This window comes from Clarias gariepinus, chromosome 9 (assembly GCF_024256425.1).
Source record: "Clarias gariepinus isolate MV-2021 ecotype Netherlands chromosome 9, CGAR_prim_01v2, whole genome shotgun sequence".
Taxonomy (NCBI): Eukaryota; Metazoa; Chordata; class Actinopteri; order Siluriformes; family Clariidae; genus Clarias; species Clarias gariepinus.
The window spans coordinates 6,851,420-7,086,121 of NC_071108.1; the positions used below are offsets into that span (position 1 = coordinate 6,851,420).

Here is a 234,702-nt window from a genome sequence, read left to right on the forward strand (position 1 = left end):
GGACAGGAACTCGGAACGATGCACATGTGATGAAGTGTACAATAAGGAAGGACTTGCTAAATTCTTATTAAATGCATTTGTCTTTATATATTATTCCTGAATGTTTTGCAGCGCAACATTCATTCATTCATTAAATCATCTTGAGTAAATCTTTTTTGCTGGCCATAGTGAATGTAGAGCGTATACTGGGAACACACTGGGATGCAAGGTAATAAGGGAGTAAACCCTTGATGAATAGCCCAAAATGAGGGCAATTTACTTTGGCTAATGCACTAATACTATGTTACAGTGGCAAGGTGGCACAGTGGCTTAGTAGTTAGTACTGTCCCCTTACACCTCCAGGGTCCGGGTTCGATCCCCACCTCAGGGTCTGTGTGCATGGAGTTTGCATGTTCTCCCTGTGCTTGGTGGGTTACCTCCATCGGTTTTCTCCAACTGTCCAAAGACATGCAGATTAAGCTAATTGGCATTCCCAAATTGCCCGTAGTGTGTGCATGCGCGTATGAATGTTGACTGAAGGTCCTACCACGTTTGCAAAAATGTGAATAAGCATAACACTCACCTTTGACCTCCACACTCCCTAGGTCGACTACAGAGGTTCCAAAATGGTACATGAATAGATGGAATCCGCTTACATATTAATTCACAAAAAGAAATGTGCAATACAATTGAGGGCATGGTGTTATGGCAATATAATCAATGATTATAGATGTGTTTTACTGTTAGGCAAAATCCCAAAGTTGATTATTTCACCTACTTACACCACTTCCTGAGGCATTTTCTCTGTAGCCCTTAAAGCTCAGAGCATTTTAGCCATTATTTATTTTGCTGTTCAGGATGGCGACACGGTGTAGTGGTGAGCACTGTCGCCATGCACCTCCAGGGTCCAGGTTCAACTGAATGAAAACATTATAAACCTCAGGTCACAAAGGCAAAGAAACTGCACAAATACACACAATCACGTATTGTGTTTCTATGGTTCCTTTCGGTTGTTTCTATGACAAAATAATAATAATAATAATAATAATATGTTCTCTTTTTCCCCTTTGAGTTCTACATGTTTGGAACTTTATTCCCATATTCCAGTAGTGGTAAATTTTACCCTTTATAAAAGTTATGATAACTTTTGTTCTACCTGACATATCCAAAAACCCAAATACAGAGTTTGAAGTCTTGAGTTTTATTTACATTTTACTTTACTTTTACTTACCACTGTCCTAAAATCTTCTCCATCTTGGAAAACTTTGACACCGGAAAATCCTTCTATAAACCTTCACAATAACCCACAGTAAATGATTTGCCTTCCCTTAATCATGTAGCAGGTGTTTGAAATCAGAAGTAGACTCAGATGCAGACAGCGAAGAAAACAGCACAGTCATATTCTGGACGAAAAATGAGAGCGGAAAAGAAACTCTTACTAGAACTTAAAGTACAGTAAGCTAAGTTTAAGTTTAGCCATTATTGATCAAATATACATTACTGTACAGTAAAATTCTTTATTCTTCGTATTTCTCATCTTCCTATAGTAGGCTGGGGTCAGAGCGCAGGATCAGCCATTATCCGGCACCGAAAGTCACTGAAACCTGAAAAAGCGAGTTAAGATAAGTTAACTTAATATTCATGTAGTGGATCACATGAGAGGGAATGCTGTTGTACTAAATACCAGCACAGCTGTGATATCTTAAGCATGCACGCTTAGTTAGCAGCTGCTAATTAGTGTAATTAACAGGGGTGAAAGTAGTTTTAAATTCTTTTCAGTACTGTGTAGTAAAAAAAAAAAAAGCAATGTGTAGTCAATAAACCATGGAGAAGGTGGACTGTCCTCAGAAAATTACGTGACTTACTTTATATTTCCACTTATATTTTAATCAGCTAACTTTTGTGGTTCTGGGGATAAATCCCAAATAGGGTTAAATGGAAAACTAGTGCTCTATGTAGTGTGTGTAATCCCTTGTTCCGTGCTCCAAGTAGTGCCCTTGATCAGGGGTTTTAGATGGATTTGGTATTTAGCCTTGTGTTAGGTGCCAGTTAGCTTTTTAGCTCGTGTTAGCCATGATAAAATAAAATAAAATAAATAAATAAAAACAACAGATAATTCTGAGGCATTTATAACTTAAAACTTTCTTGTTCAATCATATTACTCTGTTTATAATAGTATTTAATGTTTTAATGTTAGTTATACCCTCCTAGTCATTCTGGCTAACATAGTGCATGACTAATGTATGCTAGCTAACATCACTGATTAGCCTACATGCAGGTTTTTCATCTGTGATGCAGGTGTGGTAACTATGAAATAGGATGTTTTACTATTTATTTTATTTTTACAAAGCCACAATAAAAATCTAAATATAAAATAACTGTTCACTTCTTTTTCTTTTTACTTTTTTTCCAATACTTTTTAATCTCAGGGAACATTTAATCTCAGGGAATTGTTTTGGATGCATACTGTAAGTACAGTCAACAAATAATATTTTAAAAGCTGATTTTAACTTCTACCAATTTCATACCATATAACATATAAATCTTTCATTTGCTTTGCAGCTAGAGCTAATGCAGTTTTAGAAAATTAATCAACCCTTTCTGAGCACGTGTATAATCCATGGCTACACTGCGATTTTATTACCACTGTCATCTCTGTTACAGTACGTGCCAACACACAGCTCTTCAGTTTACTATTCAGAGTTGATGGATTTACGCGATTTTCATCGCAGCTCAAGGTGATAAAAGGAATACCAAAGAAAGAGAAGACAAATCTTCTGTGATGTCAATGTCAGGTGACTCAGTCATTGGCAGGGATCAGGATTAACAACTTCCTCATGATTTGCATACACTAATTAGCGGGGATAATGAACACAGCAGCCTAATTAAACAGGGGAAAGAAACACAAACACAAAGTGGAGAGCACGGCACACAAACAGAAGAGCACTAATTACAGATTGGCACGATCAACGCTGTTTGGGGGTTTGGGTCAGAGATGTTGTTGTAATTAAGTAGGATCTATATCTATCGTCATGTTCCACTTATCCACACAGACTTCGGTTTAAGATGTGCTGATTTTTGTCTATGCACAAGTGTTACGTATAATTTATTCGCAGGAATAATGTAAGTCTAAGAAAAAGTTAGGGGTTTAATACAAAATATATTACAAAAAAAAAAAAAACCCTCATGCATTTCTCCCTAACTTGATTTTTTTTTGCCCCGGTTACATTTTAGGGCTGAAATAAACAAACGTATTAAAGGACCCAGATGGATCTTATATCAGCAGTTACTGGATAGATAGCTAGTAGCATAAAAGATAGAATAAAGATTTCCATTAGTGGGCAATACACTTAAAAAATTATTTTGGCCTTGTAGCTTTTATACAGTATATTGATATTATGTCCATTTTACTCCAATAATTGAAGCTCGTAAATTGATAATTTATTTTATACGTTTAACACGTTGCATCAATTTCTACCAGTATTTGGCATCATTTATTTCGAAATAAAGTGGAAATTCTGCCCTTAATTTAAATACATCAATTAGCCATAACATCCAAACATTTAACATTAAAACCACTTAGATATTGAGTTCCACTTGTGCCACTGGGCAGCTCAGCCCACAAGACCTCTCGAAGTGTGCCGTGGGGTCTGGCATCAGGACATTGGAAGCGGATCCTGCCGGGCTTGATTTCCGGTGCTCCCATTGGTGCTCGATCACATTTGCCTCTGGGGAGTTTGGAGGCCGCGTCTTTGACTGCTGGGCTCCGTGCCCATAACTCCGTCAAGGGTTTGCTGGTGCATAGGTGGTAATCACTGTTGTTAATTTTATGGCACATGTGTGTATGTTTATACATTCATTATTTGCACACTATGGGTAATTGGGAATGCCAATTAGCCTAATCTGCATGTCTTTGGATTGTGTGAGGAGTACTTAGGGTGAAGGAAACCCACCAAGCATGTGGAGAACATACAAACTCCATGCACACAGACCTGAGGCAGGAATCAAACACAGACCCTGGAGGTGCAAGGCGACAGTCCTAATCACTAAGCCACCATGCCACCAAAAATGCCTTCTGCATTATGTTAATCCAAATTATATCTTTTATAAATAACATTCTCTTAACCACTTTAGAACAACTTACTTGTGCTTGCACTGCGTGTGCTTGTTTAGTTTTCCCTCGCTCTAGGGGTAAGAGCCAAAAAAAAGCCAAATCATTGTTTATTTTAATGCCAGGCCCAAGTGAAACAAACCAGTTTAATTCCAGCAGAAGTCAATCAACAAAAGGTCACGTTTTGATATTGTGTTTTTAATTACCGCTGCTGTCGCTGTGCTCCCTAAATAGCCCCCCCTTCTCGTCCCCTTCCTCTTCTCCATCTTCTCAGTGTTTAGGAGGAGGGTTCTTTAGATAACGTGTACCTCACGTCTGGTGCGGTGTACAGCCGCCTGTCAATGTGTCCTTCATGAGCCAGTGCACCACTAAGAAGTCATTTACACCAGCCGTCCCCCATATGGCTGCATTGCTATTCCAGCAGAGGTGCCGGCGCTGCCACTGCTCATAAAAGCCCACGCCCGTCAGCCTTTTTAAAAAATGGCATTATCCCGCTTAATGATGCAGCACTTTAATAGCAGGAGAGGAAAAAAAAATGCAATAAAGAGGCTGCTACTAGAATACCATCAATGGCAGATAATAAAAGGGAAATTTGTCATTCACAACGGCGCGTGCTGTGTGTCAGCACAAAATCTGAAGTGGATGCCATTGCAGCCTGTGTATGTGGTACACTGCAGAGGTGAGCTTGTACAGGCACAATGCACGCTCAGGGGGGAAAATATGTTCTGACTAGCAGAGGTAAGATCCTGCAGGGACCTCATCATACAGGACAAGTTCTTCCAGTCTTTTTAGTGTCTGATATGATCCTGTGTGTGTGTGTGTGTGTGAGAGAGAGAGCATGGTTTTATATCTTGGCAGGGACCAAATGTCAGTCTCAATAACGTGGTGTCATTTCTTTAGGGTGGCACAGCAGTGCAGTGGGAAAGTTGATTATTTACAGTTTTCTGTGTTTTAATCCCAAATCCCGAACTGTTTACAGTCTCTAAAGAGTTTAGCATTTTCTCCATGTCTAAGCGGGTTTCTTAGAGTGTTTCCTCTCAACTCCCAAAAATATTGTTAGGTAGACTGGCTACTCTAAACTGGCCATTGGTATGAATATAATGGTTGAGACGCCCTGTAGTGCTACTGTGTAGAGTGTAAGCTCCGTTGAATTCTGACGACAACAGCAAAAAAAAAAAAAACTTTTCTGTCTATAATAACTCTTTGACACCTGGAACTAGTAGTAAATATATTTAGTACAGTGCAAAAGTCTTGAGCACCCCCCCCCCCCCGCCCCCCATAATTTCTTTGTATTGAATATAAGCAAATTAAATGAATTTGTTAAGCTTAAATAAAGGGTGGTGCGGTGGTACTGTATACTGGTTATTTCTTTCGCCCTGCAACTTCACGGTCTGGGTTTGATTCCCGTCTCAGGTCTGTGGGTAAGATGCCAGTTTAATACACATAGTGGTAAAGCATATCCAAAGTAACTCAAATTTATTTGTATAGTACTTTAACAACAAGAATGCCCCAAATTGCTTCACATAAATAATAAAATAATATAAAAAGATACCTGCCCCTGTTTCACCCCCCTTCCAAACATACTGTTTTTCATGTAAATGAACTACAGCCATGCCACGCCCCACCAGATAACATCAAAGTTGGGCAACAGGGAAGCCAGCGATGACTCCTCTTATATGGGACTCTTAGGGGAAACTTATTGCCCTGGCCAATACAAAAAGTTTTAAATATTCTTTTTTCCTCATCTGAATGGCCTAAAAGTAATTTTGTAATGTTACAAAGTTAAAAAATGTAATTTTGCACTGAACATTTATGCACTATGCCCACTGCTCCCATCCTTATGCAATTATACCAGCATTCACAATCATACATGCAAAAAAACATTGTCCATGTTAAACATACACTGGAACGCATTATTTCTATGTCGCCAGATGTCTGGATTAACCAGTTTTAGTAAGAGCAGTTATCTTCCAAATTGTTTTTTTAAGATGTATGGACAAGCAACCTAAAAGTGAATTCCTATTAATTAAACCAGTTTATCAAGGTATATAGTAATTTTAAAACTGTTACCCACGGCTCCTGTTCAAAGGTTCACTCATCTCACTCTCAGTTTAATTGTCCTTCATTCACCCAATCCTGGCAGGTTCTTATCTCAACGATGAGACAGATTTCCTTAGCCGGGAAGCAAATTGCGCCATGGTGTCTAGGTGGGAAGCATTGATGTTTTCTATCACCCCTGTCAATCACAGCAACACTGGACAATAACAGATGCTGCGTATGTTGAAGATGGTAGACAGCACTTTTCTTTCGGCTGTAAAATGTTGGTCTGTGATGCAGCAGATACAATTAAAAGAAAAAAATACATTAATGGCTTTGCATGTCTTGGAGGTAGCCTTGGTATGGTCTGGGACAATTGATTAAATCAGTAAAAAAAAGTATTTTGTTAAAGTAACCTATAGGCTTGTGTTAAATTTTAAAATAATTGTGGACAATCTTTGCATTACAGTTCTCATTCATATAACCTTATCATTCATTATGATGACAATGTCACATCTAATGACACAAATGACGAAGATGGTCATGATTAAGATTGCACCAATTTATTGGCTATATCATATATTGGTTGATATTGGCCATCAAATAAGTTGGCATTTGCAAATGGAAGTGGCCAATGTTTTTCTGCAGCATCCCATCGATTTTGTGCTTTTTACGTGTTGTGTTGGTTAATTGTGAACTGACTTGGACAACAGCACCCTACCCAGCTGCAACTTCGAAAAGATCCATTAGCTGGCACTTTTATACCACGAAATAACAGCCCCTTTTGCCATGACATTCTAAGATGGCGTGATGTAAGAAGTGAGAAAAAAACAGGAGCCCGTATTTACCAATAGTCCCAGGATGGCCAATTAGTATAGGATATCCTTGTCTAGGGATTTCCACAGTGTACCATCTACACAAGTCCAGTATCCATGGCACTACAGTAAATTTACTATGTCATGCATAACCGGACTATAGAATAATAAAAACGCGTTAAGGTTTGAGCAACACTGTAGCAATTTCCGTATTCAACTCTAGTATACAATAACTAAAAAGGTGTGCCATTATCATGCGTGGCATTATCATATATATTCACATTACACACTCATTCATTATCTATACCGCTTTTATCCTGGGTGTCGATCCATTGAGGGGCACACATACACTCACTAACATACTACGGACAATTTTAGGTGTCTGCATGTCTTTGGACTGTGGGAGAAAATCCGAGCACCCGGAGAAAACCCACCAAGCACGGGGAGAACATGCAAACTTCATGCACACAGACCCGAGGTGGAAATCGAACCCAAAACCCGGTGGTGCATGGCGACAGAGCTCACTACTAAGTCACCGTGCTGCCCATCCACATTACTAAGCTTTTGTTTATTATAATGTATGCCCCATCATGAGTATCAGGCCAAAATTTTACAATCGGTGCATGATAGCCTTAATCCTGCCAAATGAGTGAGAATGGCATTTAACACAGAATGCACAATCCTATATGCAAAAATTCTAGAGTTCTCTGTAAAATATTTATAGCATGTGAAGAAGTAACATTAACATTTTCTACAAAGTAAGGAATAGTCTTGTACCCCCAAATCTTATTGACATTATTTTGAGTTGGCCCCCATGGACATAGACCATGATTTTCCTCTTACACCAGAAATAGTATCAGAAAAACATTGCACAGTGTCATTAACTGGCTGTGACAGTTGTTATGACCGCCAGCATCTCTTCTGAAACAAGGCCAAAGGTGGGTGTAAGTAGCTCACATCTTATTTTCTATGTTGTTGCTCTTGTTGGCCTTTTTAGCTTTGGTTCTTTCTACTCTTCTTAGTACTTTTAGGCACTTTGTGTTATTAAAGCAGCTCCAGTTTGTGCAGTGGTGCTTAACCATGTATTGGAGCTCTGTTTAAAGTGGTCCTTGTAAGAATGTTAGAAACCCTTGATAGCATTAGAATTGCTTAAATATGGCAATTCTCTCTTGTAAGAGTTCATACGTGCACCCTGTGAATAACAGCTTCAGTAGTGTAGTTTCTTTCATGCCACAGCTTGCAGAATAGGATGAAATTGAGCGTATAAGCCAGGAGCAGAAACACTGAGGAGTTTATAAGTGCTCTAAATAAAGAGAATCCTTGAAAATGAAAAGCAAATAAGCACTCCTGAGGCATCATTGTCTCATAGCGTTGCAACTGAACGGAAATTGAAAGAGCCGCCCCAGTAGAAGTAGTAAATGTAATTAGAAACATATAAACTCTTAAGTAGGCTTTATGCTGAATGATTGTCTTTGGTTGCTCACCAATTGGCCAGTTTAGTGCCACCTCTGAAAGGTTCTGAAAGGGTCCAACACAGAAGTGTAAGACAACATGCAGTTCCTTGATTGACCACTAGGCCTTAAAATGAGTCAATTGCCATAGAGTTCCATGTTAAAATGTCAGCCTGGTACAAAAAAAAAACATTTCGTTTTTCATAGCTAAATTTCCTATTTATGATCATTTCGGGGATGAGGTGTGTGTCATAAAATTTTGCAAAATTAGGGGCGTTTCCAATTTGATTGACAGCTGCATTACAGGTGTCAAACCCCTAGCTGTCTGCTATTTATTACTTTAGCTAACCAGCTAACTGGAATTGTTGTTGTAGTATAACTTACTAAAGGAAATGTAGGAATTGATCGAGGGATGACGAAGTTCAATCAAAGCCACAGTAGCATTAGCATATAAATGAATGTTTGCCTCAATAGTGTTTTAGCTAAGCTAAAGCAAAGCTAGCTACAGAAGCGTGTGTTAATTGAGGTAAGAATACACGTTCCAGCCAGCAGCTCGGCTCCATTTGTCCCACACATTCGCCCATTTTTTAAATTAATCTGTGTTTTCAGCTACTGCTAAGACGGGGGATAACCAGAGCTTCAAACCTGCGTTTTCTCGCATCACAAAGGCTTTGTCCAGTTCTTGGGTATATATAGTTCTTGGGTCCATTTACATTTACATTTACGCATTTGGCAGACGCTCTTATCCAGAGCGACTTACATTTTTATCTCATTACACATCTGAGCAGTTGAGGGTTAAGGGCCTTGCTCAAGGGCCCACCAGTGGCAACTTGGTGGTTGTGGGGTTTGAACCTGTGATCTTCCAAACCGTAGTCCAATGCCTTAACCACTGAGCTACCCCTGGGTCCACTTGGGTATATAAAAAAGGAATTTCACTTTGCTTTAAGATACATGTGAAAATATCATCATCATCATCATCATGCTCTCGCTGCCATGCTTTTGTACACCTGAGGTCTGATTGCTTACACCTGGACTCAACGTACACCTATACAACACACACATGCAAACATTCAACCAATGCGAAGTCTTGCTCAAATTTTGCTTTTCACATTACCAAGCCATATTTCACATGGATGTTTGTTTCTGTTCTTGCTTTTTGATTCTTGTCAGTGTTTTTGCTTGATTGTCTGACCCTTTGTCTGTTTGACTGAACACTGATTAGGATTTGTTCTGAATTGTTTTGATCCGCAGTTTTATTCCAACCATATTAGAGAACCAAAAAAACAAAAACATAAGTAAGAATGTTGGAAAAGGTAGTTTTGGAGTCCGTGTTTGATGTTGGTGGGAATAATAAATAATACGCTATTTTATGAGAAAAAAGAAAAGTACTACTTTGAAGTCAGGAAAGCAGGTTCGAGGTCACTGAAAAAAAATATTTTGCAGCCCTTTTCAAGCAAGGCTTGCTGGTTCATGTACTTCCTTTTGAAATGATTTGATTGTCATGTGTGACTGGTAAAGAACGTGCAGGTTTGTGATTAATTTGTTAAAGCCATGTTTTCTAATGTAGCTGCTATGCCTGTTGACTTCACATTGAGGTTTATGTGTCTGAAGTAGAAGGAAGAAAGCAGAGGTGTTTATAACCCACTTAAAGAGTTTAATGAAGGGATTGGTATTCCATTGCATGCAGAGCTGGCTAAGCATCTATCACATTTGACATTTTATTCTGAGGTTGCTGTTGAGCAAGTGGAACTGTTTTCCGGTTTATTTCCTAATGCTCCATGCCCTTTTGTTATGGGGTATGACACTGATGTAGGTTCTTGCTGTAGCAGCATTTCATAATCCTGTAAAAAAGAGTTGACTATATATTTTATTATATCAGTGATATACAGTAGTGATGGATATACAGTATTACTTCTACACAGATTTTAGGAATCCTAATGCTGTCCATTTACCGTACAAGCCCGTTATCACATTCAAGTACAATATATAAACAGTTTGGCAGCAGAATGGCATTTTTGAACTTTGGAAAATGATTATTTTCTGACACACATGGTTGTCTGTAACTAAATGTTTAATGGAGTGTAATTAAATATTTAAATGTTTAATATTTTAGGGGTTTAAACTTCCATGTAATGAGCCAGCCAGATTTTCGCGACAAACCAATCACATAGCTTCTTTCTCTCATAGGATCACTAAAGCAAAAAATATTTTTTGTGGAACACTGTGGCTGCCACAAGTGGTTTAAATGTGTTCAAATGATTTTTGAAGAATGTTGAAGAACATCGTTTCTGACATTACATTCATTCAAGCAGTAATAAATGACAGGTATGTGTTGTGTAACATTCTGCATAAATTCTGCATACTTTCTGCAAAATAGGACATTATATGATTTGGATGTTGTTTGAACACCATGTTATATACTGAAGTGGTGGGAAGTTTGGATCATTTAAGGTTCTTTGAAACTCATTCATCAAAACAAACGAATCTTTTTTTGAGTCATTTACTTCATTTTGGTGGGTTTCCTCCGGGTACTCCGGTTTCCTCCCACAGTCCAAAGATATGCAGGTTAGGCTAACTGGCGTTCCCAAATTGCCCGTAGTGTGTGAATAGGTGTGTGAGTGTGTGTATATGTGTGTGCCCTGCGATGGATTGGCACCCTGTCCAGGGTGTACCCTGCCTCGTGCACTAAGTCTCCTGGGATAGGCTCCAGGTCCCCGTGACCCTGAATACAGGATAAAGCGGTATAGAAAATGAGTGATTGAGTGAGAGTGAGTAGTTCATTTTGTTCTTTTGTTTAGAAATTAAATAAAATGTAAAAATTTTCAGTAAAGAGACCCCCAGCACATCTACATACACAAATTTTGGCTATAGTTCCAGTAATGAAAATATTACATTGCAGCTAAGAAATGAACAGCTCACATCTCATATCTTCTAGTCTGAGTCATTTGTTCTTTTATCTTGTGACTTTCATAGACGCTATGCAGTGCGTTACACTGGAAACAGAATTGAATTGTTCTTCTCATGAGTCTTCTAGTTAGAGTCATTTGTTCTTTTCCATGTAATACACTATACATGTATTATTCCTGTACATAACCTACGGAGGTTTTGCGATGCTTTGCGCATGCGCGCCCAGTAGAAGATGAACAAATTACTCTCTGCGTCTACTCATTCTTCTGAGTCAGGTTGAAGACTTGTTCACTAAGAACGAATCATTCATTAACGACCCATCACTAATGTGTTATACTGTAAGGTACGTACTAAGGTGAAGTAGAGAGATTTGGGTGCAGGAGACAGGAGATGCGCATGCTACAGTATGATAAGAGGTTGATGGTTAAACGGTACATACCTATACTACAGTATGATAGCAAGTTGCCATCATGTATCAAAGTGCAAGTAAATCTGGTAGACGGGGAGGTTGAAGATGCTATAAAATTAAGTTTTTGTATAGCTAATTTTTAAACAATCCTTGCAATTAAGAAGTGTTTTTTTTTTGTGAAGCAAAACTTTTTCCCTTGATCTCATTTGCTGCCACTACTTTCTATTTGACTCACAACAATCACAATCAAAGTCATAACCAAAGCATGAGTTTGCTATATTTTTATTAGAACTCAACTAACATATTATTTTTAATAGCATAGTTAATAATAACCATAAACACAACTCTAAGTGGATGTGCGCTAAAACTGTGGGAGGTGAAGTTATAGCGTTTTTGAAAAATCACACTATACAACACCTAAATAATTCAAACATTTTATTGCAATATTTTGGCATATGTGCTTTTTACCACCCTTATGACCCAAAGAAAAACTTTGCAAAATGTTTTGCTTCATTTGAAAAAAATTAAAAATAAATTACCCCCCAAAATTGCGAACGTTGAGTCATCTCATTTTGCTGGCAAACAGTTCACATGTGAACATGGGAACCAGTTGCATCTTCTATGCTTGTCATGCCTTTTGGAATGGATATTTCTCTTGATAAAATCTGTCTTGAGTTAACAATATGTATTTTAAGATCTTATGGGTCCAAAACCATTTTAGATAATACAGTAGTGTCTGGCATGTGTGTCCTTCCCTTTGCCTATTTTCTACTTTTTTGTTGTAATTTAAGAGAAACCAAAGAGCTGGGTATCCAGAGAGGCTTTGCTTTATCGTAAGCAAAGCTTCCAGAGAAACTCTTTGGGGAGGAAGGTGTTACAGCCACCTACATGCTTTCCGGCTTAGTGTGACAACATAAGTCAAGTAGGTGGCAACTATAAAAATGAGTTAAATCTGAGACTTGTTAGCCCAAGGGGGGTATTAAGGGAATGTCCAGGATCTCCTGGCATTTTTTGCACAAATTAATATGCAGATTTTTACTTTCTTACCCACAATAAAAAGTGACAAAGCATTGCTCTGGGTTAAGTCTTGAAACCCATAACCTAGCTATATTCACTAGAGAGTGAACCATTTGTACCTTGTCAAAAATCTCAAATTCTTCACAGGACAGAAAAACGTCACTTTGGACGCCCGAGAGGCCGTGGAAAATACATTTATTATACATGCTGACCAAGAGAATATTATGAAGGCAGAAGTGCAGAAGTTCAATGCCCTGGGGTTTATCTTGAGCATATGCCTGTCACACGCCATTTGGTTAATTTTTTAAATTGTTGTGACATGATTCATTATTTTCAAATGACACCGTGTCAATTGGTATTTTTTAATGAATAACACTTGATAATAATTTAAGAATGCAGCCCTTTATGCATTATGCATTATTGTCCCTACTGCTTTCACTCATAAATGAATAATGTAATGAATATTATATCTGAATAAATAATGATATCATCTTGCTTAAGAAATATAACCTTTACCACTCCCTGAAATGAAATCCTGGTAAAGGAAATCTGTACAGATGGGCGTTCAAGACGAACGCGGGACTTGTGATGAAATTTATCGCAAATGAACATTTGCGATAAATTGAACTGATTGATATTTAAACAAAAAGATGCAGTAAAAACATTTGCATGGTGAGAACTTTAAAAGAAGGCCGAGGTGGCCTCTGCAGTCATTTCCGTGAACGATCAGCAAATGGAACTTCTGATCTTTAAAAATCTGTGTATAATTGTGGAACAGACGTCTTATTCACCAACACCACTTGCACATTACAGGAAATCTTAACCTCACTTAGAGTCATTGCGACATGTTTGGACCATTAGAGGTGTTCCTGGGAGGCCAGTGTTTCAGATGTGAAGCACGCAGTCCAATCGTGACCTCGTTGTACTGAGAAAACTTTCAACCTTGATGGTATCCAAGCGCTAGTAAAACACTGGGATAAGTGCATTAGTGTAGCAGGAGATTATACTGTATAGAGAAATAAAGGCAGTTTTTTTCTCTGATAACCATGTCCTGTTTTTCTGCACTTTAAAAAATCCCAGTTTGACTCATTTATTTTCAACAAAGGAACATAACTCAAGAGGTAATTTATAGGATGCCTACTTCTGTTTTTCTATCCATTTTTTTTATTCGGCTAAATGACATTCATCATGTATAGAGGCACCATAAAATGACCCCCATTTTTATAGGAGATCATTTGAATTTAACAACCAAAGTCATACTGCACCAATGTAAGCAGAATTAACAGAATTGCATCTCTGAACCCTGGACTCTGGATGATGTTTATAATAACATCAGCAAATGAATTTTAACATCCCGCCCGCTCTGCATTTATGTTACGGACATAATGAACTTGATGGAGGCGTACAGTAAACTGGCATGTCAAATGGAAGATGCCAGCAATACAAAGACAATGTGCCAGAGCAAGTTGTTGCAATATATTTATTGTACGTATATCTGTGTTTCTATTTATGCATTTTAATATTACAGTCTTATAGTAACAAAAAAGAAAACGAAAGACAGAAAGCACGAAAGAAAGATCTCGCCTGAAATGATTGCTTTGTTCTTACATTTACATTTTCCTCATTTCTGTTTGCCAAAGGAATAGAGAAAAAAAACACTCAGTTGTGAAAGAACATGATTAAATATGCCGCTGCAGCTTAGACACACTGTGTTTCAATGGTAATGTACAGACGTGAGACGAAATCACTTTAATTGCGACCAAGTTACAATTAAATGACAAACAAGCAATATTTCCGTTTCTAATATTAAAGTAAAAAAAAACATGCCTTTAAATGTTTTGTGCACTGATTATTCATATAGGTGAAAATTTGAAGATGCAGATTAGATGGCCAAAAATATGTGGACCCCTGACTCTTCTTTGTCTTTCAGCTGTTCCCTTTCAGGTGTCGCCGCAGTGAATAATCTGCCTCCAACCAACTTCATGTCCTCTCTCACTGCATCCATAAATCTCCTCTTTGGTCTTCTTTTAGACCTCCTGCTTGGCAGTTCCAACCTCAGCATTCTTCTACCAATATGCTCACAATCTCTCACTGAGAACCTCAACATCTTCATCTCTGCTGCCTCCTGTCTTTTCTTCAGTGCCACTGTCTCTAATGTGAACACCTGACCATCCCACCTATACTGTATGTGGTTCCTCTAAGAATCTTCCTGTATGACAATGTTGCTGTTCCCGAATTCTAAATGAACCCTGATCTCAACCTAACTGAACACTTTGAGATGAACAGGAACACAGAGTGCACCCCTGCCTCCTTACTTAATGTCGAGTGAACACAGATCCCCACAGCCGAGGTCCAAAATCTAGCGAAATCCTTCCAAGAAGATCAGAGAGGGTTTTTTTTAAACAGAGAATATGAGACTACATGTGGAATGGGATGTTCAGGAAAGTGATGTTGCACCACTACTGGCCATACCGTAATTTGTAGACGCTAGTGTATATACAGTACCTGTACAGTGGTCTACCATGATGAATTCGAGAATGCTGATGAATTCGGAAGTTCAGATTTAATTGTGCTTTGCCAAAGGTTTGATCTTGCTGTTGATTATTTTCTTATCATAGTTCACACTGTTATGGTGCAGTGTAACTCATGGTCTTACCAAAGCATGCATGAAGAAGAGGCACTAATTGTTTTGTCCTGGCTATCTCTAGCAGCATGTCCCCCTTTCTCGGTGTCTCAATTTCGGGCTGTATCCTTTGAAGGATCCATTTAAAGGCTGTCCCATTTCGAAAGCTCCTTCAAATGTGTCTGACAAATGCAGCCTTCTGTCCCCTGGCAATGAAGGCTGAAGTGGTGTATACTTTACAGCTCAGCCTATCCCAAGATTCTTTGCAAGCCGAGACCGAAAGGGATGATGGCAGATGCAGGACCCAAAGATGAATAAATATATTCATTCATTCATCTTCTATACCGCTTATCCTTAACAGGGTCATGGGGGCCTTGAGCCTATCCCAGACTTGGATGGGGTGGGTTACAACCTGGATGGGGTGCCAATCCATCACAGGACACACACACGTTCATTCACGTCAATTAAACTACTCTGCAGGTCTTTGGACTGTGGGAGGAAACTGGAGCACCCGGAGGGAACACACAAATCATGGGGGGAACATGCAAACTCCATGCACAAAGACCCCGAGGCAGGAATCGAAACCACAACCCTGGAGGTGCATGGCGACAGTGATAACCACTAAGCCACCATGCTGTAATGTATAATATAGAAAAATCTAAATGAAAATAATAAAAAACAAAAAAATTACATAAAATCTGCTCCCTGAGCGACAAAGGTGGTAAGTGTCGTTACATTATTACAACATTAATTGGCAGCTCGCGAGTCCACATCTGCCCATATGCCACAACTTTTTTTGTTTTTTTACCATGATCATTGTGATTTTATAGATAATCTATCCTTCATATTCCATTGACAGCGATAAGGGTAGAAACAGCTGGTGACGTGGTTAGGAAGCCCTCCGCAAACTAGATCATCTCATTTCTGCTTACTCTCAGTCTACACACTTGACCGTCTGGGCCACAAGCCTGCGAAGACCACGTCCTTCGAAGGACACATAACCCAGACACACCCTCTGTCTCTCTTTCCTAGGACACTATCTTCCTGTCCTTCTGCCTCTTACTGTACCATTCTTCCCTCTCTCTTACACTCTTTCTAAAGGTCTAGGCTGCCGGATCCTCAAGTCAGACACTGAGCATCAGTGTCACTTTCCCTTGACAGCAGGGAAAAAGGATGACAGGCATGAGTAACGCACTTTCACTCTGAGTTTAATACTTGGTGACATACATGACAGCATGTCCCCACACACACACATACACACACACACAACCAGACCCATGTACCTAAATGGAAACCAACCCCCGTCTGCCCACACACTTTATATAAATAGAGACCCAACCATGTAGTCATGGTGAGCCCTGTAGGCTGGGTGATTAAGGATATTTATGGGGCTTGCATGTTAACGGTAAAGTCTGCGTACAAGTATCAAACGCAGATGACTACAAAGTTAGTGTCGATTAGAGATCTAGATCTAGTTTTCACATTTAAGGATATCGTTCTGCGATGTTGGAGGTATATTCTGAAGTGTTCTTGATGTGGGACTGTAAGAGTTGATTTTTGAGAATGAATTTCTTTCTGTATCGCATCAATAACCTGGTCACCCATTTCCGGTTACAATCAATTGAGGATTCATCATTCGTGGCCTTCAGATTCGGTCTTCTTTTATCGCTGAAAATGAACACAGGACGGATGGCGAGGTGATGACAAGAACGGCAAAGGAAAACAATCACAGCAGTGCAAACATTGCCAAAGGCGTTCCAAGAGCAAATTATAATCAGCAATGAGAATCACAATTTTCAGACTTCTTTCTGATGACTTTTTTGTTTTCCTTCTGCTCCACTTCATCTTCTTTTATAAGATGTGCTGCGGGTTTTTCGCTTAAATTCAAAAGCACCGACTATAGCCTATGTTTCTGTACTGGATGACAGTCAGTATGTTTATATTCATGAGTTGTTTTTTTTTTTGCTGAATGCCAACTAGGTGTTCGATTCAGCCTACACAGCAAGGCAGTGAAATGAACATAATTGGTCGCAGATTATTTCCCACCGGTGGATTTGTACACAGTGTAAGGTGTGTAGGCAGCACGGCGGCTTAGTGGTCACCTCGTATCTGTGCGCATGTTTAAATTTGGTGGGTTTCCTCCGGGTGCTACACTTTCCTCCCACAGTCCAAAGACATGCAGATTAGGCTAACTGGCGTTCCCAAACTGCCCATAGTGTGTGAATGAGTATGTGAATGTTGACCTGGAGGTCCTACCACAGTCGTGGAAAATGGGTTACAATGGTCACCATTATTATAGAAAAATGCATTTCCGCATTCCGAAGTTACAGTGTGTTTGGAGAGCAAGTGAAACAATTTCGAGAATCCCATAATGCCTGATTTGGGTGGTGTTTAAGCTGGAACCATCTAATGTTCAAGCTGGTGTTGACCATCACATTTTATAGAGACTTACGACTTACAGTATGATGTCCTGGAGTATATATGGAACCTTTAACACTTCTTAAGGAGTCTCCAGTGTTAGTGCTTCGTTCAATCAGAAGTAAAACTGGGACTTAAAGTTTCCAGACACAGGAAAGTTCTCCGAAGCGAGGGCTTTGTGGTTTCTTTATAATGCATTCTTTGTGTTTTATTCGCTTATCCACAAATGTTTTGCGAAATAATTGATTTCTATGTGGTAACAGTAACTCCGCTTCATTGCAGGTCACATCACAACCCTGCGCCTTATTATTTTTATTCTATAACAGTACAGTATAGTGTTTTATTCATTATTTATCTAAGCATTATTTAAAAGACCGGGGAAGATCGCAGACTGTGTTACAGTGGTGTAGCAGTAAATTGGCTGCAAAAGATAAACACATGATGACACATATAAACAGTTCCTGCTTCATTAAATGTATATCATTTGGTATATCAAGAGCAAAAACAGAAGCGTAAATAAACAAGCACTCTTAGAGTTCTAATTTGGCTACTATTATGCAATGACATGCAATTAGTGTTTAGTTAGCTGAAACTAGTTGTTTTGAAAAACTCACCCCACCACAGCCCCAGAGAAGCCAACCCACCCCCCACACACACACACCTTACTTTCACGCCCTCCTAACCACCCACCACACATGTTCTAACATACAGGCTTAAGCACATAATGAATCAATATGACTGACGGGTAATTACCGACGCCTCCTTGTTGGCGGCTCAAGCATTTGATTCGTCTCCTGTTACAGCACCAGAGACTCGTACAACCACCATCATGTGAGAGAAAGCTCTGCATCCATTACAAATTATGTTTTTCTCTAAAAATCATAAAGCGTGCTTTGTTTACCTTTAAACGAGTTTTATTTCCAGGAAATAAAGGTCAATAGATGCAACCTTAAAGGTCCCATATTTTACCTTTTTTTAACAAGTAAACATTGACCTCAGAGTGTTTGTTAACGCTCCAGCTGAATAATTTCTTAGATAATGCATTTTTCCTACCTCAAATTCCATCTATTTTATTTTTCCTCTAAATATGTTGTTTCAGTGTCTATGTAAATGGGCTATCACTGAGTTACGCCCTTCCATTGAACAGCAGAGCTAAGGAACAAGCCAGGGCAGGGATCTTCTTATACTGTACAAAAAGCAGGAAAAAAAACACACATACAGTGGAACCTTGGATTACGAGCATAATTTGTTCTGGAAGCTGGCTCATATTTCAAAACACTCGTAAACCAAATCAACCCTGCGTTTCCTCGTCTCTCCAGGCTTTGTGTCCTGTCTACCTGTTCTACTGGTCCTGATCCTCTATCCACAAGCCCCAGCATTATATCAGTTAAGACGTTCACTCTCTTACCCACATCTCATCCAAACAGTTATCATTCATTGTTAATAAAAGCACCCGTTCAGGTTTTCTCTAATTCCAGTGTGTGGAATCTGCTATTCTGTAACACATACACACACTATGGGCAATTTTTGGAACTAAGTCTAAGACATGTAGTTTAGTCTAACCTGCATGTTTTTTCACTGTGGGAGGAAACCGGAGTACCCGGAGGAAACCCACCTACATGGGGAAGTGCAATGTGCAAACTACATGCACACAGACCCGAGGCGGGAATCAAACCTGGACCCAGGAGGTGCAAGGCCATGGTGCTAACCACTAAGTCAATGTGCTTCCCTAAGCCATCCAATGTCTACAAATTACAATCAAGTGAATTTTGCATAATAGGTACCCTTAAGGAGTACCAGCTGATTAATAAATGTTTCTCCCCAAAATGTATTTGTAGTACGTTTTTCATACATATTCTACAGTATAATTTGCCCCTTAAATCTGCCATCAAGAAAATGTATTAATAAAGGGTTCCTGTCTTTCCTCTGAAAATCCATATAATTCTAGTTATTAAAAAATCCCCTACTGGGTCGAACAGAACAAACCATAAGAAAGTAAATCAGTTCACACATCTGAGATCAAATGATTCAAAAGAAATTACCCAGTTGTGTTTGAAACCTCCTCGTCTCAACAGCAGGTGCTGCATGGTGGCCAGGTGTGAGATTGGTTCTTTCAGTGTAGAATAGCAAGAAAAAATAGTCAGCACTAAATGTCCGTCCATTCAGGTTTGTAATGACGGTCCCTTTTCGTGTTTAGTGATTCAGACTACGCTGGGAAACAGCGAGTGAGATAATGCAGGTGGGGGGGTTATGGTGTGCAACGGCTAAACAATGACGAGCTGAAAAAAGCTCTCATGTGTTTAATTTCCCTGTGAATCCAAATTAATAAGCAAACAAACCCATGCATAAATAATCCAGGAGATAAATAAACGCAGCGGAGTCTGCAGCACAATGGCATCTCATTAAGAAGGCACAACGATGACAGGAAGGAATAGGTCTTTTTTTTGGTGTTTGATACATCAGAAAAACAGGAAGAAAGACAGAGGTGAAGCTGCAGAAGACTTCGCAGGACTGCTCTTTAACTCTCATCAGGTCCAGCTCTGCACGTAATTGATACTAACGACTCGGCTTGTTGCTCCCCGAGTGTACTTCCTCACATCATGCAAAGCACACAGAGCACAGGCTAATGGCATTGTGAGACGAATTAAAAATATGCCTGTGTGTGTACACGGTGCATGCATGAAAGGAAAAAGAACAAGACCTTATTGTCCATCTCCCAACTAATTTAAATCTCTGAAACTAATGAACCATGCACAAGTCTGGGGACTTTTTTTTTTTTTTTAAAGAATCAGAGCATGGCTGGCAGGAAGCAAACAGGTCAATAAGAGCAAATAAAGAACCTGGTAGGGGAGAGCGTGTGCATTACCAACTTCCATTTACACACCTGTCATTCTGCCAGTCCTCAATAACTCAACTCATAAATGGTAAGAATAAAACAATAAACCTGCTGATACGCTCACATTTTGGCAGTTCGGAAGGAATTTAATCGTACTGTGAAGCCCGAGTAGCTTGTATAAGTACCCTATGAAGCCATGTTAATAAAAATATGAATTGACCAAGAACTGCAAAGATATGAGCTGATATGAAGGGAAAAAAAGCAATTTCCATAATATCTCTGCCATTCTACCGTATTCTGTCATTCTTCCCTGGTTTTATTAAAGGTTGATCGAAGCACAGAGAACTGTTTCTAGATGATACTGTTACTATTTTCTCTAATATACGTACTTTATTTATAGTATTTTGAATCACTGCACATTATTGTTTCTTTAATAAACTTGAACAGGGTCACATATTGTAAATAAATGTCAAAAAATTTACAAGAGCTTTCTCCAGCATCAGTATTCCTGTCAGTGACGGTCGGAGGTAAAGCCTTAACTTTATGTTTGTGGACATGACAATGACTTCAGGACGTTTAGAATTTGATCTGGTTAACCTCAAAAGAAAGAAAAATGGAGGGAGTGTTAGGAAACAACTGCTGCTATTTACATAAAGGGGACCAATTAGGCCAAATCCCTCTGTTTCTTAAGAGGTAAGCATGGGTATGTTAGGGACTAACTGCTAACCTAGCCTTCTTTAACTCTTAGTCGTGTTTTAACTTGTATATTGATGACCATAAAGTTATTTTTTAAAATGCTTGGTCACGCACCGCTGGGAGCGGCATAACACACTTGGAGGACAACGCTATCCGCTCTTTCCTCTTGCGTTAGCTCACAGACGCTTATGACTGGCTGTAGAGCCATGATTAGTGTGAGAGCGCAAAGTACCCCTCATCCCTCCTCTCTGAGAGAGCTCAGGCAATCAGCTCTCTCCAGGCCTCTGGCTGCATCACATTACTGTATAAGTTTTGTTTATTTATTTTTTTATTTTAATTTTTTTTTTCCAGATTTTCTGCCTAATTTAGTCGTGTCCAATTCCTCCCCGTCACTAGGGGGCTCCCACATTTAAGGCTACTACTACCACTCAGCTGGGAGGGCCGAAGACTATCACGTGTTTCTTTCGAATCACGTGACGCCAGCCAACCACATCTTTTTGAACTGCTCGCTCGCGCACCGTTGGGGCGGCGTAACACGCTCAGAGTACAGCGCTATCTTCTCCTTCCGCTAGCTCACAGACCCCCCCTGATTGGCTGTAGAGCCGTGATTAATGTGGGAGCACAAAGTACCTCTCATTCCTCCCCTCTGAGATAGCTCGGCCAATCAGCTCTCTCTAGACCTCCGGCTGCAAGAGGTTACAGCATCACCCGGGAATCAAACCAGCGGTCCCTGGATGATAGGGCGAGCACTTAAGTTACTGTAAGCCTTTATTTGTCACATATACATCACAGCACAATGAAATTCCTTCTTCGCATATCCCAGCGTAACTGGGGTCAGAGCGCAGGGTCAGCCATGATACAGCGCCCCTGAAGCAGTTAGGGTTAAGGGCCTTGCTCAAGGGCCCAACAGTGGCAACCTGGTGGAGCTGGGGATCGAACCGCCGATCTTCCGATCAGTAACTCAGTGCCTTAGCCCTCTGAGCTACCACTTTACCACTGTGCCACTCAAAGGCACCTGTATAAGTTCTTTGTATAATATTAGCATGTTTAAAAAGGAGTGCATTTGTCGAAGCAGCACGGTGGCGTAGTGGTTAGCGCGGTCTCCTTGCACCTCCAGGGTCCGGGTTCGATTCCCTTCCCAGGTCTGTGTGTGTGGAGTTTGCGTGTTCTCCCAGTGCTCGGTGGGTTTTCTCCTTCTGTCCAAAGATGTGCAGATTGGGCTAATTGGCGTTCCCAAATTACCCGTAGTGTGTGAATGAGTTTGTGTGTGTGTGTGTGCCTTGCGAAGGATGAATTTTGGCGCACCATACAGGGTGTACTCTGCCTTATGCCCTCCTGGGTCTCCTGGGACCCCATGGCTCTGTATACATGATAAAGCGGTATAGATGACGAGTGAAAGAGTGTAACTGGTAAGTTTTGAGGAACCAACTTGCTTGACAGACTTTCCATCAGGTTGATTGTAAGGTGTCCCAACAAGTCTATATTTTATATAGGTAGGAATAAGTACATGTAGACAATGTAAACTTTATAATAAGTTGTCTTGTTCAGTGTTTCCAACTTCTCTGGCTTTTTTTTTTTTTGTCTTAGAACAATCATTGTTTGAAAAAACATTGTTTAATGACGTTTGAAACGACGTCCCCTTAAGAGCAGGTGTTCGTTGGGGTCCAAATTTGACAAAGGCCGTAGAACCATCTAGTCTCATATCCTAAACTGTGAAGAAGTTTGACCCTTTGACAGCCCAGGTGGAAATGAACTGCATCCGGAAGCATCGCAGTTTAGTTCCCTCTAAGGTAAAGAGAGCATTTGCATTCATAGGTGTTCCTGCATCTGGCCCTAAGGTCACTTTCCCACAAGGCAAGTAGACTCACGGGGAGAGACAGGGTCAGCCTCATTAATCACATCAGCCTCCCGTCTCTCTCTCTCTCTCTCTCTCATTTCCTTTTCGCTTCACTTTCACAGCTCATCATTGATTGAGAGTAGTGGTTAATTCCCTTTTGGAGCAAAAGGAACACATGAAAGCACACCCTTAACTTATTTTTAATCGGCCATGCTCTGACCCAGCGCCGTGAAAACAGTGGAATTCTTCCGGAAGATGTACATAAGATTAGCTGTTCTTCTTCCCTACTTACACCAACCATGAAAGCGCTAAGCAGTTTATTATATTTATGTCACCTCTGCACACTCTGTGACTGACAGCTCACGGCTGGATTACGGCTTCCTCGACAGACGCGTGAGCTGATTAAGATCGGGATTTAAAGGATGAAAGTAATGAATGTTTTTGGTGGGCCCGTTCATTAGGGGAAAAAAAAGAGGGAAAAAAAACAATTCTGACATTTAATTTTTACCAACTCTAATCCTTCGTATCCAGGAAGTTAGAAATGCTTCTGTAATGCTTAGAGTTTTATCATGCATCCACACACAGCTCATTCCTGAAACGATTCAAGCAACTGTTCTGTCTTGTGACATTATATTGTATGCTTTTACCCAAAAAAATACCTGTCTCAAATTGCATTCTTTTGCACTATTCTAAAAAAAAAAACTTTTTCGCACATACAAGAACAAGTTTGGACACACCTAATTCAATGTTTTTTCCTGAATTTAATTTCTTTTTTCATTTTAAAACAACGCTTACGGCATCCAAAATATCCAATAATCTCTTTTGAGCAGCTGATATTGAGATGTATCTGATACTTCTGCTCTGTAAAGCCTTTATAACAGCTCTAATCCAAAATGCTGTTTGTTAATTGGTGATTTCTGAGGCTGGTGACTCTAAATGAACTTCTCCTCTGCAGCAGAGGTAGGTTTTGATCTTTCATCATGGTGCTTGATGGGTTTTGCAAATGCACCTGATAATACTGTTCTTGCAAGAACTGTTCCAGAACGACTAATCTTCGTGTCTTATAAAAACAACTGACTGTTGTTGTTAGTTATAATTGATTGATCACGATTAATCACAGTTTTAAAATACTTAGGTTTACTTGTATTATAAAGTTGGAATTATGCCGATTATACAGTCTAATAACATCTCAAACATTTAACAAATGTTAAATCTCTAAAATGGGACAGGCACTGCATGCTGTGTCTGGGTAATATGGGGTGTGGCACCCACTGGCATTTAAACCAGGATCCTTAGATCCAAAAATTAACAACTAGAGCCTTAGCCACCTCCCACATCTTACATCTAATGTATTCTTGTAAAAATAATTCCCCTTGAAGGTAGCTTGTGCACACAACTTTGGTTTCATCCAAAACCTACTACAATCTACGATAGAAGCCTTTTATAAAGAAACTTGCAGTTCAGCACACCTGGTGATGTTTCCCCAGTCATCTTATTATTCACGTTAAACATAGCATTATCACTATAACTTTGGGAAGTCGTCATGGTCAATCTTGGTCATGTAATTAATTTGCATTTAAAAGTGCAAGATTAGACTAATATTAATATATGCGTTTCCTACAACAACAAAAAAACATAAAATTAGAAGGTGTGTCTAAACTTTTGACTGGCGCTTTCCATTGCGTTTGCAATAAGAAAAGAACAAATGGATCCAGGTTAAAAAAAAACAAACAAACAGGTGATACTTTAAAGAATAAATAGGGCATTGGTGGCTCAGTGGTACTGTAGGTTTCTCACCCACCATCCGAAAGGCCCGGGTTCAATCCCTTGACGGGAACAGCAGAAAAACCAACAACAACTTTAATGAATAAATAAAACATGATGTGACAGACACTTTTGACAATGCGTCTCGGCCTCATAATTTGTACCACCTGAAGGTTGATGATTTTCCTTAACCATCACCTCCCAGTGTGTTTTAATCCTCACAGCAAATTTTCCAATAGAAGTTTTATTATGGTACGTTTTATTAATTTCCATAGTTATTCTTGTTGAATATCTGTAAAACAAGTTATCTCCTGTTGTCACTGATGGTATAGCAGCTATAAATAATAGTTCCCTCACCGAGCCTCGCTTTTATTCTCTCTCGTTGATGGTAATAAGATTAAAATGCAGCTTCTCTTGTTGCTGAGAAACCAGAAAGCACAAATTACTCCACCTTGTACATTTATCTACGGTGTATCAGAACAGCTTTACCTTAGACTGACTCTGATTTTTTTTTTTTTTTGATAAACGTTGCACAGAATTTCTTAACATAAAACTTATCAATCCATATCAATAGTTACAAAATTATTAAAAATCTGTCCACAATGCAAAGGCCAGTGCATGTTGTTAGAGTAAAAACAATAAGATATACTGCAGGAGCGAGTGCTTCCAGTGCTTTCATTATTGTTAATAAACACTTTAATTTTCTAATGTGGTGTCAGAATTACAGCCTGCCATGGTACCTAATGTACACGTTTGCTTCCTGTTTTGCTTTTTCTCCGCCACACCTTAATTACTGTTTTTACTTGTTGCTTGTGTCTCGTTATCCAGTTTATACCTAACAGTACTAAGCCATAGTCTATATTTTCTTTGTCTAATAATTCACCATTTATCTAGTTCCCATGTTTACAAGCATGAGTCTCGTATTTCTTGCTTTTTCTAATTATCCAAGTCCTCCAGCCCCAGGAAGCGTTTCTGTTATTGTCTTTTCTGACCTTAGTCTGTTTTCTCGATAATGAGTGTGGATTGGTGCTGTTAAACCACATTGTTTGTGATAGGACCTCTGCAGCAGTCTGTAACTATGATTATTAAATATCCCTAAATAAAGATACTGCTCATAAAAAGGGATGCAAAATGCTGAAGAATCATCAATCATCCATAACATTACAACGAAAAACATTATCGTATGGCAAATATCGTCTGGGTTTCCATTGTGCCACCTAGGCATCCCTGACTCCGCAGGACCTCTGGGGGTGTGTGGTGGTGTCTGGCACCAGGCGGATCCTTTGGGTGCGGTGGGTTACAGGGTGAGGTATCTGTGGAATGGACTTGTTTCTTTGGCACATCCCATCGTTGACGTCTTTGGGCTTTTTGCCCACTGGGTCCTGTGTGAATGGCGGGCTGTGGTACACTAGGTTTTCTGGTGCCTGGCTATCATGGCCAGCATTGAATTTTCAGACCGGACAGGCTGGCTTTTGGTCCCCGCAGGCATGGGTGAGGCTTGGGTACCCATGATACAATGTATGTGTATTCATTTAAAGATAAGGGGATGATTAACTTAAGCAGGAATGATCAAATAATACAGCTTCCAAATGTAAAATTTGTCTAAATATAAAATACAATAAGTCAAATATAATATAATTAAACTATGCAGGGTGGGTGAGAAGTAACTAGGCATCACAAATTGGTAATAAAATCCATATTTCTAATACTCATTTATTAGAACCTACATTCTACATTGGAAAATAAAAGCAAATCTTTCAATGTAGGCACTGGTGGCGTCCACCAGTTTTCTCAAACGGCTGGGGAAGGAATGTCTTCGGATGGAAGTCATTTGGGATATTGCGGAGAACCTCCTAAATTCGTGCCGCTAAGTCCTCCAGTTTTTGTCCTTTGTCCTGTACACCTCCTCTTTTGCGTACTCCCACGGGAAAAAAAAATCACATGGAGTGAGATCTAGACCTCGTGAAAGCCATTCATGAGGTCCGTGTCGTTCCATCCAGTGCTCTGGAAAATGCTTCTGGAAAGTCTACTGGTCCACGCATGCACAGTGAGAGCAAAATGGGGTGGTGCACCATGAAGTGGTGCTCCAGTGATAAAACAAGCTCTACAGTATAGCCATTAAATATTTCCTAGTTCATTTTCACCCACCCTAGTCAGTGAAGTTCCCCTTCACTGGAACTAAAAGGTTCAAATATGATCCAGCATGACAGCGCCCTTGTGCATAAACCAAGCTCCATGAAGACATGGTCCGCCAAGGTTGCACAGAGCTCTGACCTCAACAACATTAACCAAATCCAAAGAACACCAGGCATCAATGCCTGACCTCGCTAATGCTCTTCTGGCTGAATGGGCAAATCCCCACAGCCACCCTCCGTAATCTAGTTGAAAGCCTTCCCAGAAGATTAAAGTTGATTATAACATCAAAGAGAAGGCTAAATCTAGATTGGGATGTTCAACAAGCACTTATAGGTGTGATTGGTTACTGTAGGTATTTACTTACAGAACTTTTGGTGAGATAATGTATCCGTTATAGTAAAATATATTATGTTAAAAGTTTCCTTGCTGCAAAAAGGTTTGAGAAACTCCCAGACCAGGGACGCTAAATGATTCGAAAAGTTGGTTTTATATTATAAAAATGTATTATCTTCATATTATTGCCAATTACTTGTGATAAGAGAAAGGGATGCGAGACCCCTGCTTAAATGTTAGTTCAGGAAGGAAGAGCCAACCACAATGCTTCACACTCTCACTAATGAACCAATTATCTCTGCGCCGCAACACAGGAAGCCACAGCAAGTGGTGACTTCTGTCATCTCCGTCATTATACCAGAATATACCAGTTATACAAGTTTCCTTAAAAAAAAAAGAGGGAACGTGAAGGTGTAGGAGGTGAAACCAGTTGATATCCAAATACTGAGAAATGCAACATTCATAATGTGGGCTTTTAAGGTTTAACGAGTGCAGATGATATTTTTTTTGGAGAACTCAATAAACAGCAATGGCGTCAGTGATGGAATTAAAGGAAATCTTTACCTAAAAACAGATTGAACATGTTTAGATTGAAATTTTTAGTTAACTGTACAGCGATTCCATGCTAAGTAGTTCTGTATTTTTAGTATTCCTGTGCAATTGTATCCTGCTCTGACATCACAGGAGATGGTCGCTCTCACATCTTGTCTCATTGTCTATACCGCTTTATTCTGTATACAGGGTCGCAGAGGGCCTGGAGCCTATCCCAGGATACTTACCGTATAAGGCTTGGTGCACCCTGGACAGGATGCCAATCCATCGCAGGATTGCGATGGATTGGCACACAAACACACACTCACTCACACACTATAGGCAATTTGGGAAAACCAATTAGCCTATTTAATAGTTAGAACTGTCGCCTTGCACCTCCAGGTCCCAGTTTCGGCACATGGAGTTTGCATGTTTCCCCCCTGTTTGGTGGGTTTCCTCCGGGTACTCTTATTTCCTCCCATAGTCCAAAGACATGCAGATTGGGTGTTCCCTAATTGCCCATAGTGAGTCTGTCACGAACAGAGTGAATGTGCATTTGAATGTTAATGGGAATGGAAATGAGAATCAAAACGGTCACCAGTGGCATCCATAGTCCCTAGTTGGACTACAGAGGAACCTAGATGGATGGATGGAGTTAGTTCAATCTTCATGTCTTTGGACTGTTGGGTGGCACCCAGAGGAAACCCACCAAGCACAGGGAGAAAAAGCAAACTCCATGCACGCAGGCCCAAGGCGGGAATCAAACCCAGACCATGGAGGTGCAAGGCAACACCGCTAACCACTTAGCCACCGTGCCGCGGGGAAGATTGCTACTAGACTTAAAATAAAGTTATATTTAATACAATCTCATCTTATTTAACTGCCAGTGGTTATGATTTGAAATTACTTTCTAAAAACAAAAGAGCAAGGGTGTGTTGTTTTATTTTTATTTTATTGTAACATTACTTGTCATTAACAACTGACGGCACAAATGGTGTTCCGGGCCAAAATGCAGTTCAGCTATACGCGAGTTACGTCTGAGATTCGGCTCGGCTTGTTAGCATGATGACATTGAAGGCGTATTAGCATTAAAGCTGAAGCTTTGGAAGCGGATGTCTTTTAAAACAGAGCACACAGATGAGGATGTGAAAATGCCGGGCAAACCACAGGACAGCAGTGCTTCATTTACTTTGGCTGAAGGTAAAACAAAGGCTCAATCCCACTGGCACCCTTGTCGGCAGGTAAACAAATTGCATTTTGGGTAATGTAGAAAACATTTAACTGAAGTCAACGTAGACCAACAAGTCAAAGAGAGAAGTTTAAACTGATAATAATAGAAACAATAAAACAACGCAGCATTTTACTGCAAAATAAATCTTGGATGTCACTGAAGATCACCTCTAGAATAATATACAAGTCATTTAGAAAATGTTTTTCCTTGAGTTTTATGATACCCATTACTGTTAAGGTGCCTGTGGGACTTGCTTTAAAGGTTCTCAGTCTAAATTTCGTTTCTCCTATGCAGACCTGCTCGCATGTCTGGAAAGAAGTACAATAAACAATGCTTAAGGGTCTGTAACTTTAGTGGTTTTTGGTAATATGTTTGCATGCACTGTGTGACAGGGGCAATTATTCTTTTATTTTAAAAAGAAAAAACAAATATGTCTGGGTTTATTTTAGAGTCATTTTATGGTTGATTTTCAAAGTTTTTTTGATTGATTGATTGATTGATTGATTGATTGATTGATTGATTGATTGATTGATTCGAGCTGTGACTAAAAGGAGTCCTCTTTGTCTTAGTCATTTTTTTTATTTTGAGAAATTCAATAAAATCCACTTCATAACTGTGTTATAATTTAGAATTGCCTAATGCAGAGACTGGGAAAAAGAGTAGAACAAATTCCTTCATTATTACACTATATCACACAGACCAACTGGGAAATTATGAGCACTGGAAAAGACTTATTGGAGAAACCTTATAGAATAATATTTCAACCCATGAAATAAGTAATTTTAATACATAGAGCACTTTAAACTGATCAATACTTATTTCCACATTCATTTTCTAAAAAGCCAGACCAGCTTGACTTGCTGTAGCACTGCAGCACCATCTAGTAGTCAATATGAATAATGCAAGTAATGGAGATAAATAAGTGCCTTTTAATTTTAATAGAAATTTGTCCTAACCCATATTCACTATATGTGACTGTAATGGAAAGTGGAGGAGTGAAGAGATCTTCTTAAATTTCCTGTCAGATGTGACAATGATTCTATTGCCTTTTACGCCGCTGTGCTCTTATCCAGTGTGTAGTAATTTCACAGCTGTGTGCCGAGTCACTAGACGTTCAAACTGAATTTAATGCTGCATCCTGAAGTGAACATTAAGTGGCAATGACACCAATGGTGTACTGCCATACTATTCCATACTCTGAATTTATTTAAGATACAATTATCTGCTTATATTTCCCCAATATTAGAAAATCATTACGAGGAAAAAAAATGACAGTGTGCTGCTGTGTAGGCTCTTGTCTATTTGCTCATCTTGAAAAATGACCACCAAATCTAACTATCTAGCCAAAGCATAGAAAACAAGCCTCAGTTTGTAGAGATTGCGTTTCTTTAATAATATGAACGGTGATTGTCATCGTATCTTGTCTATAATTTTTTTCTGTTTAATTTCCTCACACTGTCATCCTGCCAGGCGCTCGTGTCCAGCCTGAAACTTCTGCCCAAACCGAGGCTCCTAAGGCAAACCGGAGTCTTCTATCTAATCTGAGGCGCCTACCCAACATGGCTTTCCACCCTGAACCCTTTGCACGAACTGAGACCCCTTAACAAAACTAATGCTTCTTCACAATCTAAGGCTCTTACGCAATCTGTAGCTTCTTTCTATTTTGAGGTCCCCTTCCCAAAATGAGGCTCCTACCCAATCTGAGACTTCCATCCAGCCTGAGGAAGCTTACCCCCTGAACTAACACTCCTGTCAAGCCTGTGGTTTACCAAACTGAGGCTCTTGCCTAACTTGAGACTACTCTTCATCCTAAGGCCCCTTCACAACCTGCCACTTTTACCCAACTTGATTGACAGTGTGCTGCAGTGTAGGGTCAAGTCTAATTGCTCGTCTTGGAAACTGATAGATGGAAGCTAGCCCTCCAGTTCTAACTCGCTGGCCAACTGATAGATACCAAACAGAGAACAAGCCTCTGGCAGTTGATATAGTCTCGTATAGAACATGTGTTTTTTAATAATATTATCAGTGATTATCATTTACACATTTTGTAACAATTATTATCTGTTCAATTTCCTCACACTATCATCCAACCTGAGGCCTCTACTAAAACTGAGTTCTGCCCCAATTCAACCTCGGTTCCTGTCCACCCAGAGGCCTCTGCACTAGTTAAGACCCATCCACCAAACTGAGACTCCTATTTAACCAGAGGCTTCTACCCAAATGTACACTCAGACCTCAGCTGATGCTTCAAGTGAAACTCGTGCCTCTACCCAACCTAAGGCTCCTACCCAATCTGTAGCTCCTGTCTAATCTGAGACCCCTGCCCAAACTGAGGCTTCTACCCAGACTGAGGCCTCAACCAGGCAATTGCTCATTTTGGAAACCAATATATTTGAGCTAGCCCACTAATCTAACCACATAGCTAAAATACAGTATAAAGAACAAGCCTCTGCCAGATGATAGCCTGGTTGTAAAACTTGTGTTTTTTATTTATATAAACAACAATAACCATCAGCGTTTTGTATCGCTTCAAAATTATTTTATCACATTATCATTCAGCCAGGGGCGCTGGTCCAGCCTGAGGCGTCTGCACAAACTCAGACCCATCCACCAAACTAAGGCTCCATTCAATCTGATATTTCGACCCAAATGTATACTTATACTTCGTCTGATGCTTCTACCGAAGTCATGCCCTTACCCAACCTGAGGTTTTTACCCAATCTGTAGCTCCTGTCTAACCCAAACTGAGGCTTCTACCCAGACCGAGGCTTCAACCAGGCAATTGTTAATTTTGGAAACTAATAGATGGAAGCTAGCCCACTAATTCTAACTAAATAGCCAAAATACAGTATAGAGAACAAGCCTTTGACACATAATAGCCTTTTTTTTTTTGTTATATAAACTGTGATCATCAGCAGCATTTTGTATCGCTTCAAATTTATTTTCTGTTCAATTTCCTCATACTATCACCAGCCAGAGGCTCTTGTCCAGCCTGAGGCTTCTGCCCAAACTGAGTCTCCTATCCAACCTGAGACTTCTGCCATAACTGAGCTCAACTTAAGGCTTGAGGTTCCTGCCTGAATCCAACACTGTAGGACTTCATTAGAATCAAACTGTTTCATAACTAAGTATTTTGCTGTGTTTGTACACTTACATGTTTTACTTCACTATTACTGTCACTACTTTAACACTGGGCACAACAACAACAACAACAACAACAACAATAATAATAATAATAATAATAATAATAATAATAATAATAATAATAATGAAAGCATTTAACATTGAAGTGAACTTAGACCGACATGTCGTTTAAACCTACAACAATAAGAACAATAAACCAATGCAGAATTTTACTGCAAAATAAATCTTGGATGTCGCTGAAGATCACCTTTAGGATATTATACATTTATTGGAAATTTTTTCCCTTAGTTTTATAATACCCATTACTGTTAAAGTGCCTGTGGGACATGCTTTTAAGGTTCTCAGTCCTAATTTTGTTTCTCCTGTGCAGACCTGCTCGCATGTCTGGAAAGAAATACAATAAACAACAGTGTTGGGTGTAACTTTGTGTCAGAGTGCTTGGATTACTTTTTTGATGTAACGAGTAATCACATTAGGTCCGCCATTTAAGTACTCAGTTATTTAGTTACTTTTTCAAAAACTTAATCCGTTATTCAGACAATTTATGTAATCTGTGAGCCAGACAGCAGTCATTCCTAATCCGTTAGTGTGTGTGTGTGTGTGTGTGTGAAAATCGTCCTACAAGCCCCGCCCCTGATTACCCGCCACCCTCTGTTATTCCTGCTGTTATAACCCTATTTCCCCTATGTGAGGACCGACGCACGGAAAAACCGGATGTAAACCTAATCACAGCGTCAAAACTTGCAGTGAATCATGATGATCTGTACTTACGGCCACCGCGCATAGTGTGAGATAGGGGTATTAGTAGTTAACAGATTATGGGCCAAACTTTGCTGAGTGATGATGGAATAATTATAAAGGTCTTGACTAAAACAACATGCATGAGGAATCACAAAGGAGTTTTGGTTTTTCTGCAATGGAAAAGTACTCGAACTAGTTACTTTTATCAGAAAGTATAAAGTATTTGTAATGTAATTAGTTACTTTAAAAAGTAACGTCCCCCAACACTAATAAACAATGCTTAAGTATTTGTAACTTTAGTGGTTTGTGGTAATATGTTTGCATGCACTGTGTTATTATTATTATTATTATTATTATTATTAATAATAATAATAATAAGAAGAAGAAGAACCGCCACGTTATTGTCACGTGCACAGATCCCTACAGTCCTCACAAAACAGAAAACTACCAACCCAGTCCGGAAAGTGGGCGTGTGGCGGAGTGATGACGTCAGTGCAGACGCTCCTCTCCAAACCAAGGCTTCCTTGCTACATAGTAGCCCTCTGTAGGTAACAATGTGATTCACTGAATTGATTCTTTGGAAACTACCCTTAAGTGAATCGAATGTGTCCAGACTGTGTACACCATTCATAGTGACATGATCCACATGGACATCAGTCCTGAGTTCACCTACGAAATGACGTCACACAAGACCACCTAGAAATATTTCATTTTCGAGCCGTTGCAAAGAAAGTGAGACAAAAGTCTTATTTACTTACTGATAAGAAATAGCATTCCCTATATTATCAAGACATATATTGTCAATATAATGTCATATATTTAAAAAATATATCACATATTATAAAAAATATATAAAAAATATATATAAAAAACATATATATATATGTGTGTGTGTGTGTGTGTGTGATATGTATAACATTAAGCTTATTAACCTCGAAACAAATAAACATTATGTTAAATTAATCTGTAAGGTTTAGGATCTGTATATAAAAAGATTTTTTTAATTAACTTTTTTTTTTATTATGGTGCCAATAAATAAATGTAAGGTTATTAATTTTCCTAGTATGTCTAATAATTTTATATCCATCCATCCATCCATCCATCTCAGAACCTCTGTGGTCCAACTAGTTAAGACCATTTATGACCACGGTGGGATGGTAATTCTATGCTGCGGCCTGAAGAGGTCTGTTTTGTCTTTTGTTTATTTGTTTTAACTGAAAATCAGATCTAGAATAAGCTTAACTAATAATATATAAAATAAGTCAACTAATAATATTCTTATAAGTACTTCTTAGATGTGCAACTTTAATTACTACATTTATTTTTAACGTTTACACTTATCGCTGTGCATTTACACACTTTTCGCAGAAGTACTAAAACAAGAATTCTAGTTATTTTTCGTTGTTGGAATTTTTATTTCTTTTTATTAAGAAGGTGCCCCATAAAACAACATCATTTTTTGAATGACTTTGTTGAAAATAATTTATTTACTGATTAAACATGTACATTCCAAATATTCATTCTTTCATCTTCTATGGGAGACTACAGGGTACACCCTGGACAGAGTACCTATCCATCGCAGGGCACACACACAATATTGGTGTGTATTTTGGAAACACAAATGGAAAATTTGGGCATTAGCCTAATCTTCATGTCTTTGGACTGTAGGAGGAAATTAGACTATCTAAAGGAAACCCACAAACACGGGGAGAACATGCAAACTCCACGCACATAGACCCGAGGCGGGAATCATACCCTCGAGCCAGGATGTGCAATGCCACCGTGCTCGTGCTGCCAAACATTCTGAACACCAAATACCATACTGCTCATTCTGTATTGGTTTGTGAAGGGTCTAAGAATCCCTGTCCGAGGTCACAACGCAAGGGACACCATGGATGACATACCCAGAGGCGCTGCTTGTCAACAAGCACTTGCTTGCGGCCCCATGTCAGTGGGGGGCCCTTGTAAAGTTTGCCTAGGGCGTCAACAGGCTGTAGAATCTTCTGAGCACACCCACATACAGTACACACTACAGACAATGTGGAAATGCCCATCAGCCTACAGTGCATGTCTTTGGGCGGTGGGGGGAACTGGATGACCTTGAGGAAAGCCACAAAGCACCAAGAGAACCTGAGGCAAGATTCAAACCTCCCAACCCTGGAGATGTGATGCAACCATATAAATAGTGACAAACTAAAGTACAGTTTGAGAGACAATACAGTATGTTATAGAAGCAATTTACCCCCAAAAAATCTAAAAAGTAACCAAAGTAATCCAAATCAAATTTTTCAGTTTAACCCGTGCATTTTACAGTACAAGGACATCCCAGTGCACAAAGCAAGGATTATAAAAACATGGATGATGAGTTTGATGTGGAAGAACTTGACTGGAATGCACTGACCCCTGACCTTAACCCCATCAAGCACCTTTGGGATAACTGGAACAGAGATTGTGAGCCAGGCCTTCTCGTCCAACATCAGTGCCTGACCTCATAAATGCTTCACAGAATGAATGGCCCTGAATTCCCCAAAACACTCCAAAACCTTGTGGACAGCCTTTCAAGAAGAGTTGAAGTTGTTACAGCTGAAAAGTGGACCAACTCCATATTGAAGAATATGTATTTGGATACAATGTAAGTTTGGTCAAATACTTTTGTCCATATACAGTAGGAAATAAAGTATTTGATCCCCTGCAGACGTTCTACATTTGCCCACTTGAAAAGAATGAAGGGGCTATAATTTTATCAGCAAAATCTAGAGACAGAATATCAACCAAAATCCAGAAAAAATACATTATGTAATAGTTCTAAACTGAGTTGCATTTAAGTGGGTAAAATAAGCATTTGGCAAACACAACCCTTGGCAAGCACAGGGGTAAGATGGTTCTTGTAGTTGGTTAACAGGTTTGCGCACATCTCAGGAAGGATTTTGGTCCACTCTTCTTTTCATAGCTTCTCTAAAGTTGTAAAGGTTTCTTGCCTGTCACTTGGCAATTCGAAATTTCAGCTTCCTCCATAAATTTTCTATAGGATTAAGGTCTGCTTTTTCTTGAGCCACTCCTTTGTTGCCTTGGCGGTATGTTTTGAGTCATTGACATGCTGGAAGACCCATCCACGACCCATCTTCAGTTTTCTGACTAAGGAATCTGGCTGAGATTATACAATACATTGGCCTGTACCTTTAGCAGACAAACAGCCCCAAAGCATGATCTTTCCACCTCCTTGCTTGACTGTAGGGATGGTGGGGACTGTAGATACCGTATATACACTGCATATACTGTAGACTGCATATGCACTGCATATAGACTGTATATACACTGCATATAGACTGTATATACACGCTATATGGACTGCATATACACTGCATATAGACTGTGTATACACCGCATATAGACTGTATATACACTGAATATACAGTAGACTGTATATACACTGCATATAGACTGTATATACACGCTATATGGACTGCATATACACTGCATATAGACTGTGTATACACCGCATATAGACTGTATATACACTGAATATAGACTGTATATACACTGAATATAGACTGTATATACACTGCATGTAGACTGTATATACACGCTATATGGACTGCATATAGAATGTGTATACAGTGCATATAGACTGTGTATACACGCTATATGGACTGCATATAGAATGCATATAGACTGTGTATACAATGCATATAGACTGTGTATACACTGCATGTAGACTGTGTATACACTGCATATATGGACTGTGTTGTTGTTGGTCTTTCGGATGCTCCCGGCGAGGGGTCGCCACAGCGGAATACCCAGTCCATACTACAACATGGCACAGATTTTACGCCAGATGACTTCCTGACGCAACCCTCCCATTTTTATCCGGGCTTGGGACCAGCACTGCATCCAGTGGCTGGGATTTGGGCACTGGCTGGGAATCGAGCCTGGGCCTTCCGCATGGCAGGCAAAACACCTACCACTGAGCCACCAGCGCCCTATATGGACTGTGTATACACTGCATATAGACTGTGTATACACCGCATATAGACTGCATATATACTGTATATACACTGCGTATAGACTGTGTATACACTGCATATATATTGTATATACACCATATATAGACTGAATCTCACAGAATTCAGGCTATATACAATGTGTTTCACAGAAATACAACTCAATTTATATAATAAAAACAAATTCCTCTATTTCTTTGTAGGTGGACAAACTTATAAAATATACAGTAATCAAATAATTATTTCCCCCACTGTATAAATGTATGAATAGTGAGAGTGGTGCACTGTGTGTTTATGCTGCGCGGTTTAAACTTTATTTCGAATCGCGTCAGTGAATCATTAAGATCGGTTCACTTCCACGAGTCACTTGAGAGCGGATTGCTTGTGAATCACTGAGCTCGTGAAAACAGAGCGCCACCTCTGATCGGAACATTAGGCGTTTCCTTCGCCAGCAAGACAGACCGAAAGCAGACTTTCACCATGGCTTTCCGAGGTGAGACGAGCGCGCGCGGTGTGTGACCGCGGCCTCAGAACCAGTCGCGCGACTCCCGCCGTTTCCTGCGCGGATGCGAACGCGAGCCCAGGAGCGCGCGCGAGAGGCAGAGAGTACGAGAAGCGATCCGTCCGTCCGGTCGGCCGCAGGGATGGAGGAGCCGCAGCAGCAGCAGCAGCAGTTCACCCGCGAGGAGATCAACGGCACCGTGTGGGAAGTTCCGGTCAAATACTCGCGGTTAAAGCAGATAGGCACCGGCGCCTACGGCACAGTGTGGTGAGTGAGGGCGGATTTGGGGACGGTGTGTATTTGCATGAAGAGCGCAGATGATTCACTGCGTAAGCCCGTGTAGCTTTCACTAATGCTCTCACTAACACTGTTTTCTGAGCCTGGGTTATGCTCAAGAGTTTAAGGCCTTAAATCACCGGGGGAAACATTTCTCTCCGCTCTGATCTTTAACTGCAACACCAACCTGTCTTTACACTGCGTATAGACTCTATATATACTGAATATAGACTGCATATACAATATCTATACTTGTCATATAGACTGCATATAGTCTTTGTATACACTGAATATAGACTATATATGCACTGAATATAGATATATATATATAGACTGCATATACACTGTGTATACAGTGCATATAGTGTAAATACATTTCATATAGACTGCATATAGTCTTTATATACACTGTAGATTCTTTATATACCCTATATATAAACTGCATATACACTGCATATAGACTGTATATAAACCTCATATAGACTGAATATACATTGCATACAAACTGCATAAACACTGCATTTAGACTGGCATTTGCCCTTACTTGTCTTGTCATCTTCCTTTGCCTGTCTTTGACTTCCTTTGCATCTGTGCTGCCTCAGCCCTTGACCATTGTTTGCCTGCCTTTTGCTTGTTTTTTGTCAGTTTTGTCCATCCTTTGAATGTCTTTCTCTCATCCATTGCCTGTCTTTTGCCTGCCTACGTATATACTGATATTTAAATCTTCCTTTTGCTTGTGTTTTGTCTGTGTTTTTGCCCGCATTTTGTCATTTTCCGCCTGTCATTCATTTATTCCTTGTCTGTTTTGCTCATGCTTTGCTTGTCTTAACGCTTATACTTTTCCTGTTTTTGCCTGTCATCTGCTTGTCTTTTTCATGTCCTTTGCTCGTTCTTTTGCCAGTCTGTTGCCTGCCTTTTGCCTGTACAGTCATGTTTTTTCTGTCTTTTTGCATATCTGTCTTACTTTTTTTGTTTGTTTGTTATTTCTTTTTTTTTTTTTTTTTTTACATTTTGCAACGTCAATGTCCAAGTGGTTCGAATGCCCTTGTTATCATTAGATAACAACGGACGAGCTGAAACGTTGTAAACTAACACAGTTATGTAACAGTGGATTATGAATCATGCTGTCCACTGGCAATGGAACCCAACGAATGCAAATATCTTAAGCATACATTTTCATTTATTTCACTATTAATTATCTAATAAGCATGTTTACCAGTGAAATGTCAGTCCGATTCCAAAATGCTGCTGCACACACACACAAACACACACTCACACAGATGCACGCTCACTTCCTGTTAGGTTTCTATTGAAACCAGCAAGACATGAAACAATCTAAAAGGAAAAGGGGGTTTGAAACCCCTCGTGTTGTTCACAACGGTAGACACCCGAATAAAAGCTCTTATGTTCGAGACTGGCGGTGGCATGCATTTTGTCTTTCTGCATTTCTTGACTTAAAAAAAAGCCACACCTTGGTATAATCATTATCTCATCTGTACGTTGGAGTTGCATAGATGTTGTATACATGAGAAGAGCATTACATGGTTTTTATAAAGCATTAATAACATCAAATTCCACTTCTTCTTAAGCTTCGTTTACATAACGACACCCGCCTACACTCCCCCCCCAAACAGCCACAGAGCTGCAGGTTGACATTTGCATGATGCAGTGGTTTACATTAAGAATACTTTCACCTTGATGTTCCATTGAACTCTCAAAACACCCACTGTGACTTTGTAGCTTAGTGTTAAAGCACGACACTACAGGTATGCCATAGACTCGACATACTGTAGAATCGAGTGGCAACAGATATTAAAACAACAACTACATTATTAAAACAATACGCAACCAGTATAACGATTAACTTTAGCATTAGCTTAATGATTGAAGTCTCAAATGACGATAAGTTCTAGGGGACCATGAACGATCTGGTTTAAATGTTTAGGTCTTTAATCTGGATTTTAAAACGTGTCGAACTTGTTTCTAATATTTCACAGTTTAGACGTCATATAAGAAAAAAACATCTGCTAGATCCTTGGACTAAATAATAAAGCTTTCTCAGCTAAACAAAGTGCTCGAGCAGAATTAATCCATTTCAGAAGATGAGTCAGAGCTCAATACAGCATCAACAAAAAGGTTGTATTCAACCCAAAAACTAATGGTCAGCTTATGTAATTCAAGTAATACTGGAGCACTGTGATGTGGCGCACAGATACTGTACAGCTTCGTCATCCTGCGGTGACTTCTTTCACCAATATTTTCCCCTCAAACCTCATCCTGTGTCTCTCACAGCTCAGCTATCAATGACAAGACCCAGGAGAAAGTCGCCATCAAGAAGCTCCACAGGCCCTTCCAGTCTGAGATCTTTGCGAAGAGGGCCTACCGCGAGCTCAGGCTGCTGAAACACATGAAGCATGAAAATGTAAGTCCTCGATTTTACACGTGTTCTTTGGGCCTTGCTTTTGTCGGCCGTGGACTTTGACAAGGTTGTTGCTTTAACATTGGACGGTTGATAAAAAAAATAAATAAATAATTATTTCACTTGCACTGTGTCCTCCGGTATCTGCTGCTGTTAAAGATTTCTCTTTAAATGTGTCAACATGAAGGATCTGAAAGGGCACTTACTTTCCTAAAGTCGGTTCAGTTGACCTAAAGTTTGTTGCGAAATAAGCTTTAAGTGTTGTGCGGGTGGGGTCTTAGAGAGCCGCACCACGGGATGTAATATAGGGGGGTCAACGAAATAGGAGGATGTGAGAGTTCTTATGATATACACTTGGGGAACTAAAAAGGAAACAAAGGAAAATTGAAAACACAAAACAAACACAAAATCTCCTCGAGACCGAATGGGGCTTTGGAAACTATAAATAAACCCTCATCCCCACTCCGGACGAGTCAACCCTTTCTCTAAGGGCCTATGTCTGCTACATGTACTTTTAAACCTCAGCTTAGGCTGAGAGCGCACGCTTGATGAGTTGCCTGCTGCTCTCTTTTTTTTTCTAAAAACGCCGCCTTTTTATAAAGACGTTGGCTGGGTCTTTGTCTTTGTCTTTATCTTAAAGCCCTGAGAACTTACCTGGTGCTGCCTAATGTTCGCACGAAGCGTCCAGGTATTAGGAGCCTTAAACAGACACGTTGCCAGGTGCAGCACATCCACCCTTACAGCTGATTGCTTTAATCTCTCGCGGACTTAGGGCATGAGGACAGGGTACACCCTGGACGGAGTGCCAATCAATTTCAGGACACACGCACACATACTGTATACACACACTCACTCGCTCATTTAATGACTACAGGCAATTTGGGAACACAAATTAGCCTAATTTGCATGTCTTTGGACTGTGGGAGGAACCCAGTACCTAGAGGTGCAAGACGACAGTGCTAACTATTATGTCACCAGACCACCCCGGTGATCTACGGTTTGAAAGAAAATTACAAATAAAAAACACTGTTAAAATTTTTTTATAGTATCTTTAAAAAAGTGTTTTGTTCTCTAGTCGCAATAAGTTTTGGTGCAGTAACTGTAGCTTTAGAAGGAACACATGATGCTCTTAGCAGTACAGTGTTTATATAATTGTTGGCACAGATTGTTTTCATTCCTTCGGAGCTTAATTTAGTTTTGCCCTCTTATTAATAATATATGGCTACAACAATTTTCTAGTTATACCAGAATGTAAAAAGTAAAACGCGGAATTCCAAATTTAACAAAAATTAAAAATTGTCTTTAGTACTATAACAAGTACTTTAAAAATAATAACATGGATAAACACATCTGAAACCCTTTTTAACGGTAAGATGCAATCATCTCATTCAGTTAAATAACTAGCTAAAAATGGACAATATGTAGAATTAAATGTGCATTTTCGAAGACATTCACTGTTTAGTTCACAGCGGTTCTTGCTCAGCATTAAAGTATTAAAGGAACCAGATTAAACCAGACATTCAAACACATTGCATTCGGGTTGCTTGTGTTCAGGCAGATCCCCACCTGGTTATAAATCTGTAATGGTCTGAGAATGTGCTAAGACAAGCCCTGACAGTGCAGCTTTAATAAGATATAGTTTGAGAGGTGTTTAGTGATCATATCATTGATTCATTATCAGCTGAAGTCTTGAGAGAGCCCTGGTTTCTTCATATTTCACTTTCCAAGGGCCAAGTATTTTTTATGTAGTTTTCAGGAATAGTTCTCCAGGCTTCCTGAAGGACTTTTTTTTTTACTCTTATTTTTGGCAAGCCTCCCTATACCTGAGCGGTTTCAGAGGAAATTCTATTGTTTGTTAAACCACACAGTGATCTGTAAATCAATCGTGCATAAAAGAAAAATGAAATCTAACATGAGGCACGAACCACTGAGACACAGGTTGAGAGATGACCAGGACGATGATTAGTATACTGCTGATGCTGAGTGGTTGGAACAGAGAAGAGGGGAAATGAGGTTGCTGCTCAGGTTGTTACATAATCAACCAATTTTAAGTTCTAACTCTAGACACTGTGCAGACTGACACATTGAAAAAATCTTCGTAAAATATGAAAAAAAAATTAGGGGTAGCTTAATACCTTTGCACAGCACTAGTTCCCTGTGATGTTACACAAGAGAAGGTTGGAAGCTTCTTATAGTCTAATTGATAGCATTTGAGTCACTTGGGGTTGTTCCTGTGGATGCATTTTAAGGTCTACCTTCAAAAATCAGTGCCTGTTTAAAAGAAAAAACATTAAAAGAAATCAGCCGGTACGTTGTCATTCATGGGAGCAGTTTCCAAATGCCTAAGGGTACGACGTTCATTCTATACAAATAATACTAATCAAGTATAAACACGATCATTCAGCTCTGAAAGAGATATATGTTCTTTGGTACGAAAAGTACAAATGAATCCCAGAACATCAGCAAAGGACCTTGTGAAGACACTGGAGGAAACGGGAACAAACGTATCTACAGTATATCCACAGCAAAACAAGACATAACCTGAAAGGCTGCTCAGCAAGGAAGAAGCCACTCCTTCAAAACTGCCAAGAAATAACTGCCAGATCAAGGTCTTAAGCTGCACATGGGGATGTGAGTAAGATCTTACTTTTTGGAGAAATGTCCTCTGGTCTGATCGACCATTGTCATGTCTGGATGGAAAAGGATCAGGCTTGCAAGCCCAAGAACACCAACCCAGCCGTGAAGCACGGGAGTGGCAGCATCATGTTGTTCGTGAACTTTGAAGCAAATTGAAGCAACTTTTTAAGACATCAACCAGAAAATTAAAACATGATTGCAAAGAAAGTCAAGGTATCAGTCCATTGCAAAAAAAAAAACATGAACGAGCAAGAAGGCCTATAAACTTGACTCGGTTACAGAGGAATGGACTAAAATTCAAGCACCTTGTTGTAAGAAGCTTGTAGGAGGCGAACTGAAACACTTGACCCAAGTTAAACAATTTAAAGGCTAAGATTACTAAATACTACCTAAGTGTAGGCAAACGTCCGACCCACTTTGAATGTGATGAGTGAAATAGAAGCGGAAATAATTCTTTCTTTCTTCTATAATTCTGACGTTTTACATTATCAAAACAAAGTGTTGATCCCAACTGCCCTAAGACAGGAAAAGATTAAATGTCAGGAATTGTGAATTGTGTATTCGGCAAGGTACTTGTAAACTCCTGACTCCCACTGTATATTTAATGGATGCTTGAGTGTTCGAGTCACACTTATAAACAACATGATGTTGCAACTTTTTTTTTTTCATCCGAAATTCCCTCTTATCATTTCCTGTCTGATCCAGGTGATAGGACTGCTGGACGTGTTCACCCCCGCCGCCAGACTGGAATCCTTCCAGGACTTGTGAGTCTCATTATTTACTGTGCGTTCTGTCATTAGATCATTAGATCCCATAATAAGCTCTGGAAAGTTTTGGGGAGTTGATTGATATTTTATAGCAGCTTAAAAAGTAATATTACATGTTTATTATAGAAATGTGCTGCTCGTAATTCTATAGTACAACAAAGTCAGACTTGTATAGCAGACACTCCACTAAGTCAGAAAGTATTACTGAAAGGATTGTTACTTAATCATGCAGTGTCTGGCCAAAAAATGTCACATACAATAATATTTTGTTAGCTTTCAGTTCTGATTACGGTGATGATTACCAATTCATGTGTTGAAATGTTACCTCGTGATCTTAGAACCATTCTTTCACAATTAGACCTGAAATAATAAAAGAAAAGCATAGATGTGCTACTCCGATGATTCAGTACATTCAGGTCACCAGCTGACTTGGTTTTCTTGCCACATAATGCTGCTGAGCCTCGACCTGCCCTAATGAAGCAACCCCAGATCATAACACTACCTGCAAGGGCTTGTACACTGGGCACTATGCATTTCCTTCTTACCCTGACACATTCATCACTCTGAAATAGGCTCAGTCTGGACTTATTCGACTACAAGACATTTTTTCCATTGCAAAGGCCAATCGTTAAGCTTCCTAGAAAAGGTTTCATTTAGTCTTGTTTTTGTTAACGCTCACTAACGTGTGGTTTCTCATGGCCACACAGCTGTTTAGTCTCGATCCTGTGAGTTCTCATCACCATGTGTGAGAAAATAGTGTTACCTTTACTAGCTCAGATTTTTACTCTATTTTTTTATGGTTTAACTTCACCAAGCATTTGTGTTAATTACAATTGTGTCCATTCATCACCTTTTCTCTAACTACATTTATTCTGTGAAGTCGATGGTTCAGAACTGTCCTTCCAGGTTTTAATAATGCATTGGACATTTCTTAACCCAATTCCATTCATGCCAGCTTTTTTTTGCCAGGCAGGTAGTGTATGTTACGGTGGCAAAACCAAATAACAAAAACAAAAACAAAAATAACAAATTTAAAAACAAAATTAAAAAAATGAGAAGCAAAATAACAAATTTTAGAAACAAAACAGCAAAGCTGAAAACAAAATAACAAAAACAAAAACAAAATAACAAAACCGAGAAACAAAATAACAAATTTAAAAACAAAACAACAAAGCTAAAAAACAAAATAACAAAACCAAAAAACAAAATAACAAAAAAATCAAAAACAAAATAACAAATTTAAAAACAAAACAACAAACCTAAAAAACTAAATAACAAAAATCCCAAAAACAGAATAACAAAACTGAAACAAAATAACAAAACTGAAACAAATCAGAAAACACGACGACAATTCAAACAAACCAAAAAAGGTAGGTATAGTTTGCGAAAAATCTTCGCACTGATTGGATAAGACATTTGACCAATCAGTGGTAAGAATCAACAAACTGAAAAAAGGTAGATTAAGTTTGAGAATAAAGTTTTTACCGGTGATCTTAAGTGGCAGATGTCTCGTCCAATCAGCGATAAGATTTTCATTTGTAAACTGTACCAACCTTTTCCGGTTTACTTGAATTGTCGTGGTGTTTTTTGATTTGTTATTTTGTTTTCGGTTTGATTATTTTGTTTTTGTAGTATATTTATTTATATAATACATTTTATTTAACATTTATGAGTGTCATTGCTTTGTAACAGTTAGTCAGATTTCTGCCAACTCTGAGACTTCTGTTCTTTCCAGTTGTTCCTTAACACTCAAAGTTATTATTGTTCTTTCGGCTGCTCCCAATAGGGGTCACCACAATGGAAATTTCTTTTTTCCACATACCGTCTTTTGGCAGAATTTTGCACTGTGTATTCTCTCTGTTATTTTTTATCTAGGCCTGGGACACATTAAAGGATCTAATATACAGATAAACAGTATATCTCTCTTTGCCTAAATGCCATGGTCTGAAGGAAATAAAACACATAAGGGTGCGCTATTGTTGTAAAATAATCAACTTCTGCCTCACTTCGCCCCAGTGTCGGAACACAGCACACATTATCAGTTTTTATTCTTTTCATGGTAAATGAGTGGAGCCTATAGTCTTTACAGCAGTGATGCTGACCCATTAAAAGTTAAAAGCTATCATTTTTATGCTTTCCCTGTTTAAAGACAACTAATACATTTTCTGTTTTAGCTACCTGGTGATGCCGTACATGTACACAGATTTGTCCAAGGTGCGAGGCCTGCTCTCAGAAGACCGTGTGCAGTTCCTGGTTTACCAGATGCTCTGCGGACTGAAGGTAGAAAAAAGAATCCACAAATCTCTCTTTCAGAAAGAACAATCACAGTTAGGAGGAATAAATTTAGGATGATGTTCTCTTATGTCCATCTCTCATACCCGAAAATACTGTTAGAGTATATCTGCTGTAGTTTCAACTAAGTGTCATATTGTTGGGGATTTGAGACAGTTATTGACATGAATCAGTAATTCAGCACATTGTTGTACTTTAAATTCGTAATTAAACATTTTTGGTGTAATAAGAAAAAAAAAAACAATTTTTTTTTGTAAAATTCTTTTTCAAATTCTTTTTATTCTTCATTATAGTATAGTAACTGTTCATGTGGAGCAACAGGTTTAATGCGAAATAAGGCCAGGATCTCAATTACTGCACAAATAAATAAATAAATAAATAAAGACATCACAGGTTCCTTTGAGCTCGGTCAAAAAACTGTGATAATTTACTAGCAGCCACAAAAGAAACTAATTTGTATTTATATTATTATATAAAAACTATTTATTCATACCATAAAACTTTCCTCTAAAAAGCCTAAAAGTCTTGTAATAACAAACCAGATCAGGAGTGTAATGTCAAATAATTTTTTTTTATTGCGTTTTTTTTTCTTTCACAGCAAACTGACGTTTAGTACTATGGAGTCCGGTTCTTGATATTACTCACATTACAGCAGCTAGAAAACTTTACCTTTCTGACTTGTTTGCTGACACTGGAGACACTGGGAACCATAGAGCATTCCATAGAGAAAGCAATGATTTGGACAATGTTTTTTATTTGTAAAACAGCAGAACGTTGTAAATCTGTGTAGATCATATAGAGCATCCACCATACCAGCCCTGCGAAATCAGTTACTATGGAAACGATCATGTGTGAGAACGAGTGCGTAATATAAACCTGCATGTTGCCTCGGAGTGAGAACTACAGCATGTTCCGACCGGTTAGATTTGAGAATTCAGCCGTGCTGGTGTGTAAACAAAGTCCCTATATCACACATGATCTTTACTTTTATTTCTACAGCTTAAGGATACAAGTAAGCAGTCTGGAAATCATAAAACCGCTTGAACGTAGAAGAGAATCAGTTTTGAACCCAGACAGAAAGTAGGATTGAACATGACTAATTGCTCGAAGCTAACTCATGTTTTTTTCATATCTCTCCGCAGTACATTCACAGTGCTGGCATCATTCACAGGGTAAGTGTTTGGCAGCAAATAAACAGCATCTGTCATTGATCACGAATTCAACACTTTGAATCAAACCTCTCTCTTTGTAAAAAAACGCTTTAGCTATTAAGTAAAACAAAAAATTAAATAGTCCTTTAAATCTTTATAAACTAGTTTTTAGTATGTCATTAGAATCATCACTGACACTTTGGGTTTAATCGTGTTTATCCCGAGTTCTTCCATGCAAAAAAAAAAAATCACTGACAAATGAGAAATATAATTTTTTCCCTTATGAGGTAATGATTAGTAATGATTGTTTTTATTATTATTGTTTGTTGGTTCCTTTTCACCCCTCACTGCACCATGAGAAATGTATTAAATTCTTTTTTTTTTTTTTTTTTCTTCTCAATACCGCTAACCTGTACAGGGTTCTTGGGAGGCCTGGAGCCTATCCCAGGGGACTTAAAGACGATTACTGAAGAAATTATAAAGTAGAGGCGCAATTGCGCAACACTTTCCTAAGCAAAAACCTAAAAAGTTGCTCATTCCTAGGCCATGCTGTTTCAAAGATATGAGTACGTATGCAGGCTGTTATTCTACCGAGTGTGTGAGAGTCGAGAGGGCATGGCAGCTGCCACGCCTGCCTGGTTTGCATGGCAAACTCATGGAAACAGAAAATGTATATTAACTTAATGCAGAATGTCAGGACCTGTTTATTTTTACTTACAGTATCTCAGATGTTTTATATCTAAACATTTGGTTCTTGGGTTCGTCGAAACGAAGTTTCATGTGCGTAATTCAAAACATTTGCGTCAGGATGGCAGTTTTTCCAAAGTGGTGAAGTAGATTATAATTTCTTTCTTTTTTCGTGAAAATAAGACACAGTGCAAAATAAATGGATTTTTCTGGCCTACATAACCTACATAATTCTCAAACAGTTCTCAGTCCTCCACATTTAAGGTGCGAGCAAAGCAGGAGACCTGGCTCTACTTTTGCTCTACTTACTTTTATGTGGGTTTCTGTAAAATTGAACGAAATGCCTTGAGAGAGATTTCAGTAGTTTTTGGATGATTTGCTGGTGTAGTGGTTAGCACTGTCGCCTTGCATCTCCAGGGTCTGGGTTCGATTCCCGGCCAGACTGGATTCCTGTTTCTGTATGGCTGTTCTTCCCGTGCTTGGTGGGTTTCCTCCAGGTACTCCGGTTTCCTCCCACAGTCCAAAGATATGCAGGTTAGGCTAATTGGCGTTGCCAAAATTGCCCGTGGTGTGTATGAGAGCTTATGTCCCGGCGACCCTGAATACAGGATAAAGCGGTATAGAAGATGAGTGAGTGAAGTTTCGAGCGAGTTACGGGCCGTATATGAGGGAATTAATTATAATAAAAGTAGTTCAGTTTTTTCGAGCCGTTCTACATGACGTACATCTTGTTTTCTAATCAAACTAAAAACGAGTGAGCTGGGAGTCACAATTTGCCACTGATGCAAAACGAATCCTCTTAACTCGAAAATGGTGCATTTTGTACAAAATTCCATGTCACTCGGATAGGGCTGCTAATAACGATTTCTTTGATAATTAACACAGTTGTCACAATTACTCAAAAGCTCTTTTACTTACTTGTAAGCTCTTATTTAGTTAGCGGCTTTTAAATTATTGTAAAGTAATAAAGATGAATACTTTCGTTACAATGTCTTTTAATGAACTTTCCCGATGAAACTAAATCTAAAACCAAGGAAAAGCAAAGTAGCAGCAATAATATATAACTATTGAATATATATAACAAATTGTAATTATGGGAGTTGAAATGTTAAGAAAACTGAGATCAAGTCCATGGTTAACGGCGGAGTGAAGCGAGGTGAAGTGTGAAGGGCCTGACAGTGAGGTAAGTGAGAAAAGAACACACACCTGAGGAGAATATAGCTAATGTGTGTGTTTACGTGCGTTGCTGTGAGCCGAAAATAATATAGAGCACAAGTATGTGTATGTGTGTGTAAATGTTACTTACATTTACACACACAAATTCCCCTCAGGTGTGAATCCTTTCCCGCTAACCTACTATAACTCTCGCTTGGCCACGCCCCCGCCAGCACAAATTCTTTCCCTCCGATTCTTGCGTCTGTTTTGCTCGAGGTGAGAGTGAAATATTCCCACGCTTAGGAGACTTGCGCTATTACTCACTTCACTCCAGTGGGCCTACCACCTACATGCCAGAAACTGCTCTCAGCTTGTGTAAGTTTTTAGCCGCTCAACGTCATGATAATACTTATACTAATAGTCGATAACGTTGATTAACCGTTGCACCCCTACACTTAGGAGTGCGGTTTGATATAAGGTTAATGGTGCAACTGTTGGAGCAATTCCTTAGAAGAGCAACATATCCCCTGTCACCCAACCCTACCCCCCCCCCCACCTGCACCCCCCACCCTCCCAACCCCCCAAGTAATGCATTGGTACAGTGCTCGACCTATCATCCGGAGATCGCTAGTTCGATCCCTGGGTGATGCTGTAGCCTCCCGCAGCTGGGGGCCTAGAGAGAGCTGATTGGCCGAGCTCTCTCAAAGAGATGGGATTGGGAGCACTTAGTGCTCTGACATCGATCACGGCTCTACAGCCAATCGTCGCCTGTGATCTCACGCAAGCGGATAGCGCTGTCCTCTGAGTGTGTTATGCCGCCCCTAACGGTGTGTGAGCAAGCGGTTCTTAAGAAAAGAAAGATGCGGTCGGTTGGCGTCACATGGTTCAGAGGAAACACCGCGATAAGTCTTCGGCCCTCGCTGACTGGTAGTACTGGTAGTGGGAGCCCTCTAGTGACAGGGAAACGACTAAAAATATACGGTATATATAAAAATAAAAAAGAAATAAAAGAAAATCCGTACAAGCATATAATTCCTAGTGGCGTTGCAGCCTGCTCCCTCCACAGTTACGACCCACATTAACTGCCTAAATTACATTAAGTTTTCACCCTTAGAAAAAAAATGCAATAATAATAGTAGGGATGCCCTAAAGGCGCCCTTACTAATAACTGCCGAATGTTGCAAGATGAGCCAAACTTTCTGTGAAGCAGGCACTGACTTCTTTTGCTTTTAAGAAGCAACTTTTCAAATAAAACTTTTAATCCTATTTAAAAGGGTTTGCACTGCTACTTAAGTACCTAGATTCCTTTTTTGAGGACGGTGTTCATCACTGTCACAGAACGTTCATTGGAATCCTGCTTAATGTTATTTTTTCCTATTAACTTTTGAGAGAAGTGTAAAAAAAAAAAGCAAATATCATCACCATAGCAAAACTCAATTTAACGTTGGTGAATCAGGTTATATCTTTGTTTTCTTTTAGGCATGACCTTTTAAGGTAACTCAAGGAGCAGTTCTTATTCTTAGGTTTGACACTGGCTGGCATGTTTAGAACTGTTCAACACTTGCAGTATTAATGCTTGGATACTTGGGAGTTTCACAATGCGGTACAAAATGCATGACATCAGCCAAACTTTGTCATGGTACTTTTATTCTTCATCACTTCCTGGAAAGATTAACAGCTGATTTGTGTTTCATTGTTTCAAGACTACTGAATATGTAGTTGTGCTTTCTAATTCGAGCAGGTCTTCGGAGATGAATGATGAGCTGTTATTTGTTAAGTAGACTTAAGAAAGTCAAGTTTCCAAAGAGCTTGAACGAATCCACTGGCAGGACTGGCTGGGTATTCCAGAAAGTTGGTACAACCGCCCATATTTTTGCACCTCCATGCAGGAGTCAAGGACCAAGAACACTGCAGCAACAGCAGAATTTCTGCAGCAACAGCAAATAATCATGATGGAGCTTACAGTTCACTGATCACCAGCTGTGTCCGCATAAGAGAAACATTTGGTTTGGGAATCCGCGAGAACATACCCTCATGTGAATGATACTAAAAGTGACTGTGGAATGGTAAGACTTTGAGAGCTTGGACTGGACTTCAGGCCTGCCATTAAAGACTCATCCATACATTCACTCATCGTCTATAACGTTGTATCATGTATAAGGTGTCGCGAGGGGGCCTCAAGCCTATCCCAGGAGACCTATGGACTTTGACTTTGGACTGTGGAAGGAAACCCACCAAGCACGGGGAGAACATGCAAACTCCATGCACAATGAGGCGGGAATCAAACCTGGACCCTGGAGGTGCAAGGCGTCAACGCTAACCACTAAGCCACTGACTGCAAGGAGGTGTAAGGTGCAGAAGCTTTGTCACTAGTCGAAGAAGACATAGAAATGTTTAGGAACTTAACTAAGAAGAAGTTGGCACTTCAGATGGCACTTCCTCCCAATATTCAGTTCCTTATCCTCAATTAAAAGTGAAAATCCAAGCCATTTCCAATGGTGACAAGTTTGTGTTATTGTGCTTTCTGCAACATTGTCATAGTAACTATCACATACATCTAACTTTACCTTCATTTTATCAAAATATACCTCAAATAATGGATTGTTATAAAATTGAGGTATTGTACTAACCAGTCATTTTTCTCTACACTTCAGTGTTGTGTTTCTGTTGTTTTGTCTGCACTTTGTATAACACAATATTGAAGTCTTTTGTCTGGACGTTAAGTAATAAAAAGCATTAAGAGGAACAACCATTCTAACAACTATCTATTACTGTGTTTTTCTTCAGGATCTGAAACCAGGCAACTTGGCGGTGAATCAAGACTGCGAGCTAAAGGTCAGTTACAATGAGAAAACAGTGGTGAAAATGTGCAGAGGGTTTTGGATTTATTGATATTTTTTAGGTACTCGACTGATTGACGGTGTTAATGGGGTTGACGGATATTTCAGTACTGTCTTGCATCTGTGCCCGCAGATATTGGACTTCGGCTTGGCAAGGCATGCAGAACAAGAGATGACCGGTTATGTTGTGACAAGATGGTACCGAGCGCCTGAGGTTATTTTAAATTGGATGCACTACAACCAGACAGGCAAGATAACAGTCATGCATTTTTCATATTACGCCTTTAGGGCTGTTTTACTGCACTTTGATTAGAGTCCTGGCCTGTCCAAGAGTTGTGATTGTTATTGGGTATTGTAGAGTGTAATTTTGCAATTTGATTTTATTTTAATCCTGTTATATCCATCTGATGGTAGTGTTATATTAGTAATGGAGTTATATTTATTTATAAATTGTGTGTGCTGCCTGTTCTTTAGTGGACATCTGGTCAGTTGGGTGCATAATGGGAGAAATGTTCAACGGAAAGACACTCTTCAAAGGAAAAGACTGTATCCTTTAATAACCGTTTCTATCACCGTTGATCCTCTCATCGGGTAACAAGCGCTTCTGAGAATTTCAGCTCATTTCTGAAAATACTGTAGAGTCTGTACAGTCTGTATATCTGGCATGCTTCTTGCTTTTGAGTATCCTGGAGTGTGCCAAATGTTTTCTGGAGCATAAAGAATACATATAAATACATTGAATCGGTTTGATATAGCTGGAAATATACTGTATACCTTATAATCTTTGACCTTTACAAATCAGACATGGACCAGCTGGTTCAAATCATGAAGGTGACAGGGACGCCTGGCCCAGAATTCATTGAGAAACTCGAAAGCCAGGAGGTACAGTAAGAGATGAAACCTGAAATTTGGTTAATGCCCAGGTTGCTGTAATATTAATATTGATTCATAATACACATGAAACAGTTATCTCTTATGCAACACATCACACGCATATACCTTCCTTGTCATGTGATACTTTGAATATATATTTAAGACATCGATCAATACCTGTGTAAACTGGTTTTCTGTGTCAAATTATGTTTTAATATCTTCTCCGCATTGTGTGTGCAGGCAAAGAACTATGTGAAATCACTTCCCTTTTATCCTCGGAAAGATTTCTCAGCGCTGTTTCCCCGGGCCAGTGAACAAGGTGAGCAGACACACAGCAAAAGGCCACATTTAATGCCGGGTTTTGGTATCATATCAAAATACTGTCCTTTTTTAGTGCACATTCCACTAAATTTTATATCACACGCTGTAATTATTAATAACTATTTTATTCTGTTACTATTTCTCAGATACCGTCATTGACTAATGCCCACCACTTCCTCTTTGGGGAATTCCCTCTGCTATTTTAAAGAGAATACACACACACACACACACACACATTTCAGGTTTTTTTTGCCCCATGCAGCTTTAGTGCTGTAATGCTGGCAAACAGGTTGCACAAAGTACTAAGTTCATTGTTGCTGATGTTGCAGTGTAGTATATATTATTCAAGAGTTTCAGTGACTTTTTACCACAATCATTAGAATGGGAGGAAAATATGCAACATCTTGGTTGGTGATGCATTTATTCTAATAGAAAAACTATCCAATGAGCATCTGGTGGAAATGCCTTGTTGATGTTTGAGGTCAAGGAATGCTTGAATGGAAATGCTTGTATGACCGCTGGTGACAACAATTTTAAATGGAGTTTTCAGATAAAGAATATAAAGTATGAAATAAGAGAACAAAAATGATACAAATATGGAAAAAATATAGAGAAAAACTTTAGCTGTAACACTTTACAAAAATAAAATAGAATTGAATTGAAATGGCATCTGCATTTGGAAACGCATTGGAAACAGCAGAAACCTGGCAGATCAGTAGCTCAGAGCCTTAACACATTGAGCCACCAAATAGTAACTGTTTACAATTGTGGTGAGCAGAAAAGTATCTCCGAATGGGATGCTAAATCTCCCAGACACATGGTTTTCAAAATGACACTGTGGAAAAACATGCCCTGGTTTGAGCAAATGGAGCCAACCTGCCTTGGGTCTGCAGGTGGTGTTGGTGTTGGTGTTGGTGGTGTAATGGCGGGAGGAATTAAGCCTCTTAATACCAATAGGCCACAGACTATTTGATTATTATTGTTGATTAACACAATAACACTGATTATCAATTATACATTAGTTAACTGGTGACACGATCATGGGCACTCAAGGGTCATTTATGTTGTGGTGAGCAAAGCCTAGCCAGTCTAGTCCAATCCCACAGAAAAGCCAATGCAGAAACTTGCTGAAAAAAGGACTCCAGTGTACGAGAGCCTGCTTGTCACAGGGCCCATCAGACGAAGAGCCTCGGGCTCAGGGTCTGTTGCAGTGTCCCAGTTCCAAACACCACAGCGCACCACACAAGGGGAACGTACACAATATTACACACAAGATTATTAGTAATATACTATTATTAATAGTCGCCTATTACGGATGATCAGTATATAGCCACGATGTAGCCATTTTATTCCCCTAGGTGTTGCAATTTAAAACAGTTCCTATATAATTATACCATTACCACCAGCCTGAACTGCAAGCTTAGGGCAGGTTGGGACCATGCTGCATGTCACAGCATGAATTGAGATTCCTCATACCAGGTCATGTTTTATCAATCTTCAACTGTTTTAGTTTGGTAAATCTGTGCCCACTGTAGCCTTGGATTCCTGTTCTTGGCTGACACAAGTCAACCTGATGTGATCTGTTGTGTGGGCAACAAATAGTGCTCATTCCTCTGCCTAAGACCAGGAGCCTGGGGATGAAACAAAAATAAAAAAAACAACCTAATGCTACCTCCACATGGGGAAAACATGCACAGAAGTAGTATATTTGTTCTTTAAAAAAAGGATAAACAGATCAAGTATTTACATGGCTAATATACCTATTAAATTCTTTTTTTTTTTATTTGTCACATACACAGTCATACACAGTACAATATGCAGTGAAATGCTTAATTCTTCGCATATCCCAGCTTCTTGTTGGTAGGCAGGGGTCAGAGTGCAGGGTCTACCATTTTACGGCGCCCCTGGAGCAGAAACGGTTAAGGGCCTTGCTCAAGGGCCCACCCTCATTATTCCAATATATATATAAAAGCAGACAATGCGCATAAAAATTGAGCAGGGTGTGTGTGTTGTGTGTGTACATAAAGTATGCACATACTGTATATAATATACAAAAAAAGAGCACATAGAGAGAGAGTCTAGTGATATATACAAATATACAGTTTTATGTATATGTGTGTGTGTGTGAAAAATAGGAAAATAGGTCACGTGATGCATTTTTATCTTGTTTGGGCTTTAATTCTGATTATACAAGGGTCCATGTACCGTTACTAAGATCACATGTTCCCCATCCTAAAAATATACTAAAGCTCTTGACTTCTATTTGTATAATTTTTTTGGGGATAAACTTGCTCCAAGGTCTTCTTAGAAAAAAAAAATATATTGCTTCTGTCTTATTCATTTCCGTAACAAGGGCCCATTTGTATGATTAAGCTCTCACATCTGAATCAGAGTCAACTAGTCCAGTATGAAAAGAGTATTGGAATGCAGCGTGTCCAAGCTTGTCAGGGGTTGGTGGGGTGCATTATGCTTGTGCAGTAAACGAACTACAAATTACTTCAGAATGGCTTATGACTTTATTGTTTTTCTGTTTGATCTGTTGTATACTTTTGCCTTGTTCATCTAACCAAAAAACAAAATATTTCTGTCAGCGGTGGACCTGCTGGAGAAGATGCTGGTTTTAGACGCTCATACACGCATCACCGCTGATTGCGCACTGGCCCACAGTTACTTCGATGGCTTGAGGGATCCAGAAGACTGCCCGGAGCCCAAGCCATACGATGACAGTTATGACAATGCCACGCTGCCCCTAGAGGAATGGAAGAGTAAGTGCACAAGTAAACTAGTAGAGTGAATAAAAACATGTAATTTTCCAATAATCACTTTTAACGCATTAATTTTAATCTAATAGCATTTAGATCAACATTATACATACATTAGGATGCATCATCCGTCACGGTTTTGGTCTAGAAAGAAACTGCACATAAAAAAAGTGCGCACCAAATTCTAACCGAAATATGATTTTTTCAATTCACCTGATGTTATTGTTCCCTGGATACTGTTAGGTATAATGGTCTTATTTGCTGGATGTTTTCTGAACAGGGTTGTCGTTTAAAGAAGTGAAGAGTTTTGTTCCGTTTCCAAGAAGAGACTCGAAGAGGAGAAACACACTGACAATGTCTTAGTGATGTTACACTATGTCACAGCCACGCCTTTATGCAGACGATTGGTGCGGAGGAACGGCATGTATGAATGTTTACACGGAAATCTATTACAAGTCATGACAATCCAGGATGAGTCAGTAATATGAATGTACCTTTGTAGTGTGCCTGACAAGTAAGCTTAAGGATGTACTGCTGTTATAGTAGCAATCGCCTTTCATTTGTTGCCTTGAAGCCTGTGTTTTAGGTTTGGAAATATATTTTTTAAAAAAGGAAAAAAATTACATTCATTTGGATTCTTTAAATCAGATCGGCAATGTTGTGGCTTTGTGTGCTCAGGAGACAGAAAAAAAATATAACTAGATGTCTAGATACTATATGTCAAGAGCTGTACAGTTTTTCACTAGCAGGGTCCCTAGATATTGTTTGTAATACTGAATAGAGATTTTAAAGAATAAATAAATAAGTAAATGCAGAAGTGCCCATCAGAGTATACTGTACAATAAAGCATAGCACTGTGTATCAAAACCAGCTGAAGTGCTCTAATGTGGCACTGCTGTTCAAGAACTTAAACCCTTAAAACTACTTAACCTTGACGAAGAGCTGGAGAAGCAGATCAGAGGAAGAGATCGGGCATAATTAAAGTTCCCTTTAAAAACCCTGTAGTGGGTGTATCAGGAACTTCTCCAGCAACAGTTCAGCGGAAACCAGATCAAATTCAATGATATGATATATACATGACAGGTTGGCACATGCCATCAGTCTATTAATAGTGTCACCATTAGAGGGACTATGGATTGTGTGATATGGACTTTTTCTGTTACATTGGAATTTTTACTTTTCATTGATGATCATTTTCAACACAGCAGTTGCACGCAGTATGGTCTTACACATCTGGCCCATACCAGATGTGTAAGACCATATATGACGTTATACTGTAGGTATTGAGATATACTGTATGTAATGGTCATATGACAGGGTATGTTATAAAATGATTTGTGAATGTTGTTTATGGTGCATAGCTTTGTAAGATGCATTTGATAATGGTAATGAACCCAGTACACTTATGACAATCAATCATGTAGTATTTTGATGACATATTTTTAAATAAATGCCTTAAAAAGACTAGACGTATTTATGTCTGAAAAGATATGCTTTCTTTCTTTAATAGAATATATAATTTTCGTATTATTACTTTTTTTTATTCTTTAATTGATATGGATATTTAAGCTATTTCATGTCCCTGTGTTTCATTTTGAAAATGCATAAATGCACGAATCTCAGCATCCCACTAACATCTTTCATTTCTGTAAGCCAGGGACGGGAATCTCAGGCCACAGTGAACACAGGCTCACCAAAACTTGGTGAACCCGTGCGCAATGTCGCCTTGGATTCCTGTTCTTGGTTGACAGGAGCAGGACTCTTGTATCCCAGATTTTAATGTGCTGTTTGTTTGCAATGCATATTAATGTGAATGAAGCTCTTGATCTATTATGTATTATTATGATTTCATGCATTGCACTTCTGTGGCATAAGTGACTGACTGGATAATTCCACCACTGTGCAGGGGTATAAGCTCCTGTTAAAGGTTAAAAATGAATATTATAAACCAAAACATAAGATAAATATACTTTTTTTTTCCTCGATTATCCTCAATCATGTTCGGTTCCTGATGTATCTGTTAAACTCTGCTGTTATGTCACAATCAATAATGTTATTAATGTAGCTAACTACTTAAATATTTGTATTACTTATGATAATGGAATGAACATCAGATCTAAAACTAAATCTTACATTTATTTGCCAACATAATTTTGTCTTAAATATGACACAATAGACCAGCAGGTAGCGCTATAACCTCACAGCTCCAGGATTTGATCACTAATTTTACCTCCTCTCCCAAAAACATGCTGGAACGTTTGAAATGTGGAATTGTGTCCCACACCACGATGTGTTTCTGTCTCCTGCCATATTCATGGATATTCATAGATTCCAGGATAATTGTGACCTTGACCATGATGAAAAGAGATACTGAAGTTGAGTGAATAAAAACAATAGGATTACTGTATTATTTGATTATTTTCTTTTTTCATGGCATTTATTTACAGCACTGTGACTCAAGTGGTAGTATGGAAGTTTTATAACTCCAGGGTTTCTGATTCAATCATGAGCTCGGATTGCGGTCAATTTCGAATATATAACATGTTCTCGATATGTCTAAATGGGTTTCTCCGTGTTCCATATACTACCAGGACATACACCTTCTAATTCTATGGTATTTCCTGATTTTTATTTATTTATACATTGTAAAACAATGCCAAAGGCATCCAAAATATGCAATAATCTTATTTAAGCTAACCTGAGGAGATGGTTGTTAATTGGTTATTTTTGAGGCTGGTAACTTTTGAGGCTCGTTTCGCTGGTAAACGAACTTCTCCTCTGCAGCAGAGTAAGTTTTGGTCTTGCTTTCCTGGAAAGGTCTTCATGAGAGAGAGAGAGAGAGAGAGAGAAAGAAATAATTTGTTATCTATCTATCCATCTATCACGTGTGCGCATATGATGGACTGCTGCCCTCTCGAAGATGTATTCCTGCCTCCCATGCCAGGATGGACTTTGGATCCCCCACAATGTCAACCAAAATGGAGCAGTTACTATAAATGAATTTTGTTTTAAAGGAAATCTAAACCTTTTTCCTCCGTGTGTCTTATCTTTATGATAATAATGTTATATGCTAATTGTTCATGATTCTAATATTTTGCCCCGGGGCCCCTACGTGTGGGGCCCATGTAATACGGCGGTATCAGGGCTCACAGTGGGGTCCCCTCACTGGGCCTGCACTGGCATATTTTCTGGTGATACATAATTCAGATCTCAAGAGAGTTTTTCTTTTAAAAGGGTGTAAACTAATGCAAGATGTATTGGTTAGCACTGTCGCCTTGCACCTCCAGGGTCCAGGTTCGATTCCCATCTCTGTGTGCATGCTCTCCCCGTGCTTGATGTGATTCCTCTGGGTACTCCGGTCCAGTCCAAAGACCTGCAATTTAGGCTAATTGGCGTTCCCAAAACCCCCAATAGTGTGTAAATAAATGTGTTTTGTTTTTTTGTGTGTATGTGTCCTGCAATTCTCCTGGGATAGGATACAGGCCCCACAACCCTGAATACAGGATAGATCAGTGTAGACGATGAGTGTGTAAAATAATACAGAATTGCCATTGCCACGAACGGGCATGGTGGCTTAGTGGTAAGCACTGTCGCCTTGCACCTCCATGGTCCGGGTTAGGCTCCAGGCCCCGTAAACAGGATAAACTCAATAGAGTTGAGGTATAATTAATTGAATGCAACTTAAATTTATTGAGACATTTGCTTGTGTAGTTTTTTTTTCCTTACATGTGAATGCTATATATGTTTACTGAAGTTGTTTCAGACTTCCAGTCATTTCCCTGCCGTCTCATTTCTCTTCGAGCTTGAAATCTACCTCAGTGCTACAGTATGTGCAGCGCCTCTGTGCCAACTGGCTAAAACCTCTGACTGCAACAGCCAATAGTTGTATTGAGTGCAGTCGAAGCTAGCAGGCACTGCACCTTTCCCATCAACCAGTAGTACAAGCCTTCCTTGGGTGTACACTCTGCACTGAATTACAAACTGCATTTGTTTTTACCAGACCTTAAATAAATACACCTACAACATGATTAATAGCTAAAAAGCAAGACGATGGAAATGGCCTTGCTTTCTGTAAAGGGGCGTGTTCTTGCTATCTTGACTGAAAGCCCCACTCTTCTCCCTCTGTATCAGCTTAGCTTACTATCTAGCAAGCCAACGTCGGTACATTATGTGGCTGAAAATAGCCTGGTTAGCTTAGCTCGCTAGCTTTTTTCTGTCAGAGAAATCTGTTCAGGATTGTGAAAGTGTGAAGTGTCCTTGCTTGTGTTTACGGGGGAATTAATCATGGTTGCCTTGATAAGAACTAGAAGACATTTCCACTGCCGTACCATGAAACACTGAGGACTTTTAAGGGGATGTTTTATCGCTGAATTTTTTTTTTTTGCCGGCTTTTTTTCCCCCTCTGAAAGCCAGGAGCTAGCGGGCGCGAAAACAGGAGGCTCTGCAGAAGGCTCAAGCTCGGGTGTTTTTTGGGTTTTTTTGGCGTTTCTGATTGAAAGAAAAGGTAATTCTGGACATATTTACATGTCTGAAATGTATTTAAAACTTATTCAGTGAATGTTTTGCCAAAATGCAGTCTGGTCAATGTCAGTCAGCAGTTAGCAAAACAGTAGCCTGGATAATAGCTACGTATGGTTGAGTTTTTAAACCTAACTACTGACACCATTTCCATCCTCACTGACAACGTTTACGGTTTGGGCAAGCCTTCAATTCGTATTCAAATGCCTGGAAGTGCACTGCTGCCACGGGGAAATCGTAAAAATTTCGCGTGACAGTCCTGTTACCATGGACCTGAAGTTCTGCTAGACCGTTAATATGGCTGACATTTCGTTCTAGCACCGAGCTCGCGCAACCTATCCTGACTAGCTAGCTCCACTCGACTGTGATTGGTCAGACGAGATCTCGAGGCACGTACTGCTTATTGTGATTGGCTGTTTGGGTTGCTGCTGGTGCGCTGGGGAAACTTGCTAGTTCTTGGCGGCGGTCTGACTTGAGTGATCAAGAACTTTCACACAACTTTTTCGATCTGCGGATCATAGTCAGGATTAGAAGCGAAGCCGAAAGTGTTAGTCAACTTTGCCCTAATGTGTATGCTAAAATGAGTGGCGTGTTAACCGATTAAAAGGCGAAGTACCGGAGGCCTTGAGCGTAATATTAAAGTCCCGCCCCCCCGGAGACGGCAAAAATAAAAACACTCGGCGAACTGTCTTGACTAATCTTTTAACTAATTCGCCTTGTATTTTGCGTCTTATGAACAGTTCATAGATGTAATCATCGACCTTGTTGTCTTACCAACATTACGGTATGTGTCTGGTTATTATTTACTTTATGCAGTGCTTGTTTAGGTTAGTTTTTGATAGTGTAACTAGCTAGTTAACTCATTCAGTACATATTTTATGTTGTTCATCAGTACCATTATTTTTTAATCATAGACAGTATACTTTACTTTATTTATAAGTTTATAATCTGTCCAAGTTGTGAACTTTTGATGCACAATTTCGTAAGAAATAATTTACAATGATTATGCTAGTTTTACTGAGATATTGTATTTAAGATACTCTTGTGAATTATAAATAACTGTAAATGATATTATATTTATAAAAAAAAGTTATTAATATTTTCGAAACCCGTCTTGGATTTGTCACCACTTCCGGTGAGAAGCAGCGCGCGCATCTCATTTAAAGGCACATGACTTCATAACTGTAAACAAACACGTCCCTTTGATGCTCCTGAGCGCGCGTGCTGCAGAAGTCTGCTGAGTGAGTGAAGTTCACCTGTCTCACAATTAACCCGATTGTGACGCTCCACATTTCTGCATAGTTTATATTCTGGGCTTTTAGAAGTTTGCAAACCCCCCCCTTTCTTCAGGCCATTAAAGACATATACAGTACTGTGCACAAGTCTTAGGCATCATATTATCTGTAGTACAACTTTTGTTAAATATGTTTATCATGTATGTCAGGATTATCATGTACAGAGCCATTCACTGTTTCCAAACATGCATTAAAAATTAATAAATAAATAACATTACAGAATAATATATTCTTTATATTGCATAGCCTGTAAAAAAAAAAAAAAAAAAAAAGGGTTGGTGGTTAGTTAGCACTGTCGCCTCGCACCTCCAGGGTCGAGGGTACGATTCCCTTTTCAGGTCTATTGCATGTTCTCCCTGTGCTTAGTGGGTTTTCTCCAGGTACACAGGTTTCCTCATACAGTCCAAAAACATGCAGATTAGGTAAGATTGTTTTTGTTAGTCTTTTGGCTATTCCCATCGTACATAACTTTGCACAGGTTTTACGTTGTATGCCCTTCCTGATGCAACCTTCCCATTTTATCCGGGCTTGGGACCGGCACTGGATCCAGTGGCTGGGGTTTTGGGCATTGGGTGGGAATCTACCCGGATCTTCTGCATGGAAGGCTGGAAACATACCACTGAGCCACCATTGCCTTGCAGATTAGGCTGATTGGCGTTCTGTAAGTGTGTGTCCTGCGATAGATTGGCACCCCGTCCAGGGTGTACCTCGCCTCGTGCCCCAAGTCTCCTGGGATGTAGTATCCTTTATACAGGATAAAGCGGTATAAACAATGAGGGAGTGTAAAAGAAAGCAAGATATTACAAGACCAGTTTTTAGCTGGAAACTAATAGTTATAATAATAATAATAATAATAATGTACTCTCCTGGGTTTTGTATGAAAATAGAAAGGAGCAAGTGTGATAAGGTTACCAGAAGAACTCTTATTGTCCTGCAATATAAAACTGCACACATCTGTATTTAACATTTCTGCATATTTTCTAGCAAAGACTTTTCATACCAAATGTTTATTTTATTACTCTTTACTGACCTTTAGAAGTTTATTTTATGTAGAAATGTTTTTAAAAACATCTTTGATTATGGCATTCTTTTGTGCCCAAGGCTTTTACACAGTACTGTAAGTAAAACCAGGTTTTACTGAGTGTGCTAGAGAGAGAGTTTTTTGTGCAAAACCCAGGAGAATTCATTATTATTATTATTATTATTTACTTATTTATTTTTAAAATAAAATAATCTTAGGCACCATGTTTTCTTTAGTATTAGTAATTGAGTTGTATGTGTTTATCATTTCTGTATTATGTTCAAAATTATTAATTATTTCCAAATATACATAAAGAGTTTATATTAATGTCACAAGAATATTTGCATGCCTGTAAAGAAAGCAATGAATTACATGACAAAAAAATTCCAGCTGAAGAGGGGAGAAAAAAAAACGATTTATGCAAAGTAAAACTGCTGGTAGGTTTTACTGAGCATGCTGGAGAATAGAAAGGAGCGTATGAGCTCTTCTGGTAGCTTTATCACACTTGCTTGTTTTTTACTTTCATTCAAAAACTAGGAACCTACATTATTTCATTTTATTCTGTTTATTTATTTATTTATTTATTTATTTATTTTCCGTTTTCATCCAAAAACTGGTCTGGCAGGTGATGTGTAGCTTTCTTCACAGGCATGCAGATATTTTTCTGTAATGTTATTATTTATTACTTTTTAATCTATGTTTGGAAATGATGAATGGTTTTGTATATTATAATAATAAGAATACAGACATGATAAAAACGTGTAACAATTTGTACTAAAGATAAAATCGTGCCTAGATTTTTGCACAGGACTGTAAGTTAATGCAGTAATTGACACAATTTAAACTATATGTATTAAAAAACTGAAATAATAGCACTAGGGATGTACTACACAAAATTATTATTTTATTATTAATTAATAAAAATTTTTGGTGTGTAGGTCCAGGCTCAGCGTGGCTGCGTAAAGGTGTCCATGAGAAAGCCACGCCGGAGAGGGGGCCTCCCCGGGGGTTTAGGCGCCAGGAAAAGCGATGCGGCTACACCTCGAGGTGGGGGAGCTCGGGGGGCCACGCAGCCCCGCTCTCCCTCCCCCTACAGACTCAAAGTTTCCCCGACGCGAGAGACCCTGACTTACGCCCAGGCTCAGAAAATAGTGGAGGTGGATCTGGATGGGCGGTTGCACCGCATTAGCATCTTCGACCCGCTGGCCATCATCACGGAGGACGAAATGATGGCACAGGACATGGCCGAGTGCAACAGCAACAAAGAGAACAGCGAGCAGGCTTCGTCGGCCATCGTGACCAGCCCAAACCGCAGGTCTGTAAGCCAGAAGGGCAGAAAGAAGGACTCGAAAAATGCATCTTCTTCTACTTCTTCCTCTCAGAACTCGCACAGACAGCATCACGCGCATCATAACCCTGCCCAGCAGCACAACAACAACAGCTGCTCAGCCTTACCCGAGCCCACTTTTAGGGTTCTCGAGTCGTTTGAGCCCATCGAGGCTCCACCACTCCCCACCGCCTATTATCGCTACATAGAGAAATCGCCGGAGGAGCTGGAAGCCGAGGCCGAGTATGACATGGATGAGGAGGACGCGGCCTGGCTGGAGGTGATGAACGAGAAGCGGTCATCTGATGGCCAGACGGCCGTATCGGCAGACACCTTCGAACTTCTGATGGACCGGCTAGAGAAGGAATCGTTCCTGGAGTCAAGAATCCCTCAGGCTGCCGTGGACGAGGACGCCTTCTGCTGCGTGTGCCTGGACGACGAGTGCCTCAACAGCAACGTGATCTTATTCTGCGACGTGTGCAACCTGGCCGTGCACCAGGAGTGCTACGGCGTGCCATACGTGCCCGAGGGCCCTTGGCTTTGCCGCCGTTGCCTTCAGTCTCCCTCTCGGCCCGTGGGCTGTGCGCTGTGCCCGAACAAAGGCGGCGCGTTCAAGCAGACGAACGACGGGCGCTGGGCGCATGTGGTGTGTGCCATCTGGATTCCCGAGGTGTGCTTCGCAAACACGGTATTTCTCGAGCCCATCGAGGGTGTGAACAACATCCCAGCGGCACGCTGGAGGCTGACGTGCTACCTGTGCAAGCAGAAGGGCCAGGGTGCATCTATTCAATGCCACAGAGCCAACTGCTACACGGCGTTTCACGTCACGTGTGCCCAGAGGGCCGGACTCTTTATGAAAATCGAGCCGGTACGCGAGACCACAGCCAACGGTATGACGTTCTCGGTGAAGAAGACAGCATTCTGCGAGGCGCACTCGCCCCCCGAGAAGGAGGGCTCGGACGACGAAGAGAACGGAGGGAGGGTGGTGGGCTGCCGGGCCAGTCGAGGAATGAGCGCCTACGCGCCGAGTCCTCAGCTGATAAGGTCTCTGAAAAGCAATAAGAAAGACGGCAATAAGAAAAAGAAGAAGGGGAAGAAAAGTCCAGAGGTGCCATCCAAAAAAGCATCAACACCTCTGGTCACCGTGCCCCAGATTCCCACACACAGGTGAGTAGGTCTGTGAAGATGGGTAACGCGACCACGGTCAATATGATGAGGTGATGAGGTCAATGATAAACAATTTTTTTGCTTTGCTTAACATTAAGAAAACCCTTGAATAGCTTTTATTTATTCCTGGATCAACTTTTAAAATGTGTAACAGATCTCCAGGATCAGGATATTCTCCAGGAATTTCTTACTGCATGTTTAAAATGCATTTGTAACCCCCCAACTGTTTATTTTTTTTCCTGTGTTTATCTTCAAGTCTTTTTTTACATTAGGGCCCTCGGAATTATTTTTGAGAACACCAAACCCCAAAGTCTGGTTAATTTTAATCAGTCGTTCGAATACAGCGTACTCGTGCACGGATCGAATCTGATATGGATAAATTGATACGGAAGCCAATCGTACCTGAGAATCGCTGATTAGACACGATGTCCTGGGTGTCGTCGTTCTCGTCCAAAAAAAATTCATCCTCCGACCTGCACAGTCGTAGTTGAGACAGTAGGAAGGCATACTAGAGCATTGCTCTTTACTTTTTTTTATTATTATTGTTTTCGGAATATCAATAATATTGGGCATAGAGCGAAGGTTAACTTCGTCGTTCTCTTCTTCTTGTGTTTAACGGCGGCCCACAAAGCATAGTTGCGTACTGCCATCTGTGTATCTGAGAGTAAGTGTGTGAGAAAGGAAAGCAAAAAAAGAATGTGAAATGCTTAAATGTAAGTGTCACCTGTGATGTGAGAACACCCTAAGTGTCTCGTCTAACACATTTTTAGGGTTTATTTATTTATTAATTTTTTAATAATTGATCTGACTATCCACTAGCATGTAAAATAATGTACAAATACACAATAATAGTATAAAAGCCTATTGCCCACCACTGTTTATACTAGTGTTAATTTAAATTTTTAGTTTAAAATTTAAGTCAACTAAAAGTTTAGACATTTTTGTCTAGTTTTACTCAGTAAAAACGTAACATTTTAGCAATACGATTATCTTTAATTAACTCTACAGTCAATCTAGTCTAGCCAAAAGCTATTTTTAAAGGTTTTTTTACAAAATCATTATTTTAACATTTAAAATGTAAGTTTTCATCTGATGTTTTCAGCTAATTATATTTATTTTAAACCAATTTATTTTTGGCAAAATACACCACAACATAATGATGTTAACATGTGATAACATAATGACCACAAAGTGTAAAACTGGGTGATTATTATGGTACACTGCCACAGATTTGTGGCATTTTCTCCAGCAACTGTGTTTCCCACACTGTTTCCCCTTCGATATTACTACACATCAGCTTTTTTCCTCTGGTTCAATATGAAGAAAAATATCAGGGCCCAAATATCGCCTCTTCTCTTTCCCCCGAGAGATACTGCTGTGATGACGAAGAGTTAAAGATGACTGAGCTTGTAACGTCCCGTCACTGTACGCGCAAACTACTTATGCCGCGCGCCTTGACCCGGGAAACACCCTGCTCACGCCGTATTGAGTGAATACCATTATTGTTCATTCATATCGGTGACGTCTCATCATCATCTCGTCTTAGTCACAGGGAAAAAAAGGTCGTCAATGAATATTTTCCTTCATTATTTTAGTTGACGAAATTAACAGTAGTTTATACGTAGTAAAGATGGGAGGGGGTCAATTCTGATTTGAATCTTGATTTGATTTGAATGACTTTGTGGCATTGTGTTATCAAAAGTTAATAATTAGTCTCAAGCCACGTGCGTCCGCGTTCTCACAACTGTTTAAAACGTTCAAGCTTTTGTAGGCATTTTAGGTTGTAAAATGTGGCTGTTTCCTTAGAATGCTACAGGTGGTTCACTCCAAACTATTCCATACTGCCATACCATGTCGTTGTAAGGCAATACTGTTGTATTTGAAGTAAGTTTGTATTGTTTAATTATACTAAGTTGTTCAACTCGGTTGTAAAGCTGTTAAATAAAGCTTAGGTATAAAACCTTAAAAAAATTATTTATCAAACTTTTTATTATTTTGTAATGGTTCAAGATCTGAAAATTGTAGCAATCCGGGGAAAATTCAATATCGAATTGGGATGTTTATTAAATTGTGATGCTCACAGAATTGTAATATTAACTGAATTGGCATTGTAATAGGTATCGTGATAATATTGTATCAGGCAGTGACTGGTGATTCTGATTGCTAGTATCTAACATACATACTTTTACAATTGTAAAATTACCTACTAAGAAGTTTGCTTATTTCTGTATCTGCATAATTGCATAAGTGGAATATGTCCTAAGTAATCACGTGTTTATTTACACACGTTAATTGATTTATTTGTTTACTGTTGTCATCTACAGGTTAAACAAAGTTTTTAAAGGTATCATTATTCAAAAGAAGAACTATTTTATGCAGCGGTTGCACAATTATTGGTTACTGAAGCGTCAGTCACGTAACGGAGTACCTCTCATACGCCGGTTGCACTCGCATCTGCAGGCCCAGAGGAGCACCGATCAGGTGTGTGTGTGTGGTGCTATTTATTTATTTGTTTATGTATTTATTTATTTATTTTGATTGAGGCTTTTCTTTGCTAACTAAAGCCATAGTGATGGTTAAATCAGTTAACTTGCCAAGTACAACCGTACACACTGTTATTATGAAGAGTCTCCATGTGTCTTTTATCACATGTATAAGGCAATCTAATAGCAAGTGCCTTTTGTGTTTGTGTGTCGATAGACCGAACCAGACGAGAAGGTCAGCGCTGTACGAGAAGAACTCAAATACTGGCAGAAGTTGCGTCATGATTTGGAGAGAGCGCGGCTGCTGGTGGAGCTCATCCGGAAGAGAGAGAAACTAAAGAGGGAGCAGGTACTCTCAGGGGTTAAAATGTAATACAGTCGAAATTTAAGTGGGGTTATGTTTCTAGGGCACCCGCGAATTGTGGGGGGGGGAAAAAGCGCAAAATTTGGATGTAGTATAAAAATAATTAAATAAATAAAAAACTATGAATGCTTTTTTTATAGTTTAAACCCTAAATATGCTCCCAAAACACTTTAATTTCATTTAAAACTTGGTTTAATGCATTACTCAAAAAAAATACTGTACAGTACTGTGCTGCTGTGTCTCCCGCAGTACTAGGATGTAAAATACAGATGTTACCCCTCTATATGTACTGTAACTCATGCAAGCGTGTTTTCTTTGGTGTGCGCTGTCGTTTTCTTTGGTATCAGTACCGTAGGGTGATTTGGTAATAATTCACCATCACAAGCTGTGTTTTCCCTCTACAGTTGCTTTGTGTTCTCTCTACAGTACTAAAAAAAAATGTGTAAGGTTTTATATTTTATTAGAAAATTCATCCAACTTTTCATGGCAATACAAGTTAATAATTTTTTTAAATTCCAAAAATTTCCATATGGAATATAATACTGTATATACTTTTAAGTACTGTAAAAAAAGAGTATTAAACAGTCAACCACTTTTCCTACGAAGCTAACTAATAATTGTTGGCTGGTTTATTAGTCAGGTTCTAAGGAAAAATCTGCGAACGACTAAAGCCGCGAACTCTGAACCGCGACTTCACGGGGGGTCGACTGTATAACAATTTTTTTTTTTAAAGAAAATAATATTTATAATAATAATGTATTTTATTTATAGAGGCGCTTTTCTAGTCACCCAAGATCCCCATCGGAAATTCGAACAAGCGACAAATAATTAACATCAAGTAATATATAAAATAAAATAATATTAGATAAAACTTATATGAAGGTTTGAGTGCAGCCTTACATCGAGCGCTTCTGTATAAATATGTCTTATGCCGTGATTTAAACATGGTCTGGAGTGTCTATATTAAGGACGCTTTCTGGACGAAGAGCAGCAAGACTGAAACGAGGAGGGTTTTTTTTTTAGGTGAGAGGAGTGTAAAACTGTACGAGCTCTGATGAGTAAGGAGGAGCAAGGTTATAGAGCGCTGTGAAAGTGAGGAGAAGAATTTTAAACTATCCAATATTCGATACAGAGCCGGTGGAGTCGTTTGGTGGGAGTCATGTGATGTCGTGAATTACAGTAATCAGTACGAGATGTGACCGATGCATGTGCCGAAATGAGAAATGTCACAAAGATAAAGGCGACATGATTTGCCGACACTTAATATTAGGGCAGAGTGTTATCATATAATTACAATATATTAATGTTCAAAGTGTAATCAATTTCATTACTTGCTGTGGTTTACCCATTTTCAACAAAGAGCATGGCTTCATACCCAGCCTCATCAGAGACTGCCGTGCCTTGATTCATGTTCTAGCAGTTCAATGCAGTTTCAGTTGTTCGAACGAACAAACAAGTATCCTTTCAGCTTTGGCTCTAACTAATGCAATAAGTAGTTTTAAAATGAAGCACCTGCTATTTTATCCTTTTTGGCCTTGAGTCCAAGATTCTTGCTGTGCCATGGGTGTTTTTAAACATTATTTTTTCAGAGCAGTCGGTGTCCACCTGGCATAGAGAGAGTAAAATTAGACTAACCGAGCACCTCTCTCTCTCTGTGTGTTGCGCAGGTGAAGGTGCACCAGGCTGTGATGGAGATGCAGCTGACTCCTGGTCTCATGCTGCTGCGCTCCACCCTGGACCAGCTGCAGGAGAAAGATGTAGCACGTATCTTTGCACAGCCGGTTAACCTTAAAGAGGTACGAATACCAAGTATTATCATTTCTGAAAGTACATGTAGATGGAAGTCGTAAGAAAAGAGATTCATAATATTCTAATATTTGCAATTTTTCTTATTTTATTTTTCCATTTTTCCCTTTCATACTGTGTATGCCGTCTCTCTTTCTGCTTATAATGCATTTAATTGCCTCCCAGGTACCTGATTACCTGGAGTTCGTCTCTCAGCCCATGGACTTCTCCGCCATAAGGGTCAAACTGGAGGCTCACCAGTACCGAACGCTGTCTGACCTGGAGGCCGACTTCAACCTCATGATCTCCAACTGCCTCCTTTATAACGCTAAGGACACTGTGTTTTACAAAGCGGCGGTGCGTCTGAGGGAATTAGGGGGCGCGATCCTGCGCCATGCACAGCGGCAGGCCCACAACACGGGGCTGGACCCTCACACGGGCATGCACCTACCAGAGTCGCCACATAAAAAAGACTACTACCGTTGCACCCTGGAGGACGGTGAGTGACAAAGGACAAAACACACCCATCATTTTAGACCCGTGTGTCTGATTTGACAATAATAATTTATTATATTTATACAGTATTAGTATAAGTTTATACTAATATATTTATTATAAGTACTATTTATAGTACAGAGTTTAAACATTTTTAATGAATTATGATTAGTACAGATGACTGAGTTATCCAGATTTTATTATGTACTCATCAGTACTCTTTATATTGTGCAGTGGACACCCTGCTCGACCCTGAGAACAGGCTGCACATGACGGTAGAAGACCAGCTAAAGGAACTCCTGGATAAGCTGGACGTTGTGACGTCGATGCGCTCAAGCGGAGCCCGCACACGACGCATTCGACTCCTACGCAAAGAGATCAACAATGTCCGCTATCGCCGTAACTCCCACCTCTCTAACGGAGACGCCGAGCAGGAGGACGACGAGGATGATGAGGAGAAAGACATGGACGCTGAAAATAACCTGTCCTCATTCTCAGACAAAGGTAACTTTTTTTTATTAACTAGATATTTATTAATGTCAGTGAAAGGAAATATTATAGATGTAAGTTTTAGGTAATGTTTAGAAGCTTTTTTTAATGATTGCTCTGAACACCTTTAGCTGTTACTAACCTGATGTCTCTTTAACTCTCTTTTTTTTTTCCCCCCTAGATGATTGTAAATCTACCCCACCTCCCACCCTGGAGCCCTCTGGTCTTGCTTTATCCCCACCTCCTGGAGAGACCCCTCTGGATCCTCCAACTCTCCGGCCAATGACCGATCCCAAAACCATGTCCCCTCCTGAACCCCTCAAACCAAGCACTGAGAGTCGCGACGCAGATTCTGAGGTCGACACGGCCTCACAAAACTCTAGAGTTCGAGAGACACCTCCTGTGTTGTCTCCCAGCGAGGGAAAGCTGCTCAACGGCATCTCAAACACTGAATCTCCTACACGACCCGTTTCGGGGGGAGTGGGTCGCCGAACCGCCATCCTGTTCAGAAAAGCGAAAAACGGTGCCAAACTGCATCGTGACAAGGACAATCAGCTGCAGAACGGCGAAAGTAGAACGCCGCAACGCCCTGCTCCTCCAACTACCACTACTACCCCTGTAACCACAGAGGCACCCGCTCCACCCGTCCTCACCCCGGCCAATCAGAGACCTCGGAGCCGCAGCGCGAGTCCCGAAGAGCGACGGGAGAAGACCCCGCCTCGCTCAATAGAAACTGGTATAACTGCTAACTTTTGTAATGACTACTTTGTTGTAGAATGAGTAATTGTCTAAGGGTATTAACCTCGATGATTCTTTCACTGTACTGCTCGTTAACGGCAGAATCGTGGTTGTTGTTTAAAATTACTCATTTATATATAGCAACGCTAAAGAAAGATTATTTAAAGCATAGCTGTGAGATAAGTGAATAAACTCTTACTATAGAATCAATAATATGATCATTATGAATAAAATATTAACAGGTTAGCACAATGATTTGTTTTATTGGCTCATAAAATAAGATAAAAAAGTTAGACCTGAACTGTATGTGGCTTTCTGTAAGCTGGTGAGAATCTTAAGTCATATTTTAAGCAGGGTCTGTGGTTTCGGCAGTTGCTTATCTCTTTAGGCCTTACTCATTTCTAAAGAAGTCGTTCTTGTGTGTTCACAGCTCTTACAAACGGATTCAAAAAGCACAAAGACGGCGGTTCAGACTCTGACGGCAGCTCCTCACCCATAGTCAAAAAGGAAATGTGAGACACTACTGCACAAGTCATTTTACATTTGATTAAGTCAGTTTGAAAGTGCCGAGTGGTTAAAATGTTAAAATGTAATGTTTATGAGTGGTGTGCTTAAGCTGTGGTCATTTAGACAACTTGTTAAAAAATAAAATAAAGTAGAAAGTTAGAGACATAAAGTCAGGTCCATAAGTGTTTGAACAGCAACACAGCTGTTGTATTTCTGCCTCTGTACAAAAAAGGCAGGAGATTGATTTGAGATTAAGGAGCTGAGATGTGATGAAGTGTAGACCTTCAAATTTAATTTAATTAAACTGTTTAGGAATTTTACATTTTTACAAGCTCAAAAGTAATTGGACAAACTATTATGTCAAATATGAGTATAATTTTTAATACTTGCATCAACTGTCTACCTGAAATCAGAATTTCCTTCTCATGAGCTTCTTCTGCCAGGTCTTTACTGTAACTTTTTTTTTTTACCTGCTGTTTGCTTATAAGTCTCTCTGGCTTCGGCTACGTTTGATTGATGATGTGGCCTGCTTTGGATCATGAGCCCTTCCTTTCCTTCTCCATATTCCTCTCTTCCAGTCATTCATGATACAACGTAATCCTAGTTTCATAGTACCACAGCATGACTACATGTTGTGAAGGGTTTTTTTCTTCAACAAGAAAATTATTCTGCGATTAGCCACTTGATAGTTTTCCATGGGCTTTCTTTTAGGGTTGCTGAGCTCAGCTTGTTTTTAAGGGTGTTGGTTTGGCCAGTTCTAAAGTTTCTGTATCTCTCTGATAGGTGTGTGTTGTTTTAGTTTTTTTGTTGTTGTTGTTTTTTCAGCTTAATGATGGCCTAAACATCTACTAAATGCAAGATCAACTCTAGACCTTTTTATGTCTCTGATTTGTCATTAAATAATAAGGAAACCGGCAAAAATCAGACATCAAACTGTTAATCAGACAATTGTCCAATTACATCTGAGCCTTTAAAAATGGAGGGACCGGGTAAAAAAGACAAAATTTGCTATAATTCCTGAACTCTTATAGCAAAATAATTTTTTTTTAAATCTCTTGAATTTAAGCCTGAAAGTCTACACTTCAATCACATCATGATTTCAAATACGTTTTGGTGGTGTGTAGTACTTTTAGTGTTTGTTTGTTTTGTTTTTAATGACTCTTTAACAGATTACCTTTTTTAAAATATATTTTTAGTACCCTACCACCAAAAAAAAGTCGGGGGAAACCTGCACTGTCCAAAGTACCGTTCCTAGAGACTGTTAACGGAGATTCGGACTACACCGGCCCAGGTAAGACGACTTCAAACTACTGACATCAGCACTTTTTCACGTCAAGTCTACATAAGTATTTCGGTCATCATCATGATCGTGAATGTGTCCTTCTCTTTCTCAGTGGATATGCTGTCAATAGAAAGCGATGCAGAACCCGAGCCTCTGGACCTGGTGTGGGCCAAGTGTCGAGGATATCCGTCGTACCCTGCTCTGGTGAGAAACACAGTGCTCTGCATCAAGACTGAGTTCCTGTGGGCCCTGTTAGTGTTTCAGCAGCCGTTATTCCGATGCCGAAGCAGTCAGATAGGAAGCTTGTAGGACTAAAGCCTGATCTGTGTGTTTCGAGTGTTTTGAAATGACTTTTAATCTGAGAATCAATTTTTATTATAATATAAATATATATATATATATATATATTGTTGTACAAGTCTATGACATATAATTGAATTTATGGAGAGCAAACGAATGAACCTCTAGAAATGTTTTAAATAAGAGTGATACATGTAGGCTTTTCAAATGACCAATTTTATTATCCTGTGGTGATCCATGTGGTACTGTCCAGTCAGCCTGTGCATGTGGAGCCATCAGCAGTAGAAAAAAAGGATCATCCAAGTACATTAGGAAATATTACATGCTGGTATAAAAATGAAAATAACTAGCCAGAAATAGTGAGAATTTATTCGGGAGTGAGCATAAGTGGGATAAATAAAACAGTCCGGTGTACACCTCCAGTCCAGTGTGCAAAAATAAGATTAGAGCAGTAGAACCCAGTCCAGTCTGTTAAATGTGACATTTTATATCACAGCACTTTTTTTTTTTTTTTAAATGGCTTGCTTGTGGGTGTTTTATCTGGCATAATTGGCTGGAGAATTCTTTACCCATCCCATATTTAGTACATTTTAGATTATTACAGGTGCAGGGAAACACTAATGCTAGTTTTAGCAAGTTCTAAACCCTAAAGCATGCCTGAGAGCTTTGACATGTACAACATGTGGATAAATGTTCTATTTTTTTTTTTCCCCTGCTGTAGATCATAGATCCGGACATGCCGGAGGAGGGTGTGTTGCATAATGGCGTGCCCATCCCTGTACCACCTGCGGATGTGTTGCGGCTCGGAGAGCAGAGACAGGAAGAGGCTGGAGAAAAACTTTACCTTGTTCTTTTCTTCGACAACAAGCGCACCTGGTATAAACACCGTAGAGGAACCTTGAGAGTAATTAAGAAATGCATAGCGAAGAGCTAGTGGCATCTAGGGCTGGTAATAAGAGTCCGTCTCATTGTGGGCCGCTGGGATATGTGGGGTTTTAATCATGTTTAAAATCAAATCAGTGTTTAGTTTCAGACATGCCTCTTAAACTGTCTGTGAGACGTGCATCACGTCTGCTGATGTCCCATTACATCCAACATATGTGATATTGACAGCTAGTATATGGCTTATTTCGGGTCGACTTGCTCTCGAAGGAATTCAGAGTTTTGCAGCAGATGGTGCTGCAGCGCTTTAACAAAAATGTAACAGAAAGCCGTCTGACGTCTGACCAAGTGCAGAACAGTGTTTATTTACATTGACATTAATCGCATTACCTGCAGAATCGCAAGGATTCAATTATTTGAGGAAGAATATTTTAAAATAGAACATTAATTATTAGTGAATATACTTAAATAATCCAAAAATCTAAAAACATTGACTAGATGCTGTTAGTCATTGTAAGGCATTATTGTCATTAGAGTTGCTGCGGACCCGAAAATATGTCATTGTCGTTTATGTCCAACCTGGAAATTTTCTTGTCAATGAAGGCGTAAATGTGAATTCAAGCGTAGTATGGTAAGGAGACCTGTATAACGACTGTATAACGGTGCAAATGCTTTAAATAAGCCCTTACATCCTTGAATGACGATCCCGGCCGAGGTGGCTTGGAGCCCACTGCAGTCATTTCTGTGAACATTCTTCCTAAATCCTGAAGAAAAAGTTCCGATTTGACCTGAGCAGATAAATTACTGTTAAGAATTTAACAGTTGATTGTTGATTTAAAATCTTGGCTATATAACAATTGGTTTTAAATTGTTACATTTAAAGTAATATTTAGTTGCCTAAGCGTTTGTAGAAAAGCTCAACTGTTTGTGTCGTTGCTATTGCAGGCAGTGGTTACCTCGGGAGAAGCTTCTGCCTTTGGGAGTAGACGACACAGCGGACAAACTGCGTCTGATGGAGGGCCGAAAGACGAGCATCCGCAAGTCCGTGCAGCTAGCCTACGACCGAGCCATGATCCACCTGAGCCGAGTGCGCAGCGAACACGGCTTTATCGCTTCCAGCTACCTGTAGAGAAGAATCCTAGTGCGCATCACTACCCGAGCTCATCACTACAGCTCAAACAGCATACGCACAGATGGCTGCATCCCCAATCCTCTCGCTCTGCTTGTCTCGTAGAGCAAGAGGTGAAGTTGCTTGAATGCAAGTTCAGTGCATTTCTTTCCAGTGTCAAGAAGGAGTTGCAGCCATGCTTTGTTGTTTTGTTTTTTGTTTTTTTTCCCCCCCTTTTATCCCTTTTTACGGTCTGGGTGGGTTAGAAAAAAACATTTATAATGAACGCAACTGTGAGGGTTTTTTTTTTTTTAAATACTAGTGTCACTTTAAATCTTGTGGTTTAAGCGTGGACCGTCTGAAGGCTGGATAAAGACATCTAACGGTATCTGTTCTCCGACAACGATCGCTTAATACAAAGAAGCGAACAAATCAGCTGGCGAACGCGTGCGGACGTGTGAATGAATCACTGCCATTTTTCTTACGATAGCTTTTTACTTTTTAACGTTTTACAAACCACTTCTTGTATAATGTTAAGACACTCGTGTATATAACTACTTTTTTATCATATATCTAATTTAATTTGGATCTTGTGTATGAATTCGATCACCTGGATGTATGAAGAAATTAGATCTCGCCTGTACATATTTGTTTAAAAAAAAAAAAAACGAGAAAGACCAAAAAAAAAAAAAAAAGATCAGATCACTGGCTTGCTGCGAAAAAAAAAGTGTATCCTGCTTGTCCTTGACTGTGTGTGCGTACATTCATTCAGTTGCAAGAAAAATATATACTTAGAGTTTCATGTCTGATTTGCAGCCAGTTGTCTGTGGTTAAATATTATCACTTTTTGATACACAGAAATGTAATTTATTTATGGAACACAGAGAGAGAGCGAGAGAGAGAGAGATAGAAAGAATTAAATTATATATTGGTTGAAGATTCAAATCAAAGCTTATTTAAGGTAAACTATTGAAATGGGTTTTTAAAAGAAGATGGGCTTTGTGACCTTAAGTTAGTTATGTTCAGCTTTTTAAAGATGTATGTGCTGTAAGGAAGATGTTCACAAACTGTTAGACAGTTAAAATCCCTTTTTGTTTTTGCACCATGAAGCACAGAGCCTGTATTTATTATAGAACGTTGTTGAGCTTGTACCTGTTTATAAGATGTTGAAGTTTTACGCTTGTATAAACTGCAGATTTTACCTACTTGCCAAAATATCATGTCTGAAACAGTATTTTCTCATGTGGGGGAAATAAATGTTCTATTGAAACTCTTAATTCTTACATGGCTTTATTTGGGATTCTTTTTTTTTTTTACTAATCTCTTCTTTCATAATTGTACCATCTCCTACTGAGATCTATATGTACATGTAGCCCAAGTAAAGGAGTTGTATATAACACATACGGATGGGAATCACTGTTGGTATCATGATTTTATAAATATTCAATTAAATTTTATTTATACAGGTAGTCCCTGACTTACAAACAAGTTCCGTTCCGGGCACACATTCATAAGTCAGATTTGTTCTTAAGTCCAATAATGTGAGTCTTATACGCCTTTAACACGGCATATAAGCTGCTGAAGTTGACACTGCCAGGCAGGAGGTCTAAAGGAAGACCAAAGAGAAGATTTATGGATGTAGTGAGAGGGGACATAAAGTTAGAGGGTGTGAGAAAAGAGGATGCAGAGGACAGGGTTGGATGGAGACCGATGATTCGCTGTGGCGACACCTGAAACTGAACAACCCGAAAGACAAAGAAGAAGATATAATGTATGGCATACCAATCCACTTGTCTAGATCTGTCCCCTTTCCCACACTGCCATCATGTGGCAGTGTGGGAACTATAAAAACTATATAGTATGAAAACTATATTCAAACTTAAGGAACTTAATCTCACATGTTAGTGTTGTCTCTGCTTCTTTAAATTGCGAGGAGAATTCTAAACATCATTTTTTCTTAAAGCTGTTTTGCATTCTATTAGACTGTTTTGTTGAGGATTTTCTGAAATTAAGATTATTCACCATCAGGACAGCCATTTTCTATCATCGTGCTCCCACACATAATGATGGAAATATACTGGATTTTAGACATTTTAAACATTTACTGACGCACTGAAAATATTGTATATAATTGTAAATATACACACACACACCAACACCTATGCATGCACAAATTATGTAAAATATATCTAGGGGAAAAAAAGCATTTTCTTAATTCAATTGGCCAAAACAAGGTTTTAGTGCTAAAAAAAAGTCTCATCTAGATGAAAAAGTACATTTTAATATAATACCATTTTTCATAATACTTATTGCTTCTTATCTCCCAATCCATGCTTCGTTATTTTAAACATGCATACATGTTTATATTTTTATCAAATAAAAAGAAACACATTTGCTAAATACAATTTTATGCCCTTTTATGTAGTGTCTGTAATTTCACATTTTTCATCAAATCTTTTATCAAGATGAAACTTGGCCAACTTGGCCTGGAAATTTTAAAGGTAAATGTGTTAACAATAATTATTTGGTAGATTACAAAAACTTTAAAAAAAAAAAAAAAAAATTAACTAAATAAACTATAGTTTTTTTATGTTTTATGGCCAATTAGACATATAAGTTGTTTTATGGCCAATAAGTGTATAAGTTTGGAGTATTTAAATAAAACCACTGTTGTTAGAAATTTGGGGGAAGAAATTTTTAAGTTTGCACATGCTTTAATTTAGGCAAAACTTACTACAGGTCATATGCTTCTAGAAGCTTATACAAATTTTAGTACCAATACTCGGTAAGAAAAATTTATTTGCATTTTAAACTATTATAGTTTGAAGCGAGACAGTATATCGCTGAAAAATAGTCATTTTTGGGGCAAATATAAAATCATTCCTTCAAAACAGCAGATGTTTTTAGAGAGATTTAAAGAGATTTAAAACTTGAAATTTTTAAGGAAGCAAGATTGGTAACTTCCATGTTGCATAAACTTCAAAAGTAGCTTCTTTGGCACTCATATTTTTTATATTATACTGTATTTATAACAAAAAAAAAAATCAAATCCGCACCAATACTGTGTTTTGGGTGAACCCTTTTTTTTTTTTTTGACAAATGCACCTTTGATGTCTCTGAAACCTCAAACATCAAGGCAGTAAAGTCAAAGTATGAAAGGACACACAGGTTAAACAAAGTTTTTCAGAATTTCTATTAAAAAAAATGAATTACTGAAAAAAATGCTAACAGCTAACAGCAGTAAAATAGGAGTTAGTAATTTTATTTTATTTTTTCTTACATTTTGGAAGTTCTCACTTTCCAGTATGTCATGCTTATGCAGCAGTATGATGGGTCGCATTTCTGTCTATCCCTGACGTCTCCGTACAGTGGAGTGTCTCAGTGATCTTTGATCCCTTGCTATTGCAATACAGATAATACCCAAAAATTGCTGCATTTTTGCTTTTGGTCCGATCAGACAAAAACCAAGCATGCTTTACTGATTCTGATTTATGTTTGTATTTTCATTATGATTTCATCGTGGTTCACTTCACAGGCAACAGAGGGCACTAAAATGAAAAAAAAAACTGCTCTTTAAACAAACATTGACCATGTAATATGTCAGCATAAAAATGGAACAAAAAACGACAAATTGGGATAAACATGGACAAATTTTCATTTGGTGAAGACATGCAATTGGAAAACTCAAACAAAGAAAATTACAACAGAGTGTAATGGCAACAGACCAGACAACAGCTTTAGAAACCTTTGTAAATTTTAAGCCAGGCCTTTAAAATATAGTAAAAAATAAAGTCAAAAGTTTGCACAAGAGTATAACACACTGAAACACTCCTGTGTTATCAAAACGAAGCTGCGGTTTCTTTGAAACATCCACTTTTCTTTTTTTTCCTAAGAAGAAGAATGCTGATCCAGCCCCACGTTCCCATCCCATGCCAAATCCCATGTTTTCTGAGCTCGCTCAGAATGTTCCTAAACACCGGAACTGACCGTGTAGTCCTCTGTCTTCCTGAACAGTGTGTCTCAGTGCTGCATGTCCCAGATCTGCTGCGGTCGGAGTGTGAGGTGGTTGTGGTGTAGCGTCCTCAGTTCTGTTAGCCGACCGAGCAGCCTGGCGAATCGGCACGGTCCGTGAGTTGTCCCCTGGCCGTTCCTGCACACCTTGGAGAGCAGCTCGAGAACAAATTCCTGCAGGTTCTCCACACAGTTCACTGCACGCAGATATGGTCTGTCTATCTCACATACAGAGAGAAGAGGATTAAATATTATTATAAGATACAGTACAGGGCTGTACTTTAAATTAGAACAATTTATAGTTATAATTCTAAGTAGGGGATTGGTCGTTCAGGAGGTTAGGGCTCTAGGTTGTTGATTTTGGGATCTGAGGATCCAGGTTTCCCTAGAATGGTTAGAAAAATGAGATGGGGGCTTTCGAGTGGCACAGTGGTAAAGTGCTCGCCCTATTATCTGAAGATCGCTGGTTCGATCCCTGGGTGATGCTGTAACCTCTCACAGCCGGAGGTCTAGAAAGAGCTGATCGGCCAAGCTCTTTCAGAGGGGAGGGATGAGGAAACACGTGATAGTCTTCGTAATGCATCCCATCACAACTGAGCCACTTTTTTTTCTCTCTCACCATTACCCATAATGTGGGATTATGGGTAATCGTCTTCCACACTGCATGTGTGTCACTCCTATAGTCAACATTTATGTTTGTGCGCGCATGCATCTCCCACATGCATAAACACACATTAACGAAAACCTTGCTTTGTCGGGATTCTTTTTAAGGGTACAGTGCAGGTTAATTTCTTTTATTTTTACTTAATTTTTTTTTATTAATTATTTTTGTAATAATATTTTTGGGTTGTGAAACGAATCATCTGCGTTTCCATTATTTCTTATGGGGGAAAATTCACTTTGATTTACAAGTGCTTTCATATACAAGCATGCTTCTGGAATGAATTATGCTCACAATCCAAGGTTTAACTGTGCTACTTTATAAACCATTACAAACTGCTTAATTTTGATTGCGTCGTAGTGCAATCTGAAAACTACTGTCTGAAATAGAGTACAGTCATAGTGAAACTGGTTGTTTTTTTGGAAAAAAAAAGGGGCGTTGTGGTCTGCAGTAGTGTGTATATAAAGTAGTCACTTTTTGTATGAAAGCAAAATAAATGAAAAGAAAAACACTGGTATTTTTTTTTTTCTGTTTCTACAGGGAAAATAATCCCTGTGTGTGCCGAAACTGGAGACAGAAGCAACACATAAAGGTGTAAAAGGAATTTAAAAGATATTAGTTTGTTAACATTATGTAAAACCTGCAGACCTGAGCACAGCACTGAAGTAGCAACGAGAAGAGCGTATTCAGCGTCCGTCACTGAGATAGCTGCCATACTGTGGAAGAAATTCAGCACAGGCCCCATGAGTTCCTCACTCATCCCTGTTCACAGAAGAGACCAAAAGAAAGGACGTCACAATTTCTGCATTCTATAAGAAATTTGACCAAGGTAATCCAATGGCATATATATATATATATATATATATATATATATATATATATATATATACACACACACTTACACTTTACCATGTATGTATGTATGTAACATTAATTGAATACCATAATATATATTTAAACTCTTAATATCTGTAGCATGTACTGTACAACATACCATATTAGATACTTTGGTAGCCATTGTGGTTGGCTACCAAAGTATACCAAAGGTTGCCAATAAGTACCTTGGTATTCACCAAAGTACAGCAGTATGTACCATAGCACTGGTACAGACTGGAGTGCTATAAGTACCTACCCTGGTACTCCAAAAAGTCCTATAGTAGTTACCATGGTATAATATAGTATGTACTACAGTTTACCATAGTAAACTCCAGAATTTTATTTTTTTATCCATTGGCTATTGTTTTGTTTAAGAGTTGTGTTTAAAACATAAATAATAATAAAAAAAAAGATTTCATTACATTTTTAAGCTAACTCACCGGTGTAAGCTAAATGCACCTGTGGTGCCATATAAGTAGATATATTGACTAATGTTATCTCTAAAACAGTATAACTTTATTAACTGGAGAGATTTTAATTATTTAATTATTTATTTATTTTTTAAAACAAGCTAGTTAATGTTTGGCTAAGTGTTGTGTGAGTAAATTCCAGATGTAGCAAGATAGCATACATTAGTCTGAGTTATGTTACAATTAGCCAAACTTGATAGCCACAGTTAATTACACTGAGGTATTAGCCACTAGCAAGCTACATTTCCCCCACATTTTCTTACTTTGGGTATCAGGAAAGTACAGCTAGCTACCTAGATATCTTAAGGTGTATTAATTATATATTTAAACTCTCAGTCCAAAATATTTGTCCAAACCTGTTAGAAGCATAGCATTGAGATGTCTTGGTACGCTAGGCATTAAGATTGCCCCTTCACCGGGGATAAGGGTTGTTTAAAACACTTGAATTCAATCATTAAGAGGTTTGTCCAAACATTTTTGTCCATATAGTGTACAGTATATGACAGTTAGACATATAAGAGATTCATGTGTAAAAGAAATGATTTTCCTTTTATTTATTAACATCAACAAAACAGCACTGTTGCCCGATAAGCAGTTACAACCCCAGCGGGAGCTGTTTGATTTCAATATATTTCAAGGTTTGCTTTCAAGCTGGTCAATGTTAGGTTAAGTGTCAAGTACTTTACTGTGAAAACAAGCCTGCAAGGTTGCTAGCAAACTAGCCAACATTAGGGCAGGTATCATATTATTTGAAGGTATCCAATCCAATCATCCATCCATTCATCCATCTTTCTACCTACAGTATGATAAGACCTTCTATTATCTAACTAAAATATTATCCAAGGAGAAACAACATTAACATTAAAATAGGTTTAAAAAGAATCTATTTGATGGGTGTTGAGCTATGCTTTTTTTCCTTAAAAGTGTAGCTAGCTTGAAACTCACTTAAACTTGCTATTAAATCATGCTGCATAGCACAATATAATACGAGGTGGTATCAAAAAGTTTCAAGACTTGCCAACAGATGGCAACACAAGTCTGCAGGCACAGTTACAGGAAGCGCCAAACCTCATGGGTCAAACCAGAAGTTATTATCCTGTGTACATTGGTGCAATTCTGATCATGTGCCCTTTAACGTCTGCTATTTCATCATGGACAGCAAGTTCGAACAAAGAGTAATTGTGATTTGTGTAAAGCTGCTTTGCGACAATGTCAATTGTTAAAAGCGCTATACAAATAAAATTGAATTGAACATGAAATTATGCATAAAACTGAGTAAATCTGCCTCAGATACGTTTGACATTATTCTGCAAGTTCACAGCGATGCTGCATCAAATCGATTGAGGTGTTTTGAGTGGCACACGCATCTTCAAGAGCAGAAGAACACCACTGGAAGACGAGAGATCAGGACAACAAGCTCAACCCATTTGGCAAATTGTGCATGAAGATTATCACACCCAACATACTTGCCAGATAATAATAAAGTATTAATAATTACTGTAAGTAATAATTAATAAAGTATTTCTTAGTAAACAGAGTTAATCTCAAAACCTTTTGATACCATCTGTATACATCTTGTAGCAGCAAACCGTTACCTGAGTTTATTAGCATCTCATGACCGCTGGCCTTGGACTGTGAGGTTTTCACCCAGCTGTGACTGGAGTCACTTGCACTGCCAGGATACAGAGCTGATGAGAAAGAGACTCAGCCTTAGTTACTAGACATACATGTTTTGCTTGTCAGGGTTCATGAGTAGAGTACACTGATCGAAGCAGCCTTACACGAGACAAACAGGGCCGGATTCTCAGCGAACTGTTGAGCCAAGAGCAGAAACATGACCTCCACAGACGAGCTGGAGAGGAGAAGGGTCTGGTCAGCATTGTCCAAGAGCTCAAACCCTAAACAAGCAAACATACATAGGTTAGGTAATCCGTCCTGATCTGACATCATCGATTTCTACTGATTCTGTGGAAAAAGATGTGTCGAACCAGGTATGGTCTTTGAGAACTGAAGAAGTCTTTCTATTTCTAGAGGGGTCAAGTCAGTCAAATGGTCAGCACCATCTTGTAAACCAGACCACTGGGACACCTGAAATGAGAAAGGAACGTAATGAGTTGCTGGACGGGTTTATTCCGAACGTAATCCTGTTTCGGCTTTTTGACTAAAATTCATCAACTCATGAATCAAAGCCCACAGTAAAATACTAACTGGAACCACAATTGGTAAACGTCCAAGATCCAAAGTAACTAGACCAACAAATATAAAGATAGCAACTACTTAACCTGATATATTTGTAATTATCTGCAATATAGGTCCTTACAACAGTTGCCTCTTATTAGCATGTGTAATTTTGTCGGTGTCTTTACATGTGCTAGTTTCCTTTGGTTCTTTAATAACTTTTAAGTTAGACTGTTTTGCAATATTCCCCATAACAACTTTATACAGTACAGGGCTCTGATATCAATTTACAAATCTGGCACTAATCACGCTAGGACTGGGCAAAATCAGCTTTTTTTAAAGGATAAAACCACTAAAGCTATGCTGACATACTCACCCGGAAGCTAGCGCCATCTTGAGCTTTGTATCGACGATAAGCTTCCACAATTCTGTTCAGGACACATTTTTGCTCTCTGGACAATCCTGATGGAACCTTAAATACACACAATTCCAAACAAGTGCATGAAACTTCAGAATTAACAATCCTGGCAAGTTAAAATAATTACCAATAAAATCCCTAAAAAACAAAACAACAAAAAAAAACAGAACATTCATGCCTACCTGATTATTACTTGCAACCAGACTATTATTAATTTTTGAATATATATATATATCATCATGGAAAAAAACAGATGTGATGAAAGCATAAAGGAAACAAAGGAAGGCAGATCCTTCTGTCCGAACAATTAATAATTTAACTGATTGTCATTTAGCAAAGTAGATCCTGGATAACTTGGCTCGTACCCGTGCTGGTGCAGGTATTCTGCTGGTAGAGGATACATTTCTGCTTTCATTGCTTTCCTCCTCGTCACCAGTGAGAACTGAAAGGGAGTCTGATCGGTGCTTGGCCCCCTTTCGTAACCTCTTTGACTGGCATTGCACCTCGGTGAGCAGACCTGTTGGACAAGATGAAGAACTGAAGTCAACTTTTTGATTCTGTTTCATGTTCTAGAAAAAATATACATAATTTATAAGGTACTGACATCCAGGATTATACTGTATTAACTTAATGTATGGTATGGGGCTGGTGAATATATTACGCTTCACTACTCTGATCCTTTGTGAAAATGACTACATGGGGCAAACATACAACAGACTTCATGGAAAAAACCAGCTGTAGATATCAACCAGCTTAAAGCGCCATACTTCTTTGTTTCCATTCATGATTCTTCATACCTAGTCTATACTAGGGATGGGAGAGAAAAAATAGTTCAATTTTGTATTACGATTTTTTGTGTGGCAATTTCATGCATTACCAAAACTTTTTTTTTTTTTTTTTTTTTTTGCAATTATTTTAAAAATCATATGCATTTAGGATGATTGATCTATAATCCTACAGATGGCTCACTCTAAACTATTTATATATTGGCATGCAGCACATCATTCTAAGTGGTTGGATTTAATTATCTGCAAATACTTCAATTGTAACAATTTTTTCTTTATTTAATATACAATCAGGATATTTATAAAACAGTAATGCTAACAAAATCACAATACAAATTGAATTGGCACCTAATTATCGTTATAATATCATATCGTGAAGTCCCTGGTAATGGCCATAAATAGTAAATATATATTATGCATGAATGCATGAACAAGCTATTTACTAGCAATCATACAGGTGCAAGTATAAGATGAATGACATAGTGAGGTTTTTGAGACAGAAATGATGGACTAGAATAGTATTATAGGGTTTTAGTAGTTCAGTTCAACAATAAACACAGCGTGTGATAAAATCGTTTCAGGACCACACACTCAACATGGATCATTTCAACCGATGGATGATGGAGAGGAGAGCTGGCAAATACTACATAGCAACAGTCAGACTACAGTCACTAATTTCATATCCAGAGGGAGCACCTGTGCGATTGATTTAATGCATTAAATGGCCAGTTAGTATAGATAGAACATAGGTGTTGATACTAAAATAGGTGTAATATGGATGCGAAGAGAAAGCGGATTCTAGATCAATGTTAAGCAGTTTTAACATTTGCATGGCTGATATGTAACAGATTGTGAATTTGGTATGCTGAGACACGTCTACAGGAAACTTCCATTCTCCTGGGAGCCAAGGCTGGAATGTGATTCACAGAGGGGGGAAAAAATCTATTTGGCTCGATGTCTTCGTCACTTCCTGCATGATGTCACTTTGATTTTATTTTGTTCATTAATCCCAGAGGAAGCCAGGCTCACTGCAACACTGTCTGTAAAATACCATTCTCAACACTACATTATTAAGCTTACATTATGTTACATTATGTACATAATCTTTTTACATGATGATGCAGATTCTGTCCATCAACATCTAGTCTTGAAGGACCAAAACCTCTATCTATTGTATATCTCTATCTCTAAACTGGCACAGGAAGTTCATTGGTTTATTCATTGGATGCCAATCCAATGATGCTGTCATTGGACAGGATGCCAATCCATAGAAGGTTTTACACACACACACACACACACACACACACACACACAGTTTTGGGAACGTCAGTTAGCCCAGTCTTCATGTCTTTGGACCATTGGATGAAACCGGAGTACTCGGAGGCAACCCACCAACCACGGGGAGAACATGCAAACTCCACACACACAGAACCGATGTGGGAATCGAACCCCCATCCTGAAGGTGCAAGGCCACAGTGCTAGCTACTATGTTAATATGCTGCCTGGCACAGGAGGTTCCACATTTTAAATGTATCATTGGAAAATAATCAGGGTACATTATAACCAAAACTGATTATTTTCCTTCAACAGCACACCCGGTTGTGTTTTATTCCTTAATATGATGTAACAATTCAGTTCGCTCACACTCGGCTAACATCCCGACGGCTCGACACTTGCGCAGTCGGCAGTCTTGGCACTTGCGCCGCATGTACATGTCCATCTCGCAGCTGCCGCCACTCTTGCAACGATACACAGCCTTCTTGGTGACGCTGCGCCTAAAGAAGCCTGCAAAAATCCCAGGAGTGAGAGTGTTACCTGTGTTTAGTCACGATTGTAATTACAGCATAGTTAAACAAAAAAGAATTCAGATAATAAAAAAAAAAAAATACAGATGATTGTGGAACGCCGCACATGTAAATTTGGTGCCTCTAAGCTCTGAGTAATTCTTATGAACTTTCAGTGAATGGATCAATCGATGGATAACATGTGGACAACTTGAGAAAGTGAAACAACTTCCTGTGGGAACTGTACGCACAACCATTCACAAGCACCGCATGCATATTAAAGGAACAGGGGAGTTGGGAGTTTATTAAAGGAACACTGGGAGTGATTTCCAATCCTGACCTCGCTCCAAGCGATTTCCATATTTGGGCCCTTAAAGGAGTTCCTGGGAGGCCAGGGTTTCAGACATGAACCAGGTGACTCTGAATCAGTCCCATTAGGAATATGCTTGATTAGCACATTTGATTAGTAAAGCTATAAAATTATAAAACCAGCAAATATTGCTGATCTTTTTTCTGGTTCTTTGCTCTTGGTTCCATTTCTTTGTAGTTTTCTTTATTTATGTGCCACGTTGTTGCTCAGCATTGGATATTAAAGTGGTCAATATAAGTAGATGCAGCATTATTAGTGTGGTAAGACCCATATGAATTATGCCTACTTTTTTCCATAGTAAGGTCGTCATTCGCATAGAATTGACCATATAATATTTCCCAGCCAAGTAATTAAAGCAATTCAATGAAATTAATGAGTACATTATTACCTTTGCAGCCTTCACAGGTCAAAGCGTTGTAGTGGTATCCTGAAGCTTTGTCCCCACACACCACGCACAGTTCATCCTGACCCTTGACCCTAGCTCCAGGCCCCAGTCGGGGTCTCTTCATGCCCTGTGTCATGCCCATGCTGGTTCTCGCCTGCCCGTGCAGCTCCACATCTGCTGGGCATGGAGGCTCGGGACACTGCGGGCAATACACTGGGTTACACGGTTGAGAGCTGGGGGGTCCGTATGCAGAGACCTGCCCGTTTGCTTGATTGTAGTGCTGCTGGCTGTAGGGAAAAGCCTGTAGATCGAGATCCTGGTACGAATACCCCAACGGGTCCATCAGTACATCTGTGAAAAGTGAAAAAAACAGAACGGGATGAGAAAAAGGAGAGGTCAGTGTGATTCAGGGATGAGTTAACTCATTGACAGCGAGCCAAGAATGCGATGTCCACATGGACAGACGCTGATTTCAGAAGTATTTGACATCTTTAATGAGACCACCGGGACAATAAAAGACTCTGAGCGAAGACCTTGTGAGCCACTGAACGAGTCTGGAAACAGGATGCAGCTGAAGAGTCTTGTGATGTTTAATATATTGGTTCGCTTTGCTGGTGACCTTTAGTAATCACGCTGAATCGATACAGACCGAAATCCCAGGCTTTATGAGAACGGGCTCGGGATCTGTGAACCATTTCGCAAGCGGTTCCACGGAGAGAACACGTGTTACAGCTGGCGCTGCTTCAGAAACACATCTGTTCAGCGAGACAGAATTGCTCCGTTTCACACCTACGTTTTGCAGAAGGAAACCTGCAGACAGGAAATGTGAGTAAATGTGGTCGAAATGAATCTGTTTATCAGCATGACGTAAACCCGTATGCCGGTCCATGTTTGGCTGCTAATCTAATGAAATATTTCAGAACCCTGTCAAACTGAGCTTCATCGACAACATCTGTAGTGTATGTGTGATTATAGCAGAGAAGAATTTCGACAATTCCTGTATATAAAGTATTCTAAAGAGAGTTGCCAGATTCTGTCAATAAATATTCCCTATATACGTATAAATGCACCTTTTTACTCCATAATATTCAGTTTATTACATTTTCTCCCAGGTGTGTTACTCTCTCTCTCTCTATGTGTGATCAAACCCAGACAATCATGTTAGTGGGACATCCATTGAACTAATGTCTACACCGCTTATCCTGTGTCGGTTCACGGGGGAGGTAGAGTCGTCGTGCACACACAAAATCATGCACTATGAGCAATTTGGACCACATGTCTTTGGACTGCTACCTTTATTTCTCTATATTACACTAATGCACTTATCCCAGTGTTTCACTAGTGCTCAGATACCATCAAGATAGAAAGTTTTCTCAGTACGCCGGAGAACACTGTCTCGGTACATCTGAAACGCTGGCCTCCCAGGAACTCCTTTAATGTTTACTCAAAAATGTCTTGGAAATCCGAGGTCAGGACCGTAATAGGATGTTGCGATAACTCCTGTAATGTACAAGTGGAGTCGGTAAATGATTGTGCGCACAGTTCCTACAGACAGATGCGTCTCTTCCGTGACAAATTATCTGTGGACTTTCAAGGATCAGGCAGTCGACTGGTTGAATGTTAACGGGAATGACTGCAGAGAGCTCCGAGAAACATTTTAACAATTTCAAATGTTTTCACCAGCGAAATGTTTTATTGTGGATAAGAGTCTCGTCACCATAAATGACAATCAGTATTTTACCCTAATTCACAAGTCCTGGTTTGACTTGAACGCCTTTGACTTGTAATACTGTATAATATATAGGGATACAGAATCCATTGTAGCTTTCGACAAGTTTTTTCACATCAAGCCGTTATATTTCAGAACAACATTTCTCTGTCCAGTTTGTGTTTATTAATAGTGATCATTTTGGAGCGCAAAAAAAAAAAAAGTTACAGTAGCCCTTTAATAATTCCCCACTTCCGCACGCTTGCTGGACTTTCTGTCCTCCATTTGTGACAGAGCACCTCATTCGTATCACTCAGCCTCCCACTTGTCTTTTCTCCCAGATGGTTTCTGTCTTGTTCAGCCTGGGATTTGTTGTGTGACATAGCTGAGCTTGCATCTGTTTGTAAACTATTAGAGGTCTCTATAAACAGGCATGTTGGTTGCTCATGTACTGTAACGTAGAGGAACTGCTGTCTCCACCATTATCATATGCAGTTGTATTTATACGGTATTATTAAAGTATAAAGATGGTGCAGTAAGAAGCAGGGATTTGTCACAGGTCTGTGGTCTCAAGTTCGATCCTGAGCTCAGGTTGTGGAGTGTGTGGAGTTACACATATCGTCTATGTTTATGTAGCCAAGTCTGTTTTTCATCTGGATTATCTGGTTTCTATCTAATTGGCCAAAAACATGTTGGGATGTGAACCGGTAACTGTGTAGGAATGTGTGTGTGTGTAAATGGTGTGATGGACTGGCTATTAATTCAGGATGTCCATCACATATCGACCATGATAAAGCACTTACTGAAGACGAACGGATAAATCAATGACTGAAGGAACGAATCTATAACTACTAATTATAATATAGTTATGATTTAAGTTACTATATATGTTGATTACTTATTTTGAAATATACAGTACTGTGCAAAAGTCTTACATGCATGCTTTGAAAAAATACTACAAAAAGCGGTAAACTTGGTAAAATTGGTGTCACAACCCAAAATTATTATTGGCATCAAACTCCCAGTCTGAAAGGAAATCATCCTTACACAATGTCCCAATCACACACAGAGTGCCATAGAGCCGTAGAACTGTTTACAGGGTTTTTTTGGTTGACTCTGTAGGTTATGTACTGTAAACCCTTGGATTGAGAGTAACTTAAAAAAAAAAAAAGTTTTAAAGAAATTTAGTGCTTTTAAAATTTTAACCCATTCTCATTTGGGTGATAACGGATAGCAGGGATTGATCTGCAGTCATACTGTGTGTTATGAGGCTGGACGTTCAGTATAGCAGGAGATGTGTTTAAGTTAATATGGAGTCGAAATGAGCGAGGTCTTGAATTACGAGCAGTATATTGTGGGTCTCAGTGCGCGTGCGTCACTCGTATAGTCGACATCCGTGTGCACATATACCGTTTACTAGGGCTGTAGCTATCGAATAATCGGATAAAATGTACTTTTGCTTAATTAAATATTTATAAAATATATAAGAGAAACAAAGATTAATTGGTTTTCTTTTTAGAAAAATTTACTTACATTTTTTAAAAGCATCCAGCATTTTATCAAAAATCAACATTCATTGTTTACAATACAAGGAATAGCTTGAAGTTGACTGAGATGAATTAAGTGCATTCCAGTACATTCCTATCTTAAAGCCTTTTCTCAGATGCAAAAACCCAAAAAAAATTTTTTAATAATTTTAAGTACTTTCAGAACTAAAACTTCTCTACCCTGCCAGAGTGTCTTTTTTGGGTCACTTTAGTCGGTCCCAAGCCCGGATAAAGGAGAAGGGTTGGAATTGTGGCATTAAAAAAACTAAACAAAACAAAAATTCTTTAAATAAAAAAAAATAACTAATTAACACTAGCTTCTATGTTCATTTGGTATTCTATCTTTTTTTTTCTTTATTATATAATTAACAAAAATTAACAGAAAGCAAAACAGGCCTCTAACACTAGATTGTTCTATCTCATTTTATTTTATTTTATTAAATAATAATAATAATAATAACAATAATAACAATAATAATAATAATAAAAACCTTGCTACATTTATTGTGTTAAGCTAACTGAGACTTCTTATAGCACTTATTTAAAACTTGTTATAGCATATCATAGCTCTTTTGTTTTTTATTATTTTGAGTGCTTTAATTATAAATAAAATAATAAATAAAAGTAATAAAGTTATATATATGTATACTTGAGGAGTTGGCAACACTGCTGCATCTTTGTCTGTGTTTACTGGCGGCTTGCATCCGGAAGCGTGTTGTGTCACACCAAACAAATAATTGTGCAAAAACATAACGCAAGCTTTAAAAAATTATTAAAAGAACCTTTACGCAGAAGATTTTGTCAGATCATTTTTTTGTAATCCAATTACTCGAGAAATCGTTTCAGCCCTATTTACTATAACAATGTGACCATGTGTGTGAGCGTGTTAATCCTAGTTTATTTTATGTTTGTGTGTGTGTGTGTGTGTGTGTGTGTGTGTGTGTGAATGAGAATCTCTGTCGGCAAATGTGTTTGTGTTTTGATATACAAGCACACTTCTGGAAAGAAGTATGCTCACAATCCAAGGTTTAACTGGGAAATAAAACTTTCTGGCCTACAGGTCATTGTAAAATATTGTAAAATGACTTTTTGTTGCGGGAAATTAGATTTATTTTTTTTGTACTGACTTATTAAAATAATATTTAAGTACTAAAATGCACATGTACTGTATAACAAAGAACACACAGGGTGCCAATACTTTTTGTACAGTACTGTACATAGAGATTTTTTAAATTTTACTCAATAGGTTTTTTCAGGCAAGGAAACTAAACAAAATATAAAGGACCAATTAAATTAAAACCAAAGTAAAAAAAAAACACAAGAAAATCAGTGTTCTAGAGTTAACACTTAAACGTGAGCGTGAACAGTAAGAACCTTACCGTAGTACTGCGGTTCTGCAATGCCGTAAACATCCGCTCCAGAGAGGTAGCCTCCGGTCATCATTCCCATCTCGGGATCCATCCACTCTCTCATCTCCACTGCTGAGTTCACAGACTTCACTCGCAGAGATGTCCACGTCTAGCGCAGATCAAGACACAGTTAAGAACTCCTTACATTATTCCTTACACACACACACACACACAGATCTCAGTTTTTAAATCTGTTTCTTTCTGACGTACATCATAACATGCCTGGAGTCGGAGGATCTATATTTAGTGGACGCTTTGATTCGAATTCGGATCAGAGAGGTCTAAAGAGGTCAGAGTGCACGGAGACATGGGATAAGGAGTGTGAGAATAGGACGGGACGAGTCCCGCGTGTCTGAACAGCTGCTCTGGCGGCGGTTTCAGAGAACGGCTCATGAAAAGGAGGCGAGTCCCTGATGGCCTCTGCAGGTTTGGCGTGGACAAGGATGTCCAGCTGGGGACCTTTTAGGAGCCACCTGACTGCTTAGGGCTTGGAGGATGTTTCCAGACAGAGCTACAAGAAATAAAGCTGTCCTGAGAGCCAAGTCTGGATTTCACAAATTCCGTGAGATTGTGTTCATTCTTTGCTTTCAGTGATCAGGATGGTCCATGCATAATTGCTGAACTACGAGACCTTTGTGTTTCTCGTTTCCCAGTGCCTTATCTACTGTATGTGTGTGTGTGCGCGCGCACTTGTTGATCCTGTGTCTGAGCCGGTCGATCTGTCCGTCCCGTGGGAGGAGAAAGTGATAGACGGCTCATCTCTGATGCTCCGCTGACTGTTTGCTCTGTTTCACTGTTTGCTACAGCTCTGTTTGTCTTGCAGTTAATATTTGATCCCTTAGGATTTGGGATTTGAAGAGCTCCAAACTAACCCCCTAATCCCACACACATATAAAGACAAGACATACACCATCCTGCAGAGCCTTTAATAAAGTCATCTTTATACACACTCCACTATTGTGACAGAGTGCCATTTCCATGCTACTCGCGTGATTCATTATCCGTGTCGATGTGGGGGAGCGTTTACGACAGCGCCATTATTAGCATTTCTGCATCGCGGTGGAGGGAGGATTTCTGTTATTTCTGTCGCCGTCCATCAAACTGACTCGCGGGTCATTTCCTTACAAATCCGAAGAGAAGGAAAACAGGACCTTTGCCTGGTTGCCGCACACAGCTTCACTTGGCGCAGGGTGAGAAAGAGCGGGACTGTTGAACTCCCTCGGAGAGGCGAGCGGGTTAAAGAGTTTGAGCCTTCATTAATTTTGCATGAATACCATAAATAGCAACACGTACTGTATAGCTCGCTTATTCCTTGGCTGGAGGGGGTAGGGGTGGTCTTGTGTTGCAAAACCCTTCGGGAGTAGGAGTTGTGTTAGAAGACAGAGTGAAAAGAGATTAATGATTCTGAACTTTCCGAAACATTTCGGCTGCAACGTATCAGGTCTTAGAACCACACAACAGTTCATCCATCCATCCATCCATCCATATAAAAAAAAAACAGAAAAACGCTCAGCAACATTGTCCGGCCCTTATGATGCAGTGTTTATGTATCGAACAGGAAGCGGACTCTTAGATTAGAGTGGCCTTGCAGGCTGTGTTGGTTGGAAGGGAAGAGACTAAAGTCCATGGTCAGCTGAAGAGATTTCAGCCGAGGAGATAATCGCTCGCCGTGTTGCTTTTGAAAGACAGAACGCTCCATTAGCACTTTTCATCCCGATGCACGGCTTTGACAGCGCAGGAGAAAAATGAGGCGTCATAACAGATAACCGACACTAATTGGATCGTTCGAACGTAAACACTTCTCACATATCGCTCCTCCAACTCAGACTTGAACCCTCAGCTGACCCAGTGACCCATTTCTTTTCTAAAGCTTAGATATTATACTTATGCTGATAGAATCACATTTAGCTTTATATTAATTAAAATCAGTAAAGAGGATGTGTGACTGGAAATAAAATAAATAAAATAAAATAAAATAAAATAAAATAAAAGGAAATCATCTATGGAGTTTCGGAATGAGCAAATATTCTGGCATGCATGTGTGTGTACAGTATGTGTGTGAGTGTTTTAAAGCATATAATGACACAAGTAAGTAAATAGACAGACAGACAGACAGACAGATGGATAGTTGCACCTGTGGGGCAAATAGATGACAAAGCTGGATTTAAATATCAAATAAAGAAACAAATAGCCAGACAGATGGACAGACAGATACACAGACAGACAGACAGATAAACAAACAAACAAAAAACCCTATAAAGCACATAGGTGGAAATGAACATAAAAGAAAAACAAACAAACAAACGTATAAATAAATAAATAAACCTATAAAGTGCACAGGTGGAAATAAACAAAAACAAATAAACAAATATATATATAAATAATTAAACCTATAAAGTGCATAGGTGGAAACAAACAAACAAACAAACAAATAAATAAATAAAGACACTATAAAGTACATAGGTAGATTTAAGTAAGCAGGTGAATATATGCATACACACACACACACACACACACCTATGGGGCATGAAGGTGTCAGGCCAATCTTAACACACAGGTTAGTCTGTGTATATAATCTCATCATTAACTGACTAAAACTTATAAATTTCATTAGACACGATGAAGACAAAAGCAACCAAATAAATAAATTTCCCCAAAAAAGTGCATATTTGAGACGTGTATCGTAACGCACGTTTCTGAAACACACGCCATCCAGTCCATTTTTAGATCGATGCACAAAAAATCTTCATGCATTAATATAATCGACTATAAACAAACAGCATATAGACGCATGACATGGTGCAGCTCCTCGAACACACTAAACATCTGTGAGCTCTTTCAGGTCCAGCACTAAGACCACACACAACATCCTGTCCTCATGTCTTAGCACTTATTAGATAACCAAAACTTTATAAACATCCATAGAAAGAATGAAACAAACTGTAAACATTATATAATGGGAATATATATATATATAGATATTAATTTATCAGTGAGCGGCGTAAAGAACGTCTCGGTGGAAATAAAAGCAGGATTTGGGAGGACTCACCAGCTCTGATGTTCTTGGCGTTGACTCGTCCAATATCCTCTTGATGTGAGTCCTCGTACATTTGTAATGCTGACACACACACACACACACACACACACACACACACAGGGCCAGCCTCTGACATCCAACACTCACCAAATACACACACACACACACACACACACACAGAACAAACAGTGCTTTCTCTCCAATTCGAACTCTTCACTCAAACATACCAGTACATGCAGCACACATCACACACACACACACACACATCACACACACACACACACAAAATGAACATAAACAAAACATTTTACCATGAGGATGTTTAATACGATTTGTTAAAAAGTATAAGAAAGAACAATGAGATTGTGATACTTGACACATAGTTTTATTAAATAATATCTTTGCTTTATTTTCCGTTAGGATATAAGGATCAGTTGTTTAACACTCGTTTCATTCCCGTCACTCACGCACAGGACAGGAGAACCTGTAATGCCACATTTGCACAAAAACGACCATAACTTATGAATCGAGTTGAAAAAGGAGTGAAAGCGAAGGCTTTCGAGCCTGAATCGAGGCTCTCATTAGAACATTCCCGGCGCTTCAGTATTTATAAACAGCCCCCGTTTGGGCCGCTGATGGATGAGCCATCACTATCTCTGCACTCTTCCTGCGGCCTCGTGGAGCCCTGCTGCCTTTCTCGCTCCATCCTGGAGTTTCACAATCGCAGCGACACAATCGCACTCGCACTCCCTTACTGTCACTGCACACACACACACACACACACACACGCACACACTCAGTGTTCTGACCCTCTTCCTGCCTGGGTGGGCTCTTACAAAGGGCAAGGGGGACATTTTTAAGGTCACACATTCCAACCCAGTTCTCCTAACTCACACGAGACTAACGACAGCGACTCGGCTAATGAGAGGAAACGACACGAGTGCCTTTTCCAGGAACAACATGCAAGCGTGACAGGAATCACCCGAGTAAACAGACGTTCACAAATAAGAAGCGCTTGCTTTTTTTTTTCTCCCCCAGTTGTGACACTAATGGTACAGCATCCGTGAAGATGGATAGACTTTTTTTTTTACTAGATGTGCAAAGTCACATTGATGAAAGTGAACTTCTTGAACATGGACATGACTTTGATTAAAGGAATACTCCCGATCTTTTATTTTGTAATTTGCTCTAACAACACAAATATATACAGTAACATGTTCTGTATGTGTGCTTACTTCAGATGACATCATTTCAACACGTCTCTGTTTGACTGTATTGAGAAAAAATATATGGTTAAATAAAAAAAAATGCAAAAAATCCAAGGCCAGGTTTCAAACTCGGTGAGTATAATAAAATAATTAATAAACTTAAAAAAATAATAATAATAAAAATCAACACTCTTTAAACCAGCTTCAAATATGTATGCATTTTCTGAAACTTTAAAGAAATCAATATGTGAAGAGATATTCATTTACAAACACCTTTAAGTGATCAATTTGTCATTGGTTCAACCTGTATTGAGGGTCTTAAGGGGCCTGGAGCCTATCCCAGGGGACTCGAGGCATGAGGCGGGGTACCAATCCGTCACAGGGCAAACACACACACTCACACACTCATTCACACACTACGGGCAATTTGGGAATGCCAACTAGCCTAATCTGCATGTTTTTAGACTGGGGGAGGAAACCAGAGTACCCAGAGGAAACCCATCAAGCACGGGGAGAACATGCACACAGACCCCAAGGTGAGAATCGAACCCAGACCCTGGAGGTGCGAGGTGGCAGTGCTAACTACTAAGCCATTAGATTAATCAATGCAAAATGTAACATCTGTCGCAACATCTGCCCTTAATCTTACATTCTAAACTTAAGGAATTCACAATTTCTTGTCTATCCTCAGTACAAGGGTTTAAATTATTGTTTGTGGTATGGAAATGTTATTATTATTATTATTATTATTTTTTTTATCTGGACTTTATCTGAAACGAATAAATAATAAAAAAAAACTCAATGTTAGGCTGTGAAAAAAAACCTTTAGTGCAGCCTTTGCAAAAAGTACAATTACTTTCAAATACAACTCAAATACAGTACATATAAAAGACATATTTTAAGATCCCCCCACTTCCCATTAACAGTGATTAAAAACATTTACAACACATGCAGACAGTTTATTTCAGGGGTGGGGGTCCATGTGTTTTTTCTCTTAATAAAGGTTGCACCGTTTGGAACAGCACCCATAAAGCATCCGTGCACATTAAGAAAACAAAGACGTCTTTTTTAAAAAAGTCTTTGACACTTAAAAAAAAAAAAAAACTTAAAATTTTAAAATCCTACAATTGATATAAAACTACTATTAATACAAGACAAATGTAGGGGAGGGGGGGAAAGGGGGGGATAAATTGCACTCTTGAGAGTCGTTAGTGCTCAGGCGTGGGGGGGTCAGGCGGTGTCGTGTACGGGAGTCGAGCATCCTGAACGTCTCGGGGACTGAGCGCACCCTCGAGGACTGAGGAACACTCAGTTGTACAGAAGAGCGGTGGTCTCCTCGCTGTCCTGTCGAGGCTGTGAAGCTTTTCTGTACATCACAAACTGCACCGATATCTGAGGATGAGGAGTGAAGGAAAAGAAGCAGAGAGCTAGAACGAGAATCAGAAAATAAAATAATCAATTCACACGCAAACAGGAAACATTGATGATTTACATTAATCCGGTTTGCAGGTGGTTGCTTGCTTAATCCCACATTTTACCCAAAACAAGTGAAGCCTTACGCCATCCCGTGTAATCACTGTGTTATCTACACTAAAGCTGGGTTGCAGCAACAAACATGTCGCTTAATCATTAACTAGCACCGTTGAATTAATTATGAGGGACATTCAAAAGTCAAAGCTGGGAGGGTTTTTTTTTTTTATTGTGCAGAAAAATAGGACACAGATATAAGAGTAAAAACCCCTTTATTTCTCTGTATAATCTCCTGATACACTGAAGCACTTATCTCAATGTTTTACTAGTGATTGGATTCCTTTAAGGAAGAAAGCTTTCTCAGATAATCAGAGTGCCTGCTTCATGTCTGAAACCCTGGCCTCCCAGGAACTCCTTTAATGGCTCCTTTAAAATGATGTTTTTTTTCTGGGACTTTTTAAAGGTCTAAACATAAAATCTTCCCTTTTCTAAACTCATGTCATAATTGTATTGGTATCTCCTTTAAATGCATGTGCCCACTGTCTTTCTTGTGCACCAGGATGGCAATGGCACTGGGTGCTTGGGCCCGCTCATTGTTGCTTGCAACTATTTTTGTATTTATTCCCTTTTTTTTTTTTGGAAGGGGGTGCAGTGTTCGACCCCAATACCAAAGAAACTGATATGTCTTTAGGTGTCGCATAAAGATTACCGGTGACTCGTCTGTACTGACATCTAGAGGAGGTTCACTCCACCACCTCAGAGAAAGGACAGGAAACACAGAGTACACAGCCTCATCCTGCCTCTCGAGCAGCGCTGGAGGGTCGGAGGGAACGCGGTGCGGTGCGGTGCGGGGGATTGTGATTAGAGACGAGAGGTAAGTGGGTGGTGGCTCGTTTTTATCTTGACAGTGTTTTGAATTTGACTCGGGCAGCTACAGGAAGCCAGTGGAAGGCTGAGAACAAGCCGTGCAGCCGCATTCTGAATCAGCTGCGGAGGATGAATGGTGCACAGAGACACACCTCCCAGGAGTCCCGGTTCTGCTCGAATGCTTTTAATTCAGGGTGGAACCTGCTCCTCAACCGTACCACAAGAGGGCCTCCTGCAAAATCCCAAACCAGGCTATCGATCGCGGATCGATCTCATCACCTTTATCTGTACCATTTGTACATTTGTAACACAAGCCTGACAACAAGCAGAGAGGGAAACGGATAAGACCTTATGGAGAAGGAAGTAAGGTTTTTTTTTCCCCTAAAATGTGCTCAGAGACAACAGAGGCAGGAATCAGACCGCCACTTTAAACCCATATTTTGGAGGACTGGAAGGATACCACTAGGTCGAGAAAGAGCGTTCCCAGGCTGCCGATGAGCCAGGGCAGGTGATGGACGATGTAGCTGATCTCTCCCTGCCTCTGATCCGGATTCTTCACCAGCACACTCGCCCCGTACGTGAGGTTACCCAGAATCACCAGGGCGAACAGGAAGAACGACACGCCCTCCGTCGACTTCCTCTGAAACTTTAAACAGAGATGAGAAAGGGTGAAGGTGAGAGATGCCAGCCGAGGCATTCGGAACAAGTCGTGAAAACCGAGAAGTGACACACGCACACACACACACACACTCTCACACACTCGCTCTCACTTACATTCGTGTAAATCTGTGGCAGCCTGGAGCAGAGGTAAAGCATGGAGGAGACCGCGCCGAACGTGAAGCCGATGATCTCCTTAGTGCTGAAAGGCTAAAGGACGAAACGAGCCAAATACGAATTCTATTCAAATCCGAACCTTTCACCAGTTCTTAAAGCACATTAACAAGCTCATAACGCTGCCTTCGTTTACCCGTATCGAACTCGCGTTCGGCTCATCCACAGCCAGCAGCGTCCGGCTCCTGAAGCCTGACGAGGTACGTGTGTGTATGAGGGAGTTGGGGAACTGCAGCAGAGAAGAAAACACACTGAGCGTGCACAGCGCTCCGACTGCATACAGCACGGCTCTGCCGTCACCTACACACCCGACAGGAAGAGATTCATCATTAACACAGTCATTTACACATTCATCATGATGATGATGATAATACAAGGGATGTTCGAGTCAAACCAGGATTTTTTCATTCCCTTATATATACCCCGGCAACACTAACGCACTTATCCGAGAGTTTCACTAGTGATTGGATGATCCTCATCATCCTCAGTCTGGATTCCCTGCTTCACGACTAAAAACGCTGGCCTCCCAGGAACTCCTTTAATGGTGCAAACATTTGGAGTGAGGTCAGCACTGTATGGGAGATGTGGTAATAACCTTAACTCGCATCCGAGTCCCTGTAATGTGCAAGCGCTGTTGCTGAATGATTGCGTTTAGAGTTCGCACAGACAGATGCGTCTCTTACACAAGTTGGCGACATTTTCAAGGATAAGATACGATATACCTTTATTAGTCCAACAGTTACACTTTCAATCAAATTGCACTAGGTAATATAATATTGCACAGTTTAAAAAATTGCACAAAAATGTAAGATATTGTAACTATATTGTGAGACAATGTAGCTAGATTTGAGTCTTATCTCACATGCCATGCTTTACGTCTTCTGTAAATATCAATCGCTTTTACATTAGATTCATGAGAAATCTCATCACAAGTCCTGGTTTGACTTGAACGCCCCTAATAATAATAATTATTATTATTATTATCATTACCATCCTTTACAAATATGTTAAAAACATGAGCGACTCACTGCTTGACCACCGGTTCCTCATCTTATAGTATGTGTACATGGATATCATTAAAAGGTCAGCCAGGACATAGTACACTGCTGTGTATTTCTGGAAGACAGATAAGACAAGACAAGGAACAAACGTTCAGGAAGGTCAGCAAATCATCTACCTAGTAAACAGAATCAAAGGGCCGTCACTGGTTAACATCGACCGACGCTTACGTGGAAATGTTTTCTCAAGAAAACCCACATCTGGAACCCCCCCCCTCCCCCCACACCAAATCACAGCTGTTCACAGACCCAGAACTTATTGAATAAGAACTGTATTCTTACCTGGAGAGGAAGCTGATCAGCTAAAAACGAGCCTGCCAGATTACACGAGTCACCTGACAGCCAGAGCAACAAGAACCAAATGGATAAAGCGCTGTCCATGTTCCCCTTCTTACACGAGCTGTAGTACTGCCTGGAACAAAAAGAATTTTTGCTTGGTCCAATTATTTTGGCCTGAACAGAATATATTTATAAAGGAGCTTATGTAACTGTATGGACAAACCATGGAGAATAAACGGGATCAGTGACAGGAAGTTGTGAAGTGACGTGACGTGACGTGACGTGAGATTGCTTTTCCTATGCAGAAGTTCATTATTTCATTTCCTTAAACCGGCGACTTGTTTTATTCTGCATATATCACTTCTGAAACGGATCTTCATTTGGTAACGAATGACAAATCGAAGATTGTCTGAAGACAGCACCGTCCTGACCTGGTCCCTTCACCCTGCGGTGAAACCTACATAGTCTACACCCATGCCCACGGTGACCAAAGGCCATTCCATCTGGACCACAATTCAATTCCAAAGCAAAATTCAATGAAAAGTCGATACTGTCCACGAGTGAAAGACACCAGGACAGCCGGTGCACCACAGCCCGGTACACACCAGACCCAGCAACCAAAGAGTCCGAGGCTGCCGACTCGACCTCCAAACTCCCCAGATCCCAATCCGAACTAATCCACCCGACATAGACGGGCAGATCCACGGAGGCCCCGCCCCACAGCGCCCGAAGTATCCGCCGCCAACATCCTGGCACCAGACACACAACAGTGCACGCCCTCAGGTCCCATGGAGTCACGCCCCGAGGGGTCAGAGGTGCTTTGGTGGCACAATGGTTTTAATGTTATGGCTGATCACACACACACACACACACATACGCAGTTTGGACCAACAGACTAAACATATAGAAGCATGTTTCTGTTTATATGTAATCTGATATTTTTCTGTTTATTTTACACACAAGACGGCTTTTAAACTCACAACAGACGATGAAAAAAAAAACAGACTGAACACTACTCGACTTCTTGCTTTGAGCTCATCAGAAGTTAGTAGTCCACAAGAATCAGCCCAGAACTAAAGAAAGAAATCATCTCTGCATGTAGCAGCATCAATACCGATAGATTAGAAAATGTTATATTCATATGATGAGGAAGCCGAGGGCAACAGCGGCAAGGAAAAACTCCTTGAGGTGGTAATGGGAAGAAACCTTGAGAGGAACCAGACTGAACAGGGAACCCAACCTCATCTGGGTGAAACAGAAAGCAGGAATTGATCTGCATCATACTGTGTGTTAGGTGTCTTAGCCAGTTCAGTATAACAGTTGATGTTAATTGATGAGTCCAGCTAGTTACTGGAGGCTCAGGTAGACTCGTGGTTACGGACACTACAGATCTTTTTTGCTTCTTAAACTTTCACCAAAAGCCGTTGAATGATTTAATTTAAGCAGCACGAACTTAAACTTAAACAATTTTTACAGCTCACATGCTTCTAGAAGCTTACATCAATTTTATTATCAATACTTATAAAGAAATATATGAATAATTTGCATTCTACATTATTATTGTTTGAAGTGAGACGCTGAAAAAAATGTTTGGATCACATACAAAATCATCTCTCCAAAAAGGCTGAAGTTAGCAACTAGAACTTTTTAGGGAAGCGAGATTGGTCACTTCCATATTGCATTTTTCAGCACACACATTTTCTGTATTATATGTATAACAATAAAAAAAAAAAACGAAATCAGCACCAATAGTGCCGAGAGTATACACAAGTGCACAGATCCAGACTTTTGGGCCATGCTGTATGTGTGTGTGTGTGTGTGTGTGTGTGTCATGGACTGCACTGCACATCAGTGTACGATTGTCAGAGACATTTTGTGCACATGACAAATAAACTTGCATCTCTCTAACCGTTAATAGGTGATAGTTTGATAGTTCAACAAATATTGTGTTAGAGACTAAAGTAAAAACTCTACATGACCAAAGTGAATTAAAAAAACTCCAATGTTTCTGGAACTCGGGCATTTTTCCTATAAACCCTTTTGTCAACATTTTTTTCACTGCAAATGCTACATGTGATCTTTGATCCACCGATAAGTGAAAATTTGTCTTTTCATTTCTTTAGTACACACTGAGAGAGCAGCTACTTTATAATGATGCACTTTGCTCGAATGGTGCAGATCAGATAGGATGATCTAAATGTAAACTGAAGCATGACATTTTCCCATTTTAGGATTGCAATATGACGAAGGGTGGAGGGTTGGACTCACGGGAATGATGACACAAGGAAGCAGCCGATGGACAGCAGACCCAGGACCACGCTGCTCATGTCCCGGGCGTCCTGAGTGCACTCTCCGAGTCCGTACCAAATCCATTCTGAGCCGTTCGGGCAGAGGGAGCTGAAATTCCCGTCATCGTTCGATGGAGATCTCCATTTGAGTAGCACTCCATGCCCGTCTGACATGTCTGTGGACAAAAAATAGGTTTAATGAATCACATCTTTTCAGGAGCTAAAAGGTTAAAAGCGATGTTGCGCAACATCTGCGGCGCACGTTCACTTCTGTTATCCAGCTTGTCATGATATGAGCAATTTAATCAAGTGTATAAATTATCGCACTAATCTCAGCATTTCACTAGTGCTTGGATACCATCAAGGTAGAAAGTTTTCTCAGCACACCGCCGACATGATCAGACTGCCTGCTTAAACGCTGGCCTCCCAGGAACTCGTCTAATGTCTCAAATATTCAGAAATGGCTTGGAGTGAGAGATCAGGACTGTACGGGGAACACTCACAACCCTAACCCTAGCCCTAACCCTAACCCAACACTTCACAAGAAAGTAAATGTCAATCGGTTTACACCTTCCTTCACCTAAAATTGCATCACAAGTCCTGGATTGACTTGAACAAGTCAAGCTGTTTCGAGCTGTACAATACTGATTGCCCAAGTGTGATCAGATTTATATATTTAAGGTAGGATCTACTCTTAACCAATCTGGCCATGTTAATAACATATTAATAACAGAATCTGTTTATCATAGTGTTTATTACAATTTGTCAATTTTAATTAGTGATCGGTGTTTAATCAGTAATGAGTGAAAATGTTCATTTTATCTAATAAAAAGAAAAGAACCTTTTTTCCTCCACGACTTAAAATTTTTCAACAATGAAAAAAAAAATTCATATAATGCACATGAGGGTAATCCTGTTCCTCTACATACCACAGGTTAGCCGACAAGGCACATGAGTAAAATGACAGATTAGCTGGAAGCTAGCGTGGGTAAATATCAAGGAATCATAACAATGACCTTGTGGCGCTATTTGTAGAACTGTTACAGGTCAATGAACTGAACACTAATTCAAAACTCAGTTATCTGACAAATAAAAAGTCGCGGGGTCAGATTATCGAGCTGTATCGACACAAAGAAAACAACTGAGGAGATTTTAAATAACTGGAACTGGGTTAAGAACATTTCAACACAACCTGGAAGAATCGTGCTGAACCATAAACTTTGTGGAAGCAAAAAAAATCAGGAATGAAGGAGATCACTTAAACATTTGGTGAAGCTGCAGGGTAAAGAAAAAAAAAAATCAACAGTCATGTTTAATATACAAAACACATGGCAGGACCGAGACTAAACAGCTGAAACCAATTTTTTTAGTGAGATCAGTATATAGTTCATCCGTAAAAAGGCGTCAGTTAGTTAGGGAGCATAAAGACTGGACTTTGGAGCAATGCTAAATGGTCATGTGGTGTGATTAGTTCAGATCGACCCTATTCCAGAGCGATGTGTGCATCAGGGAAAGACGTGAAACATGGCACCCACCATGTATCATAGTGTCCACTGTACAAGCCTTGTACAGGCAGTGTTATGATCTGGGGTTGCTTCAGTTGCTCAGGTCTAGACTCAGCAAAAATAAAGTCAGCTGATGATCTGAATGTACTGAGTGACCAGGTTATCACATCTGCGGAGTTTTACTTCCCTTACGGCAGGCACGGTCACATTCCAGGACTCAGATTGTTAAGGAGTGTTTCTGGCAGCACATTCATTGTCTGCTCGAATTAAAGCTGAAGGTGACTGAATAAATGCTTAGCTTCTCTTTTTTTGGGGGGGCCAGGCAGTGTATAATCAATCACCTGGAAGTGTGTGTTAAGAATCAATGAATAACTGTTTGGATGTGTTGTGAAATATTTCAGATGAGATTCACACCTGAATATCTCTTTACAGAAAAGAGAATCATATTAATCCTAGATCCTTTTTAATGGAATATTCTGTTGCTATAGAAACAGGAACATAGCATGTTCCTATGTGCACAGAAACAAAACTGATAAACATATCGTTTTAAAATCTCGTTTACACACACATGGTTTAAAAAAATATATATATAAAGATAAAAAAAATATATATCCTTGTATAGTTCTAAAACTGCAATGGGTTTCCAAGCTAATCTTACTCATAATCAACCTGTTATTATTATACAGTAGCATCACACATCTGGACAAAGGAAAGATTTATAACTGATTTTTTTTTTTTTTGCCCTGAATAACTGCTCATCCGACACAAATATATAAAAATAAATCCTACCTGAAGCTTTGACCGTCTGATAAAGATGATGAACAACAACGTGTGTCTTCTTGTCTTTAAAAATACAAGCGGCCAAAACAAAGTCGAGGGATACTTCCGCAATCGATTCTGATTGGCTATTTCAGTTCCGCGTGACACCAGGTTGCCATGGCCACGCCTACACTCCAAAATGGTGTTCTATTAGACGTCTAGTGCAAGAAGTCGAGCACAAAGTACAACATCTAAACAATGATGTAGTGCACTAAATAAGTGTGTTCGCGTGGTATTTGAGACTCGGCCAATCGAATTAGAATTTATAACTGAGCGAAAGCCGTGTTCGAAGGGTGAAATATGGGTTCATGAAAGCGCTTATTTTTATGGTTTTATTTGCACTTCCCGGGTATCTAGTTGGCCTAGTAATATATAGACCAGGTAAAACCCCGCACCGTAGTGCTGTAAAGTGTCACTTTAGCAATGCTTTGTTTATCAGGGCCTCGTCTTTTTTGTTTTTGTTTTTCTATTCCAGGTGTTGGTTAATTCGAATGATTCAAATCAAAGAATCGATTCAGCAAAAATGATCTTGATAAAGATTCGAATCAAAGAATCGATTCTGCTGACGATTCTGAAAACGAAATCAAATAAAAGTAATTAAAAAGTATATTTGAAAAGAACAAAAAATAAGACATTTATTTCGCGTAGTTTAAATTCTTTTTCAGGATAAATTGTTTTGTTGAGTAGTTTGTGTAAGATACAAGATTGCGAGATCATTGTCAATGATAGTTTTGAATCAGGAGTGTCGAATAATAATAATAATAAAAAAATAAAAGTCAAGTATTTTACATTTTCTAAGCGCCGAATCAAACTCACTCTACTGAACCGACTCCTAATCCAAAGAGTCGATTCCTTCAAAAATAAAGAAATCATGCGACTCTTTTGTCATTTGATCTCGGTTAGTCATGAGACTATTGACGGTACCGAGTCTATCTCACTCAATATATGTTTTCTACAAAGTTATTATTTTAAAAATGCTTTGTTCTTAAGTGAATTGTGCGCTGGATCGACTCCTAATCACTAGAATCGACTCAGAAATTGAATCAGATTGTTATTTGCTCCCAAGTCATGAAGCTAATTTAGCGAACATGTCTATATCATTTACACCCTTCTATCCTACTGATGATTAGTTGGTTTATAACTTTTCATATGTATAAAACTCTCGTTTTGTGTGATGAATCATGAATCAACTCGATAGTGTCGACACCTGAATCGGAGAGTCATTTTCACACTCAGTTACCATTAAAACATACCAGTGTCACAGAAGTCTTACTGAGAATACAGACATGTAGAACATCTGCTTACAGAACCTTCACTCTAACAAAACAAAGTTTGATCACAGAATACATGATAAGTGAAAATAATTAAATTAATTTAGATCTTAAACGTATATATATATAAAAAAAGTTACCTTCCCCTTTCCTGAGTGTCTGGATCTCCGACACCCTTCTCCTGCCTACATCTGGCAAGAAAATAATGACTTCAGCTTCCTATGTAGGGCACTACTATAATGTCATACATGGTGTGATTTAGAACGAAACCCGAGAAGTCACCTGACTGCCTCTCATATGACCAAAAGCTTGGCAAGTCAGCACAATGGACATCTGTGACCGCAGGAAAGATTTGTTTAAGCTATCCAGATTTCCTTCTTTCACAATGCCGGCCATTATGTAATCACGTAAGTGTGTACTATACTCCCAAAGCTGATCTCCTCCATTGGAACAAATGACATTTTTAGAGCTTGATTGCTTTGTTATATCACAATATTTCTGAATTATCCTGTGCAGGAAAAAGAAAAATATCAGATTTGACAGTGTAGTCTTATAATATCCGAAGCAAATATCTCTTATAGTAATGAGAACCTTGGCTCTTTTCAGCAAGTTGGGTCATTTGGCTTCCAAATGGCATGATTTTATATTCATATTGTTTTTGCTGATGTTTTTTTTTTTTTGTAGTTGTTGAAAAATAGCCTAGACTGGTGACGTTAACCCTCGAGGCAGCTGAGCTGTATGAGCTGAAGAATTCCACTTCTGTCTGCCAAGAACTGATCTGAGGCTTACGCTGAGTACTGGCTCATCAAAACACCGACACAACAGTACTCTATCCGATGTTTGGCTGAAAGCGTGTTTTTGCAGGACAATGCACAACTTCGTACTGCCCACCGAACCACTTGTACATTATAGGAACTCGGCTGGGAGGTTTTTGCAACATTCCCCATACAAACCATTACCATAAGCCATTATTGTAGCAGGGAACTACTGTACTGTACTGTATAGAGAAATAAAGGTAGTTTACTAGAAAAAAAGAAGTTACTGATACCGCCATAGCCGGATTCTGTTATTCTGTGAAAAATCAAAAGTCCCGGTTTGACCTGAACACCTTGTGTATATTTACCTCATTAATCAACCTGAGCAGTTGAAGGTTAAGTGCGTTTCTCATGGGCAGCTCGGCAGTGCAGGTATCTGAACTCGTGAACTTTTCAACTGGAAATTGAACATCGTAACCACTGACCTACCACAACCCCCAGGGGTACATGTGCAATCGGTTAAAACAGTAAAGACTAATGGCATGATCATGCAAAAGAGATTCATCGGTAAAATGTAGGCCTTAATGGCGGCGAGTGGAGTTAGGTTTCTGGGCGAGAAAAATTCCAACAAAAGCTTAAAATAAACTAGCCAGATCAACTGTACGTCATACCTTCACAATTCACACTTGTTACAAGTTATCTAAAAAAATTCACATTTTAATTTTATTTTTTTTTCCAAATTACAAACTGTACCTTTAATGCAATAAAAATGCCACAATATATTAAAATACAATATTCATATTAAACTTCTTGGTGTTTTTTCATCGTAACAGGTGGACTGCAACTTGTTTAGATAGTTCATTAAAAAAAAAAAAAATGAAAAAAAAAAAAACCTTTCCTAACAACATGCTAGCATGTAATATACACCTGAAAGGGGAGTCTGAGATTTGAGAAAAATACAGTGGTGACTGTTTTATTGGGAGAGGAAGAAATGACCATTTATCAACCTTTCGAAATGAGGAATTATTTACAGAAGAGCACGAAACCGCAACGGAACAAATGCACGTGTACAAGGAGCAGATAAGCCGTAAATGTTTATCATACAGCAAGACGAGCAGGTGGGAGGTTCAGTCCTTTTATAAAGCATAAATCACAACAGATTTACAAATGTGGTCATATATGATTGAAAAAAAAAAAAAAACAGAAAGGAAAACAATGTTTAATCAAGTCCAAACTCAGTTTTAAATACAAAGTCCTTGTCAGCACATTCCAATGAGAGACAAAGAATAAAGACAAAATCCAACTCGTCTTGATGACCTCTCCCAAAAAGAAAAAAGGACATACGTTTCATAGTTTATACTTATTTACAATAAACCTTCGTAGTAAGCAGGACAGGAACATGTGCTCTGAATACGTCGAGTCCGGCATGAGTCAGTCTGAGCAGAACGCAAAAGAAATTTGTGAGGAAGACCAAAAACACTGGTTTTTGCAGCTCCTACTGTACGTCCTAGGATCCTCTTCACTTTATGTGTACGGGTTTTTCCTCGGGTTTTAACCTCTTCCGCTTCGGCTGCACGAAATCATCGTCCGAGTCCTCTTCTGCTCCCTCGGCAGTGGCGGCGGTGGCGGTAGCAGCGGCGACGGCGGCGACGCCTTCGTCCCGTGATCTTTTCTCCGGTTCTACCGGGAAACTCTGGTTGGGAAAAAGCAGGGCCAGCTTTTCCTCGAAGTACAAACTGACGGCTTTTCCTGCTTCGGCGACCTCCGAGTCGGCCTGAGAAAGGGAAGAGAGAAAGAGAGAACGGGAGGGAGGTGAAAAGAGACGGAAAGATCGGGAAGAGTGAGAGACGAAGGAGAGCAAAAGAGGGGAGAATTAGAGCAGAGGGTTAAGCGGCTTGGACGCCAACGCACCTGTCCCAACCCTCCATCGGTGTGTGTGTGTTACGGAACAGCTTACCTGCACATTACTCTGTTTCTCCTCATCATATACCTGGATTATTCGAGACATCTAAAAAGGGGGTGGTAACAGTGCAATAAAATAGAAAAAAAAAAGAGGAAAAAAAAACAGAAAGGGGGAAGAAATATTTTATACCATACATACAGAGAGGTGACAACCTCCACTGTATTTGAGGAGCATAAAATGTCCAAGGAGCACAATATTCACTCGACCCTTTCTTTTAGGGGAAAGAAAGATCTGTGTAATTGATGTCTCGACTAGATCACATTGGATTCACCAGGAATAAAAGTAATTTCTCAAATTCTCTGATAATATATAGTGCTTCTTTGACATTGATTCCAGCAGAGGCATTGCAAGAAAGAATCGTGTGAAGACACAGAAACTTTCCTGTCACATACAGATAATTCCTGATCGGCACAGTTTTTGCAGGGAAGACATATGCACATTTAACATTTACGACGTTTATAACAGACGCCCTTAACATTTATCCTTATTATACATCTGAGCGGTTGAGGGTTAAGGGCCTTGCTCAAGAACCCAACAGTGGTAGCTTGGTGGTGCTGGGGGGTTTGAACCCCTGTGACCTTCTGATCCGTACAGTCCAGCATCTTAACCACTGAGCTACCCCTGCCCATACCGTAAAAAAATATTTTTCATATAGAATGAACAAAAGTGTGTGTGCCGTGTCACGAAAGCAGATCACAGATGAAGCACTGCTAAACACTGAACAAAGACACTGGGGAGGGCGGGGGGGATGAGACCTGAATCACTTCAATGTAATCTGAATCCTTTTGATGTCATGTGGTCTTTAATAATCTCTTTAATTAAAGACTGATTACGTTATGGGCTTGTATGTGCCGTTTCGTGAAGTGACCTTTAAGGTGCTTATTAAATGCAGATAAGTTGCAACTGCACTCGACAAACAAAAGTCGCTCAAAGATCCGACTGTAAACAAATGTGAACCTGAGAGTTGCTAGGTGACTTTTGCAATCCTGGTATTAACATGTTCCTGCGGTGATCTAATCACGAGTGGACTGACGGCTAACACCTGAGACTGGGGTTCAGAAATCGGTCCTAGATTATTCTTTATTGTGCCAGCATTTACTTTTGCATCTACTCAAAAAATAAAGTGCATTTGATAACGTTTTAAATAAACTTTTGACTACTGTCATGAATGAAAAAGACACAGAAAAAAACTTAAAATAAAACTATCAATTGTTAAATTAAATAAATTTTAAATGCAATTTTTTTTTTTTAACCAAAAGATGAAGGTACTGACCTTACTTTGAACAGTACGTGCACTTGAAAAATGCACAGAAATTAATGTCTTAATAAGAAAGTAGGGATTTTGTCAGTGCAATCTGACACAGAGCAGGTGAGCAAGAAAGTGTGCGAGTTTACGTGTAAGCGAGCAAGAGCTCATTACTTATAAGTTATTTATGCTTAGTGATGCATCCTCAAACAAATATCACGATTAATTCAAAGTTTTACCTTGAGTAATTACCGATTATTATTTTTGTTGTTTTTAAGCGTTTTCCTCCATGATGCTTTGTGTGACTACACATGCGGTAGTACGTTTCTAAGGGGACGGGATACAGTAACGTCGGAGGCAATGACAGGAAAGTATTAAAAGAAAAAAACTATTAACAAAATAATAAAAATAAAAAGAAATAATCAATATGGGCAAAAATATTATATATTTTATATACGTTTTTATCAGAGGTGTCAACATTTTGCAGTTCCTCCATCATCCTAAAGGTGGTGTGCTCTCAACTGTTCACACATTGGCAGGCAGTGTGGTAGTAGCATTTTTTTTTTGTAGCAAAGTTTGTTTAGAGTTGTAACAAAATCTGAAAAAAGTTTAATATCAAACTAAGAAAGTTATGATTTTATGAAACTGACAGAATCGCAATTCAAATCAAAGCAGAACCCCCTAGGCATCGTGATAACACTGTATCGCGTGATCCCTGATGATTCCCATCACTAAAAATTACGCTGTTTAGAGGTTCTGATTTCTTTTCAATAAACTGCCCGGCTCTATCAAAGTGACAAAGTGATGTGAAACCTTTTTCTTTCCAACTCAAATTCCTATCGAAATTCTCTTTTCTTAACTTTTTCTTTCTCCCTAGAGTTACACTAGGTAGGTGTTAGCCTTTGTTGTATAAAGTTTATGCAGTATTGTATGTCTGACCCTCTCAAAAACCAGCAGCAATGTTAATACCAGGTAGAACTGATTTCAATCATTTAAATGTGAACAATGACAATTGAGGTAAAGACAAAGAAATGGCAAGTTGCTAGCACATAAAAAAAATAATGTAAGAAGTAATAATTTGATTATCTTTAAACTCAGGAGGAGGAGCTACAGATGAGGGATCACTTAAAGTTAGTGCACCACAAGCCTTCAGAACAACTATGACAAGCCTTGGCTGGAATAAACACCCTTCTTCTCAGATTGATGACGGGGTAAGACAGGACTGTCTAACACAGAACTCGCATAATAATAAATCTATTTGCTTATCTTAGCTTTAATACGCTAAGTGAAATGATGTCATTTAAAGAGTCTAAGAGACTCTCGTCTAGCCAAGTCTGCTGTGAGAAAGTGCCTCAGCACTGAACTCAACATCAGGCAACATCTGGATTTGACTCAAACAAACGTGCAGTGTGCGATACACAAATGTAATATCGGTGAGAAAAGGGTTTGAATTACTGAACAGCCAGTGCATTCATGAACACGCCAGAATGTTCATAGCCATATCAGATTCATTCGCTTGTTAGTATGGGTGTGTACACGGTGCACCAAACTCATGCAAAACACACTGCTTTCTGGCGGACTGTGACACCGAAACATTTACATCTATTTGTTTGGTTACGTACTTATTCAAAACCAGGGAGAATAAAATTAAATGCAAAACGGAGAGACACACTTACCAAAAAAAAAAAAAAAAAAAAAAAAACACCAACAGTGTTCCGGGCATGCAACCATTCCCAGGACCCTTAGCTGGCGTGAACATGCTCCTACTCACCTCGTTGTACTTGGCACAGTTGCTGAACACCAGACGGACGTCGTAGACGAAATCTTTGGGGCTCTGGTAGTGCTGTGGGTGCTTAAGCTGCAGCTTTCTCTTCACAAGGTTCAGATCCATGGGGTGCTTTATGATCTTATAGTAGTTGGGCACCTGGCAAAAGAAACCAGAAATAAATCTGGGCTGCACAGAACAATCTAGCATGATGGTATGAGGACACGACCTGAATGGAATATTTTTTTGGCCTTAATTGGTATTAAAATAAGTGATAAAATGTTGTGTGCTGTTCTGTTTCTTATTCTCACAATAAGCAGCACACTCCAAAGTATTTTATTGCTTCTATATCACAGGAAATAAAAATTAACACCAGTGAGTCAATGCGCTATTCAGAAAACACCATAATGCTTTTTTTTATCCTTTTAAAAAAGCATGCAATGATGTGGAATATCCATAAAACTCGCATCACAGCCTTTAATATAAATCTAAGTGCATTACTACCTGAGCTGTTTAATCAGATCAGAGGAGTATACAGTGCTGTGGTATAAAGTGACATTCAAGTGACTCTGATTTTCTATCCTAATATGACACAGATCTGGGCCCGTATTCACAAAGCTCCTGAAAATACATAAAGTGCTTGTATCTTAACTTAAAAAGTTCTAGACTAAAAGTGATTTAGAAAACTTCTCAGAGCAACTCTGAGTAAGCAAAGTACAAAAACCTTTATCTTAGTGAGGAGGTGTGGTTGATCCCGTTGCTAGGGATAATGCAGCAATTCAGGGACTGTGATTGGTTAATAAACAACCCCTGACCTCTGGAAAGGTCATAAAATGTGCTTTTTGAAAATAGAATACATGATAATAGAATAGACAGTGAAATCATAATGTTTGTAAATAAATAAATTGTATAATCATGACTACAGGCTACATTATGCAAAGTTTCTGTTATAGACTAAATATCTAAAAGATAATTAAACAGCCAAATGCTGAAAATGTGTCTACTTTTAAAGCAACCCATTTCCACACAGAAGTTACTATATTTAGTTCTTACATTTATTTACTGTACTTTTATTACTTGTAATCCATTTTAAATTGATGGGAGCAAAATGGCGTATCTTTTACCAATATACATGATTGCACGACAGTCTATTTAAGTTACACTTTTGGATGTATGTAGCCAACAATCCAAGAGAGATGAAAGGAATGAAAACAAACAGCAAACCAAATTGGACAGAAGAGCAGTAATTAGTTTTAGCTTCAAGTTCAGTGTTTGGAAAATATTTCTTTTTTCCACCATTTTGTTCTCTATTATAGAAACTCTGAAGCCTCTTAAAAGACCTCCTCTCTACTCTTAATTTTTTCCTTAGGACCTGTTTTTAGGGCTAAGATCTCTTGTGAATTATTTTTATCTTTACTAGGATTTAGTCCTAAATTTAAGGGAAATTCTTAGAATTTCATCACTAGGAGCAACTTTTAGTCTTAAGAAGTTTGTGAATACAAGCCCTGATGTTTTTCAGATCAGATCCAATTGATTTTTAGATGCATTCCTAGATCTCCGATATGTGATGAATGAGATAGGTCAGATTGGAATCCATGTGATGTTTTGCTTCTATGAATGCATAGGGTGCGTGCTGACATCATCAATCACCGGACAACAGACATAGAGCACAGTTTGAGATCATTTCCAAGAAATTGACAAGTAGTGGCTGTTAACAAACACGGCTGCAGGTTCAGCGGAAAGTAAACCTCGTTAAATTGAAGTACAAGAAGAAAAAATGTGAGCAAAGATGTATCGATGTGTGCATGTGTGCCGTTTAAAACAGTAATAAAAGTCACTTGTAGTTAAGAACATAAAAACGTCATGACATGCAAATCCTATTCGATAAGAATTAAACGTGTAATGTGAACAAATCCGAAAAGCCTGTTAAAAAACACGGCTGTGTTCAAAATAAGACAGTCAGACTCCTGTGATAAACATGTACATTTAAATTTAGAAACGTTTTAGTGGCTAAGAGGTCTTACCGTAGAAGGAACAGGTTCTTGAAACTCTACACTTAACTCGTGACAGAATATATAAAGCAGCAGACGCTCGCATCTCTGAAAAACAGAGAAAAGACACAATTTTTAAACATTTATTCAAAGTAAACATGTTATAGCTGATTTACACGACCGCTCAAAAGTCTGGGATCACTTTCAAATTTCCCTGTTTTTGTTTAGTGATTTATTTCCGACATTCTACAACAATAGGTATTTCAAACCTATGGAATAAGACGTATGGAATTAGGTAATTATGTAACAACATCAACAGTCAGTTGTTATTTTAAGACACAGAGGTCAGCCTTTTTGGAACAGTTCATCCAAGAACAGTATTGTGTCAAGTGCATTTGCAAAACCTATAAAGCCCCATGATGAAACTGGCTCTCATGCCTTCATCTTCCTAGGAGAGCAAGACCAAAACATATGTCTGCTGCAGAGGAGAAGTTTAGAGTTACCAGCCACAGGAATCACCAATTTACAAACAGATTAGAGTCGTTATGAAGTCTTTACAGAGCATGAGTGGCAGATATCTCAATATTAACTGTTCAAACGAGATTATTGCAGATTTTGGACGCCTTTAGAAATGCTTTACAATGTAGAAGGAAATAAAAATCAGAAAAGACCATGGAGTTAGAAAGTGATCCCAAAATTTTAAGCGGTAGTGTGTGTGTATATATATATTATACAGGTTTGACATCAACACTTTCCTGGGGTAACAAATGTCTCATTAGGTTGCCTGATCAGGCAAGTGTGGGTGTGTTTATAAAAAAATAAAATAAATAAAAGAGAGGGAGAAAGCGAAAAGGAATTTATATAACAATTCTTGATGCTGACAAATAATTTCTTGATGATGGCTTATTTTTTACAAGTGACACTCAATCAGCCAGTCATTTATCAGACGTAAAGCTCGGTTGCACCAACAGAAACAGCGTGGAGACGCTCAAGTAATGACACTGTTGATTAAACAGGTCAGGTGATCCCACCAGTAAGGCGTCTTTTGATTTTATTTTCTAAAGCCTGACTGATGGCATTTCACTGCTGTGTATATACAGCAGCCACACCAATGTCTGTTTGGATAGTTAAACTGCAGTTTCAGCGAAAACTCCATATGCGCTGCCTCCCGGCACTGAGAAATTCTGTAAACACTTCGAGTTCCAGTTTTACCATTTAAAATACAACACCAGTTAAATAACACATGGAGTGTAAAGTGTCTAAACAACAGTCGACCGAGTTGACTTTAATCACCATTATCTCGTGTATTAAAGCAGGGTTGGCACCGCACCCTTATGATACAAGTCATCCTGTATTAAAAAATGTAACGCTACACGTGAACAACAGGTTAAATACATACATGTTTTCACAAAGTCCAGTCCATAAAATCAAAACAGCTTCACAATAAATAGTGGAGAAGCATTAACTCGGAACCCCCACGTGCTCAGAGATTGTGTGTCACTATTTGGGTTGCCATGGTTACAGGCACTCAGTGGCCTGATTTCTCAAAATATAAAAAAGCTCTTCCAATGGAATATCACCTGTCAAACCTACAAGCTGTCGAAGTTGGAAAATGGTTTAAAGGCAGCATTTTTTCCTTGTAAAATAAGAAACTACCCCAATTTCGGGTTTTAAAACATCAAAGCTGGCAACATGTAACTTATTTCATGGCTGAAGACAGGATGCCAGTACGTACACAAATATATACGTAATGTAGATTGTTTTAAGATTTTGTATTAATATATAGTATGCATGTAGATTTCGTATATCATGTCCTGAATAAAACAAAAAAACAAAAAAAAAACCACATATTATACTTTGCATTATTTAGAAGGATACTCTTTAAAGACAGTGCTATAGCAGCGTTATAAAATTTTATTTACATATATTGTGATAACTGCACAATCAATCAGGATAGACAAATTAATCATGATGTCACTCATGGCCGTATCACAGGGCTTTGCCCTCATTAAACCTGCTTTCCAAAAGAGATCAAGGAAATCTCAATTCAGTTATGATCCTTATATGTGGCAATTCATGAATCACCACACTGAGTCTAATTTTTTTTTATTGTAAAAACTGTTCCTCTACAATCCTACAGGTGGTGCTGTTTAAACAATTTACACACTGGCAGGCAGCACAGCATCGTGTATGGTACAGTAGGAGCAAAAATCTGCTGAGTTTCTTTAGAGATATGATAAAACTTTTATCATCTATTCAGGATATTCAGCAAATCTTGCAACACTTAAACAATTGTAATACGGATGGAATTGGCACCTTGGTATTGTGATATTGCATCAGGTGATTCCTGTCCCCACTTACTAACAAGCATCATAGCTTGTTCAAATAAATAAATAAATAAATCAAACGGGTAACTAGTTTGCATTGCCTGCTTGCTATTTTTAAGTTAAAATCGTTCTAGTGTTTGTAACTGTTACCTGTTAATTGCATGTTTTGTACATTTACAAATTGTTATAATAATTATCCGAATCCCTGACCATTTATTTTTTTTAATAGGTCTACATTTCCCATTTCAGACAAGTAAATGGTTGAAAAAGCTCAATGTCAAGCCCTGTACATCATTAGAGACACTAATATCTATGTATATAAACTGAACAGTCTTTTTCAAACTGAGTAAAACTGCTTCGGGCTCAGGTTCAGGAACTCACCCTCTGGTCCTCAGGACTCAGCCCCTGCTCACTCTTGTCCTTTTTACCAGGAGGATCATCGTCACAAATATACTCCATCTCAGGATTGGTTAGACTTCTACAAAATGTGCACATCCAGTCTCCGCTGTGTAAAAAGAAGAAAAAGGTGGGGAAAAAGTTATATAAATGGAACAAAGCTTCACAAAGTCACATCACAAATCTTTTTAAATACTGTTTTCTTTTATACATTTTCTGAATGGCTGGTGTCCACTGACGCGCGCGACCACAGGCCCAAAGAGCAGGCTGATACAGAGAGAGAAAATGGATTTTTAACACCTCTAATGAAACTAGCTTTTGCTTTACACGCGCACTGTATACACACACACACAAAATAAAATGTTTTACACACACACACGTGGTCACACTGTTATAGTAAAAAGTACACGCGTGCACAGATGTTGATTATACCAATAAGTATATCAGTAAGAGACGCGCACTAAGACCCAGCAGGGGAGACGATTACCTACAATTCCACAGCGCAAGAGACAGAAAAAACGTCAAAACAAGAAGCGCATGCGTGATACATAAAACTCGGTACTCGTAAACCAAGACTTGTTCATTTTCCAAGTCAAAATTTATTAAAAATCTTTGCTCTTAGTGCGGAACACTCGCAAACCACGTTACTCGTAATCCGAGGTTTCATTGTATATATATTATTTATACACACACACGTATATACAGTATATATACAGTATCATGGACAGTTGTCAGTATGTTATGTTGGTGCAAACCTTGGTGAGGAGCGCAGTATAGGAATATGGCAGGTAATGTGGAAGACTTTCGGGCAGCGGTCGCAGCACAGGAGCTCTCCGCCGTTCTGACACACCGCACACCAGTCTTCGTTGGGGTCGTCCTCTTTACCTTCCGTGCTCGACTGGTTGTTGGCGTTGGTCTGAGAGGCGCTGATGCTGCCCCTCGGGGACCGATGGGAGAGCGGAGTGGTCTGAGTCCCGTTGGTGAAATGAGTACTGCTTTGAGAGTTCGGCTTTTGCGTGCTGCTGCAGGACGGCAGCTGGTTCTCACTCTGATGCTCGATTTTAACATTCTCTCCCAGCGTCCTTAAAATGTCCTGCACGGAACCGGTGGACACGGAACCCAGCACGGGGAGAGGCGGAGTCATGCTGGCCTCCGGACTGCTCATCTGGACACAGGGAGAAGGGGGACGGTAATGAGGGATGGACACTGAAACGGGTACACCAGGCCAGGTGGTAGGGTGTAATGAAAATTCTAAAATGCACACACACTCTACTTTATGCTAACATACACACACCAGGTTTGAAAATGTTTTATCTGTTCAGATACAGTACTTTGAGGTTCAGGTAAAATAAGCATTAAGCTGATTTCTCAATAAGATGAGTGAGTGGAGAGAAATGGATGCTTATTGCCTCTGTAATGCAAGTAATAAGAATATTTTATCTATAAGTATAAATTTAATAATTTCAAACTAAAATTAACTGCACTTTTTCACTAGCTCTAATGGTGTTCTTTTTATTTTTGCTTTAACTATAATAATATAACTAGAAGTTTTTTGGTCCTGATGATTTGATTAGAACACTTTAATTACAAGTTAAAATGAATAAAAATATCTGTTTGGTGCTTTAAGCCTAGTACAAGACCTAACATGGGTATGATCAACCGGATCGGCTTCGGGGCATCACGACAAACAAAACGCTGCAGTGGACCAGAACAAAAATAAATAAATAAATTCAACTGATCGCTACAGATCTTGGTAAGGTTATATCAGGGTTACAGATAAAAGTGCATCTATAAAGGAACAGAGAGAGAAAGAGAAAGGTGGGAATACCATGCAAGCGCTCCGTCGGCCATCTTTGCCCCGTTCAGACTTGACACTGGCCCCGGAGAATCCACACTCCTCCTCCGCTCCAGGCTCCTGTTTGACCTTCACCTGTTCTGCGGCTGTGTTCCCGGGTCCTGAACTTCCTGCTGACCCTCGGCTACGACACACAAATGAAAAACTAAGCACGTTCCCACAAGAACGTAATTAACAATAAAATCACTAATAAATCACAATATACATAATTATATATTAGTGCTGTCAATCGATAAAAAAAAAATTAACTAATTAATCGCACAATTTTTTTGCAATTAATCGCGATTAATCACAATTAAAAGACTGAAACTTTTTGGATATGTAAATGTAAATAATTAATGTAAACTCAAGACAATAAAACTATTTAAATTCAAATATGATTGTTTATTGGAATTTTCGTTTAACTTGTAACACAGATTTTCTCATGTAAACAACATACCTGCAATAAACCATCAATATTCTCCAAATTAACTGTTTTATTACGGAAATAAAAACACAGGTATGTGCCATTTGTGTTATTTGAATTTCAAAACAATCAATGCAATTTACATTGGCGAGGCCCTGTAGAGATTGTTTCAATGGGGTGTTTTGCTTTTAAGTGATATGTCAAAGACGAATTACTTCTGTGGTATTTAAATTCGGCTTTGCAAAATGTACAGATTACTTTTGTTTTATCCACAGAACCATCCGGCAGAGTTTTATACTGAAACTTTCCGTCTAAAAGTCCTTCCTTGGTCTTATCCATACTTCTTTGCACGTTGAACACACGTCGGCCACAACAGAAAAAAAATTTAAAAACCGCGTTAATTGCGTTAAATATTTTTAATGCGTTAAATATTTAAAATTAATCGCATGCGTTAACGCACTAATTTTGACAGCACTAATATAATTCGTGTCGTTTTGTGGATATAATGTACAAAACTATAATATCATCATCATCTTTAAACGACGACTCAAGACGCATCTGATTCTCCAGTACTTGGAGTAACCCCCTACAAAAAAACAAAACAAAACAAAAAAAAAAAAACTTTTCCCAGTTGTGTTGGACTAATGGCACTTAGTTATTAACCTAGTTAAACCAGTGTAAGTATGTATCCAATGATGTAAACTTTAGAGCACTTTTAGTAAGTCGCTCTGGATAAGAGCGTCTGCCAAATGCCTAAATGTAAATCATGTGAAAGAAGATTATGTTCGCTCATCCAGGCTGGGAAATGATCTAATGACCTAAAAAAAAAAAAAAAAGTGCACTACCACAGCAGCTGCATTGCATCACGTACCTGCCACGACTTCCTGTGCTGGAGGAGCTGGAGGGCCGTGCAGGGGTGAGAGAGCTTGATAACCCTGGAAAACAAAACATCCATACACATGTTGCTGTATTTCTTTTCTTCCCCAAGCCAGTTTACATCTACCTTTACCCCCAGCAATCTTCTTTGCTACACCCCAGTCCTGTAGGTGGCAGTATTAAATCAGACACTTAAAGAAGGAGAGATACTCCTGCAAAAACAAAAGTCTTTTGCAAAAGATGCGAGTGGTTTAAAGAATCTGTGAATTTTAGACCATTTTACGTCTTAAGTCACCTGACGTCACTATTCTAACCTTACTGACCTGGTTGTACTAATAGTTTAGTAACAACAATTATTTTTTTTCGCTTGTCATTATCATCATTAAAATTTCCCTTTTTTTTTTTTTTTTTTTTTTTAAATATATACGGACGTACCTGACGACCCGGGAGAGTGTGTGGAGGGGCCCGGTGAGGAGTTCAGGTTGTTGTTGGATGCTAGAGTTGGGGGGTGTGTGGTGGCAGAAATGACGCGACTTAAGATACTGTCCAATGCAATCGAACCTGCGTCTTCCAACTGATGAAAAGCAGAAACAAAAATTTAGGTAAGTGGATCCAGGGACGCTTCACAGATGAAATGTGTGTGTGTATTTGTGTGTGTACCTGAATGGGAGGTATGTCAGGGAGACAAGGTAGGTTCTCAGGGTTTGTCACTGAAGGAATAAGCTCGATGGGACCCACCACGGGGCTGGTGGGTCCCCGGTGGCCATGGACACTAGCCATGCTGGCGCTGGTAGGGCTGGTAGGGTTGTTGGCGCTGATGTTGTGCAGAGACGCCACGGGAAAGGGGCCGGCGTGGCCGGGGTTGGAATGCTGCAGGGGAACAGAAAATGGATTGTTTTGGAGGGAGGAAATGGGAGGCTACAGAGCGAGGTTAAACAGGACTCTATGATGCAAAGCCTAACACACTGACCTGTCTCTGGAGCTGCGGTTGCATCATGGGATACAGCTGCCCGTTGAGGCGGGGTTGTGCGACAGGCATGCGGTTCTGAGAATTGGTCATGCGCATGTGAGGGGGAGGGGGGTACATATGCGGCCCGCCGTTAACACCCTCCCTCTGCAGCGACTGCATGCTAATGAGTCTTGGAGGCTTAAACAGAGAGATGATGCCCGTTATGGTTTGGATCAAAACCCATAAATATGTCAAGAATATTCAGCACAGGAGAAAAAGCCTCTAGTTTTGCATCAGGATTTTTTTTCCTTACCTGCTGCTGCATCATCTGAGGCGGCCCTACCTGCCGCGGGTGCTGGGCCATCTGCGAGGCGAGGCGCATTTGCTGTTGCATCTGCTGCTGCTGCAACTGTTGTTGCTGTTGTTGCTGCTGCTGCTGCTGTTTCTGTTGGAAAGAAGCATGCTGCATGTGCTGCAGCCGCAGCTGCGCCAGGCTGATCTGCCCAGGGTGTTTCCCTGCCGTGTTGTGACTGGGTGAGATCTGCTGCCCCACCATCATGTTGGGAGGATGAGGAGCCGGTGGGGGTACCTTCTCAATCACCAGGTTTCCTAAACAAGAAGGAGAAAACAACTAAATACAACTTACTAAAAAATAATAATAATAAATATCTTAAACGTCTTAATATTTGTGCACCGTATCATGTTTTTTTGGATCACATTTACCAAGGTTTACGACGTTCTTCGCCCAGAACGTGGGGTCACAGAAGAAGCGGACCGCTCCGTTGGCATGAGGCACCGGGTCAACGCGAGCTTTAAGCAGGAAGCGAAGCTGGAATGTGATCTAAACCAAAGGGGAAAGAAAACAAAATACTAATTATGAAAATAAATAAATAATGTAAAACAAATTGTAATACACACAAATGAACACTGGGGGCAGTGTAGCAATGAATATGGTCTTATAAAGTATAACCCTAAGTCACACTTTAAATTTTTTTTGAAGTGAATTAAAAATAATAATAATACTAATAATAATAATCCAATGTAAGCACAAACACTTGACCGGTGACTTTTCAGTTTTCACAAGACTAAAAAAAACTTGTTTGTTAAGTGGCTCTGGGATAGAAGCGCTTGCTAAAAGTTGTACATGTAAATGATGACAGATGAGCATGCAAACGAGGCTGCTTGCACAGAGGTCGTGTGAGCATGAAGCGTAACACTAGCCATTAGGAGTTTACTGATATTTCCCTGAGAGACATGCCACATTTAGTCCAAAGAAGCAGAATCACAGTCTAAACACACATACGCCGCTGCATTATTCACCACATTCATTAACTGACATAGTAAGAGCTCACAGGCTGCTCGGGTTATAGAAACTGCCTGGAAGCTGCCTTGGCAAGTTAGAGTGCTGCAGCACAGACTCGGTCGAGCATCCGGACGCTCGGACTTTAACGTCCAGCAATTTGCTCCTTCACAGTCTATGCAGGAAGTGCACTGATTCTATACACCTTTACAAAACCAAGACATTACAGTGCCTCTTAGGAGTGTCCTGCTCACACCTGGCAGTTACATGTGTCCTGGATGAACGGAGACACATAAACGTTCTCATTAACGCCTCTTCAGTGACCGGTTTCATTTGAGTTTCTGCTGTCACGCACGTTTATTAGGCTCGTCTTCCACTCCATTTATTCTCAGGCAGAAATGACATGATTATTATCTGATTAGCTTTACAGACTGTTTCAAAAGTTTGCTAAAGAAACAGGAATTAATAAAAAGACAACTTTCGGCAGATTTTTAAACAATCGCACAGTGATAACATATCCATTTATGCTTTAGACCATCTACAATTGTGATGTGCATGTCCTCTGATCACAATAAGCCCTTCCAAACATGCAGATCTTTTCATTACTTGAACATGTATATTTGTGCACCCTGGTTGTTCTGTATCTTAAGATCAGACCTACAAACATACAGTATATGAATCACAAATCCTCACAGCATACAGTCACATTAGCACATACACAATATTACGACACACTGATGTAGGATCTTATTTTAAAACCCAGATGTGCCCATGACTTTGTTCTCGTGGAATTTAATTGCACACGCAATCAATTTTTTTTAAACGAATCCAATTTTTACGTTACCGTGAAGTGCGTGGAAAGAAAATGTGAGATGGTGTTTATTAATCAGATTTTAATTGCACACTGATAAGCGCATATTAAGAAATAAACAGCTCCATCTGCTGAATTTTGAGATGACCTAATGTTTTTTTCAAGGTTGATTTTTTGAAAAAATAATTTAAATTCCAGAGTAGCATATCTTTTCATCCCATGAGCCGATTGCGATGAAAAAAAGCCTATATGTTACCTCAAGCTCGGCTGAATACTCCTGTGAAAACCTCATTAAATTTCTTTCAGAAGTTTTTAAGTGATGGGTGCACAAACAAGCAGACAATAATTCCAAAAAAACATCTAGATGTGTTCTATTACTATTAGATGATACAATAATGTGTAATACCAACATTAAGATTTAACAATAAACAGTTGTGGGCAGAATATACAAATCCTGTACTTGAGATCACCTAGGTAAAAAAAACATATATTAAAGTGCTTTATTTACATTGCTACTTGAGAAAAGTAGGAATTGAGTAGTATTAAAAGTACTGAGCTTATATTTACTCAGTGTAGCCTTTATATCACAGAAAAAAGGCTCCCTCTCTTTTTTTTTCTCTCTCAATAGTGAACATGCTCTATTTATCACTGTGTGAAACCATCTCCACTCCAAACACCTGCGACATGACCGAGTATTTCACACAGGGAAGGCAAATCACACGATTACGTACAGTATAATAGTCAGCAGTTAGCGATGTTATCGCTTCAAAAGCTTCACATCGCTGTGTGAAAGTGTGAAAGGATTAAGTGAAGTAAAAGTAAAATGAATCCACAAGTAAAACCAGTACAAAGCTCCTTCAAATATTCTCAATTGCACCGTTTCACCCCAATGCAGGCCATTTCACACGTTGGCACCAAACACCACCAAATTGTTCATTTATTCAAGCGATACGAAAGCTTCACACTTCTGCTCCACATTTACACTCGCACTAAAAAAGGTCAGTACTCGGACAAAAGGGACACCAAACGTCCACCCTTTGTTTAAATAAACAGCAACTGTGATTTGAGTAGTTTGCTTAAAAACCAAAGTTGATACGATTGTGGGAGCGTTTTATTGTCTCATTAAATCACCCGCTCGAGGTTCTTTTCATCTTCCTGTGATCTGAGAACAAGTTCTTTACGTCACAAACATCTCACGATTGCTAGAAACGCAGACACGGCAAACATCTTTTCGTATGCATCTTTTACTTCAGGCTCCAGTCTGACTGACTCACCAGTCTCTTGCTGTAGAGCAAGGCGGTGCTGCTGCCGTTGCCGATGGCCCAGTGTGTGAAGCGGAGAACGTGCAGGATCTGCTGTGCCAGTGAGTTGATGTCCCGCTGCTGGTTAAGCAACTTCATTGTGCGCTCCTTCGTTACACTCTGCGACACAGCGAAGAGACAACGACATGGAAATTTATTTTCCTTTCACTGAAAGTGAAACAAGGTTAAACTCTCAATTCAGATTGTTCAGAAGTCATTATTGAGCTACAATTTACATTCTTAATACTCTGATAAAAAAGTATAATCCTTATTGGATCAGATTTGTTACTTTTATTAATATGTAAAAAAAAATATATATAATAAAAAAAAAAGCCTGATATTTTCGTATAATTTTTTCTTTCTGCATCAAGACTTCCTCTGTATACCTCCAGCTGCTGAAGTAGAGATTTGCCTTTCTTGTTGATTTCATTTATAAGTGTAAAGACTGCGATTTTAATCTCATGCTCAACCTTCTTGTGCGTCTCGGACGCCTCTTTTAATCTGCAACAAAGAAGAGAGTAAAAACATTTTTTTAATAAAGTGCATTAAATAGCCTTCTGTTACAATTATAATAATAATAATATATAATAAAACAATTAACAATTTATATACAATACTGGGCAAATGTCCTGAGCTACACCTCATTTCTTCTTTTATAAAAAAATAAATAAAAAAAAGTAGGAACAATCAATCCTTATTTTAGATGTCTTTTATTGCTTGAATAATTTACAGGTCACAAACGAAAATCATTCCCCTGGTCAGTTACAGAAACTGAAAATGAAAAAATAAAATTTTAACCTTGAGGAGAACTATTCCTCAAGCCTACATTAAACATACAAGAAAGTCTGGCTCTAAAGAAGAAAAACATGAAGAAATTAGGGGTGGGTCAGAACCTGTACTGTAGAACACACTCCTGTAGTCTATTTTGCACTAAGACTTACCTATTTTGCACCTGAGCGGCAGAATACTGTACATAATTTCTCTTTTCGTGCAGTTTGGCCATAAACGTCTCAATAATTCCTTTCTGATTCTCAAAAGCCTCCTCCAGGAACTGGTACCTGCCACAGAGGACGAGAAAAATCAGAGGACTTTACAGAAGAAGTTGTAGCATTTTCCACTACATCACTGTGCAGTGCAGCTCCTCTGACTGTAGTGCCAGCTGTAATCAATATCACGGGTTTATATTAATGTGCTTCTTCTAATACCTCATTCATTTCCATAGTAGCAGCAAATTCACAGGGAATAATATGGCAGACGTTCCTCTCGAACAAAGATTAATAATAATCCAATGAATAATTATCGCTACACACATATTTGTATATAACAAAGCAAAATTAGACTTCTGCTGATATTGCATCCCTACAAAAGCACATTTAGTTAAGATTTCTCTACAGTGTTGAACTGAAAAGTTTTTACTTTTCCAGATTATCTTTTATGGTAATTAATTTGATTCCATAAATAAATAAATACATACATAAATAAATAAATGCCATTGAAAAGAAATATATCTTGAAAAGTAGAATTTAGGTCATTTAATTATTACAATTAGAAAGTCAAACATAAATGTTGGTAAAAAAAAAAAGTTTATTTAACTGTTATTTATATGTTTTATTTATTTATTGTTTGCTTGTTTATTTTATGATTTATTTATTTCACGATTAATTTAACTGCACGGTTGACATGCATCATAAAATATGTAAATCTGTCACTCCTGGATCAAACTGAGTGGGCGGCTCGATAAGAGCTAACTACAACGTCATGCTGTACGATTATAGTTAAAAATCTAAAGTAGAAAATCTGCAATAACCAAGAATTATAGCTATAACAAACAGAAAAAACTTAATAATAATATAATATGATAGTAATGTTATCTGTGTTCAATTCCCAGTCTGTACAACAATTTAACTGAAATTCTTGAGACAAATTAGTACCGCAGTATCCTCAGTTACTGTTGTGCAATCATACCTAACATTTACTTGTGGAAATGCATCTCTAGTTAGGCAGTTGATACCTAGTTCCCCTCAGGTCACTGGACACCATTAGATTAGATTCAACTTTGTCGCTGTGAAAATGTTCAAACATATGTACCATACATATGTACAAAGCCAATGAAATGCAGTTAGCATCTCCCCAGACATGCATAAGTGGCTTATTTACAATAAATACCAAACATAGTAAAATAAGGTTATGGGTTCACATGTACAGGAGCGTGAGTGTCTTATGTAAAGATGGTTCAGTAGGTATTAAAAACATGATCGATCTACACAGACAGTCTGTGGTTTAGCTTGATTAGATAGACAGCTTATAAAAGTATGTAAACAAAAAATACCTCTGTTAAAGCTTGCTATTAAATAGCAGAGCTGCATGATTTGATCAAAAATAAAATCATATTTAAACTGCAAGATTTACCTTTTAAATGTGCCGTTTTTTTATTCAAACGTATTTATCTAGGCTAACACCCAATAATTGTACAAATGATACCGTTAAGGATTTTTGCCAATATTTATCTACAAGAATTGATTAAAAAAATATTTACTTAACATAAGCTCTCAACTCTGATTCTATTACCTTTAACAAATAGCAGCCTCGTGCAATAAATAATCTGACAGGTCCATATTGTGATTTAGATTTTTAAATGATTAATAGTCCAGCACTAATTAACAGTATAGCTTTTATTGCAAACAGAAGATTTGTGTAACTCTTATTTTTTGGTAGCTACAATAGAAGCACCGGGTGCTGTAGCGTCGGTTCTCTTTTGTTCTAAGGAGCTCAAAAAAATTCTGTTGTAGTGACTGAGAAATTAACCCGGGCCACATGCCTGCAAACGCTATACAGCGCAACTGAGAATCACTTATCGTAATTATTATTATTATTAGTGATGCGAAGCGAAGCGACGCACTACTATTGTTATTCTTCTTTTTCTTCCATATGAAAATTAGGCGCGTAACTAGTCCTACACCATTTGTTGTAGACCCATGAGTGAGGTGTCAAATCGTGCGGCTTATACGGGAATGGGGTGCTATGACATTTCTAAGGGGTGGGCGGTTAATTGGCCCCACAGGGGGAAATTAACCGCCCCAAAAATCCCATTGACTTCACATTGAGACCAACTTTGACAGATTGTAGCGCAGAGAGGGAATTTTTTTAGAAACTTGAAATTTACCACATTTGAAAAGGTTTGCAACCTGTGTCAAAAGATACCACGCACAAGGGTTTAAGTTTTCCCCCCGGGGCAAGAGAGGTCCCCAAATTTGCCCCACTGACTTATAATAGGGATTTTGGCAAATAACTAGTCCCGCACCGTTCATTGTAGACCCATGAGTGAGGCTTATGAAACTGTGCAGCTTATTTGGAAATGGGGTCCTATGACTTTTCTACGGGGTGAACGGTTAATTGCTCCCACAGGGGGCAATTAACCGCCCCAAAAAGTCCATTCGACTTAACATTAAGACCAACTTTGACTGAATCGTGGCGGCTTATTCGGGAATGGGGTGCTATGACTTTTCTAGGGGGTGGACGGTTAATTGCTCCCGCAGGGGGCAATTAACCGCCCTAAAAAGTCCCATAGGCTTAACATTGAGACCAACTGTGACTGAATTGTGGCGGCTTATTCGGGAATGGGGTGCTATGACTTTTCTAGGGGGTGGACGGTTAATTGCTCCCGCAGGGGGCAATTAACCACCCCAAAAAGTCCCATCAACTTAACATTGAGTCCCGCACCGTTTCTCGTAGACCCATAAATGAGATGTCAAATCGTGCGGCTTATTCGGGAATGGGGTGCTATGACGTTTCTAAGGCGTGGGTGGGTCTTTACACTCTCGCCACGTCAGTATAATACACTCTACGGGCATGAGAATTTAATATGTTGTAGTCTGGAAGTTCCTGCCACTCACTGTGGGTTTCCGATGGGAACTACGGTATTCCGTTGGAAAGCTTTTGTTTGAGAACTAAATTCTTGTTTGCCGTTCAAAACTGCTCAATTTCTGCTTAAATTTAACATCGGAGGGTGTCGCAGGGTGTCTTTACACTGTCGCCATGTCAGTATAATAAATTCTACGTGCATGAGAATTCAGTATGTTGTAGTCTGGACGTTCCTGCCACTCACGGTGAAAGACTTTTTGCGATCGGACCTACGGTATTCCGTTGGTAGGCATTTGTTTGAAAGCTTAATTCCCGTTTGCCATTTAAATCAGAACCTAACTGTAGATCCCATTGTCAGAGATATGGGGGGCACGAGTTTTGCCACGGCGAGCACCACTCACATTTTCTTCAGGAAATGTACCTCTCTAGCTATTATTATTAGGGCCCATGCACTAAGACATCAGCCCTATGTCATCATAGTGTGTAAGGGCCCTCTTGTTTTTCTAAAGATATCCCCCATCCCCTCAACATCCGTGACTTTTTTCCGAGGCCTTCACATGAAATTTTGCTGCTTAGCTCATACACACTTGCATATATGCATGCCAGACCTGGTAGACATTTAGAGCTCACTGAGCTGAACAACTTTCACCTTGCATGCCATCGGCTCCGCACAACAGGAAGTCTGTTATTTTGGGTCGTTTGCGAAGGATTTTGCGCCCAAAGGATTTTGATGCACTCTTTCCCGAGGGAACTTGTGCAATTGCCACCAAACCGGGCCGATGTGATCAAGACTTTGAGGAGGCAAAATTGTAAAGAGCTTTTTTGATATCTCAAACGAGTCACCCGTGATGATGCCTTAAACTCATGCCGGAAAGTGGTTAATAACTTTGTGTGTGGCAACATACAGCATCAACAGCTTTTTTGGGGTCTTAACAAATCCCCCTAATCTACACATTCACACATCACAAATGTTAACACGCACACACTCGCAGCTCTCTCTCACACAGTCACACTCTTACAGCTCTCTCTCACACACACACAGTCACACACTCACAGCTCTCTCACACACATATATCTACAGTACTGTGTAGTGTGACAAAGTTACTAAAAGAACGTATTCTCCAGCAAGCTCAGTAAAACCTAACAGCTAGGGATGCACCGAAATTTCGCCCGCCGAAAATTTTCGGCCAAAATAGCATTATCGGTTTCGGCCGAAACGTAAGAAAGCGCCGAAAATAAAAGCCGAAATTGTCGCCACGCCTCTCCCATCTCGCTGTCATTACGCATCAAACACGGAGTATGTCGGCGGTTTGGAAGCACTTCAAAGTTTCAGATGAGGACAGCAAAGTTGCAATATGTTACAGAAAGAAATTTTATTTAGTTTTGTTATTGTTAAACAGCCTTATTACTGTTATTTATTATCAATAAAAGTTTGATTGCTTAATTAATTTGTAGTTTTTTTAATACAAACAAAAAGAAAATATTTTAAACATGTTTTTTAATGAAGCCATTTTCGGTTTCGGTATCGGTTTTCGGCCAAGTGCATCCAAAAATTTCGGTTTCGTTTTCGGCCCAGAATTTTCATTTCGGTGCATCCCTACTAACAGCTGTTATTTATTGTCTTGGGCACATACAAAAATATGGCATGAGGAAAAGATTCTTTTGAAAACATTTTGGCATAAAAAAAACTTCTTTAAAGAGCAATAAAGAGTAATAAAATAAACTGCCATTATTTGGAGAGAAAACTCATTGCTTCAAATCAGGAGTTTTATACACAGATTTGTGCAGTTTCATAAGTAAAAGTGCTGTTAGGTTTTACTGAGCTTGCTGGAGAATATGAGTTCTTCTGGTAACTTTGTCACACTCGCTCCTTTCTATTTTTATGCAAATCCCAGGAGTGTAAATTAGGTTTTTTTGTTTCCATCTGAAAACTGGTCTGTCTTGTACTATATTTCTTTCTTTACAGCTAATCAAATATTCTCCTATAATGTTATTTATTTATTAATTTTTAAGTTGTATATGGAAATACTGAATGATTTTGTACATAATTATGCAGACATGACAAACATATATTAAAAAAATTGCTACAGCATCTAATATGGTGCCTAAGACTTTTGCACAGTACTGTATATTTAAATTAAATATTTAATCTTTAATGTTAGTTAGCACAAGCCTAAAACATCTCAAGCTAAATTCAAAAGACACTAAAGGCAAAGTCAAGAGCCACTAAGACTAAACAAATTAATTGTTTCACTAATAAACAGATTATTCAACTACCATAACAGATGTTTTTTTGCAGCCTTAGCTGATCTGCAATCATGTGGTTAATGCTATGAGGCAGTAACCACACGAGGATCATATTACTGGGCGGCATCAAGCAACAAACAACTCATTATCAAAACCTGGAAGGATAGTGCTGAACCATCAACTGTGTAGAAGAGATGTGGTCAGAAGGAAAAAGAAAACCTTGAATGGAGATCACTTAAAGTTGCATGGCAAATACACGAATAAATAAATAAGTAAAATCCACAACTATGCTTAATAGAGAAATTAAGAGCACTTCCATGCACACACACAGAGTGATAAGAAGTCTAAACAGTTATGTGTCCATAAACAGCCATGTGGCAATAAAATTAAGTCAGCTGATGACCTGAGTGTACTGAATTAGACAAGGTGTAAAGTTTTGAAGTTGAATAGAAGTTGAATAAGCGAGTTGCTCGGTCGGTCTGCTGTGCTTCGATAAGCTTCTGTGTGTTTTTTTTTTTAATTTTTTTTTATGTTTGACCAAACGCCTGTGCTATTGACATCTGTTACTACAAAAAGCGTAAACCATTGTAAAATGGTCTGGTGAAATCCTGAAGAACAACAAAAGAGTAGAAGTTAGATAGGTGTCCTTCCAGAGAAGAACCAGGAGGTCTTGGCCCGAGTTAGGAGAGGGAAGGAAGAAAGAGAGAGAGAGAGAGAGAGAGACATAGAAAGAGAATGAGAAGGTGAGTGTGGGAGCGATAGCACCTTAAGATGAGGAAGGAACTTCTTTTATATAAAATAATTCCCCTGACACTAGGGTATCCCATCTATGGCGTTTTTATCTCTTTATGGCATCAACTATTACAAGCATTCAAGTTAACTATGTGACTTTAATAAACAGTATTGTTCATAAATGGTCTGGATTAATATAATTAGTATAATCTGTGTCATTTGCCTAAATGGTCACATCAGCCTAAATCTTACAGTTAAACAGAAACCTGTAATTCGTGCATTACCGTGTCACTCAGTAAAACAGGAAGATACCAATTCGTCTCCAACAGGCTTTAAGTGACATCCTTTTATAAGTGATTCACAGTCTCAGGTTTACCTTCTGCCTGGTTTAACACACTAAACTCATGAAAGCCTTAAAGAAATGATTGGGCAGGATTACAGATGTGCTTGAAAACTTCCCAATGAGAAGGTAGAGAATATTAGGAGTGATGACGTGCACGGATATCTGACCTGTGTTCCTTGTGCTCCAGCAGCTGGCAGTCTCTGCAGGTCAGCTTGTCGCAGGTCTCACAGAAGAGCTTGAGCGCCTCCTGTTTGTGGACCGGACAGAAGACCGTCCTTTGTCCTGATGTAGTTACTGACTCTGCAACATCGAAACACGCATCTCAGGCAAAGACAAGTCATAAGATCTAAACATGATCCATGGTCCAAAAAAATAAATAAATAAATAAATTGCTCATTTTGTGGCTCATTTTGTGATTTTTTTTTTTTTTAATCATCGATTATTGCATTTCTTTGAAAACAGATCGACGTGTCTGTGTGGCTCCCGTTAAGAAGGTTGCAATGTGTGGCGGCTCGGTTTCTCACCATCACCGAACACTTTCACATCTTTCACATGGATGAAAGTGTGAAAACTCTTCGTCACAGGAATATTGCAGGAGGTTGTGGAAGTGGTTAAATGAGACAGTTCAGGAGTAGCTGCGCAGCTTATTAATTATTGAAATTGTGTGTGTGTGTGTGCTGTTTCTGCGTTATCAGACGAAGAGGACAAAGTGCAAATATTTCTGCAAAAATAGATGCCCCCCCCCTCCCCTGCTGGCTTCTATTATTATTATAATTATTATTATTAGTAATAAATTATGTTTAGCTAATTACTGTTGTCTCAGCTGCACTGAGGAGAGGAGAAACATAATACTGTGCAGCATTAATGACCTAAATCCAGGTAATGCCTAAACCTCAGTCTAATCCAGGCAGTGATAGTGATATTGTCTTGGCGCGTGCACACACACACACTACATTTAAATTACTGGCATTTAGCAATATGTCTTTAAAATCCTTTCCCCGTCCCAGGCACTCCTGAGTGGCCATATGGTTTAATAGTTCCTCTCCAGATCTTGTTCGAGTTGCGGTCGCGGTAATGAAAACAGTGCGGCCGAAAGACCGGCTCCCCCTTGAAACTCTGCCCGTCGCCATGGCAACTGCATTACGATCTCCCTCCGGGTGGAACGAGGCCAAAACTAGCAAATGATTAAGATCCATGAGAGTCTCAGCTAATTATTAGTTCATATATTTACTGCAAGCCAAAAAAAAAAAAACCTCCAACTACATTAATAAAACCTAGGCCCAGTCGAGACACACACACACACCAAACTATAATTAAACACAGATGATTAAAGATTTTGAGAAAGAAATGGCATAAAGGAGTTGTAAAGGAATAGTTAATCATTTCAGCTTAGACATGAGGATAACATGAGCCTGATCCTTAGCCACTGCAGATGGTGTTGAAATTCATTGCAGATGCGTATTTGGGCTGTGAGCGTTTGAGACGCAGTTACCTGGAAGGTGCAGGTTTAGTAGGCTGTCCCTGATTTTTTTTTTTCATTAACAACCCAAGTGCACACCCCACCCCTATTAACTTTCCCAACCAATTGTTTGCTTAAAAACGCACCCTACTCTAACTGACCGGTTCACCCGTCTGATCATCTTCCTCAACACCGACACGACCTGTCTATTACTAGGAACAAATTTTGCTAGGTATATTCACTAGAACATGTAAAACAAAGAAAACGCAAAGGGAAACTGTGACCAGACTGAGGAGAATACAGTGCAGCACGCGAAATGGTTATATAACTCTAACGTAAGCGTAATGCACCGTAACCTTCAAGCTCTAGTCAGACTCTGGGAATAATCGACAAGCGGATAGCGGATAGCGACACAGCTAAAATGTCAGCCAAAGACATTTCGGCGAGGCTACAGATGTGTGTAATCGCCGGCGACGATGTCAAGAGAGGAGAACAGACAGGTTTAGACAGGTTCCGATAAAGTCACACTCTCTCAGGACGTCCTCGTTTTTAGCTTGTGGTTTTAGCCTGGTTCTAACGTGACATCTGGCCACTAGAACCTATGACGTACGGCAGCACACTGGAGCTTTGAGTTTCTGGAACATTACTTCATGATTTCTCCATCTGTGGCAACTTATTTTTGTGATCTCAAAATCAACTCCCTGAAACTTCAAAGACATTCCATATTTCATTTAAAACACATCATAATTAATTAGTTGCATGTGGTTTTGATTAATTGAATCATTCATTGTGCCTCACACCAGGAGACTGTCGTTTTCAATTCCAGTTCATTTTGAAGCATTGTGATTTGTGATTCAATTTAATTCGACACCATTAATTAGTTGTGGATGGAGGATTAAAAAAATATATATATCTATTCGGTGATGTCTCTCATTTATTTTGTGTGGCAATTAATGTATCGCCATACTGACTCCAAAATCACCTTTTTTTTGTTTGTTTGTTTTTAATTCACGCATTTGCATGTGAGATGGTAATATGTTGCAGTTCCTCTATAATCCTCCAGGTGGTTATCTCTGAAGTGTTAACATACTGGCGCACATTTGGTTGGACAAAATCTTACAAAATCTGAAATATATATAATTTATTTATTTATATATTTTAATCGGGATATAAAAAAAAAAGTACAGTACTTAAAAAATTTAAATCAAACTGGCAACTAGGTATCATGTTTACATCGTATCGACTTCTTGGCGAATCCCATACCCTAGCACTGATGTCTGATTCATTATAACTAGCTATATTTCTTACAAATATTCAAGCCTTAAAAAAATACTAGCAACAATTAATAAACATTGCAATGTAGTGTAGTATGTACTTGACACGGTTGCTCTGTCAGTGCGGTTCATTCAAACAAATTTAAACGCTGAGTAAACCCGAACCTCGGTGCACACCAAGCAAGCGAACCGAGACGGTTAGTATTGTTTCTGTCTGCTTCCAAACAAGCTCTGGTGCGCTTCGATTAAAATGTAAACGCACAGTGGATAAGTAAACAAACCGAGTCCGCTTTGCTAGTGTTATCTGTTAATGATGACTGTACCTGGGAACTTTCACTGGACATCTCTGTATGTGTAGGATCTGATGTAGAGTAGGCAATGTTTGCGTGGATGGATGGATGGATGGATGTATGGATGGACAGATTATGAGGAAAAAGGCCTAGCTACGTCATGCGCGAAAGATGACAAGGTACCAGACGAGTTAAAAATAAATAAATAAAATAAGCACCTAATGTCATTAATAAATGTAACACTGCATAATTTAAATAAGCATGCAAAGACATTCACTACAGACAGAGGACAGGAACAAACAGGACAGCAAGGCAAGACGATGACGAGAGTGCTTGTGAAATATCAATTCAATGGATTAATGAAATGTCTCACGCAGCTCTGCTGTAATATCGCGTGTTTATGTTAAACCTTATTCGAGGATTAAATCATTTTTTTATTTATTATTTTGTGTCGGCTGTATAGACACTCCAGTCCAGTAGAGGGCGGTATTGTAACAACTGCACAGAATTTTAAAAGAAGAAGCAGCAGCAACACACAATTTCAGAACAAGTTACTCTTTATAAGTTTACTTAATTAAAATCAACAAGTGTGAATCGATCCTGTTTAAACTGCCTCAGTGAATAAATCGTCTCTCCCACAATTTCGATTTAGCCTTAGCATAAAAGGAATTTAAATGTAGACAAAATTTTAAAGCGCATACCTTGAGAGACCTCCTCTTTCTTCCGTATCGTATGATCCTTGGTAAATTTCACTCTCTGGTGCGCTTCGATGCACGTCTTGCATAGCCATTCGCCGCACTCTACGCAGAAACCGACAGCGCTGGCGTTGTCCTCGCAGCTGGTGCATACCTGCAGAGTTGCAGTCGTACAGACGAATAAATAATAAAAACACTCCCAAGGCTCCCTCTACAGGTGCGTATTCATTTTAAATAATAAGTAAAGAAATAAATGATGTGTATCTAAGAAACGGATTCTCTCACCTGCATCGATTTTTCTGCCGCTGTGCTAGACGCCTCTGTCGAGTCCTTGACAAAGTAATTGTCCACCATGTCGATCGGTTTGTAGTCCTGGTAGCAAACCGTACACCGCATGACGTTCACTAAACATAAAACAAGGAGACTGTGAGAGATGTGAAGGATCACGTGATCGCACGTACAGCAGCTTTACCCCCCCGGCTCGAGTTCACTGACCCACTCGCTCAGTCCTTCTTCTTCATGGCTGAAAACGTGTCCATCGACTCCTCTAATCAAGCTTGAAGTCTACGCTTAAAATATTACTAGTAGATGAAATTTGTAGATAATGAGTATTTCAACTTTTTGTGGCAGTCTATTAAAACCTCATCTTTAAATTATGATTCTTTTTTTATATATATTTTTTTTAATATACACAGAAGAGAATATTCGTATTATTATTAACCGAAGAGTTCAAAAAGACCTCTCCACGCATACAAAAGGCGTAAACCGAGAGTCACGGAGAAGCCTTTAGGAAAGAAAAATAGAAGAAGAAGAAGGAAAAAAAAAGATCAAAGATATCGAGAGATGTTGAGAGCAGAATATTAGTTTAACGTAACTGAGAAACCTTGTATTATGAAACCAATAATTCGCTGCACACACCCACGTATGCAAAACAGGACTAAAGTCTAGAGGATTAGAACAACAATCAAGTAAACAAATCATAGGAATTTTCATATTAATGCTTTAAACAAATTTAGATATGGAAATCAACTGTGCCTCGAGCACTAAGGCGCACATTACTTTTACATTACTGTGGCGCATTATTTAATATATTTTATTGGTTTTTTTTGGATTTGTTGTTTTTTATTATTAAAATGATCGCAGGATTATGAAACACTTGTGACGGTTTGCCTTTAAAAGATACCGAAGTCTGGAATTCTCATTCCCAGTGTGCTTCAAACAGGCGCACTAGTATTACCGTTAATCTATCCATGAAACTAATTGAATTTTACTCTAATCCAGTTTTTAAAATCAGATAAATGAATGTGATGGGGCCTTTTCCCCTCCCCCACCCTCCTTAGCCCCCCACCCCCACAACCCCACCCACCCACCCACCCATTCTCATTCATCACTGCCCCTCTCTTAATAGCCTCCCTGACATGCCATCAATTCCCTCCCCCCATCTAGCCGGCTGCAGCCAGAACCGGTCTGAGCTAGTTTGAGCCCGTTTCAGCCAGCGCTTACTGCAACCAGCCAGTTCCCTCTAATCCCCGGCTGGGGAAATCCCACACGCCGATTGGCTGCCGAGTGCAGCTGAAGTGAACGCAGCCAGTGCAGGGGAGTGATGGACCGCGTTCACTGCACAGGATTTGTATTCAGAGCCTTCAGTAAAACCACTCTACTCGTATCTGCTCGGGTAAACACCTCACACAGAAAAAGAGAGAGAGAGAGAGCTCAGAGGACGGATAATCACCACCATCCAGAGTGACTATTAGAGATTAGTGTTTAGACAAACAGGCAAGTCCTGATCCAGAAAAACCAAAACATTTACTTTAACTCCGGCGGGATTGTAAAAAAAGAAGGCATCTGACTCGAGTTTGGATTTAAAAAAAACAAAAACAAAAAAAAACATGATTTAAAAGTGCTGTTTCTTCATGTGAAGCAAAATGATTGTATTAAAAGCCACCATGTTTAAACAGCCATTTATTCTCACCGTGTACTTTCATACAGGAAAAATCCTAATACTTTCCTCCTGACATTAAAAGTTAATAAAAACCTAAAGAGATCGATTTAGAACGGCAACACAAGATATAGACTTAAGAATGCCAAAATTCAGACAGACGAGCTCCTGGTTCTCTGAGGTAATATGTTAAAACAAAAGCCTCGACAACATTAGAGGTTCATTTAAAACACTATATACATTCTTTCCAAACCAGCTAAAGAATAATGTTTTGTTTATTTTTTTTTTATGCAAATTCTGGCAAAACACTTCCTCGCTCCTATTTCAGAGCTGAGATGCACAATTCAAATGAGGATGGTAAGGCAACAGGCCTCATCATCATCATCATTATTATTATTATTACAGAGGCGGCTTTAAACCCAAGATTCTTACTAACCACAACGACTTTGACACTGAATAAAAAGCGTTGTAAAACGACTTAAGTGACAAAATTCAACTACCAGCATCCTTGATCGCGAGAAACTAACACAAACGGGAAAATTTCTATAGGGGGAAACACTATTACTAGATACAAATTGAAATTGTGTTATAAACCCGATGTCACAAAAAGACATTCAGGGTTTTATGTACTTTATGTATTTTTTCAAATAACTTTTGAGGGGCTGAATAAAAATGCAGCAAACATTCTCTCTAACTGAAATCAAGAATGCATAAATACAAGCAAATACTAAATGGTGCAGTTAAATAAACTGCCCGGTCCCAATAAATAAATAAATAAATAAATAAATAAAGCGTGAACACCCTGATTTAACTAAGCAAATCGGTACGAGCAGTCCACAGAATAATTACACAAGTCATTAACATGGTTCAGCTGCAACAAGTTATTTCACCCTAACTGATGCAGTGAGCAGCTTTTCATTTGTTAAACAACCGTGTCAGGAAACATTATCCTGTAGTCGTGGCAAAGGTGTTTCGGAAAGAAACTACTAAAAATCGGGTTAAGAACTGTAGAACCCATTGTGGTCAGAAGAACATCATGAACGACCGTGATCGGAGAACACTTCACAACCAAAACACAAAGGTAGAACTCAAGAGCATTTCCACACGCAATGTGATAAGACCTCGAGGGACTGGGACTAATCAGCTGCGTAGCCTTAAGAGAACAACTTTTCAGTGAGGCTAATCAGGGGAAAAAAAGGCTTTTATTTACTAGTCAGCATAAACAATGGACCGTGGAGCAAATGGGGAAAAAGGTCATGTGGTCTGATGAGTCCAGATCAACCCTGCTCCAGAGTGATGGGCACATCACGGTAAAAATTAAAGCTGGATCATGACTAGTGCCAACCGTATACAAGCCTGTGGGGGCAGAATTATGATCTGAGGTTGCTTACTCTTAGTCAGGTCCAAGTTCAACAGCGTTACGTGTCCTAAAATAAGGTCAGTTAATGACCTGAATATACTGAATGACTGAATGATATTTTTTATTCCCTCCTTTTATATTTCCAAGATGAAAACACCAGTATTGATCAGGCTCAAATTGTAAAGGGGGGTTCAGGGAGCAAGAGAAAACATTTTCATACATGGCTTGGCCACTACAGAGTTTAGACCTTAACCCCATCGTGAATCTTTGGGTTGTGCGGGAGAAGGCAATACGAAGCGGTCCGACTCTCCCATCATCAATACACGATCTTGGAGAGAGATTAATGCGACTCTGGATGAAAATTACTGAGACATTGCATAAGCTTATCGAAACAGTACAACAGCTGTAATCAAAGCAACAGCCGGTCCGACAAACTATTAGTGTGAAAAAAATTTTGTTTGTTTTTGTTGTTTTGGGCCAGGAATCACAGTTAAAATTACAACGGGTTTCTAAATGATCTCAATGTAATTCGTGTGCAATATCTCAGCTTCTCCCGGCATCTTAATTAAATAGTATCCTATTACACATTTTTAGATTTTAGATCTTTTATATTCATGTTCAACATGTGCTCTATTTTTACACACCATCATAGGCTCTACTTAACAGGGAGTCAGTTATTTTGGTAGGTTTGCAAAAAGCCACCCATTGGAATTTGATATCCTCCACCTAGGGGATTTAAATGATGACCACCAAAAAGAGGCAAAGTGTTAAAGACATTAAGGATACAAAACTCTCAAAAGGTTCAGTTATGGTAATGCCTGAAACTTGTGCCAAAAAGTGGCTAATAACTTCCTAAGTGACATCATAATGTGATGTGTTTTTTCCAGCATCCGAGGCTTTTTGGAGGCCTAACACGCTCAAACAGGACATGGCTGTGTGGTGCACCAAGGTGGCGACGGTACAGGTGCTTGGACCTGATAATCGTTGCTTTGCAACCATATTTAGGGCCCAAGTGCTATGACATCATCCCTATGTTGTCAGTGTGTAAAAGACCATTTTGTTCTTTTACGGATTATTATATCATTATTATTTTTCCCTGCATCCGGGCTTTTCTGGGTTTTAACATGCTCAAAAACTCTCGAAAATCAGCACACAGGTTGGAATCTGCTGCTATTAGGTTGTAGCTCATACACACTTATACTTACACCGTATACATACGAAACCCGGTAAGACTTGTAGATCTCACTGACCTAAACAACTTTGGCTGGAATTTGATGTATATTCCTCTTAAAATATTTACACGATCGCCACCAAACCGGGCCAACGTGATCAGGATATTGTGGACGCAAAATTGGGAAGAGATCAATTAATGGTTCAGCCGTGATGATGGCTTAAACTTACGCTGGAAAGTGGCTAATAATTTCCTAAGTGAGACCACAATGAGCGATGCTTCAGCCCCCAGCATCCAGGGCTTTTTGGAGGTTTTAACATAAAATTCCCCTTATTCTTAAATTATGTCATAATGGTCTATATCTATCCATCAAAATTTAAGAGAAATTAATTACTAACATTCAAATCGGAGAAAAAAGAAGAAGGAAAAAAAAAACTCCCCACAGGATCAAAAGTCCTAATGTTTTGGATCTCATTTAAAAAAAAAAAACACCACACGAGATGCACATAAACTGGGACTTAAAAATAAAAGCTATAATTTTATCAAATTATCAAAAACACAATTTATTAAGTTTTAAAAGACCTTTTGAGCCAAAATATAAGTAATGACAACTCAAGCACCACCACCAGAAATGACAAAGTCCTGCATATTAACTACACTGATTAAAAATAACTAAGGAATCATTTCCCTTTTACTCAGTACATGACAGTACTTTTTTTTTTTTTTTTTTTAACAAAACACAAAACTACAGACAAAAATCACATTATTTAAAAACTTCCATCTGAGAAAAACCCACCAAACAAAATAAAAATATACCTGTCTTTATCTGGAAATTAGATTCGGAAATGTCAAAAACATCCATAAGGTTTCTGACAGGTTGCATGACGTTAAGAGAGAGAGAACGAGAGAGAGAGACGTTTTGACGTTCAGGTTTTCGAGTGACATTCAAGAGGCCCTGTGCGTTTCAGTTCTGTGCACAAAAATGAAACCAAGCACACGGTCGTCAGAAAGCAAAAAAAAAAAGGGGACGTCTGTACGCTAGAAACAGGAAAATCGGAACCGGGGTTCACAACGCAGCTGAAACATTATTCTTTTTAACAGATGAGAGTTCAATGACCTCGATGGGCGTTTACCTCAATGAGGCAAAGTCATGTCTAAAAAGACTCGCACCGGGACCATGTGTCAAGTTTCGAAAGAAAAAAATAAAAAACTGATACTTCCTTTCAACAACCAAAAAAAAATAAAGCAAACAAAACAAAAAAAAAAATCTTGTTGACCTTTGACCTCACGTCAAAAAAAATGTAAACAGATTATAATGAACCGAGGTGCTCAGGGGTTACAAAATAAAAATACACAACCCTAAATGATCCAATGGGTGGATGTGTGACCGACTGAACAAATCAAATTATTGCAAAAATTATAACAAGATCAAATCAAACCAGGCCTATTTTACGGTGACCCTAAAGTATAAAGTATAACCACATTTTCCAAAACATTTCAAGGAATGAAGCTTTTTTTTATATGAAGTAATTAGTAGTGCGAAGCGAAGAGTGAGGTGTCAAATGGTGCGTCTTATTTGGGAATGGGGTGCTATCACTTTTCTAGGGGGTGGGCAGTTAATTGCCCCCGCAGGGGGCAATTAACCGTCCTAAAAAGTCCCATAGACTTAACATTAAGACCAACTTTGACTGAATCGTGGCAGCTTATTCGGGAATGGGGTGCTATGACTTTTCTAGGGGGTGGGCAGTTAATTGCCCCCGCAGGGAGCAATTAACCGTCCCAAAAGGCCCCATCGACTTAACATCGAGACCAACTTTGACTGAGTCCGGCACCGTCTGTCGTAGACCCATGAATGAGGTGTCAAATCGTGCGGCTTATTCGGGAATGGGGTGCGCCTTCTAAGGAGTGGGCGGGTCTTTACACTGTCAATATAACACACTGTATGGGCATGAGAATTCAATATATTAAAGTCTGGAAGTTCCTGCCCACAAGGAGACTCGTCTTAAGTTTATAAGTTCGTTCTATAAGGGCCATGGAGTTCTGACAGGAAGTTTACAAGGCCCAATCGCAAATTTGTGTATGTTGTCTTTAACTTTCCGGTAAATTTAAAACTTTTATGATTTGTGAAATGTTCCAGTGTTTCTGACGTGGCTATGTTTTGGAAAATGCTGTGTTTTGTAGTTCAGCGTCACCTTTTGATTGTGTCTCTGGAGTTGATCTTTTTCCTCTAACGGCACATCCTGAAGGGTTTATTTTTAAAACTCTTATACGACAATTTGGCAATGTGTACATTTATTCATTATTGCATTTAAAGAGCAACAAAAGTGACTTTTTAAATCTTTAGGGTTGTTAGGGATGGAGGAGGAAAAAAAATACAAGAAATACAAGAAATTCTATTCATTTATATGAATCATGATTCTTTTTGTGTGGTGATTCATGCATCTCCACACTGACTTCAAAATCAAATTTTTTAAAAATAATTTTTACATTTATAATAACAGATGACCCGCTGGTAGAACTGGCTGGTTTTCATTTTTGTCTGGCCATGACCGGTGATCAACCATTCTTTACCGAGCGTAGAAGCCCGAAGTGGCGCAACAGAAACGTGTTACATTATATAAAAAAATAAAATAATTAACCAATTAAAAAAAAAACAATTAAAACTAATTAAAAGCATTTGATCTGCCTTTTCTTTCATACTCTGGGCGTGAATTAGTTTAAAACCCCCTTATTACACACGTTCCTCGCATCCACTCAATCCGCGAACCTAACTCTCGAGTTGAGTTTTGAGATTTTGAGAAGGTAAAATGTCACCGTTTCTTAAAAATCCTACAGGTGGGACGCTCTGAACTATTTACATATTTTCAACCGGTGTGCTAGAAGTGAATTACTTGGCAAGTATGTTTAGAAATAATAATAATTATTGCGGCGGATGACCGCTGATCAGGTAAACCTTAACACCTGTATTTATTTTGTATTGTTTAAATGCTGATCTGGAACGTCTGCTACTCATTAAACTTTATTTTTTTAAGGCTTAAAATTGAAAGAAAATCGGGAGGGAAAAAATTGAATATCGAATCTGGATATTTATCGCAATTTTATACACGTGCACAAACACACTCATCCCTCTCACTCACACAGACATGCACACACATCACAAAAGTTAAACACATTCGCATCTCTCCCTCTCACACAGACACGCACGCACAAACACACTCATACTTCACACATATACATAAACACACACCACAAATGTTAGCACTCTCACACTGACACACACACATTACAAATGTTAACACACATTCGCATCTCTCACGCAGACATGCGCACATACACATCACAAATCTTAACACACACAAACACACTCATCTCTTACTCTCAAGCTTTTTGGAGGATGTTTTCACTCACATCTTTCACTTTCACACACACGCATGACATGACAAATATTTAGGGCCCAAGCTGACATCAGTCCCATTACGTCATATTGTGTGACGTGTACAAGTTGTAAGGTGCGCCTGGGCGGCGATGGTATATGGTGCTTGGGCCCACTCATCGCTGCTTGCAACTATATTTAAACAAATTCTTTTAAGCACTTAAAACGGTAAAAAAAATTATAATAATCAGGATATTTATAAACTTATGATACGTCGAATGGCAATTTTAATTGGATCGGAACCTACAGCATGTATTGTGAGGTGAGTGGCGAGTCCCACTTACACTTAATGTCGTCACACGTCCACACTACAAGTTATCGCTTATGGTTGAGCAGCTTTAAAAAGTCGAAATGTGCTTTAACAGACTGAACTATTCTCGCTGCTCCTATTATAATATCACGACCAATCAGATTCCAGGATCAGAGAAGATAACGCGATTTTCTTCAGCAGATTCAATATGGATTATTGTCCTTAATTTTAAAAAAATAATATGTAGTGTGTTTGCACACACACACACACACGCTGGCACATAAACCACACACTCTAATATAAGAGATGATATAGATGTATTCCTGCAGTACTTTCCCTTTTTTTTTTTTAAAGCATCCAGGCTGATTTCATTTATTATTATTACTATTATTAATTTCATCATACGGAACTGGTACAATTGACAGATTAGCATTAAATGACATGAATGGCGTTAAAAGGAAGCGGTTGCGGCACGATTTCATGCATAAGAACACACGTTTCACACCTGAAACTAACCGCAACGCTGACCTTTAACCCATCGGGAATTTTTTTTAGATGTTTTTTTTTTTTTTACACATTTCTTTCTGAAAACAAGGCTAAAAAAAATAAATAAATATTGATTTTAAATAAGTAAATAAAATCAATGACCTCAGGCTTTCACAGCGACAGAGTGACATTTCGGGATACCCACAACACCAGGAGGTCACACTTTCTAACAGTCAAGCTCTCCCACCTTGTGGCCCGACCAGATAAACCACTAAATGCAAAAAGGATACCAACGCTAACACCAGGAGGACATACGGCAGTAACCTGAGCTCAGGGTCGAGCTGTGCGTTTACACACCCGAGGAATATTCAAGTCAAATCGGGACTCTTGATTAAACAGAACACTTTTATAAACGTAAAAACTCACTTTATTTCTCTATATAATTCCTGCTACACTAAAGCACTTATCCCAGCGTGCTTAACTACCATCAAGGGTAGAAGTGTTTTTAGTCTGCCAGAACCATGATTAGACTTGGCTGAAACGCCGGCCTCCCAGGAACTCCTTTAATGTCCCAAATACGTGGAAATGGCTTGGAGTGAGGTTGGGACTGTACAGGGGATGTTGGAAATAAGTCACAGCCAAATTCCTGCAACGTGAACAAAGTTGTGTGTACAGTTCCCATAGACAGATGCGTCACATCCGCAAGTTGGCGACAGGTTATCCGGCACTTTTCAGCAATCAGGTGTTCAACTCGCCGAATGCTCACAGGGACGGCTTTAGCGAGCTCTGAGTCACCTGGCCTTCTTCGAAACTTTTGAACCATTCAGATATTTTACTGCAGCTCTCATCACCTTACTGTGCTTGAAGTCTTCTCTAAACGTCAAACACTTCTACAACTTAATTCAGCAGAAGAACACCCTGCATACATCAGAAGAGCTTTAAATAAGTTTTAAATGCATCAATATGTAGAACTTTTTTCTCTTTTCTCCATAACAAATCAGACAGTAGTTTTAAAAACAGGGATCAGTAAATGTATTTGTCCTTTAGCAGAACTCTGTTAAGCAACAATCACACGGAAGATGATCAAAATGTTTCTGGCAGAAAAACATGAATAATAAATTAAGTTTTGTTGATTGATGAGTTTTGTAAATCTGGAGTGCGGTCCTTGGCGTCTCAACCCTACACCTTATTCTCACTGCATTATTGTGTGTCGCAAAAAACATACATTTTCCACCACGTCGTTCTGACATCAGGATGGACGGCTTTGGTGATGTGGTGACTGTTTATATAATATATCAGGGACAAACTGTTGTAGTCTATACTTTTTTCCCGCACATGTCCCAATTTATTTCCAAAAACTTTTAATTCTGTGAAGCAGCTTTGCGACTGCAGCTACTGTTAAAACATTTTATTACACAAATAAAATTGAACTGAACATTGTAAATAACGGGAACTTGCTTGTCTCTCAGACTAAAAAAAAAAAAGACAGGGAGTTTGTCTTTGTCTTTAAAGCTGATGTTGACGCTATCTACCATTATATCGGTAGATGTGGATATCAAGAGGCCTATAGCAACTCTGAAGCAGTTGCAGGAATTTATTGTGTGCATATGTGACGACAATATTGCTAATTTTTCATGAATCTGGCTTGTATGGGAGTGTTGAAAGAAAATGTCCCGATGGCCACAGCGACGGGCATCTCTCTGCCGTCTCTGTCATAAACAACTTGCGCAAACACGTAAACACAAACTTTCGGCGCAAACAAACAAAGCCAAGAACACGATTGTGACACGGTTGGTGTAGATCATAAACAATCTGCGCAAACAATTCAATTAATGAATTTAACTAAACAACACTGCTTTGTGGCTTTTTACACTATTACTCTAACAACCATTTCCTCACCTAATCCATCATGCGCAAGATAAAATGTTTTACAGAACCTCTTCATGAACCCACATTTAGATTTCATGTTTTCCTGTCCTCAGCTTTTGCTGATGCCTGAAACAGGGAAAAAAACATGATCTTTAGCATGTTGCAAAATTTGGTGGTGCTTCCTTCAACTGTTTGTTCGTTCATTCATTCATTCTCAAGCGCTTCATCCTGGTCAATGTTTGGCTCAAGGCAGGAGAAATTCATCCTGGATGAGAGACAGTTCATCACAGGACACCCCACGCGCGCGCACACACATTCACACCTATGAGCAGTTAAGCATCCTTCATCATGTTGTTGGGATTGAAACCCAAAGAACACTGCTGAAATGGACACAGATAGTAAGCCGAGCCGCGGACCCCTGAGCTGCAAGGCGTCGATGCTACGTGTCCGTCAACTGTTAATACTTCATATCAATCACCAGCCCATGAGTCACATGCTTCAGATGGTAATAATAGAGACATTGTTCTCATGTCCTCCTCATGTTGAGGATGGTACGCCTGCAGGGGACAAGATTTAACATAGTCATGCAAAAAAAAAATGGACAAAGTTGTAATAATTAGCCTGTAAGAAATGTAGTTGTACATGGCTTAGGAAACTCATCATTGCTTAAGGAGATAACTCTAAACACACACACACAACACACCACTGGCATTTATAACTGGCACGTTTGAACACATATCCTAGTTAGTAAATTCAGAATAACAAGACATCTTCATCGATAAAAACAATTCAACATGTAAACTACCAAGCTGTCACACACAACCAACGAAGGACAAATTTACCTGAAAGGAAATACTAATAAGGAACACATGAGCTTAGTTCGGTGGATAACTCAAGACACACAAAAGATACACGTCACCAAACTGAAACATACACACGTGCTACAGTGACATACATCATATGTTCTTGTAAATGCCATCGTCTTTATAAATGTTAATTAAACGATCCTGAACGAAGCCTCAGTCATAATGCATACAGGTGGCAAACGTTTTAAAACATCATTCTGGTTAGTATAAACGTTGCCGTCAAAAAACTCAACCCATAAACTAGCAAGATCTAATCCTCCAAAATCAATCACGCACACACAACCAACAAAAGACTAAATAAAATAAAAACACAGTCTACTGCCAGGAAACTCCTGCTATATGTTATCACCAAAAAAAAAAGTCTGTTTTCTCTTGGGGTTTCTTCCTATTGCCATCTCAGGGGGTTTTTCCTTGCCGCCGCCGTCATGCTCATTAGGGACGATCCGGCGATTCTGATTTATACACAATTTACCTTTCTGATTCTGGAAAAAGCTGCTTTGCGACCAATACAGAAAAAAAAACGACGAACATCGAAGTGATGTAACACTTTCACGTCGAGTTATTCTCCCAATCAATCATGCAGTTGATTACTTTCCAATCGCAGCATGTCCCCAATACCTTTTTTTTTTTTTTTGTCCTGCTTTAAAAGTGAACGTTAAATAAACGTCTCCTTACGCAAACATTGGTTGCAACAAGAATTCCGCTTGCACCATATTTGGCTTGTTTGGAACGACAAGTCACCATAGAAACAAGAACAGACCAGTTGATATATACACACGTGTGTGTATGTATGTATATATATATATATCTATATATATATATATAAACATACATACACACGTATAGGCCTGTGTGATGGTAATTTAATAAACATCCATGTTCTGACCAATCGGATGAACAGCACCGGTGTAAACAGTGTGAAATCAAATAACTTCATGTGAGCGAATTTTAGAACTATTGATCTGTATAGATTATCGATATCTAACATACGTAGATGACCTGCAGGCCCTGATACCTACTGGTTTAGTCTTAGTCTGGTTATTAATCACCAGTAACACGTCTAAGAAAGTTCCAGTAAGATGTGAGGAGTTGTCTCTGTCTCTGTGTTTATTCAGAGTGTCATGTGTGATCACATCTTAAGCATATCTTGATCTCACACCTCCTTGTTTTTCTTATTTATTATTATTATTATTATTTATTTTATTCCTCACTCACCGACGTGTGTGTCCTGACCATGAGGACCGGTGACTCCCAGGCTGACCTGTCTCTCCAGCTGAGGGACACACTTTAAACAGAACGAGTGCAGACAGGGCAGGAGTTTGGGCTCGCAGTCTCGGCCCTGGAGACTCTGTTTACACACGGCGCAGGTATCCAGGAGGTTCAGCGGCACCGCAGCCGGAGTCGCCGCCGCCGCTGCTGCCGCTGGTGGTGTCGGAGTCGCAGCCGCGCCAGCCGCCGTCTCAGCACCGGGAGCTGGGGAAGGCATGCTCGCCACTGCGGCGGTGGCTGTGGCGTCTACCGCGGGCTCGGTGCTCTCCGCGTTCGAGTTCGTGTCCGGGCTAGGGTTAACATGACCGCTGCTGGTGCTCGCTTCTCCACCTCCTCTCTCTGCATCCCCTCCTCCTCCTCCACCACCACCACCACCACCACCTTCTCCGTCCACCTCTTCTCCTCCTCCTCCTCCCCCTCCATCGGTGGCGGCGCTGGCGGCGGCAGGCTCGCTGCTCTCGGCGCTGGGTGTCGGCGTCTCCGGAGCGGTTTCCCGGCCCTGTCCGTCGTCTCCGTCCTTCGGGGCGGCGTCCGCGCTGTTCGCTGTCTCGCTGTGTTCGCCTGCGTCGTCTCCGTTAAGCGTCGTCGGAGGTTCTGCCTCCATGCTAGCCGAGCTCTCTGTATCCCCTTGGCCTTTGTTGTCCGCCATCTTTGCTCCTCTTTGAACCGCCTGACGTGACGTTCCACCGACCCCCCTCCCTCCGCGTCCGCGCACACGCTTACTTGCTCGCACGCGCGCGCCGCGAGGACTTGGCTGCGGCTGACGTCATCACGCTGCAATCGCGCGCCGCCGGCGTACAAGTCGCGGTGATTCACCGGAATTAAATAAATAAATAAACTTTATTTATAAAGCGTGAATGTGTTTTTTTATTTAAAAAAAACGTTTCATTTATTTATTTACTTATTATATGTATTTGTTTATTTATTCTATTTTATTAGTATTTATTTACTTATTCAATTACTTATTTCAATAAGTAAACACATTCACACTTTTTTTTATAAATCATATTTAATATTATATAACCAGTTTTAATGTAGTTTCACAATTAAAAATTATAATATAAATATAAATAAATAAATAAAAGTTATTTAATTTAATTTCTGTTAAATTATAGAAGAACTTTTTTTAATGTAGTTTTGCAATTAAAAATAATAATATCATCAGCAGTTATAAAGAAAAAAAAAATTTTTAAAGGAAAAAAAATCTTGAACCTTGTTATTTAAAAAATGACAACACTTTATTTATTCACCATGGTTATTTATAAATGATGAAATAGCAGATGTGGTAAGGCATGTGGTCAGAAAAGAACTTTTGGCACACTGACTTATAAAGATCAGCTCTCCCTATGACTGTACATGCAGCCTTGTGGTGTAAAAAGTCTCGAAACTTGCACACACTTACTCGCACACTACTGGCAATTTGGTAGCCTAATCGGCATTTCTTTGGACTGTAGGAGGAATATACCTAGAGGAAACCCACCAAGCAGAATATAAAAACTCTTCAAACATACACACACACACACACACCTGAGGAATCAAACCCTCAACCCTGGATGGAGGTGTGAGGCAGCTAACCACAGGGCTAACCACTACACCACCGTGCCATCTGACACATATACAGTACAAAAATTAAGAAATCATTTTTCTTTACTTATCTCAGCTAGTTGGGCTCAGAACACATGGTGAAGAATAATGCTGCATTGTTTGAGTAAATAAGGGTCAAGGGTGTAATAGTAGTGACGCAGAGCCTTAACCACTAAACCACAAGTTAAAACATAGAAAAACAATACACGCTTGGTCATCTGCTTTATGAGATTAATAATAAAAAAGAAAACAGCCCATGTTTTATAGTTTAAAATGGTGGCATGCTGGTTAAGTAGGTAGCATTGCTGCTACACAGCTTCAGAGAGCCTGGTTTGGTCAGCTTTCTGTCAATGAAGACTTTTGCATGTTCTACACATGTCCAGGCTTTACTTCTGAATTTGGTCAGATAAATCAGGGCTGTTAAAAACATTAATAATTTTGCATGGTCGCAAGCTGGTCGTGGACGTTGCTCTCGTATTTCACGCATGCAGTTTTAGCCACTATATCAGCACCTCCAAATACAGATAAATTGATGTTTAGCTTAGCCGTTCAGGTAACATTAAAAAAAAAGCTGCTTATAGTTTTCTGGGATTCTTTAAGTCAGTATTGAAAGATTATCAGGAAAAAGGTTCAACAATCAACAGTGCTTGCTACAGTAAGACGCTTATTAAAAGATTTTAACTTCAGATTAAATGCAGAGAACTGACATCCAAGTGCGTCGTGATCTTGCATGATGATGTACGTCTGCACACTTCTGCCCACAGTGTCGACACTCTGAAAAAATATTCTTTTTGTGGTGTTAATGTGTGAACAATCTTAGAACATGTACTTGTGTGTTTAAATAAGAACAAGCTTTAAGAAAGCGCAATACAGTGATGTAATAATATGTAATAGCACAGACAGTGATGTAAAAGTATGTAATAGCACAGACAGTGATGTACTGTAATAGTATGTAACAGCACAGACAGTGATGTAATAGTATGTAACATATGATCATTGTCTGCACAGACAGTGATGTAATAGTATGTAATAGCACAAACAGTGATGTAATAGTATGTAATAGCACAAACAGTGATGTAATAGTATGTAATAGCACAGACAGTGATGTACTGTAATAGTATGTAACAGCACAGACAGTGATGTAATAGTATGTAACATATGATCATTGTCTGCACAGACAGTGATGTAATAGTATGTAATAGCACAGACAGTGATGTAATAGTATGTAATAGCACAAACAGTGATGTAATAGTATGTAATAGCACAGACAGTGATGTAATAGTATGTAATAGCACAAACAGTGATGTAATAGTATGTAATAGCACAGACAGTGATGTAATAGTATGTAACATATGATCATTGTCAGCACACAGTGATGTAATAGTATGTAATAGCACAGACAGTGATGTAATAGTATGTAATATATGATCATTGTCAGCACAGACAGTGATGTAATAGTATGTAATAGCACAGACAGTGATGTAATAGTATGTAATAGCACAGACAGTGAAGTAAATTATGTAACATACGATCATTGTCAGCACAAACAGTGATGTAATAGTATGTAATAGCACAGACAGTGATGTAATAGTATGTAATAGCACAGACAGTGATGTAATAGTATGTAATATATGATCATTGTCAGCACAGACAGTGATGTAATAGTATGTAATAGCACAGACAGTGATGTAATAGTATGTAATAGCACAGACAGTGAAGTAAATTATGTAACATACGATCATTGTCAGCACAAACAGTGATGTAATAGTATGTAATAGCACAGACAGTGATGTAATAGTATGTAATATATGATCATTGTCGGCACAGACAGTGATGTAATAGTATATAATAGCACAGACAGTGATGTAATAGTATGTAATAGCACAGACAGTGATGTAATAGTATGTAATAGCACAGACAGTGATGTAATAGTATGTAACGTACGATCATTGTCAGCACAAACAGTGATGTAATAGTATGTAATCACACACAGTGATGTAATAGTATGTAATCGCACACAGTGATGTAATAGTATCTAATAGCACAGACAGTGATGTAATAGTATATAAAAGCACAGACAGTCATGTAATGGTATGTAATAGCACAGATAGTGATGTAATAGTATGTAATAGCACAGACAGTGATGCAATAAAAGGAATAGTACTGTATACAGTAAAGGTACAGAACGTACAGAAATGCTAACATGGACAAGTTTAAACAACAGTGAGTACAGAACATACTCTATGTACCTATTTGCGGGTAAGGAGTGGGCGTTGGATGCCGTTTGGTGGGACCAGGGTTGGCATCACCACTCTCGACATGAATGGACCCATTTTCCTGAGAATACTGTGTGGAGGACTGTTGACACCCAATCTATACGGCACCCACAGAAGCTCGATTCTCGAAGCTCGATACTGTCTGAATCATCCAGAGTTATGCAAAAGTTGTTTAAGATAGCACAATTAGCTAAACAGAGTAAAATAAGACACATAAGCAAGACATAAACAAAAAAAAGACAATAACATTAAAAAACATTACATAAAGTGATGCTTACTCATGGTCTCTTCTTCTTCTTCTTCTTTGTCTTTCGGCTGGTCTGTCTTTTGAAAACTTTAAAGTAAACCAGGAAATACAGGATTTATATAAAGGCGTTTATGACGAAAAAACAACAAACGCTGTCTTGTTAATTTTTTCTGTTTAAGATTGAGCAAAAGAAGTGTAAAGATGATGTAAAGGAATTCGGATGAATATAAAGTATATAATGAGATGAAATGTAGGAGTCAGATGTCGAGGTGTGGTATTTTTTAATAAACCAAATAAAAGAGGTTTAGAGATAACGAAAAGTACATTGTAAGAAAATTAGGACTATAATGGGAGTCAAATATGACATAAAATCTAAAGAAAATCTGATTATAATGGAAGTCAATGTTGGCAGGAAATAGAAAATAAAAACTGTAAAGCTGTATATAAGGAATGTGCATACACTTGTCAAGTCAGTCTGCTCTTGAAGATGCTCGAGTTTGCCACTGAAGCATTTGAGTACGGTTCATTTGGATTTTATTGCTGCAATAAATTCTTCATCCAGATCTACAAAGTTTTGATTATTATTTATTGATTTACTTTGGTATTGCTTGTTTAATTATGCAGTATTATTGCAGTAAGCAATTTTTCTCTGGGATTAATAAAGTTCTTTGAATCTTGAATCTTGAATTGACATATATGTGGAGGACCTAAAAAATCTCCAACAAAAGCATACTCTTTATAGCTTCCCACTACTGCTGTAGTACATAAACGCATATAACATGGAAGTCTTAATAACGGATTTACGCTGTGATTCTTCCTCTTTGAACAAACTGGAAGGAACACGTTAATGTAAGAATGAACAGATGGCAAATGTTGAAGTGGCTAGGGGAAGTGAAGGAAACCAAAATTTGTTTAAACTATAAAAAGAGGATTTGCTTGTATTTATTTCCTGGTGGATTAAAAACTATTTCAGTGAAGGCAACAAGGATATTGTAAGGGGTTGGTGAATTCACTTTTATTTTATTAAACTATTTTTATCATAATAATATTAGTTCTGACACTGCTATAACATATATACATCTCTTTAATTATTGTTTTTACTGGCTTTGCCATTAGTGTAGGTAGTGTAACATATATATATTTTTGGATGTGGATGAGTTACACGGCAGTGTTTTTTTTATTTTTTATTCAATATTGTGTCCAGTGTGTCAAGATACTATAAATACAGTTTACTTATGATAGAATACTGCTCATTATGTAGGATCAAATACAGTATATTGCCAAGTAGCTTTTTACATACAAGGAAAAACGGTAGGAAATACTACAAAATAAAATAATATTTGATGGTCTGTCATGATTTTTATCATATCAGTATCAGTATACACACACTGTATATAGAGCCTATCCCAGGAGACTTAGGGCTCACAGTACACACATACATACATACATACGCCAACCCATTGCTGGACACACATACATACACACACTCAAACAACCATTCAGACACTATGGGCAATTTGGGAAACACCAATTAGCTTAATCTGCATGTCTTTGGGAGGAAACCCACTAAGCACTGGGAAAACATGCAAACTTCATGCACACAGAGGTGGAAATTGAACCTGGCTGGGAATCATAGTATTCTCCTTCACAGATTAGAAAATGTGGTAGGAATTAAGGAAATAGCCCTCTCCTGGCTTGGATCCTATTTGACCGATCATTATCAGTATGTAGGTTTAAATAGTGATTATTCTGCATGTTCTCTAGTGGAGTTTGGTGTTCCACAGGGTTCGGTTTTAGGGCCACTGCTTTTTTTCCCTTTATATGGTTTCACTGTTATGCTGACGACACACAGTTATACGTCTCAGCAAAACCAGATGAGAAAAACCAGCTTGCTAAACTTGAACGATGCGTAAAAGATATAAAAGATTGGATGCTAATTAACTTCCTTCTGCATAATCCTGAAAAGACAGAAGTTCTAATCATAGTACCATATACAGCTAGAAGCAAGATTTTAGATCACATTGTAACATTAAATGTCCTTTCTGTTCCATCAAGTGCAACAGTGAAAGACCTCGGTGTAATTATAGAGTCTAGTCTTTCATTTAAAGTTCATGTAGACAATATCACCAGGATAGCATTCTTTCAATTCTTTCAGAAATATTACCACGTTATGAAATATATTGTCAGTAAACGATGCAGAAAAACTAGTTCATGCTTTTATCACCTCTAGCTTGGACTATTGTAACGCCTTACTATCTGGTTGTTCAACTAGGTGTTTAAACAAGCTTCAGCTAGTCCAGAATGCAGCAGCGAGAGTCCTCACTAAAACTAGAAGATCAAGCACATTACCCCTATCTTATCCACACTGCAGTGGATCCCTGTGAAATTTCGCATTGATTTTAAAATACTACTATTGACATATAAATCATTAAATGGTCTCACGCCGCAGTATCTGAGCGAACTGCTAGTGTCTTACGATCCACCATGCCTACTTCAATCAAAGGATGCAGGCTGCTTGTCAGTACCGCGTATTATGGAAACTACAGGAGGGGGCAGAGCTTTTTCTTACAAAGCCCCGAAATTATGGAATAGTCTTCCAAATAGTGTTTGGGACTTAGACACAGTCTCAGTGTTTAAGTCCAGGCTAAAAACCTATTTATTTAATCAAGCATTTTTATAAATAGATTAGCCTTAGGTAAAGGAGCAGATCTGGGGGACTCATGGACGTAGAGTATTACGGTAAACTGGTATGTTTAGATGCTGTCTTTCCCACTCTCATTGATCACTCAGGTTTGTTGACGGTGAGATGATTGGTTGCTTTACATCTCAGGGAGCCCTCATGTCTGTGTTTCCTTCTGGCTCTCCCTTTTAGTTATGCTGTCATAGTTAGTCCTGCCGGAGTCCCAGCTTGCACTCTGCACTAAATATACATTCACACTATACATTATGTGACTGTGACCATACCCAACTGTTATCTCTTCACTTCTGCTCTCCCCTCTCCTGTTTTCTCTCCCCCTCTCCCTCTTTCCCTCTCTCTGTCAAGCTACACATGTTGTTCCTGAGCTGCCAGTGATCCAGACTCCCTCTCCCCTCTGGACCTGTCTGACCCATCCTGGTGCCCCGCCTCTGGTTGGAGATCCGTCACATGGATTCCCCGTGTGTCTCTTTGGGATGCGTCTAGAGTCTGGGGACGGTTTCACTCTACCATGAAGACGGTTCTGGCCTCAACTGATGTTGACAGCTGTTTCACTAAGGCCTTGACTTGGCTGCAGTAGCTCGATAGTTCAGAACTGGAATTTCCTACGAGTCTACGTGAGCTTCCAATAACTACCTGGACTCCATATTAACATCAATTAACATCAACTGTTATGCTGAACTGGCTGCCACCTAACACACAGTATGAATGCAGGTGAGCCTATGACATGCATAGTGAAAATTGTTCAGCTCTATATAATCTAGAAGTATACTGAGTTTGACATGTAAACATAGAGGAGTGTATGTACATGTGTAGTCCTCCTAATGGCAGCAGATTCCAACCTGTGTGCCGATTAAAAAAAAAAAAAAAGACAACAAATAGCATTATTAGAGTGATGGCGATGACATCATATTCATGTCGTCATTGTGATTATTATTAAATCAGCACTATTAAAACAGCATTATCAGAGCAATAATGATGATGTCATAATGCTTTGGCCCTAATAATAATCTTTAGAAGACCAAAGATGGCCTTCGCACATTATGACATCAGCACTATTCAAAGATCAGCATTATCAGAGCGATGGTGATGACATCATGGTCATGTTGTCAATGTGCTGATGTTATAGTGCTTGTAGCCCGTTCCTTATGTTGTTAGTCTTTTGGCTGTTTCCGGCAAGGAGTCGCCACAGCAGACCATTCAGTCAGCATATACAAGCTTGGCACAAGTTTTACACTGGATGCCCTTCCTGACGCAACCCTCTCATTTTATCTGGGCTTGGGACTGGCACTGTATCCAGCACCTGGAGTTTGGGCACTGACTGGGAATTGAACCCGGGCCCTTTGCATGGCAGGCGAAACACCTAAGTCACCAGTCCCCTATAGCCTGTTCTTTATGATTCGAAAATAACTTCGAAATTAAGAGTTTAGTATTTAACTGAGCAGCATGTATCTCTGTCCTCTACCATGATTATTTTTTTTATAAAAAAAAAAAACTTAGCAAATAACTCACTCCTACACTGGGGGAAAACTGTATAAATAGTACAGAGTGCGCCACCTGTAGGATAATAAGGAAACGACGTCGTATTATCTCATTAAACGCATCCAAAGTCTTAAAACTCACTTTGAACGTGAGCTTGCAGGTTTCGCCTAATTCGCTCACAGAGTTTGGAGAGAAAGACAGCTGGGAGGCTTTTAATGAGCCCAATTTTTGGTAACATTACACCATAAAAATATGTCTGTTGAACCACTTGGTTCATCTCTATTATAAATGTAAAAAAAATTTTTTTTAAATAGATTTCGGAGAACTATGTGAATCGCCACACACAAAAAAAATCATAATTCATAAATAAATCGATTTTTCCTCCATCTCTAGTATACTCGATTACAGCAGCACTGGCCGTTCTTATTCTTCTGAGAGCTCATGCATGCAGAACAGTGTTGATTTTGCTTTTCTTCAATTGCGCAATGCGGCCTCGTGACTCGGCATAATCAGCAATTCAAAGATGTGGTTAGCTTACATCATTTGTCTAGAAGGAAGCACCTCTTTACTCTCTTGGGTGGGAACTTTCTAAGAGAAACTGCTGGATGATCTGGCTGTTGATGAAATGAAAGGTACAGTATCTCCAGAGAGATAAAGGACACTGTAAAGGTATTGCTGCTGCACAATAATAGTCAGATATGTACAGTGCTGTGCAAAAGTCTTAGGCACCCTGTGTTTATTAGTACAAACTTTGTAAAAGAAAAAAAAATTTTACGTTATGACAGTCACAAAAATATTTTTAGAACACAAAACATGTCAGATCTTTTTTTATTTTTAAATATCAGTATTCTATTACAAAATTACAGTTACATAAGAGACCACTTTTTAGGCAAAACAAAAAACATAAAAAAAAACCCCGAAGCTGCTGGATTTGACATCCAAAAAAGAAGCAGGTGCAACAAATTCCAAAAAAAAAAGCTGTGGGTGGTTCTGCAGGATGCTCAGTAAAACTGTACAAATTGTACCTGAGACTAAGTGTATATTTAATTACAGTTTACTTGGCTTCATGGGGTTTTTTTTGTTTTCGAGAAAGCATCCTTGCACAGAAACTTTATACCATGTTGGGAATTTCGAAGCTAAATCTGCTGTGCTGAAAATGGAGAAAGATATAAACCAAATATGTAGAGCTTTGTAAAGTGTTGACAGTTGAAAGTAAAAAGAAATTACAGAAATCCTAAGAACATCTCTCTATTTCAGCTTTATACTTGCATCCAATCGAAATAGCGTGTAGCACTGTGTGTGCATGACAATCAGGCGTCTAGCTGGCCACCCAACACTCCAGGGAATAACCAATGTCTGATATGCCAGATGGCACATGGATGAACCTAAAAAGAAATAGGGTTAAGGGCTTAACCCAAGGGTGGTGGTGGTGGTGGAAGGAGTTAAACCCCACTGACCTCTGATCAGCAACCCAGAGCCTCAACCCCCTGAACGACATCTGCCCTATTCATTGTATTGGCAAACAAAAAAATTTTTTTTTATTGTTTTTGGTGGACATGATAATGTGTTAAATAGGCACTCTAATACATTTTATTTTTGTTCTGTTAGAAACCAAGTCACTAGCAATAAGCAATGTGGGGAACATTTCACAAAATGGTGACTGCTTTGTGGTACAGAGGCTTTAAAAAATATATGACGTGACATTTTAGCTGAGTGTGGGTTGCCTCAACCAAGAGGTTACAGCTCGATACCAGATGAATCCTCTTCCAGAAATTGGTGTTTTAAACAAAACTTTGAATCGTGCATGGAAAAGCAATTACAGTACTTGACACCTCTGTATATTTAAGTTCTATACAAAATGGTATTCATTTTTGCTTATTATAAGAACATGTGCAAACATTTCTAAGGCTTACCATAGTCCCTAATGATTGTAAAACACAACTAAAAACAGATCTCCAGCTTTTTAATCGTTTTACACATTCTCAACATGTAGACATCCCACAGCTTAACTTTACTGATTAAATTACAGTTTTAAACCAAAGCCTTCAGATCTGGTTTAGATTACAGTTTTTAATAAAAGGAACAGAAAGTTCAAACCACCGTTTCCTGTGTGGATAAAAACCCAACAGGCCGCCGAATGCCAAGTTTCAACCAACCAGGGTTGTCCTACTTATGGGACATTTATAGGAAGGCTTCCCGCAAATAAAGCTAGCTAATTGACTTTAAGGCAGGAAACGCCTTTTTTAATATCCGGTATTTAGTACTGACTATTTAAACAAGCAAGACTTTATTCACATTTTTTTTTTTCCTAATTACAAATCCGCAATTCAGGAATTTCTTCCTTTTTTTCCCATTCAAAGTACAGTCAAGTGCAGCCTTTGGGGCATTTCATTGTCTTTATTCCTTTGTAACGGCACATCGTCATGTTTTGCTTTTTCATTTAATGGGCAGCCATTAGGGCATTACAATCTGATTCCTTCCCCATTTAAATGGCAGCCATTGGGGCATTTCATCATGCTGTTTTATTTGAAGGTCAGCCCTTGAGGCATTTTATTATGTTTCTTTGCCATTTTAAAGGCAGACATAAGGGTATTTCTTCACCCTTTGTTTCTAATTACAATGCTGTCATTAGGGCATTTCATCATTCTTCGTTTCATTTGACAGGCAGCCACTGGGGCATTTAATCCCACCTATTTGCTATTTAAAGAGCAGCAAAACAGAATTTATTCACACTTTTTTCCCTAATTACAAAGCAGCCATTAGTGCATTTCTGTTCTTTTTCATTTGAAGTGCATTTATTCATAGTATTTCTCTATTTTTAGAGTGGCCATTATGGCACCTTGTTTTGCTTTTTAATTTAAAGTGCAGTCGTTAGGTCATTTGAACATGCTTCTTTTCCAGTTTAAAGGGCAGACATTGGGGCATTTTATCAAGCCTATTCAGTGTTTAAAAGGCAGCTAAAAGGGCCTTTCTTCACCCTTTGTTCCTAATGACAAAGTTGCCATCGGGGCATTTCATGTTTTTTCCCCCTATTTGAAGAGCAGCCAGTGGGGCAGTTTAGTCATGCTTTGTTTCAGTTGAGAAGCAGCCACTGAGGCATCTCATCATGCCTCTTAACCATTTAAAAGGCAGCCGAAAGGGCATTTCCTCACACAGTTTTGCTAATTATAAAACTGCCATTAGAAAAAAATAAAATAAAATTTGGGCAGCCATTGGGGGCATTTCATCATGCTTTGTTTTATATAATGGAGAGCCATTGGGGCACTTCTTCACACTTTTTCCCTAATTACAAAGACATTTTATGTGGGTTTTTTTTGAAGGTCAGGGAATTTTCTACATTTTCCCCCTATTTAAAGGGGAGTTTGAAGTGAATTTCCGTTTCAAAGGAGCTTATTAGGGCATTCTGTTGCTCCCCCCAAACACCCCAATAAAAACGCTGCCCTTTATCATGCTTTCCACATTGTAACACAAATATTGATATTAATAAGGATTTTTCAAAATCCTCACACATCAGTCCTGAGTGAATGACAGTGTTGCATGATTAATTTAGTTTTTTGTTTCAAATGTTCATTTATTGCATTTTATAAAAATACAGTTAGTTAACATTCTCACACACAAAAAAATGCAAAGACTAAAAAAATCATCCTACAAACATACAAATCAAAGTTGTTATGCTGATCTGAACTGCAGTACTGTAGGGCTCTTCGGTCTTCAATACCATTTCCTCTGCTCACTTCATAGTATGGAAACATCTCCACATGCTTCTGTCTGAAAATGTCTTTTCTCCAGACTTGCATTGGATTTTTTTCCCCCGTGACGACGCATCCATCTGTTGTTCCATATTGTGCTGGACAGGAACGTCACTTACTAGAAGTCCTGTCGGATGTTCTCCTTGTTCTCGTCTCCCTGCTGTCTCATCTGGCCGACTTCGTTCTCCAGCTGCACGATGGCTCGCTCGATCTCATAGTTCTTACTCACGAGGGACACCCAGCTGTCAAAATTTAATAAACAATAAACTGCAAATCAAAACGGGGCTTAAATATAGATTACTATTAGAAAAGTTTTATGTTCGTAATACAGACTTGGACTCCAGTTCTCGCAGCTTGGCGCCTGCGGTGAGCTGATCGTTTTTTCTCTGCCAGTTTAAGTCCTGAATGCTCTTCCTGTTAGAAAATGGAAAACTATGTTAAGAAACTGGGCTTGAATTATCCACAGGAAATAAAATATAGATGTTATAATGTGTAAGGAATCATCTCTGCAAAAACCTTATAAAACTCATCTTATTGTTAAAAGATTTTTTTTTTAAATCTTGTTTTCCAGATGTACCTTTTGCTACAAGATGCTTTTACATACATGCAACTTTCAACCATCTACTTTGCATTGATAAAATAAAACAAGTCTATCTGTGGTTTCATTATCCATGCAGGAGAAAGAAAAAAATCCCATTTTTATTTATTTAAAAGAACTCAAAATGACTTTTGAAACCCTGTTTATCTTTCTCGATAAATAAAATGAAAAAATACAGACAGACTGAAACAACTAAAAGAGAAAGTTCATTTTTCTGAAGCCTGATGTCACAAACAGGGCTGTATATATCAAGAGCAGACAAGTGAAAAGGAAACTACGCAGCACACCAGTTCACAGCAAAGCTTTGTGAAAATTCTATGCTTTGCAAATGACACTGGTTTTGTGTTGCGTTGGTGGACTGCTCATCGATGTAAGTTGTGTGTGTATATCTCTCCATTCTGAGTCATTTGGCGAGTTGAGCACGTAACCTGATTCACTCTGAGTCATTCAGTGAGTCAAGCATGCAAACTGAGTCAACTCAGTCTGAGCATCTAGACACCCTGAATAAGATTCCCACAGGGAGCAAAACTGCTCAGTTCAGAGGAACTACAAACAGTGTAAGGCAGAACAGAGGTTCATCACTTCACCAAAATTACCTATCAGCCATTGTGTCATTGAAGTTGAGGGACTAGGAGCTTCCACAAAACCTGGAATTTATTTTGTCCACCTTTCATCATCATCAAGAATGACATGAAATTAATATTAGGCCACTTTTTAGCATATGTTTCAGGCATCGCCACAGATGAACCATTAGAGAGATTTAAAAAATCCCCTCAAAATATTGCATCCTCTGTGTCTCAAGATTATATTGGCCCGGTTTGGTGACAATCGCGTAAATCCCCTAGGAAGAGTACATCAAAATCCATTGGGTGCATTTTGCAACAACCCAAACCAACTGACTTCCTGTTGCATAGAACCCATGACACGCATTGCAAAAGTTGTTCAGCTCAATGTGTGCCGGGTTTCGCATTTATACATGGAAGTGTGTACGAGTTATGCAGCAAAACCTCGAGTGAATTTCCTGAGAAGTGTAAAATATTCAAAGCAGCAGCAACAGGTAACTGAGGTGTCTGATACTAGAGTTACGGCACGGAGGAAGTGATACCGGTGTCAGGGTGCTCTGAACGGAGAAATGCTGATGAGGGTTGAAGTCCCTTTAACTAACAATCCCTAAGCAGGGAGCACTGTTCATGTACACAGTGGAATGGTACACAGGCTTAGCAAGAAAACAAAGTAAAACTAATTGAACTTTGAGGCTCTTTGGCGAGTTGAGCATATAAATCTAATTCACGCTGATTCACCCAGTCAACTGATTCACTCTGAGTCATTTGGTGAGGCGGGCATATATACCAATTTACTCTGAGTGAGTCAGTTGACATGCTTGACTGAGCGACTCAGTCATTCAGCGAGTCATGTGTGTGGTTGCACTGAGAGGTTATATCGTGTTTTTGACTTCCTATATACGCCCGTCTCAGTGACAACCACAGGTTTCAGAAAAACATGTCTTTTCAATCGTACTTTATATACAATTTAAAGTTGTTGAAATAGCACAGGTTACTTTTAAGGTTTGTATCGGCAATGATCGAAATCCTTTTTTTTCTTTTTTTTACAGATCACAATTTTTACAGATCGTCTCTAAACTAGCCGATTAAAATGCAGACACGAGTACTGGAAATATTAAAGAAAAAAACATTTTTGAATGTCAAATTTGCAATATGCAATTTTTTCCCCCTGAAGCAAAACCATGTAGAAGTCTGCCAAAAACCTTTAATACAACCAACCTTATTCACCACTTGCACTCGCCATGGAATAACGCAGTGTAAATAATTTGAGTGTGAAAAGTTATCTACAAAGGCAGCAGCTAAAGTCGACCCTCACTCAAAAAGAGTAAAAAGAATAAAATAATAATAATGAAAAGAGGAAAACAGGACTGTTCCTAGCTCTGAGGCAGCCCGGGTTTACCTTACTGACAAGTGAGCGACTATTCAGCACAGCTGCACGCATTCTGGATAAGGCAAATCGACTGCATTCTTGGCAGAAATTCTGATATTTATAAATAAGTGCCTGTCCTTACTGCTTACTAATGAGTAGCCATGATTGGCTAGCAAATACAAAGTGACTGATGTGTGCATTTAATTAAAAACGTTCAGTGCAAAAAGCATTTCGCTGTGTGTGAGAGCCGCTTGATGCTGGTTAAGGAATGGAAATCTTTTGCGCATAGTAACCAGTTATTGTACTGTTTTAAGTTTTTTTATAATCTACATGAAATAATGAGATTTATTTTATCAGTCTCTTAATAAGTAATAAACTAAACAGAATTAAAAGTCTGGTCTTTTCCTCAGTCGTTCCCTCCTTTATATGCAATAAAAAAAAAACTTAAGAATTATTGTCAACTTTTAGTTTTAAAACATAAAAAAAAAATCCTTGCCCAATTTAATGAAACATTTTTTTTCCCCTTTCTATAAATCACATTAAAAGTTACGTACCGAACCTTCTGCAGCTCCTTCTGTGCGTTTTCAATCATGAACGCCAAGTTGCTGTTTCACAAAAACAAATTCAGTATGAGAAGCAGGACGCACGATAAGCTTTACTGAAAATGCCATTGAGTCTGTTCTGATACGTACTCGTTCGACACCTTCCAGGCGTTGGTGCCGTACTGTGCCATGAGTTCCAGGTTCTCTATGCGCACTGCCTGGTGCTCGAGCTGGGCCATCGAGTTATTCACGCACTCCTGCCATGCCGTTATGTCGTTCTTCTGGCCTGACGATGGAGCGGGCAGCTCGTACCTGAAATGAGTGAAAGAGTTAACAGCTGTACTCGTCAATAAATCTAAAAAAAAACATAGGCGTAGTATAGAAGACTGGAGAAAAAAAAAATCCGTATTTAAACTACTCCCAGCTAATTATGTGTAAAAACAGATTTCCTATTTATGTAAAAGCTCACATTAAGAAGGCGTGTTCGGACAGATCCACGATTGTCCTGGGTTCTGGCGCTCGACTTCTTAACTCAAGTTTTATTAAGGGCGTTTATTCCAGTTATGTCTGACTAGAGACTTTGAATAAACGCCAGTAAGCAGTTCATTTACTCATCTTTATCCAACACACTGACCACTAGGGGGCAGCTCAAAGGTAAAGAAGTAAAGCACCAGATCGTTCTTTCACAATTTTTGAAACAAGATCACTATGGAGTGATGAATCATGGGTATTATTGCAACAAGATTGCAACGCCCCATGGTGCATCAGGGTGACCCGCTGATTGCCGTATTGAAAAAAATAAAAATAAAATCATAGCAGCGCTACAGCTTTTTATGAACCGTGAATCCACTGTATGTTTCCTTAAGCCTACTTATGAGCACACACAAGCCCTTCTGAAGTCAAAGCAAGGAGTGTTGAGCAGCCAAGCTAATACCGCACCACATACACTGGTGACTTTTTGGCAAGCAAAGGACAAGCGCTCCATCCTGGCTCACACTTAATAAAGAAGCATTCTGCCCCTTTGTCAATGATTGTTTTTATTTAATTTTTTTCGCTAGCAGCACACGGTGCTAATTGCAGAACACCAGCCTAAACCGACCAATCAGACAGCATTGAATATGGTGCGGTGTGTGTTCACTCTGATAAAACATCCCTGAGAGATGTACCTCTTCATGCTCAAAAGCTCCAATGGCTGACGTGCAGCGAGTCTCTCAAACTCGTTCTTCATGATCTCGGTCTGTGAAATACAAAGAATTATCTGTTAATCTATCAGCACATGGCTCTTTAACACCTGTCTCAATCAATCAATCAATCAATTAATTAATTTATTTATCTACAATCGAGGAGATAAAGCCTCATTAGATCTCACTTCAAAAGCTGAAAAGTCCGGCGTCGGGAGGTAACTCAGGTAATTTTTTGTAGGTCTGTATCTCCGGGTTTCCTCCTCCACCAACGCAGCGGCCTGAAAAGCAGACCATTTGAAGATGTTAAAGACGTCACATAAAAGTAATGAAAAGTAACTGAGAATGTAAAACAGTGTTCTGGGAATAGCCAAGAGCACAGACTGGGTTTTTTTATTCATTCATTTACTCACTACCTTATTCCCACCATCTCTCCCTCATTCACTCACACATTTACTCATTAATTCATGCACTCACTCCCTCCCTCCTCGCTCCCTCAGGCGCTCCCTCCCTCACTCCGGCGCTCCCTCCCTCCGGCGCTCCCTCCCTCCGGCGCTAACCCACTCACTCACTCCCTCACTCCCTCTGGCGCTACCTCACTCACTCCCTCACTCCGGCGCTACCTCACTCACTCCCTCACTCCGGCGCTACCTCACTCACTCCCTCCCTCCGGCGCTCCCTCCCTCCGGCGCTCCCTCCCTCCCTCCGGCGCTCCCTCCCTCCCTCCGGCGCTCCCTCCCTCCCTCCGGCGCTCCCTCCCTCACTCCGGCGCTCCCTCCCTCACTCCGGCGCTCCCTCCCTCACTCCCTTACTCCGCCGCTCCCACTCATGTAATATTTCTGAAATGTAAACTAAGGATAAATATGCAAGACATTTCATAAAAAAAATAAAACATGCAGATTTATTCAGGCAAATGCATCGCAGCCGTGCTGATATCCGCTCTAACGGCACTCCCACTCATGACACTCAATATCATAATCATGATATTGATTAAATGATACATACTGAGTAATTTTAACTAGATACTGATATTAGGACACAATGCAGTATCAAGTGAAATAAATAATCTACATGAAATAAAATGTATACTAAATTAAATTATACAGTTTATTTACAGTTAATTTCTTTTACAGTTAAAGGGGTCCAGAGCTAAACAATTGAGGTCTACTGGTATAGAATAACCAACATATTACTGGTTTACTAATATTTTACTTTTATTGGTCCTATAAAACCAGTTTAAACGGGTTAAGATAAACTAAACTAACCAGCTAACGTTAAATGATTGGAAGTTAATCCTAACTAGCTAGCATTAGCGTGCTGGCTGTACAGCCTTGCTTCGTAAATACAGGAGAAGCATTAGCTCGGGTTTTTCACTCTTACCGGTAGTTTATTATGTACTTACTGCTTCTCTGACTCCGGGAGCGTCATAGCCCTGGTCAAAATACGGCAAAGCGTCCACAAACACCTCACCGGCTACAGACGAAGCTCCCGCCATACTGACACAGCGTTACAACAACACGCTATCACGTTCAGGTTTTTCGTTCCTACCCATATTCCGTAACATCCCGTATTCTAATCTTTCATTGGTTAGCAAATCATGCTCAGTAAAAAGTAACCAATTGTATGGGTTTCCTTTATAACAACGCGCAAGGATATCCAATCATACGCTAGAGGCGGGGCTTGCCGGAGACGTGGTGGGAAATTTGCTCCTTCGCAAGTTTTAATGTTAACGTGCGCCACCTGGTGTATTGGAGGATAGAGCATGTTATCCCCAATCTTTTATATATCTACAGTATATATAAATATATATATATAAAAAGATTGGGTATATATATATATATATATATATATATATCCCCAATCTTTTATATATATATATATATATATATATATATATACACTGATCAGCCATAACATTAAGTGGGTCCTGCCCTTTGCCACCATAACAGTGACGCACTGTGTCCTCTGTGTGGTCTGATACCTCATCATCAGAACCAGCATGAATCTTGTCATCAATTTGATCTACACTAGTGCCTCTATTGGATTGAATTACATGGCCCAGCCTTCCCTCCCTATCTGAACCAGTAAGCCTTTGCCATCTATGATCCTGTTGCCGATTCACCATTTTTTTTTCTCCCTTGGATTAATTTTGGTATGTCCTGACCACAGCAAACCAGGAACATCCCACAAGACCTGCAGTTTGAGCTGCTCTCACCCAGTCCTCTAGCCATCACAATCTGTCCGGTGTCAAAGTCACTCAAATCCTTATGCTTGCTCATTTTTTTTCTGCTCCCAACATATGAACTTCAGGAAAAAAGTTTCACTTGCTACCTGATATTTCCCACCCATTTCCAGCTGCCACTGTAACAGGATATTAAAAGTGTAGCTACTGTGACATGGGTCAAATTGTGATGGCTAGACAACTGGGTCAAAGCAACTCCGAAACTGCAGCTCCTGTGGGATGTTCCCAGCCTGCAGTGGTCATGACCTACCAAAAGTGATCCAAGGTGCTAAAACCGGTGAACTGGCAACAAGGTCACTTTTTTTTTTGCAGCAAAGGGGGGGCGCTACTCAATATTAGGCAAGAAGTCATAATGTTATGGCTGATCAGTGTATGTAAAAGAGAAATTCCGTTTGGTGGCCAGTCGCTGGTGTTCACACAGGTGTCTCATATACAGTTACACTTCGGAACAGCAGCAAGTTGACCAGGCACTCCATTTGCATATAATGATAGCACACAGGCGTCAGAATCTGCACGTGGGTGGAGCCACAAGCAAATCTCACGTACACCGTTTTCTGTAAAGGCATTTTATTTAAACATATAGCAGAACAATTTATGGTTGTTACGCAGAGCGATTCATATATGTAAACCTATATAACACGTAAAAGCATCTTTAAAAAAATGTTTTGTACAATTTATTTACAAACACTTGGATTAAAAAAAAAAAAAGAATACGAAAAGGTAAAAAACAAATATGGACAATTATGAAAACAAGTATGATCAGTGTGTCTCAGAGATATTATTATTATAATTATTATCATCATTATAACATTTATAAATACATTAATTTTGAAAAAGATGAAAAACACCTTTTCGTATCAATTGTATTTCTTTGAAATACCATTTTTCAGGTTGGAAAGCATTGATTTAAAAGGTCAAAAGAAAATACTTTCCTAACCGGTCATTTAGTACTAAATGAACAGTTTTATTTTCCAACAGTTACAGAACAGATCAAAAGATCAAGATTAGTATATAAAAAAAAAAAAGAACTACTTCATTATGCTGCATCGTCCTGTAATCAAGTCTGAAGTCTCAGCTCACTTTTCTCCCAGCTTTAAATTCAGTCTGTCTGTTCTTTACAATAATAATAATAATTAAAAAATAATACTCCATTTTCACTTTTTAATCTTTACACATTGCACAGGCGCTCTCAACCAGAGTCTAGTCCAGGCTCGATCTCGTCTCCACCCAGCTGGTCCAGTTTTTCTCAGAGTCAAATGACTTCTGCGGTGACTCACAGCTCTCCCTCTCAGCAATCTATCCTGCTTGGCACGCCACACACACACACCGCTGCTCTTCCCCCCTCTGCTTAGGCAATCCCTCACTTTTTCTGTAAGAACTTCATTTTGTTCCCTGAAAGCACAACAGACTGTCACAGCGAGGAAACAATACAAATGATTCCCTTTTTTTTAGTAGAGGTGAAGCAAGAGGCGTACCGAGTCCCTTGAGAAATTTGTTGACTCCGCTGGGTTCAGGCTCGGGACAGGAGGCGAGATATTCCGCTGCTCGGACTTCAAACAGGCCTGTAATGTGGACAAACAAGATCATTCGGTCAATCCTGTACCTGGGCTGTTTATAATTTTCGAAACAAGTGAAGGTAAAAAGGTCCAAGGACAACCAGGGTCTGTGAAGCACAGCGAAGTGATCTGAGATTATTACATTTTAAAATTGTTAAAGTAGTTAAAAAAAAAAAATAATAATAATAATAATAATAATAATAATAATAATATATATATATATATATATATATATATATATATATATATATATATATATATATATGTATATATAAAAAAACACTATTATAAAAGTTATTACATTTAAATAAGATTAAGATCCAATTATTTGTTACATGTACCATACAGCATAGTGATTTTTTTCCACATATCCCAGTTAGGGTCAGAGCGTCGGGTATTTTCACTAAACAGTGGCATCTTGGCGGTGCTTGGGCTCGAACCCCCCATCCTTCCCATCAGTAACCCACAGCCTTAACCATTTGAGCCTGGTTTAACTGGTCACTTCAACTGCAAGTGTTTACTCGAAACAAGAAATTATTTACAAGGAGAGGCACTGATTGACTTGTAATATTTTTCCCCCTTAAAAAAAATAAAATAAAATAAAATAAATAAATAAATAAATAAATAAATATATAAAGTAATATTTTTTAAGGTTATCACAAGCTTCTTGAACTTGTAGGAGGCGGGACTAATGTGCAGACGCACACTGTATAACGACACTACAATGACATTACACTTCACCTTTCCGGTGAAAGCCGAGCTTATTATAACTGCAAAAGAGGAACAAAATATTAAGATTCCACAGATTTGAAATGGTGTCCGTATAATGTCAATGTGTATGGAGAGGGCTGTGGAATTTATCTCAAGTGTTTCATGGAAAAATTTCCTTTTTCTCCTCTCAGTAGCAAACAGCCACCAAACAGTCTGTTCATCAGCATGAACTACAAATAATAGCGACATCTGGTCATAATTAACAACGGGACAAAATACTTCTACTAGCCGCCAGTAACTCTGTAATATAATTGCAAAACCATTACAGTCGAACATGGAGTCTCATCATGGCCATAAATCTACTATACAAACACAACACCACTCACTGAAAGACAGATGTGACAGAAGACATTATTCTGCTGCATTATTCATCATAACTGCTACTGTTTGTGAGTACGAGGGCGAGTCAAAATTATCCGCACTCTGGCTGTAAGAATTATTTTAAGTTCACTTTAAGAAAAGACAAAAATCATCAGCTTTGGACAATCTCTTTGTTCTTTAATACACTTTATTCATCTGTCAACAAACTTTAAAATCCCCTTATTAAAAATGTTTTAGGCTGAGCTGCAAGCCACGAATGCACCGCTGTCTTCACTTCTTCATCAGAAGTGAATCTTCGTCCTCATATGGCCGCTTTCAGGGGACCAGACAGGTGAAAGTCAGATAGAGCAAGATTAGGACTAGCGAGAAGATGCTTTAACATCTCAAAACCAAGTGTGGGCGGAAGTGTGTGGACATGCATCGTTATATAAGCTCCTTAGTCCTCAGCACTTAATCCAAAGTTTAGTCTTCAACTCTTCAATGAGTGTCTCAACGAGCACTGTTGATTGTTGAACCTTTTTTGTGACAACGCTCCAATACTGGTCCTTAAGAATTCCAGAAAACTGTGTGCATCGATTTCCCAGCTGATGGTCGACTTTTGAACTTTTTCCTCAGTTTGCGATTGAGGATGTTTCCTTTCCACACTCTGTCGTTTACTCTAAGACTCGTAGTGATGAATCCGTGTCTCGTCACCGGTAATAATTCTCTTTAAGAAACTTCCACCTTCCTTACAGTATCAGTCAAAATTTTATTTGCACACTGATGATAAATGGCTCTCTACATGTGAGGAGGTTTCTCATAAATCAACTTTCAATTTCTGTGCACTTTAAAAATTCATACGCAGAACATACCTCACCACTGTACGCCTCCACAAAATGTATCCGAATGTATCTCAGCTGTGTTTTAAATATAATTCAGAAATGGGACCATCTATTTTGGGAATGTAAGGAAAAAATAAATAAACTTTTTGGTATGAGGTGCATGATCTGGTGCAGAAAATACTTCGAAAATTCACTTTGTCTCCAACTATATACCTACTAAATTGTAAAACATCAATAGATCTTCCTTTTGATTGAAACTGTTCAAATTGTATTACTCGGAATCTGGGCCGGAAATGTATCTGCATCTCGTCTACCAACTCTAAAGATGTGTTTGGTACAAGTGGCTCATCATCTTTCTTTGGGAAAAAACTTAAATATGTCAAAGGGACACATCTGAAGTATTCTGGCAGATAAGTTTGACTCCTGTGTGGGAACTTGAACAATCATGACCCTTCGGTTATTCCACGATCACTTTTATATCAACAGATTATTGTGTGTGTTTAAATGCTTGCTGCAGGTGTCGACTGTATATTGATCTGGTTCTGCTTTTTTGTTCAAGAAAAAAAAAAAGAAAAAAAAGTTTGCAGATATTCAAACGCTCTTTCATGAGTTGTTTCAGCATCAGGTTCAAAAAACACCAACAACAAACAAACAAACAAGAAAAAACGAATCACTGCACGCTGCTTTTCTTTCATGCAAATCTCATGGAGAGCATCCAGTTTTGCTCGCACCGCAGTTACAAACGAACTGATGTAACACGTTCACACCTGCACAGCCTTGAACAGAAAACGCCGATACGGGAGTGTGGCTAACAGAAGTGGAGTGCAGATCATTTTTCTCTTCTGAACAACAAGTACAGTAAATGCAATTTTTACGACCATTATAGATGTAGATTTAAAAAAACAACAACAAAAAAAACCCTTAAACCTTTTTCCCCCAAAACAACAAATAGAATGATGTAGAACCCAAAATGAAGGTGTTTTTCTTTTAAATAAAAGAGAGGGCTTGGTTAGCCGTGTTATGCCACCTATACGTGCTGTTCCTAAAAAGGATCAACGTTTCTGGTAAAAAGTGCTTCATGCATAATTCTGCATGTCATCTCTAACTGAACTCATTACGTTTGAATCATCATTTTCTGCTTTTCATCAATTTTCAAATAAAAACAATTTCAGGTTTCATAACCTCTACTTGTAAAGGTAAGAAAAAAAAACGTTCTACAAAGTGAGCGATGGCCCTGTGTATGTGACGCTCGTCTCTCACCCTTGACTCCCCCCTTGCGGAGCTCTCGGTCCTGAATGAAGCCGGCGAACATCTGGGTGTCCATGAACAGCTGGAGGAACTGGCGCACGCCTCTGGACGGATGAGACTTTCTGAAGGTTTCCCTGTTGAGCTCGCGGACGCCGTTGTATCCCGTCTCGTTGATGTGCAGCGGGTAATGGCCCACAAGCTCCACGAAGAGTCGCACGAACGCTTCGGACACCAAAGCGCTCAGGCTGCATTCGTCTGAACAGAAGGAAGGAGGAGTCAAACAGGAGATTAACAAATCTCACTCTCTCTCTCTGCATCAGCTAACAAACAGCATGGTTGCATTTGCATCGTGTCTTCGGGAAGAGAGTAAAAAGCATGGAGCTAATGGTCTGAGAGTCGTTTTTTATTTGTATTAGTTTTTCACCTTATATACTATACCAAACAAAAGAGCCACAACATTAAAACCAGGGATGGGACTCATCAGGGACTGGACGATATGGTGTTATTGTGATACCTAGTGTAGGTGTCGATTCGATTTGTACTTCGCTTCTGTATCAAGATTTTATAAATATCCTGATTGGATATTCCATCTCTCATATTCTGTGACAATCTATCTATATATATATATATATATAATAAAACCTCAAAATTGGCGTGTCTGTACAGTAAAGATATTTGCGGAAAAATAATTAGTGGGGACGTAAGATGAGCAATAGAGACACAACCAGATTTATTTTTATTATTTTACTTTTGTCTGTCTGTTTGTGCATGATCAAATAAAAAATAAAAAAACTACTGAACAAATTTTAATGGGCTTTTCACAGGTGTTTTCACAAAGCTTGAGATAACAATTATTTCATCACAATCGACCCACGGGAAGAGAAGATATGCTTGTTTGAAATTTTAATGGAAAACACCCCTATATCATAAAAAAAAGAAAAACAACCTTAAAGAGTTTATCTCGAAATTTAAAAGTACATTTTTAAAAACACTCTTATAAGTGTGCAAATGAAATCTACTTAATAAACACAATCTCGCACCTTCATTCGGCGCACTTCTCTGTAACAAAAATCTGTAGTTCTTTCCGAAATTCAACAGATGGCGCTGTATCTTTTCAAAAATGCACTTTTATCGCACACAGTAAGTGTGCAATTAAATTCCATGTGAACAAAGTCACGGGGACATCTAGTTCTAAATAAACTTAGCAAACAATATGTACACAGGATGCAAATGTGTAAATATGAGCAGATATAGATATATTTTAGATATAATGTAATCCTGTAGGATTATGGAGGAACGCCAATATTATTTCATCGCCTCAAATGCAAGTATATATGAATTCAAAATGCATAAAAAAAAAACAGTCAGTGAGGCGATATATGAATTGCCACAAAAAAGAATCATGATACATCACTGAATTGTTTTCCACACAATTTTTTCCCCCCTCTCTCATTAAACCCATTGCCAGGTGAAGTTAAAAACACTGATTCCCAGGGGGTGAGATACAGCAATGAAGAAAAGGCTTTACAGATCATGAGTAGCAGATTTCTTAATATCAACTGTTCAAAGGAGATTATTGTATTTTTTGGATGCCTTCGGCATTGATTTACAATGTAGAAAGAAAGAAAAATCATGAACCATAGAGTTTCAAACTTTTAAGCGGTAGAGCAGGTTTTTGTGTATAAGACTACAACCTGTTGCAGATCATAAACACCTCTACATGACCGTGGCCTTTATAGCAGCATAACAAAAGTTTCCACCACAGAGATTTCATGGTGTTGCCTCGGCCTCCAAAATGCCCAGATGTCAATCCAATTTAATCCAAACGAGTCTGATCCATGGAGGGCCCCACCTTGGGCTTAAAGGACCTGCTGCTAACATCTCGGTGCCAGATATCACGACACACCTTCGGGAGACTTGTCGAGTCCGTGCCTCGACAGGTTAGGTTGTCTAGGCACAGTGGGAACCTACATAATATCAGTCAGGTGGTTTTTTACACGTTATGACTGATTTGTGTACACGTGTGTAAATAGTGATGTGAAATCTATATGTGCTTCCATGTTCCCTGATGTGATACCAGTCCTTTTTATTAGTCTTGTTCCTCTTGAGGTTTCTTTCTCATGCCATTTGCAGAATTTATTTTTTTCTCCGCGTCACTATAACGTCATTTGTCTTGCTCATTAAAAAAAAAAAAAAAAGCATTAAAATTAAAAATTTCAGCATTTAAGCATGTTATGTTCATGTTTTATTGTGAATAAAATATCGGCTCATGTGATTTGAAAGTCTTTTAGTTTTCATTTTATTTAAATACTAATAATAAAACAAAACAAAAACGTCCCAACTGTTTTGAATTCGGTTTTATGTATGGTTAAAACTGTTACGCAAACAAAAATGTAATTGAATTGATTTTTATAGCGCTCTAGCACTGCAATGAGCACCGTTTTAACACCATAAACGTAAGTGCTTGTCTAATTTGATGATGAAAATCGCCAGTTTCCCATCTGTGGGTTTAGGGTGCCAGTTCTGTCAGCTAAACCATCTGTGCATATGTTGACTGAATCGGATTTGTTTTAGTCCGATTGTGACGTTCGGTTTTGGCGCGGCGCTTGTCTTGTTTTCCGTTTGCCAATTTCAACTCCTGTCATCTTGTCGCGCTTCGAGAATTCAGAAAAAGAAAAAAAAAAATGTTCAAGACAGATGTTGTGCATTAGTCAGGTTGTGTCTTGCTTATCAGCAGTCTGCCTGAAATTAACCGTGTGATGAGTCAAACGTCTTTGAGCATAAAGAAGAAAAAACAAGTACGAGTCATTCCATAAAAACAGAAATAATGCTCAGTTTAAAGCTCATGGCTTTTGTACAGTATGTTCGTCTGTTTAAACAAATGTATGCACGCTGACCTTCCTTCCTGTCCTCGCTGCAGTGTTCGAGCATCTCCTCCCGACTCTCCAGGACTTCCTGCAGGGCTGCTTGAAGCTTGCTAGGGAGGATGCAGTCCTCATCCCCCATCTGGCAGACATGCGGGAATGTACGAGTGCGAGATGCCGAAGATAATGGCGAGAGAGAGAAAAAAAAAGTAGATTCAGAAAGTTTCTAAAGGTGGATGCATTGCTATTATATCCAAACACGAGTACTACATTAGCAATAATGTCTGTACAGTGAAGATATTTACGGAAAAATTATTTGAGGGAATGTAAGATGAATAATAGAACACGTCAAGACTGTTTTTGAAATTTTTGTCTGTACGTTTGTGCACGCATCACAAAAAAATTACTGAACGAATTTTAATATGGTTTTCACAGGTGTATTTAGTTGAGCTTGAGGTTACATATGGGCTTTGTTTCAATCGGCCCATGGGAAGGGAAGATATGCTAATTTGAAATTTAAATGGAAAACATCCTTATATCAATAAAAAAAGAAATTCGACCTTAAAAAAATCATTAGTTCAACAGATGGCGCTGTATGTTTTTTTTAATACACGCTTCTGAGTGTGCAGAAGGAATCTTACACCTTCACTCCATGCACTTCATGGTAACACGTGAATATTTGTTAATTCCAAAATTCAACTAATAGTGTTGTGTGTATATATATTTGTATTGTGTAAAAAAATAAAATTTAAATTGATTAAAAAATGTGCAACTCTGGTTAGTGTGCGATGATGTTTATTTTCCAATATTCAGAACCTAATCAGCTCCTTTAAGACTTCAGACTTCATTCTATTAAAAAAGAATCTTTGAACAAACAACTGTTTACTGCCTTAAGCTATAACCTCTTTCGCAGACTGTGACGTTAAGGTGCAGGTAGAGATTTACAGTATAAACGGATGACAGTTACATCTATAATAAAATAAAAAGATGGGAGGATAGGAACTTTAAAAACTCTCTATCAATGAGAGTAACTTCGCTTCACACTGTGTCAGATCACAGCGCACCTTCATTAATGCACCAAGTTTCCCATATCAGCACTCCTTGCTGCGTTTTATTCCTTACTTGTTCATTTCAGCCGATTGGAAAGAATCGAGAGAACACGTAAATCCAGAAACGTTATTTGGTTAAACGTAATTAATAACGCAGGCCCGGACTTGAACCTCGGATCACACCACTCATACACAAAAGATCCACACCTATTTTATAGCAATATCCTTAAACAAAAATTCTCACACACACACGCACGCACGTCTTTACTGGAAAAGAGGCCAGACCAGGATACTAACCTGCACAACAAACTTGTCTGCACATAGGTCCACAATAAGCACCTGGAACGAGAGTAGAATACGATTTTATATATTAATATATATATATATATATATATATATATATATATATATAAAAATAAAATATTAACATAAAATTTTAACATTATCTTTCAGCAACATACCCAATACTGTATGTCAAAAAGTCTACCAATTGTTTTTTTGTAACCATTACAAACATTTTTAAACAGAGTCTAAAAGAAAAGCATATCGGGGACTTTAAATATGTTAAACGATACACTCTGGAGATTTTATTTACCATTTAGTCTGGAAATTTTTCTCAAGAACATTGATAATTAAAAATGTTTTGGTTTATACAGTCTCGGGTATTTCAGCCAACAAAGACCTTGTTATGTGAGTAGTCGATTTAAAGGTCCGATATTTTGCTATTTCTTGAGTAAAATACGTTAACATACGGCTCAAAGCTCAAACACTGCTCTGTGTATGTAAACGAGCTACTGCTGAGCAACAAGCTGGGAAAGGGTTTCACTTATATGATGTTACATTAGGGGAAAAGTCTAATCGACCCTGGCCCATACAAAAATAAAAGATGATCCCTTTAACGACAAATGCAGTGCTAAAAAAAAAAGAATAAAGCCGGTTGGTTTGGAGGAAAACACGTGATAGTATTCAGCCCTCCCTGACAAGCTAGCCTTAATGTTGCTGTAGCCTTAATGTTGGAGTGCCTCAACAACAGGTGTGGATTGGCTATGACTAAAAGTAAAGAGAAAAATCAGGAAACATCACAAGAAAAAATACAAATAATACCAATAATAATAATAATAATAATAATAACTAGACAGGTACATTTCTACAAAAAAAAAAAAAAACAAAAAACTGAGCCTTTTATAATGACAATCTACTGGATCAGTTGATCTAAAGTGGTTGGTAGGGCGTGGCTTGACAGCTACACAATGATCCTGAAAGACTAACTGATTGCCTGAGTCTCTATGACTATGGTAACCACAGATAAGTTCAGTTCGGACAGGTTCACGTTCCTATGGAAGTTACATATAGCTTGGAACGCAACTGTGACCACTTCCTGTTTCACCATAATTTGTCAATGGGGCAAACTTATACCCACTTGCGGGATATGTTCGGACACAGCTTTCTTGAATTCTATCTTTCGACAAAATATTTGCTCTGCGCTAGAATCTGTCAAAGTTGATCTCAATGTTAAGTCTAAGGGATTTTTTGGCCTGTAAAAAAAAAAAGAAAAAGAAGCCTGCAAGTTAATACAAGTGTTGCTTTGCTTCATATATTTGCTCCATATATTACACTCCTGTTGTGGACAACCAGAGTATGATGTACTTTTAACTTGACTTGTGGTTTTCATCCGAGCTCAAAGCTCCCTGGATCACTACCTGTGATGATAAAAATTCCTACTAACTACCATGTTATTAAAACACTCCCAGCACCAACAATTAATCAAAATCAATGCTTTGGCACTTCCCCATTTTTTTCGTTTGCTCTGACCCAACACAGTTCTATTAACAAACGCCTAATGTTCGCTACAAGTTCCCCTTTCCCTGTAGACCAGACAGGTTTAAGTGACCGACCTCTTCGATGGGCAAATCCAGCAGCTGGTCCAGAGATGGAGACAGCGCTCCCATGACGAAGGGAGTCGGAGAGCAGCTAATGTCCAGCATGTTGGCGGGCAGCACGGGGACAAAGGTGTGCTGCCAGATGAAGGGGTAGAGCAGAGCGAGAGCCGAGTGTGCACACCGAGACAGGGTGCTGAGACGAGAGAGGGAGACATGTTCTCATCGTGACCTTTGACACGATAAAACAGTTGTGTAATTATCTCATGAGTAAAGTTAGATCATGCAGCAACGTACCCGAGTTTATCTGCGATAAAGATGACTCTCCTCTCCAGCAACAGAGAGGCGAAAACCTGCAGCAGAGTGCTCACACTTAGACACTGCAGCAGACTCTCGAAATCCACGTGCTCCAGTCGCGAGTCCACCGGCCGACACAGAGTCAGCTCCTACACATACACAAAAGACCTTATTATAGAGCTTTGTCGACTCGTTGCATTACCCGTATAGTGTCCACATGGCTTCCTCCATCCTTCCAAAAAGGAGAAACAGCTACTCTAAAGTTCCCTTCTGTGTAAATGAGTATGTTAATAGGTGTGTGTGTGTCTGTGTGTGAAAGATGGACTGGTATTGTATCCAGGGCGTATTCCCATCTTAAGCCTGGGATTTCCAGGACAGGTGTTGGATGCTCCGTGACCCTGACCAGAATAAAAAATGTTTTAAAGGAAAAACTTTTCAACAATAAAATTTTTAATAGTGCTCTCTTGGGTAAAAAGTAAGAGCAGCATGTCTAAGTAACAGGATTAACCATGATTATGCTTATGAAGAAATCCAGGACTCTTCATAGACATTGTGGGCGTCGTCCAGTTTTCCAGCTCTTATTCATTTTTACTAACAGCATCATGAAAATAAGGATAATCCTTAACTGGAAAATAAATTATCGTCTGTTGTTTACTTTGATATCAGAACATCGTTCTAGAATACCACAAATGTTCCGGACTGAACACGAGGCAAGTGGAAATCTGTCCACCGTTAAAATATCTAAACCTATTGGGATTTATTTTTGTTGTTGCATCTCTCCCATTATGTAAGGGGATAACCGATATGTTTTTAAACCCGTTTACGTCTTATGCACTGGATGTTTGCAAAGGACATTAGAGAGGTGAGTTTTTTTCCTTCATTAAAAACAATTATGAAGGCTGTTCCAGGATTAAGCCAGTTCAAACATGTTTTCTCTCAAATACATATCTCTCAGATGAATGCGACAAAGAAAATCAACATGACATTGTTTGTGTTTTTTGTTTTTTAGCCTGCACTGCTGCCAGACTGACACAAACCCTCATGGCTTGTTTGGAATAACTTAAAAAAAAAAGTTTTTTAAAATACATTTTTAGAAAAAAAGTCTACTACCGTTAACTTGAATATACGTCGGAATATCAATGATTCATAAGATGAGTTTTTTTTTTTTGGCTGTTTCAATTTGTTTCTGTGATCAAATAATAATAAATAATAAAATAATAATAACGAAAATGATAATGACAATAATAACAATATCAATAATAATACACACATTTTTAGTTCAACATTTTTGCGACGTCATTCCCATATTCCTAAAGCAGTACAATTTTTTAGCGTTTTAAAAGTAATGATAACTTTGGTTCTACATGACGTATCTGAAAACCCAAATGTACAGTGTGATGTCTGACCCTCCTTATTAACTCACACTGGCAGCATGTTGTTTTGGTTTAAACGTTTTTTTTTTTTTTTTAAGATCGCCCCAACACTGCGTTGCCGCTCGGATCTGCGTCGCTTTAGTTTTAAGGGTTAATCCTCCAGAGGGGGAGGCCACCTACCTAGTGAGCCAATGGAGTAAGCGAGGAGGGACGAAAGATTTAGGCACACAGCCATCACTGGCACATGACATGATATCTGCTAGCACAACAGGGAACCGTCCGCTACCAGTTAATCAATCGCGAAGGGCAGATGGACAGATTTTTTAAAAGTATCAGGGCCAAAGAAGGGCCTAGGAATCACCAGTCCCCTCCTGATACGATATTATCACGATATGTTGGTGCCGATTCGATTAAACATGCGATTCTATAAGCATCACGATTTTACGAATAGCATTTATTTTTAAAATCATTTCTTCAGCTTGTCATGTCTCACACCACTACAAAAAGATCACGACGACACGTTATCTTGGACGTGTCTAGAGAAACACAGTTAGAGACGATGGCCTTACCTCATTGCCAGAGCCCGGCAGAAAGCTCTTCACAGTGATGGTGCGTCCCGGGGCAGGAAACGGCGCCTCCATGACGCTGCGCATGAACGGGTGGACCAGCGCAGGTGAGATCTCCCTCCTCCTCTCTACCTCCTCCAGGATCTACATACACATATAGATGCACGTATTTCTATTAACCTTTGAAGTCACATGATGTGACACATCACAGCAGAGATCATGTTCAACAAAAAGAAAGATCAAAATAATCTTTTTTTTTTTAATCACCATGGAAAGTTTTCATCTTTTTACATAAAGACAGGACAACACTTTCATTCCAGTTCACAGTTTACAACCAAAGAGAGAAAAAGAGAAAGAACCACTGGAAACCCCCCCTGACCTTTGCAAACAAATTGAAGCACCCGAGTCTGCTGATGATGCAGTGAACTTCGGGCAGCCTCTTCCCCTTTCCGCAGGGCTGCAGGACACAGCGGCAAACCGAAACACACACACACACATCAAAGTGACGATGAGTCAGCTGTACTGTATGGCAGCAAAACCCCAGCACGACCTATGAATATTCCATCAAACGTATTCATTATGGTCCTGTGTCATGGCTCTAAACTCACCAAGATTTTCCGACAGTAACCAAACCATCGTGTCCCGTCTTCTCCAGTCAGGACAAATGAAAAGGTTTCACTATGGATGTAAGAACAAAAACAAACCATGTTTACCATCTCTGTGCTGCTGAGAAGCTCGGTTCAGAACGTTTTCTTTTTTTTTATTATACGGCACCATAAAAACTGTGACTCACATGAAGAACAAACCATGTTTAAAAAAAAAAGAAAAAAAAAACTTTATGGGCTTGTTTTGAAGCTTGACTCAGCGAACTCGTCAGAATGCAAGAACGTGAGTCAGAAATGTGGTTTGTCCCAAGTCGGAAATGCGGTTTGTAATCTAACCTGTTGATGTCTGCAGATGGTCTCCAGTCCTGAGCATCTGGGAAGCAGAAATTAGGAATGGCTTTTAAGCGATCCTCGGTCTCACGAGACATCCGTGAAGTCTTCTCAAACTGCGCACACACAAAACCAAAAAAATAACCAATGCATGTTTTAATTGACCTCAAATCCAATGTTGCGCTGTGTACGCCATCATCAACGTTCCTCACTGGTTCTTCTTTACCTTGGTTGGGAACTGCTGCGTGATCTCGGGGTAGTACGTATTTCCAGGGGAACGTTTTCTAAGTGACACCACGACAAACAGCTGGAAGAGTTGCTGCTGCTGCAGCTGGATGAGATCTCTTTCCAAAGTACGATACCCTGGTCTCCTCTTCAGAGTGGACTGCACGTACACCAGGCGCTGGGAGCCACCTGATCAAGATAGTGTGTGTAATGATAATAAATCGGTAAAATTAACCCCGGCATAACATGAAACATTTTTATATGAACCATTTTATGGAATTTCTTGGACAATCCAATGTAAGAACTACTTAAAGCCTGGTAGAGGTTCCTTGTTGCATTTGCCTTTAAATGAAGGGAATGGTGATGATGAAAACAATGATGATGCAAAATAGCAGTAGGCATGCAAAAAACTTAAAAGTAAAAAATCTGTTGATCTGCATTGTTTTCATTTATTTGCACATGGTTCATTTTTGCTTATTTGCACTGTGTGGTTTGTGGCTTTCTTTTTTCTTTTTTTTTTGTGCACATTGCTCTTGTAGATGGTGTAATCTCTGTAAAAATTCTGTAGCGCAGTGGGAGATCAACAGCTGCCACAAAGGGGATTTTCAAAAAGGGTTTAGAACGATGATGCAAATGCATGCCTTGTGATGGAGACCGCATTGAGTCGTACCTTTGTATAGAGGAAGAGTTACTCTACCAACTTGCGCGTCAGTAAATGAAAAAAAAGGCCAATTTATGCATTACTTTCAGTACAACCGTTGTGTTATTTTTGCATTAATGTAGATTGTTAACTTTCACTGCACTTTGCTAGGTGCTTGCTATATAAAAGTATAAGCAAATTGCTTTGTGAGAACGTCAACTGTTAAAAGCGCTATACAAATAAAATTTTATTTAATTTAATTTTTTTTTCTGGTCATTTTAAAGGCATACAGCTTTAGCAGGCCTACTGCATCTCTATCATCAGCCAGGAAGGATGGGTGACAAAAACAAACAAAAGTTACATTGCAATAGAAAACCATAATGCTACTGTATGTATTTATTGGTCCTGCAATATCGGTTGGTCTCGTTCAATGCTGCAACTTTTTTATTTTTTCCCTTAACAGAATGTATTTTTCATTGACTTGAAACATGATATTTTGGGGAATTAGCCAAAAATTTGTACAGCAAGTCCACGACTTATGTACAAGTTCCGTTCCAGGAGCACATTAGTCAGATTTGTTGGTAAGTCAGACTTGTTTGTAAGTCAGACAAAGTGAGTCTTATACACCTTCCTCTCACAAGACTGCACCTCCAAATTGCGAGGAGAATCCCGGTGACGCAGCGGCGTCAAGCTGACCTTGTTTAAAGGGAACCTGGGAAGGTGCACAACATTTAGGACTTTGGATATTTCATACAATTAATTGTTTGACTGTAAATTTGGGCATCTGGTGCACCGCAGTGTCTATTTTTTGTACGATAAGCGCGAGCTACTTCCACGATTTGTTCGCAATTTGTTTACAAATGTTCATAAGTCGGGGAGTTACTGTAAAGCCTTACATACACATACTATAAAATAGGGCATTATACTCATAACTTATTTACTCTAAATGCAAAATAATTTTTTTTTCAGACTGCATTTTCATTGTGTCAAACTCTTTCTTGGGTCTGTGTCTATGCTCTCTTAACAAAGCTGCCCCAGGCTTGATCTGATTGGCTGTTTTTATGTTCTATGCGTCACAAAGACTCAAAGCCAATCAGAGACTGGAAAAAGTTCTGAATGACTGCTTTAGATAATATGTCTTGCACACATTGACTTGGACATGCACCTATGCACGTGTGATGAACTCTATGCTGCGTACCTTACTCATTTATTTTGTGCTAAAGAAATCACAGCAGGGACGGATGGGAAAGTTTATTTTTCGGTAGTGGAGAATGCAGGATTCAAAAACATCTAGAGCTTCAGAAAGAAACAAACAAAGATTATGATTTAGAATTTGTATTTTTTATCAAAAGATCGGCAATCGTCCCATCCCTATCACACAGGATGTATAACTGTCAGTAAGCTGACATGGGAGGTTTCTCTGTAAAGCTTGTGTCATTAAAATTCCGTATGCTAAGCTGTAACCTCTCTTCTCCAACTCCTGGATTGCAGAAAAACCTACCGTTTTATCATAAACTTACACGCTCCTGGAACTACTACAGTGAACTGAAATTGGCTGAAGGTCTTGGAATCAACCAAATTTTTTTTTTAAATAAACCTTCTGCAGCAGTTGTGCATCTTCTCTGTTCCACAGCAGACAATTCATCTGACTCTAACTTTAAATTCTACCTGAGACATTTGAGTGCTGGGAAAAGCACTGTAATTCAAGGTGCAGGTCTGGGAAGTCAGATGAAGCAACAAACCTTTTTTAGTGATCTCTTCAGGATCGCTCTCTGTTCCACTCAATTCATCTGAGAGAAAGGATAACCGGGCAAAGAAAGCAAAAAGATAGAAATGTATTTATTAATAAATGTATTTCCTTTAACTGGCTGCCAGAATCATTATACCTTTGTACAATATTTCATGAAATTGACAAGATCGTGTCCGTACCTCTGCTGGCACTTGTCTGGTTTTTCACTCTTTTTTTCCCTCTCTTGGCCTGGAAAATCTCTTCGATCCGGCTCACATACTGCACAACAAAAAACATACAGATCAGTTTAAATCATCAGTTTCATTTATTTATTATAGTTTTTTTCCTAACGCTACAGTTTAATCTGCCGGGACTCATACTCAAAATAAAAATGCATGACATGATATGAATGTAGGCTGCACTGTATAATTAAAGGCGCCTTTTTTCATGAGTCAGACAAACACATTTCTGTCTAAATACTGTGAGAGAGGAAACAAGTTGGACAAGGCTTTTATATCCTGGGTAACATGCCGCCCAAACAAGTCTCATACTAGAGACATTATGACAGCTGAGTGGGAAGGAGTGGGGGGGACGTCTTCTGTTCTTCCTCTGATAAGACACAGTGCCTTTTTTTGTGATAACGTTAGCATACAAGAGTGATGAAGTTTATCATTCCAGTGAAGACGCAGTTCTTTAAAGCGGTGGCGTAAACCCTTGAGCTGCCCTTTGACAACATTGAAGCCAAAGTATTTAAGGCAGACAATTACCAAATGATCTAAAACATGCCACAGATGCAATCAATCAATAATTTATTTATGTAGCACTTATTCACAACTTCAAGTTGACCAAAGTCATTTACATAAATAAAGAAGACAACCGATCGATACAAGCTGTAAAAAGAAAAATAGACACGAATAAATTAAGGAATCAGGAACAGACATTAAAACAAAAAGCATAAAAAAAGAATATTATTAAGAATAAAGATCAACACAGGATAAAACAGAACACTAAAATTATATATATATATATATATATATATATATATATGTATATAAAGAATTTTAAGAGAATGTTATTATAAATAAAACAAACATTATCTGACTATTACAAACTAAAAGCTAGTGTAAATACATGCATTTTTAATTTGGATTCAAAAGAGGCCAGTTCTGCAAACGGATAAAATTTTAAGGGGTAACGAATTCCATAGTTTGGGAGCCGCTACAGCAGATAACTGATCGTCAAACCGTAAAACCAACTGAAGTCGAATGGTATATAATTTTATTCTTTTAAAATGAGAAAAGCCTACTCTGTGGTTAAGCTTTACCACAAAGGCAATGTAGTTTAAGGAAAATATGGAACTTACCCCTGTTTCTCCACATTGTACCGTCATTCTTAGATGTCCTTCTTATGATTTAATATTTTTTAATTTAACTTAATGTAACATTAATCAATACAGGATGGCTTAAGACTTTTGCACAGTACTGTATACCAGATAAACTGATAAATTATCATCAGCTAGTTAACAACTTTTTTTCTGATCTGTTGTAAACTCTTCTAGGGGTTCCTCTTAGTAATAAAGAAACTGGAGAACAATGTTGAAATGATGACACATGAAAAGTAGAGACAGGTGATACAGCGCGCACGCGCGTGCACACACACACACACACTTCTTCCATGCCTTTCTGATCATTGCTGATAAGCCGTGTAAAGAAAATATTCAGCTGATAAGTCACAAACTAACAATCTTCTGATTCCTCCAGTTATCTGGTATACAGTACTGTGCACAAGTCTTGAACCAGCCCGTATTTCTTCACAGGAAATTAAATATTACTGATTAGACAGATGAAATGAAAGAAAATGCAAAGAAATCTTTTACTGCGACAGGCTGAAGAAAAAAAAAAAAGGTTGTTTACATAAACACCAGCTGCAACCTCATTTCCCCTCTCGTCTGTTCCAATGACTCAGCATTCAACATCACAAGCATGCTAATCACCGGCCTGATCATCAATCATCTGTCATCATCTGCACTTGTTTCTCACAGGTTCATGCCTTAAGTTATGCTTGGATGATTCATAGGTCACGGTGAGGCTTAACAAACAAAAGCATTTCCCTGAAATTGCTCAGGTTTAGGGAGACTGGACTGAAAATGAAAGACAAAAACTTGCTAAAATGAGGACAAAAAACAAAACAAAACAAAAAACAGAAGGGCTATTCAAGACTAAATTTAAAAGTACAAAAAAGTCTGACTCTTTGTAAGCAATATCTATCTATCTATCTATCTATCTATCTTTTATAAATCTAAATTTTAAACTCTACTTGCCTACTTCACAGATTCCCATGTTTTCGTGTTTTGTTTTTCGCAGCTCCCAACACAACGGATTTAACTTGTCAGCTAATTAACGACTTTTTCTGATGTGAACTGGACAACACTGAAACATGCTGGACAGAAGGTCCTTCATTACGAGGGTTCCCCTTAGTAATAGAGGAACTGGAGAACAGTGTTGAAATGATGACACATGAAAAGTAGGGTCTGTTCATTTTACGTTTATATTTATTTTATTCGTTTTAAATAATCCAAGCATGCAGATTTGGCGAGTATCTTATGTTCTAGTTGACCTTTATTCCTGTAAATCATTGTGTCCTTTCTTCGAACTTGTACACAGCATGGATGCTTTAATTTAAAAAAATAAATGTTTATATGCTGTATATGAACATGCAAAAAATGCAATTAGAATGTTTGAAAATGTTAATTTAGATTAAACTACTTAATCAAAGCGTGCACGCAGTTAATGATAACATTCTTATCATAGATTAGTTTTAATTACACAGAATAATGCACTCTCTGCGAGCATCATGATAATTGTGGCAGATAAACAGTAGTATCTACATCGCAGATCAAATTTAGGAAGAACCACAATCTCTTTACTTCTCTTTTATATATTTGCCTTGATACCTGGTGAGTGATACGCCTTACCTCTTCACTCGCCTCTCTGGCTTCGGGAAAGCAGCTTCCCTCCATTAGTGTCATGTGTTTAAACTCTCGAGTGCAACGTTTAAACTGTTAATACGTGAATCACTCTGAATGTCTCTGAGGTCACCAGATGACTCTACCCTTTTGGAAGACATCTCCATTTATAGCTAGTTAAGTCGAAAGTTGGTAGAAACAGACGGCATGTGACGGACGATAACGGGCTCCACGTCTCAAAAGCGCTCCATAAAGGGCATTTCCTGCTTCCTGGACGCATCACCTCATCATTTCCTCCTGACACTGGAGATAATATGGGGTTTTTCTTTATTTAGTTCATCCTTGGCTTTTTTTATTTGATCGTCAGTTTTGCTTTCAGAACATCTGAACACACATTACTCTGCCTTATTCAAGCGTGAATCTAATGTTATACAACAAAACTGGTGAATCAGGTTCTGTTTTGTGTTGTTGTTTTTTTTGTTTTTTTGCACGTGGGATTACCTGAGGCTGGCGCTGCGTTCTGTAGGCGGCGACTGGCTTTGTCGCTGGCGGCCTAGGTGTGCCCAGGTTAGAGGATTGGAAGTTTGGCATGGCAGACTGCTTGTAGACTTCTTGCAGTCGGTCAGCGTTGACTCGAAGCGTGAGGGGTTTTGGAGGCAGCTAAAAGTGTGGCAGAACACATAGAGGAAGTCAAAAAGGGGAACATGTATATCAATCCTGAAAGAGATTTTCAAATCAGTTTCTGATTTTCAATCATGGTTTGTGTCCACATTAACCCTTGTGTTGACCCTGGTTACACCTGACCAAAGTGTTTAGTGTTGGAAAAAAAAGAAAGAAAGAAAAACATTATCTACATATAACTACAATATCAGTGCCGGTGCATCAGGGAAGGGAAGTCGCTCCCGAGATTCACCTTTGGGGTGCACGGTGTCCGTCTCTGCGTGACGGTCCAGTTCCTGGACCGCATAATGGGGATGCACATCGGAGAAACTTTGATGTCTTCATAAGGGTTCTCGCGCAATACGTCCGCTACACATGAAGAGTTGAGACACACAGGGCGTGAGTACAGTAGCAACTGTCATGAGACACACAATTGCATCATACTGTTTAGTAAAGATGGAAAGCTTTAAACAAGGAACCCGATTTAGCTGTGTCAAACCTGGGACTTTTAATTGCGGGTGGAAAAACAGAACGAGAGCGAAAGCTACGTTTATTTCTCTAAACAATTTCCTGCTACACTAATGCATTCATAATACCCAGCGATTCACTAGTGCTTGGATACCATCAAGGTTTTTTTTGTTTTGTTTTCTGCCTGCTTCAGGTCTGAGACGCTGGCCTTCTAGGAACTCCTTTAATGAAGAAATGGCTTGGAGCGAGGTCAGGACTGTACAGGGGATGTGACAATAACTCCCAGATGAGTTCCTGTAATGTGAATGACTGTGTGTACACTTCTCCCAGACAGATGCGTCTTTTCTACAAGTTGATGCCAAGTGCAGTGGCAATTGGCAAGTTTTTATTTATACCTATATTCAGATAATCCGATTATGTGAGGGGGGAAAAAATCCAGATTCACGAGTCAGCTTTTAATCAGGTTCGTTCCAGTAGTCTCTTTGCAATTAGTGAAGTTATTAGTTTAATGACATTTCCCAATAGTGAAAAAGTGCTGCTGAATTCTCGATTCTTGATCAAAAAGACAGATCATAAACCTTTACCAGGAGCTCAGATGATCTTTTTTTTCCTCCTCAGTGTATTTAAATGCTCTACTTCACATAAGTGATAGAGCAAAGTAAGAAGACATTTATTTAGCCAACTGACTAATCTGTTATGTATTTTTGATTCCAATCTCTTCCAGGGTTTTTTGCTAATGAGTCTGCTCTTGAGTTGCTTCTTTGCTTAGTTAAATATTTATTTAAAAGCATTTTAAAAGTTATTGTTATTAACTATCTTTTTTTTACCCTCCTTTCTCTTCCTTTTGTTTGTGCACATGTCCAGATTAACTGGACACAAATTTCTAAGCTAAAACATTCACGGTTTATCACATTCCCTAAAAAAAAAAAAAAAAAAAAAAAAAAGGTATTGTTTATGTGACAGCTCGAGTAATCCTGTAACTGACAAATCAGACCCTAATCTTATCATCAGTGTGAATTAACCCATCTATTAAAACACACACACTGTCAAATCTGATGATGTCTCATGTTGCCTACTCCAGGTTCCCTGAGCTGGTCTCTCACATTCCAGATTTCCCAGCATGCCTGCAAACTGCTTGTTGAACATTTGCTTAGCTGCAGCTGTTCTGTCGCAATCTTCTCCAAAAACCTGTCGTTTCGCCCTCTGCGTTTCATCACCATAGCTTTTCGGTTACGCATGTGTTTTTGGCTTCCTCTTATTCCGAGCCGAGACTTACAGATGATGTCTTCGTAGACGCTGTCCTGTGACCGGGTGTGGTACAGCCCCGAGCGGCGTGACTCCGTCTCCCTGGACCCCTGCTGAGCCGTCCAGCGCACCACGTCCTCGAATTCGAACGACTTCCTGTTGAGTGACATGATAAAAAATAAGGGTGGTTTCACACATCATCTTTGTGCAAACTGCAAACAATCTTTCGAGTGAATGGTACAAAGTTCACTTTGTGCGTGTGTGTGTGAGAGTGTGTGACTTCAGGTCAGAGAAAAAATAAATAAATAAACCAGGTGACATCATGCCTTTGTGGCCCATTACAGTCATTAGTGGGAATGTGTTACAGAACAGCTGGAAGTCTAAACCAGACACCAGATTAAAGGGAAAAAAGACTGAATGGAGCAGGGGAAAGGTGCAAAAAAATTACTTAAAAGAAGAGTGTGTGAAAATGGTTAAAAAGGGGGGAAAAAAAACAAAAACGATGTCAAGACCTTTGGACTGTTGGCTGAGACAGAAGTAGGCCCTGAGGAGACAATAGGCACAGACTCTCACAGAAAAAAATAAAAACCTGACATCACAGCTGGAACTTGGCCAGGCCAGCTATTCTCACCCTTCCATCTCCTCGGCTTTGACGAGTGGAGAACCGAAACTGACGGCGGAGAGGATTTTAGAAACTGAACGCCCAGGCCAGGTTTCAGGCTCTCGAATTTTGCACGTCATGTTAGTATAATTATTTGTGCATGCCGTTTAAGTAAGAACGAGTTTGATGGCAGAACTGAAAAGGTATGACATCTGGTTCTTTGCTAAAACCACAAAGACAGAATTTGGCATAAGCGAGTTTCGGATGGAGTCCAAGCGTCATAAAAATCCATGCTGTCATTAGATAGCATAATCAGAAAGGATGTACACATCATTTATTACATTAGCTGATTGAGTCCTCCCCCCACCCCAACTACAGTTGGGGACACCAAACAAATAAAGGCTCATATATGAGCATGGAGACCTAAAAGCTCAAATATCTTAAGTCTGAATAGTTACAAAAATGTTCTTGGAATAAATTTAACTGACTCTTGTTGCTTATCTTTACCACAGTGTTGTTTTAATTTGTTTACATTTTAAGCAAAGTCACAAAGAGTCTCCAGCGAATTTTATTAGACACAAATACCACTAGTTTATTTTTTTTTTTTAGTTTTAATTACCTGCCAAAAAGCAGCCTAAAAGACGAAAAAATGACAAAAGCAATGTATAGTTATCCAAACTGTTATACGAAACCAGGATTATAATGTTCACCTGTAAAAATAAATAAATTATTAAAAACGCAGTTTAAATAATAAGTAGCATGCATCCTAATAAAATGACTAGCTAGCTCAGTGAAGTTTTCTGCAGGGAAGCATTAAATTACCATTTTACACAGACGGCGTCTCCAGCATCAGAGGTTTTTATACAGACAGACGTGAAGTTCTAACTTCTAAAACATTAAAGTCTACAAACAGACAATGATACGATTTGATTCGTAATAGGTAGGTCCATTTGTGTCTTATTAGCAGCCATGGTTGCAACTAACAACTACACTCACGCACGGACAAACACACACACTCTCAATCATAATTGATTATTCTATTGATTATTGGAACGATTAATCAGATTACAAATGACACATTTACTTAACAAGCCTTATTCAGCCATCAGCCTTTAAATTTAGCTTGAGGTTGTTTGCGCATGAGGTAACTAACAATCAAAATAATAAAGACTTGTCTTCATTTTTTTTTTTTAATGGTCTTTTTATGAACTTTCCTAATGAAACAAACTCTAAAACTCAACTAAGGTAGAATCTGAGTAGCAGCTATTAATCATAAAAATAAAATAAAGCGCAAAGATGGCGTATGGTTTAATTCAGTGAGCCTCACACTTACATGTCACCTGCATGAGTTTGCATGAGAACAAAGTCTAATGAACAAATCGACGATTAAATTTGCTGCCAACTAATTTGATGACAGATTTTAGTGGATTTATTGCTGCACCCATATTAACGTCAAGAGACTGTGAGGGAATATATAAATAAAATATATATCAAATTGTAAACAAATTACTGATGAACTGTGATAATTGTGTCTTAAAACATGCTGTTAGTTAAAAATAATTAATTCCTGGAAGGAGTAAGAGTAACCGGACTCATCCTCATTTACACACCTGTTCTTTCTGTTTCTGGAAATGCCATTGCTAGTGGCGGCAGGACAAGGTGGAGGCGGGACATTGGGTGGGCAAATGACACCAGGCGTTCTGAGCTGTTTTGGTTGGCTCACAGGAGAAACCGAATACACAGGTGGGTTGTTGGCCCCTTGGTACTGGAACGTGCGTTGCGGTTTAGGGGGAGGTGTGACGGTATTCGGGAGGCTCGTTTCAGCACCTGCAGTGGATGAGGTCAGGTGTTTAGACACGGGTGTGGGATCTTTCTCCTTCTTCCAGGGTGAGTCCTCTCCCTCCAGTTTCCTCCAAAAGCCTCGAGAGGTGTAGAAGTTCCCGGGGGGCAGGGTATCCTCGGGATCTTCGTCATCGTCAGGCAGGGATACCATATCGCTGTCCGTGACGTGGTCCGCGGTGTCGCATTTCCGCTTTAAAGCGTCCGGTTTGTTTACGGGATGCAGAGTCCGTGTTAGTCCTGGTGATGATTTGGTTCTAGGAGTCGAGATGACGCTTTCGTTTAAAAGAGGCCGGTTGTGCTCGGGATCGGATTTCTGTCCCACTGTGTGCTGTTCGTGAGTAGCATGGGTTTCCCTGAAATCCAAACCCAGGGTTTTGGCTGTGGACAAATTAGCCTTCGCGTGTAGTCCATCGGTTTTATTGTCCAACAGAAAGCCATTTCTTATATCTGCCGAGCGAGCAGGTGACACAGGGGTGCCCTGGACTTTGGGCTTCCCTCCATGTGCATCCTCCTGCTGGCTAAGTCCCTCCCACTGCGAGATCTTCTGCTTGATACAGACGCCAGACTCCCGTGCCAACACTCTCCCTGAACCAGACAACTGGCATGCAGCTGCTGCTCTTCCTCCACCTCCACTTCCTCCTCTGCCTCCCGGTTTGCCATAGTCTACTCCCAGGGCCAGCATGGCGAGCAGGCCACAGAGCAAGCCTGCGCAGACTTTACTGCGCAGACATCATATCAGTAAGCCCATGTGTGTTTTTGCCATCGCTGGACAAGATGAAGTTGTCTGCAGAAAGGTAAATCTCTAGGATGAACGTCCTCAGCTTTAATCTCAGAACAGGTTCACTATATAGTAACACACGCTGATGTTTACAATTCCCAGGTCTTGCAGCATCATTTAAATCAAAACAGCCTAGGAAAAAGAAAAAAACATAAATGAGTCAAGAATGAATAAACAAGCTTGGCTGAATGGCACCAACAAATGCTACAACAACCTTGTTGCAGTAATATGCATAAAGAGAGGAAGCAGCAAAGAGCTGTCTGTTTCAAGGTCAGCGGTGGGCCAAAAATAATCGAAAACGGAGAAGGACAGAGACAACGGCAGGAAGTAGAGGCATTGTGCAGGTCATCTGCGGAGGCCCATCACCCACATCAACAAGGCTATGTTCCCCCCGCCTACCCTCTTGTTGCATTTCCCTCTCTAGCAGGGTGTCCCCCCCAAGTACCAGCGCACACTAAAACACTCACGTATAATGTAATTCAATTTTACTCCCTGAGAAACAGCCCTTTCAGAATGGTCGTGAAAAAAAAGGACAGGCATTTCAAGTATTTTTACATCCATACTCACATAATAGACAGACTTTTTTGTCAGAGCACAAGAGCAGCCTTTGAGGACCCTCAGGCATTTTTCGTTCAAAGAGGGAAATAATATAAAAAAAATTCAATATGCAGCCTTTTTTTTTTTGAGAATGTTAGAAAGCTGAATGTAAACGCTCTCAGGGCTTGAGCCTCTCAGGCCTTTGCCGGAGCTAGGATGGAACCTGGCAGCCGTAAGACGAGCGCCTCATCCGCAGCCAAAGCGTATTGGACACGTTGCACTTCGCGCTGACGAGACTGAACAAAAAAATGCTCGTACGAGAGGATGGGATGGAATCCTACAGCACAGAGCATCTAAAGTATCATAACGGTAATAATTTTATTGTGCAAGATTCCATGAGACATGGACACATATGGTGTCTTTATGCTGTTTGACCTACAAAATAATTATGTGCTGGAATCCGAGCGAGATCGGAGCCAAAACCCTGCCCCTCGGATCAGAGCGCAACATCAACCGAATGACCTACTTGTGTGCACGTGTGAGTGCGATTATGTGTGTGGGTTTGCTTTGTCTGTCTGTTTTGCAGGATGATTTCCCCTGTGCTTCCTGAGATGCAGGAAACAAGGATCAGCAGAAAGTCTATAATGATGGTTTGTCATCGTGGTGCATTCCAGAACGATTTTTTTTTTTTTCTGGAGAGAACGATGTTTAATTTGAGCATAACTCTGCAGGCTGAGTTTTATAACTCTTGCATATTCTGGCCTCAATATTTTGGCTGCAGGGTCAAGGGTTTGTCACAAACAATGCCTTTCTGGTGCAAACAAACCACACGATTCATTACAACTAATTTTTAGAGGTTTACATAAAAAAAAGGTTCTGTTAAATGTATTTGGTTTGGGCTTTTTTTTTAAACTGAGGGATTTAAAAAGGAGAAAACCATAATTAATGCATGGTATATTTAAATAATCTAAATCTAGAGTTACTTTATTACTCAAAAGTTTTCCATTAGTTCCTTGAAACTGGTATGTTAAAATACAATACATCATATATATTCACAATGTGTTTTAGGAGAATTTGGATAAAAAAAAAAAAAAAAATCATCTGCCATCCATTACTCCGAGTTTAAAATAGCTGATGCCATCCTGCACTTCTGTTTTTGTAGACTTGTATTGTTTCCGAGAGCATGAGTCAAATTACCCTGTTAAAATATACAACGGACCGCTTTTGACCACCGAAGTGGTTTCAAGCGCACTTGAAAATAGGCCACCACAAACACTACCAAGAACTTTATCTATTCTTATGATCTTATCTGTCATGTTTATGTTAAATATATTTGTGGTGGTGTTCATCCGTGCATCACCGGCTTGAGGCAGACATCACGTCGCAACACATCACGTCGCATTACTATTCTCAGGCAGAGGATGTCTAATCATCCAGTCTGACACCACACTAATACAGAAGAAAGAGATGAGTGGAACGGTAATAAAGTCAGGTAAAAGCTGCCAAAACTAAGGAGCTTGTCAACCTGATAGATTTTTTTTTTGTCATCTGGCAGTTTCAGAATTACTGCCGAGAGTCATTAATGACTTCATTCATCTTTTATACCGCTTTATCCTTTATACAGGGTCGTGGGCGGCCTGGAGGCTATGACCGAAAACTATGTGCAAGAGGCAGTGTACACCTTTAGAAGGTAGGGTATAGTTATGGGTCGTTCATGAACGATTTGTTCTTTTTAAACGAATCTTTAACGTGACTCCGAAGAACGAGTAGTCTCGGAGAATGATTCATTAGTTTTCCACTAGGCGCGCATGCGCAAAGATCCGAAAAACTCCGTAGGTTATGTACAGGAAACAGAATTGAACGATTCTTTCTCATTGACTCTTCTAGTCCGAGTCGTTCGTTCTTTTGTCACGTGACTCCCATAGACGCTATGCAGTGCAATAGATTAAAAAAAAAAAACGAACGACCTAGACTAGAAGATATGATGAGCTACTTAATCTGTTTATTATAATATGTCCGTAGCTGCATTGTAATATTTTCATTACTGGAACTATAGCCATAATTTGTGTATTTAGACGTGTTGGGAGTCTTTTTTTATTGAAAATGCAACATTTTATTTTATTTCTGATCAAAAATACGAAATGAACTAAAATACTCAAAAAGAAGATTCGTTCATTATGATGAACATAATTCAAACTTTCCATGACTAGTAGGGTGCCAATCCAACTCCATGCACACCCAAAGCAAAAATCGAACCTTCAACCCTCAAACTCACCGCCACCATGCTGCCACCAGACAAGTTGTTTTATTTTATTTTTTTTTAAAGGAACTACCACAACAGATAAGCATCGTGTCACAGTGGCCACCATTGCCACCTTACAGATTCTGAGTTTTATCCCTCCGTCCAACTTATACTCACTTAATAATTATCTATACCGCTTTATCCTGTATACAAGGACGTGGGCGGCCTGGAGCCTATTCCAGTAGACTTAGGGTACAAGGCAAGGTACACCCTGGGTGGGGTGCCAACCCATTGCAAGGCACACACACACAAACTCCCACACTCACACGCTCTTTCACACACTACATTGTAAAATTTGGGAACGCCCATTCCAATATCTAATCTGAGAAAACTGAATTACGTGAAGCAAACCCACCAAGCACAAACTTCCCGTACACACTTAAGGCGGGAAAAATCGAACCTTGACAGGGCGACAGTGCTGAACAACTAATCCAACGTGCCGCCACCTAGTCTCTGTACATGTTCTCTCTGCTGGAAACACTGTGACATTGGTTTCCTCCAGGTCATCCATCCAAAAACACGCCACGGCTAGTCTAAACATGCCCGTAGATGTGACATGACGTGATTTGATGTGATGTGGGTGTCCCACTGCCTTCCAGAGTGCACACATCTCCTGGGATATTCTCCAGACGCCCTGCATGTGAACCTGACGTCGATGTTTGGTGGTGACAGAAGATCAATGAAGGAACGAAAGATAACACGACAAAATAAGAAAACTGGAAAATCACTAGCCGAAGACGGTCTACCAGTTTGACCAGCTTGGTGTGTGTGTGTGTGTGTGTGTGTGTTCAGGCAGCTGCTCGCTTGATTTATTTTAAGCAGCCGTGAGAAACGAAGGCGAGTGCTGTAAATTAGGGGAAAAAATAAAAAGCATGAAGGCTTTCATTTGTGGTCGAGGGACGACGTTCGAGACGTTGAGATAAAGGGTCTGCCTCAGACCCCGAGATAAAGCGGACGCTTTGTTGTCTGAGCCACCTGCTTACTTACCCACAACACCACTGGAGCGTCTAATGACTGCTTGTGCTTTTCAGAGGGGGAACCTTCAGAAGAGTCGAGCGTAAATGAGACATTAGTTTCAAAACAACCCTTAATTATCCCACATATTCCTGAATAAGCCTGACTGGCAGTGTAAGACACTTTGACTTAAAGGTATGCACGAGAGGAACCTTTCTTTTTTTTTTTTTTTTTTTTAATAGATGGTGTGAAAGAGTTAAAAACACGGATCAGTTCTGTTCACACATGCCCTGCAAAACCGTTACAAACAAACCATCTCAGGATAATATGAAGTTATAATCTCTACTAAACTAACTTAGACATTAAACCTGGACAATTTTAAGACAACATTAATGCTGTTTTGTTCACTGAAAACTCAAAGCAGAGCCAATTAGCAAATTAAAACCCATAACCACGACGTTTTGTCGTGAGAAATTTTGAACGTTAAGTCTGAAAAACTGAGATGAAAAGTTTGCAAACCTGTAATAAATATGGAAAAGTCGTTAAAAAAAACTACTTACCTCAGATGGGTTTCAAAATACTACTTCAAACTTTAAACAAACCAAAAAAAAAAACACAAGATTTCCACACAGCTCCGCATTTCAAGGCGAATTTATTAGTCTTTGGGAACAAAACTCGAATTTTAAAATATTTTTTAACAACATAAACGACAACAAAACTCGTTTTGGTTGTCTAAAAAAAAAAACGGTCTGAAAGTCTGAACGCGCAGGCTTGACATGAGTTCTCGAAGCTAACGCGGCTAATTAGCCTGTTAGCTCACTCCTATTCATTCTTCCCTCTCTCACTCCGTGTCTCTCAGCCGCCCTCAGAAAGAAAAGCAAGTTTTTTTCCACACAAACAGCATTTCCTTCTTCTTTTTTTCAGAGAAGTTGAAAAATATTTTTAAAAGTCATTAAAACAGGCTGAAACCTGGTTGGTTTGTGGTTTAATCCTGTGAGCTCCTGTGTGTTGTCCTGCTGTCAGTTTGCCATCTGAGCAAAACTCTCCCCAGAGTGGATCAGCAGATGGGCTGTGACCAAACACACTTACACACACACACACACACACACACACTTCAACCTCTCCTGCTGATCTAAACTGGAAATGCACCGGGTTGTAACAACGCATTTTCTTTCAGATTTTGTAAAATGACGACAAAAAACACATCATTAGCAGTTTATTTCATTACATTTTCATTACAAGCTGGGTTTTTTTCAGACATCCACAGTCCATCAATTACTGCCATAAAAGTTTTCACTAATGTAATACTGATTGCAAAAATATTAAACCTTATCATCAATATTCCCCCCCAAAAAAGGTGTATTTTTAATTTCCGTAGACAGCAAATCAGTTCCATCTAATGTGTTTATTATATTTGTATAAAGCTAGCAGAAGAACCCGTCGTTGATGGGAAAAGAGTTAGTTTTATAACAGTTAGCACATAACTGTTCTGCTCAACATGGTACAGGTTTAACTTCTGGCCAAAACGTAGGTACTGACAAAGTTTCATTAAATTCTGTCGATCCAGTTTTGCATTTTGCTGTGACAAAATCTGGGTGGACAGACATACAGACATACAGAACATTTTCTGAGACTTCGGGTCCTCCAGTGTATAACACGTAAAGATATAATTGAACGACAAATATACAGACAAATCCTTTCTTTTATTTATACAGATTAACCTCACACAGATTTAACTTGACAGAATTTATATTATACTGTATATTTTTTTAAATCATAATTATAATTGATGATTGTGATGTCCATTATCTCTCATTCACGCCGCTTTATCCATGGTGTCAGTGGGCATGGAGACACCTCCTATCCCAAGAGACTTAGGGCACAAGGAGGGGTACACAATGGACAGGGGGCCAATCCATCACAGGGCACATACATACAGTACACACACTCACTCACATGCTCATTCAGCACCAGGGGCAATTAGGGAATTTAATCTGGCGGCACAGTGGCTTAGTCTGGATTCGATTTCCGCCTTGGGGTCTATGTGTATGGGGTTAGCATGTTCTTCCCGTGCTTGGTGGGTTTGCTTAAGGGGATTCATTCCACAGTCCAGAAACATGCAGATTAGGCTAATTGGCATTCCCAAATTGCCTGTATGTTGACCGAAGGTTCTACCACAGTTGTAAAAATAGGACTAAATACAATAGTAATCACCATTGGCCCTTACAGTCAGGATTACAGAGCTTCCTAGACGAATGGATGGAATTAGCCTAATCTGCATGTCTTTGTACTTTGGGAGAAAACCGGAGTACTCAGAGAAAACTCAACAAGCACAGTGAGAATATGCAAACTCCGTCCAATAAAAGTTACACAACCCTGGAAATTCCTAGGACCCTTTATAGGAAACTACTGTTATAAAGAAATGACCACTTCACACCTGTTTAAACCATCACACACTTTATTGAATTTTATGTTTAATAATAATGAAGAACTTTGATGCTGTGACTTATGGCTATTCAAGGCTCGACAGGTTTGTTTAATAGAAAACCCAAATTCAGGTGTCCGAAACTACGTCTGATTTTATATACTATTTTGTTCTGTATACAAAATATTTTAGTTTGATCATTTTTAAAATAGCACTGGGACAACATAATAAAGTTAGGTGCTACGGATTAAGGCATAAACCTATGTTTATGTGTGTGTGTGTGTGTGTGGTAGAGAGCAACAGGTTATAACCATTTAGTCACCCTTGACGCCTTCTTTAATGAGGTTGAGCTCATAGCACAGAGTCTCATGGCGATAAGCCATACGGATCTGAGCCACGTTTGTCTTGCGGATGTCGTTGCCTGCTGGCCCTTCCTTCAAGTAATCAGTACCCAGGAAATGAACCTTCTCCTGTTAGGGTGTGAATTAAACAGATGTTACAAATGGTTAAAGATAGAAATATGTAGATGTACATAAAATTAATCTGTACTCTGATTCATAATTAAATAACTAGGACTAGAATAAGAAATCTACATTTGATTATTGCATTTTATTTACTAACCATAAACAGGTGGTATTCACATGTACTCATGTGCTTCTCTATCTTTGTGCCATAAAACCTTAGTGGACATAATAAACCAATAAAATCTACCTCATGTGACAGGCCACTCTGCAGGACGCTGTTCCTTGCTATTTCGCACATGTCACAGGTACTGAGCTTGAACACCTGAGCCGCGATGGCGTATTCCTCCATCAACGGCTCCTGAAAAACAGAAGGTCATTTACTTTATCATTTCATTCATAATTTAATTTAAAGTATTAGATCATTTTAGGAATTCCAAGGTTTCAGAGATATTTTTGCATTTTTTCTGTTTGATTATTTCATCAATAGTTTTGATAGACTTTGTAAACGTTTGCCTTTATTCATAATGACGGTAGTGATGATAACTTCTTTTGGCCCAGTCATATCTTACCTTTGTGTAGTGGAATTGCATGGGGTCATCAGTGGACAGAGACACCATCAGGCCCTTCTTTTGGAACTCCAGCAGTGGATTCTTGTTATACTCCAGGAAGAGACTGTTGTTGCTAAGAGGAGACATGGCAATCGGGATCTGGGTCAGGAAGTACAGATACTGCAGGACTGGGCTCTGTAGAGCAGAGGAATGGGAAAGTTTTTGGCACTCAAAATAGCAGGACGTGAGCATATAAGGTTGAGACATGGATTCTGTGAACCTGACAATTATCTAATGTGTAAAAAATATTATTACAATTTAATTATTCTTTAAATACCTTCCTATTGCACATTAATATTAACCAGTAGTTTCTCATTCTCATGTAAGTTTCTATACATATCCATATACATAAAAAAAAAAAAAGAAACATGAAGCTGTTCCTTTAAATTTTTTAATTAACTTTTTTTAAAGTTAGTATGAGTAAAATAAAACACAGTGGAATATGCTATTATAGGAAAATAATCAACTTTTTATGGTAAGAGTTGTAACTTTGCTTTATATTTAGCCAGATCATTCAACACCATTATTGATTATATACTCGAAACTGCAGATTTCAAGAATGTATTCATACAGGAGGACGCCATCTAAAGCACGTAATTTAAAAAAAATGATAAATTCCATCAATCTTTCGTAAATGGCAAGTTTTAGGTTCCAATTACTATGAATAAAATTTATTCCTTTTATCATTTCTAGCTGTAGGAGGAAACCGGAGAACCTGGGGGAAACGCACAAAGCACAGGGAGAACATGCAAACTCCATGCACGCAAACCCAACACGTGAATCGAACCTATGACCTGGATGTTCAAGTAGACAGTGCTAACCACTAAGCCATCGTGCCGCCAGATATAGGTATGCTTTTTGTATTTAACCCTTCCTTGTATTTATATTCATTCAATCATTATCTTTAATGCTTATCTTTTGTAGGGTCGCAAAGAGCCTGGAGTCTGACCCATCAATCCCTTTCTATCTATCTGTCTTTGGACTGCGGGAGGAAACTGGAGTACTTGGAGGGTATGCACACGAACCAGTTGAGATTCAAACCCTCAACCATGGAAGTGTGAAGTGAGAGCCACCACTAAGTCACCATTGACAAAACAATTTATGAAAAAGAATAATTTACAGCCATGCTTAACAGTAGTCCTCTAGCAATTTTAGCAGCCTAACCTCCTTCTACAAGTAGTCATAACCACAGATCACGTAGCATCATTTCTCAGAATGAATGTTGCTACAACTGGCACCACCTGTTAGTGAGAACAATAGCTCACTGACCTTCTTGAGGTTGAGGCCGTGAGAGATGTTGTCAGCTGTCATGAAACAGGCCAGAAGGTGGGTGATAGCCCCAGCCTCTCCACAGTGTGGTCTGAACAGGAACGTGTTCATTCCTCTCTCCCTGGGAAAACACAAATGCACATACAGTATATATAAAACTATCTAGAAATGGTTTAACATGTATATACAAACAATCAGAATGTCCTTGTCCTGGAGTGTCACAGAGCTATCCAATTTAGAGACGTCTAGTCAGGTGAAAAAACTTAAACATTAGGTCTCCAGGACCTCTGCTGGTCTAACTTGCAAACGACATCCACGCCCTACCAAATACAAGCTCATTAAAGGCATAGCCCAGGTTATGGGCTCCTGATTTGCGGGCACTTACTTGCGCAGCTGGTTGAGCATGGCAATGTTGGCATACATGTAGTAGATGTAGTAAGTGTAAGATGGGTTCTTAGCCATGTCCCATTCATTTGGCTTAGGGCTTTTGGTGGAGAACATGTGACCGCTGTGCTTGGATTCGTCATCCACACTGTCAAAGCCTGTGACCTGTGGGGACGATAAAGAAGAGGAGAATGCACCCATAGATTGTTCAGGCAGTAGGACAGCTACTATATAGTCGATATATATATATATATATATATATATATATATATATATAGTCAAGTGACAAAACAAATAACATATGCTTAAGTGAAGGTGACGAAGAAATTTAATTAATGTTAGTTTCATTTAGATTTAATAATCAGGTCTCCCAAAAAAATTAACACCAGTTCTATTATCTCAACACCAACACAAGTATCTCAAATTTTAACAATATGTGTAAAAACTAAACTATTTTTGCCAATTTTTTATGTCATTTCTGACGTATCCGGCCTTCTTAGATAAGCCAAGCAACTTTTCACTATGTCAAAGTAGAATTGAATTTTGCCCTTTTCCCCTGGATTATAAATTTATTCCAAGATCCATTCTATAAATACAACCACTAGATTGTACATGATTTTTATTATTAATTTTTCCACTTTTATTTGTCTACTGTGTGTATGAATGATCTCACTGTATTACTTACATGTTGCAGGAAGATGCTCAGTTCAGGGTTGGACTGGGGGTCAATTGTGGCCTGAAAAATGGGCATGAAAATATTCTCCAGCATCTTTCCAAAGTGAGGCACGAAGTTCCTGGCTCTGAAAATGTCACTGGATGAGGAAAAAACAAAATTGACTTACAGACTTAAAGGCCATTTTAAATCTTTTAGGCAATGCAGAAATGTTGGATATGTTTGGGACACCCGGTGTATTAAATCTAATGAAACATTAATTAAATTTCTTGAACCACTAAAAGTGAAAGGGAAGTGTCTGTGACTGAAGCTGTAGAATGGAATATACTGTAGGGTATGCGTGATTTTAAATCATTTACCCGTCAAATGTTTGGGTACACCTGCTTATTCTAGACCTACTATTCTACATTGAAGACATACAGAAAATTATACAGTAGTCCTTATGAAATAAATGTAGTCAGCCAACTTGTTGGGTGTAAACATGGACAATACTTCATGCATGTAATATTTTGATCCTTTTACATACAAGACATATCGTCCATACAGCTTTATCCAGGGTCACAGAGAGCCTGAAGCCTAACCCAGGAGACTTAGGGCAAGAAACGAGACGAAGATGCCAATCCATCGCACCAGTGGGCACACACATACTGTACATCCACCCATTTACACACCATGGATAATTTGAGTAACGTCAATTACCCTAGGTCTTTGGAGGTGGCACGGTGGTGTAGTGGTTAGCACTGTCACCTTGCACCTCCAGTGGTCCGGGTTCCCGTTTCTGTGTGCATGGAGTTTGTATGTTCTCCCCGTGCTTGTTGGGTTTCCTCTGGGTAATCCGGTTTCCTTCCACACCCCAAAGACATTTAGGTCAGGCTAATTGGCGTTCCCACATTGCCTGTAGTGTGCGAATGAGTGAATGAGTGTGTGAGTTTATGTGTATGTGTGTGCCCTGCAATGGATTGGTGCCCTAAGCCTCCTGGCATAGGCTCCAGGTCACCGCGACCCTGAATACAGGATAAAGTGGTATAGAAGATGAATGAGTGAGTGTAGGTCTTTGGACTGTGGGAGGAACCCAGGGTACCCAGAGGAAACCCACCAAACATGGAGAAACACGCAAACTCCATGCACAGAGATGCGGAAATTGAACCCAGACCCTGGAGGTGCAAGGTGACAGTGCTAACCACTAAGCCATCGTGCCGCCCACAAAACATACAATTTTACCATATTTTACAGGTTTTAAGGACAAATATTGAATAGACATATATTACTTATGTACTTATACGTACTAGATTCTAGGTACTTGAATCATCCACTTGAGGTTAGGGGAAAACACCCTGTGCTTGTTGAACCAGCTGGAGAGTTTTATCCACTCATTGGGATTGCAGCCATAGATGGATAGACGAGGCTCAGCATACTGGTACTTAGCATCCTCGAGGTCACTGGCCACTTCCTGTGTCATAAAGATCCAAGCTAATTGGTTGAACAATCATTAAGTCAACTAATGTGATTTGTTCTTATTAATATTTTGGTTTAAAATAATCAACACACAACTAAATCGTAGTTATCCAATGGAGAACTTCCAAATGATGATGTTAACCTAATATGAATTTGCAGTTTCACTGTGTGCTCCTTACCTTAATGATGGTGGCGAAGTATTCTCCTCCGATGTGGTTTTCAGTCTTAAGATAAAGGTCACGCAGCTCACTGGCCCCGACAGGGTTGTACTTGGCATTGAACTTGTCAAAGCGCTGGAAGGTTTGTCTACCCTGCAGAAACATGACTGAGATCAGATGAAAATGTAAATGTCAGAGGTAACCAGGTGAACTTCTCTGTTTCACAAACTATCACCATGTGTGATAAATTTTTGTTAGGACAATCTTATAACCATTTGAAAGACCAGAGATCTCCAGAAAGCTCCAACTTGGATTTGAAAGTTAAAGTGTTAAAGTTACGATCCACATGGATTCCACTGGTATGAGAACCATGGGTTAACTTACAGCATGCACATCCAGTGAATCCACGGTCAGGTCGTAGGGATGCATATTGAGGGAGGCGAAGAGATCCTTCAGGGTCATGTTCTTGCCCTTGATATTGTGCACCACTCGGTCAGCATCTACTCTGTAGGACCTCTTGATGAAGCGCAGAAGATGCTTCTGGTTCATGCAGGCAGCAGCATGAATGTGAGTGTCAACCTACAGACAAAGCAGAAATGTGGGTCTAAGGTGTGACAAAACCACTTTATTTAAGTGCTACATTCGCTGCAGAGCTAATAAGTATTTGAAGTACCTTCCTGCAGTTGTAGAAGTCCCTGTGAGGGTTCTTCTTCAGCTCCTTCATCTCCTCCATTTCATTGAGCATCTCATGTACGTTAAACTTGGACGCGAGGAACTTCAGGCGGCGATGAGTGTACGTCTTTCTATAAAGGTCCAATTGAATAAACTTGCAACATTTATGGAAACACATACATTTATGATTCTTTAATCAACCTCCTTGGAAAATAACTAGAGCCGCTATAATTATTAGCCTTCTGCATGAGATATCTGTTTTTGTTTCACTGTGTACTACAATCATGTAAAAAAATAAATAAAGAAAACTCACGTCGGGCCCTGGGCAATCAGGGCAATGAGGAAGTTCATGTCATCGATGAAGGTTTCATAGTCAGAAGCAGGCAGGGGCAAGGGCTGATTTTTGTCTGCGGCTGCTGCGTCTTTATAGACATAGATGACACCATCCCGCATGCGAGCAACGTAGCCAGCGTTAGAAGCCAGAGACCTGGTGTCGAAAGGGTCCTGTCCTTTTTTAGGAGGTGCAGTGAAGACTGCCACACACAATGCAGACAGTTATATGTGCATACAGTATGGTATGTGTTTTATGAAGCAGAAATGATGACAGCATTAATTATGTACACCTGTCTCACCTGAACAGTGTATTGTTTTGGGTAAGATAAGTGTTTGTTTCCTACCTGGCTGCGGCAGATCCTCTGCGTTCCACTTCTGCCCATCGATCTCATGCAGGTATTGGGATGCAGTTTGGGGGTACCTTTGCAAAGCCAGCTTCATGTACTTTTCTCTGATCTTCAAAGCACGGCACAGACCCTTGCAGGCCACCTCAAAGTCATCCATTGTCACCTGAAGGGAAAACCTTTTGTTATGGATTGAGTGCTTAAACATAGTATTTAAGGTATTTTGCCTGCAAATATTCCCCATACTGATGAAATTCATGAGGTTCCATGCTTATGATCCTCTCCTACTTTCAAAGATTACCATTTCTGAAAAGCCAATTTATGAATTTAGCATGACCTTTAAACATAAAACATTAAAATTACTGAAACTCTCCGACTGGAGTGGTAAATGCTCGTCCTATAATCCGGAGATCGCGAGTTCGATTCCCGGGTGATGCTGTAACCTTTTGCAGCCGGAGGCCTAGAGAGAGCTGATTGGCCGAGCTCTCTCAGAGTGAAGGAATGAGAGGTATTAAGTGCTCCCACATAGGGAGCATAAAGATTGGACTCTGGAGGAATTGAAAAAGGTCATGTAGTTTAAATTCAACCTATTCTAGAGCAATGGTGCATCAGGGTAAGAAGGGAAGCACATGAAGCAATGCACCCATCATGCATAGTACCCCTGGCACTGGCCTCTGGAGGCAGTCTTGGGTTGCTTCAGTTGGCCAGGTCTAGGCTCAGCACTATTATCTGGCAATAGAATGATGGAACAACTGATGAGCTGAATGTACTGGATGACCAGGTTGTCATATCTATAGAGCTTTTCTTTCCTGATGGCACGGCCATATTCTAGGACTTCCAGGAGAACTGACCACCACATTTTACCATAATTAAAGTTAAAGGGAGTCAAATGAAATTCTAGTTTGCAACTTGTTGATTTGGCTAAGCACTGTAGCTATTTTAAATGTCTTGGATAGGTTTTTGAAACCCAATCTGCAATGGGCCCCTAAGTACATGGTTTTGGCTTGTTCGACAGGAACACAGTTCTTGCGGTATGCAGGATCTTGTCATGTACTGTACGTATTCCATCTTAAAACATGATGCTGGAATCAAAATTTGCAAAACACGCAGCATTATGAAACTGAGTACACACAACTCCTGGGTTAAGAGCCTAGCCTGAAAACTTTGAGTGAGCCAGAAATGACTGGAACAGTCCTACTTTTTATCAGACGCAGGAATTTGCAGATGTAAATGTACCCCAGCAGCATAGTCTCCTGTTATGGCCACCCTCTGGAAGTGAGGCACTTCGAGATAGGTTGGTATGTCTTCCAACTGTTGGGAGCGAAGGATATACTTCTTGCTGTTAGAGAAATAAAATATATGGATAATGACAGTTCATGACAATAAATTATTGTAAATAATATATTGTAGAGTTTTTTCCTTACCGTCTCTCGGCATCATCGTCCATGGTTACGTGGTGTGCCAGCTCTTCGTTGAGAATGGGGCATTCAGAGACTCCAAACAGGGAGATCTCCTCACGGACATCTTCATCTTTGGTTTCAGAGGCGAACACCTTCTCAGCAAATGCCCGTGTGTGAGCATCTGTTTCTAATGCAATCAAATAAAATAAAAAAAAGAAATGCATACACAGTTACCTGTCGTGATTTTTTTGCTAGACCACAAACATTCAAAACTGATGGATTCGGTTCAGGTGATGAGGAAGGAAAAGTTGAAGACGTGATCCTTTTTTTCAAGGCAATGATTTCAAGTCAACTGCAATACATGCTGTTCATTGTACAGAGGGCGTTCAAGTCAAATTAGGATTTTGATTGTGCAAAATATGAGGACACAGTTATGAGAGTCTCTTCGCAAGACGGTACACGACGTGCTGATCTTTGATCTTTGGAGACTCCATCGTCGTTCACGTCCGTGCTACCATGGCTAAAGGTAAGGAGCGCGCTACTAGGTTGTCATATCTATAGAGCGTTCTTGATGTCACCGCACAGGTGCCTGCGGCCCTGAAAAAGAAAATTGGAGCTGTGGTCCTTCATGCTGGCACGAACGACACCAAGCTGAGGCAGATGGAGATCTTTAAGAAGGACTTCAGGAGCCTGGTTGAGTAGGTCCGTAGCACATCAACAAGGATCAACAAGGATCATCGTATCTGGACCATCATCGTATACCACATTTCAGCGAGGAATCTAGAGGTTCAGTAGATTATTTGCCTTTAATGAATGGTTACAATCTTGGTGTCAACAACAGAGATTACCCTTTGTCGATAACTGGAATGTTTTATGGAAGCGTCCTAGGCTCTACCACACCGATGGCCTGCACCCTAGCAGAACTGGAGCAGCAGTCCTCTCTGACAACATCTCCAGCACACTATGAACCATTTGACTGGCTGTAAGCTCAAAACAATCTAATAACCATAAAGCCAGAAAAAGGCCAAATAAGTATTCGGAATCTACCTCTAAAGTTTGGGCTTCTCAACATCTCAACAACCCTTGCGCCTAAAGCACTTATTGTTAATGAAATGATATCAGATTATTGCCTTGGCGCACTCTGCCTCACTGAAACCTGGCTTAGACCAAATTAATAAATTGGTCTGAAAGAGTCTACTCCGTCAGAATATTTCTATAAGCACGAGCCCCGTCTAACTGGTCGTGGTGGTGTTAAAACTATCTACAATGATGTACTTACTGTTACTTAGAAAACAAGGCCCAGGTTTAACTCATTTGAAGTGCTTATCACAGATGTTGCACTCAGTGAAATACATAATAAATCCTTGCAATATTTTACCCTGGCCACCATGTACAGACCCCCGGAGCCATATTTAGATTTTTTTTAAAGAGTTTGGACATCTGCTGTCAGACCTATTGATTAACTTCGACAAAGTGTTGACATTGGGAAACTTTTGACATTCAAATATGAGTCCGACTACTAAAGACAGATTCACAAGTAATCTGCCAGATCTGTCCCAATTTCTTATTAGACCCCTAAATGCAGACGATCTAGATGAAGTGACTAGAAGCATGGGCACTATTTTTACCAGTACATTAGACGCGGTTGCTCCCATCAGATTAAAAAAGTCAGAGATAAAACACTTGCACCATGGTACAAAAGTCATACTCATGCCTTAAAGAGAGCAAACCGTCACCTTAAGCGAAAGTGGAGAAAAACTAAATTAGAAGGTTTTTTTTGGATTACGTATAAAGATAGTATGTGCAGCTATAGACAGGCTCTAAAAGCTGCTAGGGGCGAGCATCTGAGCCGATTGCAAGAAACTAAAACAATTCCAGGTTCATATTTAGTACAGTCGCTCGCCTAACAAAACATATGATGCCTGCAGAGAGCATATCTAGCCAGTCTTCTGATACGTTGCAATCCACCACGTTCCTTAAGATCACAAAACGCCAGACTTCTGGTAGTTCCCAAAATAACAAAATCTACAAAAGGGGGTAGGGAGTTTTCATATTTAGCTCCAAAGCTTTGGAATAGCCTTCCAGACAATGTTTGGGGCTCAGACACAGTTTCCCAATTATTTAAGTTGACTCAAGACGCATCTCTTTAATCTGGCATACGCATAACTCATCCCATAACCTCATACTCCACTACACCTATCCTGAATGGCAACTACGTCAATTCTTTCCACCTGTTCTTTATCTTTCTACCCATCCCGAGGCATCTGGAGATTGTGCCAGCTTCAGTAGACAAAGGCCAACCCTGCGAGGATCCTGAGGCATCCAGAGAAGGACCAGCTCCAGCTGGATTCTGCTTCATGATGGTTTGGATCTACGCATGCTGCTCCTGTGCTCCCAGTGAACCAGACCCCATCTGCCCTCTGCACCTTGAATTGAATCGAATTGAATGTCTGAAACACCAGCCTCACAGGAACTCCTTTAACGGCTTGGAGCGAAGTCCGGATTGTTCCGGGAGTGTGGAAATAACTTCCAGCCGAGGTTCTGTAATGTGAAAGTGGTGTTTGTGAATGGTTGTGTTGATAGTTTGTGTTTTGCTGTCAACTTTTAAAGATCAGCCATTCCGCTTACTGAATGTTAATGGGAATTATTGGAGTGTGCCCTTAGGCTCCTTGGCTGGGTTTAATCACAGATATACAGTTTTCTTTAAAAAGGTTTGACCATTTAAATGTTTTACTGTGGCTAAGACTCTCATAAGTCTCTCATGAATCTCCTGTGCTTGTACAATCAGTTTTGTACCTTTACCCAGTCCCAGTTTGACTTGAACATCCGCCATATTTTTTTGGACCTGATATCTCATGTATGCAAAAAATACCTCATCAGCAATGCATACAGCGAACCAGTCTATATTTTGGAGAGATTTCAAATGAAACTCAGTCTAATGCATGTGTGCACAGCAGATGATGGAGCAATAAGACACCACATTGAAGCAAGAACATCGACAGCTGGTACTGGCAGAGAAACCCAACGCTTATTATAACCATGCACAGATTTACACCATGGTTTCAAGCCACTCGCTCAAATTGAAACTCCAGTCTATTACATTTATCATGCACTTCAGCCCTGCATGTAATAGCCCAGAACAACAGCGATGTATTTATTCATTTGTCATGCAACATAGTAAAAACTATTCATGAGCAAATGAATGAAAATGATGGATGGATGATTCCCTCCTAAGAATTCAAATCTGTTGTAAATTAAAGCTGAAAAAATGCTAAGCGATGAGCTTGCTTATTATACTTACTCTCAGCTGAAAATGGGTATGCCCAGAGACAAACATAAAGGGTCCATCAGTCAGGATGAAGAGAAAGGGAGGCAGCAGGTTAGAATGAAGAAAGGTGTTTGAATCCCACATCACCAATTTTAACATTTAAGTTATGGAAGGACACGTCTTTTTTTTTTCTTTTTTATCCCTGGTGCATTAAACTTTGTATAAGTTAATGCATGCATCCTGAGCCACTGTACGGTGCCTTGCTTAAGTATTCACCTTTAGTACATTTTGTAGTGTTAAAACCTATAACTTGACTTAACTCGGATTTTGGGGCCTTTTTTTTTTCATTGTGCTGTTTAATTTGTGTATAACTGATATATTTTTTTTTCCAATAATTTTGCCATTTCATAATGTTTTAGGTTGTAACACAACAAAATGTGGCACTGTAGGTGCTCCCGGAACTCTAACATTGCTGGAAGTCATGAGACATTCAATCATCTAGAAATAATAAGTCAAAACCATTCAAAAGTATTAGTATAATCTTGAAAATATTTAACGTTACAGTGCCGTGAAAATCCTGTTTTGTTTTTTTGTTGCATATTTGTCTCACTGAAATGATTGACATCATTAAACAAATTTTAATATCACACAAAAATAACCTGGGTAAATACAAAATGCAGTTTTCAAATGATGATTTCATTTATTAAGGGAACAAGGCTGTTCAAACCTACCTGGCCCTATGTCAAAAAGTAATTGCCACCTTACTAAGTCACTGTGTAATCACTGAATAAACTGTGATTTTTTAAAATCTGAGTTAAATTTCACTTGCCTCACTCAGGCTTAATTACTGCCAGACCTGTTGAATCAAAAGAGCACTTAAATAAAACCTGTCTAACAAAGTGAAGCAAGCCAAGGAATTTCAAGAATAGAGAAACAAAGTAGTTGACATGTATCAGGTTACACAAGCTATTCCTAAGGCTTAGGGACTCCAGCGATCCACAGTAAGAGCCATTATTTACAAATGGAGAAACCTTGGAACAGTGGTGAACCTTCCCAGGAGTGGCCTGCTTACTGAAACTCCAAGAGCACAATGACGACTCGCGCAGATGCTCAAAAGAACCCAGAACAACATCTAAAAAACTGCAGACCTTACTTGTGTTAGTTAAGGTCAGTGGTTCAACAATAAGAAAAGAAACGGTGCAAAAATTGCATCCAGAGTTCCAAGGTGAAAGCCACTTCTGACTAAAAAGAACACAAAGGCTCGTCTTATGTTTGCCAAAAAAATCTTGATTGACTTTCCAGCACATATTCTAGTCTGTGAGAAAAAAGTTGAACTTGTTACATCTGGCGTAGAACTAACACACGTTTATGTTTCATAAAAACATCATAACGGTCACGGTCTAACTTGGTGGTGGTAGCATGATGGGCTGAGGCTGTTTTGCTGCCTTGCCATAATTGATTGAAACATGAATTTTGTGCTCCACCAGAAAATTCTAAAGGAGAGCATCCAGGCATCAGTTCTTGACCTTAAGGTCAAGCGCACTTGAGTTATGCAGAACAATTATCTGAAACACTCCAAATCCACCACTGGATGGCTGAAAAGATCCAAAAGTTTGGTTCTCTCAAATGGCCTAGTCAAACTCCAGACTTTAAACAGGCCATTCATGCCTAAAAACCCTGTGTGGCTGAATTAAAACAGTTCTGCAAAGAAAAAGGAAGACAGAATTCCACCACAGCGATGTGGAAAACTTATCGTCAGTTATTTATTGCGCAAATGCTTTATTGCAGTTGTTGTCGGCAAGAGTGACTCAAGACTTATTAGGTTTATGGGGGGCAATTACTTTTTCACATGGGGCCAGGTAGGTTTGGACAGCTTTTTTTTATCTTAATAAATAAAATCATTATTTAAAAATTTTATTTTGTATTTACCCGCAATATCTTAAAATTAGTTTGGTCATCTGAATCATTTAAGTGTGACATAAAAAATATATATAATCAGAAAGCCACAACTACTTTCTCACGACATTGTACATGCAGGGAGCTTCATGGGGTGATGATGAAGACATACTATCACACACTCAAATTATCACATAAATGATTATACCACATATGCATTGATCATGAAAACAAAGACTTTGTAAAAAGGGCCGTCTAAATTAGTTAGCTCATCAATGGCATCGCATTCATGTATCTGCTCACCCCCATTATGGACTCTACCAATGTCAAGTTTAATAATAAAAGAAACTAACATTATTGTATTTTGGATAGAGCCCATTACAGGTAAATGGTGAACAATAAACAAAGGGAAGATACACACCAACTCTACTTGGTTCAAATCCTGTCCATCTTTATCCAATATTCTTATTATACAATTCAGTACATGCTCAAATAGGCATTCCTCAATAATTCCCCCAGATACTTACGCTGTCCCTCCTCTGAGGTAGTAAATGTGCCAATCATGAGAGAAAGAGAGCAGGAAGAAAGGGCAAAGGAAAAACAAATGTAAAGCATAGAACCAGGTTAACCAAGATCTGCAGAGTATGGTATCTAGTCCCCCTTGAGACATCGATTATCATTTATTTATCATAAGCAGTTATTGCTTGTGTCAGGGTGTCTGGGTACAAAGCAAGTATACACCCTAAATGGGATGTGAGTTCGGCAAAGGACAACATCCACACACATGGACAACCTTCACGCTTTTTGGTGTACAGAAGCTATTTAAAAAAAAATCTAAGCTCAGGATAGAACCTGGACTTATCATAATATAAATCAATTAGCCATAACATTACAAGACTAAGTTTATGCCCAATATTGTGTAGGTTCCACTTGTGCCACATGGGCAGCTCTAGCCACTTGGTGCAGGACTCCACAAGACCTTTGGGGGTGTGATTCTGGGGGTCTTTGGCACCAGGAGGTTAGCAGCGGATCCTTGAGTTGCGGGTTAGAGCTTCCAAGGATCAGATTTGTTTGGCCTGTGCATTCCATGGGTGCTCTGCCATGGGCATCCTGCCACCTGGGCCATGTGCAAGGAGTGTTCTGGTGCATTTCTATTGACTTCTTTTGTTTTGCATTGGTTTTATTATGGAATTGGACCAGACAGGCTGGCCTTGGTCCAGGTGGACATGGGTGAGCCTTGACTGCTCATGATCTTGACACCTGTTTACTAGTCTATAATTGCTAATCAATTTTAATGAGGCGGCACGGTGGCTTAATGGTTAGCACTGTCCCCTTGCACCTCCTGGGTCTGTGTTCGAATCCAGGCCAGGCTCGAATCCCGTGCATGGAGTTTGCATGCTCTTCCCATACTTGGTGGGTTTCCTCTGGGCACTCAGATTTCCTCCCACAATCCAAAGACGTGCAGATTAGGCTAATTGGCATTCTCAAATTGTCTGTAGTGTGTGAATGAGTGAGTGTGTGTGCCCTGCAATGGATTGGCACCCTGTCCAGGCTGTACCCCTCTTCATGCCCTAAGCCTCCTGGGATAGGCTCTATTCTGTGACCCTGAACACAGAATAAAGCGGTATAGATGATGAATGAGTGAGTGTTAATGTTATGGCTGAATGATGTACGGTTATTTACACTGTAGTCCATGGGAGGTTTGTCTAGTGGAGTTCCATGAATGCCAAGCCACTCCAGCTGGTGTGTCTCTATTTTTCACTCCTACAAAACAACCTTGGTGACATCAGTGAACTTGTCAAGCAGCTGTTAGAGCTGTGATTATCCTTAGCTGGCAACCCATCCAGCTGTTGTTCTTATCACTCTCTATGACAATGACAACATGCTGGAAGGAACCGTGTCGTCAAACTTCAGACACCTAAGCTCTGTGCAAGTGGAAGAACTTCACCCAAATGTTATATTTTCACTAAATACACTCTATAACCAATGTCCTATAACATAGCGTTCTGTGTGAAAGGGTCTGCGTAAAACCCTTCGAAATGTTACATTAAGCTCAACCAATACTGAATAAGAATGAATTAATCACTACATGCTTAGAGAACCAGAGTGGGTCAACGACAATTAAGTGTTCCTGGGAGAACCAAATTTCCATAAAGAAACCAATAAAGGCTTTCTGTTTTAGAAAATGGTGGCATGTGCATGTGGTTAAGATCCAACCAACAGGGTTGGGGTTTGATTTACACTTCATACACACTCATTTGCACCCAACAGTAATTTGGGTTTGGGAGACAGAAGGAAATCGGAGAACCCAAAAGAAACCCAATGCAAATGTGGAGAGAACTTGACAGCAAACCAGGACTGAACCAGACCCTGCTTTTTTTTCCCCCTCATATAAGAAGGGGGGATCAATCCAAGTCTTGAAGCAAAACTCGGTGATTTACCTGTTGAAACGAGGGCTAATCCTGTTGATTAAGCATATATTCAAGCAGGGAAACATCCCAATTGGAATGGAATAGTTTACTCTATCAACTGCCTAGTGCTTAAGTCCTTATGTAATAGCCGACTATTTTGGCACCATAGCCAACTCTAAAAATAAAACCAGCCTAAATCCTGTAGCTCATGGAAGTCCAGAAGAACATACGAGGCCATGATGTGATACTTAACCAGACCTGAGAGTGAAACCTTCTACCTTTCTCCAGTCATTAATCACGTTTTTTTTTGTCAGACGAAGCAGAGCAGGGACAGGAGCAGGTGTCCAGGGTCGGTTGGTCGCTCGCACACTCTGTCCGAGCCAGGTCCATCTGTTTGGATTAATTACCAAGGCTGTGCCTTGAACAGACCTGCATCTCCGTCCTATTGCAGATTATGGATTTCTAGTGGTATAGCTATGAGTAGGATGTCATTATAGTAATGGCATGACAATGTAGCTTATGTTTGAAATCTTCACATTTCACAAAGATAAGCACTTTGTTTTTTTTATTCTAGCGTGCTTTCCTGTATTTCATCCATCTAATACATCAGCTTGGAAGATGATAAAGAAAATAATAGCATCCAGGGTTTTCTCTAAAAAAACAACAACCGTAATATCAGGTAGTGCAAAAGAAGGAGGAACCTTTTACTTAATCACATACTCAACATTTTCCTTAATGTGTAGTTTCAGAGTCATTAATTTGAGCTCACAACAGGAATGAGTACTTTTTTTTTTTTGCGTTACAGTCTGCACTAATCTAGATTAGGGGTTTCTCAAAGGATCAAAATTTTTGTGGTTAGGAAGTATGGCACCCCGGCAAACCCTTGTGTAAGAAAGGCCTTTTTTTTTTTTTTGCAAAGCTCCTTTTATGTTTGCACCGACAGAACGCAAACTATTTAACACTGTCTTCAGATGTAGATTTAAAAAAGCTTGGAATAGTTCTGTTGATACGTTATTTATTCCTAAACCCATGATGGAAGCTGATCTCTCTCTCTCTCTCTCTCTCAGATCTACGGATTACACATCAGTTTCTTGGACTCAGAAAGACAGGAAGAAATCACACAATTGTGTTGCAAATAAAAACGGGATTCTAGGTGGCGCTGTCAGACACTCACCTGGTAAGTGATGCTTAGGCATGGTGGCAGTGTGTCGCTAACACTACAATGCCTTGTTCCTGTAGACAGACCAAGTTGCTCACTCACACACACTCACACACATGCACCGTGCGCCGGCAGCGGGGAAGTGTGCGGCTTGATCGTATTCAGCTGGAATAAGAAACATCAGCTGGCGAGTGTAACCAGAGCCCTGTACCCAGACTGGATAGAAGTGCAGGGGGCTCCATGCTCTATTTTCGGCATGACCTGACAGCTAAGGCTCGAGACATAGGAGAAGGGGAGAGAAAGACAGCACCGGGTGGGGAAATGACAGACAAAAATGAAGACGACAATGATTTGTAATTAATTTACTAGGAAAGAAACACGGTGGCACATGAAACATGTATTAAACAACTCCAATGGTGGTTGTTGTGACATAAAATGTATGTTTACAGATTTCTCGATTAAAGCCATGATCAGGGGAAAAGGGGGAAAAAAAAAAAATCACAAAAATAGATCAAGCATCAGCAAAGATAGAGGAAAAAAATTCCAGTAAAAAGGAAATCTGTTTAAATGAAAAGAAAAGCCATGTCAAAATATTTTTTGTTGTTTTTGTTTTAGCACCAGGCAATGATCAGATGAAGCTGTTGAGTCTCTGTAGTAAGACAAAGTCATTTACTGGCACCGCAATCTAAAAACAAATGAGGATCGCATTCCTAAAAAAAATGTCTTGTGGGAAACTTCGAGTGAGCGCATACTTTTGGCTGAAATTTAAAAACGCATACAGAAACAGCAACAGTGAGCACATTAGGACACATAACAGCCAAGCTGTCTAACTCTTCTTTCTAAAACACTGCCGAATACCAAACCCAGAACGTTCCTGGACCTTAATTCGGCCTGCAGCTTAATTAGCAAGCAAAAGAAGAACAGATAAGTAAAGGCACTGAAATGCACAATCTTTTAATTTTTTTTCTTAAAGAAACAGATGCTGCCATCAGCCGTAGGTCCTCTTTTCATGAAACCTGGCTGACCCTTATGAAAGACTAAGGCATGCAAGCTTAAAAAAAATTAATTAAAAACATTTTAACTTTCCCCCCATTGTTCCAGTGTTTTATGCAGAGTTTAGACGTTTACTGTAGCAACATACAACCTTTCCTTTTTCCCCCTGGAAACAATTGCTGCCTCTCTCCTACTCAATCCCTGCTACATGCCTCGATCTCACGGCTAAAACACGTCGAATGCCCATGTGAATAAAATATTATTGACACCACAGATGCTACAAGCTAAGATTGGAAATAATTCAGGAGGGAGCGGGAGTTCATGGATGAAGATGAATCTAATGTAAATGCAAATGGGCCAAAACAAATCGGATAAAATTACAGGCACTTTTGCCTTCACAGTATTCCTGAGTACTGAACTTAAAGTCAATTTGTTAACAGGGAAAGATGCAAGGTTTCATCGCGTAATGACTTATCAGATAAACGCAGAGGCTAAATGTCTCTCATCGAGCCCCCCTTTTTCCATCAAAGCAGGCCAACAGAGTCCACACAGTGAGCAGGTATGAAGTGATCCCTTTCAGCCAGCAGGGGGCCCTAATGCAGAAAAACTCCTGTGTTTCAGGCCACATGATTAAAAGCCTATTTAAAAAAAAAAAAAAAAAACAAACATCTGGACCACTACACAAGGCCTTTCAGTCACAAGTACGTGGGCGTAAAGTTTTCAGCTGCTGGCAAAATGAGCCGAGGTGGGGCGTTTTCTGATCACATAACTTCACAGGAGACTCCGAGACAACCCTGCTTCCTGTCCTCCCTGCTATTGAGTTTCTTCATGCGATAATGACGGATCTCCCGGACCAAGGTGTAAAAAGCATCCTCGACTCCCTGCGTGTGAGATTTAAAGCAAATAAAAAAACAACAACAAAAAAACTAATTAGCACTCATGAGAGACCTCTGAGCAATAAATGTCTTCAGCTGTCCAAGGTTTATGCTTACCTGTCTGGTCTTGGCTGAAGTTTCTACAAATTCGATGCCGTAGCTCCTGGCTAGTTCCTGAGCCTGCTTGGTGTCGACGGTTCTGGCCAAATCACATTTGTTTCCAACCAGGACCATGGGCACGTCATCAGAGTCCTTCACTCGCTTGATCTGCTCTCTGGGGGGAAAAAAAAGAAACAAATTAAGCAAATGAGGCGAGTAAGAAAGTGAATAAGAGAAAATAAAAGTAGTGAGAGAAGGAATTAATCAAGAAATTAAGTAAAATAAGTAATTATAAAACAAAGGAACAATGGAGGGATGGAAGGTGAGAGAGAAGGAAGAGATGAGCGATGAATGGAAAAAAATTAATAGATTGAAAGAAGGAAGGAACAATGGATAGAAGTGATGGATGAAAAGAAAGAAGGAAGACAAAACACTAATGTAAATAAGGAAGGAAGAATGGAGTGATGGATGCAGGATAGAAGGAAGAAAAAAAGGAATGATGGATGGAAGGAAGGAGAGTATAAAGGAGTTAAGAGGTTCATGGAAGTGATGAATAGGAGAAGAAATAGTAAGTAAAGAAAGAATGAACTATTAATGAATGAAAGTAAACAAACAAACAAGTAAACAACTAAGGATAGGTAGAGCTAATAAAGAAGGTATGGAGGCCAGTAAGTAAGGATGGATGGAAGAAAGTAAGAATAAACGTAAATGTCCAAATAATAAAGTCTAGACCAAGGTAGGGAGTAAATAACTATGGAAGTATCTCACGAAATATAGAAATCAAGCAAGGATGTATGCAAGTATAAAAGTATATAAGTAAAATAAAAAAAAGCAAATAAAAAAAATATAAAAGTAAGTAGCATGTTCCAGAAAAAAATTTAAAAGACACGAGGCACACACTGAAGGGAAGTAATTAAATAAAGAACAGAGTACTGAAAAAAATTAAGAAAGGAAGTACGAAAACAATAATGGAGGTAATTACGGAAAAAGGGAAGCTTAGGAATAAGCAAAGAATGACTTAGATAATGAGGAATGGTGTAGATCATTGTTGAGCTATAGTAGAGATGGGATTAGTTTAAAAAAATCAATGATTACTTTTGAGGTAGTAGAACGTTGCAGTTCCCATATAATTCTACAGGTGATGTGCTCCAAACTAATCACACACTGGCAGACAGAACAGCAGTGTGTGCTAGGCTTGTTTAAGACTGTTACTTTACTATCAGTATATTTATAAAATCAAAATGCATTTCAAATAGGTACTTTCTGGTTTAGCATCCCCTACAACATATAAAATATTTTTAAATAGTGGGGGTGGTTGATGGGTTTATATGGTCATAGTGTATGTGAAACTCGATTGACTTATTTACACAATCAGGAGGTAGTTATAGGTATTTATACTGATGTTATTTTAACTTCCATTAAAGGTTGTGGAACTAGAAATCGTTCCATTGTGTCACGCTAACTCACCCACCTGTACAAATGCACGTCTGCGAAAGACTTGGTGTTGTTGATGGCAAACACGCAGAGGAAGCCCTCTCCAGTCCTCATGTACTGGTCTCTCATAGCGCTGTACTCCTCCTGTCCTGCCGTGTCCAGAATGTCCAGCAAACACGTCTCCCCGTCGATCACCACCTGCTTCCTGTAAGAGTCCTGGATAAAGATCCAGCCTTCTAATTAACTTCTAATGAAAAATTTATTCGCTCCACACTTGACTAATAAATACAACAGCTGTGAATCTTACTTAGACAGCGGGATTGAATCACAAAAACTGATTTGTAATTTTTTATTTAATAGCACTAATGATCATCAAATTTGTTACGAGCAGTTATGTTTCTTAAAAGATTTGAAAGCATTTAAAAGTACAAAACATATGTAATATGCACTGTGTAACTTTTGTTGCTAATTTCTTTTAAAAAACAGCAAGATTGTGAAACAGGAGCATGTTCGTAAGTCAGATTCGTTTGTAAGTCCGACAAAGTGAGTCTTAATACCTCTCTCAACTAGACAGAGGCAGCGCAGTGGCCACAAGTACGGTTTATTGCGATTTACTGGGAGTTTTAGCAGTTTTACCGCAGTGATTATGTTTCCAATGTCTTAATCCTTAAAAATTTCTGGTCCTCACGGGAGCTTGCAGACCCTGCAGAACACCTCTTGGAATGTTTGGCGGTCACTCTGCACTGCGTCTCACTGCGAGTCAAACCATGTAGATATGAAAGGTTTATATGCCTTTGACACAAATGTACAATGTAAAGCATGAAAAACTAAACACACAGGTTTGGTGTTTTGGTTCCGCAATATACTCTCAAGAGACTCCGCCTCCAAATTGCAATGGGAATTCCGGTGTCGCAGTGGGGTCAGCTGACCTTGTTTAAAGGCATCCCCGGGAAGACAACGCTACATGGTGTTTACTGTGTGCTTAAACAGACGGCATGGTGTTTACTGTGTGCATTAAATTCCTGCATTTATCGTCTGTGCCAAACTCCACTCCAGTAGGTGGCAGTATTGCACCAACCACCGTCAATCTTTAAAGTAGATAATAGCAATTTTTGAGAATTTAGCATTTTAAATTGTACCTTAATAGTTGAAAAGGTGAGGGGAGGGGGGTTGCATTGATTCAAAATCAAAAACTGATCCATCAATTCGATCACGTTTGGCACAATACTGCCACCTACTGGACTGGAGTTCAGAAAGACGATTGCTTTATATTAGACAGACAGAAAATAGAGAGCATTGATTCAGGCGGCACGGTGATATAGTGGGTGGGATGTGCATGGAGTTTGCATGTTCTCCCTGTGCTTGGTGGGTTTCCTCCAGGCACTCCGATTTCCGCCCACAGTCCAAAGACATGCAATTTCCCTCTGGAATTAATAAAGTTCTTTGAATCTTGAATCTTTAATAACTGGGGTTCCCAATTTGCCCATGAATGAAGTTTGGTGTGTGTGCGTGTGATGTGTGTCCTGCGATGGATTGGCACCCTGTCCAGGGTGTTTTCCGCCTCATGCCCCAAGTCTCCTGGGATGGACTCCAGGCCCCGCCCCCCCCGTGACCCTGTACTGGATAAAGCAGGACAGACGATGAGTGAGTGAGAGCATTAATTCACAATAAAAAACTGATCCATCAATTGAATCATGGTTGGTGCAATACTGCCACCTACTGGACTGGAGCTCATAAAGACGATTGCTTCGTATTAGACATGGTTTAAAGAAAAAAAAAAACAACCTCACAGCGCATTTTAGATACATTGTGTAGTTCTTAATAATTTAAAACCTGTCAGAAATATAACTGCTTGTAAAAAACATTACTGCTACTGGAAATCAAGCCCAAAAATCGAGATGAATCAAATCAACAGTCTACCCATGATTCACAGGCAAAAGATCGATTAAACTGAATAATCTATTAAATCTCACAGCTCTAATAAAAGACTAATAATAATAACCTAATAAACTACCTAACTGTTGTCATGTGTATGCAAATATATAAACATAGTTTTATGACCCAGCACTGACTGTGGTCTCTGAGTGGGAGGGACAGTCTCAACCTTTCCCTTGTCAATCATGAGGACACTAAATGCCATATCTATTTGCTCATGTATGCAGAAGAGGGTAGATAGCTCTTTTTCTTATGATGTGCTTAGCTCCATAGCTCACGTGGGATGCACTGGCATCAGAGGAAGCCCACAGTTAACCTTCACCCTCCCTAATTATTCACTGTGGTTTGAAAGGTGAGAACCAGCCTGTGGTTAAAACTGAAAGTCTTCCTCCTCCACAAAGAAGCATCACAATCCTACTAAAAATATCTGAGTTCTAATATCCGTGGTGTAAGATGTTCATGCTTGGTGGTACCTCTATAGTGGGGTCGTATTCGTCCACAAAGTGGTTCTGGATGAGCTGGATGGTAAGCGCGCTCTTCCCTACACCACCTGCTCCCACCACCACCAGCTTATACTCGGTCATCCTGCAGCCGTTGTCTTACCTAGGGGGGAAAAAAAACAAGGACACAGAGCCGGTTAAGAACTGGGCATCCATCGTACAATTCTATTAAATCTATTTACGTGGCCCATCTCAGCTGTAAAAGATCCCGCCAGACTGCACCCGGTGAAAGAGAGGAGGTAAGGGGGACGAGGGACGGGGTACTGAAACTGAGCTGCTTTGCAAACTGAGTGCTGGGAATAAAATTAAAATAGCAGCGGACTTAGTAACAGAAAGCCCTCGTTACATAAGGGCTGCAATGTGACACATGACATGACTTGCATTTCATTAACACAATTTTTTTTTTTTTTATATATAGATATATTTGTCCATCACCAGTCCCATATCCATATCCCCATCACTCACTATCTCCATGCACTTATCTCTCTATCGGCATGCACCATTTCCCTCTGTCTCCATCTCCCTCCATGGGCACGTACCCATCTCTAGCTTTCTATTGGCATGCACCAATCTCTCTCTATCATGAACCCATTTCTCTCCTCATCGGCATGCACCCATCTTTATTTATCTCTCTATCTGCATGCACCATCTCCATCTTTCTCCATCTCCCTCCATCAACATGTACCCACCCCTCTCTCTCCATTTGCATGCACACATCTCTATTTCTTTCTATCTCCATGCACAAATCTCTGTCTTTCTCCATATCTATCTTTCTGTTGGCATGCACCCTTCTCTGTCTCTTTTCCCTCTCTGCATGCACTCATCTCTCTATCTATCCATCTTTCTGCGTGCACCCTTATCTCTCTCCCTGCATGCACACGTTTCTGTCTCTCTCCATTTGCATGCCCACACATCTCTCTCCATCTAAATGCATGCACCCAATTCTCTCCCTCGTTCTCCCTCTCTCTGCATGCACACATCTCTCTTCCTCTGTGCTCTCACTATTTCCACATTTAATTCTCTCTCATCTCCATCCATCTGTATCTCCATTCCCTGCCATCCTTTCATCCTTACTCAACCATTCATCTCTATCCATCACCATTTCCAGCTCAAAAATTCATCTGCATCTAATGTCCTTGTCCACTCACCCGTCTACACGAAACAATAGAGGCCTGAAAGCATGCTTTAGGAATCCAGAAGACACGCTGTGCCACAGGGCGTATGAGGTACAAGTCCATATGAAATCGCAAACTCATTTACTTAACAAGACTACAGGATCAGACATGACCAAAGTTTTATTCCACTTTCACTCCTTCAAGTCTGAGGGCGGGAACATAACATCTGCAGGGATTACATTATATACTTAACTAGCGCAAGTACCCGTTGTTGATGGGAAGAGTTTGTAGAAATAGTTAAAAGGTTAAGGGTAAAAATAAGCTGATCAGCTTTAATGTATTCAGTGACATTATTTCAGACTAACGGCGATGTAAATGTCTGTCTGTTTTTCTGTGCGGCAGAACTTTCTGCCTTATTAATGCAAAAAAAATTTAATTTTGTAAGGTTTTTACGCCAAGTTGGACTTTTTCCGTCATCAGCCAAAAACACTCCCTGTGCGGTAAGCGGAGACAATCACAGATGAAAAATCAAAAAAGTAGATCAGATAAAGATTACATTTTGTGACTTTAAAATACTTCAGCGCTGTAAAATATGAACTTATCCCAGGGAAAATATTTAGTTTAGCTTTTCTAATTAATATCTATTGATGCAGGTGTTCATTTACATTGAGCAAGTTTTAATGTAGATTATTAAATCCGGCACATAATTCATAAAATCGCTTTTACTCAACATTTACTGTATGTGCACGAGTTTAACTTCAGGCAGATATCTAAGTACTCAAAAGTTCCTTTAAATTCTGTCTGGCCAGTTTTGTCTGAGGCTTTGACAAGATCTGGCTGGACAGAGTGAAGGATTTTCTGAGACTGGTTTTGGATTCTACAATGTATGACGCAACCTAAAAATATAATTGAAAGAGCAAGTTCTGACCAATGTACAGACAAAACATCTCTTACTTATATATAGATAATTTCCTTACTGGCTTAAGCTCATATCTAGTGTGGTATGGTATGATTTCAATAATGCTTTTAATGATGTTACACACATGAACACTAGCTCGCACCCTCATCTTATACAGAGATCTACTGTATTTAAAACGTCTAATTATAAACTAAATCATGTTAAATTGAATGCACAGCACACATTGCTAAGAGAGAAAAAACATAAATAAACGTGCTATGTGGCAGCCACTGAGTGTCATTTCACTTTGCCTGAACTGAATCGGAGAGTCACTTGGAACCGACTCCGAATCAGAGTCCACGTGTTAGGAATCGATTCAATCGATTCCTCGCCAACTTCCCGAGTCTAGAGCAGGAAAACACACCTAACACATCATTACAGTAAACTTTATGAACACCAAGATATGTAAATACGTACAAACTAAATACACGACACTTTGTATGCATTTAAAACGAATAAACGTTTACTTTGAGTGTTTATTTCATAACTAATCTAAACTAGCGACTTCCACTGGGCGTGTAGCTTGAAGATGAATCAACATTTGTGACTTTTTTGTTATAAAATATGCATTTTTATACAAAAAAAAGTAAAACATTGACAGAATGTTGAATGTGATTTTGAGAGCGAGAGAGAGATTTATCAGATAGCGACAAGAGAATCGCATATTTTTCTCATTTTATGAAGAATCGACTCCATAGAGTCAGAGTCGACTCTTATGTTCCGAGGCTTGGATCGGCTCCCAGCCCTAAGACTCTTAACCTTGTTTAGATTTAGAATATTACGTTAGCGTTTTAACGCTTATAAAAAAACATCTCTCAAAACATAAGCTCATAAGGCCTTTAGGTTGGAAAGTCATTTAATTCATAATGAATACCTCAGTGTAAACCAAGTCCAAAAATTATCTGACTGAATCACTAGATAATCACGTTAGCTCGTTAATAATCTCATTAAAAGTCGTATTTAAATGAAAAATGTCTCACATATATATAAAAAAAAAAAACATGAATCTTGAACCCTAAAGGAACTCACCAGTCAAGCCTGTAGGTCTCCCACTCCCGGCTGTTAGCTAGCTTCTCAGTGCTAATCAGTTAATCTTTCTACAAACAATCATGTTTCTTCATTAAACTAACACGACTTTATCGTCATAATATGCGTAATACTATGCATTAAGTGTCTAGATAAACGCGAATGGTCTCCAAATTTAAACGTATAATAAATTATATGTTGGTTTTTAAGATTAAACTTGGCTGGTCAGGTTTTCTTACAGAACTAGCATCGTTTTTCTTTCACACCCATATTCACCAAGTCCCGCCCCCTTCATTAGGATTGGTCGCGCGTTGCGCGCATTACGTATAACCAATCGTCGCACTGGAAATAAATACGCACTAACCAATCGTAGGGTAGAAGACGAGGAAATAAAAAAAATACAGGTGGAAAACACAACTACATTTTGGGTTGTACTTCCTGGTAGTGAGTACTGCTTGTTCTTCTTCTTCGGCTGTTCGATGGCGAATGGTTGCGTTTAACGTACCTTTTACAAACACTGCCATCTATTTTGCTGGAGGACGATTACGAGAATAAGTGATTAGAACAATACTTAAAGAAAAAAAACATTAATTCTTTTTTAAACAGAAGAGCTTGCCAACATGTTACACACGCTTACATTATTAATAATCCTTTTTTTAAAAAACTTATCATCTATACCGCTTTATCCTGTATATAGGGCTGCCTTTCCCCGAAGACCCAGGGCACTAGGCGGGTAACACCATGCCAATTAGACTACTCTGCATGTCTTTGAAGTGTGGAACGAAACCGGGTTACCCAGAGGAAACACACCAAGCATGGGAAGAACATAACCTAGTGTGTTGCAAACTTCATGTACACAGAACCCGAGGCGGGAATAGAACCCAAAGGCGTGAGGTACATCAGGAGAAGACTGTTAGAGATGGAGCCGCCAGGCAGGAGGAGGGAAAGGCCCACGAGGAGGTTTATTGATGTGGTGAGGGAGGACATGGAGAAGATTGGAATGACAAAGGAAGACATGGTAGACAGAGTTTGACGGAGACAAATGGTCCGCTATGGAAGTAGCCAAAAGAACATGATATTTACATTGTATACATTTATTAATTTGCCAACATATAAATTAAGGAGAAATTCTACTACAATGACTTTAAAAAAATTTAAAAACTTAATCATAAAATAAAATGTATTTTCTCAGGTAGCACAGCCACGAGCAAGACTGGACAATGTGCACTTTGCATAAAGATGGGAGCGTTAAACAGCTAGCTCGGGGTATTTGCATTCACCAACACATTTGTTGTCTCTTGCTTTCTGCTCAGCGTACAACTTTGTCACCTCTGTGCATTTTTCCATTCTTTTTCTAGGACCATCAGCTCGAAAACGGATTTCACAGACTTATTCTAGAGTTTTCATCATTGTGAAATCAGTATTAGCGTTTTTACACAAGACAAAATTAAGACAAAAATGTAAAAACAAACAACAGGATTCAAGCACTTTTCACTTTTTTTTTCACCTTAAATTCAAATACTTTAAAAGAAATACAGTGCAATATTAAATTATTTATAAACTATTGTTTAGAATATGTACAATAAAAATCAAGATGAAACTAGATTACAGATATACAATTTACAATAAACACTACACTTTATACAAATCAGAATGTGAATACATTTCACACACAAGTGCTGCACAGACCAAGAATGAAACACAAGAATGGTTCTTTGTGCTGTCAGCATGACTTCAACGATCACAAAAGAAATCTCATGCTAAATATAGATCTGCACATTAACTGAAGTTTGTAATAATAAGACAGGATATAATTCCAGACACAATCAATTGTGTGGAATCCCCTCTGTTTCGGGTGTGCCGGAGTAATTGGTCGTCTTGTTGATCAGCTCGGCTTGTGCGCTGGTCAGGAGCTCGGGAGGCGGAGTGGGCGTGTACGTGAGGTAGCAGATCATACGAGTGGGCAAACCCAGATGTGGCACGGCCTCCAGCGCTCGTTTCCCCAGCGTACTCCTGAGTGCTACCCTGCTTATCTGCTGAAGACTAAGCGGTTCAGCTGCACACACACACAAAATAAAATAAATAAAAGACACAAACAAATCTTGATGAAAAAAAAAAAAAAAAGGCTTGTTCAGACAGAAAATCTAGCTCCATTCTACAGGGTGTCCCAAAAAATATTACATCATTTCGTAGTATAACAACAGAGCCAATTCTCGCTCAGATGATCTCAAAAGATGAAACCGGAGTACCCGGAGGAAACCCACTAAGCACGGGGAGAACATGCAAACTCCATGCACACTGAGACGGGAATCGAGCCTGGCTGGGATAATACAGACAATAAATTACAGATGTTATGTATAACATAAAAAAACCTTACAATGTTGGATATTTATTATTTAATGTTTTATATTGGTTATTGTTTCTTTAGCAAAAGTTATCTGAGAGAATTTTTTTAATGGATGTGGGCAGTGATAGCTCAGTGGGTTAAAGCTCTAGGTTATTGAATCAAGCCCCATTTCCACCAAGATGCCACTGTTGGCCCCTGAGCACGGCCCTTACCCTGTTTGCTCCAGGGGTGCTGTACCATGGCTGACCCTGAGCTCTGAACGCAGCCTCCTAACAAAGCTGGGATATGCAAAGAAAGACTTTCACTGTGCAATAACCAGTCAAAAGTCAAAAGGACACAAGTTCGGATTTATTTTCTACATTTCAGGACAATACTGTATTTTTACTTTAAAAAAATATATATATATTTGAAAGAAAGTAATGGAATTATGTAATTAAGTAACAACAACAACAACAACAACAGCCAATTGTTATTTTAAAACATGAAGATCAGCTGTTCTGGAATAGTTCTTGCAAGAACAGTATCGTCAAAGTGCATTTGGAAATGACGAATTAATTATGAATGTAATTATAAACGTTTAAACAGTATGATGCGTCATTCTTTAATTTATAAAACATGCGAATGCACTGGTATTGGAAATGAATCATATTATCAGAAGCTCAGCTTCATCACACATTCCATCATTGAGTGTTTTCCGTATTAAATCTTACTTTCATAGAACTTGAGGCAGACCGCCGCAGCCGAGCCAGCGCTGGTGTAATGGATTGGCTTTTTCCCGAGGTTATCCCTGGCAAAGACGTTACCCCCAAACTCCACCAACAGCTCGATCATTTCCAGATTGTTTGCTTTAGCAGCGTGGTGGAGGGCCGTCTCATGAATCTTTGCAGCATTTACATTCGCACCTTAGACGAGTTAAAAAAAAAAAAGTCACCATTTACTCCTTTAAAGCAGGTGAATCATACACAGTTAGTATATCAAGATTCAATATTCGCACCTTTAGACAAGTAATAAAAAACAAAACACCATAGACTTATATATACAGTACAGAGTCACCATATCCTGTACATATACACCAAACTAGTTAGTTCCAACAGCTCAGTCTTTAAACGAATACTGTAATGCCTTTACCTGCATTTAGTAGAACCTTGGCACAGTCAAGATGCTGTCTGGCACAAGCCACGTGAAGAGGAGTACCAAAGTGACAGTCGTGAGCCTCCATGCGCGCTCCCTCGGCTATCATTAACCGCACACACTCGGGGTTACCTAGTACATACAGTAAATCCATATATGTATACAGTACCGTGCAAAAGTCTTCATCTGCCCATCATTTCTTCATATTTTGATTCAAAAGAGCCAGACTTTCTTGTATTTAAAATAGTCTTTATAAAAGACAGGCTTTCTAAAAGACATTTTTGGCACATCTTTTCGGCAAGTTTTCTCCCATCATTTTCAGCCCAGCCTCATATCATACTCGGGGTCATGCTGTTGTGCTGAATATCAGCACAGCTGTGATGCCTTCAGTATGCAGGCTGTGCCCTGGTGCTTATGAGCATCAGTGTGATATTGCTTTTATATAATAGTTCCACAAAAACCATTTACCATCAATAGATTATGAATGGATTCGAATGTGTTTTTGCCAGGCAGTTGGTCTCTGCTCAGTACTGTGGACCGTACAGACCTACAGTACTTGCAACAGATAGCGTAATTAACGGTTTTTATAACAGCTGTGACACGTCTGTTTTTTGTTTTTTTACTGTCTATTAAACTAACTTTTGCATAATTGCGTTTAATGTTGTGGAACATCAGAATCAGAATGAAGAATTCAGCAGTGCTTTGAACAGAAGTGCATTAGACACCTAAATTACGGGAAGAACAGCATGAAGTACTGTCAAAATGAAACACCAACTAAACAAACGAATGCATTTCTGATCACCGTATACCATCATACCAATCATACTTTATTTCTAAAATTAATTTTCCATGCCCTTGGAGAGCCTGTGTAACTTGTATAGATGAGAACTTGGACTCTGTCTAGAGACTGGTGGGTAAAAAGCGGTGCTCTTACCCCCCATACAGGCCTCATGAAGGGGAGAAAACGTAAAGAGAGGAGGGTTAACCGTGGCTCCGTACTCCAGCAGCAGCTTCACGCACTCTATGTTACCAGCTGCACAAGCATCACATAACGGTGTGCTCCCGTCTATGTTACGGGCGTCCACCTGAACATGAGTCAACAAACGGGAATGAACAGCATGAGCAGTATATCCAACATCACCAGCCTTTACACGTCCGATATACAGTAAATAAAGCTTACATGGGCTCCAGCCTCCAGTAGCAGCTGAACACACTGTGTTTGGCCTTGAATACAAGCCTCGTGCAGTGGAGTTATGGAGTCTACAGCCACAATGTTGACCATTGCTCCATTTTTAATGAGCTGCTGAAGTTCTGCCGCTCGTCCCTGAGCTGCTGCTTCGTGCACCGCTGATCTGTCGGTCCAAAAGCCCAGGCCATGTGCTAACCATACAAAGAAAACTATTTAGATATAATGCTTATAACTAGACATCCGGCAGTTATTGCTTAGCATGCGCTAATGGTGAAGAGGCTTTGGGTATTTTTATATCAATATAATATAGGCACAACTACTGTATATGTTGGATATAAATGCTACTTGTTAATTTTAAGCATATTATTGTAAATCTATCACTGCAGTAGAAGAGACCTGAACAGATATAAAAATGTGTAGTTATTTAATTACTGATTAACTGGCATTTTCTGTAATAAAACACATATTTAGTATTAGTATAAAAGGAATCCAGTGACAACACTTGTTAACATTCTGAAGTGATAGAAGGATATGGGATTTGGTATATGGGTGGGTGTATTAATAAGTGAGTTAATGGATGAGTGGATGGCTGGATTATTTTTTGGGTTTAAAGATGGATCCACTATAACATTAAGTACATAGTATGTGTATAATAGATGGATTGATGAATGGATGGATAGGATACTGTACGGGTGAATACTGTAGGTTAATAGAAAGATGAATGAATTGATGGATGGTGAGTGGGTTTATAAATGGATTCACTACAATGTTAAGTACATAGTAGGTGTATAATAGATGATGGATGGGTGGATAGGTGAGTATATGAAAGGATAGGTTAATGGATGAATGAATAGAAGGATTTGTATGTGGGTAAATGGATAGCTGCATATGTAAGTGGGTTTATATATGGAACCACTACAACATTAAGTACATAGTAGGCATATAATACATGAGGGATGGCTGGATGGATAGGCGAGTGTATGAGTGGAAAGGTTAATGAATGGATGCATGGATTGAAGGATAGGTGAGTATACAGGCGGATAGGTTGATTGATGGATGAATAAGTGAGTGTAGGTTGATGGATGGATGGGTGAGTGTGCGAATGGATAGGTTGATTGATGGATAGGTAAGTGTATTGGTGGATAGGTTGATGGATAGATGGTTGGGTGATTGAGTTTACAGGTGAATAGTTGGATGGATGTGTGAGTGTACAGGTGGATAGTTGGATGGATGAATAGATGGATGTGTGAGTGTACAGGTGGATAGTTGGATGGATAGATGTGTGAGTATACAGGTGGATAGTTAGATAGATGGATGGATGAAATTGTGAGTGTACAGGTGGATAGTTGGATGTATGGATGGGTGAGTGAGTGTATGGGTGGACAGTTAGATGGACGGGCTGGTAAGTGTATAGGTGGATAGATGGATGAGTGTATAGGTAGATAGTTTGATGGATGGATGAAAGTGTGAGTGTACAGGTGGATAGTTGGATGGATAAGTATATGGATGGATAGGTGAGTGATGGTATGGGTGGACAGGTGAGTATATAGGTGGATACTTTGATGGATGGATGGATGGATGGATGGGTAAGTGCAGAGGTGGATAGTTTGATGGATGGATGGGTGTGTGTATAGGTAAATAGTTTAATGGCTGAATGGATAGGTGAGTGTATGAGTGGAAAGGTTGATGAATGGATGCATGGATTGATGGATAGGTGAGTGTATATGGTAGATAGGTTGATGGATGGATGAATGGATGGATAAGTGAGTGTATGGGTGTACGGATAAGTGAGTGTAGGTTGATAGATGTATGGATGGGTGAGTGTGCAGGTGGATAAGTTGATGGATGGATAGGTGAGTGTATGGGTGGATAGATTGATGGATAGATGGGTGTATGGGTAGATAAGTGGATGGATAGGTGGGTGTATGGGTGGATAGAGTGATGGATGGATGGATGGATGAGTGTGTGTATGGGTGGATAGACTGATGGATGGATGAATAGATGGGTGAGTGTGTGTATAGACTGATGGATGGGAGTGAGTGTACAGGTAGATAGTTGGCTGAATAGATGAGTGAGTGTACAGGTGGATAGTTGGATGGATGGATGGAAGGGTGAGTGAGTGTATGGGTGGACAGTTAGATGGATGGATGAGTGTATAGGTGGATAGTTTGATGGATGGATGGATGGATGGGTGAGTGAGTGTATGGGTGGACAGTTAGATGGATGGATGGATGAGTGAATAGGTGGATAGTTTGATGAATGGATGGATGGGTGAGTGAGACTATAGGTGGATAGATATATGGATGGATGGATGTGTGAGTGTACAGGTGAATAGTTGGATGGATGGATGGGTGAGTGTGTACGGGTGGATAGGTGCCTTTTTTATTATTAATGTAATGAGATAAAATGTGAAGAGAGACTGGTGAAAGAATGATTGTTTATGTTTGCTATAACGACTCTGAGGTGTTTTCCTGCATCCCAGAACAATACAATCTACACTGTGTCTGTCATTGCCATGCTGAGAAAGATTCACTACTTAAAGAATATCAGATCAAAAATGATCATGAGGCTGTTACACAATCTTTAAGTTAATTAGCTTCTTGTTTGTGAAACATAAAAAACCCGATCAATTTAATCAGAACCAGGCTAGAACCCTGAACTCCTCATACACATATATAATAAAGTTGAGATTAGGACCTGGACTGTTCACACTGTAGTGAATCAACACAGGCTTGTTACTGTATATTCCCAGCCTTCTAGCTGATATCTTACCTATTTCACTAAACAGCGTTGGCCGTGTGTGTATATCCATTTCATTCTTAGGAAAAAATATATAAATCCGTGCAATCACGTTTATAATAATTATATCAGCAGAGCAACTGAGTTAGCAGCTGCTCTTGTTTACATTCTCCCCCCGAGTTCTTTATACTTCCGGTTTCCTGCTCTGGCGTCAGTGACTGCAGAAGCTTATAAAATGTACAATACACACCGTTACTGCAGTTCAACTCTGTATATGGTATATATATCTGGAAGTATTCGATAAATATCTTTTTATCACATCAATTTAATAAAAAATGAAAGCACAACACATTAGTTTCCGGTTTCGGTGCCTGCGAATAAATTTAACGACGTCATTTCTGTCCCTGAGCCACTGCGCATGTGCGTATACATATACATATGTACATATATACATACAAACATACAGATATTTACACATTATAGATATTTGGTCAGATATTCTTGTTTTTATCCAAACGTTTGTTTCCCCCTCTTTTTTAAAATACACATTTTTTTTGGTTTCCTTTTAATTACAAGAAAAAGGAGGATAATATTTTATAATACATTATAATCTTTATAATTGCTAAGCTTTAATTAATACATGTAAATGTAATAATAATAATAATAATAATAATAATAATGTACTTTTTTGTATTTTAAACATATATCGTAAAATATTATAATTATTATATATTTAAATTTTGATTTTATATAATATATTATATATTATTAAAAAATGTTAATTAATTAAATAAGTTTATATATATATATATATATATATATATATATATATATATATATATATATATATATATATAAATGTTAAGTTTATTAAAACTTTACCTTTATATAAGTTGTATGGGTACTGTAAGGGATAAAAAAAACAATCAACATCAACAGGATCAACATCTGTAAACTTATAAACTTTTTTCTTCTTCGGGATTTCACAAGTACATGTTAAAATAGTTAATGTTCTTTGTAGTAACAGATAACACCAGGTTTTTGGTTAAACATATAAATACTCTTTCTTGATGTTAATAAATAGAGACCTTTCTGACAGACAACATGTTTGACTGTGTTTTTCCAAATGCCACTAAGCTTATTGAAACACAGTGGACAGACCAAGTGACTCGATATTCAACTACGAAACATTAAAACATTACAGATAGATTTGTATTTTCTACTTCTGGTGCTCCTGGTGATACCGTATATGCAGGGTTTATACACACAGAGGGGCCCAAAAAATGTATACACATGTATACACACTTTAACATAAAAAAATATGTGCACAGAAAAATTACTGTCACATGATAGCATCGATGATGCTATGACTCTTGATGACTACTAACATGTTTAGAGGAAACATACTGGAATACCACACATTGCTGCCATAATTCGGGCTCGAGCTATAAAAATAGGGCATGGATAACAACTTTTAAAATGTGTACATGTTTTTTGGGCCCCTATGTATAATGTGCTGTGAAAATGTATTATAATTATTATTAATTATATTGATTATCCACAACATTTTGGGCAAATGTTCCATGGACTGATAAGACAAAAGTTGAACTTTGTGTGTGAAAGATGTGTATCCCATGACATCTGGCATAAACCTAACACAGCATTTTATAAAAAAAAAAAACGTTATACCAACAGTAAAAACATGGTGGTGGTAGTCTCATGGTCCTTGCCATAATTAATGGAACCATGAGTTCTGCGCTCCAGTTTTAAAGTGGCGTATTCAAAATCCGGACTTTAATGCTATTGAGATGACCTTAAACATGGCGTCCATGCTTGAAAGCCCAAGAATGTGGCTGAATTAAAACAATTCTGATAAGAAGAGGGGGCCAAAAGACTCAATGCCAGTTATGTGTGAAAATCTTTATGATCAAAACAGTAGATAAGACAAGCTCAATACGTCCTTATCTTTAGGGCCCAAAACCCAAATACTGATAATTGTGTAGCCTGCATGCGAAATGTGGGCGCCACATAGGGATCATTATCTATCGTGGGCGTCTTTGGAGTCTATTGTCCGTCATCGCCACACTTACACACTTTGTATCTAATCCGCAACTTCTTTGAAACTATTAATGAGAATCTGATCAAACCTTTACAGCATTATTATAAGGAAGCATAGATGTTACCAGCTATGTTTTTTTAAATAATAAAAACCACTTTTTTTCTCGTGAAGCATTCAATTTTTTTATAATCATTGAACAGGCGACACATCTTCCTCGAAAGACTTGGAAGATTTTCCTACAGCTGCAACTTTATTAATAATGTCAGCATTAAGACAAATTTATGCTGTATAAATAAAATAAAATGCACTCCTTAATATGTAAGTTTATAGTTTTCAGGATACTACAACAACAACACATAATCGGTGATATACTGTGGAAGAAGCCATGAGTGAGAGAATTTTGTAACCATCTGTATGTTTTTCCACCACAGCAGAGATGTCTGGACGGAGGACTTTGTGCTTTCCAGTTAATCAGTAACATGACAAGCTGCAACTTTTGTTGTGAGGGAGAAAATGTAATATTATGAGGGAACAACTTCTGCAGGTGCCACAGCATAAGTGATGATATACACTAACTTGTCATGCAGATGCTAAAATGTAGGACGTAATATAATAATAAGTTTACTCATTTACTCACTGTCAGTAATCACGTCCTTATCAGGGTCATGGTACTACTTATCCTATTCCTGGATCACACACTGGATAGAATGCATGTCAATGCACACACATGTCCACACACTCATTCATATCCCCATTATGGTCATATAATGGCCCATTGTGTTTTATTTCTCATGTTTCAGGAAGTAACAGATCTTCGACTGCATGGAGCACTGCCAAAGGTTTTTTTGCATGGATCTAATGAATATTTTCCATTTGCTCCTTACTCAGCTCGATGCAAATCGCAAAGTTGCCACTTTGTGCAAGTGATAGTCTATGAAAGGTATCAACTTTACTTAAGGCATTGGACTATGGCTCGGAAGGTTCCAGGTTCAAATCCCATAAACACCAAGTTGTCCCTGTTGGACCCTTGAGCAAGGCCCTTAACCCTCAACTGCTCAGATGTGTAATGAGATAAAAAAAAAAAAAGTAAGTCACTCTGGACAAGCGTGTCTGCCAAATGCCTAAATGTAAGATGTCCTGGTGGTCCATTACAGTGGTTATGCTTTACTGAGAGCATATGCTGAGGTTATGCTTTGGTGAGAATCCCTCAAACCTTTCAAAGGACACATGTAAATAAAATCTTCTCTATCTCATAAAGATTCTCAGCTACTGAGAGTACACTAGGGCACGTGTATATGCAGCAGACATCTTTTTCGAACTTCTGCTCACACAAAGCACTATCCACTCCTTTCATGGGTATTCACCTCCTCTTATTCATTCCAAGATTAGCTAGTGTTGCTATGAATGTGTGCATATATATATATATATATATATACTCAGCAAAAAAAATTACGTCCTCTGCCTTTTAACTGTTTTTACTTTCAGTAAACTTAATGTGTAAATATTTGTATGAACACTAAAAGAGTCAACACCATAAGACAAACTAAAAATGTTTCCCAATGTGTCCCTGAATGAAGGGAGGCTCAAAATCAAAAGTACCAGTCAGTATCTGGTGGCCACCAGCTGCTTGAAGTACTGCAGTGCATCTCCTCCTCATGGACTGCCTATTGCGGACAGTCTGAGCACTGATGGAGGGATTGTGTGTTCCTGGTGTGACTCGGGCAGTTGTTGTGGCCATCCTGTACCTGTCACTCAGGTGTGATATTCGGATGTACCGATCCTGTGCAGGTGTTGTTACACGTGGTCTTCCACTGCGAGGATGATCAGCTGTCCTTCCTGTCTCCCTGTAGCGCCGTCTTAGGCGTCTCACGGTGCGGACATGGCGATTTATTGCCCTAGCCACATCAGCAGTCCTCATGCCTCCCTGCAGCATGCCTAATGCACGTTCACGCAGATGAGCAGGGACCCTGGGCATCTTTCTTTGGGTGTTTTTCACAGTCGGTAGACAAGTCTCTTTAGTGTCCTGCGTTTTTAGAACTGTGACCTGTAAG

At 39.3% G+C, this 234,702-nt stretch overlaps 10 protein-coding genes across 14 annotated transcripts; 2 read left to right on the forward strand and 8 right to left on the reverse strand.

Moving 5' to 3' along the window:
* Window positions 1-37,402: 37,402 nt before the first annotated feature.
* Window positions 37,403-57,172, forward strand: mapk13 (mitogen-activated protein kinase 13). Its single transcript, XM_053503680.1, has 12 exons — window positions 37,403-37,786; window positions 40,088-40,217; window positions 43,557-43,615; window positions 45,793-45,898; window positions 47,053-47,082; window positions 51,691-51,738; window positions 51,877-51,991; window positions 52,218-52,289; window positions 52,546-52,625; window positions 52,857-52,935; window positions 55,529-55,702; window positions 55,980-57,172. The coding sequence occupies exons 1-12, from the start codon at window positions 37,584-37,586 to the stop codon at window positions 56,060-56,062; spliced, it is 1,179 nt and encodes a 392-aa protein (XP_053359655.1). The 5' UTR covers window positions 37,403-37,583; the 3' UTR covers window positions 56,063-57,172.
* A 2,678-nt stretch (window positions 57,173-59,850) lies between these two features.
* Window positions 59,851-76,743, forward strand: brpf3b (bromodomain and PHD finger containing, 3b). 2 transcript variants are annotated; one of them, XM_053504064.1, is made up of 13 exons: window positions 59,851-60,203; window positions 63,472-65,027; window positions 67,352-67,508; window positions 67,728-67,859; window positions 69,542-69,670; window positions 69,846-70,158; window positions 70,389-70,658; window positions 70,825-71,379; window positions 71,812-71,893; window positions 73,085-73,179; window positions 73,283-73,374; window positions 74,192-74,346; window positions 75,298-76,743. In XM_053504064.1, the coding sequence occupies exons 2-13, from the start codon at window positions 63,505-63,507 to the stop codon at window positions 75,479-75,481; spliced, it is 3,687 nt and encodes a 1,228-aa protein (XP_053360039.1). In that variant the 5' UTR covers window positions 59,851-60,203; window positions 63,472-63,504; the 3' UTR covers window positions 75,482-76,743. The 2 variants fall into 2 exon arrangements, with proteins under 2 accessions (XP_053360039.1, XP_053360040.1); XM_053504065.1 differs by lacking the exon at window positions 59,851-60,203 and adding an exon at window positions 60,684-61,001.
* A 1,840-nt stretch (window positions 76,744-78,583) lies between these two features.
* On the reverse strand, window positions 78,584-95,187 carry nr1h5 (nuclear receptor subfamily 1, group H, member 5). The gene is given in 12 exon segments (XM_053504843.1): window positions 78,584-79,689; window positions 80,781-80,894; window positions 83,074-83,166; window positions 83,260-83,376; window positions 83,467-83,566; window positions 84,033-84,128; window positions 84,440-84,591; window positions 86,504-86,644; window positions 87,402-87,749; window positions 92,033-92,153; window positions 92,155-92,171; window positions 95,112-95,187. Coding segments are annotated over 12 exon segments (1,569 nt in total). The 5' UTR covers window positions 95,173-95,187; the 3' UTR covers window positions 78,584-79,480.
* Window positions 95,188-97,283: 2,096 nt separating this feature from the next.
* slc66a1 (solute carrier family 66 member 1) lies at window positions 97,284-106,955 on the reverse strand. 2 transcript variants are annotated; one of them, XM_053504691.1, is made up of 9 exons: window positions 106,836-106,929; window positions 105,395-105,551; window positions 103,081-103,276; window positions 100,816-100,945; window positions 100,504-100,591; window positions 99,612-99,775; window positions 99,419-99,511; window positions 99,105-99,290; window positions 97,284-97,699 (listed from the first exon to the last, which is right to left on the reverse strand). In XM_053504691.1, the coding sequence occupies exons 3-9, from the start codon at window positions 103,272-103,274 to the stop codon at window positions 97,616-97,618; spliced, it is 939 nt and encodes a 312-aa protein (XP_053360666.1). In that variant the 5' UTR covers window positions 103,275-103,276; window positions 105,395-105,551; window positions 106,836-106,929; the 3' UTR covers window positions 97,284-97,615. The 2 variants fall into 2 exon arrangements, with proteins under 2 accessions (XP_053360666.1, XP_053360667.1); XM_053504692.1 differs by lacking the exon at window positions 105,395-105,551 and having other exon boundaries at window positions 106,836-106,955.
* Window positions 106,956-108,407: 1,452 nt separating this feature from the next.
* On the reverse strand, window positions 108,408-148,865 carry trim33 (tripartite motif containing 33). Of its 2 annotated transcripts, XM_053504119.1 has the most exons (20): window positions 148,127-148,865; window positions 135,823-135,941; window positions 135,544-135,691; window positions 131,987-132,119; window positions 125,578-125,694; window positions 125,023-125,137; window positions 124,610-124,756; window positions 121,948-122,065; window positions 121,538-121,833; window positions 121,246-121,422; window positions 120,936-121,145; window positions 120,711-120,849; window positions 120,271-120,334; window positions 118,967-119,117; window positions 117,894-118,303; window positions 117,124-117,247; window positions 114,449-114,523; window positions 112,431-112,583; window positions 109,408-109,458; window positions 108,408-109,224 (listed from the first exon to the last, which is right to left on the reverse strand). In XM_053504119.1, the coding sequence occupies exons 1-20, from the start codon at window positions 148,827-148,829 to the stop codon at window positions 108,970-108,972; spliced, it is 3,705 nt and encodes a 1,234-aa protein (XP_053360094.1). In that variant the 5' UTR covers window positions 148,830-148,865; the 3' UTR covers window positions 108,408-108,969. The 2 variants fall into 2 exon arrangements, with proteins under 2 accessions (XP_053360094.1, XP_053360095.1); XM_053504120.1 differs by lacking the exon at window positions 109,408-109,458.
* An 11,139-nt stretch (window positions 148,866-160,004) lies between these two features.
* Window positions 160,005-166,023, reverse strand: bcas2 (BCAS2 pre-mRNA processing factor). The gene is made up of 7 exons (XM_053504222.1): window positions 165,869-166,023; window positions 164,655-164,747; window positions 164,452-164,522; window positions 163,436-163,597; window positions 163,298-163,348; window positions 160,547-160,627; window positions 160,005-160,455 (listed from the first exon to the last, which is right to left on the reverse strand). The coding sequence occupies exons 1-7, from the start codon at window positions 165,959-165,961 to the stop codon at window positions 160,332-160,334; spliced, it is 675 nt and encodes a 224-aa protein (XP_053360197.1). The 5' UTR covers window positions 165,962-166,023; the 3' UTR covers window positions 160,005-160,331.
* Window positions 166,024-167,265: 1,242 nt separating this feature from the next.
* Window positions 167,266-196,426, reverse strand: dennd2c (DENN/MADD domain containing 2C). The gene is made up of 19 exons (XM_053503741.1): window positions 195,893-196,426; window positions 190,530-191,671; window positions 188,350-188,474; window positions 186,859-186,974; window positions 186,447-186,605; window positions 183,181-183,259; window positions 182,994-183,041; window positions 180,613-180,800; window positions 180,393-180,502; window positions 180,060-180,129; window positions 179,831-179,908; window positions 179,455-179,595; window positions 177,513-177,661; window positions 177,234-177,411; window positions 175,636-175,677; window positions 174,323-174,431; window positions 171,438-171,680; window positions 168,184-168,270; window positions 167,266-168,100 (listed from the first exon to the last, which is right to left on the reverse strand). The coding sequence occupies exons 2-19, from the start codon at window positions 191,441-191,443 to the stop codon at window positions 168,069-168,071; spliced, it is 2,868 nt and encodes a 955-aa protein (XP_053359716.1). The 5' UTR covers window positions 191,444-191,671; window positions 195,893-196,426; the 3' UTR covers window positions 167,266-168,068.
* Window positions 196,427-197,772: 1,346 nt separating this feature from the next.
* Window positions 197,773-214,416, reverse strand: ampd1 (adenosine monophosphate deaminase 1 (isoform M)). Of its 2 annotated transcripts, XM_053503635.1 has the most exons (16): window positions 214,267-214,416; window positions 211,209-211,220; window positions 205,542-205,704; window positions 205,354-205,456; window positions 204,118-204,283; window positions 203,754-203,973; window positions 203,442-203,571; window positions 203,153-203,347; window positions 202,790-202,921; window positions 202,442-202,605; window positions 201,168-201,294; window positions 200,484-200,647; window positions 200,099-200,219; window positions 198,791-198,964; window positions 198,469-198,579; window positions 197,773-198,227 (listed from the first exon to the last, which is right to left on the reverse strand). In XM_053503635.1, exons 1-16 carry the CDS (start codon window positions 214,286-214,288, stop codon window positions 198,072-198,074), a joined length of 2,160 nt encoding a protein of 719 aa, XP_053359610.1. In that variant the 5' UTR covers window positions 214,289-214,416; the 3' UTR covers window positions 197,773-198,071. The 2 variants fall into 2 exon arrangements, with proteins under 2 accessions (XP_053359610.1, XP_053359611.1); XM_053503636.1 differs by lacking the exon at window positions 211,209-211,220.
* Window positions 214,417-214,598: 182 nt separating this feature from the next.
* nras (NRAS proto-oncogene, GTPase) lies at window positions 214,599-223,466 on the reverse strand. Its single transcript, XM_053503637.1, has 5 exons — window positions 223,190-223,466; window positions 220,061-220,190; window positions 217,690-217,868; window positions 216,237-216,393; window positions 214,599-216,125 (listed from the first exon to the last, which is right to left on the reverse strand). Exons 2-5 carry the CDS (start codon window positions 220,169-220,171, stop codon window positions 216,006-216,008), a joined length of 567 nt encoding a protein of 188 aa, XP_053359612.1. The 5' UTR covers window positions 220,172-220,190; window positions 223,190-223,466; the 3' UTR covers window positions 214,599-216,005.
* Window positions 223,467-224,264: 798 nt separating this feature from the next.
* Window positions 224,265-230,764, reverse strand: asb13b (ankyrin repeat and SOCS box containing 13b). Its single transcript, XM_053504204.1, has 6 exons — window positions 230,626-230,764; window positions 227,845-228,044; window positions 227,599-227,749; window positions 226,662-226,796; window positions 226,244-226,435; window positions 224,265-225,242 (listed from the first exon to the last, which is right to left on the reverse strand). Exons 1-6 carry the CDS (start codon window positions 230,663-230,665, stop codon window positions 225,013-225,015), a joined length of 948 nt encoding a protein of 315 aa, XP_053360179.1. The 5' UTR covers window positions 230,666-230,764; the 3' UTR covers window positions 224,265-225,012.
* Window positions 230,765-234,702: the final 3,938 nt, after the last annotated feature.

Excerpts from the sequence above, each read along its gene's own strand:
- nras (XM_053503637.1), bottom strand. The coding sequence starts at position 220,171 with ATGACCGAGTATAAGCTGGTGGTGGTGGGAGCAGGTGGTGTAGGGAAG. Across the intron at positions 216,394-217,689 it reads GCAGACGTGCATTTGTACAG|AGAGCAGATCAAGCGAGTGA; the intron begins GTGGGTGAGTTA and ends TTTTCCCCCCAG. Across the intron at positions 216,126-216,236 it reads CTTCAGCCAAGACCAGACAG|GGAGTCGAGGATGCTTTTTA; the intron begins GTAAGCATAAAC and ends TCTCACACGCAG.
- ampd1 (XM_053503635.1), bottom strand. The coding sequence starts at position 214,288 with ATGCCTAAGCATCACTTACCAG. Across the intron at positions 200,648-201,167 it reads TGAGCATCTTCCTGCAACAT|GTCACAGGCTTTGACAGTGT; the intron begins GTAAGTAATACA and ends TCGTCCCCACAG. Across the intron at positions 198,580-198,790 it reads TGCAATTCCACTACACAAAG|GAGCCGTTGATGGAGGAATA; the intron begins GTAAGATATGAC and ends TCTGTTTTTCAG.
- trim33 (XM_053504119.1), bottom strand. The coding sequence starts at position 148,829 with ATGGCGGACAACAAAGGCCAAGGGGATACAGAGAGCTCGGCTAGCATG. Across the intron at positions 125,695-131,986 it reads CTGGAGCACAAGGAACACAG|GTACCAGTTCCTGGAGGAGG; the intron begins GTCAGATATCCG and ends CCTCTGTGGCAG. Across the intron at positions 118,304-118,966 it reads GCCGACGGAGCGCTTGCATG|ATGAGCAGTCCGGAGGCCAG; the intron begins GTATTCCCACCT and ends CCCTGTGTCCAG.
- dennd2c (XM_053503741.1), bottom strand. The coding sequence starts at position 191,443 with ATGCTGGCCCTGGGAGTAGACTATGGCAAACCGGGAGGCAGAGGAGGA. Across the intron at positions 180,801-182,993 it reads TGAAGAGATCACTAAAAAAG|GTGGCTCCCAGCGCCTGGTG; the intron begins GTTTGTTGCTTC and ends TATCTTGATCAG. Across the intron at positions 177,412-177,512 it reads TTTATCGCAGATAAACTCGG|CACCCTGTCTCGGTGTGCAC; the intron begins GTACGTTGCTGC and ends CTCTCGTCTCAG.
- mapk13 (XM_053503680.1), top strand. The coding sequence starts at position 37,584 with ATGCGAACGCGAGCCCAGGAGCGCGCGCGAGAGGCAGAGAGTACGAGA. Across the intron at positions 37,787-40,087 it reads GGCGCCTACGGCACAGTGTG|CTCAGCTATCAATGACAAGA; the intron begins GTGAGTGAGGGC and ends TGTCTCTCACAG. Across the intron at positions 43,616-45,792 it reads CTGGAATCCTTCCAGGACTT|CTACCTGGTGATGCCGTACA; the intron begins GTGAGTCTCATT and ends TTTCTGTTTTAG.
- brpf3b (XM_053504064.1), top strand. The coding sequence starts at position 63,505 with ATGAGAAAGCCACGCCGGAGAGGGGGCCTCCCCGGGGGTTTAGGCGCC. Across the intron at positions 70,159-70,388 it reads CCGTTGCACCCTGGAGGACG|TGGACACCCTGCTCGACCCT; the intron begins GTGAGTGACAAA and ends TATATTGTGCAG. Across the intron at positions 73,180-73,282 it reads TTCGGACTACACCGGCCCAG|TGGATATGCTGTCAATAGAA; the intron begins GTAAGACGACTT and ends TCTCTTTCTCAG.
- slc66a1 (XM_053504692.1), bottom strand. The coding sequence starts at position 103,274 with ATGTCAGACGGGCATGGAGTGCTACTCAAATGGAGATCTCCATCGAAC. Across the intron at positions 100,592-100,815 it reads CTGATCAGCTTCCTCTCCAG|AAATACACAGCAGTGTACTA; the intron begins GTAAGAATACAG and ends TCTGTCTTCCAG. Across the intron at positions 99,512-99,611 it reads CGAACGCGAGTTCGATACGG|CCTTTCAGCACTAAGGAGAT; the intron begins GTAAACGAAGGC and ends TTCGTCCTTTAG.
- bcas2 (XM_053504222.1), bottom strand. The coding sequence starts at position 165,961 with ATGGCGGGAGCTTCGTCTGTAGCCGGTGAGGTGTTTGTGGACGCTTTG. Across the intron at positions 163,598-164,451 it reads GAGCTTTTGAGCATGAAGAG|GTACGAGCTGCCCGCTCCAT; the intron begins GTACATCTCTCA and ends CACTCATTTCAG. Across the intron at positions 163,349-163,435 it reads GCCTGGAAGGTGTCGAACGA|CAACTTGGCGTTCATGATTG; the intron begins GTACGTATCAGA and ends TTTGTGAAACAG.
- asb13b (XM_053504204.1), bottom strand. The coding sequence starts at position 230,665 with ATGGATATACACACACGGCCAACGCTGTTTAGTGAAATAG. Across the intron at positions 227,750-227,844 it reads TACTGGAGGCTGGAGCCCAT|GTGGACGCCCGTAACATAGA; the intron begins GTAAGCTTTATT and ends ACTCATGTTCAG. Across the intron at positions 225,243-226,243 it reads CTGCCTCAAGTTCTATGAAA|CTGAACCGCTTAGTCTTCAG; the intron begins GTAAGATTTAAT and ends GTGTGTGTGCAG.